General features: G+C 37.7%; 1 protein-coding gene across 8 annotated transcripts; it reads right to left on the reverse strand.

Annotated features, from left to right (window-relative positions):
- Positions 1 to 633: 633 nt before the first annotated feature.
- On the reverse strand, positions 634 to 243,253 carry TMC1 (transmembrane channel like 1). 8 transcript variants are annotated; one of them, XM_019736715.3, is made up of 23 exons: positions 243,189 to 243,253; positions 206,768 to 206,823; positions 206,093 to 206,135; positions 128,253 to 128,415; positions 95,159 to 95,206; positions 91,864 to 92,044; positions 85,844 to 85,972; positions 67,794 to 67,884; positions 66,032 to 66,113; positions 58,529 to 58,635; positions 55,706 to 55,804; positions 43,097 to 43,239; positions 35,607 to 35,748; positions 34,818 to 35,012; positions 33,771 to 33,950; positions 33,493 to 33,654; positions 28,709 to 28,837; positions 22,141 to 22,208; positions 16,450 to 16,689; positions 11,842 to 11,967; positions 8,301 to 8,379; positions 8,147 to 8,198; positions 634 to 2,229 (listed from the first exon to the last, which is right to left on the reverse strand). In XM_019736715.3, exons 4-23 carry the CDS (start codon positions 128,266 to 128,268, stop codon positions 2,207 to 2,209), a joined length of 2,292 nt encoding a protein of 763 aa, XP_019592274.1. In that variant the 5' UTR covers positions 128,269 to 128,415; positions 206,093 to 206,135; positions 206,768 to 206,823; positions 243,189 to 243,253; the 3' UTR covers positions 634 to 2,206. The 8 variants fall into 8 exon arrangements, with proteins under 8 accessions (XP_019592274.1, XP_088649384.1, XP_074186666.1 ...); XM_074330565.2 differs by having other exon boundaries at positions 2,014 to 2,229; positions 128,253 to 128,309; XM_074330564.2 differs by having other exon boundaries at positions 2,014 to 2,229; positions 128,253 to 128,433.
- Between the last annotated feature and the right edge of the window lie 45,105 nt (positions 243,254 to 288,358).

Here is a 288,358-nt window from a genome sequence, read left to right on the forward strand (position 1 = left end):
TGAAGCTCTTCAGATAAGTAAATTTAGTTTTTGTATATATTTGTCAAAATTTATTTTGTATTTATCTCAAAAAGAATAAAAGATGAAGTCCAGTTTGTTTGTTTATTTGCTCTCTAAAATGTTCCTATGACTTTGATCTTTAGATATGGAAATAATGATATAAAAATAAAACATATAAATAAACCAAAGACAATAAGAGCCCTTCTAGTGCAAGGCTATTTTCTGAATAGTTGTAAAACAGTTTTGGAAGTGGCATTCACTGTTTCAGATATGTGTCCATGTGGTAGTATGGGAATATTTTCAACAGCTCTCTGGAAACTGAAAGAGTTAAAATTTTGAAAACTGCTTAACTTAAATCAGGTGGGTATTTATGTGAAATTAAAATCCAACTTGTTTTTTTTAATGTATAGAAAAACTGAAACTTATCTTATCATGTCTGAATGCTTATACCATGAGCATTTGTTCAAAAAGTACATTGTCTTTAGGAGATGAAGACCTTGGGGGACTGTTTGCCATCTATTATCATCCTCCTTATAAAACAGGTCAAGAGCAAGGCAGTGTAATTCACATTGTAAATTTGGCAACATGTATAAACCAATTATCTAATCTTATTACTACACAGTGCAGAAATGATACAAGCAGAAATAAGCACTAGCTTTATTTACTCATGTTCATTATAATCTGAGACAATAAAGTCAGCATATCAACAGATAATTCCATTTCTTACATCACAATAATATGTTCATGCAGATAACAGAAGCTTTTGTTTCACAGTGCAACTGCTGTAAGTTAAATTGATTCAATTTAATTAACAAGCATTTATTCAGCGCCTACCTATGCTCAGCACGATACAAGGCATACAAAGGAATTAGAAGTTACGATCTCTGTTCATAGGAAGCTTATGATCTGGATAGGAAAGATAATCAATACATACAAGAAACAATAAAGAACCCTTACAAATCACAGGAAAATCAATAAAATAATAAAGTCTATCAAGGGAATGATATGATTGGGAATGAAGGCTAATCTGGAAAATTTGACCAGAGGCAGTAAGTCTTGAATTTGGTTATGAAGGAAGTAAATAGCACATGGATTGGTGTAGGAACAGGGTGATCATTCTATGGCCAGTTGAAGATCGAAAAGAAGAAGAAACTCAAAGACAGGGTAATAAAAATCAGCAAGTCATTTGCAGGGAATGGCAGGCAAATTGGCTTACCTCTGGAAAAGGACATTATGAGTTAGGAGATGTAACTGAAGTCACACATCAAGGCTGGCTAAGGGCATTAACTGTTACTATTCAAAGTCAATTTAAACTTTAAATAAATAATAATGCTTAAACACATCTATAAACTGAAGCCCCCCGCCCTCCCATAAAAGTGTGTGTTTTCCTAATCTTAATAAAAAGCAAAGAAAAAATATAGAATATGAGAATCTAAGCTCAAGATATATGACCATTGTAGGTCAAACGATCAGACTATGATGAAATAGCAATCACTTATAGTGTAATTTAAACAAACAAAAAACTCATAAATAATAGAGTTATCCAAGACCCATGCACCTCCTCAATGTCAGAGACCTTCAACCCTGTGCTGATCAGGCCCCTAATTCACTTAGGATATTTCTGCAGAAAAAAACATTTTATTTCATACTAAATCCAGCAGCAAATGAAAAGGTCTTGGGTGTATATTTGTGGAGGTCATGGATGGAGAGACAGGTAGGAAAAAAAAAGAGAGAGAGAAAACAGGGTGTTGGTTTCAAAAAATGAGTTAATGAAGGCTTACAATGAATAATTATGAAGCTATGTCTAAACTTGGAAAAAGAGTGCAAAGTAGTCCTGCTCCCAGGCCAAGGAAACGAAGGCAGAAGTGTATAAAATGAAAGTCCATAATGAGCCAAAGGTTTTAAAATGAGCCCATTAACTAAACGAGGAACCCATATTGCTGAATTAAACCCTCTTTTAAACTCAATTTGTTAAGAGAAAAATGTCAAGAAAATGGGTCAGGGGAGAGAATAAATCCTTAATTTGAAAATGGTGGAGATCCTTCTTGTCTAACTGGTGATGCCTTATCGACCAGTACGACCTTGATAATCCATCAGGGTTAGGACGGGAATAGCATAATGCTTGTTCTCTGGGCCTTCACATAAGTCATTGTTTTTAAACAGCAAGGCAAGGAGTACTTCTGAGGCCCCAGCACATCCATGAAAGTTACTGGCCACCAGCAGCTGCAGCTGTTCAAAACAAACAAAAACAAACAAACAAACACACAAATAACTAAGATAAAAAGCAAATAAAAATTTTGCTTTCAGTGTGCTTAATTGTTCTGAATGAGGTACCCTGAAATCTGTATCTTCCAAATGTGCCCCAGATTGAGTTTCTATATTCAAAATATACTTTATTTCTTATTTTACAAAATTCTTACAAATTCTAAAGATAGGAGAATGAAAGTTCTGTTCTTTTTGTAACATTTATTCATTACTGCATATGTAATTAATATAGAAATTAATTCCTTTCATATTACCAATGAAATAATTCCTCATTTAAAAAAAAAGAATTTCTCATTGTCCAGCAGATATTTGGTAGAGATTTACTGAGTGGCTGTTATGTTCTGTATTAACTCCTGGCTTAACAACTATGAATATAGTTTCTGCCTTCACAAAGGTTGTATGTATTTTTAAGGAAAAATTATGGGAAAATGTCAAATAAGTAGCATGCTATAGCATTATATCATTATTTAAAACAATAAAGATAGCAATAAGCCTTAACTAGAATTCAGATCAAGAAGTCAGAACTTTTCACTCACCACTCTAAACACTAATTGGATAATGTTAAATTATAGTCACAATTCAGAACAAATACAAAAGCACAGCAGATACACGTGACATACATGATTCCAACTTTTTGGTACTTACAAGAGACTCATTTTGGCTTTAAGGACACATATAGACTAAAAGTGAAGGTATGGAAAAACATATTATATGCAAACAAAAACCAAAGGCAGGGATAAAAAAAAAAAGCAAAAGGCAGGGATAGCTATACTTATATCAGACAAAATAGATTTTAAGCCAAAAACTATAACAGGAGACAAAAAAGACCATTATATATTGATAAAGGGGACAATTCACCAAGAGGATATAGCAATTGTAAATTTATATACCCAACATCAGAATATTTATATATTTATGTAAATATATAAAGCAAATATTAACATCTGAAGGGAGAAATAGACAGTAATAGAATAAGAGCAGGGGACTTCAATACCTTACTTTTAACAATAGATCCAGACAGAAAATCCATAGGGAAACATTGCAATTAAACTCCACATTAAACCAGATTGACTTAACAGACATATACAGAACATTTCATCCAACAGCATAATACACGTTCTTCTCAGACAGATAAAATCTTCTCCCAGATATATCATATGTTAGGCCACAACACAAATCTTAATAAATTTAAGAACATTTATATCATTTCAAACATCTTTTCCAACCATACTAGTATGAAACTAAAAATCAATTACAAGAAAACTGGAAAACTGGAAAATTCACAAACAACACGCTTCTTAACAACCAATGGGTAAAAGAAGAAATAAAAAGGAAAATCAAAAACTACCTTCAGACAAATGAAAATGGAAAGACAACATACTAAAACTTATGGAATATAGCAAGAGCAGTTCCAAGAGGGAATTTATAATGATAAACACTTACATTATGGAAGAAAAAAAAAGATACCATATAAACAACCTAACTTCATACTCAAAGAATTAGAAAAAAGAAGAACATACTAAGTCTAAAGTTAGCAGAAGGAAAGAAATGAAAAAGAGCAGGTTAGAAATAAAGACTAAAAATGCCTCTTGTTAAAAGATACAAAATAAATAAAATAAAACAACAGTAAAGAGAGTTGTGAAATGATAAACATATACATGGTAAAAATAAAGACTGAAAGGACAATAAAAAAGATTAATAAAACTAAAAACAGATCAATAAAGCTGTTTTTTTGAAAATATAAACAAAATTGACAACAACTTTAGGTGGACTAAAGAAAAAAGAGAGAGGACTCAAATAAAATTAAAATGAAGGGAAGACATTACAGCTGATAACAAAAATATTAATGATCATAGAAACCATTATGAACTATATGCCAACAAATAAGATAACCAGAAAAAAAGTGAATAAATTCCTAGACTCTTACAACCTAACAAGATTGAATCATCAAAAAATAGAAAACCTGAATAGACCAATTACTAATAAGAAGATTGAATCTGTAATCAAAAACCTTCCAACAAAGAAAAGTCCAGGAACAAATGGCTTCACTGGTGAGTCCTACCGAACATCTAAAGAAGAATAATACGGATCTATCTCAAACTCTTCTAAAAAATTAAAGAGGAGACAAGGCCAGCATTACCCTGATTCCAAAGCCAGACAAGGATACTACTGGAAAGAAAATTATAGGCTAATATTCCCTGAATCCTCAACAAAATATTAGCAAACTGAATTCAACAGTATGTTAAAAGGATCATACACCACGATCAAGTGGGATTTATTTCTGGGATGCAAGAATGGCTCAACAAATTAAGAAATGAATATTGTAAATCAATAAATGTAATATACCACATTAACAAAATGAAGCATACAAATCATATGATCACCTCAATATATTCAGAAAAAGCACTGGACAAAATTCAAATTCCTTTCATGATAAAAACTCTCAACAAATTAGGCATAGAAAGGACATACCTCAACAAAATAAATGCCACATAGGACAAGTCCATTGCTAACATATTCAACAGTAAAAAGTTGAAAGTTTTTCCTTTAAGATAAGGAATAAGACAAGGATCCCCACTTTCACCACTTTTATTTATTAATAGCATAATACCAGAAGTCTTAGCCAGATCAATTAGGATAGAAAAAGAAACAAAAGTCATCCAAATCAGAAAGGAAGAAGTAAAATTGTCTCTGTTTGCAGATGACATAATATTATATATAGAAAAGCCTAAAGACTCCACCAAAAAACTGTTGGAACTAATAAATGAATTCAGTAAAAATGTTCTCGCTTCGACAGCCCATATACTAAAACGAATTCAGTAAAACTGTAAGATATAAAATCAGTATACAAATATCATTTGCATTTTTATATACTAACAACAAACTATCAGAAAAAGAGAAATAGAGAAATTAAGAAAACAGTATCATTTGTACTAGCATCAAAAATAATAAAATACTCAGGGATTAAATTTAACCAAGGAATTGAAATATCTGTACACTGCAAACTATAAAACATTAATGACAGAAATTAAAGAAGACACAAATAAATGAAAAAATATTCTATGTTAATGGATTAGAAGAATTGATATTGTGGAAATGTTAATACTACCCAAATCAATCTACAAATTCAGTGCAGTCCCTATCAAAATTCTAATGGCATTTTTCACAAAAACAGAAAAATAAATCCTAAAGTTTATATGGAACCACACAAGACTCCAAATAGCCAAAACAATCTTGAGAAAAAAGAAAGCTTGAGGTATCACACTTCCTGATCTCAAACTATATCACAATACTATATTAATCAAAAAATATGGCATTGACATAAAAACAGACACAAAGATTAATAGAACAGAATAGAGTGTCCAGAAATAAACACACGCATATATGGTTAATGCATTTTTGAAAAGATGCCAAGAATATGCAATGGGGAATGGATAATCTCTTCAATAAATGGTGTTTGGAAAACTGGATAGCCACATACAAATGAATAAAACTGAACCCCTATCTTACACTATACACAAAAATCAACTCAAAATGATTAAAGACTTGAATGGAAGACTTTAAACCTTAAAAGTCCTAGAATAAAACATAGAGAAAAAGCTGCTTGACATTGATCTTGGCAATGATTTTCTGGATTTGAAACCAAAGCAAAGGTAGCAAAAACAAAAGTGAACAAGTAGGACTACACTAAAGTAAAAAGCTTCTGCACAGAAAAGGAAACCATTAATAAAATGCAAAGACAACTTAGAGAATGCGAGAAAATATTTGCTAGTGATATATGTGATAAGGGATTAAAACCAAAATATACAAGGAACTCATACAGCTCAATAGTCAAATAAATAAATAAATAAATAAATAAATAAATAAATAAATAAATAACCCAATTTAAAAATGGACAAAGAACCTGAATAGACATTTTTCCGAAGACATACAAATGGCCATAACTGTACATAGAAAGGAGCTCAAAGTCATTAATCATCAGGGAATGAAAATCAAAACCACAATGAGATATCACTTCACATCTGTTAGGATGTCTATACTGTGTTTCCCTGAAAATAAGACCATGTCTTATATTAATTTTTGCTCCAAAAGACGCATTAGGGCTTATGTTCAGGGGATGTCATTCTGAAAAATCATGCTAGGGCTTATTTTCTGGTTAGGTCTTATTTTCGGGGAAACACGGTATCAAAACAGCAAAAGATAAATGCTGGTAAGGATGCAGAAAAAAGGGAACCTTGTGCACTGTTGGTGGGAATGTAAACTGTCACAGCCCTTATGAAAACAGTATGGAGGTTCCTCAAGAAATTAAAAATAGAGTTATCATATGATCCAGTAATCTCACTTCTGAATATATAACCAAAGGAAATGAAATCATCTGTATTCCCACATTCATTGCAGTATTATTCACAATAGCCAAGGTTTAGAAACAATCTAAGTGTCCATCTATAGATGAGTGGATTAAAAAATGCAACACACAGACACACACACACACAATGGAATAATATTCAGCCTTAGAGATGAAACTGGAGGGCATTATGCTAAGTAAAACAAGCCAGATAAAGATAAACACTGCATGGTCTCACTTATATGTGGAACCTAAAACAAACAAAAAAATGAATTCACAGGAACGGAGTAAAATGGTGGTTATCAGGGGCTGGGGGAAATAGGGACAGGTTGCTGAAAGGGTACACAATTTCAGTTATAAGAGGAATAAGGTCTGAGGCTATAATGCTATAACATGGTAAATATTATATATATGATAATACTGTATTGTATAATTTCAATTTGCTAAGAAAGTAGAAATTAAAAGTTCTCACCAAACAAAAAGTAAATATGTGAGGTGATGACGTGTTAATTAACTCAGTGGTGAGAACCCTATCCTAATGTATATGCTTATAAATCATCACATTGTACATTTTAAATGTATTATAATTTTGTTTGTTAATTACACCTCAATAAAGTAAAAAAAAATTTCAATGCAATTAAGAAACAAGTAGCTTAATGATGAAAAAAATAACCTAAGACAAACAAAATCTAAGGATACAGCTGCATTATTCCGCTGCCATAAGGTTAGCCAACATGAAAGGAGGGCAGTGTTGAAAGAACCACCAAAAAACGCAACTCAGCCCTGATCGCTTCTAAATTTAGGGTAAAACGTGATCTGAAGCCATACATACTACTCTCCAGTTCATGTGTGTAGACCGACACAGTTTTTTTTTCGACTTAAACCAATTTTATTTGAGTTTTTATTACTTACAAAGAGGAAATAAACCCTATGCACATACATGGTTTTAAAGTTAGGAAGGAGGGGAAAATTGAAAAAGATTTTCACTGAACTTCTTAGGCATCACTTTTCCATGGGGAATGCAAAGCATATCAGTAATTTTGGCAAACAGAAATAAACCTCATTCTAATGTTTTAAAAATTAATGAGATTAAAAAGAAAAGTTAATGAATAGGAAAAGGCTTTGACCTTCAATGATGGTGAGCTCAGAGCATCCTCATGGGACATTCCCAGTGTATCCTCATATGTATAAAAATGGTCAAAATGGGCAAGAGTCTGCATTTGTATCTGCTATTTACATATGACTATGTGGATTTTTTTCATCGTCTGTCAGTTTGTAACATCACATTCCTATCACTATTTCTAAGTTTACATTCTTGAATTTGTCGTCTTTTCTTTCTCCCACTGGAAAACAACCAAACCCTCTGGATATGACGCCTGAGAAGAGCTAAAAGGTAGACAGTAGGAATGTGGAATCCTTTGCTTAGGATAATAATGCCACTATGCATCAAATGCCCCATTCAGGGAAAAAAAAAGAAAAAGAAAAAGGAAGAGCCTACTATTTGTAGGGGAAAAAAATTGCAAACGTATTTCCAACCTGCTCGTGCAGCTGCCATTTTCTTGTTTCGCAATTTGTTCTCCAAAGCTTGCTACACAATGAAAACAGGAGAGAAGAACATGAGATTTCCTGATGTTTTCTGCTATTTGTCATTTATAAAGGCACGATTTCTGTGAAATACATTGTATCTTACCTGTTTCATCTTCTTCTTTAGATCCAGGTTTGCTGCCTTCTGGCCCTTTGCAGTGGCGTTAAGGTAATAGATGGTCAAACTGAATTTAAAAAAACAATAAAATTTACGGTGTTTTTCAGTTCCTCAAGATTCCTCTTAAATTTACATTAACTAAATCATAGAATGCTGGCACGAGAGTAGACTTTAAGGTATTTTCTACTTGGAACCTCTTATTTTGTAGATAAAAGACTGAGTCAGGGATACAGACATAAAGAAGCATACTCAGTTACAGAGTGACTAAGGATGGACCTGGGAAACTGAGCCCCAAAGCTCTCTCTCCACAGCTCTGTCTATTGTACCTCATTGCCTAATTTTAGATTCTTCTTGAAAATGTGTTAACATCAGTTTAAATTATAATTAAAAGTAACATTTTAAATTGATGCCAGTGGCATCCAAGAGAATGGACTATCTACTGAAGCTTAGGGAATGTGTCGAATAAAACGGAAACTGACTTTCTGCCTTAAATTCCTTCCTTTACTAAGAATACAGTCCTCACAGTCTTAGTTAATTAACATGATTTGTTTTTCATCGGATGTATTGTTTGCATTTCTCCTTCCTTCAGAAAGAAAATGGTTTATAACATAATACTCTTGGCTTTTAAGTGACATTTACATTTCTAAAAAGAGCAAATTCCAGCCAAACATTTCTGCAAAAATCAGTATGTCCATCTTCACTTAAAGCAAAACAAATAAACAAAGAAAGAAAATGTGCAGTTAAAAAAAATAAAAAAGGTAACTGGCATTGCTCTTCGTTGCAAATAACTGGATACTGAATACATTTCCTCTACTCAGCAGCATGCCAGATTACGTCCTTTATGAGCCATCTGCTGCTAGCAACATAATTGTTGAGATGGTTTAGCTGAGTTTAAGCTCTTATATGAGTGGCAGGAGTTTGAATGAAATTACATGCATAAAAGCATCTGGTACAATATCTGGCATGGAGTAGGTGCTGAATAAGTGTGTGTGTGTGTGTGTGTGTGTGTGTATTAGGATTTTCTTACAAAAATACCTCGATTTGGGGGATGAACTCCAAGACCTCACAAGTCATTTACAGTTTTGGAATTCTCTATCACTTTTTTCTTCCTTGTGTTGTTCCCTAAATAAATATTCGTTATACGTCATTTTTTAGTCTCCAAAGGAATAAAACTAGTGCAGAGAACTATCCTAAATTCTACTCAGTTACCAAAAACCACCTACGCTGATTTTAATATAACCCATTGGGGAAATTCGAAACACTTGTAACATTCTGTAATTAAAGGTAATAAAAACCCAAGCCAATCGTCTGGGCCCCATAAAGTGAAAGATGAGACCTCAGGATTTGAAAAATCAAATCAGCTATAAACTGAAATTTGGGTTTTAAATCAGAACCCCAGAACAAAAATCAAGCTTGTAGGACATCTATTTGACCTTCTAGCCTGCCAGCTTTCCTCTAGATAGTCTGTATTAGCTGACAAACAATGGTCTCCAGGGCACATCTGACTCCCAGCCTGTTTTGTGAGGCCCAGGAACTGAAAATGGTTTTTACACTTTTAAATGGTTATATAATATTCTCACTTTTGCCTCTTGACCTACAAAGCTTAAAATATCTACTGTCTGGCCCTTTAAGAAAAGTGTGCCCACCCCGGTTGTACGGTTGTAGACCAACCCTGCCAAGTGGCTTCCAGCCTTTCTGAACATGCCCAGTCATTCTGAACTCAGTGTTTGATGCTGCAAATGAGGGGGATGGGGGTGGGAAGAGTGGAGGGGGGGGGACAGGACTAAGAGGTAGGAAATAAAAAGACATGGATTTGAATTAACTTACTAGCTATTTGATTTGGGGCAGATCACCCATGTGTTATCAATAATATGATCAGTGAGGCCAACTTCTTATTGTGGAAACTTAAGTAGTTAATATATGAATAATGCCTGGAACAAACGCAGTATAAGTTCCTCTTCCACACTCCCAAGGCAGCTTATTAAATCTTTAATTAGTGGCATTAGAACAGTGTTGTTCCTTTGCTTAAAAATAAATCTGCCTCTCAATCAGTTAAGACAATAGTAGTAAAATCTGACATTAAGTTTTATGTGTTTTATTTTTTGTTTTTTGTTTTCCCAAGCAAGACGTCATTTACACCACTAAAGGGCCTTGACGCTTAAAAGACACAGAATACTTAACCGGCTCTCAGAAGCCGCTATATCATGAAAACATGGAGAAGGAAAGTCACTTCAAGGGCCATCCAGTGAAAACATACTGCATCCAGCAGGTCATTTTCTAACACATCTGCACCAGTGATTTACTATCAGATTGTAAATGCCACCCCACGATCAAGGTTCTGTAATATATAATAGTAATCTGTTTTACTGTTTAATTATCCCTACAGGCTGTTAGCTCTTCCTCAAAGAATGTGTCACGTTGTAAAGGGATGAAGGTTGGATTTACTGTCAAAGTCCTACTAATGCCATTTTGCTCTATGCTCACCTAGGGAAAAATCACTTCACCCCTCTAAGTCACTTTCTTAATTTATAAAATTGAAGGGTATGACACATGCCTTCACTGATGTGGCTCAGGGCCATGAGCATCGCAAAGAGGATGATAACAAATTGGCCTAGACCCAGTTCATTTACGCCAAACCTCTGGGCGTTCTCTCCCTAACATTTCCTATAGTTTTCATTTTAATTAAATAAATCCAACCTTTGGTGTTAGCTTTGTTTCTAAAAGGTGGTCTCAGACTTGCCTTCCTTGACTGACAGAAGTGGCAGTTCCAGACCTTCTCTTTAGGAGGGTCTTGGGGTATAAAAGGGAGGGCTAGAGCACGTTGCATAGCAATTCCATAGCAAGCATAAACTGTTACTTAGAATGTAAGTTTATCTGTGGTGGCCGAGAATCAGAAGCCCATGAAAACAATATGGGCATAAAAGCCCCCTCCCAAGTTCCCCTTTGGATATCACCTCTCACTTTGAAGGGATAGACTAAATGACCTTTCTAAGATCCTTCTGTTCCTCTGATTCTATTACTACGGAGACACAGTTACTGATGACCTTCTAGGAAAAAAAAATGACAGGGTGACTTTTAAGACCTCTTAAGCCCTGAGCCCTAAAATATAGCCTTTAGGGCCCCCAAGAGGAATATTAACTTAAAAGTTCATCATTTCTGTGTATTCACAGCCATCTGCTTTATGGAACAAGAGGTGGAGGCCAGGATGTGGGGGCAGCTCAATGTGCTGATTAGATTTCGCATTTATGTTTCCCTTACTTTAGCTGTTGACTGGTAATTATTTTGGTTACTTGGGAACAAATCTTATAATCCTAGGCAGGCAAAGATGCAGATGGCTGTGAATTACACACAGTAAGGTCAGACCATGGCTCATTAATTTTAGCCTCTTGCCACCATGCAATAGGCACTGAATTTGGTTAGGTTACAGAGCAACCCTTAGAGAGAGTGAGAGAGCTGAAAAAGCTGAAACTTAAAAGCAGTCAGGAAGAACATTACAAAGGCTCTTTCTATGAGGAAGGAAAATACATACACCATAACCAAAGCCACAGCAAGCATCAGTGCAGGATTAGAAAGCTGTCTCAAGACCATTGCCATCCAGCTTGGGAAATCATGCTCCAGTGTTTCTCCAATGACTTCGAACATCCTATTTTTGCCACTGTAGGGCGGGGAGGGGAGGGAGGGAGAGGTGCAATGGGAAAGGAGAAAAGGTTATTTAAAACATATGAAAAACCATGGTTACAACAAGAAAACTAGAAATCTTTCTCAAACATTGTCTAAGTACGCTTCCAGGTTAGGACTCATGTTTCACTATAACTCCTGATGCTGTGACCTCATACTCGTGTTGTCAACACATGGGAAAGATATGAAAAATGTTATCCCAACCTAAACACATAACCAAACAAGGTAGGAAATTCAACATAGAATTAGAAGCAGAATTTTTAAAGCTGTATTTCTAAGATTCTGATTGAAATGTATTTTATAAACAGCTCATCAGTCTACCCCTTGGCCGGCTATCCTTGTCGGAGAATACTCTCTTTGGGGTGAATAAACAGTGCACTCAATTTTTTAATTAGCCTTGGAAATGAACATAAGGGATAGCTTAACGGAACCAAATCCACAAATAATCCAATATATCTCTCCTTGCAGTAACTTCTATCTCATTTTCCACTAGGCCTCTTTTATCAGAGCTATTAATAGGTAACTGCATTGAATGTGGAATCCTTTGTCTCTCAGTATTTCTTCTGGACAGGTCCTAAAAAGTACTAGCTCAGTTCCACTGCTAAGAAAATAAAATGGGAAGAAAAGGAAAATAAGCCTTAAAAGCAATGGTCCTAAATGGGTTTGTTCTCAACTCATTAAGATAAGAACCAGCCCCTATAAAGCAGAAAAATGGGAGATGTCTCTCTTAATTTAGTGTATAATATTCAAAATATAAAGTAATAACCATCATGCTGAGTTATTTTTTCTGTTTATGAACACTGATTTTACTATGGAAAAATGTAATTTTCAGAAAATATACTAGGTTGATCACTAAGTTTATGTATCATCAGAATATAATATTAATATACTTTGCTTTCGCTTTTGTTTTTTAATTTTTAAACATTCTCAGCTACTAAATGAACATGACCCATACACTCCAAATCAAATCTTTTTTCTCCTGAACTAACTAATAATATCTTTCAATAGACTGGGAGTGACTCCAAGTATCTTGTCAGGAGTCGCTGGACTACAGCAGTATAAATTTTGCTTCAAAAATTATAGCTCGACACACTAATTAGCAAGACCTATGGTACACAAGGGGGGAATGAAGTTTACAGACAATTGAAGATTATATCAACTATTCCACTAAATTTTCTTGTTCATCCATTCTAACTGACCATCCTACCCCCCAGCCGTATAGAATACAGCCAGAGTAAGAAGGTAAGCATGGAGGAGAGAAGAAAATCCACTCTCCCTTTCCCAGCCTGTTCAGCTACAGCCAATGAACACAATTAGAATGAGGGGACTGGAATTTTGCAAAATAATCCCTACCTACAAATTTCTTCTTTGTTTGCCATTGTATCCCAAATGCAAAGTTATTGGCATCTCTGGGGATTCTTGGGTGCCTTTTCCAGAGCAGGTCTCTTACCAAGAGTCTGGATCTCTTAATCACGCACAAACTACAGAAGCAACTAAAAATCCCTGGCAATCCCTTTCTCTGACAGTTTAGCCAACTTGTGTCATTTCACAGTATTCCCAGAAGTCACTATACCGTCAAGTGAAATGCTACAGTACTTAACCTATAGTTTTCCTGTGGACATAGCTCCATCCACCCTAGATTAGAAGAGTCTCTGAGCAGGCGTGTCTTTCCAGCCAGACTGAGAGCTCCACAGGTCCAGGGTCTATGCCCAAGCTAACCCTACATCTCATCTAGTGCTTAGTGCACAATAAGCAGTCATTATTCACTCAATTCAAATAATTGGCCAGCACTCTACTATGTTCTGGACTCAACGAGCTGAAAATATTCCCCACCTCTAGAAATCAGCTATATTGTTAAGAAATTGTATGGAGTACAATTGCAAATAGGTAATAGCAGTATCACAATATAATATAAACCTGAACATAGAGTATGATCTCAGTTATTTTTTTGTTTTGTTTTAATCTGCATAAAAAGAAAACCAGAATACAAAATGCCAAAATGTTGAGTTGCTATTTCAGGACTTTGGAGGTCATGGGTAGTGTTTATTTTCCTGTGAAAATGTTTCTACAGTTTCCAAGTTTTCTGTGACAAACACGTATCATCTTTGCAGTAAGATGAAAATACATTAAAAATGCAATTACCATAATGTTCGCAGGGAGGTGTGTGAAAACCTGGATAACTAGAAATTGTTCAGAATTATTAGTGAGGGGGTTGGGGCAGAAACATCAAGTGTCAGGAAATATGGTGGAACCATTAGAAGAATTTCCTTCATCTGGACACCAAAAAAAAAATATTTAAAAAAAATTGTTGAACTATTTAAAGTAAATCCATTTACTGGTCAATTAGAACAATTTTCTGGGAAATTCACCCTCCCTAGCCAGGTCTTATGAAACCAAAACAAGGTAGAGTATCTCATCAAATTGCTTTGCAGAATGGGTCTTCTAGGGTATTGTAGCCACCATATCTGAAAACATACCTGTATCTGGGAGCAACTGGCCATCACTGTGGTGTCTCCATTAACTTACCTCAAATGCATATTTGCCATTTTGCTGCCCACCGAGGAGCTAGGCAGGGTCAGACACTCTTAACTACCTAGGCAGGCTGGGCAAACCACCAAAATCTCACGGTCCCTAAAGATGGATGTCATGAGGCTCCTACTAATACATGCTTTCTCATCTCATTTCTAGGGCAGAACAACCCTTTTAAACTTTAAGTTCAAACAAAGAAAGTATATATTCTTCTGCTTCAAAATGAGGAAACTAACAGGAAAAATAGATTATCAAAATAGAATAGAGATAACCCCGTTCCCAATTCTCTACTGAAAATATTTAGATTTCCTTCATCTCAAAATAGTGGTATATATGTAGTAATTTTGCCTAAGTGTACCAATTAGGAAACACATAATCAAAATCAGATATTATGCCTTAGAAACAGACAATTTTTTTTCCCATTGGTAGTAACTCAGTGCGATATAAAGAAAGGTAGAGTTAGGGGTCAACAAGGCTAAAATTGTATAGTTATTGTACATGTCTAACTCAATGATATTTTTAATATGAATGCACCTGTGTAACCAGGTGCATTCCCTTGCAGACCACTAAGTTCCTTTGATACATTTTTCTGAAAAGGATCAACTTCCAATTAAAAGTTAAAAGCATACCTAAAACTTATCCTAGATATTTAGTTCTGTGGGTAACTTGCATTTAAAACAGAAGTCTTTGAACGGCTTATTGCTTGAACTTCGTACTCTGAGAATTATCAAAGATTTAGTGGGGCCAACCTCTTTCAAGAATGCAATTTCCTATTTAGTCTCCAGATGTCACTGTCTGCATTATTTATTTCAGCACGCTGGGTGGGGTGGAGCGGCAGATGAACAGGACTTGTCAACATCAGCTTCCTGAATTGAAAGAATTCCAGCAGTTTTTGCCCTATCAGCTGGCTTAACATTTTCTTTCTTTCCTTTCCAGCAAAGCAATCATAACTCAGATTATCATTAGAGTGAAAAATGCCTTTTTTTTTTAACTTAAGTCAATGGGCAACAAACCTTTTTGACTTTAATGTAATGACTTGGTTCTGACAACATGATGGGGAAATTACATGTGGACATTATAGCATCATGCTTCTCATTCACATGGCTTTTCACATGCACGTTTTCTTCACGAAAAAGGTGTAATAACTCAAGTTCATGCTGCTCAGTGGTTCAACATGCTGAGATATTGGGGAAGACTTGTGGTAGAGTCAAGTCTAAGGCCCTTTAGGGAACGAAATCTCAATCCTCCATATCCTAGGGACTTTGCTCTCTTGGTAAGTGTCAGAGAGAGAACTCTGCCATAGAGAACTGTAGAAAGTACATTCCCAATTTGGATCAAAGAGCCTTCTTGACTCTTTATTACTGACTTGAGAGATTTACCCTTGTTATTTAGGGAGAATGCATGTGAGCAACAGCTTTAATTTTTTACTGGCCTGTAGCATTTTGAATTATAAATTGTGTGACCCGCTTCATATTCATTATTATCTCATAATGATTCTCTGTCCTAGGTAGCATGTAGGATAATCTATATTTATTTATTTTTATTTTTTTATTTTTTCAATTTGGTGTCCATATAGCAATAACTTCAAATGTCTGGGTGTGAAGACCTAGCATTAGGAAAACTTTCACATCCAGACTAGCTCTTCGCTATCTCCTTATAGGGAAATAGCTCAGAATCATTGTCCATGTTTGACCCAGGTGGAGCCTAGAGCAGTTATTTTCCCTTTTATGATTCCCAAATGATGAAATGGATGGAACTTGCCTAAGACTCTCCATGTCACAGAATGAGCCTGAATACCCAAAGGATCTCATTCCTACATACCAAAATGTCATTGTTTGAAAAAACAAAAACAATTCATACAATGATTGACTATTCCTATCTCCATGCCTGAAACAAAACTACGCCCAAATAGAATTTCAAAGACAAGAACCTGAAGGGGCCACAATCGAAAGATGGCGGGAGGCATACAATCATGTACAGAACAGGCATGGTGGACAGGAAGAGGATGAGTAAGAGCATGCCCAGGTAGAAAGTATTCCCTTTGGACGATTTGAAGACTCTGGCCTCAGGAACATTGCAACACATTACGGCCCAGCCTTGGAAGTACATGGATACGTAGAGTCGAAGAATATTGATGCCTGGGAGGCTGGGAGCAAAGAAAGAGCCCATCCTAGAAAGGAAAACAGAGGAGCTCTGATCAGTTCAAGTCTTCGTGCCATAACAAGGTCACACAGCATCTGTTTATTTTACATCACGCTTATTTGCCAAAGGCCGAAAATGTATTGCCACTTAAAACCCTTTTTATAAATAAATTTGACTAATCTGTTTCCATTTTCTATGCATGTTTCACTGTCTCCCTCATTATTATAGGTATTGTATACATAACTCCTTCATAGAAATTATGCAGATCACTAACCATACCTGCTGTCATTAGCAAATTAAACTAGAATAAATAGTATACCTACTACCTTTGTTTTTCTTGTCTTCTACTTGTAAGATAAACTTCATTTCCCCTAAGATTCATATCATTGATTAATATATCCAAAAAATTAACTTTTTTTTAAAGAATTGACCTTTAAAACCACATGTTCTATTCAAATAAACTGCATATTTGGATTAAATACATTTTTGTTGTGGCTAATTAATTTTTTTTTAATGATAGAGAAAAAAATTAAAATAAGTTTTTCTTTTTTCAATGTTATTACATTTTCTATTTGTGGCTGCTACGGTGTTCAGAGCTCATAGGGATGATGTAGTTGTGTTTGATAATATACTATGTTTTGTTGACATCCTTTAACACTATGTGTTTTTGAGCTGAAAATTAAACACAACCATTTAATTTAGTTTATCTGTTTGTTTACTTTCTTACTTTTGCTTGTCCTGGAAATCCACTGCTACGTACGTCTGATTTTTTTTATTAAATTTATTGTGGTGACATTGTTTAGTAAAATTATATAGGTTTCAAGCGTACAATTCTGTAATACATCATCTATATATTGCATTGTATGTTCACCACCCAGAGTCAATTGTCCGTCGATCACCATATACTTACTCTCTTCTACCTCCCCCTGCCCTTACCCTCTGGTAACCACTAAACTGGTGTCTTTGTCTATGAGTTTTTGCTTCTTTGTTTGTCTTGTTCATTTGTTGCTTTCAGTTTTATATCCCACATATGAGGTGAAATCATATGGTTCTCGACTTTTTCTGTCTGACTTATTTTGTTTAGTATGATGATTTTTAAAAAGTATTTTAAAATGCCACTTTTAAACAGTAACCACTTAGGTGAGGTCACTTTTACTTGGACGGCTTCATTGGTTATCTCAACAAAATAAATTTTAATTTTCTATGATGAAAAAAATCCATTAGTACCATAAAACCATATTAATGGCAAATTATTAGTCGAAAACCAAAAAGAGGTTTTAGAAATTATTTATTTTAGAAGCTAAAGGAGAGTCCTATCTTTTAAACTGTCCAAACTATTAGGTGGGTGCAAAAGTAATTGTGGTTTAAAAGGTTAAAAATAATTGCAAAAACCACAATTACTTTTGCACCCACTTAATATAATAAAGTCCTCAGCATTTCTAGTTAGGATTTTAACCGATCCAATGTAAATTGTGTGTGTGTGGCGGGGGGCAGGTGAGTTAGATGAAGAAATTAGTTTCTGCTATAATTGAACTTGGGCAAACCAACATTAAACGATTTCATTGAAAAATGGAATCTTTTCACAATTTGAACCCAAATTCATATTGATAGAATTTCACACAACAGATCTGAATGATATTTTAATATACTGAGTTGACTAGAGACTTTGTAGGAAGTTAAACTACTAAAAAAATGGTATGGACTTTAGGTGATGATGATGTGTTCATGTGGATTCATTGATGTAATAAATGTAACTCTGTGGCGGGGGATGTAGATAGTGGGGGAGGCCGTCCATGTGGGGGGCAGGGAGGATACGCAAACTCTGTACTTTCCATTCAATTTTTCTGTGAACCTAAAACTTCTCTAAGATATAAACTTTATTAATTTTTGTTTTAAATGAGAGGATAGACTTTGAAACAACACAGTGTGTCTTGGTTACAAGATAGCAAGAGAGAACCTGGAACGCCCAAAACATGAGCAAGTGAGTGAGTGATAGTCCCAGCTGGGGGTCAGAATTACAAAGCACTAGATTTATATCCCTAAATGCCAATATTTGTAATGCAATATGCTTTTAGATGATAATGCTTCCCATGTGATTTGTTCAGGGATGCCCATGTGATTTGTTCTGGCCAATAAAATAGAAATAAAAATGAGGTATCTCACTGCTGGGTAGAAAATTTAAGAATGCTGTGTGTTTTTTGTTCTCTTCTCTCTCTCTTGCTCTGAGTAGCAATATTCCAGGTGGATCCTACCTGTCTATCTAGGACTCCACAGTGAGGGTACGTAATAAGAGCACAAACTTTCTACCAACCCACATGGGACTTTTAGAAATACATTTTTCCTTTTGTAAGCCACTAAGATTTTAGTGTTTCCAACAAAGGAAAAAACTCATTGACACAGACAACAGTTTAGTGGTTACCAGAGGCCAAGAGGGGAGGAAGGTGGTAGAAGATGGTAAAAGGGATCCAATATATGGTGATGAAAGGAGAAATGACTCTGGGTGGTGAGCACACAATGTGATAAATAGATGATGTATTATAGAAATGTACACTTGAAATCTACATAATTTTACTAACCATTGTCACCCCAATAAATTTAATTTAAAAAAAAGATTTTAGTGTTTCATTGCTGCACAATCTAGGCTATCCTAAAAGACAATTTTGTACATAATTCAAGACCAAGACTTGTCTAAAGTCACATATATTTGTACCTATATATATGTATGTGCATCATTTGTATACATGCATATGTATGTACATACATATTACATTTATGTGCCTCTATAAATTTCAAATTTTCAAAATGAATATCACACGGGCATCGTGAATAAATGACACAAGAGCCATAACCTAGAAAAGCAGGTCCTGGGAGCAGCATGATATCTGAACCTTAATGCTCATCCTAACTTTTTTCATGACTCACTAATCAGCTTGGCTCACTAAGTCTCTTACCCAGACTTGATCCCGTCATATGTCAGGGAAAGATCACTGTAATACCTGAGCCTGCTAAAACGCTTTTCTTCCAAGAAGATCAAAGCAAATGAAAGCTTCTTTTATTTAGCTCTTCTTATCACTTCAATGACAGGGTACATGTCAGGTAAATTATTCACATTTGATCAACTGAGAAAATGAGGTAGCAAAATGTGACATGACTGGTGGGATGGTATACAATGAGACAGTGTTGGAGCAATGTCCAAACCCATCTTCTCTCTCACTGTTTTCTCTCTATATCCTGTTATGATAGAGATAATTTGTGTTTTCATCATTTAAAAATATGATTTTATAAAACCCTATACTATCTCATAAAATAAATGTGTAATATAAAGGTTTCCTGATCATTTCGCCAATTCATAGCAAAATGGATTTTACCTATATATATCTGATTTTAATAATACCAGTGTAAATAACCTCCACTCCTTAAAAACTCCTAAAGCAGTAATTGAATGTCTCTAGTCACAAACCAATGGATTGTGATGCAAAATCCCCACACTCTTTTGATTGTTTCTGTAGAAAATGGCCAAACTCAGTTATCAGATCCTCATGCCTCATCAAATAATAGATTACTATGTGTGAGTACCCTCGTACAGGAGAGCCTGCTATACACTCCACACGCTTCCCCTACCATATCACATCACTCTCTCACCAACTTCTGGGAGTTAGGAAGAGAGGGTTGACCCAAAGGTGAATAATAGTTCTTTTACTTCTGGAACTCTGGTACATGTGTGACTATCTTTGTACACTCACAAAGCACAATCACTTTCTAAAGTCTTCTTCACACTACCCAGAGGTAAGACTTGACTAGTACCTGAAGGATGAATATATAGAAAGTGACAGTGCAATGATACTGCAGAGAGTTTGATAATGAATCAGCCCATGGGAGAACTGGAGAAGAGTTTTAGATTTTTGAGAATGTTAATATGAACAATAGTGACAGATAGAAATAGTTGTGAAATTATAAGTGAGGACAATCAGCACAGCCATTACAACAGCTTTTCTGATAATGAAAATGAATTTCTAGGCCGATCTGTTGTCTAAACTCTGGAAGAATAAGAAAGAGACATACAGCATATGGCTGCACAAATGGCACCCCCCAGGCCTGAGGGATTTATGGCACTCTGCAAGAGCCAGGGAGTTTTTAGAATTGTTATAACACAGTGATTTCTCATTACTCCAATAGCAATGTTAGTCATTTTCTGCCATGACAGCAGAATCCTCTCTAGGAAAGGAAAGATCCAGAACCCACAGAATCTGCTCCCCTGACTCTCTCTGTAAGTAGTCATAGGTTGGACCACCTTGACTTTCCTCCCTGCTTGGAGAATAAAGGATGCATTTCATTCCTTCATGACTCTCTGGACACATGAGCCATCACTTGCAAAAGTTAGCCAAGAATTATATTTTAAAACAGACCAGACAATGGAGAAGATAATCTTTTGATAGTCTTTTCTTCATATTGATTGCCCTAGTGAGGCACAAGAATTTCACAGGCCCCATGGCAGGATGATAGGGTTCTTGACTATGGTCTTTATAGTACTGATAATTTTAACATTTACAGAGAAGTCCAGTTTCACAAAGGCTTCCTAATGCAGACCAGCTATGGTTGAAAAGATTTGAGTAACACATGATGCCTGTGAAAAAACTGAACCTAGTTACTGGTACTTGTACATAAAACAATGGTGTGGCACAATATTATATTAGATGTGTATCATAAGATAAAGAAGCTCAATTATAACTGCTTGTGGTTTGGGGTGCTTTCAGTTAAGAGTGACAGATTTCCAAGCTACCTGGTCACCAGATAAATTGTATGCTGTGATTCAATTTTTTAAACTCAGAAACAGTTTCTACTGTATCAACTCATCTGAACCTACCAAGCTATATGGGGAGAATGCTTTCATTTAATAAAAGATATGGCAATCCTTGTACATCAAGAGAAATAATTCTGATGTGCAAATTGCCCTGTGAAACAAGTTCCAAACTAAAGATCATATTTTTAACTTGACCTGCCTAAAACATGCGTTTCATCTCTATATAAACTACGCGATTGGATGAGATGCAATTTTTTAAAGTAGCTATAAGTTGTATTTTAAACATATTCAATAGTTACTACATGAAATCAGTTTCTCAGAGAGACCTTACACTAATTTATTTCATACTTACATGTAGTGATCATTCATGTGTCACTATTAGATCCTCGTGTCACAGGATATAAAATATAAGAAGCCGTCAAATAATCTACCAACCAGAACATAGACTCCCATCCTTTGATGAATGAGTGCTCAACAAAACAGGCACATGCCTTTGAGGACCAAGATTTAAGATATGAAAAAGAAAATGTAAACTGTTCACAGCCACCCACTTTGCAAAGGCAAACGTTGACTTAGACACAGATTGTGGTCTCCTCTGACACCCGGTTATAGTGCTTTACGCAATAATGAATTTGGAGGCTCTTCTAAAAGTGGTAAATTATCCAACAGCTGGCCTACCAGATCATGCCTTGGTTGAAGATCAGAGCGAGGACGTTGCCACTGATGTCAAACTCCGTGTATGAAGGCTGGAGGAGACACAGACATTCCCTGGATTACTGCCTCACATAGTGAGCATTGAAAGGCTAGTGTTTCATGTTGCTGCATAGATATGCCTAAGCTCTCAAATACTGCCTTGCAGTGACTATAGCAGAATAGTCAATATAATACATAATGAGCAATAAATAAAATAATAAAGCTCCCTTTTTAACATAGTAAGTCTCATTTTAAAATGTTGTCATTCAATGCTGTGCAAGTGTGGTGAGACAGACTCCCATACAGTGCTGCTGGAAGTAGAAACTGGAGCAACCTTTTAGAAAAACAATTTGATGATACACATTAAAAGCTTTAAAAACCTCATTCTCTTTGACCCTGTTAAGTCTACTTCTAGGAATTTGTTTTAACAAAGTAATCTTAAATGTTGACCAATTTAAACAAGCTGTGAAAATGCATCTAAATATCTAACATTGTTTAAGTAAATACGGTGTATCTATATTATGACATATATTGCATCTAGTTACAATCACCGGTGGAAGAATATTTAAATACACAAGAGAAAATTACATTTTAATGTTGAACAAGAAATAGTATATAAAATCACACACTCATTATTTTTATCAACCCAATATGAAACTATGCATAAAGAAAAGACTTGAATGTAATCAGAAAAATTAAAAGTTATAATATGTGGATGATAGATTGTGGCTTTTATTTTCTTCCTTCAGTTTTGCCTATTGTAAAATATGTACCTTTTTAAATGTGAATTTCTTTTACAATAAAATAAATATAGAGACATACAATAAAGTTTAAGAAGTTATGCAACTCAATATCCAGTGTTTGTCTCCTAGATAATACCATGCTGCTTAGGGCGGCAGCACCAGGCTGTTTTTTGTGCAAAGTGGTCACCAATAGGAACGAGGTGGGTATCATTCCCAAAGCAGCCCATCCAAAGGCTTCCTGGTAACACATTAGGCATCCTAGAAGGGACACTTGCATTAATGGGATTAATACTAATTATCAAAGGCAATAAAACTGGCTTCTATTTAATTTGAATTAGAAAATAGGCAGGAGACGGACTAATTGCTAACAACACAAAAAGAGAACAGCAAAAAGAGGGGTGAGAGAACAAAGAGCCCAAAAAAGAAAGATCAAGGGAGTGGCAAGTCCCTGTTACTGCCCCAGATCCTCACATCTGCACGTGTGACTTCAGACTCATAATAACTTTCTCCCCAACACACACATGCACCACACACACACACACACACACACACACACACACACACACACAATCCAAGAACCCAAACATATATTTGTAAGAAGTTAGAACAGTTCTGTGATTTGGAACTCCAACAAAATTACCACAATATTTGAATGCTTTGCTCAAAAATTTCTAAAAACAGCTTTATCACTTTCCCAGAAGGCAGTAGGGCTCTCCCAGTCAACTGAAAAGCATCTGCAATGTGCCTAGTTAACAGATTCATGAAGTAAATAGCAAGAATGGCATAACAAGAAAGGTGAGAAAATAAGATAAAATGATAAAATGATACATAATAAAATAATACATAGCCCTGTTATAATAAGCAAGACAAATTAACTGGATAATTTCAACACACATTCATTTAAGATACTGTTAACAGATATACAATGTTTTACTAATTTGTGGATTATCTGCATAATGTTCACAAGATGCAAAAAAAGAGATTTGGTTGATATTTTCTGTCCTAAAATCAACAATGAAAAAAATGTGGCCTTTATGGAGCAAAAATGAATTGCTTCTAGTCATGAGAAACATTAATTCTGTGTCTTTCTCTTTCCAAGGGAGCACTTTGCTCTGAATCATCTCGTCTTCTCTCTTGGAGCCCTCTGAGATCACAAAACACATTTGATAAATGCTCAGTTGGGTGCCCTGCACCATCTATGGCCTTAGAGCAGCTCTTCCCTGTGTCAGTTCAAGTATCAAACACTCAACCTCGGCCTCTTCTGAAGAGTGTCATGATTATGACCACCAAACTATGAGAAATAGGGGCATCAGAAGGAGAAAAGAGAAGCAAGTGATTGAGGACCTATTTGAAGAAATTATGTCAGAAAGCTTCCCTAACCTAGCAAAGGAAATGAATATACAAGCCCTGGAAGCACAGAGAATCCCAAACCAGATGAATCCAAACAGGCCCACACCAAGACACATCATAATTAAAATGCCAAAGCTTAAAAACAAAGAAAGTATCTTAAAAGCAGCAAGAGAAAAGCAACTATTTACTTACAAGGGAACTCTCATATGATTGCCAGCTGAATTCTCAACAGAAACTTTGCAGGCCAGAAGGGACTAGCACAAAATATTCAAAGTGATGAAAAGCAAGGACCTACAACCAAGATTACTCTACCCAGCAAAGTTATCAGTTAGAATCAAAGTCAGATAAAGAGATTCCCAGACAAATAAAAAGCTAAAGGAGTTCATCATCACCATTATAAGGAATCTTAGAGGGACTTCTTTGAAAGCGAGAGAGAGAGAGAGACAGAGAGACAGAGAGACAGAGAGACAGAGAGAGAGAGAGAGAGAAAGGAAAAATATGAATAATACAATGGCAATAACTACATACTTGTATGTATCAACAATTACTTTAAATGTAAATGGATTAAATGCTCCAATCAAAAACAGAGTAGCTGAATGGATAAGAAAACAAAATCCTTACATATACTGCCTACAAAAGACTCACTTCAGATTGAAACACACCCACTGACTGAAAATAAAGGGATGGAAAAAGATATTTCATGATAATGAAAAAAAAAAACTGGGGTAGCAATACTTATACCAGACAAAATAGACTTTAAAACAAAGGCTATAAGAGACAAAGAAGGACCCAGTATTCCCACTTGTGGGTGTTTTTCCGAAGGAACCTCAAACGCTACTTCAAGGGGATGTGTGCATCCATATGTTCATTACAGTGGCCAAGATGTGGAGGCAGTCTGGGTGTTCATCTATGGATGAATGGATAAAAAGTAGGTGGTGCATATATACAATGGAATATTGCTCAGCCAGGGAAGAAAATGGATACTTGCCATCTGCAGTGGCATGGATGGATCTGGAGGGTATTATGCTACGTGGAGTGTCAGGCAGAGACAGTGAGATTTGGCTTATATATGGAATCTAAAGAACAAAACACACAAACGAAACAGAAACAAACTCACAGATACAGAGAACATTTTGATGGTTTCTAGATGGGAGGGGGTTTTGGGTCAAGGTGAAAAAGGTGAAGAGATTAAGAAGTACAGATTGGTAGTTACAAAATAGTCATGGGGATGTAAAGTAAAGCATAAGGAATATAGTCAAGAATATGGTAATCGCTATGTATGGTGTCAGGTGGGTACTAGACTAGTCAGGGATATCACTTCTTCAATTATATAAATGTCTAACCACTATATGATACACTTGAAATTAATATAAAATAATATTAAATGTCAACTGTAGCTGAAAAATTTTAAAAGGGAGGAAAAAGATGAAGGAGAATAAGCAGTTCAAATTTCCAGGTATAAAACAAATAAGTCATGGGATGTAATATGTGGCTTAGGAAATATAGTCAATAATATTGTGAGCATGGTACAGAGTCAGTTGCTGGACTTCTCATGGTGACACTTCTTTAGGTATATAAATGTTGAACAACTATGGTGTATCCCTGAAACAGATACAATATTGTATGTCAGCTAATACATATCCTTAAAAATAAAATGTTAGCTAGTTAAAAACAAACAAACAAACTACTTTGTAGAACAAAGAAAAAAATTATCTGTAAGCTGAATCTAGCTTGCAGGCCACCCAAGTTTGCAACTTCCCCTTAGGCTTTTCCATCTCTGCATCCCCTGTCACCCAGCACAGAGATGTGCTCATGATGTTTTGCACCTAGTAGGCACTCAGCCGTGTAAGCTGTCCATTTGATGGGCCAATGAATATCGGATCCATGTCAGAGATCCATCATCCAATGTTACTGTTTTAAAACTTGTTTTGATACTGAACTTCTGTCTGAAGAGCCTTCCAAAAGCAACATGGAAGAAAATTCTTTCTCTGTGATCTAAAACAGGAACTTGTCTTTTTTCCTGTACTTTGTACTAACTCAAGAGCACTGTCAGCACTTAATAAATAATAAATTAGTCATTTAATTACAGCTTTTATGCATCCAGGTCATGTTGAAGCAAAATTTTCTAGCACTTAAGAAGAAACCAGTAAGGGATAAAAGGCAAGCATATGCCAAGTGATAGTCTAACAACAACAACAACGAAAATGGCAATTTTTATGTCTGCTTCAGACAAGCTGAATCAGGCAAGGAAAATAGATATGAAACCAAGCCAGCTGAATACCTCATAGCAAGGGATGGGAAAGCAATACAACATCCTGGATCTATAGCATTACCTCACTGTCGTCCACCAAAGAGCATTACCTAACTGCTTTTGGCTTGTCTGAGAGGCACTTTCAGTAAGGGTGATAGAAATGACCTAATAAAAGGTACGATCCCAAAGTCAGATGGCCAGGCAGAGGATCTAGGCTGGAGTCTTGAAAACAGTTCCACATGTAGGACTTGTCCTGAGACTAGAGGGCATGAGACAGAAGGGAGATCAGCAATAAAGGATATTCCTTCACTAGTGAGGAGAGAAACACCATTGGCTCAACAGTACTAAGCCAGAGATGACTCCATGGGCACCTTCCTGGGAGCAAGCAGAATTCTGTCAATAGATGGTGTTGCCTTGGTGGTACTAGAATGCAGAGGTTCAGTATTGAACCAGCCAGTCAACACATAACATCTACCATGTGACAAGCAGAGTTCTAAGTATAGAGGTCAAGGCCTCTGTTTTCATTGAGTTTTCATTCTAACAGAGGGAGACAGATAAGCATATTTGAAAAAGAAAATGTCAAGTAGTTATATATGATACAAAGAAAATGAAACAGTGTTTTGAAACTGAGAGTGTCTGGTAGGCAGGCTGTCATAGATTGGATGGTCAGAGAAGAGCTCTAAGGAGGTGTGACACATTAGCTGAGTCCTTAATGACAAGAAGGAATCAGCCATGACAAATTTTAAGAATCTACACTCCTAGAAGGAGGAATAGCTAGCTCAAAAGCAAAGATCATCTTGTGTTTGGGCATAAGAAAGAATCCCAACATTTGTGGACTTCACAAAGAAAGAGCAATAGTGGTAGGAAAAGAGCTCAGAGGGAAAGAAAAGAAACAGATCATATAAGATATGGAAAGCCCTAGCCAGGCATTTAGAATTCCTTCTAAGTACTTACAAAGCCACTGGAGGATTTTAAGCAAATGAGTACTACCAACTTCCTAGGTCATATTTCCCAAAATGACTCTGTTGCCACCCTCGAACTTCAATGGGGGAACCTGGGGTTGAACTTAGCGGGTAAGCTCGTGATGGAGCTCAGAAAAACCTGTGCTGTTGTGAGAAATTTGCCAGTCAATTTGACAGAATTCAGCTCCACCAGTTGCCAGACCCCTATCAGCTCCCTGGGCCTTTCTCAAAAGTACCATGACCCCCTGCTTGTGTCTCTGCTGAGCTCTTATTAGCCTGTGAGCTTTATGAAGTAAGCACCATATTTACTGAATCCTTTTATCACCCAATGTACTGCACAGTGATGGGCATACTGTCCAGGAGTTTGTTTAGTAGAATTCAAAGGAATTAATGGAATGTGTGTCTTGCTTCTTGAAATGCCAGCAAGCTTCATGGGGAGGGAGTTGACTATAGGTCCAAGAGTTATTGAGTTCACCATTTTAATTGACAGGTTAAGATCCATTGCTTTAGCCATCCTGTAGTAATTTATGAGAATATTGTCAGCCATGATACTCAAGTCCGACACTCTCTGAATTAAAGCTGTGCTCATTTAGTCTTCATTGACTGTAGTCCCCCCTTCTCTGCAGTGTCGCTTTCCATGATTTCAGCTATCCACAGTCAATCGTGGTTCAAAAATACTACATGTAAAATTCCAGAAATGAACAATTTGCAAGCTTTAAATCTCCTACCATTCTATGTAGTGTGACGCAATTTCGCACTATCCTGCTCCATCCCGCCACAGATGTGAATCATCCCTTTGTCCAGCATACGTGCACTATACACTTCTTGCCCCTTAGTCACTTAGTAGTCATCTCGGTTACCAGGTGCACTGTCAGGGTATCAAGTGCTCATGTGCAAGTAACCCTCATTTTACTTAATAATGTCTCCAAAGCACAAGAGTAGTGATGCTGACAATTCAGATATGCCAAAGAGAAGCTGTAAAGTGCTTCCTTTAAGTGAAAAGGTATGCATGTTTAGGGGGAAAAAAACCCAAAAAACATAGTATAGATAGGGTTCGTTATTATTGCAGTTTCAGGCATCCACTGGGGGGTCTTGGAATGTATTCTCTGTGGTAAGGGGGGACCCTATTGATATCTAAAAAGGCAATCCCAGCCCCTAAATTCTGAGATGTCTTCTTCTTGCATAGTATGCAAACAATGAAACACAAAGTAATAATTTGATAAGAGAGAAATGAATATCATACTTACATATCCATATTCCAAATCCCAGCACCAGCAGTAATTGCAAAATCTTACAAAACATGCTCTGAGAAAGTCCCCAACGAGGATTGTGACATAGGTGGTCAAAACATCAGAAACAGTCAGCCGCACAAATTCCTGTTGAGATAATATCTGCATTAAAATTTACATTTCTCTCTTCAAATAGTCCTAATGTTGACATCAAATTTGCTATGTTTCTAAATGGTATTAATATGGAAATTGCAATTAAAGGCAAAAAACTAATTAGGTACCTCTAGCAAATGAAGAATGTTCACCCCTATTTTATTAATCTAAAAATAATTATTTTCTGTTCCAAAATTACTGTATCAAAAGTCGTCGTACTGAGAAATTTTTATAAGCATGACACAAGAACCCAAAATGGGAAAATATTGATCACACAGAAGTTTAAAAATTAATCTGACAAGGAGCAATATTTATAAAGGTAAAAGACAAATTTAGAAATAAGTACTTTCAGCATATATGATAGCAAATTAAGTTTTCCTAACATTAAAAACTTTTACAAATCGGTATGACAATAGATGGTTGATCCAATTAGGGGGAAAAAAATGAGGAAATATCACAAATAAGAAATCCACAGAAGGAAATATACAGTCAATTAAAACATTCAAAAATACTTAAACCTCACACACACAAAAATAAAAATTAAAACAATGAGTTGTCCCCTCGGAGTGATATTTAAAAATCCATGCCTCCCTCCCCATATTGGTGAGTATGATGTAATAGGCAATGTTATACAATAACGGGAAGTTAGACTGGCACAATGTATAGAGGGAAATTTGTGAAGATCCATCACATTTTAAAGTGTGTGGAATTTGACCAAGGAAATTCATTTCCAGAAATGGAATGTGGGTGCTTCTCTCAACTCGCTGACAAGGGCAAGCTTCCCTATAAGAAACTCTCAGATTCCATGCATCTCATTCTTGTAGTGCTTTGTTGCCATTGTAAATTTGTAATTTTTGCGTAATTATTTAATTAGTGGCTTTGTTCCCCCAACAGATTGTAATTTCACAGGGGAAGAGAACTGGCCCTCCTGTTACCCCCTCCACCTCTAGAATCTAGCACTTAGCACATAGTCAATAAATATGGAATGAATGACTGAGGGGTAGTAAGTTCATGCAGTTGTTTCTGGCCATAACTTTTCTCTTCCCTACTCTTATTTTCTGTTTCATTCCCCAGGCAATTTGAGTTCAGATTCTAATAATTAGCATCAATTAGAGGTAGGCTACATGAGGGCTATTTTTAGGTTTCCACTGACAGGTCAGGAAGACTTGCTCAGGTAAGAGAAAATTTCAGAGTGTCTTTGAAGTCCTCCCCATCTGCCTAAGCACCCTCATTCCAATGGCTGGAATTCTATTTTTTCCTAAGCAGTGTCCTAACGTACACATAAAATAGCAGAAGAGGATTAAATATTATATTAAAATGTAAAAATATCATTCATGTTTCATAGGAGGAACACACCACTTTGTAAGAAAGGGAATCCCCAAAACAGTGGCCTGGTCCATCTTGGGGACATCATCCAATCCCAGACCCAGCATGCTAGTCAGGAGGGGAGCATGGTCTCCACACAGGCTTCCTGTTGAGCTCTGAGCACCACACCTAATAACTTCAGACTCATGACATTTAGTTAAAATTTCCGGGCAGCTTTGATCAGTAAACCTAAGTGAATCATTCACAGGTAAAGGGAAAGCAATAGGCAAGAGCTTCGGGCTGCAGATATTCCATGGCAGGAGTTTGAAGAGTATGTGTTGATGCTAATCATATTTCTGGGGGGAAATTCAGTACAATGGACAAAGACATAAACTCTAATGAGATTCTGGAGGTTAAATTTGGGCTCCTGTCATTGACTTCTTTTGAGGTCTCAAGCAAATTATTTTACCTTTCTAAGTCATAGTCTCTTCATCTATAAAATGGGGATAATAATATAGTGCTTGGCACATTAGAGGCATTCAATACATTGTTATCTTCAGCGGTTGGCTGCTTTCTCTCCTCCCCTAAAATGCAGACCTAAGTATATAGCTTCAAATAGCTGTCTCCCAAGAATAGCTCTGCTGCCTACCTATCCAATGTCACTGGACATGAGACGAAATGACTACATCTTGAGATTCCCTGGAATGATAAAGAAACCACCAGATTATCTTATGTTCAAACTCAAAGAGAGCTTTGAGTCCCACAGTATCCTTGAGAAAAAACAAAGCAGAAGAAACCCATGAAGGAGATGAGGGACCATCTGGAATGTTCTCATAGAATGAGTCTTTGGGGATGCATCTGCAATATTACATGCAAAACAGCTGCCTTTACTAACTCTTCTACAGTCACTTTTTCTTTAAGTGGCTAAAATAAATGTTTTCAGGTACATGGATATAGATAGCGATCGCTTACAGGCCAGAACTTCCCCGCACTCGGGGTTTTTTATGTCCCCTGTGTTCTCTTTGTCCCCATGGATTCTACCTCCCTCATCAACATTCCATTCAGAACCACAACCCCTTCCCTCCGGTGGCTCCTGCAGACGTTCCCCAAGTGCTGAATGCTCCTTTAGAGAAAGGAGGGTAAAAGGGAAGGGGAAAGCCATCAAGTGGCAGTAAGGAAAGATGATGAAGGAAGGAAGAGCACTACAAACAGGATTTTTTTTTTAAAGGACAAAACTACCAGCATGGTCCATGGGCTTCCAAGAAGAAGAATTAAATAAGTGACTTTTCCTTTATTTTAACTGAGTATGTGTGGGAATATCACAGGTGCGTCTGCATAATCAGAAACATAAGTATTCTCCTAGATTGCACTCGTATTCACATCTAATTAATCATTGCCTCATCCCCAGAAATGAACAGCCCCAATCTTACTCTTTACAGTTAGTCCTATTAATTCTGTTTAATAGGTGTTTGCCTAGTAAAAGGTAGGTTTCCTAGCCGTCATGCCAGTCTGCATTGTAGGATGTACAGAAGAGAACACCTCAAACTCTTCGAATGTGTGAAAACTATACTTCTTGTTTTTTTCATTTCTCTCAACTTCTACTAAAGATTTAGGGAAGAGCTTAGATGTAATCAAACAGACTCAGTATAACCAGACTTTGCTTCAAGGAGCCTTGAAGCACAGAAACATATATACTCCTATGTATTCCTTTCCTATTGGTTCTGTAACAAATTACCACAAGCTTAGTGGCTTAAAACAACACAAATGTATTTTCTTACAATTCTGGAGGCCACAGTTTAAAACCAAGATGCAGGCATCAGGGAGAATTCTGTTTCCTTGTCTTTTCCAGCTTCCAGAGGCCTCCTGCATTCCTTGGTTCATGGCCCCCTTCCTCCATCTTTAAAGCACATCACTCCAAACTCTGGTTGCACTGTCACATCTAGTTTTTCTGACTTTGACTCTTTTAATTTTCCTTGTTGTTTCATGAGGCCCATCCACATAATCCACGATAATTTTCCTATTCCAAGACCCTTTATTGAATCACATCAACAAAGTCCGTTTTGCCCTATAGGGTAACATATTAACAGGTTCCCGGGATTAGGATGTGGACATCTTTGAGGGGCTATTATTCTGTCTATTACACTGTGGATCACAAGCACCTCTCTGCGAAGTGTAGGCAGCTTTGATTTCATTCCTTATAATTTATTATTTCATATATTACATGTTCCTATAAACATGTATAAAATGTGCATGTCTGAAAATTAAGTATTTAATAATAAGTAACTGAAAAGACAGGGGTTTATCAGGTCCCTGAAAGCTTAAAAAATAAAGTAAAATAAAATCTTTAATTATGCTTTTTGGACTCAGTCGTCAATGCTATGTTCTAGCATTATATACATTGTCCATATTTTTTTTTCCACAATTGAACCACAGTTGATTGGCTTAAGTCCAGTGAGCATCTGATAGAGAATGCGGGCATCTAATGATATCCATATTTGTTTAAATTATATGAGTTTTATAAGACTAATGTTAATTTTCAATTTTCCTTTTATCTTACAAAAAATAAATACACAGCAAAAATTATTTAAATAATTTCACAAAGACCACATTCCTGCCGAAACTGAACTGTCATCTGACAGAGAAGTATGACATATTTTTAAAATTCAATGATGAAGCCAAGTCCAAAATTAGTTTATAAAATGCACATTAAAAGTGTTAATTCTAATGAGATAAAATTAAAGTCTTTTTAAAATATAAATTGTATCTGTATAGAACTAAGGGATCCAAAGTAGATTTTTTACTTTTTTATTTTTTTATTTTTTTTGGTTTGGTTTCCCTTATTGGACAGAAAGCCATATAGAACATTATTTCTTTTCTCTGATAAATTACTAGTTTTGGATTGGGGCCATTTATGCAATCATCATGAAAACAACTAACCTAAGATTCTATTTCCTTTAATGCTTAGGAGACAGCTATTTGACAAAATTGACATTACTGAAATTACAATAGAGTTCCATTTAAATATTCTCTTGGGTCTGTATCTAAATCCAGGTACCTTATTACAACACAAATAGATAGTAAACACCTCACTCTATTTGAAAATCTTCCTTTATATGCAACTGTGAAAAGGGTGTAAGAGTAGAACTTACCTCAATGGATGGATGTGAGGACTGCATGAGATGATATATATAAAATTCACAGCCAGCACATGGTAAGATTCAATAAATCTCAGCTATTTTTTTATTAGTAAGCAATTAAAAAAAAGGGCCACACTTATGGAAGAAATATTGACTGTGCCCTTTTTTAATCCATTAATTGTCACGCACTTCTGTTTGTGATATTACCTGTCCCACCATTGTTTCCCAGCAGGGTCCTCGAGGTACATCTGCAGGGTGTACAAAAAAGGGTGCGGCAGTGCCATTTCCAGTGACTGATGAATTGTAGGCCTTGATCATGTTGGCTTCCCATATGGTAATATTGGCCTTTACTAGCTTCTCCTCTTCGATCTGGAAGAGGAGATGGAAACAAAAATGAAGACAAAACAGATTGCATGTCTGGCAAACTTGACACTGGGAATGTAATAACATGCTGACAGCAACAACAATCCAGGCACAAGATTTACCTTGTTGTAAATCTCATCCATCAAGGCAAGAATAAATACATACAAGTTGCCTAAAAGAAGAGCAAAAATGCGTCCCAGTAGCCATTTCAGAGCAATGAGGGGATGGTAGTCTTCCAATTCAGCAAATAAGTCAAACAGTGTCGGACAGAACATCCCCAGGAGGGACATGACCATGTTCATCTACAAGAAGACACAAGGGATGAACTAGGTTAATGGTGTTTAGGCATTGTTATTCCTAACTTTATAAGACTCCACAACTTATAAGATTCAAGTTAGATTCCTTTGATGTTTTATAATACTAACTAAAGAAGATTGTATCATGAATTTTTTAAATTCAATCTTAATAACACATCAAAGACAATATTCAACTCACATTCTCAAGGTGTGCGTGTATATGAACTTGTGTATGTACATTTCCAGTAGTAATAGTCTTTCTTGGTATAATGAAGATGTGATTGATATTACTCTCTATCCAAAGAACATGTATTTTTCTACGTGGTAACCGATTCTGATAATCGCAGCAATATTTCCAAAGGAAATGGAAAATGATCTGCTTCAGGAATGAGGCACAAACTGGAAATACTAATTTGACAACCATCAGCATATGGGCTAGTTGAATCAGTTAGAATGAATGAATTCCTTGAGATGGGCTCAAGACTAAATGCTGCATTTTGGAAAACTCAAACTTTCAGGAGGGGGAAAAAAGGAATGGGTTTTATCAAAGAAAACAGAGGACATACATAAAAAAAAAAACAAAAAACAAGCAGAATACATAGCATCATGTTATTGAAGCCACTGAAGCCATGGCAAAAAAACGTTTCAAAACAAAAAAGAACTTGACTTACAATGCCAAAGGCAAGAGGATGATAAGGGGAGAGGGAGAGGGAGAGACAGAGAAACAGGACCATTAAGAAATGTGGTCCTCACAGAGCAGAATGGAGGGGATAGGTAAAGAGTGGCCTTATTTAATATTCTACCATAGAAGCATAACCCACAAAAATCTCAAACATTAAGTTCTAAGCACATAAAAAGTATGCAGAGACGAACTTCATTTTTTTCCCACCACCCAAGGGTGTCAGGGTCTTGCTGTGCGAATTCTTGGGATCGCTTCACAGCCCAAAAGATGAGGTATCCACTCGCAGCAAGTGTTAGAAACACGAAGAAGTTAGCAAGAAACCTCAGGAATCTGATCAAGTGGACATTTTCTTCTATTTCGCCCGCTCTTTCTTCCAATATGGCTTCCTGTACCCAATCAAAACAGAGAAAAACAGAAATATCTGAGCTACAAAAGAATCAACTCAGGTATTAATTTGGCAAACATCGGAATCTGAGGAACGAAAATGTAAACTACATCTGGGATTCCACAAATCACTGAAAATTGCCAGCAAGTGAGAACAAATGAGAGAAAGAAGGAAGAATTCTTACAACCTCGAAGTGATCCAGTACTAGTATTCTAAATTCTCTTCCATTACAGTTTTTTAAGTCATAAAATAATACTTTAAAGTCATTTTAAATACTGAGCTAATTTATTCCTGTAAATATTGAGCATTGTTCTGTTATATAAAATATCCGATTCTGATTACCACCAGTAACTGTTGCCTGTTTCAAGCCAATGGCATTATTTGCATACCAAATTTAGAGAAGAAATAATGCTGCCATGGGTCATCAGATATTTTCCAGTCATAATCAGAACACTGCCCAGATCCTGGTAGGCAGAAATGATGAATTAATCTTTCTTTTAATTGTCAAGATACTTCACTAGATAAACTATATGTAACAGCTCCAATTTTACTCTTGGAAATACAAAGAAAAGGCTCTTGAAGTTGGCACCTTTACCTTGAAGTTCATTGTGATAGAATTGAATTTATTGTCTGCTGTTTCAGGATTGCCAATCAGGAAGTCCCAGCTGGTGAACACCTTCCAGCTGAAGTTGAAAGTGTTGTCATCACCACCATCATCACCAATATTTTGGGTCATTCTGTAAAAACAGAAGTTTAATCCAGCAACCAGAATACAAAAGAGAAAGGGAGAGAGTAGAGGGTGGCTAAATATAATTATAGGTAAATTGGAGAAGCAATATCTAAAAGACATATATTTTCAAACAAATTGCTCTTAATAACCAGAAAATAGAAGTTTATATTTAAATTTTGTTTTTAAACTGTGAATTTTCCAGGTCTTCAAGCTTAAAAGACTACTAAGCATTAATGATTTTAAGAATTAAATAGGTTATATGAAAATACATATTCTTTATTTGTTTCCCTAAACTGTTTTCTTAGCCTCATATACTTGGTTTTAAACCTTTTGTGGGATGAGCATCTCTTTAGAAATATGAAGAAAACCACTGGATTCCTCCCCAGGAAAAAAAAAAAAATATGGATAGGCTCAGACCCCTTGAAGCCTCGGAATGGACTAACCAAGGTCAGATCAGGAAACTCCTGCATATATTTCAATTCCCCCTGGAGTCTCCTCCTAAAGAGGGATTACACTGAACGCATGAAATTTCTCCATACTTTACAACTCTTAACCAAAACTCGGGATTTTATATATGCCAAGTGGTTACATATGTTCTAATTAGTGACTTAAAAAATATTTGCTTGGAGAGTTTAAAATGCATTTACTTACAGGTTTATTTTAGTGGTTAGAGCTCTGTATTCTACTTACTGCACTTCTTTTTTTTTTCTCTTATCACTATAAATAACAAGATAGAAATTTCATATGACACATATTATAAAATGGTTCCATAAGGTTTTGTTTTTTAAAAAATATTATAGTGATATGGAACCAAAAAAGAAAGGAGCACAATGACACAAAGCTGACATCGAAGGTTGGCAGGTACCCGCAAGGTCATCTAAATTCCCCCACTGTCCCCACCCATTACGGAGGTTTATATATTTTAAAGGGGCTAACATGTTTTGAACAATAACCAAATACAATTATTCCTTACATCACTCTATCACTTTACCCTTTGCAAATGGTCTTTATGTGTGTTATTATATTTGTCCTTCTCAAAAACTTAGCAAGAGGTCAAAGTCATTAACATTATTCTCTTTTACAGATGGGGAAGCTGAGGGTTAAAATTATAAAGTGATGTACAGTGCATTATCCAGCAGTAAACCACGGAGGTAGGTCAAAGGCTTAGGTTTCTACTTTACTCTGGTGCCCAAGCTAAGACACCATGAGATATGTTAAACCATATTAAGTGCCTTTTCTTAAGTCAAAAAGGGTGGAAATCAAACATTTTCCGTGGTTTAACCTTGGAAGAAAAATATTTATTTGATTAAGATGCCACCATCTATTTTGCACTGTCACTGAGCAATGGGCCGGACCTCGAGTGAAAATGGAAACTTGACAGATATGTTTGGAATAAAATGTTATCACTGGTAAAATTCTGTAGCTGTAGGTGGCCTCCCAGAGAAGAAAACTCAAGCTGGACAGGAAAACTGGGAACATCCAGCATGTGGGAATTGGCAAGAAAGGGAGTGAAAAATTGAAAGGAGTAAAGAAGGATATCGACGACAAACTGCTCACCACACATTTTTTGCTGAGAGATGGCCCTGGTAGCTATAAAATGTTCCACGTACAGCCCTATCCCTTGTCTATGGAAGAAAACAATGTACATCCTTATGATTTTTTTTTTCTTTTTCAAGGGAGCTATAGTTTTGGACTACCATATCTGTGAAGCAACCACGACATACCGTTTGCTTTGCTGGCAGGTTGCGGAAAGAAATTGTTTCTGCCTCTGCCTAGGGTTTTATACTGACTTTCTTGCCTTGGGTTGCAAGTTTACATCTCCATGTACGCATTAGGGTCATTTGGTCATTGTGTGGAAACATTTTTAATATATTAAATAAATGCTTTCATAAACCCTAAACCAACAGGGTCACTGTAATGTAGCATCTGCTAAAATGAAAGTCAGGAAGAGGAAAGGCATTGAAAGGAAGGTAGAAAGCAACATTCCAGATGCTTACAGGATAAGACAAGTGCACAAGGAAAAAAATATATATGGCAAGGCCTATCCTAAATACATGTCGTACATTCTTGAGAAAGAAGAAACTGCAGCACGTATTTGACTCTAAAGGATAACATAAAAATATAAAGGCATAGTTTATTGGCCATAACTACTGGTTATTCCTTAGTTTATAATCTATTTCCCCAACTAAGCACTATGAAAATGGGAACTTTTTTTGTTCACCATTAACCGCAAACACTGGATGACTCCCCAGATGCCCTATAGTAAGTGCTCATAAGTAGTTATTTAATGAATGCATGAATACATGAGTTGTGATTCTGGAAGTAAACTTAGCACGTGAAAGAGCCTCATCAAATAAATACAGCATAAAAAGCTGTCACATGGTACAATACATATCATATACTTGTTATGCTATTGATATTCAGTTCTGTACTTGGCATCAGGATAGGCAGGTTTTCAGGTTTCGACAATATCGTCTCACTTCATCGATGGTTGCCATTCATCCTGGATCACTACTGTCCTCAGTCCATTCTTGCAAGGAGAGTATTTTTCAATGTTGAATTTCCTAATCGACATGAATACAGCTGCGAGACATTGATATACCAAGTTTATGAAACCTTACTGAGCTGTTTATACAGTGATGCCAATGTAAGCACACACACGGTGGCAAGTTCACTAACTTAATTGTCAGACCTCATAAGTGCAGTTCATTAAGCAGTAATATGACATGGAACATGGGGATGTTAAGTTTCTCAGACCTCATCACTTTTCTGCTGGAAGCAGAAAATCCTGGCATTTCTCAAACAAGTTCAACCACAATTTGAGGAAGAGCAGACACTCATATCCTTTGTGGGATTTTTCAGGACTTCCTGCCCTATAGGCAAGCCCCACTTACCCTTTCATAGCCTGCTGTAGGGTCTGAAATCCATCATTAGCAACTTCAACATTATTAGCTCCAGTGAAAATGTCTTCAAGAAGTAACACATTAGACTGGAGTCTATGAGGAGTTATGACTGCTTTTCTCTGAGACTGAGATTCCTGCAGCAAAGTATGGTTTAATTGGGAGGAGGAAGGAGAGATAATTTTAAGGCTAAGATCCTATGGAGGGATGTCAAGAGACATGGAAGACTTTTAAGTAAAATATCAGGAAAATAATAGCTGTCTGAATAGCAGGTACAAAAGAAGTGAAAAGAAAGAGGACAGAGGCACTGAACATCTAAGTAGAAGGGAGAAAATTATTTTCACTTATTTAAAAATGTGATGTGAGGTCAGCCATGATTTTATCATTATCTTGTCTTGTAAGACAAAGACATAGTTTTGATAAGTTTCATTTTTTTCTTCACAAAACTTTTAACTACAGGAGTTATATCAAGTTCATATAACTCCAAAGGAACTTGGCAACAAGCAAGGGACGATTTTAATATAGAATTAAAAAGGCAACCCAGGTCAAGATAGAAGCAGGTCCTTAACCTTATCACCGTAGAGGTATCCTCATTGGAGACTAGAGGAAAAGTGCTAAAATTAAAGGATGGTGTTCAAAACTCAGTTCTAAAATTTGCTGGCTATTTGAGGTTAATCGAATCATCAAGCTCGATTGAACCTTAATTTCTTCATCTATACAATAGGAATAAATAATACCTGCTCAACGAAGTGTAAAAGATCGATGGCAGGAACAAATCAGCATGTGTAAGAAGAAGCACAATACAAAGTGGTGGTACAGCGTACTGGGTAGAAAATGCCTTTTGAACTAGAAAAATCTAGGTTCGAATAAGTCCTATAGTCAAATGGCTCTGGGAAGGTCATTTAGTATCACTAATATTATTTCATTATCTGTAAAATGATGAAACTAATACCTATTATATAATGTTTAGGGGTTAATAGATGACTATATTCCCATTTTTTCAAATTTAAAAATATTTATATGCATTTGTTGAAGCTGGTTTATGTTATATATAAGTTTATTTTATATAGTAGTTATATATAAGTTCATATATATATACACACACACATGTATATATATGTATATATATATATATGTGTGTATATATATATATATATATATATATATATATATATATATATATAGTAGGCTATGTGGACAAGATTTATAATACTATTTGAGGCTTATACATGGCACACTATTTAAATATTCAATGATATGCTTGTTAGCCTAGTCTGTATTATTACGACCAGATTCATAAACAGAAAAAGTATATCTAATCTCAAAGAACCCTACATAGGGAAAAGTCTTAGAAAAGCCTGTTGGGATAAAATAGACAGCAAGAGGTTTCTCATTAAGAGGTGCCTGCCCTGAATGATTCAGTTGTTCCAGTAGATTACTGCTCTGAAATATGCCTGAATTTTTAGCTCAGAGCATTGCTTTTAATAGGAACAATTAGATCTTGAAATTAAAATGCCTTTACCTTGAGATACAGAACTTCAAACTGAGGAGGACAGCATATGAAGGAGCTGATAGTCTCTATGTTATGTAACTTTATATTATACTGTATTAGTTTGACTTAGTATGTATGTAATTTTGAAGATTTCTAAGCTTCTGATGTGGTTAGTAATGTACACTGTCCAGGAAGGAAGGAAGGAAGGAAGGAAGGAAGGAAGGAAGGAAGGAAGGAAGGAAGGAAGGAAGGAAGGAAGGAAGGAAGGAAGGAAGGAAGGAAGGAAGGGAAGGAAGGGCCTAAAATTAGGGTGACCAAGCATCTTGGTTTGCAAGGGACTGAGTGGGTTTCCAGGACACAAGACTTTCAGTCCTAAAACCAGGAGAGTCCTGAGTCAACAAAGTTAGTCGCCTTATTTTAAAACCTCAAAGTACTTTCTTGGGTTTCTACCTCATCATTACCTTCCAATGTTCCCATTAGGTAATTAAAAATAGATATTTGCCACCATTTTGTGGATAAGAATGCTGAGACAAACAATATGGTCAAGATGACAAAGTCCGTCTAATTGATTTTAGAACTCCGGTTCCCTTCTACTTGATTTGAGTAATGTATCCCATAAAGCCACTCAAGTTTATTCCATGAATATATTCTATTGGGGTGGGAGGAGATGATAAGTGGCTCTGTACAATCATTTATATCTCATCAATTCTTTTTCCACCAAGCCTTATCCCCATGGCTAGGAGTTGAGTGGGAGTCATGAATTGTTTTGTAACTATCTTGCTATACAAATCAATGAGTTTAAACCACTGGCCAGTCAGGTATCAAACCACCAAAGGTCCATGCCAAAGGGAGGGTCCAAAGCCAGGTTGGTTTGGTTGGCGTAATATGAATGACTTTGAGGGGGAAAATGTGGACTTGGTTCCCTGCAGCTAGCCTAAATGGCATCTTTGAGCTAGTTAGAAAAAGTCGCCATTTCCTCTAGACCTACATTATCCAATATGATCACCACTAGCAACCTTTGGTTACTAAACACTTGAAATGTGATAGTGTAAAATACACACAAGATTTCAAAGCTTTAGTACTATATATATATATATATATATATATATATATATATATATATACATATATATATGTACATATATATATACACATATACATATATAGCTTGATAATAATTTTATTTTAATTATATGTTGAAATAATACTTTTGATGTATTGAATTAAATAAAACATATTCTTAAAATTAATTTTACCTATGTATTTGTTTAATATGGCTGCTAGAAAATTTTAAACGAGATGTGTGGTTCATCTTGTATTTCTTTATACAATGCTGCTCTATAAACTTTAAATTCATCTGCCAGAAAATTATTGTAATAAATACACAGATCCATTAATGTACAACAGCATAACCATATGTGACTGCCCTGCCACTGAGGCTATCAAGTAACCTCAACTCCTACCATGCTGGCTTTGTTTCATTTTTCAATAAGCCTATGAATTGTAATCCTAATTAAATTATTAACATTTGTCAATTACTTACCACCAGCCAAACATGGTCTAAGTGCTTTGTATGTATTAGCTCATTTAGTCCCCATGGCAATCCTAAGATCAAGGCATAATTACAACTCTATTAGAGATGGGAAACTAGAGAACAGAGCACTTGTGCAATTTGTCAAAGGCCTTTAAGTACATGGTAGAGCTGGGATTTGAATCCATGCAAACCGGCCTGAGAGCCCACCAGGATACACAGTCCCTGCAGAGTCACTGAAAGAAGCTGAGTGACCGGACATACAAAAACAAGCTTCTCCATAGGTGACTATGGAGACCGAGGGACCAACACAGAAATAATACTCATGAAGCCCCTATAACTGATACCCTTGACTTTAATCTTGCCAAATCATAATTGTTAAAGACTAGAAATAGCTTAGATTTGGGAATGTGGTAGTACTATATCAGATACACAGATACCTACTATTTAGAATCTCTGATTGGACAGATAGATAAATATTTTAGATGTGGGGTCTCCACTAAGGCTTTTTTCAACTCCTGAAAGGGCTTAAGAACTGAATATGACAGTGTTCTTTGGTGGCACCAGTAAGTTTGAAAAGAACAAGACACAAAGTGCGTCACCCACCCAGAGAGCTCCTGCTCAGGGTGATTTGGACCCTCAGGCAGTGGTCCTTCCCTGAAATGGCCAATTCACCCTATGCAGAGTCAGGTAAAAGGGTTGAGACATTAGGTGTTTCAACTCTTCTCCTAAGCTAGTTCAGAAAATTGGCTAAAGGATAGATTATTCATAGCTCCAAATGACTGTGTTAGGTTTCTGCAGTGTCTTTAAGGGGAAAATTAGAAATATATTTCAGTCAGGGGGAAAAATGAACTGCTGTTTCATCAGTTCCCCCATGAAATTCTTCCTCATGCTCTAATAAATCCTTTTCCAAGACAGGCCATGATTATGCGGTTGATCATGACAGTTTCGTTGGGGGCCATTTGTTTTTGCTGTCTTATGTAGCTGAAATTTTTTGGATGAGTGATTATTCTGGCTTTTTTAAAAAAATGAACAGAGAACAACAGATTCTGCCTGTTGAACTGATTCTGCAAGTCACAAACCTCTCTGCACCCAAAAAAGAGGGGTCAGCAGCTGTTTCCCTGTCTTGTTTGCAACATTGATTTATACTTTAAAGTATAAAAAGGCACATTTAAAAAAGAAGCTTCAACGTAGGATAGGCATGCAACTACTATCAGTGCAGCCCAGTGAGATGACCCAAAGGCCTGTGCTTGTATTCAACCCTTTGTTTGAAGGATGTCATGATATTATATTAGTGTCAGTATTAAAACATTTTATCTCATAGACTCGGCATCCTCTAAACATGAAACAGGAAAAAAAACAAAATGATATCCCTTCTCCCGTTTGATTCCAGAAATCATTGCTTGCTTCCCAAGAGACCAATGAAACTTACGCTTTAAGGACAACCAGAAAGCTGTATCCAATGCACGCGAGCCCCACTAGAAAATAGGAGAGTGGCAATCTGAAATTCAGCACTCCAATTGTTCGTTGATTGTTGTAGTAGCCATAGAAGAGGACAGAGTATTGCGCTAAACCCTAAAATCCAACAAGAAAGCCACTTAGCAGATGTTGTAAACATCAACTTAAAGAACGAAATATCGGCATTTAAGAGGAATAACAAAATGACATTAATTTTCAAACTTGGGAGTTGGCACTGACACCGGCCCCACTGTTTGTGCTTCACAGAGTGAATGTTTCAGCTGCCACATTCATTGGCAGCTTCTTGGTTTACTTGAAATTCAGGGACTTCTAAATAGACCACATTTTTAATCAAGTATAGGTTTGCTCAACTGTGGAGCCATTACCATGAAATGCCCACTGATTAAAACATCCAAACACACTTCACGGTGTCGTTAGATTTACAGTTTCCAGAGCTTAATACTGGGGGGAGGATCTGAAACAGGCTTCCTCAGCGTGTTATGGCAGGTGTCCACTCCCAGTCACCTGAGCCACAGTTGGATTGGTTCTCCTAAACCACAGAAGCCATGTCTTACCTCAGGCAAGAAACAGGTGAGATGACATTGGAACCAATTTGCACAACCTTCTATTCATGGAGACTACTACAGTATTCTCCCATCACAAGCATGTTTATTCATGTAATTACATGCTCCCTCCTAAAAGTTATCTACTGGGGTTGGAATCACCATTTCCCAACATTGGCTTATTCTGATGCTGCTTCCTTTATAGTATTCTTCATATTCATTGTGTTTTTCACTCTCAGCATTGAAGCATTGTTTCCGTATTACTGTATATCTACTTCCCCAGCTTCTCTCTGACTTCATCTTTCTGGCAATAACTTAAAATGACTATGCTGTGGGAAACAAGGAGACACTAACTTGTCGATGTGGGGCTTCCTCTCGAGATCAAGTGAGTCACCCCTGAATCTTAGAAAATCCAGCTGGCTGACTTGAACATCATGTATAATAAGCCAGGGACTTTGAAGACTCCTGTTGAAGAAGGGAGGAGAAGTGGGACAGGAAGGGTGGAAGAGGAGATTGGGAAGAGGAGGAAATGCCCTGGAAGCTAATTTCTAGAGGAAGAATGAAGAGAAGTAATTTAGAAAACTGTGTTAAACAAAGATTGTGCCTAACTCAAATTAGAGGCCGAGATCTGAGAAAATTATTGCTTTCAAAATTTGCAGCAATTTTTTTTTTAATACTCTGTAAAAATTAGCAGATCTAGAATACCTCGGAAGAGCTCATGGGTATAAGTAGGGTTGGGATAGGATGAGTGGGGTGTGGATAAAAACTAAAGTGCCTCCCTGCACCTCATCTGCCTGTGTCTGCATTTTTTTTTTTTTTTCAGCTCAAGAGAAAAATAAACCCAAAAGAAAATTTGGGGCTAAACAACGAGTGGGAACCTCAAAGAGGGGAAGCAAATGGGCTAATTTTGTGTCCAAGATAGGAAACCAAATAGACATGGATTGGCCAACTGCGCAAGACCCAGAAGAATAATCAGTGGCAGGCTTTCCCTATACTTGGTTCCAGGACATCTTTTACATTCATCAAGTTAAGGTTTCTGCTCCCTCTCACCTATTTTAAATCCAATCTCCTTCTACCCTGTCTAGAACAGTCAGACTGGCCCTGCTATCCCAGGGCAACAATAACAGAACCAGGTAGGTATAGGTACTAGACTACAGATATCCTGAACTGTTTATTTTTTTCCCCATAAGTATAACATATCATTTTCCAAACTCCTCTATTTGTCCTTGCATCTGACCCTTACCTCATTTCCTTGCTACCGCCCTGACACTGAGCGATAATGGTTGCAGGAATAATACCGATCAGTAAGTTTTGTTGAGCACTTAAGCATTTGCTGAACACCTTACTTCATCTCACAGAATCCTGAGAAGAATCCAATGAAGGTGATACTGTCAGGGGAAATACTTTTCCTCAACTCTTGATGTTCCCTTCCACGTGGAGAAGACCCATAAATGTAATACCTCCAGCCTTTCTCCATGGCCTCACGCTAGCCCCGGGGAGGAGAAAGTAATCTGAGAGCAGAGTGTGGATGAACAAATGGGGACGATGTGGACCACCTATCTTCCTCCACCTGAGAGAGCATACGTTGTGCTCTGCCCCTGCAGGGGGAAGCCTATCCTGGTTTAAGGTTGTTGGATACAAATACCTGGCTGGGAAGCCCACTTACCCATAAAAAGATACCACATTCTTTAATAACAGCTTTAACAATAATAAAGGTAACTTGTTGACCTCTACCTGTCTTACCCTTTGCCTTATTTTTGGTTAGATCACAACCTGGGTAGACAAGGGAAGGACTGTTATTTCTCATCCCCTCTCCCTGTCCAACTCAGATGAAAAAACTGTCTTAGAGATGTGAAGTATCTTGTCCAAATTCACATACCTTGTAAGTGACAGATCTTGAACTGGGTCTAATTCAAATCCAGTACCATTGTGCGATACTACTTCTCCTATGCTTTCTTTGCCTACCAGGCCTTGTGTCATGCTGGTGCCATACCCTCCCAGGAAAACAACGAAACAAGGAAACTCTATTAACCCAGCAGGGACTTTTAACCTATACCCCTGGACTGCTCCCTGGTGGTGCCAGGACCGCTTAGAAAGGACTTGGACACCCCGTTTGAAAACATTTCAGAGGGCCTCATCTCCACATGCATACACATTAAAACCTGACATCTTTTTGTAATTCATAATGACAGTATTAAGATTAAAAGACACCTCAAAATAACATTGAAAGGAGAAAGGAGAGATCTAACAAGCACCTGGTGAGTTTGTGAGGTTAGCACAATAGCTACTGGGGCAGCTAGCTCATTTGCTGTATGTACCATTCAATATATGTTCAATGGCTGGCACTTTATAACTATTAGATCACATCCAAAGTGGTAGGGTCCTGTTTTTTTTCGGGAATCCTGATTATTTTACCAAGTCTTCTTCAGTTTGCCTGTTACTACATATGCAGTCAAGTGTGTAAATGAAAAATGTACTATTGAGGAGCACAATTTCAAGGCTTTATCCAATCCATCTTGGGGGGCAGCTTTAAACATGAGTTGAAAGGCTTAAAAGAGGAACACCCCTCCCCTTCCACCCAGCCGGCCCACCACATTCCACACATCTTTCCCTTTTCTTTAAAACTCCAACAGCAGACATCTGGAAGTGACTAAAATAGCAATGACTCCAAACCCAGCCAAGGTTCTATTCGGTTTCCATGTCAGCACGCTCGGCTTTCCCTGCGGGAGCTCTCTCCCACCCCAAAATCTGTGACAGAGAAACAACAGTCAGAGCCAAGTTTCAAATGAGCATAGAAAAGTCCTGTCCAACTCTGGGTTCCATGCTTCTGCATCATCTATTAAGACTCTCATTTCTATTCAAATGCTGCAGCTGGTCTAGGCTATAGTCACCGACACCTTTCCACAACAAAGAGAATCTTCTGATGGTATGGTCTCTAGGAAACAACTCATGTATTTTTTATATAACTAACAATTACTGACAACTTACTATTTGCCAAATACTATATACTTAGATTGAGTAGGAGACTGGATGATAGACGCCCTGAAAAGAGGTCTGAAAACCAAATACTCTCTTCATAAGTATTTATCACCTAAAATAATATTAGAACGCCATTCCTTTGGTGTTTCTCATGACTATAAATAAATACTCACTCTGAAGAAAACACTCTCTCCCCAGGATGGTAAATGACTTTCATCATCCTTAACAACTCTCTCTAATTTGCAGTTATTATCAGACAATTATTTTGATTTAAAAAATCATGAAGTCAAAACTGATGGAAAAACAAAAAAATAGGACTTCTGAACCATGCCTGCTGAGGGTATGTGAAGCGGGAGTGGTACTACACAAGTTGGGGTGTATATTGACTTCTTTTCGAGTTGTTAACAGCCACTTACATCTTAGTGGTAAAAAAGCCAAGTTTCAAGTATAGATGAAAGGTAGGTGATATCACTTAATACAGGAGAAAAGCAAGAAGTGAAAGGCTAACAACATCCGAAACAAAGCTCAACTAGCTTCATAAGAACAGCAGCTAACCTGGCACCTATGGGATACATGTTGAGATCTAGCCCATGTCCAGACCCTCCTTCTCCCCAATCTGAATCACCAAGCTTCCACCTCATTCTCTGCTCACCATTGAGTTTACTTTCCTTTTGCTTCAACCCAGATCCAGAGTTAGTAAACAGATATTACATGGCTCTTAGCAAGGGAGTGTGTCAGTTACAAAGAGGAAGCTAGGCTGAGTCTTAGCAGATCTAGTTTTCAGCACAGGGGATAAACTTCTACCTGTCAAAAGACAGTGAATTCTGGCCCTCAAAAAGCTGTGAAGTAGACAGTTTCTTTTGCTGCCCATCTACATATTGGTGCCCTTGTCCCTCTTCCTCCTTCTCAGACAGGTGGCATTACTGCTGCCTCCTTCCCTTTGCTGCCTTGTAGATACCTTGCTCTCGCTATCAGGGAACCCGCTTCCTGTTTTCTTGTCCCTCCAAGAAATGGACATTTACATGAACTAAGTACTTGAGTATGCATTTAAAGAAAGACACATTTATGAGGCATCTACCATGTACCAGACATTGTGCTAATACTGTACAGACATTATCTCATTTAATTTTTATATGAGCCTGCCAAGTATTTTACACATGACAATGACATGTGCCATGATTTTACACATGACAATAAAAAGGCTCAGATTGGTTGTTAATATGTGCAGTTAATAGGCAGTATGTGGCAGGACTCAAAAACCCAGGTCTGTCTGAATCACATAACTTGAGTTCTTTTCATCATGCTACACTGCATTTTTAACTGCCAGCTTCCGCAAAAAGCACTTCCATTTGCCTTTTGTGCATGGTCCACAACTAACACTAATGGTGGGAATTCTAGATCCTATGCCTAATGCCCTATTCACAACTCACTCCACTTGGATATTCCACGGATCCTTAAACTTAGAACATTCCAACAATTTCCACCAAACTTGCTTCTTCCTCCTATCCCAGAGAATGGCACCACCAACTCACCCAGGCATCGCCACCAGAAACTTGGATATTTTCATTGTCTTCCCATTTCTACCCATAACTTACATGCAATCACTCACTAAGTTCTGTAGTTCCTGCCTCACTAACATATCTGATATTGATCCCTTCTCTGCACACCACTGCTAGTTAGAGGTCTCTCTGCTTCCATCTCACACCTAGTCCAACCAACCTCACCCCATAGTCACAAAGACTCTTCTAAAGGATAATTCTGACCATCCTACTTCAAAACCCTTGTGCTCTCCACTGCCTATCAAATAAAGTCTGACTCTTTTGCATAATGAATGAATCTGTCCTCCCTGATTAGACCCTCCTTTTTTTGGGGGGGGGGAGGTATAACACACTCATCTTTTACTACTCTACTCTCTCCCAAATACCAGCTTCACTGAATCACTAGTTGGTATTCAGTGCACAGCACCATTTTGTGCCTGTATGCCATTGTGCATACTGGTCTCTGCTTGGAATACTGTTCCCAGTTGCTCTACCCATTCTAGAGCCTAGTTTATTCCTATGTGTCCTTTAAATCTAGTTCGAGATGCCTCTGTAAATCCTTCACTGACCTCTAGACCAGAGCCAGTTGTTATGGGGAAATGGTTATTCCTGTCTCTCAGTATTTCCTTCAGGTGCACAGAGCTCCAATAGATGGAATATTCCCCAGAACCTCCTCTACCTCTTCACTCACTCCACCACAACAGAAGTATAGTGACTTCTCTGATTAGTAAATTTCAAATAAATTAACTGGGCTTGCCTAGCTCAAATATAACCTTCTTCCTCTAGGAAATAAGCTGTCCCCAGGGTAAGTTGGACTAATCTGGGATTCCATATTAGCAGGACCATTTGGCTAAGAGTCCCAGATTGGTGCTCTAATTTGGTCTCTATTAATAATGAATGTGGAATTTTGATGCCCATCTGCTTCTCCTTCTCCAACAAATCATTCAGAACTGAAATGGGAAATGGAGTTACTGTTTACTGGGTCCTCTCAGGACTGGTAAACTCCGACACCGAACCCTCCCTCTATTATGCCTCCATGTGCCCAGGGCACATATCTGTTAGCTTGAGACTGTCACATTGTATGGCACATCCGATTAGACCATAAGGTCCCTGTGGACAGGGAATAATAATAGTTATCGTTTTATTCCCAGCATCTGACATTCAATTGATGTTTGTGGAATGACTGAATGAAAAGAGAAGTTGCTTTCTGGTGGTCATTAGCAATCCTCAGTTAGTTTTAGTTCCTTTAAATTTTCAACTAAACCACTCTTTTCTGTTTTTCTGCTCCCTACTACCCATTTTAATAAAACAGAGTAAATCATTCAAGATAGTAACAATGACAATAACAATCTCATGTTGGGATTTAATGAATCAAAACACACAAAAAAAGTCTGAGAAACACTAAAGCTGGCAAAACTCCTTAATTTTTTCTAATGTCTAATTGCCTAAAACGCCTACAAAATGACACATCTCAGTGCTATAAAATGAGCTGCTGTGTATGATTTCTTCCCACATAGGAAAATTGGTCTTCTTTTGTTTCACAAAGTAGACATCAAAAGCATTCATTATGGGGGTTTGTTGTTCTTTGACTTCTGGACTTGCAAGGCTGCCCATTAGTTCTCTGAAGTCATGAAGAACAAAGTACTGTGAATTCATACATGAAAAGAAATGGGTGTTGTCATCTGGACACAGTTTATGCTGAGAATTACCTTAGTAGTATCTATTTAAGAAGTTTTTGAACAAATAAAACTAGTTTTTGAAAGTAGAGAAAATATTGAGACTACTTAGAAAAAAATGAACTAAATTCAGTAATTTTCAATCCCATATAAGCAGCACACATTTTATTTCAAATATTTAAGATTCAAATATTCAAGATTCAAATATTCAAGTATAGTTCATAAACAAATAATATCTATTGGAGATACACTATTCTAGAAAATAGAATGAAGTTTTTACTGAATTGCTTTCAAATGTTTGCAAATTTAAATAATCTATTTGTCATAGCAGATGTACTGGACTCATGGTTTAGTGCTATTTGTATTATATAATATAATTTAATAGGTTGCAAGGTTCTAATCTAATTCAATCACTCACAGCCTTTAATCATTAGGCTGATAGCCAGTATTTAGATATCAGCAAATCCCTACCAGGTAAACTGAGCTCTTCCAAACAATCTTAGTCTCTCACTTGATCATAATAATAAGACTCTTCCTTGGTCTCATCACATTCATCTTGTCTTTCTCCAATCTTTTGAGTTTCTCAAAATCCAAGTCTGATAATGCCACTACCCACCCACCACCCACTTAAACTACTTTCAATTGCTCTGAGAAAAAAATAACTATCATGGCCTAGATTCTAGAAGGTCGCACATGGTTTGATACCTTTCTGTCTCTCCAATGCCATCTGCCCCTGACGCCTCTTCACATTCTCAGATCTCATTTCACTAGCTGTCATTCAGTCCCCTGAGTAAGGCAACCTTCTCTCAACACAGGACCTTTGCACTTGCTGTTCTCATGACCCAGAATACCTCTCCCTTCTGTCAAATTGGGAGCTTGTACTGACTCTTCAGAGCCCAATTCAAATGTTACTTTCTCAGAAAAACTTTTCCTATGATCCAGGTCAGGTTCCCTGCTATACATTCTCTTTATACCATTTACCTTTCTTTCACAGCACTTGGCACAGTTGCAAATACATTTATTTTTGTGATTATTTAATTCTCTACTAGACTTTAAGTGCTTGAGACCTTTCTGGGTATGGCTTACCTTTGCTTAATGCCTAGCACACTGCCTGGTACTTAGACAATGCTCAATAAATGCTTACTGAATTGATGAATAGAAGACTAATTTATGTGATCATATTCAAAGAAGTGATGCTGTTTTCATGTTTGTAAGTATGGTACCAGGATCACAGGCATTCCAAATTTTGACAAAAAGAAAGCTCATCTTTGATTTGGCAAGGTACAGCTGGAGGAAGGTGCTAAAAACTGGAAGTTGTTGCCAAAGCAAAGAAAGCACTGGTAGGAATACAGACCCTAAGAAATCAGTTGTCTAAGTTTAAGAGGATAGAAGGATACCAAGAAAGCTAAAAGCAGACCCAGGAATCTTTCCTATCACAAGCTATAGATGTGTCACAAAGAAGTCCAGGAGTAACAGACTGAGGAGACTCTGAAGTAAGAGAAAGAACCTAGGATCTAGAACAGAATATAAAATGCCTCTCCTTTCAATCACACCTCATAAACCTTTGAATCTGCACTGGACCAGAGGGACCTGTGCTGGACATGAAGGAAATAAAGCACATATAGGAGTCAAGGATGGAAAGCCCATAGATATTGCCAGTCCCAATCCAGGTGCCTGAGCAGGCTCCCTCTTTGCTCAGTGAAGTCTTCAAAGGCGTCTTACTATGGATACAGATGAATACAGATGAGAAGATCTTCATCCCTTCCAATCTTACGATCTCTAGTTCAGGAAAGAGTCCTATCTCTGAGTGGACTCGGTAATCTACAAGCCCAAATTTGTCCCCAAAAGACTTAGCAGTCTGGCTTGGGGTGATACTTTTGCCCTCACCAAGAGATAGTTTATGATTTAGAGTTCAGTCTCTGCTGAGCTAGCCCTTGGCTAGGCTGCGACAATGGCTGTGGCAAAGAGGTCATGCTAATGTTGCTAGATAACAAGAACAGTAACAGCAACAGTTCTGATCTAAAATAGAGGAGCCAAGTCACAGTTTCAGAGCCAACAAACCCCTCTAGAAGTTATAAAGGTTGTGCTGCTCAGATCTCTTTCAAAAGACAGTTTCCAGCTGCCACCACTTTGGATAGATGACAAGAGATGATGATGTGTTCATCCTGAGACCACACACCCCTGGAGTCCTTCTGCCAGTTCCTCAGGTGAGGAATGCTAGAGCCAGGTTATTCTTGAGTGATATGGGTTTCTTCCAATGGACATCCTTGCTTGGAGACTCACCATGAGCCTGGCTAAGACATCTTTCAGAACTGTACTGCTGCCTGAGACTCTTCTTACGCAATCTTCCTTCCCTCTCTCCTTTCACGGGTGTCATACCTGCTTTGCCATTCGAAGACTCTCTCTTCCTACTCCTGCTCCTATCCCCCTTTCTCATTTATAGGCACTCCCCCATATTTCTCAGGAAACCTAAAATGAATCACCCTTTCAAAAGGACTCTGAAAATAAAAATGCATCTGAACTGCTGAAATATTCCTAGAATATTTGAATTATGAAAGAAAATATGAATTATTCCATATGTGAATCACAAGAATTTCTCTCCTAAGTGTGACTGATACAGTAAGGGATGGAGAAACTTAGGACAATTGAGCTATGTCTGAAAGGAGACACTCTCCCTTTGGAAGAGCATTACTTAAAAGAACTGTTGATGCTGGAAAGACTGGGAACCAAACTGCTATTCGTTAACATTCAGAATGTCTGTGACAGTCCTTGAGGACAGACCTCAAGGAGGAGATGTGGCAAAAGTGGGCAGGGCAGAGGAACAGGCCTGGAATGATATGTTATAGATTAAAACAAAGAACTTGACATTAACGGAAGTCACATTTTAGTTTGAATTTCAGTGCCTCCTCTATATGTGCTGTCTTTGGCAAACTAACTTCTCTGAGTCCCAATTTCCTCAACTAAACAATGACAATTGATCCTCATCATGATGGGTTGTTATACAGTGGAATGTATGGGCCTGCTGAACACATTAATAGCTGTTTATTTTCCCCTCTTGCCCATGAGAGCTGCCCCCACCTCCGACAACTAAAAAGATCAGAAGAACACAGGAGGCAAAGCTGACTTGCCATTTATCCACATGTAATGCACAAAATGCCCTCAAGCTGGGAAGCTAGATCCTTTCACAGCTCAAATCTTTACCCTTATGATCTCACCGTCTGATATCAGCTCAAGCTCCTTCCAAATTCCACCTCAGTTCCTCCCTCTCTCTCCTTTACAAGAATATCAAAACTACAGTTTCTTCCTTTTTATCATTCCTACATCATTCTTGTGTTTCTGAGTAGCTTGTCAACACATACGTCCTTTTTTATTGACTTAAACTCATTTTTCTAATTCTACTGAATTAACTGATACCATTTGTGCTAATTTGATTCATAAAATACATATTAGATAATTTCCCTATTTCTTATTCTTTTAATCAAATACATGTCCCCTTGATCAGTAAGGTCAATCACTAGGTGCTCAATAAAAGGATTAAAACTCTAGTGCTTTGTAAATGGTGACTTTGAGAAGACAAAAGACTGACCTAGCATATATCAAATGGTACTTATCTGCTATTAACTAATGTGAATTTAGATGAGTTGTGATATATGTCTATAAGTGACAGAATACTGAGCTTCCCATGCATTACTTCCAGGGGTGGGGGGCCCAGAGGAGAAGTTCCATCCTTCCAATATGAAGCTCAACAGAGAAGCAACTGCTCACAATGTCCCCTACCTTCACCCTATAGGTCTTCACCAAATTGGACCTGAGAGGGCTGTCAAGGGCAGTAATAAAATCCTGGGGAGCCTGTTATGGCCCCAAAACCCTCACTTCCTCATGTATTCACCTCCTAGACCCTCCCTTCCACTCCTGAATAGATCTCTTAAAGCCACCTTACTCTTCCTCTTTGGCAACTGACTAATATCTTTCAAATCTCAAGTGGACATTTTACCCAAAACTTTAAATTTCAGTTATTTGACAAATGCATATGTGCTTAAACTTCAGAAATCTGTCTAAAAGTCAAAAAGCCTTTTGTTATATTTTTAGTTCTTCCTTTCTCTGGTATGACTAAACGTCAGAAAATGTCAATGATATTACTAATTCTTATTCGTATTAACCAGACTGGAAGTTTATTATCTTGTTCATCAGAGGAAGAGAATGAGAAATCAAAATAGTTTCGGGGTGGCACAGTGATAAATTTTTTGAAATTTAAATTAGAGAGGGGGTGGGGAAAAGGTGGGGGGAGGAGAGAGATGAAATATGTGAAAGGTAATAGGAAGGAGAAATGAAAGGTAAGAAGTAAAAGCTAACTCAGAGTCCATCTCCTCTATGAAACCCAGACCTTCCCAAGCAAAATTAACAACCACTTCCTGGGAGCGCCCAGCATCTTTTTTTTTTCTTTTTTCTAACTTAGTACATAATATGTTGTATACGCTTGTATACAAAAGTACGTGTATCCTTTTTTTGCTGTCATGAGTACCTTGAGGTCAAGAATCATGTCACATTCATCTTTGTAAAACCAGTGTATATTTATATTCAATAAATAAATGCTGATTTGAAATGAAAATTCCAACTGATGGGTGATATAAGATTCCAAATGCCACAAAGTGGGAGCTGCCAGTATGCCTTATAGCTTCCCTTGTTTACTCAGAGACTGGAAGTTTACGTTTTTCTAGTACTGCTCACATAAATTAATTTCTATGGTTCTTATCTCAAGGCTCTACACATCCCCCCGCCCCCACCTCCCTATACTCAGGTTGGCAGTCAACAACATTCCTTAAGCCTCTATTGACTGAGCATTATAGCAAGGGATTCAAAGAAAATGTAGCTAATGTGTCCCTTCCCCTTTTTAGGAAGCTCACAATTTGGGGGGGGTAAGGGTAGAATTCAAAACAGCTGTGAAACAGGCATATTAACACCATGAACGTGAAGACTACTGTTTTTCTCTCCTCTCGTCATTCTCCAGTCCACATAAAATTGTATTCTCATTTGCTACTTTTCACAAATTCCTTGAATCATCAATTCTCCACTCTGTACCTTGCTACTTTCTCATCCTCTACACTTTCAAACATCTCCAATCTGGTCACAATTTTAAAAATGTGTGGAATTAAATAGATGTCACAGACTTGTACCACAGATGATTTTTCAATGGGCTGGAATGAGTCTCTGCTATTACAATCAACTCCACTCAGGGGAGCTCAAAGAAGAATACTAACTTAGTACTACAGTGGAATGATGCTTATTTGGGTACCACAATCAAGTCATCCTCGTTTTAGTATTATTTAGAAGTCAGAATTTAGTATTGCTTAGTATTTAATATTTAGTTTTATTTAGTATTGACTATTCAGTAATACTAAATAGCCTTGTTTAGGAAGTGAAAAGGTTAATATGCCATGTAAAAGCTCAGATTTCTTAAGACTCCCAACAAGATTTTCGCAAAAGCACATTTGCAAACTCTTCCCTTATTCTTTTCCAAAGTCAGAGATAAGAATATTGTTTGAAGTCTTTGAACCTGAGCTTACCCATCATTCAGTAATCTATATTCCCATTTAACCATATTATCATATTCTCAAATCCTATTCACTTTTTTCTTTCCCTTCTTCTCTCCCTCCCTCTCTCCCTTCCTCCCTTTTTTTTCTTTCTTTTCTTCTTTCTTTCATTGTTTTTAAACAGGGCAGAAACATCTCTCTTAAGACCTTCACCCAGCCCCAGAAGAGGATGCCACAGAGTTTCAGAATAAGGAAAAATGAATCCTCCTACAACACAGTTGTGTGGAGACACTTACATTGAAGTCGTACAACACGCCAAAGTTCGCGGCAGAGTCCTCTTCAGCTCTGGGAACTGTTTTTCTAGGTATAGTGCCATATGGCAAACCCCAGAGGTACTATATGGAGAAGCAAAGAAAGCAGTTAACAATTGGAAACAAAGTCTGAACCACACATGTGATCACAAATGGTTTTGTTTAAAAGCACTTCTGAAGCCTTTTCATGAGGACTCTGTGGATCTCCATGTGGGGTCCCATTTTCTGGGAATCAACTAAACTCAGAATTAAGAACAAAGGGAGTGCTAAGGACCCTGCATTCTGAGTTCAGTGGACCACCAGCAGTTGGGCCAACCACAGTGCCCAGAAGGCTACCCTCCACCACCTTCAAACTGGTCTCATCTAGGGAAGGTCTGGAAAGGAGAGAGGTAGCCTTTGGGGGACTATAATGTTCTAGTAAACCATACTACCCACATCTTCATATAGGGTGGGGGTGGAGGAAGAATACCTCATGTCAAGGAAAAGAGTCCTTAAGAGAATCAGTCAGACAATTTGAGGGTGGCAGTAAGAGGGAAGACTGCACCCTGATTATCCTATGTTTCATCACTAACTCAGGTTTACTGCCCTGATCTTCTGCTATGAGTTTAGAAGAAAAGTTATTAGCGGTGGAGCCAGCCAGTAAGGGAGGGAGAATAGTATAGTAGGAACCTTGGTGAGAACTGAAAAAAAGTACCCCTCTAGCCCCAGGGCCGGCACACAGCTTGCCAAGCAGATGTTGCTTCTTATGCAAGATGAAAACTTCCCGTCCCGTCCCCGGGGCTGAAGGATGAACGTGGATGGAAGCCTGACTGCAGAGCCTGATGGTCAAAGGCTAAAAATCAGGTCCGACTCCCTCTCCCCAGACAAGCTGTACTGCAGCCCCTCTGGCTTCCTGGGACTGAACAGAACAGGGGGTGACTCCACCCAAGCTACCTTACCCTAAAGTTGGGGGCCACAGAGGATAGAGGAGATTAGGCCTCAAGCTTGCCCAGGGACATTAGAACTTTGGGCAAAAGAGCCCACGTATCAGGGGAACACTGAGTGAGGCTGATGGGTTGAGGCAGCTAAAAAGTGAAGGCTTGTTACCAGGAGGTGACCAGGCCTGGCCTCTGGTGGTTCTGTAAAGTTAACACGCAGGGTGCCCGTCCTCTTGGTTCTTTTGTTGGAGTTGGTAATCATTGCCCAGAAAAAAGGATGCCCCTTGGCATCTAACACTACCTATAAAAAAGCACCTAAAGCCGTTATGCTTCCTAATTCTAGGAATACATCCAAATGAACACATATTAGCTTCCTCCACTACGTACTATGAGGCATTCTGCAATTTTCCAGTTGCAAAGAATTAACTACAACCTTTCATTTCCTCCACAAGGAGGCAGCATGGTGTGGAGGAAAGAGTAAATGCAGCTGATAAAACTCCATGTAGGAGTGCCATAGTGGCTAGGGTTGAAGTTTCAGGTTTCCTTAGAGGGATGAGCAAAAATAAGCTGGGGTTACTTTGAAACAGATAAAATATGTACGTTCTGCTGCAGGTGTTTGCTTTGAAGATGAACTTATAAAGGACTTCTGATCTATGTCCACCTTCTTCTATGAGCCAGAGAGCTGCAAAACCTCCAGAATTATCTCAGTGATTATAAAACTAGTGGATTAGGGTGCAAAATCTTTGTACAAAGGATAGAATCATGAATCCTAATCCCAGATCAACTTCAAGAAAACCAACAAAACTCACTCTGAGACGTTAGCTAAATCCAAAAAGCATTATGTGACTCAGTTTTCATATATTTTAAATGGGAGAAGAAACTCTTTTATAGTCTACCTCATACATGTGTTGTGAGGCTCATTAAGTAAAAGCAGTGGAAGTGCTTTGCACTATGAAAAGCCCCAACCTCTTTATGAATGTAAGGCACTATGAGTATTATTATGCTAATGGAGAGTCTTAAGACAGAAACTGGCCCCGATTCAAAACCAAGGGGATAAAGACACTCAGAACACCAAGTTTTGGCTGTTGTCAATACTGTATTGAACAAACTGGCTTTGAAATATTGGTACCTGAAAAAAGACGCTTTGTAAGTTAAATAAAGCCTAACCCCATTTTTGTACGGTAAGCATCCAAAGAGGTCAGGCTCATTTAACTTCATGTGGGTGAGGGCCCTACCTCAATCTCGTTTCTGGGCCTTAGCCTATCCTCCCCACATCAGCTCAGCATTTTGCCCCCTTCTTCAATCTGGACCCACTCTCTGTTTTCTTCTCCTTTCTGACCTTGGTCCTAAGGACCCCCTGCTCCCACTAGGTAGAGGTGTGTGTGTGTGTGTGTGTGTGTGTGTGTGTGTGTGTGTGTGTATGTGTGCGCGCATGCTATCTTACTTTATATGAGAAAAAAATCTCTAACTTTTTGTTTCTTTAGTGTAGAGAAGCTGAATGCTTTGGTTGTATTAAGCATTTCTTTCAAACCAAACTTGGCAAAATAAAGAAATACAACTCACAAGGTGTCAAAGCCTTGCTCTTGGGCAATTAATATTTGGGCACAGGGAATCTGACAGAAGCCATGAACCTTCCCATATAGAAATGTACATGCAAACATACACATGCCATTTTATATACAATTTCAGGAGCCTCATGCACCCTTTGGAGCAAGGATTAGGACTTTTGGCCTTCGGGCACCATTTTGAAGATGAACAAATACTGTGACTCTAAGAATGGATGTAGCCAGTTAGTCATTGTACTCTTAAAGGGAAAAGAGCTTCTCTAGGAGAATTGTCACTTGAGAAACTTGTTGCAGCATGTTTTGTAAACTGGAAGTTAGAGTCTTACCTCTGGCAACATGACGAGGCTAAATGTCAGGATGAAGAGAACCATATTTACTCCATACATCCATCTCATGAAGATGAAGTATGAGGCCACCGATGAACCAAATTGACCTAGTAAAAAGAAAATAAAAACGGTTGAAAGGACAAAGCAAAACAAAAGCTGTCTTGGTGACTTCCAAAATAAATAAGCTCATTGCAACACATTACTTCTTTTCACCTATACAGTCTCTAGCGCTCTTCTTTTTCAATCTAGGTAGAGACAGTGTAACTTAGTCATGATGGAAGTCATAGAGAATGATTATGACCTAAGCCTTTAGAGTCCATCCAAGGAAAAACTGCCTTTTGCTTAGCAGCTAGGATTGCCATCTGAAGAGCCCATTTTATTCCTTGAGCTAACACAGTTAAATGAGGAAATACATACATAAAGTGGTTACTACAGTTCCTGGCCAGTGGTTAGCTATCATTATAATTATATTAGCTGCACTTTTCCCCCCTTTTCCTCAGGCAAACCATACTCTTCTCAAAAAAGTTTACCATATCTCTTATGGAGAGTTAACCTAGAGGCCATCTTGTGCTGTTTCCCCACATTCCTGGCATTTTATAAGTATAGTGTAGAAACTGAAGTTCGTTCATTCACTCCACACACTTTTACTAAATATATTCTGTCAGGAATTATCTTAGACATGAAACACAATGTCACAGACAGAGTTACTGTCTTAATGCAACTTACATTTTAGTGCGGTGTGACAACAAAAAATATGTGGGAGTTTAAAAATTAAAAAAAGAAATACATATTTATAATATATCATGCATATGATATGTTCTATATATCATATATTACATATCATATATTCTACTATATATCACATATTATGTATGTACTATGTATATGATATATATATATTCGTGTGGAGCAAATTGCAGCCTCTGCTTACTAAGATGAGGCTGTGCTCACATGCGAGTCATATCTCTATTTCTGGAACTTAGTCTATTCTTTAGGTACCATCTTACTTATTCCCATAACACAGCAGCAGTTTTTATAGACACTTGAAATCAATGTCTAAGTGGACATTTTAAAAGAAACCAATTATATTGAAGTCTGATTATTTGGAGTCATTTCACTTTGTAGAAGGGTGCAGGGTTCTACAAGAGTTCTAAAAGTGTGTGTTTTTGATAAACATACTCCCCAGGTTCTGTAACCAGATGCACTGGCCCGTCTGCAGAAAGGCTAAAGCAGATCTGTCCCTCTTAGGACATCTGATCATTCACCTGGCTCCCAGTGATTTCGTACTGTTTCGTGGCTGTTATCTATGTTCTCTGGTAACGACTACCTGAGGACTGCCTCAGCCAGGTTCACTCTCTCATGTTTTATTGAAAGCAGTGGACTTCCAGCTTGTTGGTCATTACAGTTACTCATTAGCTGGAGGAGAACCTTGTCTCTACATATCTAGGGAAAGTTCTTCCCTGAAAATGCACTTGCGATCCTCTGGTATAGAGTCCCAAGCATAGGATACTGATCCTTCCTTCTTTCCTTCCTTCCTTCCTTCCTTCCTTCCCTCTTTCCTTCCTTCTTTCCTTCTTTCCTTCTTTCCTTCTTTCCTTCCTTCCTTCCTTCCTTCCTTCCTTCCTTCCTTCCTTCCTTCCTTCCCTTTCCTCTCTCCCTCTCTTTCCCCCCTCTCTTCCTTCCTTCTCTCCTTCCTTCCCTCCTTCTTTCCTCCCTCTCTCTCTTCCTTCCTTCCTCTTCTAATTAGCACCACAGCCTACTCTCTCCAAGCCCCCAATACACAACTCCAGGCAAATGAGTTTCTTAAGTTAAATATAGAGTGCAAATATACCTAAAGGTAAAAAAGAAGAGTTAATTAAATGTTTCAGGAAGTATCCCCTCCCCCATATATAATCCATATTCATTACGGATGAAATATACTTTAGACTCCAAAGTTTCCAAACTCTAGTTTTCACACTTGAAAGTAGCTTCACAACAATTTTATTTGGAAATAGAGAAATGACACCTATTTTCCTTACTGAATCCTAAGTGCAAAGAAAATGAATTGCAGGAAAATAGATTTCATGAAAACCAGAGTAACTGTAGGAAAGACCCAGACACAGGCCAAAACAAAAAACACGTAACACAGAAAACAATGTTCCTGTCTATGACACTTACCAATGGCAGACGGGCAAGAACGATAATAAAACAAACAAAGATCTTAAAGGAGAGAAAACAAATCAACTGGTTGACATTAAAGCTCCATCGGACCTTTCCCTGTCTCAACACAAAAATGAAAAAGAAATCTTCCCTCTTATGTCCATTTATCCTCGCAGTTCTCTCCTGCTAGAGGTTGTTGACTAAAACTGGCATTCACTAAAAACAGAAATCTTACTATAGTATGGCTAAAAGTGCATGATTTTAAAAAAGCCATTTCCGTGTGCTTAGTCTCTTAGAAAAAAATTTATTCTTGTAAACAACAAGAACGAGCAATAATAATAGTAATAATAATAATAGCTTACGCTGTCTTGATAGTCAGGTATGTGTACTAAGAAACTCATTTTACTGGAATCTGGCAAGGTTAACTATTATTAGTTCCACTGTGTGGATGGGGAATTAAAAACTTCAACACAGACTAAACCAAGACTTCATTAGTAATAATAATAGCTACGATTTAATGAATCTTTGTTTCAGACACCTATTTGATCTCTGCATGTTAATTCATTTAACCATCATCAAATCTCTGCAAGAAGGGTATTATTGTATTCCCGTCTTATAAAGACTTAGGCCCGTAGGTTGCACAGCTAGTAAACGATGGATCCAGGGTTACATAGGTAGTTACACAGGTAGCAAATGATGGAGCCAAGTGGTATTGATCTACAAGTGTTTGAATCCAAATCTAGATCTCTCCTAACCATAGTGCTATACTGCTCCTCAAGTAGAATCATACTTTAATTTATAAAAACTATGCTATATAGAATAAATATGCAATGAATGTATGTGTCTGAAAGGATGCAGATAATGTTCATTAATCAGCTACAGCTGGTCAAATTCACACATTTGGATGGTACGCATGAATGACTAGTTCTTGTTTTTTTCTTTAATCTAACTGATACCATATTGTTTCCATAGTGAATTACTGATATGCTAAAACAGAGTCTTTGGCATGTATTAATGCGAGGCCTTAAGCTTATACAACATTCTTGTTCCTGAATTTTCTTGTTTTTCTTTTAAATGATGGTTAAAGTTTCACCTCTCCCTCTGGTTATTATTAAGGCAAAATAATTTGTAGTCTGTCATCATGTGTTATTTCCTCTTGAACAAATGGGTAACAAGACAAGCAGATAAATATGAGCATTTCTAAATGGGAAAAGACCGATGAAATCACCTGCTGTATCAGTACAATAAATTCCATCTTGCTAGGCTAGGATACAAGGTAGTTTCTTTCAAACTGGGCTTGGAATAGAGAATTAAATGTGGCAGATTTGATTTGTATTTTCTGGAGCCCTTAAGCCAGCAGAAAATTATGAGGTTTAAACTCTGTGCTTAGAGGTGCCTATTGAAGACCTTTCCAGTCTGAAAAACAGGTCTATCAAACCTCAATTTTGATGTTGCCTTCTACTATTAGGAAGAAGTAGATTTCAATTCTGAGGAAGGCTTGTCATCTCCGGCTTGAAAGACATTCAATGATTTAATCTATGGTTTTAATAGTAAAGTTAGTATAACAATAGGTATAGACTATATTTCCCAGAAGTACAAATATGCAGCTGCTTCAGCAAAATATGCAATGCAATGTGGTTAATAAGATGTAACCCTGGGGTTTTAGGCATGGCCTCTTTACAAAGCGGGTATGACAGGAAAACTCCAAGGCATCTCCATGTAATACAGAACTTCACAGCATACCTTTGTGGTAGGAATTATCAAATCTATTTTTATGTGAAAAAAAAGTTGAGACTCATCAGGTGAGTACCTGACCCATCCTGGTAAAGGGGTCCAGGTCTTACTGGAATCACGATGGAAACAGCATGAGTTTTAGACTTTATTTGAGCTCCCCTCTTGATTCTGCCAATTATTGCACAGAGCTTTGTGAGACCTCAGTGAAGGCTGGCAATTTGGGACCTTTAAAAACATTTAAAACCACATTTAAAAAATACTTGTTCAGTATTTATTTAGAGATCGAGCAGAGAGTGAAGACAAGGTAGACTAGAAAGAGTATTCTGAGTGGAGTTCAAAAGCTCCTCTTTTAAACACGCCTCTTACCATACTCCATAAGCATGTTATTTCATTGCTTATGTTTTATGATCTGTCTTTCCCACCCTCCCAACCAACTCACTCCCCACATGCATAGTATCGTCTTTGGTTGTAACATCAATGAGAGCAGAGTTTTGACCTCTTTTTGTCAGCACTGCAACCCCACTGCCTAGAAACATGCCTAATAATAGTAGGCACTAAGTACGTGTTCAATTAACTAATCAATCTATTCTGAAGATTAGATGAGGTCCTTTATGTTAGATGATTCTGATTTTAAAAGGAATATAATATTTCTGAATCTTTTGTAAGATTAAATTGTAATTTCTTTAAGAGAAAAGCATTTGTATTCATTTTATAATATAAAACATAAATGTTATAAATGGGGTACTTGTTGAACCTACTTTTTTTCTGAAAAGAATTTCCAGAAAAAATAAATCATGCAGGCCTTTCTTAATATAAATTTGTTTTCCATTTAACAGTTTCAATAATTGATTACTCAAATGTATAAAAAAACACAAACACTTACATATATATCTAAAACTTATTGTAACTTATAAATTATAGAATGTTGGGTTGGAAACAGTCTTTTATAGTAACTAGTTGAACTCCAAATTTTATGGAAACTCCAAACATGGAAACAGAGGGCCAGAGATGTGAAAGGATTGCCCAAACTACAGAGTCAAGAAGGGGCAAAAAGACCTCAACTTTTAGAAAAACAATTCCATGTCCCATTTCCTCAATTCAGTTCAGCTTCAAAAACCATCACATACACATGCTTTCCGTATCTTTGGTAGGCTATTTTCTCTGAAATGGTTAATTAGTCTAACCCAATGACTCTGCTGATAAACTTCTAGAAACGTTTTGTACTTTTCAACTAACACGATGGTCTCCAAGTATATTGTCTGCTTATGATTATCATAAAAATCATAGTACTTTAAGAATCATATAGAATGTGAAATACATAATTAAATAAATAACGCACTTAAAAATAAGTATCTGACAATAAATAAATAAATAAATAAATAAATAGGAAATGGGAAATAATTCCCCAAATAGGAAATCTACAACTAATCTTGCCATTTACCAGGTACAAAAGAAAAAGTTTATATCTTCCTCAAAGTAACAATCAGCATGCCACATCAGGAAAAGCACAAGCTTTGGTCCCAGACAGATGTCACCTTATTATCTCAGCTCTTCTACTAACTACTTCTGGGATAGTTATTTAACCACGACTCTAAAACAGATAGGCTAATGTGCACACTACAGGCACATTAAAGATTAAATGAAATAATATTTGTAGAATGCTTGACTCATGGTGGCACTCAATAAATGATAGTTGTGGTGATTGTTGAGAGAATAGAAAATAAGGGTCAATTTTCCACAGTGAGGCTAAGCACCATTAAAGGTGAAGAAATTAGGACAACCTAATGAAGTAATAAAGTATGCTTGGAAGGGAAAATAATCTACATTTGCTTGAATTGTCCAGATTGACTGTTCCAAATTTTCTGGGAGGAGAGGGAAGAAGGAAAGATAACTGAAAATATTATTGAGTAGCTCTCAATTCGATGTTTTCACTGTGACACACATAATAGATGGTGGTCAGAGATGTAACTCCTTTTTGTGTGCAATTTCTGGCAATAAAAATAATTCCATCTGTTTCTATCCCAGTCAAGACAGGCTATTGCAACACAAGTGAGCATGGCATTATAATTAAGATAGGCTGAAACCTGCTCTAGTATACCTTAAACATAAGTAATTTGGAAATGTATTTTTTTAACTATCATTAATTATAAATTTCTTGGGATACATCTCATAAGTGATCAAGGTTCAATCCTATCATTTTCAGAAATTAGTAGACTGAGGAATTAAATGACTGGCTCAGAGTCAAGAGCTAATCCGTGGCAAAGCAAGAACCAAATCCAGAGTTCTTTCCAAACAAATTATATCAGGATCTTAATGATCCAAATGACCTTCTGTTCCTCAGTGCCTTTCATGGAACCATATTTCAGCTGAACAGTTACACACCTAAGGATTCCATGATGGCTGTTGTTTGTTTGTTTGTTTTTCATGTGTCTAAATTCCTTCTTCTGTTTCTTAGAATACAGATATTTGGAGGATTTGTCTTTATTTAATTTTACTCAACACCTATCTACTAAAGTCAAATGTGCTCTGAGTCTGGAGATCCAGGAGTGAACAAAACAAAATCTCTGCTTTCGTGTCTATTAGAAGGAATCAAAACAAAATAAAATAAATTAAAATTTCAATGAAAAAATACAGTATTTTAAGTAGTTATAAGTGTTAAGGAGGAAAACAAAGGAAGAAAGCGATGATGCAGAAACATGTGGGAGGAAGTGCAACTGATGAGCTTATGTATTTTAGTTCATTGCCATTTGATAATGAGAGACAGAGGACTGAGGGATAGTCACTCCTAAAACGTGCCCAATCATGTCAGTGAAATAGCCATCAACTGTGTTATTTCCCTATGGAGGCTCCATTTTAATTATGCAATGCCACATTTAACCAGCAGGAAAACTAAAACAACAGAAGGAAAATCAGACCCTAATCAAAACTCTTAGAAACCAGAATATGGCAAAATTGTGCTCAACATGGTTTTAAATGTTATCCCTTTTTAAAATATTCTTCATTATTTTTAAATGATATATTATTATATTTTTAAATTTTTATTTGCCTTATTTCTAAACCTAGAGCACTGCTCTAAATAAGTTTTTGTTTGAGTATATTCTCCTGCCTCCTCTGTACACAGTGAATCTTGTATCAAATAAGGGCACAATATGATATTCAGAAAGCAAGTTCCTGGATGATTATTGTTTATTCTACTTCAGAGGTTTGACAATGAGGCTTTAAGAGTTCTTCGTGCCTTTTAGATGCTTTTCATTTTGATGATTATATAACATGAGAGTATATATTTTCAACGTCATGTTCACTGCCAAAATAAAATCTCTGCCTTCCCAATGATACTATATGACTCAATGCCATTTTGTACAATACTGACTTCCTACTGTAGGAGAGAAAACAAGGTCATAATGAGAATATTTTGGTCTAAGGTAGGAAGGGAGGGTGGGATCTCCAGGGCTGTGACTGGTGTGCTAGCAAATCTTCACAGTGAGCAAAGAAGATGTAAACATTGGTTTTGTTTATTTTCTTGTTTTTAGTCTTCCCAATAGGACAGAAACTGAGACAGGCATCTGACAAGCTTATGTGACATTTATCTAGGACAACCTTCCCATCTAACGAGATCTGGTGAGCACTTACTTTCAATTGCCTTGATCTTATTTTCCCATGGGACACAAGCAGCTTTGAAGTTCTCAAAATCACGGAGAAATTTTACCCATTTCTGAAAAGGAAGCAAAACGCATCAGTAAAACCCAACCTCTTGTTTGTCAAGATGCTTACCCCCCACCCCCATCCCAAAATATCACAAGACAATGAGTTTGGAAAGATCTCTCTGGCTCCACATACTGCGTTTTTTTGAAAAGGGTAAACAGTAGGTTTTACTTGCCTCCCTGTTTCTCACATTAAGTTAAAATATTTTTATGGATCTCTTGTTTTAGAGAAAATATGCTGAAAAGATCTGTTTACTCTCCCAGACAATATGAAAGTAAGGACTGATTTAGCACCTAATAAGGTAAGCAGCAAATAGCATTGTTTAAATACTCATCTCATGAAGAAATAAATGAAATATGAATAAACCATAGTTCCTGTCTTGAAGGGCTTCTGGGTCTATTAGAATATACTATACATAAATAGGTCATTTCAATACAGGATGGTAGTGCTATGACCTTTGATTCTGGTAGAGGTAGCTAAATGGAAAGGCATGGTGCCATAGGAAAGGGAAGAAGAGCAAGAATCATAACTTAGTTTTTATAAAATAACTTTCTTCCATTTCACTCCACAATGTTGGGCCATCCGTGCGTAAGAGGAACACTAGGAAGCATGGGAATGGGGAAGATAACTTTGCATATGCGCACATTATGCTGGGATAATGTGTGAACTGGATAGGTACGTAGAGCCTAAACAATAGTATGAGGTGAGTCTAAAGTTCAAAAGATTTACCTAAACTAGAAAAAACACCAATGTCTATCTACAATGGAATGGGTAAATAACTTGTGATATCTTCATGCAATGGAATACAACACAACAATAAAAATGAACTATAACTCCCACAATATGGATGTAGCTCATGAACATAACATTGCATCAAAGAAGCCAGAAACAAAAGCATAAATACTATATGATTTGATTTACTTAAATTGTAAAAACAGACAAAACAAATCTGATGTATTATGTATCATAAATATATTATATATATATATATATTTAAGATATATGAACTTTATTCACAAAACTCCATCTTTATGGGAATACATTTAGCTTACAGATGCTATAACATTTGTAAAGAGAGAATAATAATATCATATACCCACTTTGCTGTGATAATTAAATATGATAACTTTATAGAAGGATTCAATTCAGTGCTTGGCATATAGTAAATACTAAATAAATGTTAGTTTCTTTCCTATCTTTTCCAAAAAAAAATCACTATTTACTTTGGTATATCATTTGGTTTTATTCTTATTTTTTATCCAATTTATACTTTATGTTCTTGGTAGAGAAGAGCTAGATATATGGTTCTGTTACTTGCAGACATTTTGAGAAAGAAATTTTGACCTTGAACTCCTTAACTACCAGGGAATGAAAAAGAAGGGGGCACAGTCTTTTACATTTCAAAGTGATAAAATCGCACAAGTAAGTCTTTTGCCATAAATCAGTATTTCTGAACTTATTTTTCATTTTAACTCCTCTAAGGAGCTTTTCTGGACTTTTTCTGAATCACTTCCACACCAAATTTTAACACCACAGATATACTGTGTATGTACATGTGATTTATATGTATATAAAGTGTAAGATTTTCTTCTCTCTCTCAGAACAGAACCAATTTCCTCCCCTTAGGGATCAATTTGGCCTCCATTGAGAATATATAGTATCCACCAAACTGAGTTATAAAAATTCTTACCTTGCCCATCATCATCTTAAATGCAAACCATTTTTTTCCTTTTCCTTTCCCAAGAGCTCCTTCATTTTCATTCACAAATTGTTTTGCTTCCCTAAAAAAAGAAAACGAAATAAGAGGTAGGTGGGGGTGGGTTGAGATTAATATAGAGGTAATGGATATTTAATTTTCATAATTTTGTAGTTTTATTTCTTCTAGAACCTTAACAAGTGAATCTAAGTTATATTTCATAACCTAGGGACTTGTAATGGATGTTTAAGGTTTTTTAAATTTTGGCCAGGAAGAATAAGATATTTTGGTTTTGCCTATTAATCAGCTGGAGTCATTGAAAAGCAAGGAACTGATGCTAAATGTCAAAATAGAGAACCCAAACTCTTCTCATTTCTACCACATATAAAATTGAATCTGAAGTTTACTTCAGATTCTGGCAGTTGGAATGTTTATTTTTAAATACTTTCCTTCTTTTTTAAGGATTGTTATTTTTTTTTTTTAAATAGGTCAGAGAGTTTAGGACAAACTGACACAGAACATACTTACTGACCTGGTATTTAATCTCATAAAAGCAGTTATGGCTTAAAATAGAAAAATCATATACACGTATAAAGCAAATGGAGTTAGGGAAAGAGGGAAAAGGAAAGGAATACTCTTTGGACTTGCAGTTTGAAAGGGCTTCAAATTTCAACTTTAACATACTTTCAAGTATCTACACATTTGGAGTAGTCACATGAGTGTCTGTGTGAATGTGTTAAAAAGCATCAATTTATCAAAATGGATAATGTGAACAGATTAAAAATACTATATTTGTAACCTTGTTTGGTCAATTTTGTTATTTTTGTTGTTTGATATATGAAAAGAATTTAGAGGTGGGCCAGGGTTGTCTTGACTTCTTAGCAGCCATAGAGAACCCAAGAGGTAACCCAAACTTGAACTGTGATTAAACAGGTGCAATGCTGTCATCAACTAGATGGCCCCTGTGGTTTTACAGACAAGAGCATTCAACATGTGACTATAAATAAACTTATTAAAAAACAAATTAAATCTTAAAAAAATGAAAAGTCGGTGAAGGACTTTTTTGTAAGGTGTTCCTTAGTGCTGAACTCATGATTTCACAACACCTAGTGATCAAAACACAACACACGTGTGCTGACTCAGCTAATAACTATACAGCAGTGCCCCATTACTCAGCTGTGTATGTGCAACCACCCATATTCTGCCATAAACACACAAACACAACAAGAAGATTCTCTTCAGTCATCACACACACACCCCAAGTCAGTTGCTGGATGTCATGGACAATGTCTTGTCCTTTCATATCTCCCATAGCATTGACCATTACTTTGACCATAGGAGCTGCTTAATAAACTTAAACCTTCTAGAAATAGAGCTAAATGGCATAACTCAGGGTAGATGCATACAAGAGAGTATCTAATAATTCTATTGTCCACATCAATTAATGCTTGAAGACAAAGTCATTCCTAGACTTTGGGATTGCATTCTTCCTCATTAGTCTTCTCAGAAACTTAATAGGGCAGGCTCCTGGGAATGGAGAAAGGTTACTAGATTGGCCTTGTTGTCCAACACCCTGACATTTGACATGCACTCTGGGCAGTGAAGATTAATTGAAAAATGGTTTCTAAAACATTTTACACATTCTCAAATGCTCAATAAAGCCACATCAAGAAGTATAAACAGAGCTTTCATGGCTGGGTGTTTTCGATTCATGAAATCAAGAAAACATTACTTTTAAGCATTAAACATGTATAAATGCACATAACTATGTTATAGAGTTGATAAGATAAGAGGGTGACACCTAGCAGACATTTATAAAATGTTGAACTGATCTAAACTGAAAGTCAGGTAACAAGTTCTAAACCAGCCTCTGAGATTTGTCTCTGTGACCTTGCCCACGTTTTTGACGCTCTCTATATAAACTTCCATGAGTGCCCTGCTCTCTCAAAGGTAAGCGCATTCGCCCAAGAGTCACACAGACCTGAATAAGTTCTGGCACAGGTCCCCTTAGTTATTATGTAGCCTTTAACAGGTTGGTATTTTCAAATAAACAAAAATTGGGCGATCACCTCCCTGCTTGTCAGGGTGGTGGCAAGAATAAGGTGAGATCACAGATGTGAAGGTGTTGAAGGGATTATTATATAGTCAATTCAACTGAAATGGTTGTTTTAAAACTGCAAATTTGTTTTAACATGACTGATAGAATATGAAACAATTTAAGAATAGCACAAATTTTTGTTTGCTTATGTATGATTTGATCCATAAGAAGCACTATGTGAATGCAGAAAACTGCATCCAGCTAAACCTAGCAGCGTAGGAAGACACAAAATGCACACATTTCATGTACCAGCTCCTTTGCTGTACCACCCATGTTGGAAAAGCCACATCCATTCACAGCTGGTGTTACAATGACACTCCTTCCACATCTCACAATAACTCACAAATTGTAACGCTATTCTGGTAAGGCACATCCACAAGCAAACTTCAGGTCTTTTTCAAAAAAACTGCTATATTTATTGTAGTATTTATGTATTTCTTAACCATTCAGCATGTGTAAAACGTTGCTGTCATTTTATACCTGTGGTTTTCATGGCCCAATTTTGCATATTGTGGTACTTTTTAGGAACCCATGCATCATGTTATAGCAGAACTGACTACACAATTATTTGGCATGAAGAATTTTGACATAAAACCAATTATACATAGAAATTATCCCATCATTCTCTGTTATAATAAACACATAACTAGAAAATCAAAAATTCTTAGTAGTAAAATTAAAATTTATTTTTCAAATTTATGGGCATATTCACTACTCTAAATACTTAGCAGATAATTTAAAAGGCACTCAGTTTGGTCTATCAGACTATGTCACTTACTAGATGAGTGGCCAATTAGAAAATAAGACTGCTCTAAGCATTTAGAAGTGTAAAGAAATAGCTATTCTACTCCATATTTCTGACGAGGTTTTAAATTTTGTGAGCTGATGATTATGGTGCAGGAACATTAAACTGTTAAGATTTAACAGAGAGAGAAAGTCAGGGTTATAACCAAATTAAAATCACCACAAAATTAATTATAAGTTCACTTAATAATATAGAAACCTATTAACATGGCATTCATAAGATTTTTGTCATTTACTATAAATATAATTTTCCTTTGAACAATCTAACATGATTTTATTGTTTGTCCCTTCAATTGCCAACTTTTCCCTGATGCTAGGCATAGTTTCATATTTCTCTCCCAATTACTACCCCACTCCTCCCTCAACATACGTATATAAAAGTCTGGACTTCATTCTACTCCACAGGTGTGAATTTCTTCTCTAATGCCCTAACCCCTCCTCCATTCTCCAAGAGATCTACCCCCAGATTTCATACAAAAGAGATCCCTGAACAGCCATTCTAGCTCCTTCTGCTCCCTAACTGCCCACCTGGCCAAAATAACTACTAGACTTAATTTATCAGAAATCTAGGGGGTGACTTTAAAACAAAGCCAGGGGCCATGAGATGGGTAGCAAATACGTGTTAAGCAGGAACAGATTCTTGATTCCCCTAACTGGATATTCTTGAGATGTGAAGAAGCCCTCTTGAATCTTGCAAGCCTAGAAGCAGGAACACTGTACTGGAAGTGGCCAGTGACTCAGCGAGAGAACATGCCTGAACACTACTTTTAGGGCTGACCTTTGCAATGCGCTGGCATGAAGTCAGGATGGAGGAAAAGTAGTATCACCCAATCCCATCCTCCCTGGTAACAGATGTCTTAACCAGAAGACATCTTTCATTGTACTATTAGAAACAAGATACAAAAAGAAACTATCCAATATGGAGATCAACACTGTCTGATATTTATCACACTGAACTGCCCAGGACAGATACCAGAATGCAAGAAAAGAAAGAACAGTCTTTAAAAACTAAAAAGCAAGAAGATTTCTTCATATTTTCCCTATAATTAATCCATTTTCCTACCCGTTTATATTTATCTGGATAATTTAAAGGGATTTTCCTACATGGCTAAATGAACTAGACTTTTGTGGATAAATTTTGGCCTCAAACCATCCAAATGTCTGACTAAAAAAATGTGTGTCATACCCTTGAATTGCATTCAACAAAAGCCGCCTGCCAAGATGGTAACCTGGTCTCCAGGTCTCAGAGCTCGAGCAAGCCCTGGTACAATATACACAGCTCTCTGAGCTGTAACCCCAAACCCAGGGATAAATAATTGAGTGAGGTCTATTTAATGACAATAATACCTAGCTTCATAATTCATTTATCAACCCCTTGTGCTGGTAATTAGAATAATAAGGTTTCATGGGCTTTCAAGAATGCTTTCACAGTTAAAGGAGCACACTTTAGCCTAACTTACAAAAGAGATAATTTACCCATAAAGCACGACACCACAGGAAAGTTAGGACATGCTATGCTGCCTTTGACACATTCTCATCCCAGGAAACATGCTCCCTGTTTGGATTCGGTTAAGCTGACTTTTCTTTCCTCCTGTTTTCAGTTGGATAGTATAATTAAGCAACCAATTTATTGCTCAAGTAAATGAAAAGCATTTCAAAACTTGACCTTAAGGCACTTGCAATCAAAACTTGTACTCATGAACACTTCCTAGTAAAGGAATAAGAAGAGTAAGAAATCTTTTCTTAATAAGCACATTTTTTTTAATTTGACCATTTAAAAATTGACTAAAAGTTAGAACTCTGACTTTACCTAAAGTATTACTGCGTAATTGAAAGTTGCAGAGGTTAAGAAGATAGTCTAAAGTGCAGAAATTAAAAATAAGGCCTATAGGGCCGGCCCGGTGGCTCAGGCGGTTAGAGCTCCGTGCTCCTAACTCCGAAGGCTGCCGGTTCGATTCCCACATGGGCCAGTGGGCTCTCAACCACAAGGTTGCTGGTTCAACTCCTCGATTCCCGCAAGGGATGGTGGGCAGCGCCCCCTGCAACTAAGATTGAACACGTCACCTTGAGCTGAGCTGCCTCCCGGATGGCTCAGTTGGTTGGAGCGTGGGCTCTCAACCACAAGGTTGCCGGTTAGACTCCCGCAAGGGATGGTGGGCTTCGCCCCCTGCAACTAGCAATGGCAAGTGGACCTGGAGCTGAGCTGCGCCCTCCACAACTAAGATTGAAAGGACAACAACTTCACTTGGAAAAAAAGTCCTGGAAGTACACACTGTTCCCCAATAAAGTCCTGCTCCCCTTCCCCCAATAAAATCTTAAAAAAAAAAAAAAATAATAAGGCCTGTAGCCCTCCTGGGTAATATAATTCCATAATTAGACAGGTAGAATTATTTAAAATCATCCTAATACTGGAAGTGATGGTTCAAAACATGAGTTTTATAAAGGGGATGCTGGTGACAGTAATTGTAATGGTAAAGATGCTCAGTTGCTTCATCTATAAAATAGATATAATAATAGCTATTCCGTTGGGTTTTAGTATGCTTTACAGAAAATAATGTAATACATATGAATGTATATGACATAATAATAATATATGTCACGTGTCCATGACAAACAGGAAAAGCACTATAAATAGTACTCTATATATTTTGAAACTTGATAAATCGTCCTTGGTAAATAAAAATATTTTAAACAATATGAAAATAAGCAACAAATAAACAAAAAACAAGCAAAAACATTTGCCTGTGCATTCACATAACCTCTTAGCCTATACATCTGGCTTATTTTGGTGTGCTTCCATTTAGATAGCACTACATAGATGGATAGACAGATGATAGATAGATAGATAGATAGATAGATAGATAGATAGATAGATAGATAGAAGTTACCAACACACCTGAAATTTTTTATCAGCAATAAACCTTAGAGTAATCTGTGCACAAAGAGTTCTTGAGGCAATTTTTTTACTAGTTCTGATGACACTCTTGGAGATGTGAGAAAGCCAGCTGTTGGTATTGGTAAGTAACTAAAGCAATGCCTAGATAAGTCAAATTTATATTAAATTCAAAGTTACTACCCATGGAAATTCTTCAGACCTAAGATGACTTCTTTGTTTCTTGGGGCTATGCTAATTTTCATGGCTGCCTTAAGTGTCAAAAAACAACTCAAAGACATGTTAGTTATACACTAGAGGTCAGTCAAGGGTCAAGGATCTCAGAGTAATTTTAAATAAATCACTGGAGAAATGACACAGCTGGGCTTTAGTGGTTTAATAAAAAAGGAAGCACACTAGGTCCTCTTTCTACTCACTGGTTGAGTCTTTTCCTTAATTGTGCTCTGTACCTGGTTAGTTTAAGATTTAATCTACGATTTAAAATATGTTCCTTTGTATCATAACAACAGGGGAGCAGGGAGTGAGGACCATACAGACTTCCCCAGGAGATAAAAGCTTGTGCTGAGTTTCAGATATTGGTCAAGGCATAAACTGGTTTTCCACCATAGAAGAACACCAAAAAATTCTAAGATTTTAACATTATCAGCAGAGATAATATACAACACAGCTTATTATCAGTGTAGAGCAATCTATAATAGTGACTTTATAAATGTCTCTCCGGATCTTCTTTAAGCTCTACACCAAGGGTTTTATTTTATTTTAGTTTGTCTTTGTTTTAATGACTCAATTGAGCATGTAATTCACTAATATCTGAAAGCAGGGGTGATGGTACGTGGACTGCCAAGTTCTAGGCCATATCCCTAAGACATCTAGGTATACCCCAGCCTACAATTATTGCTTTGGTTTTTGAGCAGAAATGAGATTTGGGGAGAATGCAACCTTAACGTCACAAATGAACCTTAAGATCAGGAGCCCAAGAGTAACAAGAAAAGCTATTAATAAACCTAAAACCTTACCTCAACTAGTACCTCAACTAACCTCATCATTAAAATTTTGCAAAATGGTGGTGTTTCCTCTCCCTGCCATTACTGTGGGAAAATTACTCCCAGAAGTAGGTGGAAATAGTACTGAAAATATAGGTTGCTGTACATCGCCGCAAGGACCATTCCAAAATTCTGATCAAGAAGCCAGTTCATTTTATTTCTATCATTCTTTCACTCTCCCTGGTAATTAGCAGTTTTTTTCTAAGTATTTATTCAGTATGTTTTAATGTTCTTAAGAATATGTTCAGTACTTCGAAAGGAAGAAAAGAAACATGCATATTTCTTTCCGAAGCTTAAACTCTATTGAGAAAAATCGTTACATAACAGTGCCACATCCTTGAAGTGAAAAAAGGGAGGACAGTGGGGGCTTGAGAACTTGTTGAAGATATTGTAGACAATCTAAGAATTAAACTGGACATTAAATGGCTGATAGAATTTGAGTAGGCAGAGAAAGGAATTCTAGGCAACGGTTTTCAGGAATTCCCCTAACAAAGAAGATATTTCCATCACGAATCACATATACAATCTTATATTCTTAGGTATACTAACATCCAGCTCTTCACAAGGCCACTTGCAGGGCTTGGAAGACAGATTGTGCTAATTCTGGTTGGTCCATGTGCATTGTAATCAAATATATCTAATCAACAACATCTGAATACTGTGAAACAGGAGGATTCACAGGGCATTGCCTGAGTGAGAGGAGTCATTCTGCTTTGAAAGTTTGGGTATAATGTTTCTACACAATACCTGTATGTTCATATTTATACTTTGGCAAGCATTTCTAAGTATTATGACATGTTTTTTTCAAATGTTGTATGGTGATACTTAGGAGTGCGAAGAAGCCTTAAGTTTTCTGTTGAAACGGGGTGTTCTGTCTTTTGATCCATGAGTGGAAAAGAAAAAAGGATGGCAGTTCAGTGAGCTGTGCAAATAATCAAGACTACCTGGTAAATTTGATCACTTGCCCCACGACAAGCTGAGATGTGGAAGATCTGTTCTAAGCACTTGGCAACGCAATTTAGGTGAGGTCACCCACATGCTCCTACACTGTGTTGACTTACAGTCTTAATATTTCAGTTTGCTTACATAGCTTCTCTTCTAAGCTTTCCTGATGCCTGTAACCAAACACTGGTCAAAAACCACTATAACAGTGTATGCATAAATATAAAAATTAAATAACCCAAGAAGTCATGTATCTCAGTCTAGATATATGAGTGTGTTATGTGTGTATGTGTATGTACAATAGTATATACATATACACACCTATTCATATAGTTGAGACGTATATATGTAAACTCACACATATTTAGTGCAAAAGCAAAACTAACATAACTATTTAAAAAGAAGTGTTTTACGTTATTTTAAAATGTTTAATTTTCAGGACTGCCGAAGGGAAACTTAGACACATTATATTTGATATAGAAAATTATTCTCCTTTCTCTTGTATAGTTCATTACGATATTCTAATATAATGTTCTCCAAACCTTAACTTTTAGTATATGCATTTTAATAAGGCTTCATCATTTTTATTCTAGGGCAAGAAGCTTATTTAAGTCCCCCAAAATAGTATTCCACTTGCCATTCCTTGGTCATATACATAAAAACATCCCTAAAATGCCTTGGTTATTCTCTTCTAATAAACATGATAAAGTAAAGGATTATCTTCACAGTTAATACCTTATCTGCGATCTGGATGCCACTTCCCCAAGACAACAAGGACATGTTTCTCAGATTAATCTTATTTTGTACTTATCAGGTACACATTTGCTTTTCTTTTACTGTTAATATATTCTGTCAAACATATTTGAAAGCATTCCTTCCTAGATAATTTATGAGTGATAATTAATGCATTTCTCCTTTTAATCTCCCTTCAAAGATAATATATTTATGGGCCATCTAATAACAAGTTGTGAAAATTAGCTGTCACCGATAGTTGAAATTCTAAAGAGTACCAGTTAGATAAATTGCTATTTATCAAAAATTGCTGGAAGGTAGAACCCTCTGGCAAGCTGAGAAAACTGCTTCAGTGTGTTACCATATATAATACATTGATTGATAAGACTAGGAAATAAGGTACAATGAAATGGGATTAACACAATAGTAACCACACTATCTATCTATGAGAAAACTTGAGAACTTTCCTATGTCTAACATTTTTATTATAGTTATTATTGTCTCACAGTATACTATAAATCAAACCCTGTTTATTTGAATTTCGGGGTTATTTGAATTCTGGATAAGTAGATGTTTGCGGAAAGTAGCAAATAAGATTGCCAAGAATTTTGGAAAGCATCCTTGAATATTAGCATTTTTTAAGACCCATTTTCCCAGTGACTAATATCCTTCCATCAGCTATCTGGGCAGAATCTCAGGCTGATTTAACTAGACTGTGTGCTTGAGATTTTGAGGTAGGTACAATGATCAAAAATGCATTCACAACTCTCCTAAAGAGATGGGAGCAGTGGGCCACCTGATAACCTGCCAAAACTAGGTGAAGAATAGAACATCTCCAAGTGATTATGGTAAAATGGTACAGTGTAGACAAGAAAGATTAAATGAATCATAACACAAATAAAGGAGGAAAATTCTTGGAAGACAAAGTATATTTATCCCAAATGTTTCAGGGATGACTTCCTTAACAATTAAAACATTTTCCAAAACATTCAAATCCCAAGAAAAAACAATAATTTTCTTATTTGGTTCTTTTCAGTCTCATTTAAGGGAGAATTTCAAAATATTATTTGAAAAGCATTATTAAAATTAACCATAAGAATTTTCTAAGCACTCACAATAATACTACAAATATTAACAAGCTAAATACTGAAACAGAAAGAACTGTCAAGGACATCATTCTTATTTAATATGGGAAGATTCTTTCTAATTCAATGAAAATAACGAGACGAGCAATTGTGGCAGGTGAACTCGACTGTGAATGGCAAGCCAAGAGATATCTGATCTCAATCAAGAACTGATTACTCTTGAATAAAATATTTTCCTCTTTAAGATGAATTTTAAAAAAGAGAAAAAAGAACAGGCTAGGAGGAGGAGAAGGGAGAAAGACTGAAATTCTCTATCATGCTAATATTTTGGGGATGAAATTCTAGAATATAAAATGAAAGACATTTAGCAGAGTGTTAAGATGAAAACAAGGATGAGAGGTTATTAATGCACTTTGGACTTTTATCTGGAGTCCTGAAATTATACAATAATGCTTGTCCTCACAGGCAGCTCTAATTCAAGCATTTCGTTGTTAAATAAAGGAAATATATTATAGCATAACAAGCAGATCTTTCTTTAGCCTCTGCTTTCAGTTATTCCGGATTAAGGCTCCTCTAACATAACTTTAGTTAATCAGAGGCATTACTAGATCTCCCAGTGAGGTGCTGGAGCCCACTCGGCCACTGATTATTAAATTTTCAGGAATTTTGTAAGCTGGTTTTTAAACTGCTGGTAGCTTGAAATTGGTCATCATGAGAGTATTTACACGATGTAAATTGGCAAATACTACAAATCAGAGCTTTTTACCAGCACACTCCTGCCTTTTACTCACATATTCATTCAGAGCCTTAAAAGTCCCCCATGTTAATGATTCTCTTGCCTTCAGAATGAGTGTCCAGCGACAAAATAAATCACCATTAACACTGTCACCCACACAGGAAACGGTAATTGAATGCTTATGAGGTACAGAGCACAATGCAAGACCCTGAGGGGAAAAAAGCTCTCAGACACCTTTCATGTCCTGAGAAGCTCAAAATCTATTCGAATAGAAGCAGATTTGCATACAATTTTTTAAATGCAACACAATACAGCATAACAAGAGAGCCAAATGAATAATAGAGTCTATTTGAGTCCAGTTTCCAGTTTCTATAGGAGTTGGCAAAGAAAGGAATTGGCAAATATTGTCTCAGAGGGGAGACAACATTTCATAAAGGAGATAGAATTCAGAACTGGAAGACACACAGGAAGAAGCATAGCAGAAAAGTAGAGGGAAGACTGAAATCAACTGAGAAACGGTACTCAGATGTCTAGAGAAGATTAAACTCATGTTACTGGAAATCATGGTTCAAATGAGAAGTAGTGCAGCACTCTAGAAAAAGGGTGAGGTTTTGGAGATGGAGAAATCTAGATTTGAATCTTCACCTTGACAGTTATTAGCTGTGTGAGGCTACTTTACCTCTGTGAATCTCACTTTTCTCCTCTGTAAAATGGGGATAACATTTCATTTTCAAGGTTACTATGAAAATTAAATAAGTTAATGTGTGCAACACATCCTAGCACGGAATTTGATACAAAGTAGACACACAAAATATTTGGAGATGGTTTTGTCTACCTCCAAATCCTCATGGTCATCATCATCAATAACTCATGATTTGGAAAGGGAACTTGGATTCAGAATATGAATTCAGATGGTGGAGCTCACTGATTTTTTTTTTTTTTTAAGCAAAACCTTTTAAACTTTGTTAATTACTAGGGGGACATCAAAGGCTTTGAACATAGAGGTGATATGTTTGAAGTGATGTTTTAAAAGAACAGCCTGGCTATAGTTCATGAACATTGTCTTTCAAGTTACATGGACTTGAGTTATGTCATATGAGTTTACTAAGCAATTGAGTGCTGCTAATGGAATAGACGGAACTCATACAAGTATTAAGTATAGATAATAAGAAAGTTCTTGGCTAACATTCAGGTGAAACTCACAGGCAGGGTCAACTTCATGGGCTTATGACTGTGCAGTCACACAGGGCCCCCTACTCAGATGGGTCCAGCGCTTACTTAATGCTTTGAGGTTGCCATCTTGAATTTCTTAACAATTGAAATTCTTAGCTATTTTTAAGAAGAGGTCTTAAATTTTCATTTTGCACTTGGTCCTAAAAACGATGTTGCTAGTCCTGTTCATAAAATATGTTAAGTATAGCTAATAAATAAACTTGTAGCATAATTTATAAGATGTACTCCAATACATAAGCAAGTTAGTAACCTGTAATACCTACCAAAAAAGATAATTGATAGCAAATGTAATAAACAAATGAGATTATACTTAGCGAGGGATGGAAAGACCAATTTATAATCCTGTCACTTTGGGACTGATAAACTGTCACTGCTCTATTGATCACTCATTGGTGTTATCCAATATAGTTCTGTTTCCTACACATGTGATCTACTCAAACAAAGTAGTTATAACTCGTGGCATCTCAACAGGCTAATTAACAAGGTACTGCTATGGTCAGGTGTACTTGCCTTGTGCCAGTCTGATAAGGCAAATGCCTAGCCTTGGCCCGAGTCATCTTCATTCTATGGGCCCCTTTGGAACCTCACTCCTCTTAACTATATCATCATCAGGGTATGAGAGACAAGGCATATGAACATTGTGAAACCCAGGATTTAAGAAGTGGCCTATAACACCACTCTACTGCCATTCTACCCCCAGCGTGCTAATTTATCCCACCTTTTTGTCCTCACTTCCGACTGTGCTTTAAATTGACTTAATAAAACCATGTGATTTGAACATGTTAACTGGATTTGTGAGTCTTTCAGTCCTATGACCTCTGGGAGAGCTTGCCTGGTAGTATTCTCTGAGACCACCATCACATGAAGGTAATTTTCTAAACAAGTTCAAATCATGGCTCTGTCACTTAATAGTTGTCCAAACATAAACAATTACTTATCCTCTCAGAACTTTGTTTTCCTTATATGAAAGCCAAAAAACAATACCTACCTTGAAGGATGGTTGTAAGTGATAAATGAAATTATGACAGTAATATAATAATAGATAACATGTATAAAATGATTAGTATGTGCCAGGCACCATTCTAAGTGCTTTAGGTCTATTAACTGATTTAATCCTCTCAGTAATTCTCTGAAATACTACTGCTTTTATCCCACTTTATAGGTGAGGAAACTCAAGGATGCAGAGGTTAAGAAACTTGCCCAAGGTCACAGCATAATGCTTGATACCTAGTAGGCACTTATTAAATAGATAAATTGAATGTCAATGTTATATTTTGCTTTACATAATTCAGCTGTACCGATTGCCTATAGATTCTCCATTCTTTGGATGAGAAGATCAGTAGACCCAAGACACCTGTAATGTACAAGAACCGAAGGCCTGTGCTTCCGAAGGCTGAGTTATTGGTTAAAAAGAATCCCAAATGACTAACTGTGTGTTAGTGAGTGTGTACACATGCTTAAAAGTCATCTTGTGTGGAATCCTCATTCCTTCATAATGACAGAGGAAGGAAAGGCCTTTGGGAACTAAAGTAGAACTCATGTTTATTGCCGATGAAAACCTTAAACTTCAAGGAAACTTCAAGAAAGGGTGAGGATGTGGGCCAAAGGGCTCAAACAGCTTCCACACAGCTCAAACAGAGGAAATCAAGTGTGGTCTAGTCTCACTTTCCTAGAAGTATATTAGTTCCCCCAACCAAAAAATAAAATAAAAAAACAAACAAAAAGAAGCATGGGAGGATGAAGGGAGGCTGAGTAAGGGAGAATGTTATCTTAATGACTAGCTGATAGTTGCAAGAACCCGTTTAAATGTCATTGAAATACTAAGAGTAACTTTCTTGGCTTTACTGAGTGTTTCATTAATAAATCACCAGCTCTAGTCAGCCAATGGACAACTCCCAGAAACACTGGGTCAGGGTGCTACAAAGCTCAGAAATTAAAACAGTCAGTATAATAGCTAAATAAACACTTTTATCAAAATAAATATTTTTAAAATGGCTTCTACCCAAGATCCAGTCCTATGCAAAAGTACACTTAGAGTGCTCCTGTACCCTAATTTGTAGATTCATAACATGTTAGAACTGCTCCCTCCCCAAAACAAGCTTCTCTACATATCCAGTTAAGTTGGGCTTTTTAAAAACTTTTTACGTTAATAGGCACAGAAGCATTTTTATTTCGCATGAATGCTTTCTATGGAAGTACATTGTGCAGAAGAGAGAAATTGTAGGTCTCCCCTGTTTAAAGCTGGTGTTGTGGCAGAGGCGCCCTCCCTCTCACCTCTGCCTCCCTTGAGCTGAAGGGATTTCACCAAAGCTCTTGAACTCTGAGGACAGCAGTTTGAAAACCATGGACTACAGTCCCATTCCGTCACTTTATAAATAAAGAAACTAAGACTCAGAAGAGGCCAACTTAGAGGGAGAGCTTAGATTGGAGTCCAAGATGCTTAATTTTCCATCTAAAACCTATGCTACTAAAACAGACAGTGGTTACTTTTTAAGTTTAGTCATGAGGACTTTTAATCTACAACATCCGATGTTCTGAGACAGTTAAAGGTTGTAGGTTTCAGCATGAGTACATGTAGAACTGTTATTTTCCACCCAGGTGTTTTATTTCACCTGTGGTAGCTGCTACCAGGCTAATGTGACCACCTATTACAGGTAGGAAAGAGCTACCATGTTTCCCCGAAAATAAGACCTAGCCAGACCATCAACTCTAATGCATCTTTTGGAGCAAAAAAGTAATGTAAGATCTGGTATTATATTTATTATATTATATTATATTATATTATATTATATTATATTATATTATATTATACTGGGTCTTATATTAATTTTTGCTCCAAAAGACGCATTAGAGCTGATGGTCCCGCTAGGTCTTATTTTCGGGGAAACACGGTAGTCATCCAATTTCTGAGTTAAACCCATGCACAACTTAAACACAGATTATACTTAAAATCCTCACTGTTGAGTATTTTTTAGTTAGGTAACTAAAAAAAATAGGAACGGACCTTCAAATAATTAGAAAATACACTACCATCTTCCTTTCCCTAGCACACCCCACCATACACACACGTTCTCACCCATTCAGTAGACCATTCACAAAGTAGAATATTCTGCTTGATGAAGTTTTCTGTTTCTCAGAGTTAAAGATAGTCTCAACCTTGACTATATATCAATGACTTTCAGAATAAAAAATAGAAATACACATTCCTGGTCTGGTCTAGAAACCCCTGCCCCTACACCCAAAGATTTTTAGTCAATAGGTTTAAGGCTACAGCAGTGTGTGAAACTGTATTAATACACACGACAACATACATTGAAAAACACTGTTCCACAATGATGGTGGAAAGGAAGTGGCTTCCCTTCATCCCTACAGAGCGAATTCTGCTGCTTTGAAAATGCAAAGTGCCAGTTCCTGAGCCATATTTGAGAGTCCATATGGATTTACGACCCATTCTTGGAGCTTCTTGCCTATGTATTAACTGCCTATGTTAAACTGTCTGTTGACCATAAGTCCTGAGGATGCTCATGTTCCTAGTGGCAGACAGTCTTTCAAAATGTGGGAACTATCCCTGAGTGTCCCACAACATCCTCAGAACCATAAGCCACCATTCCTGAGGCTTTACTCTAAAATGGATCTTGAAACCCTGACCGTCTCTAAAATCTGTTTCAGAGTTCAGAGCCATAAGGGAAGCCTTGGAACCCAGACACAGATCTAAGCACGGGATCAAAATATCTGCTCCAGTTATATTGAGCCTAGAGCTTTGAATTCCATTGATTTAGCCAGGAGTGATGACTGGGGGCCAGTTCTGGGAATAACCTTAGAAACACTCCCTCAGAGTTAGATGTCCCTAAAAGACATAAAGGGTGGGAGGAGAGCTGCCTGGTAATAAGGCCTGCTGTTGGTCTTCCTCCCATCCCGATCCCTATCTCTTCTCACTTTTGAACATGTCTTAATGTCTGGACTTCTGTCCAAGACTCCAGGTCCTGGAATCTGCCACAAGACCACTCTGGGGGCTCACTTTGGAAAACCTGAGAGTGAGCGGACTCTGGATTCTGCCAAATTGTCAACATACCTTCCTTCGTTGCAGCATCAAAATCTTGTTGTCCACACAGACTACAACCAATATATCACCATCTCCCAAGGGTTCTGGGGTTGCCTGTGGCTAGGTCTGCTCCCACCTAGCCCTGCCAAGTCCCACACTCCCTCCATCTCTCCTGTCACACTGCAGGGAACCAGGCAACATCAAGTCTAACCCGAGATGAAAAAATTATTACAACTTGCATGTCCCAGCTACATGCTATGTTCTGGCACCATGCTAAGGTTTTACACGAATTATCTCACTTGATGATTCCAATAACTCTGTAAATTAGTATAATTTCATAAAGAACCTGAAGTCAGAGTACTACGCAATTCATTTAAAATTGTACAGCTATTAAGTGGAAGACCTGAGATTCAAATGTTAGTCTGAACCATGCTTAGCCCACTGCCCTACATGGGAGATGCAGGTAAGGGAGAATGGGGGATGTATTTCTACACCTCCATGAACGTGGAAAGGGGGGAGATGCTCTTTGGCATTCTTACTCAATTTCACACCATGCTTTGAAAGTTTACAATATCACTTTCCAATTTTGCAGCTTTCTGTATACAGTTACCTATGGTTCCCAGGTTTTGGGATTTCATGGCCAGTAATATTTCTAAATATATTTTGGGAGCCAACGTTAAGGTTGCCAAATTTCCATTTTGCTAAGTAAGGATATTTTTAAACCTATCATTTAGTATCATTCTCACTTCATTAAATGAAAACTGTTTTAACAGACATACACATGTGAGCGCACACTTGCTCGTGCACATACACACACACACACACACACACATGCACGCACGCACTCTGTGGAACCAGGAATGCTGCTTGCTTTGCTTTCATTCATGGCGGGCATGTACATGCACATACACAAGTATTTCCCAGCCTACAACTGTCTGCTGTTGCACAAGTGTGTTGGGAGAACCATTGTTTGAAACTTGGAAAACCATACTTCACAAAACAAAACAACACCATTGTAAATGATGACTACATTCCCACCTCACAGGGTAGATCCACAAAGTCTTATTTTGGGTATGAGGCCCCAGGAGGTTAAGCAATTTCCTTAAATAACCCACAAGCTGTGGCAGAGCCAAGACTAGAAGTGAATTATCCTGGTAGCTACTTCAGCTCTCTTTTCATCACCAGGAACAATAAAATTATGTTATAATTTTTACATTATATATATATATATATATATATATATATATATATACACACACACACACACAAATATATACACATATATATGTATATGTATATATGTATATATCGCCAAAAAATGTATATAAGAAAGGAAAAAACTGTATTAAAATCACACTGATGGTAACCACTTTGAACACCTCTTGCAATTGCAGAAGTCAAACGTGACTTGTATTCATCTTTTATTATCGGTATATATTGAGTATTACAATTTTAATAGCTTTTCCTTTCTTAAAATGTATATATAGTTTTTTGGCACCATATATATAACACTATATTATAATTTTCATATTGTGTATACTATGTTATATATATTATATACTGTATATACTATATACTACGATATTTAACATTGCTAGTTAAATAGGCTTATGGAGTGATAGCTTTGGAAATTGACCACTATTTTAAAAAATGCTTCTGTGGAAAAATGCAACCTGTAGCACAATTGAGAGATGCAATCCTGACTGTTAGCATAGACACATTCCCTTTTTTCATACCCTGCCTCTCCCAAACACCATGGCAAGGAAATGCAATGTGATCCACAGAGGTGAATCTGCTTCCATCCCCAAGAAAAAGATAATCATTTGACTTTTCATATTGGGAGTTCATAAACCTGTGTGCCTCTGAATGTGTTTGCACCCTCATCAGCATTCAACATAAGAGTAAAATCAGGTCACTGACATGTTACCAGAGAATAGTTATAACCCTTAACTGGAATCACATGTACCGTTCTGCTGGCTTAACCTCCTTCCTGCGTTTTCATGAGAATTGTCACATGAAAATATTATTTGAGGCTGGTACTCTGCAGAGAAACAAGAGTGTTCAATCCACACAAACCTGTAAAATTCAAATATGTGATCTCTTTCAGAGAGATAGTAATGAATGTGTTAAACTAAGGAAACTCAGTTCAAGGAATAAATGATCAAAGGTGACCACAGGGGTTATTAGACTTCAAACAATAAATTTTCTTATACTTTCAAATTTGTAATCATTAGCCCACCCTCTCTAATATATTGAGATATATACATATATATTTATATGATATATTATATACGAATATGACCATGTGCATTATATATAATGAGTATTACATATATACCATATATAGTATTATCTATTAAATATAAGTAATGCATAGAGGATTTAGGAGCTCAGTATCAAGGAAAGTGTTTCTAATTCTGAAAAGTGACATCATACTTGAGAACTTCAATTTTCTTCTCCATTTTCCATGGTTTGCATTTGACAGTAGCAATCATTAGTCTTTGCTCATCTAACTCTGCCTTCAGTCTTTCCAATTCCGCTTCATCAATTTCTTCTTCTTCTTCCCTTTAAAAGAAAAAAAAAAAACACCTTAATAAAGTTATGATTTGCCTGACTTGCAAACATAAAGGACACTATCAAATACTCTGTCAATGTGTCTCAACTTGGCTGTACATAGTACATGCTGAGATCCATGACCATTGGAGCCTGTATCTATCTGAACACTGATGCAGGGTTTCTGAAATTATTATAACTTTAAACAACAGTGTTTACATTCTAATGTCCTGAAACCAAGCTGCTCTTATTCCATAGCCTCAAACTCTCAGAACTAGAAAATCTAGGGAAAGAATAATTACAGATCTATCAAGATGTTTTTTGTCTCTTCTTTGTTCCGTTGTATACTTTCCCTCACCGATTCAACATTTCATTTATTTTTTTTTTTTCAATAAGGACAGTAAATTAGAGGTGAAGATGTCTTTGAGGTGCCCTTGAAATTTTTAAGTTAGCCCTGTCTCAAGCAAAAAGAGAGAAAAATTGCAATAGACAAAAATAAAATCTATTTCTCAAAGGTAACTAAATCTTTTAATTAAAGTCAAAACTTCAATTGATAAAATTCAACTTCAATTATATTTGGTGGAAGTGAATCCTTAGAAGAGGCCTTCAAGGGAATTTAGTTTCTTACTGAAAAAACGAGTATATTTCTTCTGTGTTCCTAGTATTGCAAAAATACTATAGGGTCCAGAACTCGAAGAAAAAAAATCAAAACATAACATAAATTTAAATCGAAGAATGTAATACCATATTGTAGAAATTAATTTTTTGGGGAATAGATTGTTTCAGTTATTGAACTTTTTTTGCTGAACCTCAAACTCACCTTTCTATACTTAATATTGATTGCAGTGCTGGGTCTGGGATTCTAGAGCACATTTGCTTTGTCTACTGGCTCAATATTAGGCTACCACTAGGTCTTTCCTTTGGTTTTCTGTTTGCTTCTTGGGGTGACGCTTCCTCCTTAGTAATGCTTCTTCACCCCAGGAACATCAGGGCCTTTCCACAGCTGCAGGTGACTTTAGTTTGCCAATTTTTCCAGCACTAGCAGAACCAGCTTCATCACTTGAGCATCCTCCCTTCTGCAGTGGTTTCAGCTCTGTGGCTCCCTTCTCCATGCTTCTAAGTTTTACTTTGAACCTCTTTCCATTGTGTCTCTAGCCCTTGGGTGGTAGCTGCGTCCTAGAATTGCTATCACCATGATGCCTTAGTGTTCTCTTTTCACTTTTCCAGTTAACTAGTTACCAATTATTTATTATTTATTAACCAGTTCCTTTGTTGAATGCTGTTTGTTCAATTCACTGTTGAAATTTCCTTCTCCTAACTGGACCCCAGAAAGAAATTATAACCTGACTCAGAGTTAGTCAGAAACATATTTTGTTGTTCACGAAGTTTATGACTAAACATAGTAGGAACACTGCAAAAGCTGTTTTTAAAAATTCCAGCTGAGGAACAGGAGGATACATCCATAGTTATACAGACCATATAAAATGACTTTGGAAAAAAAAAATGACTTTGCAATCCCCTCTCGTTCCCACCAATCCATAGGTTTAATCATGTTATGATTACTGAAGCAAAGATTCATATTAACCCTCCAAAATAACACTTCCTGTGGACTGTTTGGTTTTTTAGTCTATTTAGGTATTTTTGCTTAGAATAGTAATGCTAACTCAAGAGAACTATAAAAGTACACTACTAAAATACAACTCTGATTGCCATTAAGTTGTTTCAGTTTTATAAAATCCTATGGTGCTGTATCATCGTGACATAAAATACTTGGTGGTATTTTGGGGTTTTTTTTTACTACATTTATAGTCACAGTTTGTTTTTCTAATAGGCCAATTAGAATAATATGTGAGTTGGTCTGTCTTAGGAGGGAAACATATATTTTAGTAAAAATTATTTTATTTAACATTGTTTCTAAGTAGACATAGACTAAATCTAAACTTTATAGGTTATTGTTTTACTGAACTGTTTACAGAAATGATCAAAAAGAAAAGAAAGTGTATGTCAAGAAACTATCAAGAATGGATTAAGGTAGGAAAAAAAAAGATTTAAGATTAACAATGTAATTGTTTGATATTTTAAGTCTTTAACTTGTCCCTCTTCCAAAATAATTCACAATATTTACATTTAGACACCTTAAAGCTTCACATTACTAAGTTTGCATTAAGAATCATATATAAAACAATACCTCATTTAATCCAGTATCATCAAAGAATGAAAGAATCATCTATTCAATATGTGGATTTACCATGTAATGAAAGCTTATTTCTTTACATGCCAAGTTTTAGAAACAACTTATTAGAAACCTTCCTCACACTAATTATATGCTTTCCTACTATCTTAAACCCAATATTTTATATGTTTAACCTATCCAATTTCTATGCTTCCTTCAAAAATCATAAGAAATGTTTTCAATGCCTTTACTGATTATTACTATGAGAATAGTTTTCTCTTCTCTAAGACTCCAAACCACTTTGTACTTCTTGTATGGCACATTTATACTGTCTTGTTTCATAATAATTTGTGTCTAAGTGTTCTCTTCCTTATTTATGTTATGAACTTCTAGAGAATGCAGAAAATTGCATATTCATATCCAGGTATTCCAAAGGCATTAGCAAATTATCTTCCACAGAACTGGACGTGGATAAATATTTATTGAATAATTGTTTACATAGAGATTTTTTCTGGATGATACCCAGTGCTCAAAGTACACTAAAATATAACAATGTCTTCCAAGATTAGTATGGTATGGAAAGACATTTATTCTTTCATTAAGTGACGCCAGACTGGTATATTTTTAAAGTCTTTGTTGTTAATTGTTGATTGGTCCAGGTGGATCATGCTGTGCCACAAGGAATAGTTGTTGGATAATTACCTTCAAATATGCGGGTAACTAAAATATGACTCTCCAGTATTACAGGAAAACTGCTTTTCTAGGAACCACTCAAAGAAAGTGCTAATCACATTAAAAGGTAATAGCACAAACATGCTTCACCTTCCAAAATTTAGGGCTAATCTGTGCAAGAATGGTTTTCTAGCTTAAGTTGGATTTATTTAAACAATAGTCGTTAGAAAAAATAAGGCATAATGTGCTGAATTTTTCACTGCTATGAACATATCACTTATTCTCTTAGAACTGGGTCAGGAAAAGCCTGTAATATTATTAGAAATACTCCAAAATGTCTAACAAGGCAGTGTTTTTTAACTGTCTCTAAAGATAATTTGCATTGCAGCCTCGGTTTTAGTGGGTTTTAAATATTTTGTCAGCACAAGGGAAATTCCTTAAGGTGTTTCACTTGAACATTTAAATCAAAAAAGACCATGAATTAATTAACCTAAATAAATGTGTTCTGATTTATTTGCTTACTAATCTTTCTCAAAATATTTGCTAATACATTTTCTTTTTTTTTTTAAAAAGATGCTTATCTTCAAAATAATAATTTCACAATAGGAAATGGACCCTAAAATAGAAATCAGAACTATTGATCCACACAAATAATTTATGATACTATTTAGAATAGTAGCACAAATTGTGGCAGCAATAATATAATCTGCAAAACCCATGGAGACAAAATCTAAGTTTCGCTCTGTGGTGTGAGGTGGTAGGGAGGCAGGGGTGCTTGTGGGTTTCTCAGAATCAGGATGAGAGTGTGACCAACTACGGACAGAGACTGTCAAAGGAACAAGATTTTCTCAGGCAACAGGGGCCAAGACCCAGCTGACTCATATGGTCCTCTTCCTAGAGGTTGAACAGTTGGCATGAGTACCTTAAACAGACCAAGAAAGCAGAGTAATTCCCACCAAACTCACCTTTTTAAAAGGACCTCTCTGAGGCATAAGTGGAGAGGAAAGGCAAATTCTGCAACACAACTTATATCCTGCATAGGTCTATTGGTGATATCTTCTCAATGAAGATGCATAAGCTTTGCCAACAAGAAATATTACTACTGTATTTTGCCGTGTATAATGCGTACTTTTTTGCCCAAGTTTTTGAGGGGAAATGGGATGTGCATTATACATGGGTAGTACCAATTCCGTACCTATGTATATGTTTTCAATTTTTTTATTTATGCTTATGAGTTAAAAGTATAACTCTACAAATCAATAATGACATCTGTATGCAAAATAATATCCTACAATACAATAATTGGTTTTGTTGAAGTTACAATGAACTTGCAAAGACAAAGAGTTCTTGGCCATCTATGATGCATAAATACAGTAAATTTGTTACTTGTACATAAAATTTCTTGTACCTTGCATCTGTTCTTGTGTTTTGTAATTATTTGTTATATAAAATTTCTTGTACCATAATACGTTTTTTAAAAATGCTAAAATTCCTTTATAATATAAAAAAACAAGCACTAAATGTAAACAAATACAAATTTTAATTAAAAAATTAAAATGAAAGATTTTTTTTTCCATGAAAGTTTGGGCCAAAAATGTGGGTGCACATTATACACAGGAACACATTATACATGGCAAAAAAGTAAATAATAATAGTAATAATAGTCACAATAAGACATGGAACTTAAAAGTGTGTTGCATTTATTTTTAAATGGAACAAAGTATAAAGATATTTGAAAAGAAGATACAAATAAAAAATACCAGAGTCAAAATTTAAAGCAGGTGGTGTCTTGATTATTAAAGAAAGAAGAGTGAGGAAGAGCTTAGGAAGGAGGAGAAGAAAAAGGAAGAGGAGAAGGAAGAAAAGGAGAAAGAAGAGCAGAGACGATTTAAAAACACAAATTAATAAAAATACAATAAAGAAGTAGGTGGGGTAACTTTTATTTTCAAAGGAATCACCATCTATGAATGCTAAACTCCTCTACCTGACAAAATTTGCATACTGTTGTATTTAATTACAATTATTTATGAAGAGGAAAATAACAACTAGATATTAAATACTGCAGTGTGTCATCTTGGGAGGACATCTTAGAAAGTTCCTCATCATTTAAAGTTCTAGAAGTGTTTTGGAGAGATCTCATCACCTTGTGGTGATTTCATGGCCCTGCTCCCTGGGATTGGCAGAGTAGGTTCGCTGCTCTCTTAAGTCCTTTCCAAGGGGTCTAACATTTTCTATTATGAGATTTGTTTTACTTTCATATTCTTCCAACCTTCCTGCTGTCTACAAATTTCTGGAAAGCAAAGAGCAGAAAATTATTTCTTGGATTTTTCCCTAAATAGCATTTAATGTATTATTCTACATAAAGTCAATACTCAGAAAAAGGCTGGCCTGGTGCACCTGAAAATGAAAGGTTTAATTAAAAAGGAAATGATAACCCTAATCCTCTGTAACAGGAGCCCATACACTTTTTTTTGTTTGTTTTTTTGTAAAGGGACTGACAGTGATATTTTAGGCTTTGAGTGCTACATACACCTCTGTCCCATATTCGTCTCTTTTTATTATTATTAATAACCCTTTGAAACTGTAAGAACCATACTTAGCTCTTGGGCTGGAAGTAGTCATTGTTTGCCAACCTCTGCTCTGAAAATAAACTAAAATAAAATAAAATACTAATTTGGCTCACTGTTTAGGAGTTTTCCACTTCAATAACAATACATATAATCAATGGGATAACTTTAAAATATGTAAATTAATTATAATATGTTAATAACTATGACAATTTAGATCTCTCATAAGGGAATTTCTCTCAGCCATTTTTAATATATGTTCATTTGTAAAATCTATTTTAATATTAAAATACCATTTTACTCCCCCCTTGTAAATATTCATTTAACAAGGGGGGAGTAAAGTGCTAGCATCAGATTAAGCCTGTCTTTCTAAAAGTAGTTCTAATTACCGATTTTAAAGACAAAGAGTGCCCAAAAAAGAATGGTATTCTTTCAGCATTGGGTGCTTTTGAATGAATGACAATTTCAGTTATAGATCAGAACTAACTTACGCTCCTCTCATCAACTTTTTCCTCCTCTCTTTTTCTCTGGCCTTCTTTGTTTCTTCATCCTCTGGTTCAGGTGGCGGATCATCCTCACTGATAACATCTCTGGTCCGTTTCCTCTTTGGTCTCATGCTTTCTCTTCTAGGTAGTTTATCTTCCTCCTCCTCCTCCTCCTCTTCCTCTTCACCTAAACACAGCAGTTAATGTTTCAGTGAGCAATATCAGAAAGTGCTCTTTCCTGCTATCAAATGTATTCTTAGTTTTTAATTACATTGTCACACATCTGACACCACAATGCAGTAATTCTCCACATTACGATAAGATGCACCATGTCATATATATTTCATAGCCTGCCATTTGAATATATTTATCTAGATTCTCATTTCTTTTGTGGTTCATCTACTCAAATATGTGAATGTAGATCCCCAAATTGTAATAGTCTTTAGAATTTCAGTCTTCATTTACTTGGGTAACTAGGTGACTTGGAGTTCAATAGCGCACCATGACCTCTAAGACCAAGTTTAGAGGTTACCAATACAACACATAAGGGTTGAGTGATTAACTACTATGTGTTTACTACTACTTCTATCTTAGAACAAAGGGTATGACAAGAAAAGGCTACAAACAAGAATAATTTTGAAGAAATTAACTTAACCCTTGAAATTCCTCTTAATTCAAATTATCTCATTCTTGATTCCAAATATTTCTTCCTTCTTTTCCTTTATTAAATGAAATTGATGAAATTGATAGTAAATACATTGGCTTGATCATTCTCTCTTTATAACTAGAAACAGATAACTTGTAAATATGAATTTAATGTAAAATGAAAAGCAATGATGTTTTATTTTGTTCATCAACTAATAACGCCTCATATGTCCCTAACTTCTTAGGAAGCTTCACAGTTTATAACACGCAATCACTTTCATTTTTGTGAAATTCTGATATTCTCAACTTCTTCTGATATTTAGAATCAATTACTATAAAACCCAAATATTACCCAGACTTATCTCTATTGTCTTATATAGAAGCTACTATATGGGGAAAAACTCTACTTTACTGGAAAACTATAAATTGTCTGAAGCATACCCTTCTGTGTTTTCTTATTCTGATTCTTGGGAGCTATTTTATAACTTTGTAAATTATAGATAACTGGATAGCAATGCAAAATCATTCTTGTCTGTAGACACACAAACTGTGCCCAGTGGAGAAATAATCCTCCCCACAAAGAAAACCCACAAAACAGTTATGTCTACATTTGCACATCATTTTAATATTCCTGATCTATAAATTGTCCTTTTGGATTCACCTTTGAACTGATTTTAATGCCTTACCAGATTCTTCATTCACTAGTGAAATATGTTCATTTTCATATACGTGTTGTTATGATTTCATCTGTTTTTTGAAAATTGTTTTTTAACATTACTTATCAAAAATTTTTTTATTGATATTTCAAATCATTACCTGTATTACTAAAGTTTTGCTAGCAGAGAAAAACAGGAGGATAACTTTTCTAACTAAGTTTTGAAAACTATATTCTGTCACCAAAACAAAGAATGAATTTCCATTTGTTAAATATTGTGGCCAATGTCATGTGTTATTTGAACTCCATTTTGGCATTCTGAAAATTTACCAGCCTTTATTAGTTACATTAGACACTAATTATCGAAAGGACAAAGGTTGATAGGGATTGAGAAGTGATTCACCGACAAACAACTAAAGAACTCAAGCAGCCTCTTAGTACTCTGCATTTTAGTATATTTTGTATTAAGAGTAAACTATTAAACTTGCAAAGTTTTACCATGGATAAAAAAGTGTACCGTTCTATTTATCTTCTACCACTTAGGAATAAAAAGGCAGTGTTTAGTGCTTTAACTAGTTACCAAATATTCAAATTCTAAAAAAAATTAATGTTTTGCAGTTACCTACTAAATGCAGATTTGTATACAATGTTACCTTTTAGAATGGGCTCGATTCCGTATTGAAGGATAGCAAAATATGCCAGCTCAAAATGTGACAGTTGGAGTTCAGAATATACCACCCCAAAATATGCCACTTGGTATATTGATTACTTTGAGCAGTAGACACTTGAAAAAAAGGAAACACAGGAAGAGACTTTCTTTGAACTCCCCTTATCTGCCTAAAGACAGATCTTCCAACAGGAATGACACTGTCATAAATCCCCTCCCCAGGACTTTCATCCCAAGGGAAGGTTGACTCTTATCATAGGAGAGAAGACTATAAGTAGACACCACATCCAGACAGACTCTGTCACAAACTATCATACCTCCCATCTGTTCTTCTCAGGGCCCAATCATCTTTCCCAAAAATCATTTATTCTCTTTTAAGAGGCCTACACGCATACACCCCTTTTCCCTATTAAGATAGTATTTAAGTCTAAATTCAAAGCCACCTCAGAGGGTTACTTATTTTTCATGGCTCTCTCTTATGTATACATGAAGTATACATGTTAATAAACTGTTTTTTCTCTTGTTAAACTAATATTATAGGGGTCTCAGCTAAGAACTCAGAGAGCTAGAGGGAAAAGTATTTTTCCTCCCCTATAATATTCAAATCATGGTATTTAGGATGTGTGAGATTCTGGTCTGTTTTCATACAGAATGCATCAAATTAATGAAAACAATTGGCACCGTGAACATTCACTAGTGGGCATACTGTGCTCTGGTTATTAAATTGATAGTGTTGATATATATCATCTAATTGAACTCTTCTTGAGATGCTTTTAGTTTTGGTAAATTCAAAGCTTTTGTTCACTTAATTTTTTCTCATGCTCCAGCCCACGACTGATCTGCATGCCTGGAAAGAAGTTTAGGGTTTCAATCCAGGCTCTTTGAGCTGAACCTACACAAAGTAAAAACAATAGAGCAATTTGGACAAAATAGCAATGAATTCACTACAAAAGAATTTGCTTATTCATTTTAATTAAACCACCTGATCAGTTCAGTCAAAATGGCCAATCTGTTCCACTGTAATAGATTCAACCTCACAGAAAAGCTTTAAGGACAAAGACTGAAACAGGGAAAATAGCAGAGAAATACAAAAACATGTTTTTCTAGACCACCATCTACTTGATCATGAGTAACTTATAAATTGGGTGGAATGTGTGTGTGCCAATCAAATGGAATCTACAGGGGACAATCTACTTGCTGAAACCACCAGAAGTCATCCACACGCCCCTGTGCTTACATGTGGTAGTATAACCCTATAAGATAAGAGAATGAATTCCCTGAATTCACTGCTCTTCCATAGGAAACATATCCCAAGTAGGTCCATCTCCACTTACTTGAACTTTCCTCAGTATCATCTTCTTTTTCCTCCACTTGAATTTGCACTGTTGAAGAAAGAAAAAACATAGCAATCCTTTAAATGGTGGTATAATTATCAGTAACTGGTTTTTACTGTTATAATTTTCATCATAAAGTTCTTTTATGAACTTAATAAAAACATTTTTCAGTAAACTTGTCCAAATGAGCATTATTTATTAAAGATACACAGCTACAGCATTTTATGCAGTGCTATGCAAAGACTTCTCTGCTTCATTGCCTTCAACGATTTGCAAAACATATCAATTATAAGCCTGTCAACTCAATTTAAAATAACTTCAAACAAAATAAATTCTGTATTGCAATAAGTAGACTTGGGGTTTGTTCGGTTATTTTAGTCTATGATAAAATGAACTGTTAGCAAAGCTATATCCACATGTACAAACAATTTGGTTATTACAACTAAATTAACTTATTAATATAGAGAATATTTCATTCTAACCAGCTATCCAACATCAAAGAGCCTTTCAGAAAAAAAACTCTAAAGGGCTGATATTTCCCATTTCAACCATTTCTATAGGTATTATATGGGTACAGCCTAAATTTTCTAATATATGATTTACCTTGACAAACGGAGACAAATGATATTATAGTTCTTTCCAAGACAAAGACCATTCCTTCTATCTCTCACCTCATACTCAGACAGGGTCCTGTTTTCAGTTTTGCTCCATTTTTATAAAGGCATGTAAAAGTTTTATAAAATTTTTAATGTAAAGTAATATGGCAAAATATATTAATTGGCAGAAATTTTTCTCTTGTCAGCTATTGTCCATTCACCATGGGTTTCGTCAGACAGAGACAAAGCACTGCAACTTGGCCTGGCACAAATTAGAGCAGACTATTTCTTTAAAACCATAGCCTAGTAACTTGCTTATAAAATATTAATTTTATCATATTTTCATTTAAGGTGGGTGGGCATTAGTCAAAAAAAGCAAAGACGATAAACAATGTTGCTATGAACACAGGAATGAACCTCTGGTTTTCTTTCTGCTCGCGCACTGTCAAAGGTTATTATTCAAAACTTGACAGGCATATTGAAAAGGCAACAGATGCCAAGAGTTTAAATTCCATTCACAAAGAAAATTATTGTAAAAGCACTTTTTGCCTTTAAAAAGCATCTGCATAAAAATTTTTAGAATATGCAAAAATGTTATCACTCAATGTCAGTCACAGAATGTGAAAATAAGTGTGCTTTTGTTCAGAGTGGACATATGCCTTCTGTCACTGGCTGTAACTGGATCTGCACAGGACAAAGATCTTTATGTCACCGCTGAGAGTTCACAGTAGTGAAGGCAGACACTTCTAAGAAGATATTCTGCATTCAACAATAGGTCATGGTCTTTTATTTGCAATTAATGCCACCACCAAGCTTCTTCAGTCAGAGAAGAATTCCCTAGGAAGGCATTTTAATGCTATAAGCTTAGCCTTGGAGCAGGGTCTGATCAGTGTGTACAACATAGAAACAGCTAAGAAGAAAAAGCAAAGGCTGCCATGCAGCGTATTCTGCAACATGCTTAGCCAAAGCAAAAATTCACACAAAATGTTATACTGATGTGGGATAATCAACCCACTACACATGATTAAATCAAATTAATTAAATGAAATAGGAAAAAAATACAAATGAACAAAAACATAAGAAAATCTTTAGGTGGGATCAGATATTAGATTGAAGCAGGAGAATGAAATGTCCCAAGCCAAGGAAATGAGCAACAAATCAATTTCCTCTGATAACCAGGGGAGAGAAAAAGCAGAGCTGGAGTCACAGATCATCTTCTCAGATACAGGAAGGACACTCATAAATAACCATTAAATAAAACCTGAAAATCCATAAGAGGAGAAATCCTGTAGCTGCATGTAAAGAATTAGAAAATATCTATGGTTCCTGAGTGATGTAACGGAAACCATTGCAGAAATAGCTCCTTCCTTCCTCTGAGCTGACTTTCCAACAGTGATGCTCATCTGTGCATGATCATTAGGTATCTTCTTTACTCAACAGCATTTCTTTGTCTGGCAGTTGAGTCAGGGGCCATCAACAGTCATTTTTATATTTATTGTGATCATTATCGGTTTGTTCTTAATTCAAACCATCAGCAAAGGCATCACCAGCATCAAGAACTAAACAGCAGCACTATGACCAGGAGATTTAAGACTCCATCAAGAGCCTCAGACCAAACTTGGTTTTCATGGAATATTATTTGGTCTGAAAAGCAACTGTCAGTGCTCGTCTGTACCTCCTGCAACTCAAAATGATGCTAAAGAACCCAGCTAAGAAACTCCTCCAAGACAAACGCTTGTGCAAAGGAGTAACTCAGAACACTGAAATGGGAGCTACAGACAGTTTTCCTTCTCAGACAATTTTTGGCATGGCCTATTGCCATCCCTTCTCTCAGCAAACCCTAGTAGTTTATTCCAAATCATATGACCTCCTCATGCTTCAGCTGCTTCCCTAAACTTATTGATTATGTACTTTAAAAAGAATCTCTCTCCTGAGGAGTGATGGGAGAACAGAGAAAAGAGAAGAGGGAGAGGTCCTGTGAAAATGTTGAAGGAGGCAAGCAAACTACATGGAAGTATGCTTATTTAAGAGAGGAACATACAATAGGAGCAGATGAACTCCTAGGCAACCCAGATCCTCATTTTATGCACATAGACCCAGTAATTCAAAACAGTAAAAGGAAACAACAGCAAAATACCACATTTCAGAGGCAGTGATATCATTCAGAAAAGTGGATGTTGTTCCAGGCTTTTTTTTTGAATCTATAGCACTGAAAATAGTTTCAGTTTTTCAGAATCAGAGTAGCCAAGAGGCTGGAAGAGTTAAATGGTACTGCCTGTTCCTCTGACCCCCTTTAAGCTCTTGAAAGGATGTTGGTAGCACCAGGTTATTATTTTGGAACTGAAAGTTCCTTTATTCTATTAGCATTTATTGTATAGTCACAAGAGAGTACAGAGTGAGATGCTCTGGGATGGGGATTTGTAGACTGCAGAAGACAGTAGCACTGCCTTTAAGGAGTCTTGCTATTTTATAACAGTGAGATCCGCGATTAGTTATGAGTATCTTAACCAGCTTACTTGGGTTATAGCAGCAATGTATTAGTTATGTTTATTAGGCTTTTTTGGGTGTTTCTTTTCGGGTTTCCTCTGTGTGTCCGTGGAAATGTCAACATCGGCCCCTTGCATAAAAATGGGGTATCTTTCACCTCAGATTAAACTGCCCTGAGAAGGATATTAATCTATGCTGTAATAAGGATATATCCAACTCTTAGCTAAAGAACCCAGGTCATCAGTATGGGGTGTGATGTGGGACGTGAGAGAAAGAGAAGAATGAAGGACAATCCCAAGGTTTTTAGCTTGGACAACGAGAAGAACAGAGTTTCAGGAAAAGGAGATGGAAAGGCTATAGGCAGCATGGGCATAGGTGGGAAGATCAGGTTGAAGATCAGGAGTTTAATTTGACATGTTGGATTTGAGATGCCTATTACACAGCCAAACATAAGTTGAGTAGGCAGTTGGATATTTGAGTCAGGAATTCAAAAGAAAAGTCTGGGCTACATATATAAATCTGGAAATTATTAATTATTGATGCCATTTAAAGCCGTAAGATCAGGTGAGATCACCAGGAAAATAAATGTAAACAAAATATAAGACACCAAAATTGAGAGGACTGGGAGAAGAAGAACTAACCAAAGAGACTGAAAGTGAACAATCAGTGAAGCAGGAGGAAAACAAGGGATTGTGGAAGGCAAGCCATGTGCATCACAAAGATATGTCTTAGGCTTGTAAGTCAAGTATAATGAGGACTGAAAATTGACCATTGGATTTTGCAATGTGGAGGTCAATGATGACTTTGGCAAGCACAGATTTAGTGAAGTGGTATAAACAAAAGCCTGAATTTGGGTGGCTTTAAGAGAGAATGGGCAGTCAGCTAGTTATGCTAGCTAGAATATTCTTACATGCGGATGGGAAAGACCCAATGAGAATGAGAAATTGATGATGCATGTTATGAAATGAGCCCTCTGTTAAGTTACTCAAACAATACAGATTATGAATTCTTTTATTTCATTAATGTTGCTCATAGTTTTGTAACAGGGTGAAGTGTTTCTCTCCCTGACTCAACCTTAATTCCAGCCTGCATTTCTATAGATTTGTTAATTGATGGAGGAGTTCTGCCTGAGATTTAAGTAACTTGGGGTCTGACCAACTGGGAACAAAGAGATTTGAAGATCCCACCCTCTTCCTTGGATCCCACCTCTTGTCCCGCCCACTCTTCCCTCTTGACAGAAACAGAATCCTGAATTCTGGGCTCTCCTAAAATGGATTTCAGAAAACTAGAAATGTCCCATCTTCTTGTTATGGCACCATTCCTTTCTTTTTTTTTTTTCAATTAAAGTTTACTGGGGTGACAATTGTTAGTAAAGTTACGTAGGTTTCAGGTGCACAATTATGTATTATATCATCTATATATCACACAGTGTGTTCACCATCCAGAGTCAGTTCTCCTTCCATCACCATATATTTGATCCCATTACCTTCATCTACCCATCCCCTTACCCTCTGGTAACCACTAAACCGTTGTCTGTGTCTGTGAGTTTTTGCTTCTTTGTTTGTCTTGTTCCTTTGTTGTTTTCAGTTTTATATCCCATATTTCAGTTAAACCACAACCATCCAATTGAAAAATGGGCACCATTTCAATAAATAAAATCTTTCCTTATTCCAGACTCAGATCTGTTGGATAATAAATATTTGATGTGGTGAGCACCTGGGCCTTGTGACTCCAATAGTTCTGTGACTGGGATATGCATCACTAATTGAGACTTTGTTAAGAGCCTGGACAACTCACCAGTATACCTCTTACTTATATATAGTGCCCACTATATAGCAATTCAAAAGTATGGGACTAATGGAAGGAGAGGCGAGGAATAAAGAGAGAGTGAAAAAGGAGTGGGAAGGAGTAAGGAGCGGAAGGCAAGTATAGCAAAGAAAGGGGGTAAAAGAGCAAAAATGGGGTGAGAATTATGGTAAATGATAGGAATAAATATAAAGCTAAAAGTTGCATTTTTGTTTTTGCCACATATTATAAATAAAATGTTTATATATTTATGTATGTAAATAAGTATTATAAACAAAATAAATTCTAAATTCACATACTAAACAGCATTCCATAATTTAGGGAAAAAGTCAAGTTAATTTAAAAAAAAAACTAGACCATCAGCAATTTCTCCTATCAATGCTTTTCTTTAACAGGATTTTAAAAGTTAAGGAGTTAGAAAATGTGAACAAAATAAAGGTAACTTTTTTCTTAAAATAGTGTATTCCAAAGTAAAATTTCCCTTCTTCTTTAAGAGGATTATGAGCCCCTTAACAAAAACATGAAATCTCTCCCCTCAAGTGAAGAGAGAGAGAGAGAGAGAGAGAGAGAGAGAGAGAGAGAGAGAGCGAGAGAGAGAGAAGAGAAGAGAAATTATAAAAAATAAGTTATGACTTTCAAAAAAAAATTTTTTTAAATGTAGCATCCTTATAAAAATACTGTGCGACTTTTATGTTCTGACAATTCTAGATTTGATGTCATCTAGTAGCTGCTCAAATTGGTAATTTTTGATTATAGCAATGATAATGATGATGGTGATGCAGATTATGATATGGAGAAAATTACACAGATATGGGTATATGTGGATTGATTCTTGATTTATAAGCTGTATAAGCTATACCCAAAGACAGCACTTAGATATTCTGCTTTTCTAAAAACCAAACATAAAGTAAACCAATCCAAATTGCAAAAGGCATGAGTAAAATTAGTCACAAAGAAGAATTTTCCAATAGTGAACCACTTGGATGCTAGCTAGGTAGAGCCACCAAACCATACTGAGGTATCATCGCCGTAGAGAACACCTCAGCATTCTGATTCCATTCATTTATGATAACACTATTATTGGTGGATGTGAAGTAGGGACCAGAAACCACTGTCTGTGAAACTGAATAAAAATGATGGGTTCTTCTTCCTCAAGAAAAATATCTATCCAAGACATCAAACCTGATTTAGTTCAACTCTGTAGCTCTCTTTATTTTTGCTATGTGGAAGCTAAAAAAAAAAAAGTTTTCCTTTCACCTTCTACATTCTTTTAGGTGGGCTGGTAATCAAATTAACAGATTAACAGGAGAAAATCAAATTTTAATATATGCGCATGGGGAATTCACATAAGCGTGAAAATTCTAAAGACAGTGAGGCAACATAGGTATTTATGACATTTTGGACAAAGGAGAAAAGGGGGTAACGTGGTCTCAGATTTCAGAAGTGGGAATGGGCGATTGACAGGTAGTTGAGGAAGAGCTGAATATACACGACAGGCAAATTCTCATTAAGCAACTGAGAAACAATGGAACACAGTGGGTATCTAGCTAACAGGCCCCTGCCTGAAGCCCTCCTATTTACCATATTTAATTCAAGTGAGGCTAACTGGAACATCCTACGATTGCCTTCCTGAAGCAGGTTTTTATGTCTGAATCTTTCTGAGTCTTTTGTTTCTTAATAAAGAGCTTAAAATCAACATCTGAAAAAGGCAGCATCAGGGTGGCAAAATTTTGGTCCCTGTTAGCTGCTTTTAGATAAGACAAGATGCTCATGACATTTGTTTATAACAACCCCAAGTCCTTGAAATAATGGAATTAAACATAATATTTTGGAGGCTATTGAGTAAAGAGAAGAATTATTTAGTTCTTATATCAATCAAACACCTTAATAAACCTACCAAGACATTTTAAAAATCCTCAAGAGTGGGAAACACAGAATGAGATCATTACCCTTAAATATCAACAAGGTATCTAGGGGAAAAGATTTAATTTGACAGACGTAGGCTGATAGTCTTTCTGCATGTGCCAGCATCTTCACCTTCCTAAAGACTATTGGAAAACAAAACCATGGGGCACATACATTCAAAAATACCCCAATAGAAACTTGTATAATAAATGCGAAAACGCTGGTCATGTTTTCAAATATAATATACTGGAGATAATAAACAGCTCTTTTAAATCACTGTGGTTATAAAATTACAAAAAGAATAATAAGTTTGGTAAGATTCACCCACCCAAAAGAGGGGAGCAGGTAAGAAATACTGATACAGGAGAGTTAGCATGTCCCTAGGTAGACAGGGAGGTCCCTGGTGGAATAAACAAAGATAGTCATATCCTAAAACTTCAGGTTTTGAAATCACTCCTTTGCTCCAGGACATAATGTAACAAGGCCTTGAGGTTAATCATAGAATTCATTTTGGCCTGACAAACGGAGCAGATCTGATAGATAAAGAGTGGGTTACTTTGCTAATTCCTTTAGGATGGGCAAGCAGAACCAACCTGGTAGACGAATTTCATTAGAAGGTGCCAGTTCCCTTCTTCAAACAAGTTCCCTTCTTCAAACAGCTCCCCTTCCCCAAGCAGGCCAGGGAAGGTATAAAAGTAAGAGCTTTTGCCTCAGTCATGGGGCACGCCCCATTCGGGACCCCCTCCCGCTTGGGAGGTGCAACCTCTTCTGCCTTTAATAAATGATCCTCTTTTTAAAACTCTTTGCCTCTCCTGGTCCGTGTTTCCATTCTTCGGCTTCACGAGACAGGATCCCAGCCCGCACTCAGAAACTGCCGGCAGATCCAACATCACCTATATCAATACAACTGCTATAGTAGTTGTCATTCTCCAATGTTTTTCCTTCTAGATTAATTTATTTTTTGAGGCTCTGGGGCCCTTAAGAAGTAGAGAATAAATAGCTGCTGATGCCTGCTGTATTAAACACACAATATAAAATATTGTAGCTGCCAAACGGAACAGAATGAATTCTGTGGAGAAACACATCACTATGAGGTCCTGGAGTGAGAATGGCTAACCTTGAAAAGAACAGAGAGAAATGAAAAAAAGGTCCACTCAAGATACAAATTCCCCCTTTCTATCCTTTTATAATGAAAATAAATGTTTTTTTACATACATAAGAAGGAGGGGAACGGGATGCACATCAATTTTTTTTGCACTTTTTCCTTCTGTTTTTATTATATATGAAATTAAAATTAGACACAGGCTGAGTGAAGTGGGTAGCTGGTATGTTTCCAAATTCCACCACCGCTGAGTTGAAGAGCAACTATGAAATGCTGAAGCATCGTTCTTCAAATAGCGAATTATATACCGGAGTATTTGTGAGACTGCAATTAGATATTTCATGACACCATTGGTCTACAGAAAGAATAAAAACAGCCTTTATTTTATGTGGTTTGGAGGACTGGCTTTTTTTTAACTATACATATTCAAGAAATAAATAGCTATTTACAAAGGTATTTAGAGCTCTCTGTGGTTACAGAAAAAGTAGTGGTGTGTCTTGCTTTTTCTTTGCATTTAGATTATTTTGGGGGAGGGGACATGATTATTTAACCCTGCTGTCATAATATATATTCAGAATGTGTGCTCTCACATTGCAATTACCACCATAAAGGGCAACCACTGTAAATAAGTGTGCTGAAATGAAAATACGCTTGCTTGTGTGAGTTTTTGTGGATAGAATCTTTTACAGTAATAGGATACCAAAATAACAACCAGATGAAAATAATGTGTTATAAAACCTTGGCGGCTATGCTTTTATATTCCGGGATTGCTCAGAACAAAACAGAATCTTTCTGTCCCCAAAGGCATTTCTGCAATATTCCAAGTCTTGAAGAATGGTTGTCAGGATTTATGGCTAAACAAACAAAATGTAACAAACAAAAACACACTAAAGAATTATGAAATGACTGAAAGCCGACAATTGTTTCTAGTGCATAAAGAAGGAGGAAGCAAGGCTGGCTGAACTCTGTACATTCTTTACCCTTCCTTCTCAGCACCGCTTTTGTTCACATAGAATATGCTAATTACTTATCATTAGCATATATTAGCGAATGTTAATGAGTGTCTTCTGAAAAACAAAAGGCAGTGGGGGGAAGAGTAGAATCAGGAAGAAGGCTAAGTGGTGAGAGAAGGGCTGCAATGGAAGACAGAGGCAGAGAAAAAGAATGAGAGTGGTTTAGGATTTGGATTTATAGTTTCCTGAAATTTGGAAGAACTGTTTCCCTGACAATATATATAGTAAGAACATCAAGAAGGATGAAATAATTTAGTTCATTTTTTTGAAGAAAGAAAAAGCTACTCATTAAAATAAATCATTCTTTTTCTGCTCTTTAGGTGTTTGGGGAAAATTACATTTTGTAGGATTTGCTACTGAACTAGGGATATTAGTTAACATCGTCATTAATGAACAGGAATTCTGTATTCTAGGTGTCCTCATTGGTTTGTAAGCATTGTGCCACCCATCTACCCATTCCAATCTTTTCCCCACAGATTCAAATCATCTTCAATAAGATAAACCTGTAATTTGTAAATTCACCCATATAGCACATTCTATGTGACCTATTTTAATAAAATTACAGACCATATACAAATTAGCACTTCAATCATCTCTATTTCAAATTAACATCAAATGATTTGTTAATAAAAGTAATGCTTATTAGTAAATTTTGTGGAATTAATGTGATCAAGGTATGTGAATTGGCTGTATACATTATGTCTGTACCCTATCCTTGTTTTCACAGGATCAGAGAATAATCATCTCTTTTTGGAATGGTAGGGATGCTCGGCCCATACGTCCCAAAGGGTCTTTTGTTTTGGCACTAAATGGGTGATTTTTTTTATCTGATAAAACACTATGAAGTGGACATTATTATTCCCATTGTCCAGATGACAAATCAGGGAACTAAAGAGGATGAGTGGGTGAATAGCCTCAGCTAGTACAGATGTTAATTTATAGAGCTGAGGTTTGGCTTGAAGTCATCCCAAATCCATCACCAAGCCCTAATTTGTTCTACATCCTTGAATTTGTCTGTTCCTTTCAGTCACCACAGTCAACATCACAGAAAAGCTACCATTCCCCTTTTCCAGGAATACTGAATTAGCCCCTATTGCCCCATCCAATCCATTCTCCATGCTTCAGCCCATTGCATACAATCATAAATGTAATTTTACATTTATTAGTTATATTGTGTTTGTTTGTTTGTTTGGCAATATATAAACTACAAATTTTCAAGGCTGTATCTTATTGCCTCTTTATAACAGCTAGTAGGCTAAATCTCATTTCCATCTTTTTAATGACAACATAAAAAAGTAAAATAAAAAACACAGTAAAACTTTTTAATATGTTCAAGGAAATGGTTTTCAAGAATCATCAAAATTGTCATTCATTGTAGAATATCAGAAGGATTTGAAGATTTTTTCCTAAAATATTAATATATAACATTTTGTACAAATAACAAATACTCTGGTTTAAGTAAATCCAAATGGGCAATAGGGCTTAGAAGAAGATAGATGGGATGATGATGATAGACAGAGAGAGAGAGAGAGAGAGAGAGAGAGAGAGAGAGAGAGAGAGAGAGAGAGAGAAATATTCTGGAGTCAGGAAATAGAGGTCTAGAAAGAAAGAAAATCTTGAGGGTGCAGGAGAAAGCAGATAATTACATAATGAGATCTTCAACACGGGGGGGGGAAAATGAGTCCATTTGTCCCAATTAAAAGATCATTTTAAATTTAAGATAAAAATGGGAGTCATGCATTGGCATAGGTATTCTTCTAAATAGCAGGGAAAAAATGACAACCTTTTGGGTTGACGGGAACCAAAATTTTGCCACCCTGCAGATGCCTTTTGGGATATTGAGTTTCAGCTGTTCATTAAAAAACAAGACCCAGAAAGAATCTTTGAGCCTCCCCCAGTCTCCTAGGAGGTTCAGAGAAACCTGCTTTTTAGGAAGTGAGACTGGGCTTAATCACCTTAAGAATTTTCACCCTAGTATTACTCAGGAAGACTCCAAGCCTGTTAGCTAAATACCCACTATGCCCCATTGTTTCTGAGTTGCCTAGGAAGAATTTCCCTACCACGTGTGTTTTCCGCTCTTCCTCAAGAACTTGTAACTTGCTCATTCTCATTTCTGAACTCTAACACCCCGTGCCCCCTCTTTTCTCCTTTGTCCAAAAATGTCTTACATACCCAGTGTTCCCTGTCTTTGGACTTGTCAAGCTTATGTGAATTCTCCATAAGCATGTATTAACACTGATTTTCTTCTGTTGATTTGCTTCTGTTAATTTGATTATTAGCCCAGCTGGAAGAATTTAAAAGGTGAGAGGGAAAAAAAAAAAAAAAAAAAAAAAAAAAAAAAATATATATATATATATATATATATATATATATATATATATATATATCCCACAGTGGGAGCTTGAAAATGAAAGAACATTGTTTGAAATATAGATTTTAGAGAAAAGAAAGGTAACAAACTAGGTAAATATAGAATTTTCTTTAGTGGTAGAGTTACAAAAAAACATATTAATATTTTTTTGTTCCAACACATAAATATGTACCTAGTATAGACTCTAAGAGAAAAAATTATTAACAAGAAAAATAATTTGTATGTGTGATTCATTCCTGGGATCATTTTGGTCATGGTTGTTAAACATTTTACATAAAGATTACAATCAGGGATTTCTAATTATCTCATTTTCTGTAGAATATCAAAGTCAAAACTGGCCCAAAGTACATATCTCACAAGGGTCAACAAATTCCTGGGTGAAACTGATACCTCTATGAAAAACAGAATATAGTCTATGAGAATAAAACTGAGAACATATACATAACATATATCACTTTTTAAAAAATTTAAAAATTACTAAGACCCTTCTTTGTGCACAATACTTTCCAACTAATCTCAATGCATTTTGTGCTCCTAACAATGTAGTCAGATAATTATTACTAGAACTATTTTACTGGTGAAAAATCTGGAGCTTAGAAAAATTAACTGACTTGATAAAGTCTCTACAGTAAGAAAGTGGCAGAACCAGAATTCAAACACAGGGACATGAGTATAAATTCCCAAACTCACAATCTTAAACAATATAATTTATTCTTCCTCTAAGATGGAGCATTGTCTTCAATGTAGAAATGCATTAAGTTAACTCAGGAGACACATCCAAGATTTATATGTGCTTGATGGGACTAACTATGGAGATCAATACATTCTAGTTCAACTACTTCACTCTATCAAAGAAACTCTGGATACACACAGCTCAAACGACTTGTCAAAGATCGTACAACCAACAAATGGCAAAACCAAGATTTACATCCTAATCTTCTATTTTCACGTCTGTTTTCACACCATGCTACCTTAATTGCATTCATTGCAAAAGTTTACCCAAAAGATGCAAAAGTCTCTACTATAAAATCAACAATGATGAATGTAAGCAATTCATTTTATAGTGAGTCTGAAATAGGACACATACCTAGATCCCAATCCAGGTTTCTGCCATTAACTTCTATCTCTACATGGGCAAAGGCTGATAAAAATGAAATGCATGGATGCTACAAATTTGCCACACTTTATTCATTAGACCAAGCTCCATTCTTCTCAGCACCTCTCACAGATTTCGTTCAGAGCTTTAATATAGCAGGTGCTCAATGGATGCTTGTTCAATGACTTAAGCCAGATAGTATGCCAAAAACAAAGAGACAGGGTAGGTCAAAACATCAGTCTGTCTCTAGGGCAAATTATACTGTGAAAAGAGGCAATCCCACCATTTGCCATCAGTATTGGTTGTGAGCAAAGTGGAGAACAAGGACGGATTATTAATAATTGATTGTTTATATCTGAGCCATATTCTAAAGATAACCCCACCCAATGTAATTCAGTAAATATTTATTGAACTTCTACTCTGTGTAAGGCTCAATGCCCAGTATTAGAGAGGATGGATGGATTAATACAAGAATATAATGGTTAATCTCATATGTCAGCTCATCTGGGACACAGGGTGCCCAGATATTTGGTTACACATTATTCTGGGTGTGTCTGTGACAATGTTGCTGAAGGAGATTAACATTTGAATTGTTAGACTAAGTACAGCAGGTTGCCCTCCCCAATGTGGATAGGCCTCATCCAATGCCTGACAGTCTTCAAGCAGAGACGTTGATCTGCTCCTCTCTTAGGACTTGGACTGGAACTACACCACTGGCTCTCCTGAGTTTCAGATCTTCAGACTGCAGCTTCTATAATCACACAAGCCAATTCCTTACAATAAATCTCTTGATAGATTAGATAGATAGATAGATAGATAGATAGATAGATAGATAGATGATAGATAGATAGATGATAGATAGATAGATAGATAGATAGATAGATAGATAGATAGATAACCTATTGGTCTGTTTCTCTAGAGAATCCTGACTAACAGAGTCTCTGCCTTCAAGATTACTTTGATAGAATCAGACGGATACTAGAAACGATAACACAACATGTAATTTGGCAAGTCCCACCAGAGAAATACCAGCAAAAGATCTGTCATGAGAGAAAGATCATGTTCATCAGAGCATCTTAGGAATTTGCTTTTTGTTACATTTCTTCAAATATTTCTGGAAACAGGCAGAAAATTAATCAATATAAATAAATATTTCATTACCTGATGTCATTTGGATTATTTGACTCCTTTAAGATCAAGGCCATGAAGAACAAAATTTATTTCCATGAAATATGAATAAAAAGAAGGACTTTTGTTCATCAGGGTCCCTAAGACTATTGCAATTATACCATAGAACTAGAAAAGACAGAACAGAGCTTTCAAGTTGTCTCAGTAGAAAGGAAGAGGCCCAGGCAGTACTTTTCAAACTTTAATGTACAGTAGAACCACCTGGAATGTTTGTGAAAACAGATTCCTGGGCCTCATCCACAAAGATTCTGATTCAATAGGTCTGGGGTGGCTCCAATATTTGGCTTTTCTGAAAAGCTTCCCGGTGATGCTAATGCTGCTAGTTTTCAAACCACACTTTGGGAGCCACTATTTTAAGGCATCCTAAGGGAGTGAGGAAAGTTAAGCACCTGCCACCTTCTTTTAGGAACCGTCACTCTCGTGACCTAGAAATTGTCTTTTTTGGACTATCATAATGCCAACATCACACTGTCTTAATTACTGTAGCTTTATAATGAACGTTGAGGGCAAGTATATGACGTCCAACTTTATTCTTCGTTTTCAAAGATGTTTAGCCTCTTCTAGGTCCTTTGTATTTCCATATATGCATACATTATAAGATCACCTTGTCAATTTAGGCAAAAATTTTAAAAAGGCTACTGGGTTAATAATGATTGGTATTGTGCTGAATCTATAGATCAACTTGGGGAGAATATCTAACAATACAGAATTCTCAGTCCACAGATGAGTATTTCCATTCATTTAGGCTCTCTTTAAATTCTTTCAGAATGTTTCATAGTTTTCAGTGTTCAGGTCTTTCACCCCTTTGATCAAATTTGTTTCTAAGTGCTGTGTAATTTTTTCTGATGTTGTAAATGATATTTTCAAAAATTCAGATTCTAATTCTTGTGTTTATACATTGGTCTGTGGTTTTGTTTCTTGAAATATCTTTGTCTGATTTTGGTATCAGAGTAATGCTGGCTCAGAGAAAGCTGGGAAATATTGTCTCCTCTTCAATTTTATAGAAAAGTTTGTACAGAATCAGAATTACTTCTTCCTTAAATGTTTGCTAGAATTCTCCAGGGAAGCACTCAGAGCTTGATATGTTCTTCGTGGGACAGTTTTTAACTATAAATTCAATTTTTAAAAAATATACGTAAGGCTCTTAAGGTTATCTATTTCTTCTTGAAAGCTTTAGTAAGTTGTCATCAAGTAATTTGTACAATTTATCTAAGTTGCCAAATTTTTGGCATGAGTTGTTCATAATACTGTCTTATTATCCTCTTAGTATCTGTAGAATTTGTAGTGATGCCACCTCTCTCATTTCTGTCTTCTATTATTAGATGAATGTTTAATTCGGAGAAATGTTTAATTACAATGGCCATTTTAATTGTAAATTCCTGTCAATCTGGCCAATTAGTGGTTTATCAATTTTATTGATCTCACAGAACAATTTTTGTTGTCATTTTCTCTATTGATTTTCTGTTTTTATTAATTTCAGCTCTGGCCTTATTACCTTTTCTTTCTCTTCTGATTTCTTATTTGGCCCATGGGTCATTTGGAAGTATGATATTTTGTTTGCAAATATTTGGGGATTTTTCCAGGTATCTTTTCTTTTTGATTTCTAATTTAATTCCATTGTAGTAAGAGAACTTACTTTGTATAATTTCAGTCCTTTTAAATTTATTGAAATGTATTTTATGTCCTAGAACATGGTGTCTCTTCGAAACGTTTTTGAAGAATGTATGTCTTCTGCTATTCTTAGGTGAAATTATATAAATGTTAATTAGCTCAGGATGGTTGATAGTGTTGTGGGGGTTTCCTATATGCATGCTGATTTTTTTGGGGGTGGGGAGTTTCTATCAATTATTGCAATAGTGTATTTCTCTATATTTCCTTGCAGGTCTATCAGTATTTACTTTATGTATTTTGAAATTCTGTTATTAGGTGTATAAACGTTTAAATTTGTTATTTTATTTTAATAAATTTACTCCTATGATGAAATGACTTTCTTTATTTCTGGTAATATTCTTTGCTCTAAAATCAAACTTATGCATATTATAATTAATATGGCTACCCCAGCCTTTCTATTTGTTGTTTAATATAGTATGTTTTTTTTCCATCTTTTTACCTTTAACCTCTCTGTATCTTTATACTGAAACTGGGTTTCTTACAGGTAACATGTAGTTGAATCTTGATCTTTTTATCCAATCTGACAATTTCTAATTTTTAATTGAGGTATTTAGACCATTTACATTTAATGTGCATATCTACATGGTTGGGTTTAACTCTGTCCTCTTACCAGTTAATTTTTATTTGTCCTCTCTCTTCTTTGCTTCAACTTTCCTCTTTTTCAGCCTTATTTTGGGTGAATTAACTTTTCTAATGATCCTATTTTATTGCCTTTTATTCTTTATTATCTGTAACTCTTTCTAGTACTATATTAAGTGGTTGGTTTAAGGTGAAGTGGTATTTAGTTAGTCATACCTTCAGCAGACATTACAACATTTCATATAGTATAAAACCTTACACCACTATATTTCCACTTCTTCCCTTATAAACTTTGTGTTCCTGTTGTTATACATGTTTTAAAGTTCACTAATCTTTTCTTATATAATGTCTAATCTGCTGTTAATCCCAAGCAGCCTATACTTCACATCAGACACCATAGTTTCTATTTGTAGAAGTTTAATTTTGTATTTTTAATTTCATTATATCCCTACTTAATTTTTAAATCGGCCTCTTGAATATGTGTAATGCAGTTATAACAACTATCTACTAATTATATGATCTATGTCATTTATGGGGCAATTATGTTTGATTTTTCTCCTAATGATGGGTATTTTCATATTCTTTGCATTCATGGTAACATTTGATTGCATAGTAGATACTACAAATTTTTTCTTATTGGGTTCTAGATACTTTTATATTCCTGTAAATACTCTTTAGCTCTTTTCTAGTATGCATTTAAGGTACCTCAAATAGTTTTATCCTTTAGAATCTTACTTTTAAGATTTGTTAGCTGGAACTAGAACAACACTTAGTCTAGGGCTACTTTTTTCCTACTGCTAAGGCAAAATCCTTCTGAGTACTCTACCTAATTCCAAGAATTATAAAGTTTTATACTCTTGCTGGTGGAAAGAGCAACTATCCTCAGACCTGTGTGAGCTCTAGGAATTGTTCCATCTAATCCTTTTGGAGGTTCTTTCCCTAGCCACATGCATGCATGGATTGTTGCTCAGTTGAAGGGTCAGCAGGAACACTCTACATATTTCCAGAACTCTCTCTCTCTCTCTCTGTGAGGCTTCCTTGTGAATTGTAGTTACTTTACTTTCCCCAGACCCTCAGCTCTATCTCTTCAACTCAAGAGCTCACTAGCTTCTGTTTACAACCCCCTCTCTACACTGTGGCCCAGAGACTCTCTCTAGACAGTCAGCTGGGACAATTGCGGGGTCACCTCATTTGTTTCCCATACTCAAAGGTCACTATCCTTGGATGTCTGAAGTATAATATCTTGAACATTGTTAATTCATATATTTTGTCCAGTTATTTATTTGTTTTAGATAGGAGAGCAAATTCAGTATCTGTGCCCCATCTTAACAGCTGAGAAATCTATTCATGCTAATGTTCTAGAGGTCTCTAAGTTGAGTTCTTTTTTTTCAGTCACATGGGAAAAAAACATGAGTCAAGAGCCATAGCTGCCTCTCATCCCTTTCTTTGTTTTTTAACGCCTGATCACGTCCAGGTGATTCCACGTGAAATTACCAATTTGTGGGAATGATTACAATAAATAACTATTAATCCACTAAATAAAATAATGTTTATAAACATTTTAATGACATGCAGAAATGTTTATGATATAATTTTGCAAAAAGATTATCAAAATTCTGTGTGCTATAGGGTATGTCTGAAATAAATGCCTTAAGCAAATAAAGGTGTAGACTGAAATGAAATATTTAAAAATGTTAGCAGCCATATCTAGATGATGAGATTGTGAGAAGTTATTTTCTTCTATTTTAAACTCTTTCTGTATTTTCCAAATTATTATAGTAAGTGTATATTATCTTTAAAAAGATAAAGTTGTATTCTGTATTTGTTTTTAAGAATAAGATTTAGTGAGACAAAAAGTGAGAAGAAATTTTGAGGAAAAGCTACAGAAAGTCAGAGTTTACTGCTTAGCTATGTCTCCTAGGATCTCATGCACAGTCTTCTTTGCTTACCCTTGTAGTTATAAAACATAACCCAGTGTCTCTGTAAAGAAGGCTTGAATTATAAAACATCATGGGAAAGAAAAAAAGAAAAAGAAACAGGAATAGAGCAGCCAGTATTTAGCAAAAAACATTTTATTCCCACAGTGTTAGGAACAAAGAAGCCAACTCATAAAATGTTAACAGTGCTTTCTTTAGTAGTGGCTAAAATGTTCCAGCTTGTAATGGAGCTCAGGAAAATGCTTCTGGAACATTCTGGAAGTTTAAATAAAAGTGATGGGAGTAGGTATGAGTCAATGAACTCTACTTTCTGTTGAAAAATTAAGATCCCTCAGTTGAGTATTTTATTCTTACGTCAAGCTCCTGCCATGACCTTCACTTTACAAAGAAGAGAATAGTAGTAAAAGGAGGTCCAGATAATTTCTCCATTAATTCATTCAATCAATAAGAATACACTTAGTGTCTATGGAGACCAATAAAGCACTAAGAAGGACTGCATAGCTTAGTTGAAGGAGCACTGTCTTGTTCTTAGAATCAAACCGACCTAAGTTCAAAATCTAGCTCTGCCACTTCAAAAAGTGTGACTTGACTACAGGCAACTGTTTATCCTCAATGGGAGCATCAGCTCCCATTTCAACAAATCATGAAAACACATAACCTCATAGGACTATTGTGATCATTAAATAAGTAAAATATATGTGGCAGTGTTCTGCATATAAAAGGCATTCAAATCTATATTAACCTAATGAAAGCTGGGGAGCCATAAAGCAAGATATTTTCTTTTCATTCCAGGATGTCCCAATCTAGATAGAAGACAAGCTATACCCTCATAAAACATTTGGTGTAAGAAGGAATGTAATTAATTACCCTGATATTTTAAAGCCGAGACTAGTAGCTGAGAGAAAGAAGATAGCCCAAGGAGCTGAAATAGTAAGAGCAAGCTGCCTGGAAGAGGCAGAGTTAAACTGAGTCTCCAGGTAGTAGGATCTTAGAAGTCGTCACTCCCGTCCTAACAACAAGAATGAAGCTGAACAAACTGAAAATCAACAACTCTTCTTAGATCTGTCAGAGAACTGAGGTCACAGGGCTAACAGCAGCCCCCCAAATTGGAGAGACTGGTAGGAAGATACAGGGAATCACAACTTACTGGGGCAGAAACCTCTGAGGGAACTGTTACTACATAGGAAAACCAAAACTATAATAGACGAACTGCTGAAGGTCCTTGTGGACAACTCTGAGACTTAAACTGAATCTCTAAAACAGAGTAGAATTGGTAGAGAAGAAGGATAACTCCATTGGGGAAAATGGGGCTTGGGATGGAATTTATTAATATAACAATAGGTGCTGTTACCTGACCATGTTACTCATGAACAATTTAAAAACTGCAAGGATTAAGAATGTCCAGTGTCCACAGACATAAAAACATTGATGGCTGTGTTACTACCTCAATTTTAAACAGACTAAGTGGATAAATCCATTTATCTTATAAACATATATAAATATTTGTCTTCAATACTTCCCAAGATCCAACTACACTGATACTGATGGAATTTGTAAAAGTATAAATCTACAAGACAAAGGAAAAGAACGAAGAGCAGCAAATGAGAGATGTCTACAACTCTGCGAAAATTAAAAAACAGAAAAGAGTTTTCTGATTTATCTAACTGAAGGAATGTAGTGCATGGACATTTTTATAGTGCTGGTCTTGGCAACTACGAGGAAGGAAGCCGACCTACACTGCGGAATCTAGGGGTCAGATCTTAGAGGTCCAAGGGAGAGGCAGGGGTGACATATGGGTTGGAAAACTGCCCTAACCTAAAAGTCAACACTGGAAGTTTCCTTTGTCATTCCCACCTCACTGAGGATGCAAAAGTAGCCAAACTGATAAGACAACCAAAAACTACCAGTTACCATTAGTTTTTCTATCCTGCTTTAATTTTTCTTTATAGCACTGTCACCACCTGGCATTACGTTGTCTAGTTATTTGTTAATTGATCTGTTTATTTGCCCCACAAGCAAGCAAGCTCCAGGAAGGCAGAGCCTTTGTTGATCTTCAACTCTTTATCCTTAGTTCCTGGTAAATAGTAAGCACTCAGTAAATATTTGTCCCATGAATAAGTGAATGGATGAATGAGTGAATGAATGAATGAATGAATGAACCAATCAATGAATAAACAACAGGGATATTACCAATCAATAACTTCCTTCCAGTCTCAGACTTACTGTATTTTCCCAAGGTTTTGGGCCTTTGGACTAATATAGAAATATTTTCCAAGAAGAAGGAAAATCATGAGCAAAGTCACAAGGAAGAAGAAGGCACAGGTCATCGAGGGAATAGTGACTTGCCAGATAGATTAGGACAGCTTCTTCAGGGCTCTTTTCTAATTTCCTGAAAGATTCTATATTTTCCTTAACGACATCTCTCATAACGCTCACTAGTACTTTTTTATGTAGTTGTTATAAATCTTTCCTCCTGAAATTTCTGATATTTTAATTTGCCATCTTCTCACTACAGCCTCCATGCAGCCCGGCAGTTCTGCCCCACACATAGGCCAAGCCTCCTCCATTCAGAGGAGACAAGTGCAAGGGGATGAAGAGGAACCATGGCAGGGAACTGCAAGTTCTGTTCCCCTCTTCTGAATGCCATTATGCTGGGCATTCGTCTTCAAAGAGAAAGCAAATGTCACTCACTCCTGAATGGCCTAATTTTCCCTCTTAGACACAGACCACAAAAACTTTATTGGGGAACAGCTAAAGAGATTTTTTTAAGGAGCAAACTATTAAAGGTTTGTTCATCTCCAACTCTATAAACTAAGGTAGCATCATGGTTCCAGATATAACATTTAGGTCTCCTGACCCACAACCCAAGTCACCAGTTGCCAGACTTGCGGATTCCAAAAAAGGAGCTTACAGTGGTTTATTTCAGTTTGCAGATGCTTCCACTGATGGGTTATTTGAATGCAGTGTTAAAGCACCCTGAATGTGATATTCTATGCTTGAAATATCTTTGCACCACTTTCTATAACAACCTATCTAAATAAGTCATAGAGTTTAAAAATAGACCTGTTTCCTTAACTTTTGCCTTTGATCCCATCCCATACCACCTACTGAGGAAAACAGTACCAGAGGCTAACCTCCTACACTAATACCCCTTGCAAGCAGGAGTTAAGAATCAGGAGTGGGGTTCTAAAGTAGAATTACCTCTTCCTATACCCTCCAAAAAGCAGGTCTCAGAAGGTGTCTTATAAAACCTAAGTTCATTCCACTCATTATCCATATATCTGTTCATACAGTCCACCATTCATTCATTCAATAAATATTTACTAAATCTTAACTATTCTTATGGGGCTATATTGCATTAAATGTTAGCCCCATCCTCATGGGATGTAAAGTACAGCATAGGGAATTCAGTCAATGGTATGGTAACAGCTATGTACCATGTCATATGGGTAGTAGGCTTGTTGGGATTATCACTTTGTGAGATGTGTAAATGTCTAATCATTAGTTATTTTGTATACCTGAAACTACTACTACTACTAATAATAATAAAGTAATAAAGCCATGCCCCTGTTTTCCCAGATCTTCAAGTGTAATCAGGGATATTATGATACGTCCTAAAATTTCTGGAAGAGTCCTAATTACAAATATTTTGCTAGCGTTATATAGTGTTGCAAATTTTTCTATTTTTCCTTATTAAAAAAGCAACAAGTTGTTGAACATATAGCTTTTTAAGTGAGTACATTTTCATATCATTAAAACAAAACAAAACCTTTGAGTGCTATGAAATGTCAAAACATAAAAGATGAGTTCTGACATATTCAAAGGCTTCCTAAAGAGACAGAATAGCTCCGAGGGCAGAATAAGTAGCTAAAATAGTACTATTAAAACACTTGAAAACAAAGAGGTCAAAAGGGAGGAAGTGTTCAGAAAAAGAGGCACAGAAAATGGGAAGACAAAGAAGTGATGTTAGTGCTTTTTAAACATTATCCAGATAAAGGGATTCAAATTCTGGAGAAGACAAGCCATTCCCATGTTTTCCTTTTGCCTGCAAACCTGGAATATTCCATCAGACTTGGCTGAAATATCTTTCAAGTCTATCAACCTATTTGGGCTCTGATTATGGGCTATCCAAACGCTTGCATTATAACCTGGTTCCCCATGGAGATTTTCTCTAGGGCAATAATGTGTTCATCAGCAGACACAAACCATCAGTGAGCACAGAGACTAGCCAAGTGACCACAACAAGCTTATCTCACTCGTGGACTTTTCCAAGTTTGAGACTTTGAAAACAAAATGTTACAAAATGAGATTTAGTTTCATAGACTAATATATATATATATATATATATATATATATATATATATATATTTATTTATTTATTTATAAATTCATTAATTGGAGGAAAAAAGAGTTGGCCAAGTGTCTCAATATTTGGCCTGGAAAAATTGGTCACTGTCCATATTAGGGACATAAATAACATCTCCACTCCAAAGCACTTGAAGAACAGTGGCATGCAAATGATGCACACTTAATGCCACAGAAAAAGTATGAAAAAGAAGAAAGTAAGTCTTACTGAGGAAAGCATCACAGAGGAAGTAGTAATCAACAGAGACTTGAAGATGGGCAGAGTGATGATAAGCAAAGATTGAGGCTAAGGTGATTCCTTCAATAAAATAAAATATAGAGACTGGAAAATGTGCTGGGCATGCAGGGAATGGAGAGGAGATCAAACAGATCCGATATGAATTCAAAGCAAGATTAAGTTCAAATGGCAGAAGACCATGACATACCAGTTTGGGGAGTCTAAATGTCACATGGCAGCAACGCAAAACCACCTAAGCTTTCTGTTGAAGGAAGAGATGGAATGATACTCTAGGAATTAAGCAAGATCTGAAAAGAAATATGAGCCACAGCTGAAAACTGAAAATCACACTTTTAACTACCCATAATTTATATTCTAGTGTAAACATAATGTATTGATATTTTCCACCCAGATACCTGGATGAAAGCAAGCTAAAATGAAAAGTGGAAGACAAAGAACTTTAGACTGCTGGATCCTAGATCACAATGGTATTATTACAATGTGAGGAAGCCACACAAATCTTGGGCTACTTCATAATTTTGACTGGACTTGCAGTTATCTCCTGCAGATCCAGGCGATGTTTTTCAGGAAGAACCTTGCCATGAAGATATTAAAAACTAGAATACATTTATATTCTAAGTATTCAGTGGAAGCTTAGTAATGTCAATATGTATCTATATGCAAAATTTTTGTGTGAAGTCAGAAAAACTCTGGAACTCTGAAACACTATTTGGATAGTTGGAGCAGAAAAAGAGAGGCAGCAAAACTGTTCTTGTTTGAGTCAAAAATATATTTTCAAAGGCAGATAGAATTGGGAGAGGAGATGTGATCCTATTGGTCACTGCCTCTCAAGAACCAGATGGTTAAGAACTGGAAAATTTACCTTGAATGTCATTCAGTGAGTTCAACGATAAAGAAGTATATTTGAAGTAGGGAATTCCATTTCACGAAATTACGGTGTGTAAAGGCTTGGGCTAGTTGTAAGCTTAACTTGTACACAATATTGGTCATGGGGTGAAAAATAAATAAATAAACCAGTTACTACTGCTGGGAAAGCTGTTTGATTTTTTATTACCCAGGAAGTGTCATGGCGTCGCATAAATGATGGACTCATTTTCAGTTCAGACTTTAAGCAGAAGGTAGCATTAACATCAAGGGAGTAGGAAGGCCTCTTCAGTCTACACAGGGAGATCATAGACAACCCTCCCCTCAAGGAGAAAGAACAGACTCGAGGAATAAGATGGATAAACCATTAGCCCTCAGGAGCAGAAAAGACTTGTAGCATCATGAAGTCAGTCTCAGAATTAGAAAGCAAAGATTGTGAACTCTTTGTCATAGGTTATTAAGACCCTGAAATCACAAATAGAGATCCCAGCTAAGATCAGACCAGGAGAGGAATGGAGCACACAGATGGGAGAGAGTCATACTGCCTCATAAGATATTCCTTAGTTGTTTTTCCTAAAGGTTCTAACTAGTTCCCTTAAGAGGAAAAACTGCATTATGTGCCCTACTAACTATAATCATAGCTCACTTCAATAAGTGATCCTTTGTTGAAAGGGTGAATAAATGCTACGTTTAGTCAGATTTCACTTACTCAGCCCTGGATAACATTTTAGATAGATCCTACAGCTTTCTGGTCATTTACAGTTATAAGAATCATATCACTTTGATAATTCATATTCATTTTCTTGTATTAAGGCATTAAAATAGCCAGTCCAACTGAAATTAACACTTCAATCTCATATCCTATTCAAGGCTTCTCCCCCTTTTCACTCACGCCAAGAACCTAGGCATGGAGACTGAAGTGGGGGAGGGAACGGAGGTATCTCTTTGACCATTTCTCCTGACTTATGCCTCCTTCTCCATTCACTATGTGGCTTCCAGTTCTCACATGGCCTGGAAGAGTAGAAGGAGTATTGGAAGGGGAAAAAGTTAAGCATCTTTGCTCACACTGGGTGGCCACCATGCCCTGTGGTGTGTCCATGGCTATTGCATAGGAAAATGTGTGAATTCTTCAGAACCATCCCTTTTGCCCTGAGGGAACCCTTACACTATGGTTTCTTAACTTGGTTAACGCATTCTCCTGAGGACCTTTTGCAAGACTCCCATAGGTACTATCCCAACAGTTCACCCCACAGGCAGCCTCGGTAGCTATACAATCTTCACCCTAGCAAACAACCTTCTTGGGTGAACTAGCATCAAAATCACTCACCTGTTACTTTCCATTGCATCTACTTGGTTGACCCAGGAGGAATGTATGGATACTTGCCTTGATAAATTATGAAAATGTAAGCTGGTTTCAATAATGCAACAGTATTTCGGTAATTTCAAATCAAGACATATTCTTATTTGTAGGTAGTACATTACATACTCTTAGCAGAAGATTGTCTAGGACAGAAAGTGAACATTGACTGCAAAGGAAGAAAGGGAGAAGAGAGCTAATATTTATGGAGTTCTTGTGCACATAAGTTGGACTTAAAGAGATGAAATGATTACTTATAGTGAATAGCCATCATTTTATTATCCCAGTTACTCTGCTTTTATGGGAACTTTTCTACCAACTTTCCAACATTTTCTGTGAACTGTGCCCTGATATAAACATACACACATTTATTCACCCACATGGCTGAGAAAACGGAAGCTTTTTAGGCCTGTTAGTCTCAGCCTTGCCTGTCATGTCTACTATAAAAGAGAGAAAATCATATACAGCCAGAAAGAAAAATGAAGATTTGCAGAGGTAAGAGACAAAGAATGTTTCTGGGTTTGCTATAGTGCTTCAGTTTCTGGTTCTAGCTGAGCCTGACACTCAATTCCATTCTTACCTGGATTCTATGAATGTCTCCCCCCTCCAACCCTCACCCTTACTATCTTTTAGCGTAGGCTAGTGAAACTGGAATATGTTGTCTTTAACCAAATTGCCCTTAACTCATACACCCACTCAAGATCAAAAGCCTGTAAGAAGTGAGGAAAGAATTCAAACCCAGGTTTGCGTGATTCCAACATTTGTTCCACTACGCACACTGCCAAGAGATAAAGATGTGGCATAGTGATAAGAGCAAGAATATGTTTGGGATGCATAAACACAGAAATATAGCAGTCAGAAAATTGATGTAATCATCCAAACATACTCAGAACTGTTCAGATTCATATCTGCTGAATGTTTTAGTTCTGCGTTTAAGAGATGGTCTGGATAAATTGAAGAATGTTCACTAGAGAGCCATAGAAAAAGATTTAAGAGTTGGAAAAGAGAAAAAGTGCATAGTGTATATTGCCTCTACAATTCAATTCACACTTCATATCCTGTACCCAATCATCTTTCTCATTATGGTCTTATACTGCTTTTTAATGTTTTCTATCTATGTGTCTCATCTCCCCAAATAGGTTATAAGCTTCTTAAAGTCAAGGAGTATCTGTTATATTTTTGTTGTATTCAATAATCAATAAATATTGAGCTAAATGCATTAAAATGAAAGGTACACAGCTTGTTCAAACACAAAGGGATAAGAGGATAATGTAATAATAGTCCTGGTAAATATGAATCTCTACATTGATGGGAACTGATCTTTCCCCATACCACAACCAGAAGAGGACAAAGAATTCTCACATGCTAATATATTTAAATTCATCTTAAAAATAAATGTCTAAATTGAAGCAATTGTTGAATGTGTCACAGGAAGAAAAACAACCTTAGAGATTCAGCTTCTTCATTGGGATATTTTGCATCATCTAGGACGAATTTGGTTGGAATCCTTTTAAAGTCGTCTCAATAAACAGTTATAGATTTCACAACCCTCCTTCAGGTCCCTCTAAGACCTATGAAAACATCAGATAAGAGTGGAATTTCATCTTTCTTTTCCCATTATAATATGCCATATGGATATACCCAATATTTATGATTATTGGCATATAGAACTCAGATATTAAAAATCTATATCATTGGCTGAAAAACAGTCCTGTGAGAATTACTCCAAAGCAGAAAAGTATGTTTGAAGATATTCTCATTTATCTGCCTATATCATCTAAAATTATAACTAAAGGGAATCCTGGAATAATTAAGCCCAAGTATACTATAAACTCAGTATTAGAATTTTGCTTCCAGTTACAATGAAGTAACTTGAAATGCATTAACTCTCTTACCATAAGCACCTAGAAAGCCAGATAAAATATATGAAACATCTCCTTTCAGATTTTGCTCAACAAACACCCGAAGACAGTGATCTCTGAAAGAAGGGAAGCAAATGAGATAAGCCTTGACATTGCCCGATCATTTTGCCTGAGAGTTTCTATTCTAGGTTGCAACACAGGGCGGGGGAACCCAAACAGAGGCTTGTGATCTTACTGAGTTGAGGAGACATAGTTCTGATTTTAGGGAGTTCAGAGCAGCCATAATTTATGGGATAAAATACCAGAAAGAAAGGAGCTACAGAGAGAGAAATGCTCTGGAGATCTGCAGACAAATCCTTCCAAACTTTGGCTGAGGACTGATGTGTGCATATATGTGTGGTTACTACAACAACCAAGGAAAGAATCACAAAAATAGTTTCTGGAGCTCATGAGAGTCAGAAATCATTCAGGTTTTCCATCAGTCAGAGAGGAGAGACCTCCTAATTCACAGAGCATTGGTTAGAGTCCTCAGAAGGTTATTGCTCAGACCAAATTAGCCCTGTGCTGAATTCACTCTTACAGAGCTTAAAAGCAACTCTCAAAAGCATCCAGCTAGTAATTCAAAGCAACTTAACTGCATCCCAGAAAATAATGCAACACTATAAAAAGGAAGACAGAAAAATCCAAGACCCAAAAATGTAAAATTCAACATTTCCAACAGTGAATTAAAAAATTACCAGGTAAGCAAAGAACTAAGGAAAATAATGCCTCCCAAAAAGGAGAGCCATTAAATGAATCAATAGAAAAAGATCCAGAAGTGATAGGTGATAGAATTAGCAGACAGTAACAGTAAACAGCTATTGTAAATATACTCCATATGTTTAAGAACATGGTAAGAAAATTTTTTTAAAAAACATTTAAAAAATACAAATCAAACCCTAGAGATGAAAAATACGGTATCAGAAATGAGAAATAAATACTGGATGGGATGAACAGTGAATTAGACATTGATGAAGAAAGGAGCACCAAACTTGAAGACACATATATTGTCCAAAACAAACCACAGAGGAAAATATGACTAAAAAAATGAAAATATATCTGTGACCTATGGGATGATATTAAACAGCCTAAAATATATGCAATTGGAGTTCCAGAGGTGGAGTCAGAAAAAAAATGAGGAAATAATGGCCAAAATTGTTTTTAATTTGATAGCAGCTATCAACCAAAGATCCAGAAAGCTCAGCAAATTCCACAGAAGAAAAGAGATGAATAAAACTATGTCAAGTGACAGCATAAACCAATTGCTAAAGTAAACAGTAACAATGAGAATATCTTATAAGCAGCCAGAGCAAAGTGACACAAAGAATGATCAAACTTCTCATCAGAAACTATGAAAAAGAGAAATGTTTAAAGCACTGAAAGGAGAAAAATATATATCAAATTAGAATTCTATTTCCATCAAAAAAATACCTTTCAAAAATTAAGGTAAAGATTCAGACATACAAAAGTTGAGTAAATTCATTGCCGGCAGATCCATACTATAAGAAATATTACCGGAAGTTATTCAGGCAGAAGGAAAGTGATACCAGATAGAATTTGGGATCTGAAATATGGAAAAAACACTCAAAATGGTAATATATTGGTAAATATAAAAGACTTTTTTTCTTAATTTCTTTTAGAGATAACTGAATGGTTAAAGCAAAAATAATGATGATGAATTGTGGAATTTATAATATATATGGAAAATATACAAAAGCAAAGTATAGGAGGCAGAAATTAAATTATACCATCACAAGTTTCTTAAAATATATGTAAATATACTATTATTTGAAAGTTGAGTGTGATAAATTAAAGATGTAATTGTAAACCCACTTAAATAGAATAACTACAAAAAAGATGCAGCTAGTATACCAATAGTAGAAATAGAGTGGAATGTAAAATACTTGATCAAAAGAAGGTAGGAAAAGAGAATAAAGGATCAAGAATAGAAGGGACAAAAGAAAGAAAATAACACAAAAACATGTTAAACATTATTAGTCATTAGGGAAATGCAAACTAAAACCACAAGGAGGTACTACCATACCCTGTCTCAAAAGGCTAAATTTAAAATGATTCTCTTGCAAAGTCAGCTTTTGGAGAGGATATGGATAACTAGAATTCTCATACACTGCTGGTGAAAATACAAAATTATATAATCACTTTGGAAAGTAATTTGGCAGATTCTTATGAAGTTAATCAAACACTTACCACTCAATTCAGCAATTCCAATCCATAAATTTACACAAAGACTTTTACTCAGAAATTCATAGCAGCTTCATTCCAATTTATTCTAAATTGGAAACAGCTAAAGTTCTTATCAACTGGTTGCTGAGTAAACGAACTGTGATATGCCCATACAATGGAATACTACTCAGCAATAAAAAGAAACAAACTACTGATATATCTGAAAATGTGGATGAATATCTAAAGCAGTATGATAAATGTAAGAAGCTGGATACAAAAGTGTACTTACTATATGCTTCCAATGACATGAAATTCTAGAAATGCAAACTAATACAGTGACAAAAAGATTAGGGATTGCTCAGGTCTAGGGGTAGAGTATATAAGAGGTAAGGGTGGAATATGTGGATTTATGCCAAAGGGACATAAGGAACGTTTTGGAGGCAATGAAAATGTTGATTGTGGTGGTTCTTACAACATTTATACATTTGTTAAAACTTGTCAAATTGTACATTTTAAATGTGTGCAGTTTATTGTGCATAAGTTATACCTCAATAGTGCTATTTTTGAAAGTGGAGTGAAAGAAATGGAAACAAAAGAGTGTCAATATTTTTTTTATCAGTCATAGGACTACCACCCCTTAATTATCACTGATGTGCACCCCAAACCCAACAAATGCTGTCCACATCAGAAAAATTCTGAAATCACAGGTCAAGTTAGAAACAAACGCATGAATGTTCCTAATTTTTAAGGCCACTCTAGCTTGTAAAGCAATGTTTTCATTCTTGTTTTGTTTAGAGAATTGCTCAGTACTGCCCTGATCATATTAATCGATATACTCTTTGAGGGAAGGACATTGTCACATCACATTCTTCTCAGAAGACATAAAAAAATTTTTTTTAATTAAAAAATCAAATGAGTTGTTTGTTGAATGAACTAATAAATGACCAAATCAATAAATGAATAAATGAGAGTCAGTCTCTATGAGAATTTATGATTCCAACACATCTATGTACATTATTTATTTCTTGTACCTAATGTCATCCATTCATCTTTAAAAGTAGTAAAACAGCATTCATTTGAGTACCACAAATTTAAAATTTTGAAGAATTTGTACAAGGAGCGCTCAGATTTATCTATATAGTATTGAAAAAAAATGCATATGGCCAAACAATAGTAGAGTAACATGGCGATGATTTCCACCTTTATTTTGTATGTCATTTCAGAGTTTACAATGGCTTTCTCCTCTTATCCCTCTGAACCATCTTTTCTGTCTTTTTTCCCCATGGGCTTATCCACCTCCTCCCACCATCAAATGCTGAAGTTGTCCGGGGTGTCACCATTGGCCATCTTCCCTTATCATTCTCTGTACTCTTTCTGGGAAACCATATGATTCTAGTAATTTCAACTCCCAGATTATGCCAACCAAAACTCATCACCAATACCCACCTCTCTCCTGAGCACCAGAAAATACCTTGCAGATAATCAACCCAAACCAAACGGTCCCCGCCACCGCCCCACTGTCTCTCTCTTTTATTTATTGGAATTTCCTTCTACTCAGTTGACCAAGCCAGAAATTTGGGAGTCATTCTTGATAACTTCCTCTCCCTCATCTTCCCACATTTAATCTCACCAAGTACTAGTATTTCTATATTCCAAATGTTTTTGTAGTCCTTCCTTTCTGTATCAGACACAAACCTCATGTACCTCATTAATTCTCTCAAACACCTCCTTCCTTCCTATGGCTTCAATAGCCTCCCAGCCCGAACGAATCACCTGTCCTTGAAGTGATAAGCACAGCTCAGAGTAGACCACCTGCAAGCCCAGGGTGTTAGGGTCTCTGCCACTTCCAGACTTGGATGGAACACGACACTATAGAGTGTGGGATCTGGCATCTTACAGAGATGCCCTATTGAAGGAGTTAGGTAACACAAGTCAGAAGTATGTTACTTCTCCATGGGGCAAAAACAGGAGAAAGGAGGGATCCAGGTAGACAAATTTATCTTCCTTCATCTCTTCACGGGCTAGCCCTAGACACAGTGTTTCCTTGTATCCTGTCTGGAAAAGTTCAATACACTGAGCAATACATCTGCCAATTGACCTGCTATTTCCCTTCATAGCTTGCTGAAAGCGGTACACATCACAATAAGATACCACTTGTTATCACTTCACATCTAGCCACCATGGTAACTCATCACTGCATGTTATACAGAGTTCGTATGTAATATGCATTCAATAATGGAAGCTATTGTTTGGATACTATGATATTTTGTAATCCAAACAGGCAATGCTTGCAAACTTTTTCTTTCTTATAAAACCCAAGCATTGGGCCGGCCCGGTGGCTCAGGCGGTTAGAGTTCCGTGCTCCTAACTCCGAAGGTTGCCGGTTCGAGTCCCACATGGGCCAGTGGGCTCTCAACCACAAGGTTGCCAGTTCAATTCCCCGAGTCCCGCAAGGGATGGTGGGCAGCGCCCCCTGCAACTAAGATTGAACACGGCACCTTGAGCTGAGCTGCCGCTGAGCTCCCGGATGGCTCAGTTGGTTGGAGCGCGTCCTCTCAACCACAAGGTTGCCGGTTCGACCCCCGCAAGGGATGGTGGGCTGTGCCCCCTGCAACTAGCAACGGCAACTGGACCTGGAGCTGAGCTTCACCCTCCACAACTAAGACTGAAAGAACAACAACTTGAAGCTGAACAGAACCTCCACAACTAAGATTGAAAGGACAACAACTTGACTTGGAGAAAAGTCCTGAAAGTGCACACTGTTCCCCAATAAAGTCCTGTTCCCCTTCCCCAATAAAATCTTAAAAAAAAAAACAAAAAAAAAACCCAAGCATTGTGTAAAAACTGACATTTGTTATGTATTGATTTATATCCATTTTATTAAATAGAAACCAAACATAGCTTTCATAGAAAAATTCTGGAAGAAGAGACCTGAACGTCAGAGGTGATCTTTTTGTGGTGGGGCTCTGGGTTTTTGTTGATGTCATCATTTAATATAGTTTTCTAAAATTTTTACATTTTTCTGCAATGACATATATCTCTATTCATAATCAAAACAAGATGATTAAACTTTTAAACATCTCTTGTTGTAAAAATAATAAAATAAATAAATGATAAGTATAGACAGCATTAATAAACAGCAAGAATAATCCATTCTGATCTTATTTGATGAGGTTGTTGGCATTTAAGATAGCCTGAGCAGCCTTATTGCAAGTTTTGGTAAGAATTGTTGGAAAGCTAAAAGGAGCCTGCCAACACCATCATTACCAAAATAGCCTGAGGAGCTTGAGGATTCCAGGTTGGGAAACCCTAAAGGTGCTGAAGTCTAACATCTTATAGAAGATTTGAACCCTGACCTTATTACTCATGAAAAACCAACCCCACCTATTAAAAGCTAATATACAACTCTTGGTTATGTCTAATAATTTCTATAGAAAAGTGTCTAGAGCCTCAAAAGAGGTGGTTGTTTCTGTTTTTGTCATCTGTTTAGTTCCCGACGTCAATAATGATATTACTAAGACGGTCTAGATGTGTGAAGTCGATAAAATGACTGAGCATATTAACTAGGATACTTCTCAGATGCCAAAGACACCGGCCCGAAGCTGGGCGACTTGAATCGGGTATCTCTAAGTGTGCTGTCTGTCTCCACTTCCCATTCTAAGATTAAAGAAGTCAGTTACAGGAAAGATGGCACCAGGCCATCTGGATTTGAAGTACTATGCTGAAAAGCAAAAATGTATTTCCAGGTTTTCCATATTTAAAAATTCTACCAGTTTGTCTTCTGGGGACTGAAATGAGGCTGACAGCAGATCGAAATGTAAGCTACATAAGTATCATAGGATCATAGCTGAACATGCCACCCATTATCTCCATAGCACTGAAATGCACCCCTATGACAAGTCACAGCAACAAAAAAGTGTATTTGATCACATTGTTCACCCCTTCACATACATATCCCAATAGGTTTTTAGGTCCCTTTTCTTTGCTTGCTCTGCCTTAATCCTCTTTACTCTCCTTTTCAACTTTACTTAATTCAGATTGTATTAAATTCACACATTGAAGCAGAATAAGTCTCCTTCACAATACTGCCCTCACACCAGTCTGACAGTAGGTCACTGCCATGGACTGTACCCTGAGTTTTAGTTGCCGCATGGGAATCTCAGTATAGTTTGCTTTCACCCATTTTCTTCCTAAATGAAAGAAAAGTAAGTTTGAGCATTACTAGTTGGTGAAACCATACGTCCATTCTAAAAAAGAAGTGAAGAAATACCGTACCCTTCCCAGTTTCTTAAGAAACAAAGAAGCTCTGACCACAGACAAATAGAGGGGAGAAAGCCCCAAAGAGGGAACAAAATTGTGAAAAAAAACTTTGCAAAATGCCCAATCTCTAAGAAAGGTAGAGTATTCTACAAGCAGGTCTTTATTTTGAAGTACCTTTCTTGGGTGGCATCCTGGGAGTGTCCTGTCAGAACGTCTCTGTCACTGGCTGACCTGGAGAAGGATGACAGGTTGAAGAGACAAATGTTTCAGGTTGGGTCCGGCACATCCACACACTTCTGCCTGGCGTTGAAAGTGCTCCCTGGTGCCATTTCACCGTCTGAAACATAAGAAGGTACTAATTTCCTCACCATTAAATTTTCATGAATGTTTAGTTTGCCATTTAGGGATGCAGAACTCAGGTCAAAAGGGCTGTATTTGGGGCTCATGTTTGAAATAAAACTAAACTGATCACGTAAGTCCTATTCAAAGCCAGACTGGCTTCATCCCACTCTGTATGTGTTTGCCTGCCTCGTTTTAAATGCCTTCCATTCTAGGGCTTTATCCTAATTACATACACTGAGGGCAGTGTAAGTGAGTGCACTCTTAGAAAGATGAGAAATACCGACCACGAAGCATACTTGGTAAATTAAATGAGTAAATAAAGAAGATACTCCTACACCTGGAGTTCGGGTTTAAGCAGTAAAGCTATAGAGCATTCAACTTAGCAATCAATCTCCAATATGGGGAAACCTGGAGATGCTGAATTCATTTTCTCAACTTTTCGAAAATAACACTTGCTATAAAAGGAAATTGCTATCCTCTGGGCAAATTTTTAAAACTTTATTTTTTTCTATCAAAACTTCTCATAGGAGAATAATAATCTTTTCTTATGATGATAAAAAATATTGCCATCATTAAAAGAAAGAAAGGGACAAAAAGTGGTGAAATTTAATGTTGCAAAATACGCAACATTTTTGAGCGTGAGGACACTGGTATTCTCTGGTTACTTTGGTGATAGCCACTGACCTTGGCAATAGGAAGCAGTGTTTTGAAATGGATCCTAGTGGCACATTTACACCAGAGCAGCTTTTGGCTTCACAAATGGGTTTGTGCACAGATCTGACCCTTGTAGAATATAAAGGCTAAAATCTAGATTTTAGCCTTATGACTTTAGAATTATGACAACCCAAATATGACTTAAACCAAAGCTCTAGAAGGCTGATGCTCACCAAGTTTTGTCTTATTTGGACTCTAGATCTTAACTGTAATAGTAAGATAGGATATAGCTGGTACAAGTACTTATATTTAAAGGTGCCCGGAGTGGTTCTTCAACTTGGATATTTGTAAAGAGATTAAGAAGTTTTGTTGCTAATCATTGGACCTATAATCTAAAGTGATAACTGTATATAATTTAATTCATAACTTAAATATAAATATACAAAATAACTCTTAATATTGTTCTGCTAAAAACCATAATAAACAGATGAACAAAGTAACAAAAGATGTTCTGCAAGACTTGTATCCAGAAAATTATAAAAGCAATACTATACAAAATATTAAAGATAGGAGCCATAAAAGAAAAAAAATAGATGAACTCAGCTATATTAAAATAAGAAATTTCTATGTATCAAAATAACTTTAAAAAATGGAAGACATTTCAATCACAGAGCACTTCATAAGAGCATAAAAATAAAGAACTTCTACTTATCAACAAGAAGATAACCACCCCAAAAGGAAAAAAAAAAGGCAAAAGATTTGAACAAACACTTCACATGTAAAGGTATAAAATGACATGTAACCCAAGAAAAAAAGTGAACAAAAACATGAACAGTATTTCACAGAAGAGAGAAACACAGAGCCAATAGACATATGAAGAGAGGCCCAATCTCATCCACAGGAACACATATCAAGGCCACTAGCAGTATGGATGTGTAGGTTCATAACCTTGGGAGCTTCCCAGGGTGAAATCTGAAACTGGCCCTCATACACAGAGGGCTAGGAGAGACAGAAAAAAGAGGCAGACCATTCCATATTGGTAGGTGGCAAATTTAATAAGCAATGGAACTTGCATACGAGGCTTGTCTTGGGCAGTAGCAAGACTAATAGGTCTCTGCACTGCCTGCCTGAATCTTAAACACTTATATAGAGGCCTAAACAGGTTGAGTCATGTATGGTCTAAACAACACATTATATCTCAAGTCTGTGTCCTCGGGGCAGCTTCTGGTGTGGGGAAGGCAAGCAGAATGTATATTCCAAGGACAGGAGAGAGGGTAAGGAGCCTCCAATTACCCAGACTGCCTGGGTCAAGCTCGAGGGTCAATCAGTGGTCATGTCCTCTTGATGACCTCCTCTGACACTTCACCCCTTGTGACTGGCTCTTACAATCTTACATGACTCCCTCACTTTCCACAATGTGCCCTGACCAAGGGGGTTCGTTACCAAGGAGGTGGTTCATTGGCTGCAATCTGGCTGCACTAGAGGCAGATACCATAGCAACAATGCAGGCACATGCAAAAGAAAACACAAATGAGATAATGATTTCCAAAGTAAGTAACCATTTTTTCAAGAATGCCATGATCTGAACCACTGATTTATTAAATTCCCTAGGCTGGGGGTAAAATCACTCAGGGCGTTCAGTTGTATCCTCATGTGCTTTAATGAAGATGATACATTGACAGACTCATCAGGTATAAACACACAACATTCTGCTTAGAACATGGCACAGGTGCCTCCTTGCGAGGCAGTAGTAATGTCCAAGGCCATTCTGTTTTGGAGGACAGCTTTTCTCATTACAGACATTTCAGTGTTCAGTAAGGACTGGCTTTGCTAGCCATCCTTTAAGGCTTGTTGGGGAAATGAAGTAAGGGCTTCTATGTGTACTCTCATGTCCTCCAGGCCAACGGAGGGGGAAAGACTGTGGCTGATGATCAGTCGCACCAGTGGAAAACAGAATGTGCCCATCTGGACTTGAGAGGGAGGTAGGCAACCTGTGTTACCATGTGCAATTGGCCCATTTTACTGACACGGAGGAGAACACAAACAGATCTCCAGCTACCATCCCATGACATATTACAGGACTGTGCAGGTAGCCTCGGGGAAGCAATTGAAAAGTCCACTGTTGCCCCTCTCATGTGAGGACAAATTGATCTTGTGACTCAGTAGCTTGGGTATACCGAAAAAAGCATTTGCTCAGTCCAGTACAGCATGGTATAGTCCTAAGACCAGAGCCAAAGTATCTAAGATGGTGGCAATGTTGGGCACAGCTGCATGGTTGTTTAATTCTCAATAGTCTACAGTCATCCACCATGCGCCATCTGGCGTTTTGACAGGCTGTATCAGTCTGTTGAAAGCACTATGAGCAGGGTGTACAATGCCCCCTCAGTGAAATACTTGGATAATTTATCCTATTTCTTTGTGTCCCCTGGCAATTTATATTGTTTGACAGTTACCACTATTTGCTAGGGTCCCCAATTGGCATTTCCCCTCAGCACTGGTTTGATCACTATTACCCAGAGGCAGAATTCACCCATAGAGGTTTGTAGAGTTTGACCTTGTAGTATGTCAATGCCCAAAATATTTATAATCATTAATATTCTTTTGACATTTTCTCTGTGGGTTCCATGAGGGCAGGGAAACCACATTTTTGATCTCTAGATTCCACATCATTTGTCAGCATGCCTGGATGAAAACTCAGCAAATAGTTCTTTGAATACGGACAGGATTGAATAATAAACAACTCAGTGTCATTCTCAGTAATTGTCATGACTTTGAGAGGCACATTGTTTAAGTGGAAAAAATATAAGCTTCAGAGTCATCCAAACCTAGGTTCAAACTTCCAGCTTTGTCACTAACCAGCTCAGTGTCCTTGGAATAACAACCCAATGTCTTTGAGACTCCATTAGAACAAATGGTGATCATAAAATATACTTTATAGGACTGTTTGAATTTAAATGATGTAGTGAATATATGTAAAGAATCTGGAATATAGTAGTGGCTCAATAAATAGCAGGCATTTTTCTAGTTATTGCTGTATATTTCCATTCCACGTATATTTCCATTCCATGTGTATTTCTATTTCATGTATGTTTACATTATAATAAATATTAACAAACTCAAGGATTTGATGCCTATGTATGTTTTTTTTTCCCCGAATCATCAAGGCCAAGAGACAAGATGAATTGTACTGTCCAAATTCTTGCTGCCTAGGCACCATAAGTAAATCTTAGAAAAGAAAAGAGTTCTAATCACAGTTAAGAAGCCCTGTATTTTCCAAAGGCAAGAGGAATATGGTTCTCTGTAAAATAACACGTGGTCTAATTATCTACTGCTTAGTGGTTTTTTTTTTTGTTTGTTTGTTTGCCCTATTAATACTACAGCTGAAGGTATTTGGGGACCTGAAATTACTATAAATAAAAATACTCCTATCCCTGATGGCAGAAGAAAAGAACTTTTGGAACATGCTCTACTTTTCATTTCTAAATATATATATTCACTTGGGCCACACTAAAGAAGCATGTGAAATCTTCCCAGTTGAAAATCTCAATTTAAACTGGCAGTTATGTTCAGCACTAGTGCGCACACGCACGCACCACACACCATGCACCACGCACGAATGCGGAAGCTCACACACCTGAAACCCTCTGAGGCGTGGCTTCTCTTGTTTATCACGCAGCCACGATTCCTACGTGCCTTCTATGCCTCTTCCTTGAGGCTAAAAGGCATTTGCATCCATCTGCCAACCAGATGAACCCAGACAAAAAGTCACAAGGACTATAGGAATGAGGATGACACACGTATTTGTGCAGAATAAATTTCCCACTCTCCTGCCCCCAAACCCCATTGTAAATTGTTTTTAGTCCCACATGCTGCAATTTCCCTTCTGATGACAGCTCTGACCACCTCCCCGAGGACTTTGTGTTCTCAGGCCTCATTCCATCAATTCTACATGATTAAATGGAGAATGGGAAGCCCCTAGTATAGTGTTAAGCACAAAAACATGCTCAACACATAAGTATTCTGTTTTCACCTTTCCCAAACCTCTGAGTACTCACAGATCGTTCTCCACACCCCACAGTTCCTTTCACAGAGAGTCCAAGTTACTGCCCCAGGCAGGGTTTCTCAGATACTGAGAAATGCCCAATAATTTTCCATTTTAGAGGTTTCTGGCATCCAAAAATATAAGGAAACGCCAAAAAGAGAAAGATTTTCAAAAATAATAATACATTTTAAACTTTTACATCTGACAAAAGAATGTTCCTAAGCACAATATACTCTGGTGATATTTACAAGGTAACTATAAGATTTGTTAAAAGATTCCTCAGCCAGTGTAACCCAGGAATGCAAAAGGAGTTTAAAATGCATGCCACACATCATCCTGCAAATCTGTTAGTTGTGTTTTGTCTGTGTGTAAAGCCTCATTTGGAAGTGGCATTTGAAATGTCAATTTCAAGTCCTTTGAAATGTAAACTCTTCATTTGAATGCCTTACTCCCATCCTCATCCTCCTGCTTGTCTCCACGCATCTATGAAAAAGAAACCACAAGCAAATAATGAAGGAGATGGGGTAAGAGTCCCCCTGAAAAGAAGTGGGAAAGAGAGGCTTAGAGGAGCCTTTAGAGGCCATTATAGCAAGATCTACTTACAGGTTGAATTGAGAAGAATTCATCTCCACAACCCCCTGGCAACCCATTCACTGATCACCAAGGAGGCCTTGACCCCCACTTGGGTAAACAGAGTCCCATACCAGCCTCCCAGGAGGGTGAAATGGAATGGGAGCCTCCACAATCAGACCAGTGAATTAGCAGGCTATGACTAGAATAATTTTCCCCAGACTTCTCTGGCAAAAGGAAGCTATCCCTCCTGCAGAGATGCCTCAGAAGTTTATAACTTTTAAACTCAGATTGTTTTTCTGAAATAATTACAAGGCACCAATGAACATAGAACACTGGGTACTATTTTAAATGGTGAACTATTTTAATTGCAAGAGAAAGAAACACTGAGAGATTTAAAATGATAATGATATACACACACAGAGTAATATATTTATAACTGGAAACTGTAGGTTAAACACTAAATATATACCAGGAAATGATCTATTTATGTTATTGTGAAATTATAGGGTTCAAGACATGATGTGATTGTTTTACGGGTTATTGAATTATAGAAAAAGAATGATATACAGACAAAAGGTATGGAGATAGTCAACACGATGCAGTAAAGCAGCATGGGCATTGGTACCTTCCTTCTATTCTTCTCTTCCCTCCTCATTCTGCAGTCTGGCTTCTGCCCCCATCACTGACTAGCCCACAGTTTCCCTGAAACTACTTTTGCCAACAATGTAAATTCATTGTTACTAAGTCCAAGGAACACTTTCCAGTCTTTGTCCTACTTGATCTTCCTCCATAGCTTTTCACTCTGGAAAACAATCCCACTCTCTGCATACTCTCATTCTTGACTTCCTTGACATTATTTCTCTTGGTTGTCATCTGATCACCTTGTCCACTCCTTCCCAGTCTCCTTGCAAATACTTCAAATACTTCTTTCTTCTTGATCCCTTCAGTGTTGTTATTATTATTATTATTTTATTGGGTAACAGTGTGTTTTTTCCAGGACCCATCAGCTCCAAGTCAAGTTATTGTCCTTCAATCTAGTTGTGGAGGGCGCAGCTCAGCTCCAAACCCAGTCGCCATTTTCAATCTATTTGCAGGGGACGCAGCCCACTATCCCTTGTGGGAATCGAACCGGCAACCTTGTTAAGAGTGCACGCTCTCTTAAGCCATCTGGCAGCCCCAGTGCTGTTATTAAAGGTACCATTGTAGGGTCTTTTTTTCTTTATCAATATATATTATTTCCCTGGTGACTTCATCCATTCAAATAAATGCAAGTGCTTTCTCCTTGCTAAGGAACTTCCTAATCTATACTTCCAAGCCAGATCTCTCTCCTGAGCTCCAGACCTACAGGGCCAACTACCTACCAGACACCTGTATCAGTCATCTATTATTGTACAACAAACCACCATAAATAGTGACTCAAACAATGACAATGACTTATTTTTCTTATAAATCTGAAGGTCAGCTGGGCTTAGCTAGGCAGTTCTCACTGCATACAGAGCTCTCATGCCATTATGATGAGACAATGGCTGGGGCTGAGATCATCTCTGAGTCTTCTTAATTCAAATGTCTGTCACCCAGGTTGGAAGACTTGAATAGCTGGAGACTTGAACTCTGGGCCATCTTTCTCTATACTTATATGTATGTATTTGATCACTCCATATGATGGCCTCCAGGTATCTAGACTTCTTACATGACAGCTGAAAGTTCTGAAAGAGAACTCATGTTCAGAACTGATCTGACATTCACAACTAGGCCATGTTATTCTCCTATTGGACATAAACAATCTCATGGGATACCAACCTCAGACAAGGTTACTCTGAGGCCATGATAAGATGAAATAAAATAAGGCCACTTCATAATTTTGTATAAGTACAGGCAAAAACAAGGTCACTATGGTACCCACAAATTATCTAACAATAGAATTATCCCAACTTTTTCAGATAGCATCAAATCTAGACTAAATCCCTGTTTCCTTAAACTTTTGTCTAAATCACCCAACCAAAGTCCAAATGCTATAATAGGTTCTTTCTAACACCTGCTTAGGAAACCACTCAAGGTTCCCCGTGATTTGCATTCTTCCCTGCTATAAGTAATAAATCCAACTTGTGTAACTATAAGTGTGTTCCTGGTGGGCTTTGATTGAAGGGCACTGACAGCTCCCAGAACAACTGTTTCCAGAGAAACTAGCATAGCCTTCTCTAAACTAGCCTTGTATGTCATATAGTATCACTTCTGCCACATTCTGTTTTTTAAGATCATCACAGATCCCCACCCAGATTCAAGGGGAGGAGATAAAGACTCCACCTTTTGATAGAAGGAATGTCAAAGAATTTTCAAACGTGTTTTAAAACCACCACAACATCTACATTCAGATGATCCACAGGTCTGATATCAAACTCATGACCTATTCTGCTTTGACATGCGTCTCACCAACTTCCACTCAGTCCCACCTGTCCCAGGATTGAACCACCCCCTCTGCAGGTCATCCTCACTCTGTCCATTAGCCACTACTTGGTGAGCTAATCCCTCACCAAGCTGGTCTTCTAGGGTAGATGCACTTGACCCACAGGTAGGTGCTGTGGTCAGAACACACTACAGGTGAGTGATGGATTTGGGCAGTAACACCACATGTGCCTGCTCCCTGTGGTCCACAGGCAGCTGCCACAACTGCTACCTACAAACCACCAATGGTGCAGAAAATAGCTCAGTCTCAGTTCACATTGGGTTGGTGTGAATTATTAGCTCTAGCCAGAAATAAACTACTATGGCATTACATCCCCACTTAGGGTGACCTCAAAGAAGAAAGACAAAAAGAAATTTTCCTAGTGAGCAAAACAACAAGTAACATACTTGGTTGTTCACTTTATATGGAAGAAAAGACCAGATCCTTGAATATACACTAGCTTTTAAGCAGTCATGAATGTCTTGACCATTTGCACAGGAACTTGGAAGGAAAAAAAAAGATATGAGGATCAGAGAAAAGGAAGTCTAGAAAAGAAGTTCGTGGATGAACCTATAGGAATGAACACAAAGCAGATCTCACACTGATGCCCACCAAAGAACATCCACAGCAGAGAAGACTCTCAGTGACCACGTGTATAGGATGACCCTCCTGTGACTCTTAGCTAGCCTCCCTTTTCTGGCATCCCAGTGCCCATGCAACAAGCCCATAAACAGTGTCCATAGTATTGAATAGAGGCTATGCAAGGTATAACAATATGGGTTCCCTCTCACAAAAGATGATCTGGCTACTTCCACTGCTGAATTCCCAAGCTGTCCACAGCAGAGTCTGATGCCAAGCCCTTGGTGTAGCACCATTCCTCAGGGAAACTAGCTAAGCCACCTGGTGGAATACTAATTAAATGAGAACCATCTATCTTGCAGAAGACAGCAATTGGCCCTACCAGAATCAATACGTGCTTTGGATATGTGTTTGCCTTCTCCTACAGTGCTTCCACCAGTACCACCATCCAAGGTGCCAAGTATTACAGAATACTCGATTTGTCAACATGGTGTCCCCTGCAATATTACCTAAAACCAAGTTATCATTTTACAGCACAGGAAGAGCAGTAATGTGCTCATTATCATGGGAGTCATCGGTCTTACCATTTAGCCTCTAGCCCAGAAGTTCCAACAATGATGAAACAGCCTGATAAAGGCTCAGTTAAGGCACCAGTTTGGAGACAAAACTGTGTGGGCTGGGCATTGTCCTTCAGGATGTGACACATGCAAGAGGCTAATCATGGATGCATGCTTTTCTCTCCAATAGCTAGAACGCATGGGTCCATGATGCATATCTAAGGGGTAAATACAGGACTGACCCCTATATAGGGTGACATTTCTACCAAGAAACACATTCATGTTCTCACTGAATTTAAAGCTACAATTATCAACTGGTTACTTTGGATTCCACAAGCCAGCAAGCAAAGAAAGGAATTAGTGTATTGGCAGAGATTGCAATCATGTCTCCTTAAGGAACTTAGGATTCCTGTGTAATCGGAGCAAGGAAGAACATGTCTAAAACCCAGTGGATGCACAGACACCTTTTGGTATTTCTGTGTTCAGTGATACTAGCAAAAAGGCAATTGCAGCCAGTGTGGGCCACCAAAGATAAGGCAGAAAAGACCATCTCACACCAGGATCTCGGTCCCTTTGCCAAGAAAACAATTGGTAATCAAAACAGTATTATTCCATTACATGAGTGATCCTCATTTATTTAACTAGCTCTTTATCGTTGTGCTTTCTGTGAGACCTTTATTTTGTTTTCCCTTGCGCCCTCAGTTCAGCCAACACCCAAAGAAAATCAGAGCAGAACTCAAATCTAATAAGATTGGAAATCAGACATGGAGTTAGGGCAGAATAAAGTTCTCTGTCCTGCTCGCTGGATTCAAAGTTAGGGTAGGAGGAGGAAAACTAATGACAACCCCCTTCACTGTCCTCAGTCTGGCTAAAGAGGACATCATCTCATCCCAGAATCAAAAGATGTGGCATGTCTCCTAGTCTCTCAGTTTTTAACTGCATTTTAGTTCATTTACCTAGTTTTCTTGCTCAATTCTTTTAAAAACAAATATGTTCTAAGTTGCACCTGTTTTAATACAGTAAATTTGAAGATCCAAGCCTAATGAGATCATTTCCCTATAGATGTTTCTTTCCTGTTCTTCATTCAGTGTCTCTCTTCTTTGCACCATAAATTGTGGCTGATTATACTGTTACCCCTGCAAATATGTTTGCTTTACGCTTCAAATCAGCTGAAAATGAGTTTAATATTCCTGGTGTAAACACTCACACATTCTCTCTTGTGCCAAAGCACTTCCTTGGCTGCATCAGGATTGTGGATTCCTGGTGTCAGTCTCTTTGGGAATTACATAAAGAATTTTGGAGAAGGATACCCCTCCAAAGCCAAATTTCTCTAACCTGGTGAACTGTCAGCTAACTACACCAATATATCGAAAATACCTTGTGAAGCGCCATATAATCGCTATAAATCTACCCGGGCCAGACTTAAGATTCTTAGAGCTCAATCTTTTAGTCACTTATTATCAGTCCATGACAGATTCACCTGTCCCAAACTGGGCCACTTTTCTCTAGGTGTAGGAGATAAGTACAAAGCTCTGTGCACACAGATGGGGAATCCAGGTTAACTTCCAAATAATGCAAATGTAATTTTAAAACTATAACCGCATTTTCTACTTTTGACTTTTTTTCTTTTCTTTGTTTGGTGGCCTTGGTCTAGTCATCTCACATTTTTTGGGTTCTCTTTGCTCATTTTGAAAATGAAAAAAGTTGAACTAGATCAGCAGTTTCCTAGCCAGCGTATTAAATTTCTGATTTATATTAAAAAGTATAAAACTAAGCATGCTAACTATAGAAATTTGGGAAATAAAGAGAAAATAAACTAAAATTGTTTGTAATCCTGCCACACAGATATGACTATTCACATTTCACTGTATATTCATCGAGTTTTCTTTTGATGCATATTTGTACATGCATTATTTTTAGCAAACTGAAATATTCTTTAAGCATATTTTATAACTTGTTTTACTTAGTAACATATCACAAATATTTTCCTAAATCATAAACTATTTTTCTACAAGGTTCAAATGGCATTCCCATATATGAGTACACGCTGTTATTTTTGAATGTTTAGCTTGTTTCTAATATTCCATTATTTTTTTTAAATGCTGCTATGTATATCTATGTTGGGATTACATTCTTATTACTGTTTGAATTACTACATCTCTGGATGATGGGAGCCCCTTTAGTGGCTCTAGTAAGCCATTGACACCATACATAGTTATCACAGTATTATTGACTATATTCCCTATGCTATACTTTACAGCCCCAGGACTATTTTGTAACTGCCAATATGTACTTCTTAATCCTTTCAATGTTTTCATGCTGTCCCCCAAGTCCCTCATATCAGGCAACCATCAGTTTGTTCTCTGTATCTATGAGTCTATTCTGTTTTGTTTGTTCATTTGTTTTTTAGATTCCACATGTAAATGAAAACATATGGTATCTTTCTCAGTGTGACTTATTTCACTTAGCATGATACCCTCTAGGTATATCCATGTTGTTGCAAATATAAGATTCCATTCTTTCTTATGGCTGAGTAATAGTCCATGCACATATGTACCATCCAATTGTCTATTGACCGGCACTTAGTTGCTTCCATATCTTGGCTATTGTAAATAATGCTGTAATGAACAGAGGGCTGAATATACCTTTTCAAATCAGTGTTTTGGATTTCTTCGGATAAATACCCCGAATTGGGATTACTGGGTTATACGGTAGTTTTATTTTTAACTTTTTGAGGAATCTCCATTCTGTTTCCCATAGTGGCTGCACCAATTTGCAATCCCATCAACATTGCATGAGGATTCCCTTTTCTTCACTTCCCTCATTAACACTTGTTTTTTGATTTATTGATGATGACCATTTTGACAGGTGTGAGGTGATACCTCACTGTGGTTTTAATTTGCATGTCTCTGATGACTATTGACGTTATCTTTTTATATGTCTACTGGTCATCTTCAATATTATTATTAACAGTGTAATTATTGAAAACTATGATTGTTGCAGTTCTTTTACATTTGTTTATATGTCACTAATGATGTGCAGTCAAATTAATATGTTTTAAAGTCACTTGAAGATTTCTCTTGTGTGGTTTTGCCACCAATTCAATGCACAGTTAGGTTAGTATGTTTATTTTTACTTTCTTTTCTTTTTATTTTTACTTTCTTTTTATTTTTTTCTAGCTATAGAAAATAATAATTTGATTTCAAAGTGAAATCTACTAAAAATCTATACCCAGAGAAGCCTTGCTTCTATCTCTTTCCTCTTCATCCTCTTCACCTCCATTTGTATATATATGGAGATTGATTGATTGATTGATTGATTGATTGATTGATGTTAAGGAACTGGCTCCCAATTGCAAAGACTAACAAGTCTGAAATTTGTAGAGCAAGCCACCAAGCTGGAAATTCACGTAAGAATTGATTTTGCAGTCTTGAGGCCAAATTCCTTCTTCTTTGGGAAACCTCAGTCTTTGCTCCTAAGACTTTCAACTGATGAGATGAGATCCACCCTGATTATGGAGGGTAATCTGTTTTACTCAAAGGCTAGTAACTTAAATGTTAATCACTTCTAAAATATACCTTCACAGCAACATCCAGGCTAGTGTTTGACCAAACAACTGGGCACCATACCCTACCCAAATTGGTACAGCATTAACCATCATGTGTACACATATATTTATATATTTACATATAAATATATATATATATATATACATATTTATATATATATGTATGTATGTATATATACACACACACGTTTGTTTATATACACACACACACACACTTCTGGGGATAAATGATAGCTTACAATTCATATTTTGTCTATCTTTCTGTTTAACTTAACAATCTATCCTAGAGATTACTCCTGGCAGTGTATAGAAATAGTCCTCATTTCATTTCTCAGGTGCATGATCTTCTATTATGTGGATAAAACATCATGAGTTCACACAGACCCTATTGGTGGACATTAGAGTATTTTCCTACTCTTGTTCTCTTACAAATCATTCTGTAGTGAATAGCATTGCATGCAATTATTTTCATGTACTATCATTTTGTAAACTGCATGTAAATGCCTTTGTGATGAACGAAATTATTTTGGAACGTTACTGAATTCACAATATTCTTACCATTCTGTATGGTCTCAGTTAACGTATTTGAAACATGAAGCTGCCTGCCATCATGTGAGGGTCTAAGAAAATCTCCAACACTGAAAAAGAGTCCTCATCCTGGACTACCAAGCATTTTTCATTTTCATTCCCATAAAAAAATGTATGAATAGTTCTTAAAGAAAAAAAATCCTCTCTCTCTCTCTAACTTTTTACTTAGTTTCATATATTATAATAATGTTACCTAAATATGTAATACAAAATGAGATATAAACTACTTATGATGTAGTTCTTATATAATAAGGTGACTAAACTGCTTTACAAACTCAAAGCAAACAGACCTACAATGCTAATAACGTTGAATTCAACAACACTAATTTGACTTGATAGATGATAATGGCTTTATAAAGAGGAGCCATTCCTTTCATTATAAATATTATACTGACTTGTGAGGAGGAGAGGACAGGTTCTTTGGAATCTGGTTCACCCATCCGCCTGTGCCCCTTTCATGCTTTGATTCTCTCATCACTGAAGTTTATTCATATGACTGTGAAAACTGCAGGACACAAGCCCCATTCCATCATTTGGCCTCAGTTACAAAATAGGTTGACCTCTGTCTGCTTATGTTCTTATTCAACAATTGCAAACATATAGTTTAGTACTGACACAACCCCCATTGAATGTCAGTCCTAGGCTCTGAGGTTCAGTCTGATGATCATAAACATTATAATATGTACATAAATCCCAATTACTATATATGAATATATATGAATATACACACATATATAATACACACATGTTTTCATTTTAACTTTCCCTACCGTTTCATGTCTAGTAAGAATAGAGCTGAGATTCAAACCCCGATCTTTCCATTACACTAAACCACTCAGACTAAAATGGGCCAGTGAATTTTTCATGACTTGGGGAAATGACGGCAGAAGTGGCTGTGACTCATTGGAAGAGCCATGGAATCTGAATCTAGATAATTGTAGCCCAGCTCTACTATTCATTAGCTTTGTAAATTAGAACATGTCCCTGAACTTCTCTGGATTTCAGATGAGGGAGCTATAAAGGGCTCTAGCCATGATCTAGATTCCAAAATTCTGTGAATTTTCTATGCTAGCAAAGCATCCCTTTTATAACAAAGGAATGACTCAAGCAATATTCTCCTTTTTCACTGTGGAGTTTCTGATTCCATTTTACTAATCTGGGAAGTGTCTATTCCAAATAATTTAATAGGATGACTATTTGATCGAAGGATACGGTTTTTAGAAATCTACACACTATCTTGGCCTCACCATAGTAGAGTAGAAAAGATATTTGAAAAATTACTCAGTACCATTTCTCATTTTACTGATGCAAGTTACATGATTTCTCCAAGATCACACAGTTTGTGTGTATTATAGACAATTTTATTACCTGGATTATTAAGATCTAACATACCAGAATGCCCTCAAAATTATCTTCTGATATTTGCCACCAAAAAAATACAGAAAAGGCAAGCAGCATAAGAGAGTGGTTATGTGTAGGCTTGGAAATTAAACTCCTGGGTGCAAATTCCAATAGCGCCATTTACAGCATGATTTTGCACCAATTATGTAACCTCCTCATGCATCTGTTTTTTTCATCTGTAAAATGAGGGTGACAATAATTGCCATGCTTCCAGTTTATCAGGAGAATTAAGATAGCAATCCATGTAAATAAACTGTATAGTATATTGGCATACAGAAAATAATATAAGCTAGGATTAAGACTAGATTGTATATTTAATACATTTGCTAAATTTAGTTCAATTGCACATCTTTCACTGATATTCAGGATCATAATTATTCTAAAATGATCTTTAAAGATTGTTAGTATATAAGTTAGAATTATGATAAAAGGGTCCACTAGAAAAAAATGAGCTCTAAATTAATTTTAAGAAGGATGGACCAGTAGAGAGCTATTTTCCACTGCAGAATAGTAAAGTGAAGTTATTCCCTTGAAAACCCTGTAAAACTGACTCCAAAATCACATATAAGTAACACACAACATACACTGTTCTCAAAATTTTGTCCCCCATTAAGCAGTTGATGATTTGAGTTTTGCCAGTGTAGGGACATTGCTTTAACATCACCATATTAACTGACAGCGATTAATTCCATTTAATTCACTGTGTATGAATTTCAAAAGGCCTTTATGACTGTTTATCTCATCTTCATGGACCTTTAAACTTAATAGCTTTGGTTGCAATAATGAAGTGATTTCATAAAGTTAAGTATCTCTTCAAGTCTACTGCCAGGCTGTCCAGTTGATCAAATTATGATGTCATCCAGACACAGACCTTCACGTGCCCTTCTCTTCAGCTTGTCCACTAATTAACAATATGTGTGTGCTTGAAGGGGTGGGGCAAGACATGGTCCCCTGACCTTAAACAAGAACATTCGTCAAAAGAAATGTCAGTTCAGTTCAGGGAATACAAATGTTTCAGTTATGCTCTGTTTCAAGAGTTTTAGGATGATAATATACAGGTTCATTTAAAACTTAAAGTACAATAACCCATGTTGGAGCTATCCATTTCTCTCCTTCCCTTTCTGAAATGTTAATTTAAGGTAGTCAGTCTTAAACATGGAGCCCCAGAAGATTACAATCAAAAGAACTAGCTCAGGGGCACATTCCTCAACATACTTTCCTAACTATTCATTTTTCTCAGCTGTCATTCTTCCTCCCTCTCACCATTAATAAAATGTCTGTCTCTCCCAACTCCTGGGACTGTAACAGAGTGAAATGCTTGGTCTCTCTGACTCCATCTTGTTCAAGCCTGCTTAGTCTTGTATATAGACGTGCTAATCATTAGAGGGATTCTGCTTGCGGCTTTAGTTTTACAAAAACAGCCCTTCCCATTTCCCCTTCGCTTGACATAAAAGAAGTCTGAGCTCTGTACTTTCTTAAGATGGATTTGGGGTACCACCAGGGCTCCCATCTTCTCGGTTGGCACCTTCTTGATCGATAAACCTTTACTCCAAACTCTGACATCTTGAATTTTGGCATTTGGAAGCATCAGGCACACAGACTATGGACCTGTAACACCTTCACTAATCCCATCTAACCCACCACCCACCTAGCCCACACCACTCACCCCCTCCACACACACAAAAAGTACCCCCTTTTAATATTCTAATGTTCTCAGGTTCAGCTATTCATCCCCCCTCCTTCAGCACCCACACCTATACCATAGTCATATTTATTCCATTGGCCCAAATGTAATTATTTCAATGGGTAGTCCTTTATCTTAATGAACAAGCCAAAGAAATCTAGGAAGACACAGCTTCAGGATACTAGACAGACATAATTTTTTCTAAGAGGCATGAGCACTTCCACTATCCATCCAAAAGATACTTACGGAACAAAACAAGTAAGTTAAGGTAGATTAATATGACTAATGATTTGAGGGATGAAAAAAATTGATGAGGAAACTATCACATTCCCTAATAAATGCATCATATCCCACTTTTCTAAGTATTATAAAATGATGTTAAAATTAGAGCTAGGGAAAAAAACCAGCCCGTCCTATGATGAGGCAGGATCATAGCTGGTGGATAACCTGACCATCTCCTTGACCTCTTTCAGACCAGGATTTCTCAACCTTGGCACTACTGATCTCTTAGGCAGAATACTTCTTTGTTATGGAGGGCTACTCTGTGCATCGTACCCTGAACTTTACCCACTAGATCCAGTAACACCCCTCCTCCAGTTGTGATAATCAAAAATGTTTCCAGACATTGCCAAACATTCCCTAGGAGGCAAAATTTTCCCAGATTGAGAACAACTCTCATAGATTAAACAGATGACCGCTTGTCCTAGATCAGGGTTCAGTAAACTACAACGCGTAGACCAAACAAACAAACAAAAACCCACTGCCTAGCTTTGTAAATAAAGTTTTACTGGAAAACAGCCACACTCATTCATTTGCTCGTCTATGGCTGCTTTGTCATTAAAACAGCAGAGTCAAGTAGTGGTGACAAAGGTTGTATGACCCATAAAACCAACAATATTTACTATCTGGCTGTTTAGGAAAAAAAGTGTGCCAACCTCTGTCCTAGTCTCCTGGTTTCGAACATTTATTTTTTTCAGTAATGACAAGTTTTTATAATGATATCTTATATAAAACTTGTGTCAGACAGGGTCCAGATGGAACATTCAACTTGGGTAATTTGAGAAAGTAAAGCATAAGCGGAATAATTTTTGCAGGCATTTTCAAAGGTGTGTCAGACTATAAAGATCAAAGGGCTAAGAAAGCTGAGCATTATTATGGAAGGGAGAGGACCAAAATGACCCTGTAGGAAGGGAGCCAGAGGAATGAATACCTCCTTCACAGTCCCCTTCCCTCCAATCTCACACTAGTGTTCCCCAATGGTCAAGCCCAAACAGAAGCAGGAGGGCAAGCTATTCCACTGACACAGTGGTCCTGACAGGTCAGCCTCCTGAGTCACAGAGCAGAGTGTGGAAAGGTGGAGAGTGGACCTGGGGGGCGAATGGGAAATCCCCAGCATAGAGACCTAATATCTAAAACTGATCAAAGCAAAGCTCCCATGATGTTTAATGGGAGAAGGTATTGAGAGCAGTACAGGTTGTTCTTATCTTTGACTCACTGATCCTAGTTGAAAAAGGGAAGATGAAAATCCTGTCCTAAATCCTCTTCTGGCCATCTGACTTCATTTGTCTCCCTTCTGACACAAAATCCCATAATCAGATAGACCAATGCTGTCTTTTCTAACAACTACAATCCTTAAACCCTTTCCTACCATTCAAACCTTCAACCTCAAGAATCAGACATGCCCCCCAACCTTCCCTGCCCTCTACTTCTCTGCTTATGTCCTCAAGCTTCTAAACATTGATAGAAAATTGTAAGTTCCCTGATTACTGAATCGACCCCAATGTCATAATAGCAGACAACAGGGGCCTAACTGCTTGCTCAGCTTCCCATGAGTTTCAACGCTTAACTAGAATTGTGTTAAATATCCTAATCACCAAGTCTGATAACCTTATCCTCTCTGCAACGAAAGATTTTGCCATCATTCCTTCACTCTTGATTTACTTCTTCCTCTGTCTTCCATAGCACCTTATATCCTAGGATTGTATATTTGAACAAAAGCATATTGGGCATCAACATTTCCTCCTTAATAATGAGATTATAATTTAGAAAGCTTTATCACCAAATGATGTTGGGCCCTGGCCCTTGTCATATCCTAAGAAGACAAGAGCTTTAAAACTAAACATGACATTGCCATGATCAGAGGAGATACTTTATACTTAGCTTTAGAATGTAAAAATTTTTCTGACCTAACATATTCATGAAAGATGGAGAGAGAGAGAGAGAGAGAGAGAGAGAGAGAGAGAGAGAGAGAGAGAGAGGATATAAATTTGCTGAACATTATATATAGATGGTTATGGGTAGAGCGAGAACAGGCAATAAGCCAGTAAAATAAACAATAAAAAACAATCCCTGGTGCGTGGTCAGGCGTGAAGTTGTAGCTTAGGCCTTCAGTGACTCTAGCAATGAGTTAATAAACCAGTAAAATATGTGTCCATTTTAGATTTCTAGAGGCCACAGCACTTGAAACAAAGTGATTTACGTGACCAAGTTCCCCTGAGGCAGGATCATACTCTTGTTCCCCAAGATGGCTTAAATATTTAGCAGAGGCATCTGTACTATTGAAAAAATAATCTCCACAAAGCTCTCAAGACCACATCCATCTACAGTACTATAAATGCCATTGAATAAAATGAAAACAAAATGATCTATAGTGGGTGGCAATTTATTCTTCCTCCCACCACCTCCCAAAACTAAGAGAGAGAAACTAAATAGTAGATCCTCTTTATCTTTGTCATGAGTCCGCAGATACAGCAATTTCTCTATAATCAGAAATGTTCATTGGGGATGAAGTAAATTTCTACCTAAAAATATGTTTTCACAAAGAATGACATTTATATTAGAATAAGGTAACATCAGCCCCAAAACACACTAATAAAATGTTCCCAGTGTTCCAAAGTTTCTGGATTAGTGACATGGTTGGGAGATAGGAATTCACTAACAGGAAAATCACAGCAATTCAATAGTGTATACAATTCTGAGTTCAACCCTAATCCATCACTTATTGGTTGAGTGACCTTGAGTGAGTTACCTTAATTTCTCAAGTCTCAGTTTCATATGTAATAATGTCATAGAGGAGGAGAAATAGTTTTCCTCTACCCTTCTGAGTACTAGCTGAGACCTTTGTAATAAAAGACAGATTAATAAGAGAAAAACAAACAGAAGTTTATTAACATGTATACCTCTTTTATACATGGGAGATACCAGGGAAAATGAGTAACTCTCAGGGAGGCTTGTAACTCCCACTTAAATACCATCTTCAGCTAAAGACAACAGAAAGATAAGTGGGAGGAGATCAGTTTTGGGGAGGTTGCCAGGAAAAGTGTAGTAAACAAGTGTAAGGTTGTTATGCAGATTTAAGTCTGGTGCCTTCTCCAGTGTTAAGGGTTTCTTGTGATTTAGACCCATCCTTCTTTTCCTAGTACAGAGAGAAAAACACCATTACAAATAGAGAGTTCCTTTACAAATGTACATTTTCCTTACTAAAGGGTACCTTCTACCGTGTTTGCAGAGCTTTTCATATCTGCAATTTTTCAAAATAATCAGCTCAAAATAATCCTTATGTCCAAGATACATATTTCAGGGTGACACATTCTGTTACCCTTCCATGTGATGCTAAAAATCCCTGCATTCTCGTGTTGCCATAAGGATTAAATAAATACAAGTAAGATATTCAGAACACAGTTGGAACACAGAAAGTGCTCACTAAAAGTTAGCACTTTACTACTTCAGAGCAATGGTTCTCCCTGTGTGGTCCTTGGACCACCAGCTGCAGCATCACCTGGGAAACTTGTCGGAAATACAAATTATCAGGCCTCATTCAGACCAACAGAATCAGAAACTCTGGGGCTAGGACCCAGTAATCTGTTTTAACACTCACAGAATATAGGGTGAGAAATAGAGTGAAGAAATAAAATGGAGTCACTATAGTCAAGCAGCTAAATGACTAAAATCAAGTAGATACAGGTATGAGGAAACAATTCTGCTCCGGTTCTAACTAGGCTTTGAATCCTTCCAGTCCTGCTTCAATGCCTGGGTATAGGTCAAACCCCCTCTGATTACTCCCTGAAGGACTAAGGAAAAAATGGTCATGTGTCCAGATGACCACTGGTCATCTAGAGGATTACCATCTCAAACCACACCAGAGGCTAAGAACGCAGGAGTGATTCTTCTCAAGAATGTACTGTTTACTATAAGAACTCTTAGCTTTTCTTTCTTCTTCAGAACACTCTGGGCATCGCCTAGTTGTGTTTACAGTTTGCAAACCCTAAGTCCCTTGAATAAATCTTTATCATTTATTTCTAGCCAAAGCCTCCAGTGTCTTTTTGTGTTTGTTCAACAAGGGTAAAACAGAAAATAAGTTCTAACTGGATTCATCATTAAGGACTTCTGGTTTTTTTGTGACTATTTAAATGCGTACGAATGCTTGTTTGTTTGTTTTTCGTAAATAACTAGAAAAAGAATTCCAATAATGACTTGAGAACAGCAGGATTTCTGTAGGATTACTCTTACCATGTATTTTTGACTTTGCTGGATAGAATACTTCATACCATACAACCATATTCCAAGAAATCTATTATTAAATTCTGTTAATGTATTTTATAAAGCCAAAGATATGATGGAAAAACGTATTTAAAAGAGAGACAGCCTACAGTATTGGTGATAATCATGAGATTGTACATTTGAACACAGCATATTAGTCTTAACCATTTCCACAAATAATATTGTACAACTGTAAGACTGGAGCATAGGCATATGCTGAATCATTGACAAAGGTAGATGCAGGCATGTAACACAGGATTTCAAAATCTGTGTATTTGGTTACTTAAGTATAGTCAACAAGGTACATACACAGTTAAAGGTAAAATTGCCATTTAGAACAAAGTAAGCCAAATTATATATTTTGGTCACTTCTTCCTCCACACTGCTGCCATAGATTTTTCTAAAGTACACATTTAATCAGGTCACCATATAGCTTAAAAGACTCCCTTAAATGGCTTTCAGCCTTGCACCTGAGAGCCTTTGTAATTTGGCGCCTGCTGACCTACTTCATGGACCCCAATTCCATAATTACACTTCCTCCATGGAGCCTTCCTGACAGCCCGTGCCCCACCACTGAAAACCTGGTGCCTCCTCACTTCAGCTTCCTGAGTGCTGTGTGCTGATCTCTCGTACTGAGTTTTACATCACATCTAATTGTTGTTTGAACATCTGTCTCTCAACTAGACTTTTACTTAACTTTCACTGACAGTAAGATGCATTTTCATTTTTGTGTCCCCAGCAGTTGGCATAAAGCTCAGCACGAAGGAGATACTTAGCAAATAAAGACTTTCCATGAGTCTAAAACATGAGATCTATGCATGAGTCAGGAAAACACAACGATCATCTGGAGCCTCTCGCTACCCATATAAAATCAGAGTCTTTCAATTTGAGAAAAAAAACTCCATGGCTTCCAAGGTTCTAGTGTCCTCCTCATTCTAGCAGACACACTCTCCAAGACAGAACATCCTATCTGTTGCCATCTTGTGATATCCTCTAAAACTCTGATTTCATTTACGATATTCTGACCCCCAAAGTTACAACGTCAGTTGATATTGGATGGAAACCCCAAATTTTTATCCCAGGCCCTAAGACATGAGCTTCAAGACTTAAGTCAAAGCTGCAAAATAAGCTGGGTGTAGCAGTTTAGAAGCAGCTGATCCCACATTTTTTGGCCTACTGAGTAATCCTCCTGGCTCCAGAATCATGGTAATTATTTGCTCATCCACAACCCTGCTGCCATTTCACTACTTCTCAGACTGGCATTTTAGAATATTTTCCCTTCTCAACTTGGCTCTGCTCTGTGTCCCTGGTATTTTATTCTTGCTAAATCATTCAACCTAAAGCATCTGGCCCAGGGTAACTGGGATACCCAGCCAGCTATCCTTCTCTGGAGCACTCAATGCTTAAGAGGTACAATATCTTGAATTAATCACAAATTGTTTGAGAATATCCTATTCGTTTGGTTGCTCATGAACATGTCCCTGTCTACTGCCATGTGCCTTAGGACAAAAGATACATTTCCAGTTTCTAAGTAAGTTGGAGCAATGGATGAGTCTGGATAGAATGACAATCACTCCCTCTATAAGTACCGAGCTCCTTATAGTCTGCCTTGAGAAATCTATTGATAGTTTCCTGATGATTCTGAGATGTCTGAGGCTCCTCCTTCCTCTGAAACTTCTGTGATGCTCTTTTGCAATGGCCAATGGAAGCTTTAGTTTTCTCATCTTTGTAGAACTTCCATAAAAATTAATTTAGGTAATATAAATAAAACAAGGTATTGTACAAACCACACATTGTAAATAATCAATAAATGGCAGTTATTGCAACTGGATATTGGAGGCTGTATTAGTTTCCAAGGGCTGCCATGACAAGTATCAAAAACTGGCTTAAAACAATAGAAATTTAATTTCTCAGTTCTGGAGGCCAGAAGTCCAAAATCAAGGTGTTGGCAGGATCATGCTTTCTCTGATGTTTCTAGAGAAGATTCCTTCCTTGTCTCTTCTAGCTTCTGATGGTTGCCAGCAATCATTGGTTTCTTGGTTTGTCGATGCATTATTCTAGTCATATGGCCGTTTTCTCCCTGTGTGTCTTCATATCACCTTCCCTCTGTGTGTATGTCTGTCTCTGTGTCCAAAGTCCCCTCTTTATAAAGATACCAGCCATATTGGGTTAGGGTTATATCTCTATAAAGATCATGTTTCCAAATAAGATCATATTCTGAGGTAGAGTTAAGACTTCAACATATCTTTTGGGGGAGGGGATGCAATTCAACCCATAACAGAGGTGAAAGATAGAAGAATATGTCACCACAAAATATGACTGTCAGAGTTCAGGACATGCCACCCCAAAATTTGTTACTTCGATATATTGATTATTTTGAGCTATAGGCACTTGAGAAACAACAAACACAAGGAGAGGCTTTCTCTGAACTCACCTGTCTAAAGTCAGATCCCCTAAAAGAAGTTCAATTGTCATGAATCCCCTCCCCAGGAATTTCATCAACCAGAGAAGATTGACTCTTATCCCAGGAGAGAAGATTAGAAGTTAACACTATACCCAGACAAACTTTGTCACAAATTATTGTACCTCCCATCTAAAGACCCAATCCTCTAAGGACACATTCACCTTGCCTAAAATCATTTCCTAAAATCTCCCCTAAGAGGTCTGCATCCTCCCTCCCTTTCCCTATCAAGATACTATTTAAGACTGAATTCTAAGCTACTTTGGGGAGTTACTCATTTTTTCCCTGTGTATTTTCCATGTATATGACATATACAGGTTAATAAATTTCTGATTATTTTTCTTTTGTTAATCTGTCTGTTATTGTAGGGGTCTCAGAACTCAGAAGTATAGAGGGGAAATTATTTTTCCTCCCCTACAGAGGCATAGTAACCCATTGGGGTAGAAATAGAGAATAGTATTTTGTTTTTCTAATAATTGGCACAATTTTGTTTTGTTGATCTCCTTTTTCTTGCTGGGGAGAAGGATTCCTAATTATGTTTCAGTCTAGTGTTAAAATTTTTTAGTCCCCTTTGGTTAGTAAAAGAGACAAGTTACCCCTTCAGGCTCTGGTTGTCCCAGAGTGTACCTGCTTGGGGGATGGGGGGCATGGGGAAGGCAGAGGCGTGCTGGTGAACCAGCTCTCCATAGGAGAGAAAATCAAAAGGCCTAAATTTGTAACATTTTCTGATTTCCCCTATGTGTTGAGTGCTATTTTTACTACTCCTGCCATGGCTGACTGAAGCTACCAATGAACGACTGGCCAAATTTCTGAAAATTTAAACTTAGTCTCATGAACACGTATGAACTATTTGTCATATATCACTGAAGGCATGGTCTGCTTTCTCTATAAAGAAAGTAGATCCTTATAGAGATATGGTCCAACATACCTTCTCCCTTTCTCCTAATTCTCCAACTTGTGCCTGTCCCCAAAATTTCAGGCAATGGATGAGGAGGGGAGCAACAGTGTCTTATTTGAGAAAATGGCAATTCTGATATCCGTTTCTGGTGATTGCTGGTGCTTCTCTAATACCAACATGGCAGGGTCAGTGGTCTCTTCTACATGGCAGATGTCCAAGTATTGGCTGTGCATTTGTTGGTTCACTGGAGGGTCTTGAGGGGGGGGGGGGGTGTCTCTGCATAGTCTATGGTTTGGAAAATACAACTTCAACTTGGCCCCTTTATACCCATTTCCCCAGCCCTTCCCTTGGCAAATTCAACCTACAGACTTTTTGAAATTGGGATCCACTGACCCCCTAGTCAGCCCGTCTTGGAGAAGGCTTTTGTCCCATCCATCTTCTTTGGCATCCACCTAATGGAGGGGAACCAGGTATCTTTGTAAATAGATGAGAAATGCAGGTGTACCCAGGTATTCTCTCTCCTAGTTAAGCCATGTCTCCCCTATCACTTTCTCTTAGCCCAATTAGTATCAAACTCTGCCGGTCCAATGGGAAGCAACTATAAGACAAGAAATCATTGTCAGCACCTAACCAAGTGGAGAGGAGGGAACAAATGATGATGATATCCCCAAATGTACAGGAAAAGGAAAGGAACAAGTCCAAAGTCCTTCTCTACCATGGAAAAAAGAGTAGGAAGAAATAGTTTCCACAATATGAATTCTGCTTTCTCCCAAAAGGCATCGTCTTCCTCCCTGCCAGTGCTCTTTCAGTATTGCTCACTGTTAAAAACTGTGAAACCAGTTTGGTCTAACAAGCAGTAGGAAGGCAAGGATTAGGAATCTCCTGGCCCCAAACCAGTCCCTGGGCCTTGGAGAATTTAGTAACTTTATTATCAAAGCTGTGTCCACTGTGTTTGCTACACTCTTCATCAAGTTCTGGGCGTGGAAAAAGATATAAGTAATAACAGATAACATTATAAAGCAGGGAACAATCAGTACCTTATAATGCCCCATTACATTATTGTTCTAGAATTGGAGAAAAAAAGAACACCTTGTTTTTTAATCAAAACTGACCATAATCAAACCTGCCTCCCACGCTGGAAGAACAGGGAGAGGATATAATTCACGTCACTGGGAAAATAAATCTCTATGCTGCCCTGTTTCAATTGCAGAGACTGGTGGGTGAGGAGGATGGAGATCCAGAGAAGATGCTTTAGCAGAGCAAGGACATTGGTTTAACAGAAGATGGTTTTGCAGAAATGTTCATTTGTCTTTGGATATATAGGCAGGTCCTCAAGGATTGAGGACAGGGTCTATTCCATGTCTGAGGAGGAAGCTATAGAAGTAAAGGAGGGAGCAAAAAAGATAACAAAAAAGCAATGCTGTGGTGGCTGAGGATTTTTTTTTTTCAGTGTTTCATTTAAGATGTTTGCTCTGCTAGGATATAAACCACCATCTGAGCTCTCCGATGTGCAGTAAAGACTGTTACATGAGGGTATTTTTTTTTTTTTTCATGCAATTCAAAGAAAAGGGGATGACTACAGTGTTCGGTTCAGCATGGGGTAAGGAGAAGGGAACCTGCACGGGAGATGAGAGGCTAGAAATATGGAACGACTTCTCCCACAAGCAAGAAGTAGGAGCCAGCCCTGAACTAACATGAATCCCTGGGAAGATGCAGAAATCTTGGGGAAGACAGAAAACATAGGGTCAGTGCTGACATCTGGGTTTTATTATTAATACCGCTGTTCTGTACTAAGAGAATCAAACAGGGTGGCCAGTTAGCTCAGTTGGTTAGAGTGTGGTGCTCCTAACACCAAGGTTACCGTGGATCCCCACATGGGCCACTGTGAGCAATGCACTCCTTTAAAAAAAAAAAAAATTAAAAAAAAAAAAAAGAGAGAGAGAGAGAGAGCCAAACAGAACACACACAACACAGCTCCTAATAACATCAAGGGCACAGAGGCGCCTATATCTGGGCCAGGGACTTATAAGCCTTATCATTACCAACTCTCTACCTGTCCCTAATAAGCACTAACTTTTATTCATACTCAGGGCCACACGATGGAAAGCTTGGTAGATGCGGCCCTTTCCTGGGGCTGACACATGAGGCTCACCCCATGCCAGTTGCTACAAATGGCTACTACCAGTCTTCAATCTTATTCTAATACAGGGTGAACAGCAGGTGCCCTCAAGGTGGCCCTTCCTCTTCCAGAAACTGAAATCTGTCACAGAGCACTGCGGCTCGGCTCCACAAAGCTGAGGAAATCTGAGCCAATCTGCACTACTGTGAGGCCTGTAGCCCCTGTGTCCCGCTGACCCGCTTGGCAAAAACACTTTTCCTGCCCCATGTGAACAACACTGTGTCATTCTTTCTATTCTGTGCAGAAAAAAACTCAGTGGCTGGAACTTTGGTCCATCACACATGTAAAATGTGCTTCTCAAAAGAGGCAGCATTGGAAAATCTTCTCTAATCAACTTTTCTTATTAGGAGTTCTACATCTCGTCATCTGAGCAGTCTCCCGCATGGCGATCCCGCGATAGTTGCCACAGCTCTGTAACATGAGCAGCAAAGCCCTGAGCAGACTGTATTTCAATTTGTGAAATTCAAATCCTCAAATATTTACAAGGCTGCTGGTGACTGATGTACCTTCCACACTATCATAAAATGAGATTTTCACTCTACATATGTATAAGCCACTGACAATCAAGTGTCTCATACACTTTTTTCCAGAGACTCCAGTGGTTTTTTCCTTTGCTATTTTCTCCTACTTTTTAAATTTTCATTTCTCTAGTTAGTTATGTATTTTCTTCAAGGTAGAATGAAAGCTCTTAACATTTAAATTCTGTGAAGGAGCCTTAATGACGTACAACTCTATTTTAAGCTGCCCAAAGCAACTATTTAAATACATCACATAACAGTTTCCAGAGGAGACAGTGTATACAATTTCTTACCAGGTGTACTTTGGTGTAGATTTACACTATGTGCCTTTGACTAACATTCTACTTAAAAAAGTCCCCGCTGCTTGCTTGTCAAAAGGTATGGTACTGGGTGCTTTCAATAAAGAAGTCTTTAATTATTGGGGTCACTCACTGTGTAAGCTTGAATAAAAAACAAGGTTTTTGTATATCAGTTTTCTCTTTCGCAAGATTAGGTTGCTGTACGATCTGCTATCTAGCTGGCTCCATCGTGAATCACCATGGCACACAAACAAGACTAATTTAGTGCACCACACCTCTAACACTAATCCTCAGTATAATTGGCACACTATGAGGACAAAATAATTGGAAAATGGGAGACAGAACGGAAAGGAATGGAATAAGGAAGAGGCGAGGCGAAGGAAGGAAAGGTAATAGGATTAATTAGACATTAGGGAACCTCCAGGTTCCCATTGTATTTTTCCATTCATATCTTTCCCTGGCTAGAAAAATGGCTTCAAAAATAGAAACCCCAAATTTAGGGGGTTGGGGGTTACTAATAGGCTGAGGATATATGAACAGTCTTTATACTCATTAGCAACTGGTTTGTTTTGCCTACCTCTTGCAAATAAAAGGTGCTCAATGGAGACTCTGATAAATGTTTGTAGAATAAGTGTTTCAAGCTAATGTAGTAACTATTTAGATAAAAGGTTGATAACGAAATGGATAGATCAGGTGGTGAATCAATAGCTATGTCATTAAAGTAGATCTGGTGTGCCTCCCAAACGTGATGCAATGTGAAGTACATAACATCATATTCTTGCAATACTCGAACTGGATCAAGCCTTTAGAGCCAACTTCCAGTTGAAAAAGAAAATGGAAGCTGGAGGAACAAGTTAAACACCACCTCAAGGAAACAGGCAAATCCAGAATGTGAGACATTATGCAGGTCAACTTACTAGTATTTTCAACAAGTCAATAACAAAAAGGAAGAGAAGAGAGAGAAAGAGAGAGAAAAAGAGAGAGAAAGAGAGAGAGAGAGAGAGTTTACTACTCAGGACCTTGATTGGATCCCAATTTTAACAAATAAATTATACAAAGACAATTGGGGATGTTGGAATGTGTACTATGTGTTAAATGACTCCAAGGGTTTATTTTAATCATGGATAATAGTGACGTTATGGTTATGTGAGAAAATCTCCACGTTTTTAGAGATGCATATAGGAATAGAATAATGTGATATTTGGGATTTGCTTAAAATACTTAACACATACACATAAAGGGAAGGGGAATAGATGAATCTCGTGTGAGAAAATTTTTATAATCACTGGGTCTGGGTGATGAGTATAAGGATGATATATGGATGGGGGTACATTTTGTTGTTCTCTATGCTTTATGTTTGATATTTTATAATATAATTCTTTTCAAAAGTAAAGACCTTGGGGGACATTCTGACCAGGAAGGAGCAAAGGGAGCTTTTAAGTGCTAGAAATGCTATCTGATCTGGGTGGTAATTACATAGATGTGCACATATGCAAAACCCATCAAACTATACACTTATGATCTGCGCTCTTTATTGCATTTAAATTATACTGCATTAAAATCAACAAACTAGTCTCCGTTTTTTGTAGGTAAAATTAAATAAACACCTGCATGCGTAATTAGATGGAACACATATCTGCTCCTCTGGTCCCTCTGCCACCTCCACTTAAGAGACACCTGAAAATTCCTGCATCCACTCTTTCACTGGCCTTCCACATGCCAAAAAACAATGACATTCAGTCACTGGACTGGAGAAACTATCACCCAGGTTCAGGGGTGATGGGGCTTTAAAAACAGACAATTATAAGCATTAGCTCTGAGTCATCAGCATCTCAGAGCCCTGGAAAGAAGTGGAGAAAGAACTGTCCTCAGGCAAAGGGATAGAAGGAGAGAAGCCTAGGGAAGGGCATCAGTAGGAGAACAGTGACTCCGCGGGGGTGGACCCCCGGTCTGTGGCTCAAAAAGAAGTGTGTGGACTGACAATCCCACCCTCACCAGAAGATCCTGGGGATAGCCTTGGGAGAACAACTGTTGATGCTGCTCCCAGCTGCAGGAAAAGAAAGGAAGAGAAGGATAGCTCCTGAGCAGCTAGCAAAGGTCCTTTTCCACGTAGATAGAAGGAAGAGTGGTAGACAGGTGGGGCAGTAACACCTCAGTGCAATTAGTGTCCTGTAATGACTGAATATGATCCGTTTCATTCATAGGAGAGCATATTACAGAGAAGGGAACGTAATGCCTGAAAGGAAGGGAAGAGAACTGAGGAGGCGGGCAGCCCTGATGATCTTGAAGAACCTTTGAGATTATTCTTTCCTTATTTTTCACACTTGAGCATATTTTCACAGCCGAATAACATCATGGTCCAGTCCTGCAGGATCTAAGAAATTCAACAACTATCCCCTTCAGTTCAAACTGGCAGTGTTTCTGCTGGGGTGGTTGATTAGGTACGTGGGTCTCACCATACTGATCTCCTAACAAGCAGTTGTTCTACCATATCCTTGCCTCTCTCTGCAATATGGATAAGCTGAGAATTTTCCAAATCTTTAAATTCTGGTTCCTTTATGCTTAACAATTCCCCCTACAATTTATTTCTCTCTTCTTGCATTTTACTATAAGCACGCAGGAAGAACCAACACTGTGCTTAGAAATCTCCTCAGTTAAATATGTTCTGCATTTCAGTCTGAGACTTCATCAGAATAGCCTTTACCATCCGCATTTCTACCAACATTCTGTTCATGATTATTTAGGTGTTTTCTAAGAAGATGCAAGTTTTCGCTATAGTTCTCCTCTTTTCTTTCTGAGTTCCTGCCAGAATTACCTTTAATAGCCCTTCATGGTAATCTTGACTTTTCTAGCATGCAACTCAAAACTCTTCCATTTTCTGCCCATTACCCAGTTCCAAAGCCACTCCCACATTTTATGATATTTATTACAGCAGCCCCCCACTTTACGGTACCAATTTCCCTATTATCCTGCTCGGGCTGCCAGAACAAAATACCATAGATGGGGTGGCTTGAAAACCAGATATTTACTTTGTCATAGTTCTAGAGGCCGGAAAGTCCAAGATCAAGGTACTGACAGATTCAGTGTCTGGTGAGAACCCTCTTCCAGGCTTGCAGAGACAGAGGAAGCTTTCTTGCTGTGTCCTCACAGGACAGAGAGAGGAAGCTCTGGTGGCTCCTCCTCTTCTTATAAGAACACTAATCCCATCATGGGGTTCTACTGTCATGACGTCATCTAATCCCTAGTTACCTCCCAAAGGCCCACCTCCTAATATCATCACATTGGGGGTTAGGGCTTCTACATATAATTTTTTTTTGGGGGGGAACATAAGCATTCAGTATATAACATTACCACAGCATAATCTAGTTTATCCTGATGGAAACAAAGCCTGCAACAAGAAAAGACAACGTTTGGGTTGTCCACAGTGTTGGGTGAAGCCAACACTAGACACCAAAGTAGAAAAACGAATAGATTTCTTGGCATCATTGAACCACTGGAACAACCCTCATCTGAAGGCCATTCTAATGGTAGACTTTCCAATTATATAAGAAATCAACTCCTTTATAATTTAAGCTTTTTGGAATCAAAACCAATTAACTGGTACACAGACGATTTACTGTATTATGTGACTTCCAACAATGGTCATATCTGAATGGAATAAGAGAGGGCCCCAGACCTTTGAGCAGACAATATGCAGGCTGGGCAGTGGTCTATGAACTAGCTGGGTACAAAAGCTCTATCCAATAGGGACATCACATCCAGGGAAATGATTGACCAAAATCAATCCATTTGGCCTCAAGTCCTTCAGTAAGTCTCCTGGCAGCAGCAAGTGTAGCTGAATTTGAAACAGAGGAGAGCTGCACATGGCGGGGGGACTGGAAGTGGACTAGAGAGCATAGCCTTCTCCTACCAACATTGTACCATGTCCCCAAACCATTTCAAAATTCCCCAGCATCTTCCCCAGGGAAAAACTATTAGTTAGAAAAATGTGATATAATATGAAATAGACATGATAGCACACGAAATCAATTACATAAATTGTGGGATATAGTCACAGTTTTAGTTCTCTATCACAGAATTAAAAAGTCACATTTCGTCTCCATTATGAGAGAAATTAGAAACAAAGAAAAAATGTGAGTACATTCTCATACCTGGGCTCTGTCAGATTGTGCAGCCCGGGCCATCACCATGCCCTGCAGCAGGAAGGCCCCTAATCGTGGAACAACTGTGGAGAGAAAGTAACAGGTCTGGGCCTGCCCTCCAGGTAGTTACAAAACAAGCGGCAATATCCTCACTCACCAGTCAGTTCCAAAATGCAAGTCAATCAGAGAAGCCCAGCTATACTGTTCCTGTTTTTCTGTGATGCTGGCTCTGGGTGGAGATCTCTAACTTCTGTATTTCCACATGTCCTTCCAATAAAGCCCTCTTAATTACAGTACCTCTCTCCTTTGAAAACTCAACACTATTTTCAATAAATATCCAATTTTTCCAAGTAGCTCTCTCAAAAAGAGAGTTTATCTTCCCTCTGACACATTTTATTTGTATTTTTTAACTGTAAAAAAAAGAAAAACAAAAAATGAGTATTTTTCTCCCAGAGCAACATTTGTTTAAACAGCCCTGAGGCTAGTCTGAAATCATAGTTGTTGCATCACTAGTTTCCACCAGATGGCGCTGTTGCTGGGTCACACACCCGGAGTCCTACAAAACTTAATCGCATTACTGAATAAACACCAACAACTGCTTCACAGAGATACCGGTAACTGCTCCTCCCCTCCCCCCGCCCCTTCTTGAGACGTTACCACTGTCAAAACAACTACCATCTCGGTAATTGAGCCCTGGACACTCAACTCTCTCAGAGGGTTTATTATTGAGCTAAACCGTCCCTTAGATGCAATGGCGTTCTGTTGGAATCTAGTAGGGAAGATGGCCATTTAGCAAATGATTACACAAATAAACATAATCACCAACTCTGATTTGTGCTACTGAAGAAAACAAAGGTACCTGGTGCTAACACTACACATGACCAAATCTGAGGGGCAGAATCCAAAAGTGCAAAAGGAGCTAAATATGGGGGGTGGGGGGGAAGCATTTTCCCAAAGAGGTGGAACAGCAAGCAAGAAGGCACTAAGGCTGGAAGGATCATGGCACTTTAGAAAGGCCAAAAAAAGGCGCAGCCGGAGCTTTGAAATCGAGGATAAGAGCAAAAGAAAAGAGAACCGAGTGATCCCATTGAGAGGTCTCAGGCTTCAATGACCAACTACACAAATGGCCCCCAAATTTATATCTCTCATCACCTTCACTTCCAAGTTGCATATATGGCCCTACTTGATCTTTCCACTTAGTTGTTTCAAAGGCACCTTATAATACAAGTGCAGCACTGAATTCGTGATCTTTTCCGGTCTGATCCGCTGCTACCTGAGTATTGATGACGCACAACTCATACATTCAGCTGCAAAATTTGGAAAATTGAAAAGAGTCCTTGAATCCTCCTTCAATTCATCCTTAGCAGCATAGACAATCTAGCACCAAATCCTGTTGATTTCATCTACCAAATCTGACAGCTTTTCTGTAGATCAGTGATTCTCCAAGTGTGGTCTACAAACTAGCAACATTAGCATCTCCAGGGAACTTGTCAGAAACGCAGATTCTCAGGCCCTGCTCCAGACCACTGAATCAAAAGAGACCAGAAATCTGCATGTTAACAAGCCCTCCAGGGGATTGGAAATCCACCACAGTTTGAGAACCACTGTCCTATACCCGAAGCCTCTCTGCTGTTGCAAAGAACCTATTTCATCATTTCTTACCTGAACTACCTGCAGTGACTTCACAATCGTTCTTCTCCGCATCCACTAAAGCCTCCTTCTAGGGTGTATCTCAACCCTGGCAGATATTACAGTCTACTGGGATCCACTCTAAACCAACTAAATCTGAATCTCTGGGGTTGGGGCCCAGGCTTTGGTATTGTTTAAAAGCTGCACTGAGAACTCAACATCGATCCATTCTAAACTGCAGCTAGACTGATTTTTAAAAAATGCTAATCTGCTCTTGTAATTCCCCTACGTAAACCCAGCCAGAAGCAAGCCCACATTCCTAATACCTATGAGGCAGGTAAATGATTGGTGCCTCTGCCCTTAAAGCCATACACCCTTGGGGCTTCTATCAACCACACTGGTCTTCAATCTTTGCAGACTCCTTGCTTCCTCTTCTTTTAGAGTTTTGTACGAGTTGCTTGTTCTCTTGGCCTAAATTGCTCTGTCTTACCCTTTTCACCTAGTAATCCTCACTCATTCTGTAGATCTCAGTTACATCTTCCTTTCCCCCAGGGAAGACTTTCCCAACCTTCTTTGTCATGGGGAAGGCTGGGCTGGGGAGGATCCAGATATCCCAGTTTGTCCAGGAAGTCCTGATTTATGGACTTAACGACTTATAGATTTCTTTATTTATAATTTTACATTTACTTGTGATTATTTAATTCTTCTCCATCTTCCTCACTGGATCGTAAACTGGAAGAGTTTGATACACAAGTCACGGTAACAAATATTTTTTGAACAACTTTTTTGAGGTGGGCACTAATTAGCATTCCAATTTATGTAGGGGAAAACTGAGTCTAGAGAGTTAAAGCATCTTGCCCAGATCACACAGCTAGTGAATAGTGTGGCTGTAATTTGAACCTAGGTCAGAGATTTTTTAACATCATAACCACCAAGCTGTTCTGGAGGAGAGATTTCTACTGCCTAATTGAGTGCCTGAGTTTCCACAGTAGGTAAGGATTAAGTTTTGCTTGGCTCTTATTAGAACTGAGCTCAGCTTGAAGACTACACAGCTACTTCCTTTCCATTGAAATTGCAATCTGCTCCAAGGAAATGAAGCTTATGGCTCTCAGGGTATAAAGGGCAAATGTGTGGGAGAAGCCAGAGATCAAACGGTCAAGTATACTTGTTACAGAATTTTTCATGAGCTGAATTCAAATGCTATCAATGGAGCAATTCTCTCTTGAATCTGAAAGAGTGAGAACAAAGGGTGGGGGGAAAGGCAGCTGCTGGTGCATAATCAGGAGCCAGATGGAATGGTCCAGCCTGGGGACGTGGAGTAGATGCAGCCAGGGGCTGCGACACAGGTCACAAGAGAAGCAGGTCACAAGAGAAGCCGATGTAGCAGAAGCTAAGAAGCTGCCTCTCCCTCAGGGAACCAACCCATCCCTGGTAGTTCTAATTCGCCAGGGGATCCCCTCCTCTGGTACCAGCTGTCCTTCCTCTTTCTACATAAGACTGAGTTAGAACTCCAGGAAATCATTTTGTCTCTTTGAGTCTCGGTTTCCTCATATGCAAAATGAGGAAGTTTAACTTAGATGACCTTGAAAGATGCTCTCAGCTCTAAAATTCTATGGTTCTGTGACCCACAGCCAATGCTGTTAGTAGGATTGACTCCAAAAAAGACAGGAACATTTGGATATTGCTAAAAATCCTCTTCTCAAAATCAGAAAAAGCATGGCCCATTGATGCTATTCCACAATCCTTACTGCATCTGATCCTGAAGAAACTGCTTCAGGTCAAGTCCAGCCTGCTTTGAAGTCTAAATTCAACCATGAATTTCATAGCAAAATGAATCCAAAGCAGAGTGAATATCACTAATCTACCAATTCCCCAAACTGAGGTAAACTAAAATATTATGACAGAAACAAACACTTAACAGAAAAAAATTGGTAGCAGTTTTTCTTAATAATTTCATTTGTTTGCATTAGAATGAATCATGTATAATTTTAGACAAATCAGAATAAATCCATGTTACAGTTCACATTCATGAAACAGTGTATTGAATCTATATTTTACAGTTGGATCAAAACATTTTTATAAGGTTTATGTCGGCACTAGAAGTAAGTAGTTATGAGGCAGGACTGGCTCGGGAAATGAGATGAATTCAGCTCTGATACGCCTTCGCTCATGCTGTTTATTTTTGTCTAGAAGGCTCATTCCCCAATTTCACCTAGAGAAATCTTGCCATTTCTCCCACCTTGTCACCAACCTGGGAAGCAGTTTTAAAACATGACCTCCAGATTCTTTGACCTTCCTCCTTTTGAAACATAGTCTACTTGTATGTTCCCTCCCCTTAAATTTGGGCTTTATAACTCCTCAATTAATACAACATGGTAGAGGTGATGCCATGCCAGTTTCCAGATTCAGGCTTTAAGAAACGGGCAGTATTTACTTTTTGCCTTGGAACCTAGCCGTCATGCTGTGAGGAAGCCCAACAGCCACAGGTATAGGCCATGTGCAGGTGGTCTAGCTGACGGTCACAGTGGAGGTCTCAGTCTATAGCCAGAATCAACTGCCAGACGTGTGGGTGATCAAGCTCTCTCAGATGACTCTGGTCCCCAGTTTTTGAGCTGTCCCAGCTGACGTCACGTGGTGTAGAAATGAGCTGTTCCCATCCCACCCTATCCAAATTTCATCTTCATGAGAAAATCAAATGATTGTTGCTGTCCTCAGCCTTTAAGTTTGGGATGGTTTGTTATGCAGCAAAAGGTAACAAGAACAGAAGACTTCCTTAAATCCTTCCTATTAGAATGATAGTCCTGAGGGCAGGTCACAATTATTTCCATTCTCTCCTCCTTTGGGGTACACGACAGAAATGCAGTTCCCACCTGCTTTGAATTTAGACATGGTCATATGATAGATTATGGCCAATGGAATATGACTGGAAAGGAATATATGCCGATTCTGGGCAGAAGCTTTAAAATCTACTGTGCAATCCACCAAGTTCCCTTCCCCTGTCACAGTGATGGTAGAAACCCACATGGAAATTAATCTTCAATCAGCTAGACTCCCTGATGGGACTAGGACAAGCAGGGCAGATTGCCAACCTGTGTTGGACATACAGCATGAAAGAAAAATAATTATTTGTTGGGTTAAGCCACTGAGATTTTAAAAAATAATTTGTTACCAGCATATGACCAGGTTTCTCAGTGGCAACACTACAGACACTTGGGGCTAGATAATTCTTTGTTGGACATACAGTCCTGTGCATTGTAGGATGTTCAACAGCACCCTGGCCTCCACCCACTAGATGTCAATAGCGCCACCACCCCTAGTTGAGTCAACCAAAAATGTCTCCAAACTTTGCCAAATGTCCCTTAGAAGTAGCCCCAGTTGAGAACCACTGACCTAGACGATTCCAACTGATAAAACCATCAGCAAGAGGAATGAGTTGTTTTCTCTTCCACTTTCAAAGCCCTTCACAGACTCTTTTCTATAGCACTCATATTATCCGCAATATTGAATTACAGTTAGTTCCTTCGACTCTGTCACCCTGAAGACTCTGAGGGCAGGGGGGAAAGTAGGACAGGTGCAATGATCTCCTTAAAGCTTGAGTTTTCTGTTAGTGACGTACCAACAGAAAGGTGCATCAGATGGCTAAAACCCACAGTCTCTCCTAGCAAGGTGACCCAGTTCAGGGCCACCACAAATAGTTATACAGTGTGCAGATTGCACAACGGTACCCAACCACAGGGATAAGTGGTAATGAGGTCCATTCCACTCTGCTTACTATGCTACCTCCACGCAGAAGGAGGGAGTTTTTCTTAGTCATCTGTCTAATGAAGTCTTTTTAAAAACTTGACTCCAAGGCCAGCTGCTGCTCTGACCCAGGTTGTGGGGGAATCTGGGATACATCTACATAGAACAGGACTTAGAAAATCTGATGTTCACATAGGGATTCCCTTTGTCCTGAATCTTGGAGAGAGATGGAAAGTGAGTTCAAGCCACTGGACAAGAGTGAGTATAAGTAACTCAAGTTAAGACTGTCTATTTGGAGAAGAAATACAGTGAAAAGTTAAGTCTTCTTCCTACTTCTGCTCCCTAATAGTCCCTCCTAGGGTCAGCTACTATTATTAGTTTCTTCTGTGTTCTTCAAGAGGAACTGTATATATTAGTGTGTGTCAAAATTAGTCCTTGGGTAAATTATATCCAAAAGTACATAGCCAGTAGGAATCTCTGCAACTGCTGTTTATGAGATTTCCCTCCAATACTGCTCAAGCAGCTCTTCTTGATGTTGTAAATTAACTACTAAAGTCACACAGGTCAGGGTGGCGACATGGTCAGTGGAAGTCCAACATCAATATGGGCAAGCCCCAGTGTGCATCTACCTATGCCCCAACCACTGCACACCCATCTCCCCAGCCCTATACAACACACATCATGATGCTTGGTGGTTAATTGTATAGAACTGTGTTTTTGTCAAATCACCACCACATTCTATCCTGACAGCAGATCAATCTGAGCCAATACCTTCTCTACTGACATCTTCCCCAAGAAGTTACCATATGCCATATTCACTTCATGCTTCTCTATTTCAGTCATTTCCAATCCAGAGAAACTCTTCATCTTGAGGACATCCATATGTTCTTAATCATCATGCCCTCTCTCTATCTCAGGAAAATACCGTTAAATCTCTATCATCACTTTTTGCTTCTCTTTTCTTCTTGCATTGTCTTCTCCTTCCCTCTTTTACTTCCTCTTTATTATGACTGTCAGTGGAGACACAGCCCCAATCATGATGGATAGACATTGGTGAAGTCCCAGTGATAATCCTCTATCAAGAAAAAGAACTAGAATTTTTAAATTGAAATGTGATAAAGACTAGTTTGGTGAAATTCCCAGAAGCCCCTTTGCAAAATAACCCTACTCACCTCTATATAAGCCTGTCTTCCTCAAGGAGCCATATTAATGATAATCTACTCCTTTATTAATAATGCTCTGCAGCAACACTGACAACAATGTTTTGTCATTTCTCCCTGCAATTTACTGACATTATGCTTTCTTCATGCATCTTCCTTGGCTTCAAATGACCTCCCCTCATTTTTTCGCCTTTGAAAAACCTCTGTATCTTTTCAGCCTTTGCAGAATGAATTGTTCCTTCTACTACACCCCTCCATCAAATAGCTTTTATTGCTGTTTAACACCCATTTCATTTGTCTTGCATTATTTGTATTTGTCTCTCCTCCTTAGCCTTCAAGGCTCTTGAGAGACTGAGCCTTGTTAAGATTTGTAAACCTCTCTTCCAGGAGCACATCTGTCAGGCATATGGTAAATGAACCATACAGTGAAATGGAATCAGCTTCTGTGGGTTGGACTAGGAACCTAACGACCACTCACAAAATTATCTCCCTGCAAAAACGTATTGGTTTTTCAAACAACTGACTTATTGGTTTATTTACATCCCACTTTATTCCATAATTTCAGGCAGCCTATAGACACTTTTACAATTATTTTATAGTGGCATATTTTGTAAACTTAAGTCAGGATTAAAGATCAATATCAAGAAGAAAGGAAGAACCCAGATATGTGAGCCACAAAATCTTACATAGACATAAAAGTTGGGCTACAAGTTTGGCTCTGAGCTTCCTGGCAGCCAAAGCACAAATGAAAATATGTTCAATTACATTCTTCTCGTTGTTCAGAAGGAGAAAACATACCATTGCTTGGGGGAAGCAAAATTTTCCTGGCACTCAGTTCTGAAACAAAAGCTCTTGTATAAGATTTCTCATAGGGGACATTGAGTAGGCCAACAATTCACTCTCACTTGGAATTTTGGTGCATAATTTGTTCTCGGGGCTGCATGAAGGGTCATGTGGCAAGAGGCAAAGCCAGAGAGGTTAATTAAAGTGGTGAAGCTATTTTATCTGCTCTTAAATAACACAGATTATGTTGTTGTCATTGGTTTTGTTTGTTTGTAGTAACAATGGAGACATTTATGTTTCTGCTTTGTAGAAGTTTTGAATGGGGAATGGTAGATCCCTAACTCAATATTTCTGAGGGTTAGCATGAGTTTAACAAATGGCATATTTAAAAAAGGGCGTTGAATAACTTACATTTAAGCATTAAACCAGAGAAATTACTAAAATAGAAATTTTAAAATCTAATATGAAAAACTCAAGATTTTCAAAATCAATAGTTACATTCAGTTGTGTTTTCCCCGTACACTGAAGTAGCAATTCCACAACATAAGGATTCTATGTGGTAAATTAGCACACAACTAGAGAAGGCAGAGAGGCCAATGAGAAGGGGCAGAAGAGGGATTTTAAAAGATTAGTGAACCTCTTTGGAAACTTCCAAGGGGGCTATTTGCATGTCTCACTGTCAGAAGTAAATCAGCCTTTGGATAGTAACTAAATCCCCAGTTAACACACAGGCTGCTTATCCAAGCCAAGATCAACTGTGCTTTAAATTTTATTTTAAATATTTAGGGGGACAAAAACTAAATCAGCTGTATAGCCAGAACATTAAATCATAGCAAAATTTTCTAAATGTGTTTTTATTACACTTTGCCAACTTTTACAAATCCTTGTATGCTTATTGTTAAGTATAAGATGCCATCATTCCCTCTAAAGTTATTCAACATGAAAATTAACAGCACTGTTGTACTAATTCTGTTTGTTGCCAGCCATCTCCCAAGTATTCTTTTGAACCCAAGAAGAAAAATAATTCAGACTTATTTACCGTGTTATGGAGCATGAGGATGTAAAATGTAGAGAGTTCACCCCCAAAATAGTTCACTAATAAAAATAACCAGACTTTTGAGTCACTCCCCATTACTGAGTTTTATCTATAGAGCGCTATACTATTACTCAGGAAAAGCAGTGGAGATGAGAAGGCAAAGAAACTATTAAGCAGAATATATCAAGAATATATTTGAAATTTGAGAATTTGAAATTCAGCTGCTTTGATACTTCTTCCAAGGTCACTGTATGGTGAAACTGTCATTCCTCTTTTAATAATAAAGTTGAACCAAGAGGACTCACAGCTAGGAGCTCTAATCCAGTGAGAATCCATTTAGAAATGAGAATGAAAGCTATAAATGTATCCTATGCATCTCAATATACCAACTGCCATTCCCATTAGCTTACAACCCCATGAGCAAGCACTGACCATTATAGACAGCCAGGGAAATAACCTAATATTTATTTATGGAACATTCTTGTAAAAGGTGGCACTGAAGAAACAATCTCGGAAGCTGAATGTAATGTAACTGAAGAACAATAAATAACTAAGGAACCCTAAACTAAGTTTTCCTTGTCAACCTCCTACTTCCCCTTATTCTACTTAACTATGATGCCTCAGCCATCCAAGGAAACTTTATGTATTTTGAACTCCAAAATGCTAGTCCTTCACCAACCATTATGCATTATTTAAAGATATTGGAATAAATTCATTTTTCAAATGTAGTCTAAATGACATAAAAAATTCTTTTGTAGTTAGGATCAAACTGTTGTACAAAGTACACACACTTTTGCTGGGCAACCTGGACTTTCTGCACATATAGAAAGAGGCAGAGTCAGCAAGAGGAGTTTGCCACCCTGAAACCTCTGACTAAGGGCAGAGTATCATGGGAGCATTTCTGGTTTGACTCGAGCATCATCTAACCCTGAATGATTATAGTTTGGAGGAGGTGCCAGTTATCAGCAGATCCATGTTCAAAAACCTCCCCAGCCTTGCTTCACTTTGAAGAAATACAGTTCAAGGCTAAATGAAACTTTCCAAGGCCGCTGGATGTTTGTATTTCTTAGTCTGGGAATCTCAGCTTGAAGTAGACTGTGTGTGTGTGTGTGTGTGTGTGTGTGTGTGTGTGTGTGTGTGGTATGTGCCCACATGTACATGTGCACCCCAAGGTTTAGAAAGGAGGGTTGGAAGTCAGTGTCTTCAATGCCTTAAATCGTCAAAGAAAGATATTACATATGAGGCAAAATAGGGCAAACCTGAAGCCAGGTGGGGTACTGTGCTTGTTCAGCCAGATACCGTGAATGCTGTAAAGGAAATGAGAAGGGTGTGTGCAATAAAACTGCTGGTTGAGAAAGATATGAGTGAGGCTGCACAGTGAGCTGATAGTGAGGTTACTGGGAAAGAAATAAAGCCATTCTTCCAAGCAAAGAAATAAGGAAAAAGAGGCAAGACAATACAGTGGGGAAATACATGGGACTCTAGGTTGGTGGTTCTTAAACTTTAGGGTATATCAGAATCACCAGGGGGGCTTGATAAAATACAGATTTCTGCATCCCCCCCCCCCCCCCCAGAGAAACTGACTTAGTAGGTCTGAGATGGCCTATTTGCATTTCTAACAAGATCGCAGGTTACACCTTTTCTGCTGGTCCAGGGACCACACTTTTTAAGTAGCAAGACTGTAGATAGCTCACAGATCTGAATCTGAAGATCTGCTCTGCCATTTCCCAACTGGGTGCTGTTGGAAGATTACCTAGACTCTCCAAATCTTGGTTTCCTCATCCTTACAATAAAGATAATGATATATACTTCATAAGAGTGTTATGAAAATTAAAGGAAATGACATATTTGAAGCATATGGGACATAGTAGAAACTTTACAAGTACTTTCATTTCCACCCCTCTGAGGGCAGAGTTAGGGAAACGGAATCATGACCCAGGAGGAGCTCCAGGAAAAAAGGTAGGGACTATGTGCCCAGAATCTAAAGCAGTGTTTCTCAATCCTGGGCAGGCATCAGAATCAACTGGGGTGCCACTGAGGAGTGGAGATTTCTGAGCGCCATCCTTGCGTCAAAAGGACTGGCATGGAGATTGGGTGATTCTGGGGACCCGCTAGAATTGAGCCCAGAGACACAGAGAAATGTAAGCCTGAGATTTCCAAGGCAGAGTCCTGGACAGCAGAGACCAGGCAGGTGACTCAGGGAACTGGAAAGACAAAGTTATAGATTCAAGGGCAATAATGGGATTAGGAGAAAGAAACCAGAGACAGCAGCTTGCAGAGAAGAAAGGAGCGTGTAAAAGGGTCAGTGTGAGTATGTGCTTAGGTTACCAAACTTTGACCTGTACTTGAAACAAGGCAGATGAACAGATTATAAACAATGTCTAAATATACACGTGATTACAACCCCTGACTCTGGAGAAAGGCTCAGTTCTGTAATCAAATGGATGTGTTGATTTTTAAAAGTAAAAACGGTAGGACAAAGAAGTGAAAAGGAATTGGGAAAATTCCAGAAGCCTTGGATCCTCAAACAGCAGTCCTCAATTCCAGTTTACTCTCCTCAGATCAATTCCAGTGGCACAAAGTGGAAAGTTATTAACCGGCCAGCATCAATAGTAACTAAGACAGGGAGCTTTCTATTCTGGGATGCCTCATTCATTCTATTCTTCCCCTAGGCCCTCAGGCACCACTAAAGTGTGTTTCTCAGAATGCCAGACTTAGAGAAAGGCTGCGGGTGGCAAACATGAAAAATGACATATTATAACACATCCTTGACTATGCCCAAGGCATATTAGCATATTTAAAACTTTAAGAACGCTCTCCTATTGGAAATCCTTATTTCACTAAAAGCTTTTGTAGCAGCCCTCCTGTCGCTAATTCCTGGGAACATGCCATTGGAAACACTGGCCCATGGCAAAGTCTGTAGTGGCCACACCCTCTGCATGCCCCATTGCCAAGATCAGGAACTGAAAGCTGCACTGTCTTAAATGCAGAGTTGTTCATGCCCCAAAACACTTCCTGTTTGGAATAAAACTTCTCTCCGCTCTCAGATTCGCCGCGTGCACAGGAGGGATAAGAGTGTGGCTTGTTTGTCAGTTGGCTTTCGTCACTGGAATGGTTAGTAAGCTGATAGTACTTTTGATAACATGGACATACCTGCGTGGGATTCTTCACCCTCTGTAGGGACACTGGGACACTGGGACACACACACACACACACACACACAGAGTAGGATGGAGAGAAATTATTAGTGTTAAAGAAAGAATGACACGATCAAAGTCCTTGAGAAGGAAAATAAAACTGTAAGAGGGGAAGATGAAAACACAGTATGCTGGCTGGGTGAAGGCCCATAACTCAGTTGGCTTATTTTCCAGCAAGCTACTAATCCCCTCCCTTGAAATCCTAGCTTGTAAATATATTTATAGCTGCTCAGACATAATATGCCAGATACTAAGAAATCCACTTAGTCATTGTTCCTGGTGAACCAGTTTTGCAAGAGTTAATCTAATCCTTTGCATAAAGCTGAAAAGAGTTTGCCAAAAGCTTTAGCAAGGAAGAGTTGTGCTCTGTGCCTAAAGGTTGGCTGATCTCAATCAGCCTGCTACAGAAACTAAGATGTTATTTATTTACTGGGTGAGCTGTTGTTGATCTGACTAGAAATGAAGGCACAGCACAGTGGCCCGCCGGGTACCCATGTTGAGTGACACTTCTCTTTTTTATACAATCACAGTGAGTGCCCTGAGAGTTTGATGCTTCTTGTTCCTTTGTTCCGACCACCCCCCCTGGACCTAAGCATAACTGTCTGAAAAGTAGGAGCTTCTAAATCAGTTGTGCCAGGTTGTCATATCAATTCCCAGAGTGACTGAAGCATTTTAAAGCCATTAATCTAAATGTGACTCTCCTAGGGGGTGAGCCACTGGAGGGCAGGAACAATGGTAGCTCCAGAATTTCTAAGAGAGGGGCAAGGGGCATAGGTGTTACTGGAAAAGGAACAGTTGGAGGCTTTACCCAGAGGACTTGAGTTGAAATGATGACTGCATAGTAAGCACATTAATTATCATTAGACTATACGCTATGGGTCAATAAAAAGCAATAGGTTTTTCTGAAGATCATTTCAATAAGATTGAGAAAAATCCTACTTGCTGATATCGCAGAGTAAGAATGCCAAGGTTGGTGAGTGAAGTGTGTTCTAGGAGGTAGGAGTTGGGAGTGTAGTGAGAGGCTGGGCAATGCCCATCAACAATCCCTTGGTACCCGGGAGGAAACAGAACTGATTCAGCTTAACACCCCAGCTCTTAGCTCATAATTGGCACAAGTAGGAATTGGGTACCTGTTTGTTGATGCAAAGGATCGCTGAGCATTTGAAGGAGAGGAGGAAGGGAAGATTACAGAAGACAGAGGCGGGAAGGGAAAGAACAGAACGATGAAGAGGTCAGACAGGAAAGAGAGAAAAAAGAGAAGAAAGAGAGGAGGAGAGGGAGAAGAAAAGAAAGAGGAAAGAACATGACACATTTTGTACACAAGTTGAGATTATACAAGACGTTTATGGGGTGTCTCAAAGTTCATATGTGTTTTTACCCTCTTGACCAACTTCTATAGCTGTGGGAGCTTACTATAATCACAGTTCTTGCTCTATGAAATTGGACTTCTTTTTGGCTCTGAGCTACTTTCTAGAAGTGATTTCACATAGCTTGCTCTGGTATCTTCAGGGGATTTTGACACTCGCCTCTTGCACTTGTGATGCCGTCTCTTTAGGCACAAAGGAAACTTGTCTTACTTCTTACAGGTTTCCCACCAAAAACATTTTCATGGACCTTCTCCTAACAAATTCTTTCTATACTTCAGAACATTTGTTTAGCTGATGGGAAGATACAGGAGACCAGTTTTAATCAGCCCAGCCCTCCTGCCTGATTCAGAGATACCAATCAGAAGCCAATGCTTTACAACTCTGTCATTTCCACTCTAGAGAAAATAAAAAAAAGCCCTGAATTGTGAAATAACAAGATGAGCAATACAGAAGGAATGAGAGGAGAGAGAGAGAAAGAGAGAAAGAGAGAAAGAGAGCGAGAGAGAGAGAGAGAGAGAGAGAGCGAGCGAGAGAGAGAGAAAGAGAGAGAGAGAGAGAGAGACATCAGAGCAAAGACCTAGGGCCACCCTGAAGAGCTGCTGTTAATCCTACACACTTCTGGTATAAGGCTGCTTTGTTTCTTCTGGGCAAGAATGGGCCAATAAAAGGCAAACCATCTGTGTATGTATGTCTCTCAGATGCCTACAAAATTGCCCGTAGTTGTTACCTTCTGGGAAGCTCAGACTTGTCATTACTCCCAATTTTTGTTCCAGAGATTTTCAAATCTAAGAATATGGTATTTACTATTTACTATTGTGGAATAATAATAGAAATGAAACTATAATGTAAACCCATCATACACGTGTATTATTGTTTACCTCCTTTTAAATAGAAAGATGGAGATGCAAGGGAGGTTAAGGTAGAGGCTGAGAGGGAAAGCCTGGACAAAAGACGTATAAGATCCTCATGACAAGTGGAAGATGGTTCCTCTCTTCACACCCAACTCTAGCTGAGGATCCAACAGTTAGCACTGATCTTGACTTTCTAGGAGTCTAAGCTTTATGTTGGAGACAGATAAGTGAACAGTTACAATGAGTAATTCCAACAATAGGGGGTGAACACAGTGTGATAGTTTTATGTGTGAACTTGGCGAAGGTATGTCCAGATAGCTGGTAAACCATTTCTGGGTATGTCTGTGAGGCTGTTTCTGAAAAAGATCAGCATTTCAATTGGCAGACTGTGTATAGAAGATGGCCTTCACCAATGCAGGTGGACCTCATTGAATCTGTTGAAGGCCTCAATAGAACAAAAAGGCAGAGGAAAGGTGAATTTGCTGTCTTTGCTGGAGCTGGGACATCCATCTTCTGCTCTTGTTGATTGGCTCCCCTGGTTCTCAGGCCTTTGGACTCCCACTGAATTATACCACCAGCTTTTCTTGTTCTCCAGCTTGCAGACAGCAGATCGTGGGCATTTTAAATCTCTCTCTCTCTCTCTCCCCTACCATATATATGTGTGTGTATACACACACACACACACACACACACTCTTTGTTCTGTTTCTCTGGAGAGCCCTAACACACAGGGAGATGTGGGAGCACATGTGGGCACTACAGAAGGGGTGAAGGCCAGAGAATATCCTCAGAGGAGTTGACTTCTAAAGGCTCACCTTTGGTACGCACCATACATCTAATAATCTCTATTGCAAAACAGGTATAGACAGCGACAAATAAATAACTGTTATCCACCCAAGTTACCCTGGCACCTTGCATCAGTCCCGATTTCCTACGGCTAGCACATGGCCTTTTACAGTTTCCCTGTGAATAGGTAAGGTTTCCAATCAAGTTTCCAACCTGATTCCACACTATTGGAGACAAAGAGTGATAGTAAATGCCTTTTGTAAAAGGAAATAGTCTTTACAATTGGGTTATCAGCTTAATCTGGGTTGACTGAGAGTCTGGCAAAGGAAAATTTTCAACGGAAGAGCAGCCTAAAAAAGTACAGCCTCTGCAATGGAAGAAGTCTCTGCAGCAATAATCAGATGTTTGTTTTGCACCCCTGATATCACTATAGCAATTCTTGAGCCAAGGGGTCAGTCAGGATGGCAACTCATGCTGGAGCACCCAGAGGCCTGGGCACCCCATTAAATGAAAGTCACTCAATATACTCCCTTATCTATGTGCAGTAACCATCTGTACTGGAAGAGACCCTGCTCCCAGCTCTTCCTGTTCTCTTTTACTAGTTACAATCCTGCGATCTCGAAAATTCTATTTCCGAGAAACACCCATGTGGAGGACAGAGCAATGTTATAACTTAATCAAAACGGGAAAAACACAGAAAAGGGGGAACGTTCTCAAAAGCAAACATGTGACATAAATACCACTAAAATGTTACAGAAATAGAAATCCTAATTAAAGAGAATGACATAAGTGAGATTTTCTTTTTCTTAGAATTATTTAGGGTCATTATAAACCATACCAAAAAGGACAAGACCAGCTACTTAGAAAATTATTACCTGCTTCCTTAATGGCTTAAAGTAGGGTCTGTTCTCTCCCAAGGTCCACACATGGGACCTAGCAATAGCCTCCTTTTTTCCCCTTCATTCTGGGTCATTGTGATGGGTTGAAATGCTGGCATAGCATGCCAATGTCAGTACGTACTATGAGGCCATTCGTGGGTGTTGGATCTTGTGGTTGCACATTCATTCTACCTCCTCTTATTCCAAAGCCTCTGTTTGTAGAAGGCTACACTGCCCTGCCTGTATCACCCTTCTCTATTCTGATTTAGTCTTCATTTTCTTCAATTTATACTCAAACACACATGACATTAAATTTCTGGGTATGGCAGGCACAGATAGAATGGATGTCCCTATAGGGAAGTATCTGAGAGACAGAACAATTGCATGGGCCATGACGAGACACACATAAACTGGGCAAAGTATATGAACAGAAAATTCATAAGAGACAAAATCCAAAAGGTGAATAAATGTGAAAAAAAATTTCAGTCAACAAGCGGGAGGCCCAGGAAAGCTGATGGTGTAGTTCCAGTGTGAGTCAGAAGGCCCGAGAACCAGGAGAGCCAATGGTATAAATTCTAGTCCAAGTCCTATTGCGAAGGCAAGAGAAGATACATGTCCCCACTGGAAGCTACTCAGGCAGGGAGAGAGAATTCTGCCTTACTCTTCCTTTTGGTTCTATTCAATGGCTTTCAATGGATTGGATGAGGTCCACCCACATTGGGGGAAGGGGGAGAAAATTACTCAGCCTGCCAATTCAAATGTTAATCTCATCCAGAAATAACTTCATGGACGCACTCTCAAAATGTTTAACCAGATATCTGAGCATCCTGTGGTCCAGTCAAGTTGACACATAAAATTAGCCATCACAGATACCATTTCATAATCAATAAGACTGATAAAAAAAATTAAACCTAAAACAGCAAGTGTTGGCAAGGAATGAAAGGAATCAGGAAAGTGTACAAATTGCTAGTGGGAATTTAAACTGGTATTACCCTCTTTGGAAAACCATTTGTCAATCTCTTGTAAAGCTGAGTGTGGGCACCTCCCATAGTTCCACTTCTGTAAAGTCTTTTATATTTATACAAGGAGAGATGTTCAAAGATACTTTATAGCACTGTTGATAATACGAGAAAAACTGGAATTGTGTATCACACAGTTGATTTAAAAAAGTATAATTTATCTGCATAAAGCAACATGATAAATCTCAACTATATGACATTGCATTTAAAGAAAGCAAATGGAAAATGGATATATACAATATAATACGATGAGTATAAACATTTAATATAAATAGAAAATATTTACATAGAAAATATTACTATATATTATTTCTGGATATATACATATGCAGAAAGTTATTTTTAAAAATTTATTAAGCTGACTTATACCAACTTCAGGATAGTGCAAACTACTTCTGGCACACAGAAAGGGAGAGAGGAGAAAAAGAGAGAAGGGAGAGAGAGAGAGAAGTGATAGCAATTGGCTGGTTTAGCTATAACTAAAATTTTATTTACAAAAAAGGAGATTTGGCAACATGTTGATTTCTCTTAAATCTAATGCTGTGTATACAGGTATTATATTTTTTTCTTTTTTTCAAATTAAAAATGGAATAATTGAATTAAAAAAGAATATTATAGTAAGATCCCATCAAATATAATGAGTGATCAAACAAAAGCATATACACACAAAAAAAAAACCTGGAAAAGTGTGGGCCAAATTGATAGTAATGGTTGTCTCTAGGAAAGATACTTCAGGGGATTTTACTCTCTGCTTTCTATATTTTTGTTTTGTTTGAACTTTTGCCATAATCTTGGATTACCTTTGTAATCAGAACAACCAGCCAAAATGTTAAAAGGGACAGGAGGAAAAGAAAGTTGTAAAGAAATGCATATTTAGGTCCTTACCACCCCTTGGTGTCATTTTTCAAAGAGTAGGCCAGAGGAAAAAGGAATGCCTTTATGTTCTTAGAAGCCAAAAACTAGCTAAGCCCCAATTTTGCAATTATGCAACACCAGCTGCCATTTCTGAACATTCACAAAGAGCTAAAAAAGGGCTCATTATGTTCCTCTGAAAACTGTTCCTCATCCTGTATTATTTCTGGATGAATGTTGCCACTAGACTAAGTCCAGTCAATCCTACCACCTTAATAACGTCTGTACACTCTACTCTCATCCCAATGCCACCACTTTAGTTCAACCCATTTCATTGATAGGTTGTTCTTCCTGCCTCAGGCCTTAACCCTCCCAATCCATCTAGCAAACAGTGCTCAGGGCAATCAACCTGAAGCACACTTGATCATATAAATCCCTTCTTCAACTAATCATCTACACTAAATGTATCCTTGCTTCTCATTACTGACAAGATAAAATTCCAACTCTTTATCATGGCTTCAAAAATCTAGAGACCTTTATGAGCTGGCTCCTGTCTCCCTGAGCAGGCTGACCTCTTTCCAGGCACACTTCAGCCCTATAATCTTTCTGTAGTTTCCTGGACTTCACTCTGTTTTCTTTATGTTGCTTCCCCTACCTGAAACGCCTGGCCCTGTCCACCAAGAGACCAGTATATCATGTACCAACATGTTTAGCGCAATATTTCCTTTATGAAGATTTTCCTGGTTCTTACCTCCATATACTCAATATCTCTCTCTCTCTCTCTCTCCCCCCCCCCTTTCCCTCTCTCCCTCCCTCCCTCCCTCATTATTTGGTGACAGAGTACACTTTTTTCAATGCATCCTACTCTTATTTTATGGATTTAATGCTTTTCCAATTTTATCCAAATGTACTAAGGACAAACTGTTGGTTTTAATTATTTGTTTTTTCAGTTTGTGTCTGTATTGCTCAAATTACTTTCATTTTGACAATGGTCAATTTGTTTGTCTTGGATTGTCTTGTCCAAATATGACTGACAATTCTATATGCTACTATTAAATTTACCTTTCATTTTCTAAAAAAAAAAAATTTTTAGACTCTCTTATCTGCTAATGTCTCCTTCCTTTGCTGTATAGGTTTATTTCATTTTTGTACATCCACAGTTTTACTTCAGAGAAGTATGGGGAAGCACAATGAGTAAATACAAATGTTCAGTCCACCATCTTGGCTCAGAAAGCTAGCCAACCATTTTAGAATCCACTGAGTTAACAGACATTTCATAATAATGAAAAATAATCAAATTTCTCGAGACCCAAAATATTTAAGAATATAAGTTAATCAACATTGTAGTTAATCAGTAATTATTTATAATAACTGTGACATTTACAGTGTAAGCTTCTTTGAAAAAGACCCTATGTCCTGTACAACTGTGAATTCACAATGCCTACCATAGTGCTTAACTCATAGCACAATTCAGTAAGTAGTTGTTGAATAAATGCAACATTAACAGAAGTTCTTAAAGGACTCTTCTTGCTTTGTTTTGTTCTGATCACATTCATGCTAGAATATGGTTCTCATTCAGTTTCCATTTTAACTGGAAAATGAAAAAATTAGACCAAAAGTACAAGAAACATGTTTAGAGTAGGGGTTCCTACTGCTGTAGTGTCAAGTACTACATTTTCTCTATAGGTAAAGCTTTGTGACAGAGTGTGGGGCAGAGGGGAGCATGCTGAAGAGGGAAGTTCAGCTTCAGGGTTTTAGAAGAGGTAGAGGAGGAAGAAGTAAAATTGAGAAAAGGACCTGACCACAAAATCCAAACCATTTTTTTTTTTGGGGGGGGGTCTGGGAGGTTCTGACAATTTCTCCTTTTCCTCCAGAAATTCCCAAAGAAATGATAATCAGTATGAACCCCATGCACACTTCTTCCCTTTCCACACTTCCATCTACTTATAGGTTTTTAATTTTCACAAATTCAATATTTGCAGGCAACAGATATGAAAATCTGGCTCAAGTGCAAATTTAATGTGTGGAATAAAACAGGATCTAGGACTGGAATGTCCCAGATCACAGCCAATTTTTCCAGCCCCAGGATAAAGTTTTGATTAATGAACAAATATCCAAGAGGCAGAATTGTTTGGACAAAATAAGACACCATTACTGTCTTAGCTCTCGTTAGCTGGAGAGCTACTTTGTAAATGGTGCTCAAGAGGCCATTTATTCCTTCCACAGAAAGGGAAGAAGGACTAGCTTTTGTTTAGTGTCAAATATCTGAAACTGTTCTGGGGAAAGAAGTTACAATGATGAACAAAGTAGCATCTATACTTGAGAAGTTTCCAGACTAGTGGGGAATCCAGACAAGTAATCAGGCAACAACAAGAAGGGGTGATAAATCCTGCTATGGGAACATAAAGAGAAACATGAGTTTTCAGTGAGGGGACAGCGAAATGTTTCCAAGGGAAGTGACATCTTCTCTGAAACCTAAAGGATTAATACATGTCCTTCAAGGAAAAGTTTACAGGGAGTCATCATGGGAAGAGGAAAGAGAATCTTGCAGCAGACAAAACAAACAGCCTTGAGGACAGAGAATAAAGGACTACAAAGTCCTATTAGGAACATATTAGGACTGGGACATCATCTGTGAGATGGAGGGTGGAGAGGCCTGAGGCAGGAAAAACAAGCGGGAAAAGAAGAAAGGGACATGCCCCAAATTGGAAAGCCCAAACTTGATCCTGAGGGTGGAGGGTAACAACACAGTTTGAGATCAGCGTGCTACAAGGTCTGACTTGCATTTCAGAAAGATCTTTCTGGCTATAATATGCAGAATGTATTAAAAGATGAAAATGTTTGAGCACCTGGTGCTGGGAGCTCAGGTAGGAGTCTATGACAGTAACCTTGGGAAAGAGAAGAGTTACCCCAGACTAAAATAGTAGGAGTAGATTGCAAAGAAGTGGATGGAGTCCATTTGAAAGATATGTCTGTGGCAAATCAACAGGGTAGAGAGAAGAGCCTAACGCTGCATGCTAAGTAAGCTTTCTGTGTGTCCAAAGAGTCCAAAATGTCCAGCTATTCACAGTGGGGTCTCCTTGTGTGCTCTTTCTGTTTCTAGCCTGTGTCTCCTGCCTTTACATCCTATCATTGCTGAATCTCCCCTTTCTACAAAGTGCCTGTTCTTTTCACATCTGTGGTCCACTCTCCATCTTCCCCTCTAATCCTGAGGATAGGTCTCTCCTCTCCCCTTCCCAACCACCCCAATTCTATACACGTCCCAAAGCCTATGGCATTCCTATGGAGTAGCTTCCTGAGGCCTTCCACAGGAAAGGCAGCGCTAGCCCTTGATGTCCCCGGGCCTGCAGAAGAACGGAGGGCAGATGAAGGAATGGAGGGGGGCTGTCCAAGCAACTGGTCTCTTCTGAGATCTCACCTCCAGTATAAGTCAGTCCCTTCTCTTGATTTACTTTACAGATGGTCCATCAGTCACTACTGAAATAATCACATGTGGGTATACACACACAAAAAATGCTTGAACACACACACACAATGCTCCAAAGGACAAATACTAATTCTTAACGATATAGAATGAACATATATATATATATATATATATATATATATATATATATATATATATATATATATATGTATATATATATATATACACACACACACATATATATATATGTATGTATGTATATAAAATGATAAATACAAAGCTAAACATTTTCCTAACTACCTCATAATTTGCATCTTCCTTATATAATAGATTCAGCATTTTATTTCCTCCTCAGCTTTTGAATTGTTCTTCAGTCTCAGCAGGAATAAGAAAGGGCCTGCTGCTGAGTTATCAGGCCACTTCACCGTCACTTTCTAGATACCCAAGCACCCGTTCACAGCTTTGAGATAACTTGAACTCAAGACTTCATTAAATTCTTAGTCAAAGTTGCCCATCATCCTGATTCTGCCTGGCGTAAAGAACAGTAGGTAGTTTTATGTTTCAGACATCTCTCTGTCCTGTTCTTCTAGCTGATAAACAGAAAATGTTTAGCAGCAGTGTGGTGCTATGGAAAGGACACTGATTAAAGTAAGCCCTAGCCTCAAAAGTGCTCACTAACTGCCTGATACCAAGTAAATCTGTTTTAGTTTCCTCATCAGTAAATGACGGGTGACAGGGGTTTGTGTGTTTGTTTTCCGAATCCATTTGTGTTGAGTGCAAATAAAGTTTATATGTGAAAGGAGCTGACGTATAGTAAATGCTCAAAAGTATATTGTACTTATTTTTGTTAGACATCATCTAATGCAGCCACGATTTTTTGCAAATGAAAATGCTGAAGCACAGAGAGAGGTAAGATATGCCCAGTCCCACAAAGTGGCAGAGTCACAAATAGATGTAAGCCTCCCGGTTCTTGTTCAATGTTCTTTCCATTACACTTTCTGGAGTGTGTGTTTAAAGAGATGAAGCCTTTCACTATAGAATCTGTGCCCCAAGGACATGTCCCCCTTCCCACCCCCCCACCCCGCCAAAATGTCGAGGCTAATGCCAGTTCTTTTCAATGTCCATGTGGTTTTGCCTTGGATGGAAAAGATTTTTTCCAGCACCACCTATTCTATTCTTCTGTTTTGAAAGGGTAAACTGTCATGCACATCAAACATTAAAAGCGGCGGGAACATTCTGAGGTTTGTAGTGTGTATATTTTTCTCACCAATTAAATCTTCACTCCTCAGCTATCAGAAAAAAGAAGGAAAACTGTTCTCCTCCTCCCCTAAAAGGAGAGAAGCTTTTAAAATAGTTGGCAGAATCCCCTATTCAAAGTGGAAAAATAAAATTTTCAAGCAACATCAGATGAGCAAGGCAAAAGAACACATGTGTTCAGGATAAAGTTCGTTTTCTCTCGGGCTAAAATACTGCTGTTTCATGACTTTAAGCTATTATCATTAGACCCAGATTGTAGTCAGCAATTTTATCAACACAATTTAATGCTTTCCCTAGCTTAACATAATTAGAAAAATATAGGGGAAATTTTAAGCTGATCTCATCAAATAACAAAGCACTGACATTGGTAAAAATACAGTTTTTCTAAGTGGCAGAGTAAAGGATTGGTATCCTGTTTCCCCGAAAATAAGACCTAGCCGGATAATCAGCTCTAATGCGTCTTTTAGAGCAAAAATTAATATAAGACCCGGTCTTATTTTACTGTAATATAAGAATGTGTCTTATATAATAATATAATATAATATAATATAATATAATATAATATAATATAATATAATATAATATAATATAATATAATACTGGGTCTTATATTAATTTTTGCTCCAAAAGATGCATTAGAGCTGATTGTCTGGCTAGGTCTTATTTTTGGGGAAACACGGGATGCAAGACTCAAGTTTCTTCTTTACCAACAGCTGACATGTGTGATTGGAGTTATCACCAGGACTTTGATACGATCACCTAGGAAATGACAACAAAGAAGGGCTGAGACCCTTGGATGTTCCACCAGCATCTTAAACTCAATACATTCAAATAAAAATTCAATATCTTGCCCTCCTCCCCCGAGTCAATTCTCCCTCCAATATTCCCAATCTTAGCAAAAGCACCATCAATCACTGAAGACATCAATTCATTCTTTTTCCCCATCTTCTATCTTCCTTCCATCCCAAATGATCTCTTAAGTCCTTTTTTTTAAAAAAAAAATCCCTGAAATGACTCTAGAATCCACAGCCACTGTGTTAATTCTGACTTTCACTGTCTCTTGAACTACTGGCACTCAGATTTGATGAACTGGTCCCTTGGAGTCTGCTCCTATCAACCTCTAATCCATATTTCTTATGGCAAGCCAAATTACTATTGTAATATATAAAGCTAATGATGGTTTAAAACATTTTATGTCTTCCCTGTTGCCTAAATAGGGTAAATTTTTCATTTGGTCTGGAAGACTTTTCTCAATCCAATCTCCACCCACTTTCCAATCCCACCTCATCACCCTGATCATGCAATCAGAGCTTCGACCATTCCCAAAGTACTCATGTTCTCCAAAAAAAAATCCTTGTTATACATCTATGCCCTTGTTTATGCTGTACTCTGTGTTTCTAAGTCCCACGCTTGAACCCCTATTGTCTACCTAGTAACTTTCTCGTTAATCTGAAAGACAGTGCAAATGCCACGTCTCAGAAAGGTTTTCACTGATAAACGCCAAAGACTTAGTTGCGTCTTTGTATTTTCATGCCATAGTTAATAAAGTGTTGTTATACCAATTATCCCATTACATTATGATTTTTTTTTGACTGAGAAACTCTGATAGCTTAGGTTGTATCCCCCTTGTATCCCCGTTCCTAATATAATGTCCGACACAATAAGTATTCAAATGTTTATGAATCAAACTATTTACCTATCCTTCCCCTAGCGATAATAAATATGAGCAATTTTCATGTATAATCTCACTTGAACTTCCAGCTATAAGAAAAAACAGAGTGCTTCTCAAGCAATATACCGTGACACAAAGGTGTGCTGCTAAATATATGAAATGTAAATTACATAAAATACGTAAATTACACAAGAGCATTATTTCCACAGATCTGTCAGGCGGCATGTTGAGCAGCTCATATGACTAAGCATAGGATGGAGTAAAGTTGGCACATACAAGAGCTTAAAAGGAATGCTATAATGCAAAGCCAGTGCATCTTTTTGCTTGTTTGTTTGTTTGTTTTCGAACCTGCAACATCTTTGCCTTGAAGTACGTAAGAGGACATAGTCAGGGCAGGAGGAGTCCAACTTAAACAGTCAGTGTTCAAGGGCCACCACGTGAATAACATAGTATCTATGGATGTTTTATAGCACTGGGAGATATCATTAGACAATAGATGTTGTAATTACTGCTGACTTGCTCAGGGCCTTTTAACATCTCCACTTCGTGGCCAAAACTTCCCGTATTTGAAACTGTGCCTAAAAGGTAGATAAGTAATTGAAGCAGAATTGTGAAATAATGGTTTCAAATTAGCAGCCCGGATTTAAATCACAGTTCCTAACTTGCTACTACTGCTGGCCTTTGGCAAGCCACTTAAACCTTGCTGATCCTCAGAGCTTTCTGCTCTAAGAGGGGACAGGACTTACTATTTCATAAGATCATGAGATGTAAGCTGAAAACAGTGCCTGGTTTGGAGCAGGCGCCTGTTCAATGTGACTGGCTGTGACTTGTTGACCTTGTTGTAATTATTACTGTGGCCCATAGTGAGACTACATGTTAACTTCACTTTATCAACTGTCCCTGCCAATGCTGTGATCTCCTAAAATTGAGTTTAACCTGCTTGGTTCTGGTTCCTCCTCTTCCATGAAAAGTCACTATATGGTTCAGAGAAAAAGAACAGAGACCTAAACACAGCTGAGTTAATTTTTCCTCTCTCTCCAGAAGTCCCAAAACATTGTCTTCCTATTGTCGTTGTCCTGTGTCTGACTGGAAATACTCATTTGCTGGGAAAATCAAATTGAAATATCTCTGGCTAATAAGTGTCCCTACAGAGGCCCAATGCAATCAGAAAAATAAAATAATACTTATCATGTTCATTTGGGTGGTAAAGTGAAGTATAGTTGAGGAGATCTCATGAAACTTGCAAAACACCAGCTGGGGAAGCAGAGATAAACACCCAAAAGAAGAAACTGGCAACAACTTTATCAAAGATACTTACTAATTCAGTATATTAGGGCGAAGGTCAGGTGCATGAGGCTGACTTGCGGTAGAGAAGAACACAGGAGAACATTAACTTTTATGTGACCAAAATTAAATAAAGATCAATGGCTGGAAAAATTTCTATATTTGGAATTCCATGATATAGTCATGCTTTGCTTCCACAATCAGACACCTGTGTAATTTGACTCTCAGAAAGTAAGCAGTAGTAACTTATCACTCATGACATGACTGTTTTCATCCAATCATCAGGGTTTGACAATTGCATATGGCAGGTATTAATACCTGCCTCTTGGGTATATTTTGATAATTAGTGTTTTCAACAATGTTTTGAGCTGTGGAAAGCAAGAAAGAAACATACGATGATGTGTCATGGTTACCAGATACAACTATTATTCATTTTCCTTCTAATCAAAGACACATCAGATCCAGCAGCTCCCTTGAACATACCTATTTAAGAATGAATTGATATTCCTCAGCCAAAAAACAAGCTTCCAGGCAATGAAGTTCTTCCTAAATTCAACCTGAAGTTAGTATGTTCCAAACTAACTAATGCCTCCTACACACATTGAGGTCTGGTTTTTGCACCCATCATCAATGATCTCCTTGTTGCTAAATCCATCTAGATACTTCTTAATCCTCACAGCATTTGACATGGTTGACCACTACCCTCTTTCTTTAGCCAATCTATTTTTTATGTGTTTTTATTTAGATGAAAAGATTATGGATGAATTATTATTTTTTCTTCATTTTGATTTTCCAAAATGTAACAATTCTTTTTTGGTGGCCACCATGTTTTCATATTTTTCTGGGTTTGCCATGTGCTTTGCAGGTTCTTCTTTGTTTGTCCATGCCACTATTTTTTTTTTTTTTTCTTATCTAGGCCCTGTTCTTTCCTTTCTGGACTCTCTCTTCTGCTGCTGAGAAGTATCACCCATTACTGTGGTTCCATATGAGAATCACAGAGTGTTGAAAGAGCTCAGAATAGGACCTGGTCATTACAGAGGGTGGTGTGGTATAGGTGGTATTTGAGTTGATTCCTTAAGAATATGGTAAAAGAAGGCTATATAAAATTTCTAGTACAAAATTGAAGTTAGGTTTGTATAAAATTATATCTCTTATTCTATTATCTATTCTAGCTTACTTTTTAAAGAGAAATGTTTTCCTTAAAAGGGAATTTGTTAGTTTTCATCTTAGTGTCTCAAATCTAAATGAAGTCCATTTTAAAGCAAAAAGAAATGCTTGGCTCATTCCTTACATAAAATGTGTTCATTTGAATTCAATAAGGCATCAGACTGAAAAGTTATGTGACTTCCTTAGTCCTTCAGTTTTCCAAACAAGAATTCTTGTGACTGCAGAGTAGACTATTCCATTTGGAGAGGAAAGTGCACTTTATCTGCATTTCTTGTATTCAAAACAATTGTTGAAAAGGGAAATTGCACTTCTCAAAATAAAAGGTTTAAGTTATAGACACAATTTTCAAGGTATTAATATTTTAACAGAATTCTTTTGCAACACACACACACACACACACACACACACACACACAGTAAACATTTTAAATGTAGTTGTAAATATTTTTCAATAAAAGAGAGACAGAAGAACCAGGAAAAGACAGTTTGGGAGAGGTATGGATTATGATGGATTCCCCAAAAAAGACAAGTGGTGCAGCATCTAGATGACTGCAATTTTGTCAAACGTTTTATACTTGCAAAGTGGTTTAAAATAACTACTCCTGACAAGCATGTAAGCCAGTTTACCATTATCATCTCAGTTTTTCAAAGGTGAAATAGAATAGAGATCAGCGAACCTATCTGCCCTCTTCCAATAGAAAAATGGCAAGTGGTCACAGATGAGAAATCACTGAGCCTGAAATTCTATTTTGCTGTGTGAGCCGGAGTCCAGGGCTCCTGTTGGATGAGTACTTCTTGGCATTTGCCAAATTTGAACAGACAGAGCAGTGCACAATTGTGACAGTTTATCCAGATAATTCAGGTCAGAAATTCCCTGTGACCCTGGAATTGCGAAAACAATGTAACGTGAATTATTTAACAAACTCATGACTTTATGTTTAGCTTTATTGAGGTGAGCCAGCAACATGCTACTGTTCCACAGGAAAGGGAAGAGATTTAACTCTCATTGGTTTGGGCTGAGGTAAAGTAATGCGAGTGAGCGGGAATTTTGCTGAGAGAGAGAGAGAGAGAGAGAGAGAGAGAGAGAGAGAGAGAGAGAGAGAGAGAGATTCACTAAATAAACAGATAAGTTAGAAATGTATCCTATGCCTTCAGTTGGGACAATTCTCCTCACTGAAGAAGCATTCTTATTTTACTCCTGGCTACCCTTATGGTGCTAGGGGAGCATATATACTCTCTCTGAAAATAACCTGAAATGGTACTTCATGTTTAATATTTAAATATTGTAATATCAAATTTTAACATTAAATTTAGTATTAAAAAATTCACTCCCAGCAACTCTTCTTCTAAGTCCTGATGCGGTTCACCCTGGTCCAGCTGCAAAGGGCCACAGAACAAGGGTCACCAGCCAGAGTTCTAGATACCACTCAATGACAGTGCAAATTAAAGCAAAACAAACCAGCTTGTTTTTTCTCTCCAGCCTCTCTCGAACCAAAACACAGAAGGACCTGAGCAAGCAGAGCCAACCCACAGGCAAATGACTCACTGGAAATCATGACTGTTTGCTAAGTAAGGTCTTCTGCAGCATCCCAGATCAAACGCCCAGGTGCCTCCTTCCTCAGCCGGCCCTGACTCACAGGGAAGAGGCCCGAAGGTGCGTGTATTGCCTCTGATGTCTGCTCAGGAGACTCATGACTTAGGTCCAGGGAGACATTTGTTTGATGGTGGTACTGTTTCCCTTTCAGTTCTTAAGTTTTTGTGTGTGTTTTTATTATTTTAATGATTATAAATTATTAAAGAAACAAAACCACAAAGTGCTCAGTATCAAATGAACAAAAATAAAAAGTGCTCAATATTAAACATCTGCAAAGGACAGAACTTTTTTTTTTTTTTTTTTAATGGCAGGAAAACACTCCCACATACCTTCCAGAAGCAACCTCTTAACACACTCTCATTCTTTTACACCAGGTTTTTTCGACCTCAACATTGTGGGCATGTTGGACTATTTAATTCATTGGTGTGTGTATGGTGGCAGGGGCTGTCCTGTGCATTGCAGGGTGATCATCCCTGGCCTCTACTCACTAGATGCCAACTGCATCCCACTGCCTACCTCCAATTGTGACAACCAAACTTGTTTCCAGACATTGTCAAATGTCACCTGGGGGCAAAACTGCCCCACTTGAGAACAACTGCTTTAGACAGTATATTTTGGGAAAGCAAAAGTGTCATTTTGAGATTGATACATGGGAAAGTGTTAGGAAATTCCTTAGGGAGACCCCAGTCCTAGCTTTCATTTCACAAGGGAGAAGACTCACAGAGAAGTGATTTGTGCAAAGTCACCTAGTGATTATCGGTCAGATCCACTTAGTTTCTGATCTACTGATCTTCTCTTCGTGTAATTCTTGCATTCCTACTGGATAGTCACATATATAGAACACAATCAAAAGTGTCTTTTTCTGTGACACTTGAATTTCAACCCAATTATTCCTACTGCAAGGTATGAGTCTTCTCTGCTCTTCACACTTATCCCTGGCCAATATGGCCGGTTGCATAGGTGATGACAGATTTTACTTTACTAAAAGGAAACCTGGTTTTTCTTAATTTACAGTCCTTCTGCCAAGGGGCACTCAAGAAATTCCCAGAAGTTCTTGTGTTTCAGAGCCTAGTGTCCCTCTTTTTTCTGCTTCTTGCTAGCTTTTTATCTTCATAGGACAAAAATCCAGTGACTTAGGGTACATTTTCTTCCCTCTTTGTTCAGATCCATGCCTATAAATATCACCCCTAAATTTCTCTCCTGGAAAGCCCCCCACTTCTATCCAAATTCAAACCCCCATCAGCTTCTATCTGGACAAAGGGAATTGTCTCCTTGCTTCTCCTTTTGCTCCTCTACCATCCATAATCCAAAGAGCTCTTGTCTTTTTAAAATGTAAATCAGACCACGCCATTCCTCTGCTTAAAATCTTCCCATGGCTTTCCACGACACTTCAAATACAAATTCCTCACCCGGGCCTACAAGGCCTTAGTCTTGCCAGCCCTCCGCCCCCTCTGCCACATAGCAAGCACACTGGCTATGTGCTTGTTCTCAGACATTCCAAACTCTGCCCACCTCAGGGTCTTTGCACTTGTCCTTTCCTCTGCCTGGAATGCTCTTCCTCCCTGCTTCTGTCACTGGCTCCTTCTTATCATTTAGGTTTCATCTCCAAAGTCAGCTCTTCAGGAAGCGTTCCATCTTACTAATATAGCCACCTCTGCCTGCACCTTAGTCACTCTGGATCATATTACCCAGTTTCATGGCCTTCATAGTATTTATTGTTATATCTTAATCTAAATAATTATACTTATTAGTGTACTTTTTATTACCTTTATTTCCCCTCTCCCCATCCAGAATGTCTTTTTCACTGTTGTATCCCTATTTCCCACAATACCCAGCAGACAGTACATAGGCGCGTGATAAATGTTTTTGAGTGAGTGAATAACAAATTTACGAAACACTTAGGCAAATAGAATTTAGGATCCTTGGCATATTTATCTAATAACCGTCACCCCTCCTATTCAAATCCACTCTCTACTTCCTGCTCCATCTTCATTGTGCTACATAATATAATAGTCAGACCCAAAGCATTGAAGTGTTCATCTGGTGATACTGATTTAATAATCTATGCCCTATCTGACTCTGAATGAGTCACTTAGATTTTATAAAATTTCCCAATTATATAAGATGTCACTAACAGTTCTGCTTTTTTTTTTTTTTTTAACCTTCGTCATGAATTCATTTACCTGAGTAACATCATCTAATAGTCAGGCCCCAAGCCAAAAAAGAGCTGAGGAAACAGAGTTACTAAGAAGATTCCATTTACTTGCATGGGCTTACTACCATCTCCCTCAACCAGATATTATGAGAATATATGAAATAATATCTGTGGAGCATTGAAATATTAGTAAGAGATATTCATACACATGAAAAATGAAGCTATTGATTTTCTGACATTCCAATGTGTCATTTATATGCTTCTATTAATAATTATGTTAAAGAAGGTCAAGTTTTGTGCATTTCTCCTAAGTCAAGGGAAATCTAGTTGCTTAAGGCTTTTTTTACCCAAGAGAGTCTAGCTCAGAATTCAAGAATGTTTAGGAATAAAGAAGCTGAGTAAATTTCAGGAATTTTCTGCATCCTTTACTCTCTGGAACCTTTAACTGTTGTCATAGACTATGGAATGTCAGAGAGCAAGAAAGCCCCTTATAAATCACTTGATCCAACCCTTGTTTTATGATGAGATTTTATGATGATCAAACCCCTTTATTTATGATGAGAAAGCAATACCCACAAAGTCATATACCAAAGTCCTTCAAGCTTATTAGTGGCCAATGCCAGCATAATGCCAGCTTCCCTTACTTTCACTCCAGAGATTGTTCTGTCATATTCCATTGCTTCTCATCTGCCATTATTCTATTACTCTCCTCTAACTTCCAAAGGTCAAGCTCAAATCAAGAAGGGAGAGTAAAATGCTAAGGTCAAGATCTCACCAAGAAAAAAATACATAGTCGTGTTCTAATATTTCCAGATTTTGGTCTTTTGATGAGGAATAACCACTCTCATTAAAAGTATGCAAATATGCATCTGAAAAGAATTCAGGTCAACGTGGTAAACATTTTAAAAACTTGGCTAACTTGGCTACCAGCCCTGGAATGCTCAGCAAGCTGAAGCAACACTGAATCCAGAAGTAAATAGCCTGAGGCAAAAATTTAAGAAAAAATATTAATTTAAAAAGTACTTTGGTTAGGAAAGAGCCATCCTTACTTATTCGGCCAAATGAACATAGCTAAGAAAAGCCAAACACCAAAAGACAACACCCAGTACAATGGTATCAGTCAGGTCCTTGAATGGCAAAAAAAAAAAAAAAAAAAAGAATAGAAACTAGTGCTTATAAAGTATGAAGACTCTGAAGAATCAAAAATGTGTGTGTGTGCCATGGATCATGAAGAAATATTAAGTTAAGTATTTTCTGCCATTTGTGAGAATGTGGAGCAATAGTAAATACATTTTTTAAAGACTTCCATTTGTAAAAGTTAAAAGGAATACACAGACATAAAATTCAGTTAGCTTAAAAACTGAGTATGTTCTCAGATAGCTATAGAAATACACCAGCTCTGAGACACACACACAAAAATGTGTTGAAAGAATAAATTGAGATGGCTCCATATAGAACTGGCAGCATGATTTCTAATCATTATGTGTCTAAGGCCACAGAATTTCCACTATCTTTAAGAGAGAATACAATGAAAGTAGCATAGCAATTTCTAAACATTGAATCAGCCACTTCTCCCCTATTAATACAGGAGAGATAAATTTAAAACTTAAAATAAGCCTCTAAAGTGTCAAGCTGGGGGGAAATGTATCAGAAGTCTAAGCAAGCTCTGATAAAATATGAGCACACTATCATGGTATAAATTCTACTTTCTATTCTATTTCATGCTTCATTTTATTCCTTTTTTTATCCTTCCAAAATCTAGCAATAGAAAAGATTAGTGAATACATAACTAAGTTATTTCATAAATAAATAGATTTCTTTTCGAATAGAGTCAAAATTGAGATGTTTAACTCTAGATTAAGGTTTCTTCATCCTGGGGTGATTAAAATGGCCCAAAAAAAAAAAAAATCAATATCACGGTAAATGAAATGTGAATCTGCTTTGCAACTTGGAACATTGTACTTATATTTTAAAATACAGAATTGGACCCTCACAATCATGTTCTACGCAATGTTGAGAATTACATGACTGTGTATATGTGTATGTACGTGTAAATATACACACATATGTATATTTACACATAAATTTAATAGTTAAGTTTTAAAATAAATTATCATATGTAAAAAGAAGATAAAGAGAATTGAGATTTGCTGACCTCAATCCCTTTTTTTTATATTATAAATAGAACGATATAAATCAGAATAGAAATGTGCTAAAAGCTAGTTATTATCATACCTTGGAACAAACAACATGTGTGATTAGTTGGTTGGTTTTACAAATAGCAAGTAATTCAATGCAAGTATCATTTATTTGCTTGTGAAGTAGTCTGTAGTTCCTTAATTAAAAAAACCTGATTAATGTAGATGACTTTTCCAGGTATCTTACGCTCCATGTTAACAAAGTTGTACCGTAACCAGGAATCCCGTCACAGTTCAAGGCACAAATAAGGATCAAGTTACATCTCCCAAATATAATGCTAGCAATATCTATGCAATAATAGGATGTTCAGAAGGTCCAGTTTGTCTCCTCCAGGCCCTAACCCTCTCTCTGTTAGTTTTCCAGAGGTACCTGGTACCTACAAGACTTTTGGGGGGAATTCCTCCCCAGTTTGTGATACGGGCCAAGGGAATAGCGCCCCCTCCACACTGAAAAACTTTTTGTTTCCTTTTCCTCAGTTTCTTAGCTCCTATCCCCCATTCTTAATTACTTTGTAAATCAATTTATTTGTACTTGTTGATTGTAATCATTGAAGCCTAATGTTCTTTCCAACCTGTTCCGGGCCAAGCTCCTGGACAATTAACACCATCTGAATGACCAGTTGAATGGCCATAGGCTCCATAGAGCTGACAGATTTTCCATTACGTAGCCACCCCACATCAACAGCTTTGAGCTCTGCTCATTAAGCCAACACTTTTAAATTTATTAATTAAAATCGATTTTTACTCATTCAGGGGCCTTGCGGATACACATGATACCCCAGCAAGACTACCTGTCCCAACCAAAGAAGCCAACATGGTCTTCCAGGCGGATCTCGAGACCCTTTCCTCTCATCTAAGATCAGATAGGGTGACAGGTCCATGAATCCCCAATCGGTAGGGACAGCTCTACCCCTCTGCCCAGCAGGAAGCAGATACAGAAAAATAGACTTCCTGTCCCTCAACTTCCCATAGAGATTTTATGGGGATCATGTCTCTTAAGTGGAAGAAAAGGCAGGCAGTTAGAGACAGGCATTGGGTCTCTGCATTCCTGCACATCCAACTCAACCCACAGAATGTGACTACCCAAAAGACCTCCCCTCTCCACCCCAAACTTCCCCTTTTCACTGTAATTATCTACCCCTATGAGGAAACAAATGGGTACAAAATACACAACTAGATTAAACCAGTCACTCACACCTATGTAGTAAGGGCCACAATGACCTTCATTTCACCTGGGCCTCATTATACCCCCATTATAATATCATACATATGCCCAGAAGTTCATTAATATCATTATAACAGACTGAATTCTGGGAAGGAACATGTGCAGTCTGAAAAAATGAGATAATAGCCTCTTGTCAATCATAGGTGTCAATCAAGTGGTCCCACGCCCAGAAAAGAACAGCCCATTCTAGAGTAAAAAGGGATAAAAACTTCAAGTCCTCGCCAGCCAGTGCCTTTTGAGCCTTTTTAGCCATTCTTTTGCTCAGGCCTGCTCCTTTACCCACCGAGTGTACTTTCTCTTCTAATAATTATGCCCTTGAGCCACTGCCTTCTGCTCGGGCCCACTCCTACCTCTTTGGAGTATATTTTTTCTTCTAATAAACTGCTCTTTCACCACTTTATTTCTGTGTCTCATTCAATTCTTTGCTTGAGACGCCAAGAACCTAGACACCACGCCAAGGAGGGCACACCCTCTGGCAACGGAGTGGCTAGGATTCTGGGTTTTCCTCCAGGAGGCCCAGGTTCAACCCCCCAGTGTGGGAACCTAGCATGGACACCACCGGGTTTGATCCTCAGTGTAGGAACCAAGCCCAGACACCACAGCATTCTACCCCCGGTGTGGGACCCAAGCCCGGACATCGCACCAAGAAGGGCCCACTCTCTGGTAACACGTGAACCTCTTTTAGTGCATAGATGGCAGTATGGGGAGGCAAGTGCAAATCTGTTCAAAGCACAGAATCTCTCCATCAGCTAATTTTCATGCCTGTTCTCTTAGCTTCTGGTGTTTCTGGTACTTCTGGCTTATAGATGCATAGCTCCAATTTCTTCCTCCATCATCACATGGCCTTCTTCCTATGTGCCTGTGTCATTTCTTCTCTTATAAGGACAGCAGTCATACTGGGTGGGGGCTCACCCTAATCTAATATGACCTCATTCTAATTTGATTACATCTGCAAAGATCCTATTTCCAAATAAGATCACATTCACAAGCAATGGGGCTAAGACTTCAATCTATCATTTGGGAGGACACAATACTCAATTAGCCATTTATGGTTGAAATGCCTCAAAACTGTTTCTAGAAGGTCATAGAGCTTGGTTCACTCCAGCCAAGCTCTGCCCAAATGTCTGGTCAAGAAAGCAGTGGCAGAGACTGAATACTCTACTCCATCTGCTTCCACGCATTCTGGCAATTCAATAGGGGAAGGTGATTTCCCAATAATTGCTGAATCGAGAGTTTACAGTGCCCTTACCAGATCCAAGTTCAAAGCATCTCCCCACACCCCCCATTAAATCTTTTGTTTCAGATAAACAGCTACATCTTAAGGCACAGAGCAGTCATAAGTGAGTTTGGGCAGATCAGTTCCAGGATCCACTGTATCCGTTTCTTATCGCTGTAAAAGTTACCACAAATTTAGTGGCTTAAAGTAACACAATTTTACTACCTTACAGTTCTAGAAGTCAGAAGTCCCAAATCAATCTCATTGGGCTAAAATGTCAGCAGGACTGCATTCCTTCATAGCCTTTAGGGGAGAATCTGTCTCATGACTTTTCCAACGTCTGGAGGCTATTTGCATTTCTTAGCTCATGGCCCCTTCCTCTGTTTTCAAAGCCAGCAGCAAGTAGCATCTTTAAATCTGCCTCTGATCTCTGTTCCCATCACCATATCCCCTTCTTCAACTTTCCTGCCTCCTTCTTTTCTTTGTAGGGACATTTGTAATTACATTAAGACCACCCAGATAATCAAGGATAATCTCCTCATCTCAAAATCCTTAATTTATTCATATCTGCCACGTTCCTTTTTACACATAACATATTCATAGATTCCAGGGATTAGGATGAGGACATTTTAGGGAGGCCATTGTTCTGTCTACCACTCCCACCATCCTTTTTACTCCCTTCCTCTACTTCCTAGGACTGGAGAAGCTACAATTTCAAATCCTCAAATTACAAAAATATCTTGTTTCACCCTTGTGTCAGGATATCAGGGCTAATTGCCCTGTATTTCTTCAGTAATTTCAAGTTGATATTATGCCTCCTTTTAAAATATAACATGGCAAGGCTCACTACATAAGAGAAAGTATAATTAAAGTCTTTAATGAAATATAATTTCTAATGATCACCTTTGATGGGATTATATGGAAGTATAAGGCCATATGCACTCAAGTGTATGAGGCTTTGCAATACACTTCTAGTGAGTAATAAAACCCAGAGAAGATGTTTGTGAATAAAGTTGCTTCTTTAAAACAACTGGGCTCTATTGCTTTTTATGAACTATTCTAAGATCTTCCTTCATTCATTTGTTCCACAAATATTTATTGTTTGTCCACTATGTGCCATGCACTATGGAAGGCACTAAATATAAAGGTGGACAGAAGGGATTGGTTTCTTCCCTTATGGAGAATACAAACCACAACCTAGTGGAGGAGACAGACACCTCACATGAACCAACAAATAAATAGACAACTGCAAAGTGTTATAAATGTTACATGGGAAATAAAGAAACCTTGGAGATCAAGATTAAATAGAGGTGGGCAGCTGGATAGCTTAGTTGGTTAGAGCGCGAGCTCTGAACAACAGGATTGCTGCTTCGATTCCCACGTGGGCCAGTGAGCTTAGCCCTCCACAACTAGATTGAAGGCAATGAGCTGCCACTGAGCTTCCAGAGGGGTGGCCGGATGGCTAAGTTGGTTAGAGAGCAAGCTCTCAACAACAAGGTTGCCGGTTCAATTCCCACATAGGATAGTGGGCTGTGCCTCCTGCAACTAAAGATTGAAAACGGTGACTGGACTTGGAGCTGAGCTGCACCCACCACAACTAGATTGAAGGACAACTACTTGGACCTGATAGGCTCTGGAGAAACATACTGTCCTCCAATATTCCCCAATAAAAAATAAAATAAAATAAAAAGATTAAATGGAGGGGGCACAAGTATTAAAACTAGGGATGATTGTTCTCAGGAGCGTGTGTATACCCAGGGCTGGGACAGTACACTGTCTTTAGAAAGCTTAGGGTCAGTAATAAAACTGACTAAAATCAGTCTACTTTGTATTATCATCATACACTGGCAATTCTAAACAATGTCAGTGATACAACACTTCTGAAAAATTGATCTAAGTTCTAAACAATTGCTGCAGTTAATGTTGAGTTTTAATAATGTAAACAATAAATTGGCACATTTTTATTACTTATCCTTTAAGACACACTGAATTCTACATGGGAGTTAATTTGAAGAACTCCCAGTTATACAATCAGACAGACTCAGTGCTATGAACTAAATGTTAGTGTCTCCCTCCCCCATCCTCCACCCCCTCCAAATTCACATGTTGATGACTAAATCCCCAATGTGATGGTATTTAGAGGTGGGGCCTTTCGGAGGTAATTAGGTCATGAGGGTAGAGCCCCCATAATGGGATCAATACCCTTATAAGAAAAGACATTAAATAGATAATCTACTCTCCACCATGTGATGATACAATAAGAAGACAGCCATCTGCAAGCTAGAAGTGGGCCTCACCAGACACCAGATCTGTTGGCACCTTGATCTTGGATTTCCCAGTCTTCAGACTATCAGAAATAAATATTTGTTGTTTAAGCCATCAAGTCTACAGTATTCTATAATATACAGCAGCGTGAACTGACTAAGACACTCAGCTACACACATTTGTTTCTACATAAGGTTCAGGGGGTACAAAATAATTTGAGTTAGCTTTGCTCTCTGTTCCTGTCTTCAAGTCGTCAGTTTCTTTTCACAGCTCTTAGTCCTCCCAATGTTTCACACCCTGAGGAAAAGTGAAATACTCAGTTATGTCCATATTGTAGGTGGCAAATTTGAAACAAAAGACTCATTCTTGGGTTTCTTTCTTATTTCTGGGATAACTGCTGCTGAACTCACATAAAAGTCACAACACAACTGGATAGTGAAGGAGTGGACATAAATCTCTATCGTGGTAAAAAAAAATATGACAGTGCTGCAACTGTAACCATTACCAACTGGCGTTTGGGTAAAAAAAGCAGAGTTTGATTCCAAATTTTCATCTATGCCTTGTGCAAATCATCCTCCAAACTTCTGAAGCGTTCACAATTTTGGAAGGTGTTCTTCATGTATGATGTTTTCTGAAAATTTTTAAAAAGTATATTCTTCCTTTTCATCAGTTTTGAAAAGAATTCATTGATGGAAAATACTGTAGCTTGAATGTATAAGAGTAAAAAGGCTTTCCCAGACACAATAGAGTGTTCATTTTGAAGTACACAGAATAAAGACAATTTTTGAAAAGTTAATCCCAACATTTGTACTATAGGATCCAAAAGAAAATGTGGATACACAAGATAAACAAGTCTGGTTTTTCTCTTTACTGAGGCTAACTTTCTTTCCTGTGTTAACTTTTTTCTGGAGTGAAGTTTTAGTTGAGGTTAATCAGGCAAAGAAATTTGCAAAGAGACAGAATAGGCTTTGGACAATGTATATTAAACTCTGGGCTTTAAATTTTTTCCTTGCAGATCAATGCACATAAATTATGGAGAAAGTCAATAAATATACAACAATGAATGTAAGAAAATGGACATTTATGTAGAAAAAAATCAAATTCTAAAGAAGACCAGTGGCAACAATAAAACAAGGATGCTTGAAAGTACCCATCATTTTTACCAAGAATAGGCACTTGTTCTAAAGCGGTGGATTCAATAACACCAATTTTTTGCTATCACTTAGTGATTTTCTCTGACTTTTTGGAGAAGAAGAAAAACTTTAGATTTAGCAAATATAACAAATTTATGATGAATTTTCTATTGAAGATATATTAGTGAAACTTTTTTTTATTGGGGAATATTGGGGAACAGTGTGTTTCTCCAGGGCCCATCAGCTCCAAGTCGTTGTCCTTCAGTCTAGTTGTGGAGGGCACAGCTCAGCTCCAAGTCCAGTCGCCATTTTCAATCTTTAGTTGCGGGGGGCGCAGCCCACCATCCAATGTGGGAATTAAACCGTCAACCTTGTTGTTGAGAGCTCGAGCTCTAACCAACTAAGCCATCAGGCTGCCCCATAGTGAAACTGATGGGGAAACTGACCTTAAAATGGCTCCCTGCCACGTGGATCTGAGCTAAAATGGTGGCCCCAGCCGAAAGAGAAGTCCCCAGCCTAAGCCCCAGCCCACTTCCTCATAACCCCCTGCAAGCCACAACTTGAGCCAATCACCAGATGACACCTTCCCCGTCCCCGACTCAAGGAAGTCCCCAACCCATAAAAACCTGCTCAAAACCTTGCCAGGGGCTCAGTCTTTTGGGAAGGATCCCACTGAGCCTGCCGGCGTAATAAAGCTGTGTTCTCCCTGATCTCCGCGTGCTGCTTGAGTTTCTCAGTCCTTGCCGTTTTTCTGCAACAAAACATTTTTGAGTGAAGAAACATTTGGAAGCCACTGGAGTCTATCTCAAAGAAGCAGTGATATGGCCAATTTTATAATTTCCGAAAATTACTCAGCAATAGGATTTATGATTCTGCCAATTGTATTCATTTGTTTAAGATTTTCTGAACTATATCTGTTGCTTTATGTAAAAGAGAACTTTCAAAATTAAACTTGATAAAATTATTGTTTGATTAATTAGTAATAAATCATAATTATGATTAATTATGAATAAAGACAGGTTGACAAATCTGGCTATCCTGTCTACTGAACCTGAATAGTAAAACAGGATCCATTTTAATAAACACATTCACAAAGTTGCCAAGTTAAGGCTTGAAAACAGAAACTGTAATATTATATATTATTGTGACAGACCAATATATAGGTATAATGGTTTGAGATTTTTTTTTTCCTATCTTAAAAGACACATTCATGTAATTACATAGTACTAACCCTGAAGAATAAAAAGGAGCAGGCCATTCAAAAGGCAGGGCTAAGATCAGTCCGTATAGTAGGAATAGTCAGAGAAAACACCCTGGATTACAAAAGAACAGGAATAAATATGGTTGGAAGAGAATATGTAAAATAGAGAATGTCTTGGGTTGTGCCTGGAGAAGTAAGCAGAGGCCAAATCTTATAGTACCCTATCAGCTATAGCAATCAATTTAAATCTTATTTTAAGCACAAAAAGAAATTATTAAAGTAATTTAAGCAGGAAAATAGTGTGATCAAATTTGTTTTTACAAGATGACTCTGGCTGCAATGCCGAGAATCAATGTCAGGGGAGCAAGAGTGAAAATGTGGAGAACAATACGAAGATTATTTCGATAATCTAAATGAAAAGTTGTTATGGCTTAGATTAAGTTTATGACAGGGAAGATGAAAAAAAGTGGATAGGCCTGAGACCCAGCAAGTAGACTTAGAATCTATATTTGAAGCAGAACTGATAGAATTTGCTCACGATGTGGATGGCAAGAATGAACAAAAGGAGAAATCAAGAAGTCCCACATTTTTGGTTTAAACAATCAGTAGATGGGGGTGTCATTGCTTGAGATGGAGGAAAAACAGGGTTAGTGAGGAAAATCCTTTCTCAGGGCTCAAAGGCAACCTCACACACACACACACACAAGTATAAGAATAAAGATACACTGTAAAGAGACATTCTCATTTTATTAGAAAAACCGCCATTATGGAGAAACCCAAGACAATATCTGGCCCATATTTCCATTTTACCCATTAGAGAGCTAAAGCCTAAAGGGGAAAGATGATCTGTTCTATGATTCACAGCCTGGATCAGAAGTTGTGTCCTCGGTCAGATTCTTTGGCTCTAGCACTCTAAATCCTTCATCCAGGTTTTGTTTGCTTGTTTGCGTACTTGTTTGTTTTATAATCCTTTTTCCTTTTGGGCTACGTCTGCTAACAGAGCCTGTGAACTCATTTCTTCCTAAAGGCACAGTGATAGATACCAAGATGGTTCTTCCTGCCTTCGGATTTCTTGGGCCAGCCACACCTCATTCCTGAGAATCACATGGAACACTGGCAATCAGGAAATTTTCAGCCATCAGTCTTTGTCTTCTAACGTTAATACCCTCAAAACCATGCCGGGAGGCTTCTAGGCTCTTTAAGGAAGTATAGGTACTCAGTTCTCTCAGACAAACAAACACTTATTCATTATCTAATATTCTATACTCTATGAATGATTCAAAGGGATGATCTTCCATCCTTCATACCTTGAAGTTTTAAATTTGGTTGGAGAGATATAGAGGTAAGAACTGGTTAAGGGGCAGTGCTGGTCAGTACAAAATTTAGCATCAAAATAGGTGACTAGCTCAATGAGGGGCATGACATTTTAGAAAAGGTGGTTATCCATGTGGGTGACAAAAATCAAAGATTATGGAGCTAGAGAAGGAAATCAAAAAATCGTTTGTCTTTGAAAATGAGAAAAAGGCAGATGCAAACTTCCACTGAGAGAAACCAAGCCAGCTTGGGACTTGGCCAAACCCAAAAAAGGGTCAGGAGTTTTAATGAAGGGCAGTAGCGTTGGTGATGGTTATGTAATGAAGGCAGGACAGCTAAGTTGAGAAGAATAACTAATCACTATGTTTGTACTAACTCAAGTAAGCTTCCTAACAACCCTTTGAGAAGGTATTACTTTAGCTCCATTTTACAGACAAGAAAACTGAGGCATGGAGTGGTTGTGTAACTTGCCTAGTCACACAGCCAGCAGCACATTGTGGTGTTGGGTTTCAAGCCCAGATAGTTTGCTTAGAGAGCTTGTGCTCTTAACCACTGTAGCATGTGGCCACTCATGGGCGTGTTAGTGGTTTGTAACATTCAAAGGGAAGGGCACCAAAATGACCATGATGCCGTCTGGAAATAATGATTAGGGACAAGAATAAATGACTACCAACAAGTCACTGCAGAGACAGGGTCAGATTGCAAAGAGAGAAGTAGGCTTACAGGCCAGCTTCCAAACAGTAAGGATGAGGATAAACATTGAGAACAAGTTCTGGTGAGACATTAGCTTCTGGCTTAGAGAGTAGATGAGATTAAAAGAAAAAAATAAGAGTTATAGGGCAAGCACAGCCAAAGATAAACCTCCCTGAGGCAGATTCCTGGCACAAGGCTGGTCTGGCTGTCCCTGATTTAACTACTCATGTGGCTACCTTTGTCCTTGCATCTTAAGGAAGAGTTATGTCAGCCTCTGAAAGGAAAAGAAATGCTATCAAATTTTATAATGGAGACTGAGCATGAAATGCTTAGGGCACACACCGAACCCCATCTTCCTATCTCCTTCATGAAATAAAGGACAAGTATTAAAATGTATGAAGAAACAAGGTCAACCAGCTATGCCAGATCGTTGAATTTAATTTTGGAGGTAATATGGAGCCACTGAAGGTTCTTGAGGTGAAAAGTAAGAACATTCATTGAGGCATATCAAGTACCCTCACTTGACTGTGGTTTACAGGTTGGATTAGAGGAGAAAAAGGCAATCAGTGGAAAAGTTTAAATGCAGCCAAGGTAAAAAGACATGTAATTGGCTATCAAGAGGCTTTGAGAAGGCAGTTAAAACAATGATAAAAATACGAGCTTCTAGGAGAAAATCAAACTTTCAGGGATGATTTCTCGCAACTCGGGAGAGTTTCTTCCTGCAGTGCTAACAGTTTAGAAGGGGACTTTCATAGTACATTCAACAACATACTGAAAAGATGACTTCCTTGGAACAGAGGTGAACCGTGTAATTTTAGGTAGACATAGCTTCCCTTGAAAACATTCTTTTATCCATGATAAATACAGCCCTAAGCAGTATCCCACATGATTCATGTGGCTGTAACACACCCAACTAGTTTTTCTTTCTAAGAGACCCATGAATCAACTGCTTTTGTCTAAGAATTGGGACAATTTGCAAGGATCAGCTTGACAGATAATAGATGTACACCTGAAGCAAGAGCAGTAATATTGAAAATAAACCATTTCTACTCTGGTATAACAAAAAAATAATAATAATCCTTTTCTTTCACCATATCTTTGGACTATAAATCTTTATAACAGGTTGTCAGCTACACTATTAGGCTTTGGTCTCTTTTATTTTTTAATCACTATTTTCAAAGATTTTTTTTTTTAAAGCACTTAGAATGAAAACCTAAAAGGAGCTTTAAAAAATTTTACAATCTTGTGACTTGAGTTATCAGTTTCTTCATCAGTAAAGAGAGGAAGTTGAATTAGACATTCTCACAGGAACTAAATATATATGATTCCGTTAATGTTTTCATAAATTTTTTGAAGATAATCTTCAAAATATCTGGGATTTTAAAAAATATATATGTGCCAAAGTAATATATAGACTCAAATATGAAACACACATTTGATAAATTACATAATCCACATCTATATTAGCTATTAATCAATTATAATTTCTTTATGGATACAATCTTTTCATTAATTGTTTACCAGTTCTTAGTTGTACGAGTAAATAATTTTTCCAAAATGTTCATAAATATAACAAATTGGATCAAATTAAGGAGGTTTCTTTGGTGGAACCCTTTTATAATGTCTGAAACCCTCTCTCCACATCCCCACCAACTTTCCTACGAACTGCTGTCCATCCATAGGATTAAAGGGGTGGGTCTGAATATCATATTTCTGTTTCATAGCCCTACCCCATGGCCAGGGTTTGTTGGGCCAGGAGAAGGCATCTGACTACAGAATCTGGAATTGGAAAAAAGAAAGAGACACAGCTATCTCTTTCCAGGTAGCTGGAGGTGGAACATGTAACCTTGGTACTTCCAGCAAATGTATTTTTCCATTTATGCATGAAAAAGTAGAAAAAGCTAATCCACAGAGAGGGGGAAAAGCCTGAAATCAGACACGTAGAGGAAGAGGTGTTCAAGTCTCTGGTCCAGTTTATTGCTGAGACTTAGCTATTTCTCTGTCTTAGATTTTGTGAGTATCCTATATCCTGATCATAAATTCTCATTGTTTGCATAAGCTACCTCAACTGTGTCTCTGCTCTGAGTCTGTCTCTCAGGAACAAGAACTCTCACAAGGATGTGTGCAAGGATGTGTGGCTGGCATCTCCCCAGACTCATCAGATTGCCCGGGTGCTCTCAGCCGAACTCTGGTGGTTGCTCAGAGACACTTTTGATAGAGTGTGTTCCAGAGAAAATAAGGAGGGGGAGCAGCCTTTGTTTAAAGCAGCAACTCACACCAGTGGATTGCCAGGCCATGTCCTCTTCTTCCTTCAATTTGTCTCCCAATCTCTGAAGCAAGGTTATCTCTTTAGGGAAAAGTAAATAATTCTGGCTGCCCAAGGTCCTTATAGAGCCAGGGATCTCTCTTGGGTTCCTCAAGATTGTCTCAAGTTATGCATTATGAGCTGTGGGAGTTCTCTTCATGAGTATACTCCAAAACAAAGTGCTTGGCTTTTGGTAGGCAAAGCAAGAGGTGCACTTGAGCTGGTCCTATTAGATGTCTCATAAGCATCTCCCCTCCAAGACTAGGGAAGAATCAGGCCTTACTACAGAATGTAGCTTCCTCTTACAAAGCATCCCCTTAACCCCCACCCACCCCACCCCACCCCACCCCACTCCTGCATATATGCAGATTAAGGGATAAACCAGTTTGTCACAATAACGGGATCCTTTTTGCCAAGTAAGCCCAAGCCCAGACTGGCTGACGGACTCCCACTGATGAATTCACAGCCATAGGGTCATCAAAAATAACTTGCCTTGCCTTTTCCTTCTTAGATATTCCTCATACACCCAGAAAATTATAGTCGCATCAGCTTGCTCTAATAAGACTACATTTGCATTTTGTCTTTCTGAAGATTAACTTGACTCTGTCCAAGAAAGTTAAAATATACTATAGTACTCTCTTTAAAGTCTTTTTATAGTTTATGGTCCAACATCAGCATGGCTCCTTAGAGTATTCTTCATCTCATATCATCAATTTTTTCAATCATGGCCATAGCCTCAAGATGACTTGGCTTTAAGTCCAGTAAAGCATTTTTAATTAAAACTTACTTCTGCTTCTGCTGGCAGCGTAGGTAATGTGAAACAATCCTCTCTCAAAAGATGACTAAGAAAGCTTGATGAAATTTTAAGAGACAAAAAATCTTGCAAGTATCAAAGGGCCAATACGATACGATAAATTAACTACCAGTCCCAAGTACAGAAGGCATAGAAATCCAAATAGGTAGGCTTGGTACTTAGACCCACTTTTGAAATTGGAAGTATTTGCCAGTTGAAGAGAGGCAGCGAAGAGGCTGAGTTGTATTTTTGGTATCTTTACAGAGCTAGGAAGACAAAAATCAGTATCTAGAGACAGGCAAGGTAAAAGTTTCATAAATTATCCCTCACTTTGGACTGGTAGCCCAAAGCGCTGTACCCTAGAAGTAACGGTAAGGCAGAAATAAACTATTCCTTTTATGAACTACAGATGTACTAGAGGACCTGGAAAATATCAAACCTGGAACTTGGATTATGTTTGGTTTGAATTACTATGTACCCAGGCACTTGGTTAAAGCAATTAAATATCCTCTTTGGTGCACAAAATATAATTCTAGTCTTCAAATTATTTGTGTACTTTGTGTTTGGAAAATTATTTGCCAAAAAAAAAAAAAAATGTCTAGCATACAATCAAAGTATCCAGGCATATGTGGAGACTAGATAATATGAATGTAAACCATGGACAACAAAAATAGACTCCAGAGACTCCAGATATTGGAATTATTAAATAAAGTATCAACAGCTGTATTTGCTAAGTTCAAGGAGATAAAAGTCAATTCTGCAGAAAACAGGAAACAAGTGGCAAGTTAGATATCCTAGAACTGAAAAACTGGATAACTGAAATCAAGAATTCAATAAATAAACTTAACAGTATAGTAGACAATGCTGAAAAAAGAATTAGGGAACTGAAAGATAGGTCACAATAAATTATCCAGAGTGAAACACAAAGACATAAAGATGAGAAATACAGGAAGAGGCATAAAAAATACACTGAGAAGACCTTACATGCATTTCATTGGAATCTCAGAAGAGAGAAAGACATTCTTTGAAGAGACAATCACTGAGATTATTCTGGAACTGATGGAATATAGCATTTATCATCAGACTATACTGCAGAAATACATACTGAAGGTGATTTGTAAAAATCAAGGAAGAAACATCAGTTGTGGGTAATCATACAAGTATATCTTGGCTGCATCCACTTATACATTGTCATTCCCACTTGATCTTTAGTTGTTGCTTGACACAGGATCAACTGTCCCTGCTGTATCCTTTATTTCCTACTGCAAGATCATTTAGCTCTGAAGCTCTCTTCCATGACTACATAGTACCCCGCCACATAAAATATTCTGCTGCTCTCCTACTGCCCTGAGCTTTGAAGAAACTCCCTAAGGTGGTCTCATAACCACCTGTCCAGATACACCTCAATGATATTTTCCTTATTCCCACCCCATTTCATCGTGGTTCTGTAGAAATTCTGAATTCTGCCAGACCCTATATTATGGGTCTCTGACCTTTAATCCCAAAACCTACAGTGGAGAGGGGTGAAGGGAGTATCTTTCATCCTCTACCCTCAGAACGTGCACAGAGCCCTTATTGGGAATCCAAGTCTTCACTCTCTCTCAATTCTCTCCTTTCTCCTAAAATTTTTTATCTAGTTGCAGGTGGAAAAAAAACTGGTTTAATCTGACAGTTTTATTCCCAATTTTCTCTCTTATGCCCAAACCAGTATATTTATTCCTCAAAGGACAAACATTTGATTTTCTGTTAAGTGTTCTGCTAGGTCATTTCTTCCCAGAAGCAATGAATGCCACTAAATAAAACATAATAAAGGCAAAAAAAAAAAAAAAAAAAAAAAAGAAAATCAACCTGGGAACCAACTTAAGTGAGTATCTCAAAATATTATTTTAGAACATATGAAGCCAAAAATTTTGACAAATGTATTTATATTAGATCTATAATTTATACTATAATTATATTAATTATATGTATGCTATATTATATGCTATGATAATGTATTATTAATTGCATTTATGTATACATATATTATACACAATGAACAGAGATTATTTTATGGGCACAGGTTTACACAGCAGAATTTATTATTCACAGAGTCATACGAATTTTGGTTTAACACATAAATATCTTCTAACTAACTTTTTGGTGTTCTGGGACCATATTTCATTATATCTTTAAATAAATGCATAATTATATAATTTTTGCCCTTGTCTAGTCTTCATGCTTCTCACCAGATTTTTACAAGTTCACAAAAATAGTAGGGAGTGATTTTGCAATTATGTATCTAATCCTGTAAAAAAATCTATCACGTAAATGTGACAAAGGTCATAGTGAAGCTCAGTTTGCAGGCTTACCTGCCTTAGGAACCCAGGAAATGTAGGAAGTAATGCGGACTCCCTGAAAGAAGAGAGGAGAAGGACGTTAGGGTTGAGAGCCAAGTCTTGGGTACTCAGATTCAGGAGCTTTTGGAGGACAGAAGGGTTTCCCTAAGTTCTGGGGGGGGAGGGGGAGAATGCCCTCAAGAAAATGGAATACATGGCCCCATTCTCAGGTCTCAGAGAACAGGTACAAGAAGTATCTAGAGGGGTGGGAACTACAAGGCCATATTTAAGGGGTTGGGGGAGGTCCCACAGTGCCATTGTCACTTAACGACAGAGCTAAGTCTACCTGGCAGAAGTATAAGCCCTTTCTTCTTGCCATAGAAACAGCTCAGTGATTGCAGCTTGATAGCAGTGACAACTGGAACAAGTTTTCTTACAACAAGCAAGGGACAGAACAAACAACAGTGGGGGCAGCAAGAAAACAGGACCTGTGCTGGCATACAGGGAGCAGGCAATAGCTGCAAAAGGCACAGCAGTAGTGCTGGCAACCATAACAAAGGGAATCCAGCAATACAAGGAGTGTGAGTCACTCAGGGCTTGGCGGAGGGAGGGCAGCGTGTGGAGGAGGGCAGAGGAAAGAGTCCTCTCTCCTGATGGTAAACATCCCCTGATGAGCACAGCCAAACAAGGAAACATCAGAATACCCACCTCTGGTTTCACAGCCAAATTCCTGGGCCCTATACAGAGCTGCTACATCAGAATACCTGGAAGTAGAAAGAGGAATTTGAATTTTAAACTAGCTCTTAGGGTTATTTATTTATTTTTTTAACATTACTGCCCATATATCTGGGCAACTGGGAATTTGTCCTGGGGCCTGACTTCAGAGAAACTTCTTCCAGCCAGGCTCCTCACAGGGCCAACGTGTCCTAGGGGTCAAGGGAACATGTCCAACAGGACTCCACACCCACCTAATTCACAAACACCCCCATCCAGGCCATGCTCCTGATATTCAAGACCCTGGATATTAAGACCAATTCCAGGTCCTGAATGGACCTCTTTCCCCAGTCTATTCTCCCAGGGGTGGGCCATGTGAGTGCAAAACCCTAGAACCAAGTATTTTCCAAGGGGCTTGGTGGGCATGGAACTTAGACTTGACTGCGAGGCTAATTACATGTGCTCTCCAAGCTTCTCACGATAGGGCAAGAGCAGGACTAGGAAAAGAAGAGGGGCCGCCCTCTTCTCTCTCTCTCTCCACATTTGTACCCTGGGCCCACAGATGTCAGGGACATCTGCTGGTCTACACTAGAGACTTACTCATTATTTTTTGAATCTTTTTTTTATTTATTTTAAGTCACAGGGGTTTTATTTAGTTTAGTTTTGTTTTTGTTTTGTCTTGTTTTACATTGTTTTTAAGAAACAGAGAGGGAAAGAAAGCTCTTAGGGTCCAAATGTCAATTATAAAATGAATGAATGCTAGAATTTAATCCTGCGGTGACTCTACAAACTCTTGAATTTTCCCGTGGCAGGTGAAGTCTTGGAGAACAAGGATTGAATAAGTAAGTGGCATCCTACAACTTTGAATTCACAGAGTTAATTTAGTTTCAGCAGTATCTGTGGTGCATTTATTCTGTGCTCCCCGTTGACCTAGTGTGAGGGTCAAAAAGATAGGATGAATTTCCTCAAAACAAGGCCACTGGATAATTCAAGTTGTACACATGGAATGCAAAAAGAACAGGTGTGCAAGGGAGTATGTTATTTTAAGAGCTAAAGTGGGTGCCCTAGATGTGCCGACTGCAATCAGAATTTAATGAATCTTCAAGATCCTTTCCTTCTATTCTCAAGGTTGCCATCTTCTAGAAGAGAACACACACCCTCCTACATGAGAGCCTTGTGCATTCAAGGTTCAGGAACAAGCAAGACTCATGAGGGATACTTGGTACATCAATGTTTATTTGGTTTTGGTTTTAAGGATCTTTTTTTATATGTAAATGCATACTTTTCTAACATTTTTATTTTTCTATTTGTATTTTTTTTATTTAAGTGTGTTTTTCCAGGACCCATCAGCTCCAAGTCAAGTAGTTCTTTCAACCTAGTTGTGGAGGGCAGGTCACAGTGGCCCACGTAGGGATCGAACCGGCAACCTTGTTGTTAAGAGCACCGCGCTCTAACTAACTGAGCTAACCGGCCACCCAAACAATTTTTTTTTTTTCTAATGTGCGCAAGAAAGAAACATGACAGCTCAAAGTGTTTTTCTTTCAGCAATGACCTACCCACTTCGTCACCTATGACACGCTTTGCATTTGTCAATCACAGCTGGCCTATGATAGGCTGAGTGTGGTCAGTGTTCATTTCTGCGTGGAGTATTGTGCAATGAAACTTGGGAAGAGATTTAATTATTCACACTGTTGTTAAAGTCAGACATTCGTTTTGCCCTAAATTTATCATAACACAAGCCTAAGACATCTGAGTCAGTACAGGCAACGACCTGGGATAGTATCTGTTCCACTTTTATGCCAATGAAGTTGTGCCACAGAGAATAAGGAGCAGCAGAGGCAGGAAGCAGCAACCGAGCAGTGACCTGGGAAATTCCAGCTGCCCTCCTGCCCTACTTATAAGGAATAGCGATGATTCATTGTTAGGAAGCACACAGATGTTGACTCGGCGAACAAAATCCTATGCAAAATTTAACCTCTCTGGACCTTTGCTTCCTTTTCTGGGAAAAATAAAACAGGGTATTATGTTTGGATACCTAGATAGCATTGTTCAATATTGGTATGAAAGAACAGGCATACATATAATTTTTTGAATGTGTTGTTTCTTATGTCCTTGAAGCCAGTCTTCTTCTGGAACGTATCTATCTACAGAAGGCAAACTGTATAAGAGAAACCTCCACATTCTGGGCTTCTGCTGTGCAGTTGTGTGGTGGTCTGCTTCTTCGAGAGACACAGGATGTTCAGGTAAAGTACATCTATTAGTAAATTCTGAGGTGTCCACACAAACACAGGAGTCCAGAGACGTGGGTTATAATTGTGGTTCTACACTACATAGCTCTGTGACCTTAGTTTCCTCACCTGTGAAATCATGAAGTTTGACTCTTAAGTCTCCTCCCTCCTTTACTGTTTTATGATTCTAGGATTTTGAAATAGTTGAAAATTTAAACCTATAATGCCGAACCTCTCTATCATCTACCTACCATAAGAATAAGCACTTATATGAGATACAAAATGTTTCTGTTACCAGTTTTCTTTCAGTGTGGGAAAGTATGGCTTGGGTAACATTGGGTCAAGGATGAGACTCAACTTGCAATGGAGTTGAAAACCATTCCTTACTTACCTCATGGGGTTGATCTCATCCAATTAGATCACATCCTTGAGAAGTTTATCATGTATTGTGCTCTATAGAAATGTGCTATAAACTGAATGTTTGTGTCCCTTCAAAATTTTATATTGAAACCTAATGTGATGCTATTTGGAGATGGGGTCTTTGGGAGGTGCTTAAGTCATGAGAGCAGGGCCCTCATGAATGGGATTAGTGCCCTTATAGAAGAGATTCCTGAGCCCCTTTGCCCCTTCTGACATGTGATACAGTGAAGCGACAGCTGTCTATGAACCAGAAAGTGGGATATCACCAGACATTGAATCTGTCGGCACCTTGATCTTGAACTACCCAGCCTGCAGAACTGTGAAAAATAAATTTCTGCTGTTTATAAACTGCTCAGTCTATGGTATTTTGTTCAAATCGACTAAGATGAAATGTTGTCACTATTACTAATAACAAATGTAAGCATATTTATCCAACAAATGTTGATCAAACATCTATACATCAGGCATTAAAAAGACACTGATTCTGTTTTCCCAAGGCTCACAGGAAGTCAAAAGAGCTCAGAAAAAATGATGACAATATCCTTAAAACTGCTTTTTTGACTTTTATGAAAAGTTTGAGTTTGAATAAAAAACAAATTGCTAAAGCTATTTTCTTCTCTATTCAAGTATCACATATCTTTTTAAATGTTCCTGCCCTAAACTTGAAAAAAACGTATCTGAGATTTGGCAAAAGCTCAACTGATTTCAGTGCTGAGTGAAGAAATAAGAGATGCTACACTCTGTTAACTCTTGGGACCAAGTATAGTGGCAAGTATTTAATGGGCTCCCCAGAAATGACAAGAGAAAAATAGATAATTATAACCTCACTGTAAAGGGTAATAGAAGACTGACCTTGGGCTATGAAAAATGTGTTCTTGTAGCCTTGGGGCTGCAAAGCCCAGTATGTCCACCCCCTTTGCACTTTACGCTTGGGTAACACAGCACTTACCAGCTTCTAGCTCCCTTAATGTAACACCCTAGTTCAGGCCTCTGTGCATTTTCTCATACTGTGCCCTCAGCCTGGAACAAGTGATTCCCCATTACTCCTTGTTCTTCCTCCCTTCTTCTTTCTCCTCCTCCTCTCTTCTCCCACAAGCTGCTGCTCAGTTTTGAAGATCCTACTCCAGTTATTTCTTGCCCAAAGTCTTCCTAATTTCCCCAGCCCCATCTTTGTGAGGTGTCCATTCACTGCACTGCTGTCAGCCCTATGGTGTAAGGCACTTACCATGGGGTGTGAGAAACTTCTGCATTTTGTTTGTTTCTTCCACTAGCACAGTGGTTCTCAACTGGAGGAGACTTTGTCCCTCAGGGGCATTTGCCAATATCTGGAAACATTTTTGATTGTCATGGTTGTGGACAAGGGTGCTACTGGCATCTACTGGGCAGAGCCCAGGAATGCTGCTAAACACCCTACAGTGCACAGGACAGCCCCCACACAAAGCATTACCTGGCCCTAAATACTAGCAGTGCCACGGTTGAGAAATTGCCCTCGACTATGAGTTCCTTTAAAGCAGGAATTTTTTCAGCCCTGTTCCAGGAGTTCCAAATACAGTGGTCAGTGAAATCCAAACAATTTTAAAATTTAACTAAATCTAAAAATTTAATTGAAAAAAAAATCTTACTACAGCTCTATGAAATAACTAATAACTAATTTGAACATGTACCAAAAAGTCGAAAGAAAATCAAGACTCAGGGGTGAAGGTAGGTTACACCCCTCAGTCTTCCCCTGACAGTTCCTCCTATCTAGCTCTCCCCAAACTTCTGCCCTTTTCTCCTTTTTACCATATATATATATATATATATATATATATATATATATATATATATATGTACTCTCTTTGCCTCTTACTATCATGTTTGAATTCCACTCTAAAGTAGGAATTTCAACATAGTGCAATAAATTGCCCCACAATGAAATACGTTAGGCATTTCATTCAATTTAATTTTTAAACATATCAATTACAGGGTGACATGCCATGCACTACAAGAGAAACAAAAACGAGTAAGAAACTGGGCCTATCCTAATGCGGGAAATTTCTATAGTAGTAAAATTGAGGAGATATTGTTTCATTTTCATTAATGTGATCAAGAAATGTTTCATAAAGGAGAAGTCCTTTGATTTAGGTTTTCACACGTTTCACAAAGTGTTTTAAATATGCCACACACATACACACACGTGTGTCACCATATTGTCTTTCCTCATCTGACATCTGACCAACACAGTTGTAAGTGCCACCCTTTAGGACAGTCATTCTTAAGCTTTGGTTTGGTCCCACCCTCAGAGTTCCTCCTTCAGTAGGTCTTGGGTGGGACCAGAGACTTCGCATTTCTAACTCAGGGGCTGCTGCTGCTCCTATACTGAGCTTCTGACCACACTTTGAGAACCGTTAGTTCAGAATAATCAGCCAGGTAACGCCTTGCCTGAAAAATGTACATCCTTCACTTGGATCAAACAACTAAATATCCAGGGTTCACAAAGAAAACAACTTATGGGTTTCTGCAAGCAGAAGAGGAGAAACATTCTAATCTATTCCTATAACGAAGGAACGGCTTCATTTTCAAAAGTAAGTTGTCAGACCCACTTCCATTATACCCAGTGCCCTTGGGAAACATAATTATTTAGTGGAAATATATCATAACTACCATATATTCTTGGAGATTTTTATAATTAGGAATTAAATATTGTATTGTTGATATGTTAAACATAGGACCCTAACATCTGAAATTACATTCCTCCTAGTCATGATACGTATTTGAAATACTTTCAGCTTCTACTTTAATTATAGCTTTTAGTTACTTGAATCCAACGCCTCTGTTTTATAAATTCCTGTGTTACTTTCCTTCCCCCCCACTTTTCAATCAATCTTCTCTTTTTCTATGTTCTTTGTCTATGTCATCTTATAATTCTGGTTTGGTCTCCTAGGCTATTTGTTCTCTTCTCCAATCTCTCATTGGCATGTCTTCAATCATTTTTCAGAGTTCTTACAGAAGGTGAACCATTTTTGTGCATCTTAATAGTTTTACCCTTTGATCTGAAAATAAATGCTAAAAACATTATAATGCTTATGAATATATTATGCATAATATTAAGTTCAAAATAGTTGATATTTCATGTTGTTTATTATAGATACACTAAGCTGAATTTTAAGCAGATTAAATAAAACACATAGAAATGCATGTATTTTTTGGTACACAGCCGCTTTGTACCTGCTGTTTGTTAATGTCAGCAATTAAAAGCTCATAGGCGTGGTTTCCAAGTGATCACTGGATATACATGTATATCCCATGTTGGTGGGGCCACTCATACCTACTGAATATTTGAGAAATGGGCTCAAATACACAAAATACTGCCTCCTACAGAAAGCACAGTAGCATCTTCTCCCACTTCCAAGAACAATAATTTCATTAAGCTTCCTTCACAAAAGAATACATGAAAGAAAAGGAAATTGAGACCTTATTGAAGAAATATTTTCTTGGGAACATGAGCTAATGGGTAACTCTAAGAAAGCTCTCACAGACATTTTGTTTTAACCATTACGAAGACAAAGACAGCACATGAAGTAAACTGTTGATGCTATTTGACATCTTAAATAAATGACTAAACACTATATAATTTTCTTTTTTCATCCCTTGCTCACTATGAACTTTTCAGAAGACCACTTTCTCTAAATTTCAATGAGAAAATTATAAACTATAATTTTAAACTTATAAAATATAAATTATAAGATTATTTGCTTTATTGCAAATACCTTGCAGGCTGAGGGAGCATAGTTTAAATGTGTCTGGTCCTTCCTGATTTTTATAACTTAGAGCTCTAATTCATGTTATCTCAGCTTACACCATGATTTCAGGGACACAGAAGTTTAAAAGTGGATGCTCAAATGTCTCTCTATAATGCTGGCCTATTTTGCACAACTGAGGAGCTTCCCTGTTTCCCTGAAAATAAGACCCAGCTGGACCATCAGCTGTAATGTATCTTTTGGAGCAAACATTAATATAAGACCCAGTGTTACGTTATATTACATTATATTATATTATATTATATTATATTATATTATATTATATTATATTATATTATACCCAGTCTTATATTATAGTAAAAAAAGACTGGGTCTTATGTTAATTTTTCCTCCAAAAGACGCATTAGAGCTGATTGTTCGGCTAGGTCTTATTTTCGGGGAAACACGGTATTTCACAAACCCTTTTTGTAATACACATGTTAAGTATGTCTTGGGCCTCTTTTCAGAAGTTATTCTGGCCAAAAGACCCTCTGAAACACATCCGAGTTCTCACCTTTCTAATGAAGAAAAGAATGTGGTGCTAAGGCAGGGGTTGCCGCCTCAGCTGTCCTTACCTCTTCCAAAGTTTTACTGGAAAAAATCTCCTCCTATATGCATGTCTATATAGCATTCCCTAACATCTATCAGGTGGTAACAAAGGGCTAAGTTTTGTAAGCATTAGTCCATTTAACACTTAATGTCTCCTTCTGCTATACGTATTAGTATTATCTTTAATTTAATGGATGAGAAAATGGAGGTTTCCAGAGGTTTAGTCCCTCATCCAAAGTCCCACAACTAGTGAGTGATAAGGGGAGGATTCAAACCCAAGTCTGACACCAGAGCCCAAGCTCTTAGCCACCAAGCTGAAATCCCATTCACCTTTTCTTAGTACATCCATTTCTTAACCCCCTGTTACTTCTGTTTTCTAAGTATTCTCAATTAAAGTGACTTGCAATTTCCTGATATGGAACTGGAATTCAGTATACTAGAATTTTTTTTTTAACTTTTTGGAATAACATTGGTTAATAACATTATATGTTTCAGGTATATCAGTATACTAGAATTTCGATAGTGCTGGGGGAAAAAAGAAGGAAGAGGATAAAAAAAAAAGTGAACTCTGCTCTCAGATAATAAAAGACTCTGGACTTACATATTAAGCAACTGAAACATATACGTACAGAACACTAAAACCACCTACAAGTGTGTTCTTCACGTGTCTCAGTGCCTTGCACAGAGTAGGTGCTGGATCAATGTTTGTTGAAATAATTCTGAAACCAAATGAGTTCTAGAAGCATGACGGGGATCTAACTATGAATATTAACAGTGTTGGATGTGAAAAGAGTTTATAAGGAAATATGGATACTTCTTTATTATAGTAAATAGCAACTCCCCATAGTACTTCCTCCTCATCAAAAAGTTCCAGCGGTATTGTAAATATTGTGGCTATTAAACAAAAGTATCCAGCTTAAGAAAGCAGCTATTATAGTGAGAGCTGCCATGATTTAACTAAGTGTTTATTGAATGTCCACAATAGGCAGGCACTGCACAGCAGATAATTTGAAGCCTTAACTTGTTCACAATACTGGCAAAAATTCCTACATAACTATTCAAACTCTGGTCAGTGTAAAAATGGTAATCAGTGGAACCACATTTTATAAACTTACTTCTAAGTCTGAAACTTTCTGAATTAGGGTAGAAATTTGTTATTCTAGGCTAATTTACTTCAAGTACCCACTTATTTTTGCTTTTTAGTGTTTTATAAAGCAAGCTATGTCTACTTCAAAAACACAGTCTTTAACATCGTTCCCTGAATTTGGAAAGTGGGCTATGGATTCCCACATGTCACAGTAAACTCACCCAGATCTAGACTCTTCCTTCTACAACAGAAAGCTCTGGAACCCTTCTCTTTTCGTACAGTCCTCACTGTATTTGAAAGACCAAGAGATCACATTTATCACCACACATACTAAGACACTTGATTCTACCAACAAGCCACATCGCCACTGTTTCAAAAATGATCTTAGAAATTAGAATCTATATGTAACTTCTCAACTTCGAAACATTACCTTGGCAAAAGTCATTATAACAATATAATCAAAGACTGGACTCATGAAATGAAATCTATTTTTCAACAGCCAACATTTATAATATTAAAGGGCTAAGATGACCACAAATTAGAAAAGGTGATCATGTGCCATGCAAATGAGCACATGAGAAATGGTTCCACAGAGACATGGGACCAAGATAAAAAAGGGAGTCACAAGGGTGCCCGGGAGGGCTATTTTTTATTGTTTAATTCATGAATCTGAATATGTCACTCTACTTAAACACCTCAGTCGTTTCCCACTGCCTACAGTATGAAATCTAACTCCCTTACTAAGGCTCTCAGTGACTTGATTAAAGCTCACTTCAACTTTATTCCTCAGCACTCTCCAAAATGCTCCCTACATTCTTGTTACACTAGCTTTCTTGTGGCTCTCTGAATAAGCCACAGGAAAAACTATAGAAACTTCGATCAAGTGAATAAAATGCTGTTTGATGCGTCCTTGCTTTTACATACTCGTATGCATAGAGTTTCCCCTAACTGATGCGGCCTTCCTTACCTGACTCACCTTCCAAACCCAGGCTAACAGAGCTTCCCTCTGAGAAGCTGTCCAAAAACACTTTCCCCAAAGCAGTTACTCACTCTTTCCTCTGTGTCGCATATCAATGCTATTACATTATTTATTGCAGTTATTTGTTCCCTTTTAACTTGGGAACTCCTTCATGGCAGAGTCTGTATCTTGATTATCTTTGTATCTCAGGACCTAGCACAGTTTCAGGCATATCTATTGAGAGGGCTAGTTTGAGCAGAATGATGAAGGCTGGAAGTTCCTCCAACTGAGGCCCCTGAGCACAGCAGTTGTACTTTGGAGACTAGTCACTGAGTATGAAAGCATGCACTAAAACATGTGGTTCTCCTGTGTGATATGGTAAATAAGAAACAGATATTTGGTCTGCCTCTCCTTTTCTAGCACAGAGCTTTTAAAACCCTTGGAATTTGTTACATGAGAAAGATCAAGGTGTCTTTTTTATGTTAAAGGTGACCTAAGGTCACCTAAGGATGGGGACTAGTTGCCAGGGGAACCAACCCATTATAGTCCTGTGCAGCATTTTGGTCAAGGACAGGCTGATGGGAGCTGAAAAGGTCCCATCCCCTAGTGATGCTATAGCAGTTGTAACATCATAGTGGAAATGCATCACACAAATACTTCCCACTGAGTTACTTCTGCCTACAGTACTCAGTACAGTAACATGCTGTACAGGCTAGCAGCTTCGCAGGGGAACAGAATTTGTCCCACAAAATAGGTTCCTTTGGCATAAGGATCATTTTAAGCTGATTAAATTTTAAGAAACTGCCAACAAGGCAGAAATTCTGAAAACCAAGTAGAAGTTACCTTCTGTAAAAGATATTTACATTTGTAATGGAAGTCACCATTTGTAAGGGTGTTTCCCTGGTTGTACCAGGAAGAAAGGGGTGACCTTATGTCTGGAAACTCTTTATCAGTGCAGAAGATGACTACTTAAATCTGCATAACGGCCTTACCCTTGTTTACTGGGCTTTTGCTGGTAAGTTCCCATAACTGACTCTCCTCTATTCTTAACATCTTTTTTTTTTTCTGCTGAAGATGGTATTAAAGGTAGTGGCTTCAGCCAGTTTTGCAAGTCACTCCGTTTTCCTGGGTCTCTCCCATGTATACAGGAGGTATGCATGTCATTAAACTTTTGTTTCTCTCCTGTTAATCATCCTTTTTTTACCATGATGTCTCAGCCAAGAGCGAAAATTGTTTTTCCTCCCCCACAGAGTAATAGGCTATACCACACAGCCTAGGTGTGTAGTAGGCTATACCATCGAGGTGTGTATAAGCACTCTATGATGTTCACTCGACAAAATCGCCTACTGACACATTTCTCAGAACTTACCCCATCGTTAAGCACTGCATGACTGTAACTGGAGGGTTGGAACTTTCAATCCTGTCCCCCAACTCCCCCTCCAATGAGGGGAGAGGGACTAGAGGTTGTATCAGATCGCTAATGGCCAATGATTTAATCAATCCTACCTATGCAATGAAGCCTCCATAAAAACACAAAAGGACAGGGTTTTGATAGCTTCCAGATTGGTGAACACATGGAGATTTGGGGAAAGTGGCACACTCAGGGGAGGTCATGGAAGCTCTGTACTCTCTCCCCATATCTTGCTCTCTGCATCTCTTCCATCCAGCTAACCCTGAGTAATATTCCTTTTATAATAAACCAGTAATCTAGTAAGTAAATATCTCTGAGTTCTGTGAGTCCCTCTAGCAAGTTAATTGAACCCGGCGAGGGGGTTGTGGGCATCTCTAATCTACAGCTAGTTAGTCAGAAGCATGGATGACAACCCAGACTTGTAATCAGCATTTGAATTACTGGTGGTGGTGGATGGGGACAGTCTTGTGGGACTAACTCCTTAACTTGTGTGATCTGATGTGATTTCCAGATAGATAGTGCCAAAATTGAGCTGAATTATAGGCCATCCAGCTGGTGTCAGAGAATCGCGTGGTGGAATGAGGAACCCCACACACACACATATTGGAATTGGGAGCAGAACCCTTTTTACCCTGGGACTCTACATGAGGCCTGGTCAAAGACCCAGACCAACCAGACCATCCCAACAGCAGTGCGGCATCTATCAGACTCTGCGGGACCAGTCTTCCTCCATGATATGAAGTAGCAGCAAGAAGCAATAACAGCAGGGTTAGATCTCACACCACCACAATATCACCATCACCATCTTTGAAACAGGAAACTATTTGGGGAAGAGGAGTCACAAGAAGAAATATTAGAATCTTTACTAATAAGTCTTATGGGGGTTACTCATAGGAAAGCTTAAGTGGTTCACACATAAGGTCGAGTACTCCAGGTGCCCATGGTTAAATAAAACAGCCACATTTGCATTATAATTCAGAATATAAATATCTGTTTCAATAACTTTCAATTAAATTTTTGTAATGTTTGACTTTGCTTTCCATATAAACAAAGTCCAGCCACCAACCAACCAATCAAGTAGAAAACTCAGGAGCTGGGACAGGACACAAAAACAAAACTAACTTTTTTTTTTTTTTTTTTTTTTAGCTTTACCTCTCTTAACAGGGCCAGAAAATAGTAGAGTGGGTGACTTTGGTTAAGACTGAAATGATTTACAAGTGTGAATCACCAAAAACCCAGCCTCGGCCCATGTAACAACACGCGTGCGCGCACACACACACACACACACACACACACTCTTCAAAAACATCAGAAATTAAATGTCTAGAGATTTTTTTTTAATATGTCATGTTTAAGAACTGACTCCACAGAAATGACATCTTAAATTCTAACTGGTGGCGAGGGCCTCTATTATATGACTCAGACTTTCTGTTCTTAGGAGAATGAAGGAGAGCAGGACAGCTTGGTTTATTTAGTTTTTCTCCAAACCCACTTATCAACTAAGGTTACTATGAAGGTTGAAGTTATGGGATGATTGAATTCTCTATTTTAAGCAGCGGAAGATATAGTGTGGTTGTCTATTTTATATTAAATTTCCTTTCCAGGGACCAGACATTAAAGCATTTCTTATTTTTTTTATAGGTTATTTTTCAAATCCACCTGGATTATTCAGTGTTTTTGCTTGCTTTGGGGATAATTTGGGGAAATCAATTGCAAGCATGTCATGAACTATGGGATAAAAAAATGTAGTCAATCCCTTTAAAATCCTTCAGTCTACTGCACTTTATTGTGTATTATAAATTTCACATATTCAATTTAGACTCTCTCCTCTAGTTCCTCAGTCCCATTTCACTCCCACACCCATCTGAAAGATAAAAATATGTGAATGCTATCTTTGTCTCCTCAGACTTTTAGAGAGTATTAGCAATAGCTTTGAAAATCTTCCAGTGTAATTAATCTAACCTGTGACATCATTTAACTGTCATGACTCATATTTGGGTAGTACTTCAGGACTTAACAATATTTTCTCCTTTGAGCCTTACACAACCCAAAGAGATAGAAGAGAAATTGTTATGACTCCTGTTACAGCATGGAGAAAATTGAGCCTCTCGGAGGCCAAATGATGTCTAAAACCAGCTAGCTGGGAAGTAGAAGGGCTGGCCTGCCTGCCTCCCAGGCCTGGGTGGTTTGTTTTGCCTCTTTCCCACTCGTATATGACTTTCCACCTACTATGTTTCCAGCATATTCAGCATTTATATTTTTCTCATGGAACATAAGCCAGATAGCAACAAGCAAAATAGAGGAGGGAATTTAGAGAATTCTCTAGATTGACTGCGCTGGATATAAGTACCCATTTAAATCTCTATGAAGATTGCACATAGCCTTTACATGAAATACCATATACTCGTATATCTTGCAGCCAAAACTCAAGTATCAATTAATGTTTGGAGTAGGAAAAATTTGTAGCTCAAGAAATTTTTCTTAGATTCTATGGTGAAGCTTGGTCGATTTTTAAAACTCTGACTTTTATTGATGGTATTAGTGCCCAAGATTAATTGAAAATATGCTTTTAATTCCACAAATATGTTTAGATTTTACATTTTTGCATTTCATGAGCTCCTTATAGTTGAGCCCAGGTCTTTTTTGCCTTTATATTATTGCAGATAAGCACAATGCCTTGACTATAATAAACAGTAAGTATTTGGTTTTGTTATTAAAGCATTTGACAGCTACCTAGAAACCACCACAGGATTTGATTTAAAGTAACTAGTCATTATGTCTCTCAGCCGAACTCTAAATAAAACTTCATTGTTGTTCCTCATATGTACACAGATACAGCTTATTCTTTAATAGATTCACTAATAAAGGTTATGCTCACAACCCTAATTCCAACCATAGCATTTATTGATTATACTGAGTCTCTAACTTAGCCATCATTATAAGGTGGTGATAAACCTCTGTGTGTGTCTATGTCTGCGTGTCACTGTGTATGAAGGAGTGAAGAAAACTAGCAATAGGCTTGGATTTTACAAGCATATGGGGATTGTGGTTCTATTCCCTAGCATGGCACCCCTTCCTTCATTTTCCTATAAAACAATTCTGAGCCAAACATGTTTGTTTTAACTTAAGATCAAAAAAAGAAATGTGTGTTATAGATTTTAATTTATATTAATACATTATGTGTAACATATACACGAAACGGTATTATTAGGTTGGTGCGAAAGTAATTGCAGTTTTTGCAAAGATTTTTAACCTTTTAAACCGCAATTACTTTTGCACCAACCCAATATATGTGACATTCAATATATATGTATATATACATATGAAATTTTAAGAAAGAGGTTTATTTGAAGGAATTAGCTCATGGGATTGTGGAGGCCTGACAAGTCTAAACTCTGACAGGGAAGTTCAACAGGCTGGAGACTCAGGAAAAGAGTTACAGTTTGAGTCCAAAGGTAGTCTGCTGGCGAACTAGACAGAGCTGATGTGGATACAATCCAAAAGTAGTCTGCTGGCAGAATTCCCTCTGGTTTGGGGAACATCAGCCTTTTGTTCTAGTCAGGCCTTCAAATGATTAGATGAAGCTCACCCACAATCTGCTTTACTCAAAGATTTAAATGTAGATCTCATCCAAAAACACTCACAGAAGAATCTAGAATAATTGTGACCAACTACCTGGGCACCTTGTGGTCTAGCCACGTTAACACCTAAAACTAACCATTACACATGGTCTTTCCTCTGCATGTACATCCCTAGTATCTCTGTGTGTCTAAATTTCTTCTTATAAGACCAGTCAGATTGGATTAGGACCCACCCTAACAGACTTATTTTAACTCCATCACCTCTTTAAATGCCTTATCTCCAAACACAGTCACATTATGAGACACTGGGGTTTAGGGCTTTAACATAGGAATTTGCAGGCAGGGGCTAGGGGGTATTATTCAGCCCATAACACTGTGATCACTGCTACACTTCACTACAATCCTACCACTACCACACTGACCTCCTCCTCCTCATCCTTTTCCTGTTTTTCACTAACACTTCCAGAAAGTCCCTTCCAGCTTCAACTTTCTGTGTTTTCTAAAAAATAAAGTACATACACATAGCACCATGAAACTCAGAGTTTTTAGCAAGACTGCGTACAAGTTCAGCCAGAGAGTCAGTTCATGGGACACAGTTTGGATAGCTATTGGAGAATATTTAAGGATACAGGAATCTTGGCCAAGGAGGAAATGCCCAACTCTAAGGAAGTTAGGCAATGAAGATGGAAAACACTGAGACAGCCCATCCCAGGAGAATTTGACTCTGTCAGTGGTTACCAACAGGAGAGTTATCCTGTTTAGGGAACCCAAACATTCTGGTACTAAAGACTCAACCGCAGTTGTTTGTTAAATGTCATGGAGTTTATCACTTGAACGGCTGGTCCAGTTTCCTCAGTAGTAACAACCTAATGAACATTTACCTTTCATTTATCTTCCAAGCACTAATTATATAATTGTATTTACCAATTTTATGGAAGTCCCTAGAAAACAATTGAGAAATATTGCCAATGAAGGAATAGGTGGTGAATCCAAGTGGAAAACACTCCAAATACACATATGCATTCGTACCTCACAAACATTTTAACAGACCAGGAAAAATAGAAGGGTTTTCTCTGTTTCATCTTCTATTCCTTGTGAATTGAATTGTACACACAGAAACAGTAAGATTCCTAAAGACGAACACTGAGTCATTCTTAGGTTTGTGTCTCCCACGGAGCCTCACTTAGTGTTTTTTACGTCATCTTCGTTCAGAAAATATTTGCTGAGTTTAGGAGAGGAAGACTCGAAATTCTGATGATACTAGGTCTACGGATATTCCAGCTCTCATTCAAAAATATGTGCCCTGTTCAGCTACTCTGCCAGCAATCAAACAAAACAAGGTTAATGTGGTTTTACCCTGAAGTTTGAGAGTGTATAATCCAGTAAATAGTTCAAGTGAGCCCAACAGTCATTTATTTGTGTGTAAGACGCTACAGAGCTTATCATCCATGAAGGCAGACTGTTGCGTACATGAATACACCTAATTCAAGGCAATTTGCTCTATTAATAGATACAAATAATGTCCTGGGCATGGGGAACATGATTCGGACAAGGCAGGAAACCCAAACTGGTGCCAGGTGGTGGAGCAGTTTGGAGGCTGAGCACCAGTCTAATCACCACTGATAAGTTTTACGACTGCAATTCTTGAAAGCTGAAGAAATATGGAGACACAAAGGCTAGACAGCCTTCTTACCCTAGCAGGCACAGAACAGAATCATTTGATAGTACTGACACCATTTTAATGATAAAAAGCTCAATCTCATCCTCTCCAGGACATTCAGTTTTAAACAGTTATATACCAATTTCTTTGTACTTTAATCAATATTATTAAAGCAAGCAAGATTTAAAACTTTGTAATGCCATATGCAATAACATAAAAGTTATTAAAGGGGGGATATTTGCATAACATCCCCATGGCTGCCATTTGATAATTATAAGACCGAGTCACCCCTCCCTGTGCCCTTCCATTTCTCGGACTGGCAGGGAAGAAAGAGGGAAAAGAATCAGTGAACAAGGTGAAGGTGACTCACAAAAAAGAGCTGTGAGAGAGAGAAAGGGGAGATAGAGAGTAAAAGCCATATAGACTAGGAAGAAAGGGGGGGATGGGGGAAGGGAGCAGTTAGTTGTGAACAAGAAAACGTGAATGAATTCGGAAAAGGGGAGAAAAGGGTATGATGGTTATAATTTGGATTCCTGTAATGTCCTTTGAGAGATACAAGTAAAGCTTCTTAAATGCCACACTATTCAAAGACTGAAACCTTGGGGTCCCCAGTTTATTAGAATTGCAATAGAACCGAAAAGGTTTTGGTTCAGGTGAAACTAATACATGTATACCAGACAGTTCCTAACTAGCATTAAGCTGTGATTTAACCCAGAAAACTATTTTCTTAACCTCGTGATACAATTTCAAGACAATGGATACAAAAAATGAAACATTTCAGGGATTTTAATTAGCACATGGGTTTTTGTTGCCACTGTTGTTGTCTACCTACCTATTGGTTTTCCAAGAAGCGAGGTACTTGAAGTATCTAGGTCATAAATTAAAACCTCTCCACACCAACTGATTCATAAATGCAAGCAGTTCATGAATGCTTTCTTTCTTTACAATCTGTGGAATACATCAGCCAGTCAATGTTGATCTTTTAAAGTGCTGTGTCTTTTATTTATAATATATATGTATATGCGTGTGTGTTCTGACGTACACTAACATATTTATCAAATTAATTTAAGCTGGTGATAACCACAATGCCACCAAAAAAAACCTAGGCTGGTTTTTGTTTATTGTTAATATCTGACATCAAAAATTCCTGTAGCCTCAAAGCTGTAGCCTTAATAATTGAAAAAACAAAACAAAACTATTTATTGCTTAGTGCTTCAGAAAATATATACTTCCCCCAGAGCAGGCTAAGAGATTAAACATAGGGTATAATACTTAAAATTATAGAACATTTGCATCCAGACCCGAGAGTGATAAAACAGGCAACTGAGTAAGTGGAAGAATCCCACAACCTGCCACAGATAAAGACACGTCCAGAGCTTGACATCTACAAGGTCAGTGCGGGAAAAGGAATCTAAATCAGAGGGAGAACGGTGCTTAAAGAAATATCTGTGTTGTAAACTGCTTATCATCATGGCTTGCAACATGCCATCACTTAATGGCCATTAACATGGCAACCAGCTAGCAATCGCTTGCTCAGAAACCGAGCACCTTTCAGATTTGCGTAAACAAGAATAACGTATGGATATGGGTATATGATAAATGTAAGACTGTGGTGGGAAACCCTTGGCAGTCTCACTTAAGGGAAGGATTTCATCCTTCAATTAAACAGACGCTAACCATAGTTCTAAATACCAATTCTGCTCTCTGAGAGGGAAATGTGAAATGAGGCACACTCTCTTCTAATGGAAGGGAGTAAGGCTGAGCTGCAGTCCTTACCTCAGGTCCTAATCTGCAGACTCCATTTCAGGTCCATGCCATGTCCCAAGGAAGGTAGAGGTGGGATGAGGAGAAAAAAATCGCTCCAGAATCAATCTAGAGCACAGGCTGAACCTGACAACCAGCAGGTATGTTGTTTAGCTAACACTATCTTCAAATGGAGAAAAATTTACATTGAAAATAAATCCAGATTTCCAGCATTTTTGAAAACAAAAGATTAGGAATTTCTGAGTTCCTATGATCACTTCAGCTGGAGTTGAGTAGTTCTTGCTACCTTTACATAGGGCAGGTGTGCTCTAGTTGACCACAATCCTCACCTCTCCCTGTTGTCTTTCACCTGATCCACTTTATTCATGTGTGTGACCTGCCTGACCCTATAGGCAAAAGGGTTTACAACTCTGGATTAATAGAGCTCCTAAAAGCTCCAGACAAAGCTGTCTGGAATTTCATGCATTCACAAAAGGTTCTGTAAGTTCCAGAGCTTTCCTGAGTTTCAGGTCTGCTTTAGGGTGGGTTGCAAGACATGGAACCTTCCCTTATTTGTATTTGGTTCTCTCATAGTCCACACAATGCCTATCACCTAAAAGGCACTCACTAAATGTGGACTGGTGCCAGCTACGGCAGAATGGACTGTAGTAATCCTCAGAGTTTTAGACATCTTTGCTCTACTCCAAACCCATGGATCCTGGGTTGGCCTTAAGTGGAAATGGTCCTGGACTGATAGGGAACTACAAGGACTCACATGGAAGTCAGAAATCCATCCACCTGCACGATAGGGGGTAGGTTGGTGTGCTGTGGACAAAGGACTTGACTGCAGGAAAACTTCCCTCTACCCACCTAGGTTCTGTGGCTGGACCTAAGAATTTACCTCCTGTAACACAGATTAACAGGAGAAAAACATGCAAATTGTGTTTAACATGTTTATGTGTACACAGAAAGTCATCAAAAGGAAAATAAAGACTCAAAGAAGCGATAGGCCCCAAAGTTTGTATACCTTTTAAAACAAAAAACAATAAATTGTGGGGCTGTGATAAGACAAAGGGGGTGGGCGAGGGACAGTGACTAAGAAATAGATGGGGGGAACTCATGGATGATAAAGGTTATTTTAGAGGGTTTGTTTGTGCAGATCCATTTCAGCGTTGACTCCCAGTGTTTGGTGATAAGAATGTTCTTCTCTTATTGGTACAAGAAGGGCACCTTTTTCGTAGGACGTTTCATGACCTGCTTTTAGGTAGACCGGGGCAGGTCAGAGCACCCTTCCTGAATCTGCTATTTCTCAAGCACCTTCAGTTCAAAATAATAAAATATGCCAAAATGGCGTATTTTGTGGTGGCATGTTCTGAACTCCTTCTCTAGGTATTACTAGTCCTGGATATATTGTTGCCATAAATAAATATGTATTTATTGCCTACTATGCACTAAGTACTAAGGATACAAACATGAATAAAAGATCCTTTAAGGAGTTCAGCCCAGGGAGGATTCAAATAAATAATTTCAGTCAAAGTCATGGGAACTTGTGCATATCACATAACCTTTCCAAACTGTTTTTCACCAACAAAAAGGGTTTGGCATGTCTGTTTCTTGGGGCTTATTTCTTGCTACAGTGAGAAACAGCTGAAACCATAAAACTGCACACTTTGCAAACTGTGAAACACGAGTTACAAGATGATAGAATTGGATTCTTCCTGCTTTTGTTTCTTAGACTAATATAATAGATCGCTGTCAAAAGAGTAAGCATGAGACACACCCCAGTCTGAATAGTTTTACAAAGAAATGGCCCTGAAGAACCTGTTGCATGCCAATTGGACTCTTCATGCAGATAGATGATACAAAAAGGAATCTGAGAGTCAAGAGGAGAGAGGTGCTGGCGTGCTCTACACCTCCCCTCTCCACCCGTCAATCTCCCCCATCTCCTTCTCATAACAAGTCCTTGTGAGGAAAGCATGGGTCAAAATACATTTCCTGCGGACAGGAGTAACAGAAGATTCTTGACTGAACCACACTAGAGGCCTGTAAGGCAGTGTGGATGGTCCTGGGGAAATCTAGAGTAGGAGGGGGCCTAACTAACTGCTTTGGTGGTGAATCCAAGAGGGAGTTGTGTGTTGGGATTGCATTACCCACTCTGAGTTTGCCTAAGCAACAGATGTGGGATGTTTCCTGTTGACCAGAGCTACGCAGAAGAGAGTGGTCTCGGTTATTCTTGTGTCCTGTAGACTTGGGCTACATCGAGGTACAAGGTGACCTTAATAGAAAGAGGCTGGATACACACCAAGGACTGAGCAAGGACCGAGCAAGGAATTCCTAGTGAATACCTGTGTTACAGACACTCCCACGGAGGTAAAATGAACTACAGAAAAGAGGAGCCCAGCAAGGGACAAGTCCATGAGATTGCTGCATAGGACAAAGAGTCCATTTTTGTTCCAAGCCCTGTTAGTCAGGATTTCTAAGAGAGGCCAACTTTAACCATCTGCCAAGTCAGAGAGCCAGAGCCACTTAGCCAAGTGACCATGGTCTTATCCTTTGATCACATTTAACCCTAAAAAGGAGGTGAGCAGGGAGTGTGAAGGAGAAAGAGGAGACAAACTTGCTCCGTCTCCTACTATAGGTGTCAGGCTGAAACAGCAGAGGCTTCGGGATTTCAGATTTCAAGCAGGAGAGCGTTAATATTAAATTGTATTAGGTTGGTGCAAAAGTAATTGCAGTTTTTGCAATTTTTTTTTTAAACCTTTTAAACCTCAATTACTTTTGCACCAACCTAATATTTGACATTTTGACTTTGTATGGCCCTGGATATTGTCAAGACTGAGTTAAAGATATGTATATGAATTAAAATGACCATAGGGCTGTTGTTTCACGTACTGAATAGAAAAGACAGGAAAGAAGCCCAGACCTTCACCTAAGGTCAGGTGAAGAATACCCCTCATGAATAAAACATAAAGGGAAAGTACAAAACATAAACAAAGATACACCTGATCAAAATCCACATATTGTGTACCACACATATGTACCATATAAACAACAATAATTCTGATACGTAGTAGTGTTATTTCCTCTTCTTAAAAAGCAGGTTTTAACAGTGAACCATTGCCAAAATTGCCACAATTGGCTTTTCCTACTTCTTCTTCAGACAAAATATGGGTATAACCTATTGATAAAATAATAATGGTTATAGGTTATGGCACAAATCTGAGGTTGAGGGTCAACTGAGGAGCCTTGACAACTTAATGAGGGGGTTGTGTACCTTCCTAGTAATGTTAATTCATTACTAGGAATTAATAATGAATTAATTCATTAATGTTAATTCATTACAACCTGTCCCCCCCCCCACCTTGAAATTTAGGGCTTTCTTCAAATTTTAGAAACATGAGCAGTCGCTGTATCATGCCTCATGCCTCAGTGCTCAAGTTTCTGTGATCTGTCAGTCAAGTGGAATCCTTAGAAGCGCCAACTGGCCCTACTTGGCAATGAAATTGAGTGTGGATGGAATAATATGCTATGCACCTGTGCCTCTATGCCACCCTAATAAAATTTCCAAAAAAGTGCCCCATCTTCCCCACTATCTTACTCAGGAATTTGAATTTCTTACAAAAGAAATGTAAAGGAATAGCTCTGTGATTCAAATAAGGATTACACTCAAGACTCTGCCATTTGGAGTAGTCCTAAAAATTTTCTAATCTGCCCATAAGTCATCCTCTGGTTAATATAGTGGTTTAAATTGAAATCTGTCAAAGAAATTAGGTTTACTCCTTTACTTTAGCCTTGAAATAATATAGCCTTACGCAGACTTGGGTATAAGTTGTATATAGAAAGCAGGCACTTTTTTTTTTTTAATTGAGGATGATAAGGGTGGAAAAGAGAGAAGAAATGTCTTCCTTTCCAAAGATATTCTTCTAATACTTAAAACCCTGATTCCTTCTCTCAGTTCCCTCCTTCCTAACCCTAGTCTCCAAATTTTATGTAGAACAGTTTCAATATTGACAAAGCACCTTAGTTAGTTTCTGTTGTTTTGCCTTGAAGCCATACTTACCTTTTAGACAGTTACTGCTGCCTCCTTCACCCCAGCCAATTATGACAGCTATGATTAAAAAATAATCACTTTATAGTGTCAAGAAGATCACTGCTAATTAAAGTCAACCAGAGTATTTGCTGAGTGTTTGGTGTCTGTCCTTCGTTGTGTATTTTCCTAAGACCTTCTTATCCCAAAGTTAATTTTACCAAAGGACAGCAGATTGTCTGAACCTCAGGGGGGATTATTCCTCAGTTTGCATTTTTGCTGTTATTCTTAGGGCATTACTCTTGATCATTTGTTGAAGAAAATATGTTGAAAGACAACAACATTTACAACAGTTGTAAATGTTGAGAAAGATGATAATTAACATTTACTAAATGGTCTTAATCAAATATGTATACAGAAATACATGCTATTGCATTTCACCATAGAGGCATACCAAAAGACTTAGGGAAAAAATGGAACTAGAAAGAGAAACGTGTACTCTATTCTTATGATATATGCTTAAAAATATATAAGACATGGGCCATGCTCTGAGAGACCATACAATCTAGTTGAATGAATCTGAATCTTTCCATACAATCTAGTTGAATGAATCTGAATCTTTTGAATTTCATGGACCAGTAACTTTTCTGGAGAAAAAAATAAAGGGAGGGATAGACAAGATACGATATAGATGTCAACTTTTTCTTCTGTCTAGCTAAACAAAGTTACTAGTATTTAGGAGTTCCAGTCAAGACGGCGGAGGAGGTAAGCACTTTGCTTACCTTCTCTCACAACCACATCAACATTACAAATACAAAACAACCATCAATGAGAATCACCAGTATCTCACTGTAGTTTTAATGCATTTTCCTAATGATTATTGAGATGACCACTTCTTTCAGATGTTTATTGGCCATTTAGATATGCTCTTTTATAAAATTCAAATCTTCAGCTTGTTTTTCTATTGGGTTGTATGTCTTTCTTACTGATATTGTAGGTATTTTTATATATTCTGCATATGAATCATTTGTAAAATATACATTTTACACAGCAACGCTTTTCACTCTCTTACTGTTGTCTTCATAGACAGAAGTTCTTACTTTTAACTTATGGCTAGTATTTGTTGTCTTCTATTTAAGAAATCTATACCTCCCTCAAGGTCATGAAGATATTCTTCTATGTTCTCTTCCTTCAGTATTATTGTTTTACTTTTAACATTACATAGACAATCCATGTGGAAGTAATTGTTTGTATATCGTGTAAAGTAAGAGATCAAGATTTATCTTTTTCTACATGGATATCCAATTCTCTCAGAACTATTTATTTAAAAGACTATCCTTTACTTACTGTAATACAATGTTACCTTTATCATAAATCAAGTGAACAGTCTATGAGGTTTTTGGTTTTGGACTCTGATCTATTTGTCTCTTTACATACAACTATTATATCTGACAGTGTGTAAGTCCTCCGACTTTGCTCTTTTTCTTCAAGACTGCCTTAGCTATTCCTTTTTTTGTTTTCTGTTTTGTTTTTTAATTATTTTTTTCAGTTACAGTTGATATTCAGTATTATATTAGTTTCAGGTGTACAGCCTAGTGGTTAGACAGTTATATAATTTATGCAGTGGTTAGACAGTTATATAATTTATATAATTTATATAATTTATGTGATCCGCCCAGTAAGTCTAGTACCCATCTGGCACTATACATAGTTGTTGCAAGATTACTGACTATATTCTCTATGCTGTACACTATATCTCCATGCCTCAGCTATTCTTCTATTTTCAGACAAATTTTAGAATTGACTCGTTAATTCTCACATATACAGACAAATACAACTGTATTGAATCTATCGGTCAATTTGGGGAGAATTTGAACATTTATAATATTGAGTCTTCTAATCCATGAACATGGTATATGTCCCTGTTTATAGTTTTAATTTCTTTAATACTGTGCAGCACACTTTAAAATTTTTGCGTCGTTATTTGAAAATCTGAAATTTTATGTAAAAATAAGGATATTCAGCTTCTCTTGAAAATAAGCCCAATACTCCTGTGTGGAAACAATAAGTAGGAGCTACCCACTCTAACTGGGGCATATGTTCTTTCATTTATCATAGTTACTACCACAAACACAATGCATGAATCACAACTGTAAGTTCAGTCATTTATTGTACAAATGGGCCACCATCTGTGGCCAAAGAAAAGGGAAAAATAGTGAGAATAATGTTCATTTACTCATTTTTAAAGTATTATGTAATGCTAACTATGTGTCAAGCACTATACTACATGTTGGGCTATACCAAGGAACAAAAAAAAACATAGTTAGTTTTATGTTTTGACCCTGAGGGCTTTAAAAATAATTTTAATCAGAATTACAGCAATAGTAAATATTTTTAATAATGTTCTTTGGGTGGCAATTTCATTTAGCCAATTTAAGGGAGTAGGGGTGATAGAAGAGCACACTGAAAGAGGACACAGAGAAAAACCTACGGACATGGAGAAAGAGGCTATAACTGTTCTGTCCATATTAATAGTTAAGTTCTCAAATATACCAGGACATCAGACTACTCTTAGTTCACAACATCCTCGGGTTCAAATGACAGACAAAAACTGCCCTGCTATAATGAACAATGTGGTCAAAGTCTTTGCTCCAAAGAAGCTTCCATTCTACTGGCAGCAAACTCCTTGAATTTCAACATTATTCTACTAATGGACAATCAGTGGAGTGTTACCACCTGTTACTCTAGGCTTCTTAGTATATTCACAGAAGCCAGTTGTTTCATTGGATCCCAGGGTTGAAATAAATCAACCATGACCCTCAGGTGGGTAATTGGGCTTCTGTGAATAGAGGGAGGAAATAAAAGAAAAGAAAATTCCCTCATCCAATGAACTTTTAGAATACAAAGGGCAGTCAAGGATGATGCGCATTTACTTCTTTACCAAGAACTTAAAGCACCTTTTCCACTCAGTTCAGTTTGATTTTCCCAGTCAGTAGTGTAATACCCAGATTGTGTGTGTGTGTCTGAGAGAGAGAGACAGAGACAGAGAGAGAGAGAGAGAGACAGAGACAGAGAGACAGAGAGAGACAGAGACAGAGAGAGAGAGATTGGGCAGGGGAAGAGGTAGTGAAAGGAATGTGCAATCCAGTTATTACTAATGGGCTGCTAATTTTTCCCTAAAAAAGACTTTTCAGCCTTCTGTTTCTCCCGTGTCTTATGTCATGTCTTGGCATCCAAACAGCCCTACCAGAGGTAAGCCCATGGATCCTCTCAGGCCTCCAGGGTACCATTCAGACCATTCAGTGCATTTCTGGTGTTCTATTCTCTAAGTGGACCATACAGGGAAGTTATTGAGTTCAATACACTATGGATACACAAAACAATTCCCTGAAGTATTAAAAGACTTCATCTGTATTCCTCCCAAAATATTTGGCTTAATGCAAGGGATTTACTGGGAAACTGGGGAGAATAGAGCCCAATATCTCATTCACTGGCACAAAATTCTAGTGACATAAACAAAAACAGACAATATCATCTTTAGTATACAAATGGAAAAACTGAAAACCCCAAGAAGGTTTTTGTCTACAGTCACACAATGAGCTGGTCTCAGAGCCAAAACTCTTTCCAGGTCTCCAAATATTCCATCTGGAGCTCTGCCTATGGTTTCCTCTAAATCAAACTCATGTAGGGGAGGGGTGGAGGGAAGCGTGTGAAGGGGCAGAGGTTAACACAAGAGTCCGGGTGGGCCCTTCCAGGTCCTAAATTCTATGTCTTTTTTTTTTTTTTTTTTTTTTTTAAATCCCCCATTTCTCTGAAATGCAAATGCTGGTCTGTTCCACTGCAAATCCTGCTTATGATGAAACAAAATTTTAAGTAGAATCTGTAAAACCATCCCTTCCCAGTTTCCTTCCTGGACGGTAGTTACAGTCACCTCTGACCACACCAAACCCAGCAGCCTTTCCATATTTTACCTCAGTTCCCATCAGCATGTTTGCAACTTCCCATAGTTTATTTTCATCTCTCTCTAGCAAACAAGGCCTCTTGTGAAATGAGAGAAGACAGGGTCAACACACACACCTGCTGGCTCAACAGAAAACACCACAGAAACGCAGGGAAGCCTGCGTGGGGGCTGCCAGCAGGCAGCATAGCTAATTTGCAAGCTGGCACCGCAGTTGGATTCCTCATGAGACAGAAGTCTCAAGATTAAATAACTCTGTGGTTGGCGAGGGGTCTGGAAATAAAAAGGATGGGGGGGGGAGGTTTGCCATGATTTTGCAATCAGACTGCAACCAACTCTCCACACCGAAGTTCAGGATAATAAACTTTAGAGCCAGAAATGAATGTAGACATTATCTGGTCCAACTCACATCTTACTGACGATAAAACTGAGGCAAACAGGGATGTGACCTGTCCCAGGCCACATGACTCATGAGTGGCACAGTCAGTGGGTGAGGGCATTTCAAGTATATGGAACAGAAAGAGAGAAGCTCAACTTCCCTCAGACAGTGAGGATTTGCTTTAAGGATGCACAGGGTGGGGACTGTCCACAGTAGCACAGCCAAACTTCACCGAGAGCTGAACACTACAGGTACATAAGAGGAACTCTAGTAAGTACAGCTGACCCTTGGGTTGGAATTGCGCGGCTCCACTTACACACAGATTTTTTTCAATAAAGAGGGTCAGCTCTTCCTATCCTCGGTTTCGCATCAGCAGATTCCACTTTTGCAGATTCAACCAACCGGGGCTTGAAAACAGTGTCTTCGTGATCCCAACTGTGGTTTCCCAGCCATGATGGATGATATTCTTTTCCATCCATGGTTGGTTGAATCCGCCCGTGAGAAGGGCCAACTGTAGTTAACTTTTTGGGGAGTCAAAAGTTACACGTGATTTTCAACTGTGCAGCACCAGTAATCCCTCATGTTGTTCAAGGATCAACTGTGTACACCCAGTCTGCCACCTTCACTCTGGCACACACTCCTCAGGCATGGGCATCACTGCCTGCTCTCGTGCTTTATTGTTATGGGCAATAACTACTCTCTGCCTTTGTTTTTACTGATCTTGTTCATGTGAACCAATGCATCTCTAGTCTTTTCTTAACTTCTGCTTCCTATAGAGGTGTTCTGACTTGTTTTCTGCGTGTCTCCTGCCTGCTGCCCCTCTCTGTACAGTTGACTATCCCTTGGATAGACTTATATTCAAGCTCCAGGAGGGAGGAAACGATGGAGTCACTTAGTAACTCTGCAGTAGCTCTACAGAGTTTTCCCACCAAGGTTATTGATGATGACCATAGGGAGATATCCTTCCATGGTTAATCAGGATAGGACAGAGAATGCTGAGTAGTCAGCTTTCTCCAGAATGGAGCTTTTGACATGGAAAACAATTAATGCATAATAGATTCCTCCCCAGATTAGTACTTTGGATTAAGTCCAATGTCCCCTCAGTTCTTGTGTAATATCCAGTAGTGACTAGGAAAATATTTCTGGAGCCAGGCTACCTGGGTTTTAATTCCATGACTGTTACTTTTAAGCAAGTTACGCAATCTCAGATTCCTTATTTTTAACATAGGGATTATTATATCACCTGTTTTATAGCGTTGTGGGAAGACTGCGGTGATTTACATAGAATGTTTAGAAGAGGATCTGACACATAAGTGCTCAATAATTTAGATATTATTATATTTTTTCCATAGCACCAGTGATGGTTTTAAAATATATCTGCAATTCTTTGACACTTTTCCCGCGAACCATGGAGTTTAATTCTTCTTTTTTGAATATGACTTGCTTCTAATAAATAGAATGCATCAAAAGTAACACTGCATGATTTGTCAGTCTAGGTCAGAGAAAGCAATATAGTCTCTGTCTTGTTGGGATTCTTGCCCTTGGAACTCAGCCATCTTGTTGTGAGGAATCCCATGGGGAGACCACATAGAGGTGTTCTAACCGACAGCTGAGCCTAGGGCACAGTCGAAAATCAGCATCAATACCAGATATGTTAGTGCATAAATCTCAGCTAATAATGCTGGCCCCTAGCTTTCAAGTCTTCCAACCACGGTCCCAGACATCATGGTGCAGAGTAAGTGATCATTCCAAGCTTTGTTTGAATTTATGACCAACAGAATCTCTGAGCATCATGAATGATTACATCATTTGGTTTGGAGGTAATACAGTAGCCATAGTAAGTGGAACATTCCCTTTATTTCTTTATCTCTATCAATGATAGCACTGTTTGTTAGACTTTCACAGGAATCAGGTGACATTAGATTATCTCTAAAGCTTGGCTTCTACACTGCAATTTTTCTTACCTAAAGGGTGGATTATAATGGTCCAGGAAAAACATGCATATCAGGTCCTATGCCCAGACATGCTGACCAGTAAATACAGGACTCAATCATGTGTAATTTGAAAATATTCCTTATTTAACTTCAACAAATCTCCGCAAGGGGAGACCACTGACATACCTAGTCCCCACCCTTGGGGGACGGTGGCAATAGCTCAAGACCTTCATCCATACTCATTAGGAGTTTACTAAGAATCTCTTGTGCCTGGATCTGCTGCCTGGGGCTCTGATGGAAAGACCACACTCCCATTCAGGGAACGAGTTAGAAGTACATTTGGTATTTCTACTATGTAAGCTTCTCTTAATAGAATCCAGGTCAGGCAGCAAACTATAGCTTTCAATAGTGAATTTCTAATATATAAGTACCAATCCATCAATTCTTCCCTTCAAAATCTGGAGAGCTAGATAGCAGAGGATGTCCCCTCTAGCCACTTCTATGCTACATTGTACTGGCGGCTCTTGCCAAGGCAATTAGGCAATAAAAAGAAATGAAAGACACCCAGATTGGAAAGGAAGAAGTGAGTGACACTATCTCTATTTGCAGATAACAAGATCTTACATACAAAATCTGGAGAGTTTAATAGTGTGTCCTTCTGGGCCCTGAAGGCCAAAAGGAGTTGCTCTCCACTCCCCGGATCAGTGAGTCTCAAACTTTAGTGTGCAAAAGAGAGTTTTTCAATTCTTTGGCCCAACTCCCAGAGATTCTGATATACTAGCCTAGAAAACTTTTGAGAAGCACCCCAGGAATGCCTGATCGGTGAATTTCAGATCAGACTTTGTGAAATACAAAACTAAATGTTTGAGAAGTCATTTATCACAATGATTAAGAGTGCGGTGTCTAGAACTCGATTGCCTGGGTTTAATTCTTGGCTCTTCTACTTGTTAGCTGTGTGAGCCTGTGCATGGCACTTAACCTCATGGTACCTCAGTTTCCCCAACTGTAGAAGGAGATTAATTTTAGCGCCTACCTCACAGGCTTGATGCAGACATTAAAACCATTACCATATACAGAGCAGATAGAATAGTAAGTGTACTTATTGTCAACTATTTGCAGTAGGGGAACTACTGGTTGCTAGACCTTGGAAGCTAGACCTTGCCTATAGCCAACCACAAGATTCAGTGGCCTCAGTAAGTATAGGAAAAGGCACTTGAAGTGTTGGTGCTCTGTCCATCCCTTTTTCTTTTCTCACCCCCCTCCCCCAGGAAAGCTGTTGCAGATTAATACATTTGCTAGAAATCAAATGAAGGCACGAGCCAGTTTATTCTTCTACAGTTTAAGTCCTCTCTGCCTAAAGGACATTTCTAATCTCCCCTTTGATCATCATCTTTGGCATATTACCAGGTTTCTTTTTCTTCATTATTTTGATCTATGCTGTTAGTGAATTTGAGTTTCTATAGTTGTTTTTTTTTTTTTTTTTACAATGTATTTCACTAAGAATTCATTTCCAAATGCAAGCCTGAGGACTAATGTTCCTAAAGCCGCATGACTCATATAATGTACTTCTCCCCTGCAACAAATACCCCATTTACTAGCATGATAGCAAATCTTTAACAGATTGCGTTGCATCTAGGGAGGTGGCTCCCAGTGGTCACATAAATAATTTATACTGATCAACACTTGCTCAAATTAATGGAAATCATAATGTAAAGAAAGCATTTTTCTATGTTCCAAGTCTACTTACCAGAGGAGTATTATTGGTATTCCTAGATACACAGGCAACCTGATAGCTGAAAGTTCAAAAATCACAGATATAGGACTTGTTTTCTAAAATGTCTTGATAGCCAGCTAAGAACAGCATTTTCTTACAGGGCAAAGTGTATTACATACTAGATACTGTTAATACTTCACTGACAAGGGGACAGAAATAGCTCTCTCTACTGCTACAAATTTTCTCTCAGCCAAAAACTGTGGTTTCCTAAAGTAGCAAAAACCTGGAAAAAAATGAAGCAGTTCAGAGAGAAGGAGTCAGAGTGGGCTGGTGATTCACACATCCTCAGGAAGAGGGTTGGACATGGCCTTTGAGACACCTTTCAACCCTGTTTTGTGTTTTTCTACCATTCTACTCCAACTTTAATTTATACTCAAATATAAGTTGCATCTCAAAAACAAGTAAGATGTTTTCACTCCTCCTCCTCATTCTTTAATTTTTGGGCTTTAAATTTTCCCCCAGAAAACTTATCAGACATAAATACAAATTAAGCTTAAGTCACCTTATTCATGCAGTTCTTTAAGGCCTATAACAGTTATAGAGTGAATATGAGGAGCATCAAAGAAAAACTCCAAACCAAATATGGCTCCAGAGTTGAAGTCTGTGCTTCACCTAGATAGTGTAAGACAACGCTATTTGCTCCTTTGGAGGGAGAAGAAAGGATATATTCTTGACCCTAAGTGACCTATTCTTGATCCCTTGTAAACATGAAAGCTGGCAGCTTGGCATTTATATACTAAACTCTGCCCCCTCATCCACATGCCATGTTTGGAGGAATCCAGAGGCACTTCCTGTTTTGGGTCATGACCCAAGGCCAGAAACTACAACGTAGGCAGAATTAGAGCAACAATATCTGCAAGTGGGATGGCACCTCCTAAAAGCCATCGTCCCCAGCCAAGAAATTTAGAACCCAAACCTAGGCAGAGCACAGTAGGGGAGCTGAGGGTTTTCATTAAAGAGACACAGCCCTGTATTATTTCACTCATATGTATAATATAAAACAAAAAACAAACAAACAAAACAAAAACAAACTCACAGATACAAATAACAGACTGGTAATTACCAGAGGGGAAGGGGAGGGAGGGGGAGGGCAAAATGGGTAAAGGGGATCAAACGTACGAAATGACAGATGGAAATTAGACTTTTGCTGGTGGAGACACCATAGATATTGAATTATAATGCTGTATACCCAAAACTTATATAATGTTATTAACCAATGTTACCTCAATTAAAAGAAAAAAAGACACAGCTTTGATTTGTACCATTTGCTGCTATTTGAGCGCACCTTCACAGCTGCTCATGTGAAGACCAGCCTGGCTTCTCTTCTCACATACATACATTCCCTTGGGGGTTCAAACACAAGATTACAGTTTTTGGAAGTGGTGATATCCCTTACAGATCAAAAGTCAAGTTTATAGGACTGTCAGGAAGGAATCTTGTGAGCTGAACTCTAAAATGAATCCATCTATAAGCTACGTAGCAATAGAGGCATAAGCAAGGAATACCTATTTCATCTCAAAAGAGATTTTGCCAGTTTGCAAAATTACCTAGTTAATTAATTCAAGCCTTGTAGTAATAGAACTAATTGAAAACCAAAATATCCATCATGGAATAGAAATAGATCTGCTGTTTTTATCAAGGTAATTACCAGGATAATTGCCAGACCTCCCCCTTGATTTTGTCCCATTCATGTAAGCCAAGTCTGATGGTTTACATGCATTATACATACATAGATCCTTGTATTAATAAACAGGTGTGTTCTGAGGACAAATTTATAGTGAGCAACTTCCTTCCCAGAGGTAAGGATAGGAAAGAAAATAAGGGTGTGTTCCTAATCCAGGCTATCAACTTTATGTAAATAAATGAAAACTTTATTTTAAAATCTATGTTCTTATTATACCTATATTCAGAAGGTTTCTATATGTTATAATAAAACTTTTTTACTGGCATATGGCAACAAAATAATAAATTGATGAATGAAAGAAGTGTTATAGAATTTCAAGCTACTTCAGAGGATGAATGAAATTTGAAAAATTCCCTCCTCCTACCTGTGAAAGGATTTGTGGACAGAAAAAGCAGAGAACCATGTGATTTCACTGATATGTGGTATATAAACCAAAAACAACAAAAGAACAAGACAAACAAATGAGAAACAGGATTTGTGAAGGTGTCTTTGCCTCTCCCAGTATGGCTCATCACCACCACGAGTCCCAAGGAGCTGGGCTATTGGAGCTCCTAAACAGGTGGCCTTCAGGTACATCTGGCTATTGAGCAGCCAGAGACTTCTTTACTCTGAGTCACCATTGACTTTACAGAAACTCAATGACTAATCCAATCTAGAAGTCCTACAGAATCTTCTTCAAAACAAGAGCCTCAGACTCAAATACCCAGATGGACAGGTAGGTGATATACAAGCATAGCAAAAAGGAAGACGGGGATTAGAAAGTAAGGGCCCCAGTTATTCATACGGTTTCTCCCTAATTCCACCTAATTTTTGCCATGAGAGATTGTAGGTTCAATATTGCCACATTTTCTCATTTTAAATAGATTCCAAAAGTCTGCTTTCATTGATATTTGCTGATTTATAAGTATTCGCAACAAATTCAATTTTTCAAAACTCCACACTGGGAAATCAAAACACATCTGTGATAATAAGCACCAGTTTGTGATTTATAGTGTCATCTGCACACACACACACACATAGGCACACACGTATGCAGACCCACCCACCCACAAAGAGTCCTTGGCTTCAAAAGTGATGGATTCCGGGAGTTAAATTAAACTTCAATCATCCTTGGAAACAGCTTGAAACTGTGATAGTCCTTTCATATATTTTCAATTTATTATTTTGTAGAGATTTGCTAGTAAACATATTTTATTACAATTTATAGAAACCCACTGAACATAGGTACAAGGACATAGATTTTTAAATGAAATTTTCACTCATTTAGTAAACTATGAACACCAATTTAAAAAACTTCTATTAAAAAAAGAAAGTTATATTTAATGACTAAACATTTTGTTAATATATAAGTAAAATATACTACCTATATATTTATATATAAATAAAATTATATACGTAAGATCAAAAACATGCATAAATTCAACAAAAAAATAAAGAATTAATGTTCTTTCATCCAAAATTTTGTTTATTTTCCACAATTACTAGATTGAATGAGTTTGAGTCAGAGAGCCCAAAATAACACTGAGAGAGGTCAGTGTCCTCACCTGTGTGAGGTAAACAGTCAGCAGCAGAAAATTGCTAGGTGTGTCTATGATGACAAATTTACAGATGTGTATTATTCCACAATGATTTTTTTAAAGGTATAAATGAGGAGGAGTGGATGAGTTGACCTTTGTGTTATGCATCATATTAAAACTTCCATTTTATATATCATTTTAAAACTGTCAAGCTAAAAGAAGGCTTCAGTAATCAATAAAGCCCTTACTGAATCAGAAGATAAAGAAGGGATTCTTAAGGCAAAATGACTTCCAAGGACAGACAAGTAAGTTCTGTTCTGATTTTTAATTAGAGACAAATATCTACAGAAAATTGTTCTTTGGGGAAAAAAGACAAATCTACTGTTCAAATACATATTCATTGTGGATTGAGAGTGTAAATTCCCCACAAGAGAAATCCCATAGAGTGTTTATTATAGACTTGAGCAGGCAGTATGGTATTTTCTTTTCTCCTCTGCTTACAAATAACAGACTTCATTTTCCTGTAGAGATTGTTGAAAGGGTTTTCAGTGTTCTGAGAATTGGGACTCATTATGGGATGCACATGAAAATACGTAGTTGCTTACTCAGAATAAGCTGAAGGCAAAAGGCTATTATTTCCAATCTAAATCGTTCTAATGGGATTGGGTCAGTCCGTTTCTATCCTAGATCTTTATAGTAAAAATGTTTTCCTTTTTTCTCTCACTAAAAATGTCTGTTGATTAAGAACAGCGGAATTGCATTTGCAAACTCCTGGTGAACCTGTGTAAGCACCATGATTACAAACTCAAGGCTAGACTTCAATGCTATATATCACAAAATAGCTGCTTAAAAACAGAGACTTTGGTGGGTGGCGGGGGGTGGGGGGGTGGGGGGGTGGGTTTGGGGGGGTGGGTTTGGGGGGGTGGGGGGGTTGGAAAAAACAAAAAACAGAGACTCTGGACTGAATTGGTAGGAGGAAGTTTTGTTTCCAAATTCACCATTGCTGTTGTTCTTCTATGGATACCCATAAACCAGTGTGCCTCTTCCAGTATGAGGCAATTTCTAGCTCTATTTGAAGAATTTAGATACCTAACTATCTATCTAAGTATCTCTACTCCATGAACATGGGCTTTAGAATCTGAAAAGATTTGAAATGAAGTCCTGATTCTGCCCGTTAGTAGCTGAATGCTCCTGGGTAAACCGTTTAACCATTTGGAACCTTTGTTTCTCTATCTGGAAAATGATATTAATATTAATATGTCCTTTTCAGGCTTGTTGTGAGATCCAAAGAGAAAATGCTTCTAAACATTAAGCACAACAGCAAACATTTTTAAATAAATATTTTAAGGCAAAGCAGTTTTGTTAGAATGTGGACAACAGAAACAACTTTCCCAGAGGTCAATAAATAACCTTCAGAGGAAATTCCTGAGTTCTTAAAGTTGGTTATTTCCATTCACTTGCATATAATTCTTGTTAGTGCTTGCTATGTTCAAGGAGACTATGTCTGAGTGGGGAGAGAAAAGAGAAAAGAAAAGGATGATGTCTGGATAGCTGAATCAGTTCTTTAAAGAATTTTAACTCTAGTAGTAAGTGAGGAGATTAAGACTTGCCAGCAAATGATTGTAAGACAGAACAGAAAGTCATCCAGGCTTTACTAGAGGTTGAGTTAAAGAGGAATGACAGTTGGGAGGAGGTTATTTTTGCCTCTGAATTGTTTTCTTTTATTCTCATGACTCTGAAACCTATGGCAAAGTCCACCCTCTAAAATCATCTTTCTCAATCAAATGATTCTAGAGAATTTTAGAATTCAACTGTATTTTGAAGAGTTTGTGGTTAGAACACCTCCATTTTACTTATCAAAACATTTGAACTCCCCCAAAGATGAAGTCAAGTAAACAAGTTAGTGTAGGATCAAAACAAGAAGTCATCTATTGTGTTTCTGCCTCACAAAATCTATAAGTTCTCTTTGACTCGACTGGAAATACCCTTTGAACATTGCATTTTTCTTCTACTAGAGTAAGAGAACATTCAAATTGCAAATGAAAAGTCTCTATGGCTTTAGTCCTTCTGCCCTTCTCCACTACGCTTTTTTCTCCAGAGATTTTAATTTCTGATTAGAAGACAGAAATTTCTTCTGATAATTTATTGTCTAGCAAGAAAACCCAGGTATCCCTGGGCTAATAATTTCCTTCCTTCCTTCTTTCCTATGACACTAAAGTTTGAGCCAGTACTCTAAGATTGACAAAAGATCCCTGGAATTCAAGAGTGGCCAAAGATCTGAAGGAGTCCTGGAAATGGTGAACACGTAAGCAGTACTCAGGATGGACAGAGACCAATTAGTAGCAGGACTTTCCTAATGTTAATGAAAGACTCTGAACTCAGAGCAAAACTGAATTCAGGAGGTGGGGAATCTCAAAAATCACTGAGATTGAATTTCTCACCAGTCCCTATCAGAGTCAAAATTAAATTACAAGAAAGGAAGGTAGGAAGGAAAAAGGAACAAAGGAAGGCAATATTTCTTACATATTTAAGATATAGGCTGACATTCATCAACATTACACTTAATTTGCACAGTGATGTCATGATGACATTATCTTTCTACCTCATAAAGAAGGTAGTTTTCATTCAATACCTACAGAGCAATCAGCATCAGCCAGAAGAAAGGTTTAATATCTGCCCTTACTAAGCATTTACCAGGAGCTTTATCTACATTATTTAATTTTTATTAATCATCACAGCAGCCCTATAATTTTGGTGTTATTATTCCTGTTTTAGAGATAAACACAACAAGGCTTGGGAAGTTTAAGAAACTTGCCTAAGACCACACAGGTAGTAAGTATGAGGACTGAGATTCGGATCCAAGTCTGTCAGGAGCCGCAGCCTATGCCGCCTCCCTGAACTGCCCTGAGACTGTGCATGAGTCCAGGCATAGCGAATAGAGCTCTTTTAGAAGTTGGGATATATTTAGAATTTATTTCAGTTCATAGTCCCATTGTTCTTCAGGCTTTTCTCTCATGCTTTTCTCTCAAGACTTTGACTCTCATGCTTCTTTGATTCACATTTGTCACTTCTGTTGTGCTAATTCACTACCTGACCCTGACCAGAATCCCATCTCAACTCAGGGCCTCCTGACAACACTCTCCTGTCACCTGACCCCAGGCCCATCCAGGATTTGCTTTTGTTGTTCTTGTCTGGGCCATGCTCCCATGACCCAGAGGAGATAGTAAGTGTCAAGGCAATCATTCAGAGAAGGTTGAAATGACCACAGGCTGTAGTAATCAGGGAAGGTTCCTGGTTGAGGAGTGTTGGATGGGAAAAGATGGTAAGTGGAAAAGAGGGGGAAGATCACTGTATCTAGGAAGGAAGAGGGTAAAAACACATGAAAATAAGAATGTGGGCATTAAGTAGACTACACTGGGAAAAGCAGAGAATTAATCTTGGTAATAGAGATTACTTTGGGTACATGGGTTAGGATTAACTGTGGATGCTCTGAGTATTTTAAGATATAAACTTACCTGTCAATGTTGTACAGTATGTTTAGGAATAGAAAAGAATGGGAGCAGAAAAAACAATGAGTGTCACTGAGAAATAGGTAAGATCTAAAATGATTCCACAGATATACAAGGAAGCCATGATAGCTAGGAGAACGACTGGGACCACTGGAATAAATAAGGAATTCAAGAGGCAGACACTGTTTACAGACACGTAATATGAGCTTTCACTTACCCCTGATGAAGCTGGGACAATTTGGTTATGTTCTAGTGGGAATATCATCAAGAAGTTCCACCTGCAGAATAGAATTTGTGGAAATTGGTCTGGGTGAGATTATCCACACAAAAGTGAGATTTAATTCCCTGATAACAGATGAACTATCTCAAGGAATAGCACAGGCAAAATCAGAAGTGATCAACACAATCTTGGAGGCATTTACATTTATTGATGACATAGTATTCCAGGGACCAGAGTAGATAAAACCAATTCTTCCATTTTTTAGAACAGACAAGCATACCTGGTTAAAAATGTTTTTTTAAAATTTTTTTAAATTTTTGATTGTGGTAAAATGCACGTAATGTAAACTTTACCATCTTAACCTTTTTAAGTGTACAGTTAAGTGGTATTAACGACATTCACACTTTTGTGCAACCATCACCAACATTCATCTCCAGAACTCTTCATCTTGCAAAATTGAAAATTTGTAACTATTAAACAATAACTCCCATTTTTCCCCAACCCCTCTAGTACCTGGGAATCATCATTCATTTTTCTGTGTCTATAAGTTTTACTATTCTAGGAAATTCATGTAAGTGGCATCATATAGTTCATCGTATTTGTCTGTGACTGGCTTATTTTACTTAATATAATACCCTTAAGGTTCACACATGATGTAGCATGTGTCAAAATTTCCTTTCTTTTCAAGGCTGAATAATATTCCATTTTCTGTATATACCACATTTGTTTATCCATTCATCTGTCAATGGACACTTGGTTGTTTCCACCTTTTGGCTATCATGAATAATGTTGCTATAAACACAGGAGTACAAATATCTCAAGACCCTGCTTTCAATTCTTTTGGGTTTATCCTCATAAGTGGAATTACTGGATCTTATGGTAATTCAATTTTTAATTTTTTCAGGAATCTCCATATTGTTTTCCAAAGAAGTTTCACTATTTGATAGTCCCACCAATAATGCAAAGGGTTCCAATTTTTTCACATCCTTGCCAACATTATTTACTGTTTTTTTCTATAGTACCTAGTCTAAAGGGTGTGAGGTGATATATCATTGTGATTTTGATTTGCAGTTCCTTGATGATTAGCTATGCTGAGCATCTTTTCATGTTCTTATCGGCCATATGTATATTTTCTTTGGAGAAATTTCTATTCAAGACCTTTGCTCATTTTTAAAATCAGGTTGTTTTGTTGTTGTTGAGCTTTAAGCATTCTTTATACATTTTGGACATTAACTCATTATCAGATATATGATTTTTAAATATATTCTCCCATTTATGGGCTGCCTTTTCACTCTTGATTGTGTCCTTTGATGCACAGTTTTTAATTTTGATGTAATACAATTTATCTTCTTGTTGTTGTTGCATGTTCTTTTGGTGTCATAGCCAAGAAATCATTGCCAAATACAATGTCATGAAGCTGCACCTGGTTAATTTTTTTTAACTTTATCAGGTGTAATTTATATACCATAAAAATGGCCCATCCTAAATGTGCAGTTCAATGATCTTCATTAAATTTTTACAGTTGTGCAACCATCACCACTATCCAGTTTTGGAACATTTTCATCTCCCCAAAAAGGTCCTTTGTGCCAGTTTATAGTTAATCCCCAATCCCAGCCCCAGGCAACCACTGATCTACTTTCTGTTTCTATAGATTTGCCTGTAACTGACTAAATTTGAAAGGTTTTCACATAATCTTTTTAAAAACTAGCATTTCATAAAATTCTGGGGTGAGGAAAGTATCTCACATAATTTCTCATCACACTTTATATCCTTTTTATAAATTTAGTTTCACTGTTCTACCATTTTGCCCCATTTTACTTTTATTTTAATCTTAGTCAAAAGCAAAATTAAAAATCAATCTTATTGGTAAGTGGCACATGTAAAATATGTTATTAGAATTTTATTTAGTCCCTAGAATGTATCTCTTATCACTGAATCTCATTTCCTTCTAAAATAAGGCATGACATTTCCACTAAGGCACCCAGGTGGGTTATACGCCTGTCCTAATCAACAGCCACCTGTCATGATCCAAACAGGTTTCTAGGTTGTTTATATTCTGTCTTCCTTCTTTCCTAACCCAAGACTGAACCTCTTACTCTTCTGTACCAATCACATGTACTCTGCACACATTAGCACCTGTATGGGTGGAATTCAGAGGCTGCGGTTGAGACTTAAACGTGCTATAAGTGAATTCCTTGAGGCCTTGGTATGTGGAGGCCCACACCCATGTTATTATTCACACTGAGCTCCTTCCAAAACAAGTTTTTTAATAAAAACAATATTAAGGAAGAAAGAACAGGAGGTTTTAAAAGGTAGGAAGATGTTTTGGCTTGTTTCAGTGAGCAAATAGTGTCTCTGAGACTCAAGTCAAATTCAGTAAAGCTGGGTTAAAAAAAAAAAAGAGGACATGATGGAATACTGTAGAGTCAGATTTGAAGCCCTTTCCTGAGGTGTTGAAGTCAAATTCAGAGCTATGGGTGTTGTAAAAGGTCAACGTCAGATTAGGAGCTTTGTGTTAGGCTAGCCCATGTGACACACGAGTGCTTTAGTGAGTTGCAAATGCCTTTAATAGAGGTAAACCACTTAAGTTTAGAGTTAGGGGAACAGGATTAGGAGTTGAATCACACCATGTCAAAGTAAGGTAAAAATGTGGGAGGGTATTGTTATAGAGCAGGTACCCCACACCCATATCATCTTTGTATGTTCAACTCAAAGAATGCTAAGTAGGAAATAAACACGTTTGTCTACAGGCCAAGGAGTCTCCGGGAAAAGTAAATATTCAAATCCCAAACTAATGAGTTTCACCACTATTCAACCATCCTAACTGAGATCAATGGGCAGGGAAGGCCCAAGTACGTTCTCCCAAAGGATGAAAACGAAGAACTCACCCTAAGAAAGGGGAAAATGGGTCAGTGGTCTGGTCTCAATATCATTGCCTAAGTCATCCTCAGGAGAGTCCTGGACACAGTATATAAATGAGATAAACAATCTCGCCTGGTCTAGATACTCCTGTACTATGGATACACTTTTATGAGCAGCTATGCCTATTAATATAATGGCAAGCAGTCTCATTGAGTTACCAGGCATAAAATGATATGGAGCAATCATAGCCAAGTATAAGACTGTAGGGAGACTTCTCCACCTCCCTTCCCTGCATGCTGGTCCTGAGAAGTTAGTGCCAAACCATCACAGTGAGGATATCAGGGCACCATAAAAGGCTGCTTGTTTTCAACAGAGCCCTGTGAGATTGGCTTCTTCAGTTCTCTCTCTGTGAGACCCTTGGCAGCAAGCTTGGCAGTGTTTCCTCTCTGGACTATTTTCCAGGACATTTTTTTTTGCAATAGCTAAAAAATAAATTATAAAGTGTAATGACATAGATTTTTTTTTTTGTTTAGATCTTAGTTAAAGAGAAAACATGTTTTGTGATGCAAGAGAGAAATTAACAAAAGTGTGCATTCTTTGGTGGAGCAGAGTGACCTACATGGGATCATTTAACTTGTACTGTTATTTTTATTCTATATTAAAATATCTCCTATCCATGGAGTGGGAAATTTGTCAAGAAGAAATAAAAGATATTCCACCTCCCATCCCCAAGAAAAGACAGCAGATAGGGTTTTGTGCTTCTGAGACCCAAGTCCTTTTAAGTCCTTCTTAATGGGACTTTAAACTTCATTATGGGAAGAAAGAGGAAAAAATACCATTTATATTTTAGAAAGATGAAGAAAGAAAGAAGCCCACATCCTGAGGGGATTCTAGAATTTTAAAAAGGGATAGTGATTGTCATTTCTGAGACAGGGTGATGCCCAGACATACTTTGGTTGGGTAAAGGACCTTGTGGAAACATAGCTGTGCAGTCTCCTGAACAGGTGGGCATTTATTAGCAGCAGTCTTGGGCCCTGAGCAAAGGGTTCTGGACAATCAGAAAGCGAGTTGTCCTATCCTCTGGTGCCACCCTTCTTCAAAGGCCCATGCTGCTCAGCAGAAAACTGTGTAAGTTGATGCCCTGCTAATGCCTGGAGCAACAGGGCCAGAGGTAAAGTGGAAAATTGGTGGTCCCAGCAGAGCCTAGACAATGAAGGTACCAGTGGACGGAAATTCACCATGTCACTTGAGACTGGAATTCTGACAGATGTTTTGTTGCTTAAGCCCCTAGCGATCATGGATGATCCAGGAGAAGGGGTTGGGAAGTGCTTAATCTGTTCAGGCTGCTATAACAAAAATACCATAAACTGGATGGCTGATAAACAACAGAAATTCCTTCTCACAGCTCTGGAGGCTGGAAAGTCCAAGATCAAAGCACTGGGAGATTCGGTATCTGGTGAGGACACTCTTTCTGATTCACAGTCATCTTCTCGCTGTGTCCTCATATGGTAGAAGGGATTGAGAAATCTCTCTGGGATCTCTTTAATAAGGGCACTAATCCCACTCATGAGGGCCTCATTCTCATGACCTAATCACTTCCCAAAGGCCGCCACCTCCTAATACCATCACAGTGGGGTTAGAACTCAACTTAAGACTTTTGGAAGGAGAGAAACATTTAGTCCATAACAAGCAATGAAAGATCAAAAATATCCAAGGTTTAGAGTACAGTGGCTTAGAGCACAAGCTCTGAAAGCAGGTTTAGGCTTAAATTCTAGTTTCTCCAACAAATTCTCATGTTTCTATCCAACCTGCTCCCTCCAAATAAAGGAGAATGGGTCATTACACCACTGTTTAGGAACTACTGTTTTTAATGAGATTGTGGCATCTCCCTCAGATGTATAAGGGTAAAAAAATATATTAAGAACTACCAAGATGATTTATATAAAGGGCTTAGTACATCATGGCACATTTTGAGAATAAATAAATGGCTGGTTTATAGACTTAAAATATAAATGGAAAATGTGTGATTTTGGTGGCTGTTCTTTCCTGCCTAGGATTTACTGGCTAGCATAATGAGTATTGTACACATGTTACAAGTTTATAGAAAAATATTTTACTACAATATCAATTAATGATTTCTCATTTCTGAAACTACATTTCAAAACTTTAATTTTCCTCTATTTTATTCTGAATTCCCCCAAGCTATTAATTTTCAATAGGGCCCCGCCATGATCAGCCATTTGCTTAGAGAAGAAATAAACTTTTTTAGCCATGAGACTAGAGCTCAGTCCACATCAAAGGTAGTTACTGTGAATTCCTCCTTAAAATATTCAAACTGAGCATATATGGAATTCAAATTGATTTCATTAAAAAAAAAAAAAAATGAAATCCTTACAGGATCACAGGCTGTAAACATGAGAAGTATACCCCTGCTATTTTATGTCTCCTCCACAAATTGTTTCCATCCATGTCGAGAACGCCAGTCTGTTTTCATGAATTTCAATTATAACTGGCACCACAGAGCTTCTGGGAATAAGAATTGGGCTGGGAAGTAATGGAGGGCATTTTGACATCTGTGGAACCCCATAAAAGCTGTGACATTTGCATTTGCGACTGGCTTCCAAAATGCAGGAAGAAACAAATGAGAGACCAGACTTTCTGGCCAGTCTAGCAGCAAACACCAAGTCCTGCGGCTTTCTCTATGGACATATACAAAAGGCAGCACTTGTGCAGTAAGGCGAAAATCAACAGAAGAAAAAGGAACTCCTGGAGTCAACACACTAACTTGCTCAATAGAAGAAATACTGCAACTTAATAAAGAAGAATTAAAGACAGCTTTGGACAATGACAGTGGTATGGATGGAGATGACTGTTGCCAAATGGGAAAAATTTTGAATGAATTTTGAACATGACACTGAAACATGGTATTATAGATGTTTTTGTCAGAAAAGACATAAAAGAAGTATCTTGTTTAGCACAATTTGTGGTATGCAAGTGGGTTCTCTGTATCTCAACAAATAAATTTAAGTAATTGGGGCAGAATTTTTTCCTAAGGAAAGTGTTTATTGTTTTGACATAAAGTAAACAAAGTCAATATCATCAAAAGCCTCTTGACCCCAGGAAAACTGTCATCTCCAAACATAACCAAAGTCTGCAAAGTGTAACCATTATTTATATGAGAATCAATAAGATTCAACGAAATCTATGATAATATAGTAAATTGTTCAGAAACAAAGGCAAACGGCAACAGGGATGTCAATGAACTGCCTATAAAAGATAGGCATGGTCTGTTTTTTTTCCCACAGTTCCCTTATCCATGTTTTTTTTTCCCCCCCACAGTTCCAGGTACCCACAGTCAATAGCGGTACAAAAATATAAAATTTCCCAACCATTGACATCATCTTCTCCTGCCATCCAACCATCAACATACTCATGGCTCAATAAACCAGGATCACCCAGAGCAAATGATTTTCCTTCTGATGTATCATCAGAACAACAGTAGTAACCTAACACCATGTCAAAATGCCTCACTTCATCTCATCACATAGGTATTTTATCATCTCACATCATCACAAAGGTAAGTACAGTATAGTAAGATATTTTGAGAGACAGAGTGACACCACATTCACATAACTCTTATTACAGTATATTGTTATAACTGTTCCATTTTATTACTAGTTGTCAACCTCTTACTGTGCCTAATTTACAAATTAAACTTTCTCACAGTTATGTATGTATAGGCAAAAACACAGTATATATAAGGTTCACTACTATTTGTGATTTCAGGCACCCCTGTGGCAGTCTTGGAACATATCCCCCTCAGATAAAGGGGAGCTACTGTACAACAAAAAGCAAATTTAATCAGTAATATCCTTAGTATTTAAATAGCCAGAACTAGTGACAGACAATACCACTGTGGACAAACGTAAAATGTAAAAACAAGTATGTGACAATATGGAATAAATATTTATATGAAGGTGCAAGTAGAGGAGTTATCACAATTCATGTCACAGTACAAAGTCTTCAGCAGGTTGAAGGAAGTTCAGTCAAAGGAAATGTCACGCAGAGATAAAATTTAAAATACTCCCACAGGAAGGCTGAGCCCATATATCATTGTCTAAATCAGTGGTTTCTAAACTTTTTAATCCCTTGCATCTATGAATAAAACAAAATTTAAGCATATATCTTCAATGTGTGTATACATATATGTATACATTAAATTTATACATATACAAAGATTATATGCTATTGTACTAACATATATATAACACATGATAAAACATACAAAATATAAAATGTGAAAGGATGAGGTAAAGATGACATAAATAATGGTTTATTTTACTTTTATTTATTAATTTACAAAATCTTTCTGTCCTCACTTTAAAAATCATTAATATTATTAAAATTTGTATAAACGATATGATTTCATATAATTGATTATTTTTTTTAAATCTTGGCTTAACATTTGTGATTCAGTCCAACTTTATATTCATTATTTCTGTACTTGATTTCAATGATGGTCATAGCATGAAAAGTTAATTCCTGGGCAGCTGGATGGCTCAGTTGGTTAGAGTACAAACTCTGAACAACAAGGCTGCTGGTTCGATTCCCACATGGGTTAGTGAGCTGCGCCCTCCACAACTAGATTGAAGAAAACGAGCTGCCGCTGAGTTTCAGGATGGGCGGCCGGATGGCTCAGTTGGTTAGAGAGTGAGCTCTCAACAACAAGGTTGTGGTTCAATTCCCACATGGGATGGAGGGCTGTGCCCCCTGCAACTAAAGATTAAAAACAGTGACTGGACTTGGAGCTGAGCTGTGCCCTCCACAACTAGATTGAAGGACAATGACTTGGAGCTGATGGGCCCTGGAGAAACACACTATGCCCCAATATTCCCCAATAAATCTTTTTAAAAAAATGTTAATTCCTAGTGATAAGGATGTGAAAAGCCAAAGGACTGCGTTATCTTTCCTACTAAATCATAGTACTCACTTTTTAATCCAATCCACCAATTATGCAAAAGTTTTATTTCACTTTGAGACAGTATTCAACTAGGTCTATAATGATAGGGGAAGTAAATCCATATTTCATATAGTCTCTTGATCATTTGAAAATTCATCAGAATTTCCAATTCCTCTTTCATTTCTTTGGCTGCTGAAGAACTGGTTCTATAGGATTAAGAGAAATGTCAACGCTGCCATTTTTTTCCACTATTAAGCAGTACATGAATTATTATCTTCAATCTCAGATGTTTTTGCAGGAATTCTTTTATCCATTAGTCCATCTGTGAAGGAGACAATGAAATCCCTAATCCACTTGACCGGGTACATGCAAACTTCAGTGTGTCAATACACTGAAATCAAGCAAAAACAGACTCCGTAGCCAGTTCTTTGGGTTTGGGTAACTTCTACTCTTTCCTTAAGAACCTCAAATACCTGTCTCATAATGTATGTGCAGAAACAAGTGCCAATCTGTATATTACATATCAGTAAATCTTCATTTCCTTTCTCTACATTTCAATGCAAAGTCATAAGTTGTAATCTTTTTCCAATGAGTGGTCTTGTTCACACCCTGCTGAGCATATCCCTCCACTTTGAAATGAATGTCTTTCCATGAAGACTTATGTCTTCTCTCCCTACAGAGTGTGCTTTATGACCCATAGAGTAATTCTGGGGATGGGGTTACAAATTAACAATTGCTTAACACTTTTAGTGACTTCAGATTGCTGAGTTTATTTCTCTTTTTTTTTTTTTTGTGGAGAGTTTAACAACCACCAAAAAAATCACCATTAATTTCCCTTAGATTTATTACAATTCTATTATCTTATCACTTTCAAGTTCCACATAAAAACTTGAATAATTTAGAATCAAAATGAATAATCTGTAGAAAATCTAAACCAGACAGCAGAAGCTTTCTCTGGAAAGGACCAGATACTAAATACTTTTGGCTTTATTGACAATACCTATAGTTGTTGCTGCAATTACTCAACTCTGCCACCGCAGCATGAAAGCAGCCATAGACAATATGTAAAAGAATGTACATAGCTGTGATGCAATAAAACTTTACCTACAAAAATAGGTAGCAGGAAGGCTTTGGCTTGTGGACCATAGGTTGCCAACTTCAAATCTAGACAATTGCTTCACTTTCCCTATCTTATTTGACTATAGTGATATGAGTCTGTACAACTTTACATGTCTAACTTTTGAATTATGATCTTTTCTTTTACTTAAATAAGTAAGAAAATTAGGGAAAGCTAGTCATTTTCTTGATGCATATTCAGACACTTGTCTTCACTTTTTCAGATATCCATTTTATTTTTTGTTCCCAGATGCGCGGACCAAATGAGTCGGTCTCTTATTCCTTTACAAAAAATAGAATTAATTCGACAGAGTCGGAAGGCACAATCTGGCTTGTAAAAGAACAAACGTCTCCTTGAACAATATCTACTGGCTGGAAACTTCAAGACGGATCTTGTTTGTGTGATAATATATATGTTAAATGCTACAGAGGCAGGAAAAGCAAAGCATAGCTTGCCAGGAAGAAAGTTAACTTCCATTGTAATAAATAAAAAGCTGCCTAGTAATGACTACAGAGCACTGCTAGCAACTTAGGTCTCACTTCTCAGTGTACTCTAAGATCGGTTCTACATTAATACCTACCCAGTTTCTTAAACTTGAGCGTCTAGAGGTTTCACCTTGGAAGTTGGTCTTGAGGAATGAGATCCAGGAATCTGTCACCAAGAGCTTCTGGTGATTCTGACGAGGCCAGTCACAAGAAAACATACATGGTGAAAAGCACAGAGTAAATATGCTAAGTTCAAAATCCCCTTGATAAGGCCTGGTGTGCAGATTAGTGAAAATATATCCGAAGCTCCCAAATCAGAACTTGGCAAATAATACATGCTCAATAGGGCTAAATAATTTTATAATTATTATTAGAATGTAATTATCATTGTGGTATAATTATTATTTTATGCATAAAGAGAGCTGGAAGCATTAAACTGCAGTTAGGTGAAAAGGCAGGAAAGGGAATTTATAAATCTTCAATACCAAAAATGGATGCAATTTGAGAGGATCAGAAACTGCAAGAGTTAAAAAGAAAGGTCATAAGTGCTGAATCATTAGGTAATCATTAAACCAAGCTAGAGACAAGTAATAAAGGAAAGAGGGAAAAAAGGCCTTAATGGCTATTTGCCCATATGTCACAAAATTGAAGCAAAGACATATTATCTGGATCATCTGGGTCTTAGCCACAGTTCTCTCTCTTTGCCTGAATAAACCTGAATTTAAGGCAATAAAATCAAGAAAGTAGCGGGATTTGGGGAAAGGGGAGATTTGCAAACTACAGCTAAAGCCAAGAGAGCCAGTCCAGTCTAAAATGAACATTGCTCTCCTCAATAAATCTCTAGACATTGATACTTTTGCCATTTGCTTTGCCCTTGGCAAAGAATACCTTGGGCTATTTTCAGGCCAGTCCTGGTTCTCCCATTCATTTGTTCATTCATTCATTGAACTAATATTGAGTGAGCTCAGACCATGTTCCAAGCGCGGTTCTAAGTACTTGGAATACAAAAGTAAGTAAAACTGTAGATAAAGAACCCTGCCCTAGTAGAGCTTACATTCTAGCAAAGAGAAGCAGAGAAGAACAACATAAACATGATAATTAAGATCTATAATATAAAAGGGAAAGTAAGCAGGGAATGGAGAGTGTGGTCAAGGTCAGCTTCACTGGGAAAGTGAGACTTGAGCAAAGACCTGTAGGAAGTGAGGGAGCAGGGCCAGCAGCTATGGGGGATAAACCATTCCCAGTGGAGGGAACAACAAAGATCCTAAGACAGGAGAGTGCTAGACTTTTTTCAAAAAGAATACCAAGGAGACCAGTGTAGCTGGAGAAAAGTGAATGAGAGGAATAATCCGTGATGAGAGCAGAGAAGACATTGAGGGCCCAGATCATTGTAGAGCCTGGCAGGCCATTTTCTGTAAGAACTTTAGCTTTTACTTGTAGTGAAATGAGCAGCCTTTCTATGATTTTGCACACAGGAGTGGCAGGATCTCACTTAGGCTTTAAAAGGCTCACTCTTGCTGCTGTGTTTAGAGTGAGCAATAGGAGAGAAAGCATAGCTCAGAGCTTCAGTAATCAGGGTGCACAGCTTATTACCTCCAGCAACACTGCGTTCCAGAGAGGGAATACTTCACTTGGAAGCATCTACTGCAAATTCTGATCTCTGCTGGAGTTGGCTCAGTGACCCCTAACTGAAGGTTCTGACTTGCTACTCAGTTTTGACCTCTGGCCACCATGTTATCTAATTATGTGGTCCCAGCTATTCTATTGTTCCTCGAGTTTGCCTTAGCTCCCCCAAAAAGCTGCATGATGTTCAATCTTTTTTCATTCAACAACTTCCAGAGTTCATCATTACATTAAAAATCAATCGGTAAATAGAAGCATTTGAGACCTACTTTAAGGGATAACAAATATTACGTTTTCAGTTTCTGCTATCTGCCCATTGCAGGGCTTTCTGCATACAAACAGAGTAAACCCTCTTAACCCAGTCAGAGAGCTAGTATATTATTGTGATGTCTCAGTAGTTGAAACTCGCCTTGAAAACATTAACGAAATAGCAAGAACAGAAGGCAGGATTCAAACCCAGAAAATGATACTATTACCTTATAATATGGAATTAGCATTGAAATAAGTATTTATACCTCAAATGCTTGAAAAAAAAAAAGTGTTCTCCAGTAGCTTTTTCACACTCTGTATTAGCATAATATATCCTGCTATAATTAAGAGAACAAAGGAAACTCGGAAACTTTAGCCTGGCCTGACCTCAAAATGACAAATTAGAGTAAATACCCTCTAATTGGACACAGTCAGGACTGGCAGTTACTGGTAAATCAAAACAAGAGTTAAAGTGAGGAAAGATAAGAAATTACACATGCATACTTAATTTACCTTTGATTCAATCATTTCTTTGGCTATTCATTCATTAATCTTTTGTTATAAAACATTTTCTTACAGTTTGATTGGAGTTCTGTTACTTTCTGCATAAAGCATCATCTTTTGATCTCCAGTTTCAGTTTCTTTAAAGTAGAATTAAAAGATAGGTTTTGCTGTGAAGAACCATGAAAATCGACTTCTCCATATATTTATGAGTATTTTCTAATATTTTACAATATCTTATTATATTACACAACTCCCTCTCACCCCCAACACTCTTCAAATTTTGTTCAGTTTCTGTGGAAATAATTTCTCTTTCTTTTCACACTCATGTCTCTTTGGTTTTCATACTACTTAAAAATTTATGTAATTTCAATGACAAATACAATTGACATAAACAGATTTGGGAACAAATTTAGCTGATTCTTAGTAAACAGAAAACTCAGTTGATGGGGGCAGAAACGTATGGATTATACCAGAATAGTCTTCTGGCTGCCAGTACTCTTCTGGGATAGGCATCGTCCAACAGGTTATACTGAGGGAATGGACAGCATGGTTACTTTAGTGGGTCAGTTAATTAACTGAGCATCTATGGTATAGATTGTTGATGCCAAGTAATGAAATCTTAATGGGAATTGTAGAACATAGAAACTAGAAGGAAATAACTAGCATAATCCGATTATTTAACAAACGAGAAAATCCAGACCTTGAGAAAGAGTATCTTCATTAGTAGGAAAAGTAACAGATTTGACGTTTCTGTTCAGTGTCTCTTTTCACACTAGAGGGTTTCATTTTGTCACTACTTGATAAAGTTACTGAAATGACCAAACTTCTTTTCTCTAATTCTTCTGTTTTTCAAACAAAGTACAAAGGAAGAATTCTCTCACCGGTGACTAACATTTTTATTACATAAAAAAATTAGAGATGTTTTGCCTTGAGTTTTCCAATTTAAAATAGATGATTTTTTTTTTTTTTTTTTAGATTTCAATGTCAATTACATAAATAAGTGTTTGTCTCTTCCAAATCATGGAAACTCAGGATCAAATTTTTTTATGTATTTATGTAACCCACTGAATTCACAAGGACTCACATTTGGTCATTTGTCAGAGACTAGAAAATAGCTTGAGAGAAAAAAATAAAAGGGACCAAAATGCTAGAAAGACCGAATAAATAAACAAGAAGCCAACCCTGCAGCTGACTTTTCCAGGTATTTTGCCAAGATGCCTAAAGTCATTGGTAAATATTCAGTTGTTGTATAATACTATCAAAAATATCTACCACAGAAATTGGCATATTTACTTTGCACAAAGTACCAGGCATGTGTGATGTATGCTCATGTGTATTTGTAAAAATGGGTGAAAATATAATGTAATAAGTTGTAAAAAGGAACTGGAGAATTAGAACCAGATTCCATATCCTCCTATTTATTTTTTCTTCTTTATTTTCTTTCTGTTAGAAAAACATCTAACATAAAAGTTGATTTGGCATGAATAAATGTGTATCCTTATTAAGCACACCTTTGACTCGAGCCCCAACCTTCCCTGAAAGAGAAATGGTGGGTGCTTAACGTTACCCATCAGGGAGCACTGCTGCTCCCTTCCTATTGGAAATCCTTACCCTGCATGGGAAAGATTAGACTGGCACTGTCTTCAGAGTCACGTTGGTAATTGTTCAAAGTGAACTTTTAAATATTTACTCCAATGCTTCCATGACACTGCAATCTACTTGTTTTTTTCAAACCTCTGCGATTCTTTTCTGTTTCTTCACAGATATTTTTCCTTCATTTTCCTCATTAAATATTGGGATTCCTCAGGGTTCCAGATTTGGCCCATAGTCCTTCCCAGTCACCTGCTATCCTACGTGATTTCATTCTTTATTAATCTTGACCGTCACGTGTTAGGGACTCCCAGATGGATCCAGCACAGTCCGCTCACCAACAAATTCCCATTGGACATCTCTATCCAATGGCTCTTGGACATTTCAAATATATCTTACCAAAAACTAAACTTCTGATCTCCTTTCCTTCCAAAACTGCTCTGCCTCACGTGTTTTTTCTCTCACCTAGAACAGCCAATTACCCAATCCAGAAACTTCCAAGAAAATCCTCAGCAATAATTCTTCAACTGTATTTTTATCATGGAATTTGTATTTTTACTATGTGTGTAATTTGAGTCTTAAGATGATCCTAGTCTTGTCTAAATTAATAAACTATTGTACTTCACAATAGTGCAACCAAAAGTACACTAACAAATTAACCCACTAATAGCTTTTCCTAAGCACTACATAACCACCACTATCACCACGACAATCCCTGCCTCTATCATACTTTGTTTTTCCTCCTAACTAAGGATCTTTGCAGACTTACGATCATAATTATGCTTTGAAAATTCTTTGGGTAATTGTGTAAATATACAACTACATAAAAACTGCCATCACTTCAGATTGCATGTGCTTTATTTAAGAATACAGAAAACAAACAACTGAGTACCTAGGTACACATTCTTACTTCCTTTCATGTGTATGTTTACATTTTTATGTCATATAGTGTGTGTGTGTGTGGGGGGGAGGCAGAGAGCAAAAATACTTCCCTGTGTAAAAATTCAAAAAATAAAAAGGTATAGAGGAGATAGGGTAGGGAAAGGACGTGAAAAAATGCTCATACATTTTCAACCTACACTAATTAAATCTAATCACAGATGACAACTAACTATTGTGTTGGAGGTTTATAAAGTCAGCTTAAAGGCTTCATTCCTGATTAAATGAAGTACAAGCAGTACTAAAGGCCCTAATGATAAAGGAAGCCCCATTAGGCCGTTAAAATATAAGAAGGATCCTCTTTCACAAATCAATGTATTTCTATTTAGCCAGAGCCTGCCACTCTGAAAATGTGTCAGTAATCATTCTTCTCTCTTTCTTGATCTTTTGCTACTTTATCCAGGGCCTGCAGTCAACTGTGGAGGTAGAACAAAGAAGTCTTTCATGTGAAAGAAAAAAAAAAGGAAAGAAAGCTCCTTGGGTGCAGTTCTCTCTCTCTCTCTCTCTCTCTCTCTCTCTCTCTCTTTCTGTCACTGTGAACATACTAAAAGAAACAAAAAGGAAGGATCAACACCCTTTCCAGTGGTCAAAAGGTATTTTAGAAATAAAGGAAGAAATCCTTGAGAATGGCTTTGTATCTGTCTGTTTTCCAATTGACTGTCACTGATTGTATGGGTTAAACCTTTTCAATGTCAGGATACAAGTCCAGAGCAGGCAACTAAAGCAAAGGCTTGGGTTTTCTCCTGTAAAGCAATGAATGACATTTGGTTCACATGACCGTGAGCTCTTGACATTATAGAGAATCCTGCAAGCAAAAATGCTGCTACCATTGAGCACTCTGAATTCTTAGACCAACAAATGTAGATGAGCCTCCTAAACTTGATCTTACTTATGATGTACAAAATAATTCATAAGATGAGCAGTGAGATCTTGGAACTTACATTTAACTTCAAAGTCAGGAGAGGAGTCAAGTGGAATACAGGGAGCTTTAAAAGATCAGAGCCTACATTAGGTCAAATTCTCAGCCATTCCCTGTGCTTCACTCAAGAGCAAAAGCAAAGGCTGACTATTTAGAAGGAGAACTGGTTTGCACAAAAGATCTACTCAGTGTGTTGCTTCTAATCCATAAACTATTCAAGGGGCAAGGGACTCAGAAGTCCTTGTCCTGTCTTTTTTATAAAGTACATTGGACTCATTAAATCTTTTAGTCCAATAGGTCTCGCTTTAACACAGTGTTTAAAATGTGAAAATCACTTTTTTTATAGTTGTATAATACTTTACAAACTAAAGGGGTCTGGCAGGATTTATTCATCGTCAACTCATTTTACCCTCACTTCAACATGAGTAGGTATTATCCGCATTATTAATCAGCCAGGATGAGTGAGGATTACAAAACTCAGTTTTGTAAATGGGAAGTCGGAGCATTGGGGAAGCTAAGAAGATTAGGCAAGAGTCTTATATCTTGGAAGTAGTAGACCCAGTTCTTTGTCCAGCATTGTGTTACCACATAAACAAATTATATGTAAACCATGTGGGAAGCTACATTTTATAAGAAGCAAGTAGTTAGTTTTAATCCAATTTAACTCATCATGCACCAAAGCAGAAGCATTTGTCTAAGAATGTTGAGCCACATAATCAATATTCAGCCAAACATGTTTGAAATGGAGGACTAATGCTGCATGAATGAATACTCACTGATAAAGTTAATTATTAACATCTTCATCTATTTTAACTGGAAACCATACTGGGAAAGCAAGGACTCCCACTGAACCCCACACTTCAAGTGAAAACAGCTAATACCGGTTTTAATATTGCTGATTTACACGCCATAATAAATTTGTTTGGCTGCTCTTCCCTACAGGCTTATTTAGATGTGAAACAAAGGGACTAGTTATAAAGATCTTCTTTGTTCTGAATTTAGTTGAGAAAGCAGAAAGTCACTAGAAAGACAGTTACATTTGGGGCATGGTGTATAATATCTTTGGTATACTGTTAGTGTTCAATCAACTTTAAAGCACAATGCAATGGAGATTTTCTAGATTCTGTATGTTTTAATGTAACTAATATTTACTGAGCAGTTAGAATCCAGAGTGCATTATATCAAGGAAATAAAAAGTTATAAACTGGATTTGGGAAAAGATGAGCAGTGAATTGAACACACGACTCTAACTGCTCCCACCAAAAACCCACGTAAAACCGCAGAAAAGGGATGCAAGGATGGATGGATGGATGGATGGATGGATGGATGGATGGATGGATAGATAAAAATTTTAAATGTATATGTCCAAGGATAAATGAAAATAATGCAACAACACAAAATTTAGGAAGGCAAGAAAACAGACATACTGAGTGTTACCCAAAGGGCCTTGTAAACCCAAGAAGGCCAAATCTACCCAGCAATGAGGAAAGCTGAAAACTGACCTAATCTTCACTTCAAAATCATTAAGGCTCAGAAATTCACAGCATCAGGTGGCTCCAGAAATGGGGATTAAAGGGAGGTGGGGAGCCAAAATAAGGAAGATTGGTTGAAAGCTTTAATAAAAAAACAACTGCATCTCTCTCCCTACGTTCTTATGGCTGTTCCATGTCACTGTGTTACTTCCTCTCCCCCACAAAGTCAGAACATCAGAAAGGTCCAAACAATGTGTTGCATTATTTTCATTCTCTGTTCTGGGGAAAGCCATACATAGTTGAATGTGCGAGTACCAGTCTAAATATGCATGGATTAAATGAATAACTAACTACTTGGCTACCAGACTGCTGGCAGATAGGCTTTATACTTCAGCTGAAGATTGGCAGATACTTCTGTAAGGAATCGTCCCAAGTGGAAACACTTAACATCAGTATCAGGGATTACTCCAGCAACAACCCAGCCAAATTACCCTGCAGGGAAACTCAGCATTAACCAGAACCTACCCATGCCCTCATAGATTCCAGAGATTCCAATCAGGAAATCAGATGGCCCCACTCTGAATCATAAGCAGTCAAGCAAAGATGACCAGAGATCAGAAAAAAAGGTTCTAATATGGAACACAGAGGTGAGACTAAATAAAATGAGACACTTGGAGAAAACAGGCTAAACAGATAAAAGAAAACTTCAAAGAAGTCTCATTAATATCCCTAGAGAGGATTTTTATATATACAATTGCTAACAGTTAACTAGTATCTATGAAAAAAGAATAAGATGGTATAAAAAATTCAGGGAGAAAAAAATACCTTTTGGAAAATAAAATTCGATAGCAGGAAAAAAGTCAATAGAAGTTTTGAAAGGTAATGTTAAAAGAAATCATCAAGAAAATCATCGAGGGATCCCAGAATGAATGCAGAATGTAACAAAACAATGTAACTATATGATAAATGTATGAAACAACCGCACCAAAGGAGAATGAGGGGAAAAGATGCTGATCTTAGTAACACTGGAAATGAATGGAGTCTGTAAGACTAAAGGCAAAGAACCTATACATAAGCATTAAACTCTAGTTGATAAAGTTGTTTCCCATCAGGGTACCAGTGAAAAACCTTGATACTGCGATACATATATACTAGAATTGTACAATCAAGTAAGTGGATGGGGGACAGCAGGAGCCAGGTTTCTCTGTTGGAGAGTTTACAGATAAGCAAGGGGAGGCAGCTAGGAGGAATGAGCCATGTGGCAATGAATTAGAGTTGGAAACAGTAGTGTGCAGTTATGTTTAGCTTAATATAAATACAGATGCTATAACAGAAATATTTGTAGATATATGTATATATAAAAGTTGGTATTACACACGTAAGTTTTTGCTCTGTCAGCTGACAGAGCCTAGAAGCAACAGTACTCCAGTAGCAACCAGCACACAGATTTGGTTTCTAATACCATTCTCCATGTGTCCTTGGAAAAATTTCTAATTCTAGAGTTGGGGTAGGAAATACACAAGATAAGCCTGGAGGGTTTTATATGGCCAGAAAGTAAGGAAATGCTAATTAATTCATTCATTCATTTGCAATGTTGGTGGTACGTCAAAAGGACAGAGGAGCCAATTGAAACCTCCCAAGGTCTAAGCTGGAACAACTGAGCAACAAAATAAATAAATTATTATTTCATTCTAACACAAAATATAAATATCCACGACTCCATATTGCAATAAATAAATAAATAAAGAAGAAGAGAAAGATATACCATGCAGGAGAATTCTAAATAATTTATGTAGATGCTCTGTCCTTAAGGGGGTGAAGAATAGCTCCCCACCTGAGTGCAGGCTATGCATAGTGATATCTTTGCAAAGAAGACAATATGGAAAAGGGATAAAATAATAACTTTACGGTGCAGAAACCTGAGAAACACCACCTCAGTCAGACGATCAAGGTTAACATCAACAGTGATGTCATGTTGATAGTATATACCTTTCATATGATGTAATGAAAATGGTACTTTACTTCAGCGGTCCTCCTCCCAAAACCCATAACCTCAGTCTAATCATGAGAAAAACATCAGACAAGTCCCAGTTGAGGGATAATCTATCAAATACCTGATCAGTAATCTTCAAAGCTGTCAAGGTCATCAAAAACAAGAAAAGACTGAGAAAATATCACAGCCAAGAGGAGCCTAAGGAGACATGACTATTAAATGTAATGTATTATCTAGATGAGATCCTAAAGCAGAAAAAATGACATTAGGGAATAACTAAGGAAATCTGAAAAAACTATGGACCCAAGTTAATAAGAATGTATCAATATTGGTTCATTAACTGTAACACATGTACTATAGTAGGGGAAACATGTGTGCAGCACATAGGAACTCTTTATACAATCTTTGAAATTTTTCTGTAAATCTAAAATTATTTTAAAATTAAAAGTCTATTAAAATATTTTTAAATTGGAAGATTAAGGTAATGAAATATTTGGAAAATTATAAAAAATGCAAAGATAGAAAATATGATAGGAAAATAGTAGTCAGAGCCAAAGAAGATCTAGACATAATGTCCAGTGTTAAAAGGTGTTCCAGAAAGAGGAAAGAGAAACTAGAGGAAAAACGAATATCAAACTAAAAATAAAAGATAATTTTCTAGTACCGATGAGACTTCAGACTGAAAAGACCTGTGGGAATTTAACACAATGTACGGAAAGAAATAAAATTAAGATTCACTCACATAATTTTAAAATATCAGAACATTAAGGTTAAAAGATTCTAAAAGCTTTCATGAAGAGATAGGTAAATAAAATAGGTCACTTATAATGGAAAGACAATTAGATTGCTATCAGCTTCACTGAGTACCAGAAGACAAATCCTCAAGTAAAATTTTTTAACCCTAGAAGTTTTAACCAAACCAAACTACTAATCAGTAAAAGGGCAGCATAGTTTTAGACATGCAAGGACTTAAAAACTCTACCTCATGTGTATCCTTTCTTAGATATTAACTGTTGGAGTTTTTTTCTGTAAAATAAGTTAATCAACCAAAAAGGAGGAAGACAGTGAATTTTGGATGAGGTAGATTCAACTCAGAGGAGTTATGAATGCAAGTCCCAACACAACAACTTTGCAGCCATTTTAGAGAGCTACTAGTCAATGCCGGAACAGGAGGAGTCGGGGAGGAGGTATTCAAGAAAAAAGAGAAATCCCTGAGATACTGAATTAAATATATTGTAAAAGCAGACAACGAAAGAAAAATAAAGGCAATGAGAAACCCTAGGAAGAACAAAAATCTAAACAAGAAAGTAAATATGTTTGACTAGGCTATGAATAATATTAACATAATCATAATAATGCAAACCCTATTTACTGTCATTTATCCTTTAGAATCTATCAACAAAGCACAGAAAACTTAATAACAGTTCCAGAAGAGAAAGCAAATGTTATCAACCTTAACCATATGAAAGTAAAAGAATAGAGATAGAAGTTAGAAAGTGAAAGGGGTGAGAAAGCCGAAGAGAAGAAAAGGTATGATTATGTTCCCATCTTATAGTATAGGGAATCAAGAGAAGCTACATATAACGGTTAGAAAAAAGTAAAATATTTGTTTATTATTTGAAATTATAAAGTTAACCAATAGAGGTATTAAAAGAAACACAATCATTTGGGAAGCAAAGATAGGATGGTAGTGTAAGTACACTAAATCTTTCTGTTAAATAGGAACACAAATAATCTTTAAAACTCATAAATAAGAAAACAACAGTATAAACATAGTTTTTGACAAATTAAGATGGCACTAGAATAATTAAAATCCAAAACTGTTAATAATAATTACATATGATTTTCTCTGGAAAATGAGATTGGGGGTGGAGAGAGATGAGGTAGCTGCTCTTTTGTATTACTTGAAATTTATAGCTAGCAAGTACATGAATTACTTTATAAAAATAAAATAAAAGCTATTTTTTAATGATTGAGATGTCATCCCTGCCCTGAGAAGTCTTACAATCTAGTACAGAAAACTGATTACTAAAATACAAGGGAAGGAGGGGAGAAAGAAGGCAAAGGAGGAGGGAGGGAGAGAGAAAAGGAGGGAAGGAGGTGACAAAATATTTATTATCTAACCTCATGCTGTGCATTGCACTGAATTATGTACACACACCATCTCATCTCAATCCCATTTTACTCTAAACAATGGAGGCTTCAAAATGTAGGCAATTTATTCAAGATCACAAAGCTCCTATATGCCAGAGCCAGGAATCAAAACCATGTCTTCCACGTCTAAATTCATGTACTTTCCCTTATGAGACGCAGTCACCTAAGTGAAAATGGTATTTGGGTATCAGGGAGATTTCAAAGACAGAAGCAGCCTTCCTGCTAAAGGAAGTAATAGTCAGGGCAGGTGAGTTATACAGATCCAGGACACAGCAGGACTAAGCGGGCTCCAGCCCCTTGGTGAGGCCTTCTCCAGAGAAGCGACTGCTGAGAGCTTGTTTTTGATGTCCGTGTCCTATCTAACACGTTTAAGACTTTTAACAGCTGGAGACATGAATGATTCATCTGAACCCATCCCAGGAGTCCTGGAACCTTTCCCTTAGCTGCAGTAAGACACAAGATTAACCAGGAAGAGAGATGGCCTCCTGCAAATCCCCGCCACAGCCAACCCTCCCATCTCCCTGTTCCACTTCCCTGTCACTGGCCTATGAGATTTAGGGCCAAGTTAATTTGGTCATACTATTCCTCCAGCCTCTCCAGCAGAAATGTGTTTAGGCATTTTTGGTCACTGACTTTTTCCTTTCCTTAGAGTAATTTTGCTAAATTCTCACCACCTTCTTAAACTCTCAATTCCCCTTCTTTTCCTCCTCTTCTTCCCCTCTCCTTCCCCCTCTTCATCTCTCTCTCTCTCTCTCTCTCTCTCTCTCTCTCTCTCTCTCGATAACTATGCCTACCATTTCTCCAGGAAACAGAAACCATCAGTATTAAAACTTATACATCCAATCAACCTCTAAACTAATTCTTCCTTTCTTTCTGTTGGAAGAAGTGGAGCCCTTCTCCCAGACAAAGATAACTCCTCTACTTTCATTTTTCTCCAGTTTGTTCTTGCTTCTCCCGGAATCTGTGCCATCTCTTATCATCTCTTCTCTGTGCTTTCTATTCTTCTTTCTCCATGAGCAGCTTTTCTTACCCAAAAACATAGTTAAGCTTCTCCGACTGAGGAACATTTTTTTATTTCTTTTTAATTCCACTCTTTCTTTCACAGATGTTTGTGGAGCACCTATTATTTGCCAAACCCTGTACTGGATGGTGAGAACACTTTGGGAAATGAAGCAGGCCTACCCACCGTGGAGCTTACAGTCTAGTGGAGAAACCCGTGGTAAATAAACAATAATATAAAATCACAAATTTCCACAAATGCCATAAAGGAAGCAAACAGGGCATAGTGATAAAGAATAAAATGGGGGTCCCCTAAGTTTGGGTAGCTGTGAAAGGGCTCTTAGAATTCCCTCACTCCCATTACTGCAATCATCTTTCACCTACATTCTGTTAACTCTTAAGTTCTCTGCTCACAAATTCCACCATTTGGGTTTTGTTACACATTGCTACTACAGTTGAGTTTCTAAAGCAGATCAAATCTTGTCATTCCCCTACTTAAGCCTTCAGTGGTATCCCAATATCTACAAGCCCAAATACTTGAGGCCGACATTTTTAAATGCCTACGTGATTGAGACTATGAGATTGCTATATAAACCGAGACCAGTGCTGTGAGGAACGCTTTGTGCTGACTTCAATCTCCAGAAACCTCTCGGGCTTGTTATTCTTGCCAGTCATTCTCTGTTTCAATTTGCTTTGTTTAAACATCTATCCAAGGGAAAAGCTAGAGCAGCAGCATTCTTCTCAACGACCACTAAGAAGTCCTAAAAGGCAGGTGGGGCTATGGAATTTGTAAAGTGGAGAAGGAAGTGACGAAGACGCTGGAGAAAGAAGGGGCCAGGAAGATTAGAGAAAGCAGGTCTGCACGATGAGCAGCAGGAAGGAGATGATGTGGGCTCCTAGACAGACATTTAATAAAACTTCCTCTCTTTTGGCCTCTTTCCTCCAGCTGATGCAGATCAAATTTAGCATTCTTCCTTTAAATGCTATTAGGAAAACTAGTCAATTAAAACAAAGTAAACATAAATTTGGTGAATTCCTCATTTGGTGAAATGGATGACTGTTGATTGGCCATTGAGTGAATTTGCTTCAAGAGTCTTGGGGAATTTGACACTGCTTATTTGACCAGTTCTACATGGGTGAGGTGGAGGAGGGGTGATTTCTGTGGGTCAAGGTTAATGCCATGGGCAGAGGAGCTTCTGCCCTGCTTCCTTTTTAGTATTGGAGAGGATATTGCATCATTGGTTGTGTACAGCAGAGGGTGGGCCTAAATTTAGCTCTCCCAAGCAGGCTCTGAAAGGGAACGTTGAACTTAGTTGAGGGTCTGATTAGCAGCTTGTCGGAAGCAATCTTGATAAAGCAGATAAGATTACCTGCCAGTGGTGGACTAGACCTGGCTCATCGGCTCAGAGAGCTGACTCTTAAATTGTCAGAAATATTGCAAACCATTTGCGAAACACTGCAATTGTTAAAAATTAAATTACTTAAACTTAAATTATATTAAAAATAAAGATAATTACTCAAAATTATCACTCCATAGTTATTTTACTGCATTTTACTATTATCTGTGCTCTTGAGATTATTTACCTCTACTGTATCTGTATGGCACATCTCTTCCCAACACTGCATTCTGTGATGTCATATTGGCTTGAAATGCCGAGGCGGGGCTACTTACACCACAAAAGTTTACAAATACTACACATCAGGGCTCCTGCCACCCAGTGCTAACTGCTAATTATTTTGCGGCACAACGGCCTATGGTTTTGTTTTGTTTTGTTTTACATTTTATTTATTTATTTATTTATTTTTAATTAAAGTTCATTGGGGTGACAATTGTTAGTAAAGTTATATAGATTTCAGGTGTACAATTCTGTAATACGTCATCTATACATCACACTGTGTGTTCACCACCCAGAGTCAGTTCTTTTCCCATCACCATATATTTGATCTCCTTTACTCTCATCTACCACCCCCCTCTCCCTTTACCCTCTGGTAACTGCCTATGGTTCATGCAGTAGGGTGGACTGTCTGCACAAGAAACCTAGGGGAGTCACCCTGGACCTTTGCAGTGCCAACCAGGCAGGGCAGAATCAGCAAGGAGGGAACGGTCCGTCAGTCACACCAGCTGCAAGCTTCAGCGTTACACCCCAGCAGAACACCTGGGGATGGCACCCGTCCCTCTCACTGGTCACCAGTTCAGGTTGCAGCCCAGACCAGCCATGACACAACAGAGACCAGCAAGGATCCAAAGGACACCAAGGTACCCCTGTCTCCCTCCACTACCATGAGATCACTTAAGTCTCACATTCAAATTCCGTGTTGGAAAGAAACAGAGGGAAGAAGCAAAAATCTGAAAAACTGAGCACTTTATCCAACAGCAATAAAGAATTTACCTAAAGAAAGAGTTGTCTTTATATAATTGAATGAAATTCATCTGGTGGGACAGAAACTGCCTTATCCCCCAGGCTCAGCCACCTGGATCAAGAGTGGTTGAGGGAAGGTGCTCTTTGGTGAGGGAGGACAGACCAATTTTAGAGGGAAAGCTCTATGCTTTGTTGTTGTTGTTGTACATTTAAGGACGGTGTGTATAAACGTACACCCCTGCTGCAATGGGGTGTAATATCAATGGTGATATTAAGCTTTAATTTAGTGGTAAGTATCTTCCATACACAGAGGGAGAAATGAAGACTCAGAAAGTTTATGTAACTTACACAAAGTCACAGAGCTAGGAAATGGAAGGAGACAGGCCTTGAAAGGAATGACTATAGGTATTGATCCCCTTTATTCTACTGCCTGTCATCAACCCTCCTCAGGCCTTCCTCTGGTCCTTTTAGCTGTGTAGATACTACAGCATGACTGAGACACGACTGAGACACACCGAGAGAGGGCTGCAGGGAAGCATCTGGAACAGACAACGTGGAAGCCAAGGCAAGTCAAGAAAGCTATTACTTGAGAAGCTGACCATAAATACTTTAGGATCTAGGACAAGAAATGAAATGTTACTGGAAAGGAAATTGAGTTCAGAAGCTAAGTGCACAACTGATGAAGAAGGTAAATGGGCAACAGAATCAGCAGCTAAGAGAGTGGAGCAATGACTGAGGTGTGGAGCAGAGGTTGCACCGCAAGCAACCGAGTCCAGGAACACTGACCAAGGGTTTCTTTTATGCAATGCCCAGCTCATCTCGCCAGAGTAGCAGTGGCATCATAAAGGAGACAAACCAGGCATGAAACCAGCTTTTCTCCAAAGTGCGATTATTACTCATGCATTCCCTCCCACTGCCCTGCCTGCCCCAGGACTGCTCTCTCCAGCCTACTCCTGTTTTGAAAAATAAGCACTTTTATTAGTTTATCAAAATAATGTATGCACATAATTTCAGAAATTCATATACTACAGAAGGGCTTATAAAAAAAAGCAGCAGTCACCTGCCCCTCCCATCCCCTTTCCAATTCCAATTTTCCCTACTTTGTACTTCTGTAAATTTCCAAATGCCCCATCCCCTCCCATAGCTCTCACCAAACAGCACAAGCTGGAACCTGTCCCAGTATTTCTCTCCTGGTTTTATTATCTCAGAAAGAATGGGAGGAGCCGAGCTTAAAGGTCCCAAGATAAACAGCCTTGGTGAATACAAATAGACTGAGATCCAGAGCTTGCAGAGGAGGGAATGGAGGGTATCTATCCAGCCCCCTTTTGTTTCACTGATTTCCATGGGCAGATGGATGGTTTCTCCCTTTTGTCTGGTGTGTATTGTATACTTTGCCAGCTCAAGGGAATGAGTCAGCATCTCCCTCCTCCTTTATTTCCCATCCACTTCTACTTTAGCTCCCTACAACATTGTTGACTTCCTTTAAGGCTAAGAAGAACTTCAAACACAACTTGAATTCAAAAGCACATTTTTCCATCTCAGTGGCAGAAGTCTGTTGTGAGGTCTAGTGCCGCAATGACTTAAGAATGCCTTTGTCTGCTGTCCTAAAGGACATCCGTGGATTCATTCATTCAAGGAACATCTGCTGATCACCCACTGTCTCAGGCACATGCTCAGCACACTGGACACAGTTTAATGCACAGTTTCATGTACAGTCGATGCCCTCATCTTGCTAATGGCCTAGAGGGAAAGTCAGATGAAAAGGCCACTGCAAGGCAGTGTGGTGAGAGCTCTCATAAAAAACAAGGTTCACGGGAGCCCTAGGAAGGGGAGCCCTAGGAAGGGCACTGCTCCACGGCCTGAGAGGTCAGAGACAGCCTTCCAGAGCAGGGACACTGAGGTGAGTCTAAAAGCCCAAATCTGAGTTAGAGGGTCTCTGGTGAGCACCCAGAAGCATTGAGCATGGTTGGAGCAGTCTTCTTGCGATCAGGGCTCCAAAATTGCTGATGGATACTCACAATATCTGGACAATATCTGTCAATTTTCTGGATGAACATCTTAAATACTGATTTTTTTTTAGACAACGGGACCTGCATCCCATCAGATTTTGGTTGTTATAAACCAGTTTCCCAGTTTGAGAACTGTCTTTCCACCCAGATCTCAGCAGAGCTAAATAAGCAACCCTGTTCCAACAGTCAGCCCTCTCCTCGTTCTTTGCGTCGGCGTGGACTTCTGGTTCAGTTTTGCTGCTTCCAGAGACCCAGTTCCAATATTCATTGCTCAGACACTTCCTTCCTCTCAGGAGGGCCTGAGCACTCCAAAGCCCTTAAAAAGGAAGTCAAGTGCTTCTCAAAGTTACATTCCCACTGTTTCAAGGAATCATACGAAGGACAAAGGAAGCAGGGCTGTGGGATAGGTGGAAGTCCCCCAGAACTCCAACCAGTCTCCCCCTGAAATTCCACTTTGGTTTTTCATCCCTTTATTGAAATACTTCAGTAGCTATTAAGCTGAGATTTATCCCAGAAAAATAGCATTTGAAGTAAATAAATTCCTTTTTTTAAATTTTATTTTGATGAAACAGACAACCTAATAACACTGAATAACAGAAAAGTGGAAACCAATGATGAGAGGAAACAATCCAGATCTGAAAGGCTGCGAGACTGAAACATCACAAGTTTGCCTGAGATTAGACCCGCCTTTAAAGAGAGAAAAGGGATGGAAAGGAGGCAGGGGACATAGGAGATAATAAAGGCAACGGGAGAAGGAAGAGGGACTGAACTAAAGGAAAGGGCTGGGGTCCAGACAAGTGGGTGGAGAAATAAAATGCAAAAACTAAGACCATATAAACAGACAATTTTATGGGAAACAGAAGTTAAAATATGTACTGAAAAGGGGTAAAGGAGACAAGAAGACAAGATGGCAAAGAATGGGCCATACCACGCTAGGTCTATGGAGAATCATTTTGGCTTTGGCTGATCGTAAAACAGTTCAATCAAAACCAACCGTATATGCCGTTCCTCTATTGTCTTCCATACACAACTTCTTCCAGCTAACCTACAGCCTCAGATGGCTGCTGCAGCAGAGAACACACTATACCTGCAATAGGAGTCACCTTTTCTAACTTATTACATGGAAGGGAGTTAAGTTCTGCCTATTTTCAATGATAAAACTAAATTTCCTCTAGCCTGCTTTTACAAATTCTCTCTGAAGTTATTCCTCCACCCCTCCCAGACTCATTTTCTCGGGGGAAATAGTCAATTGAACAAGGAGTCCAGTTATTGTCCATGTGTAGGAGAAGGGGACTACAGCAACTCTGAGAAGAGAAATTATTTCAGAATTAATTCATGGCATAAAAAATTCTACACACACACACACACACACACACACACACACACACACACTCTCATTCACATTTACACATCCACCAACCACCTCTGGGAGCTTCAGTCTTGAAAACAATATTTCATTAACAATACGCTGAAAAGCCAAATACAATTTTAGCTTAGATGAGAACACATACTTCCAAATTTTCTATTGGGTACACACTGGTGGCTTTTTTCTGTGTATTTCATCACTATCGTGCCCAGCAGGGAATTGCAGCTTAGTAGTCTAGAGATCAACCCACTGGTGAAGGAAAGGTCTGTTCAAATTGTTCACCCAGCATTAAGTCTATCTTTCCAATTCCAAAAAAAAGTCAGAAGGGGAATTTTCTACCCATGTGTATCTCCTGACAAAAATAGAGAAGTAAATATTACCATGCCCTAGGAGCTTAGAATAAAACTGATGAGAACACACTCAGGAATTTTTTGAAGCATCATTGGGGACTACTTACAGACTTTAATTGTAAGTAGTAAATTTGGAAAACCATGTTACCCTGAAACTATTATTTATTTTTCTCCATGAGCTTTACAAAGTATTGATTTGAAAATATGGATTTATTTGCCCACTGAGTCTTTCGGAAAATATATTCTGGTTCTCTTTATGATCCCAGCCTGTCTTCCTGGCTTTATATGGGAGTTAATGTCTTTTGGCATTATACCCATTTCTTCATCTAAGGCATATGTAAGGTTCAACTACATCTCTCCAGAGTTTTGCAAACACTCATACTGAGGCTTTCTGGAGAAGAAAAACTTTAACTCCAGGTGGGGAAGGCTGGTTAGCAAGGGTTGCGGGTCACTTTAACCAAGAAATAAGGGGTTTTCCTTGGAGCCAGCAGGGAACACGTTTAAGCAAGAGCTTGTGAAGATACATGTCGAGGGAGAATTTTTTTTTTTTTTTTTTTTTTTTTTACAAATACAATGCCTAACAAATTCTGAAACTGACTAGGAATACCTACTATAGGGGATGTTTCAAAAAATTGTCCAAGCTATGTCATAATTTCTTTTGATTATTTAAATAGTAAGGGGATTGTAATGATTAAAGTCCTAAACACTAGGAAAAAAAATCTTATAAACCATCTTTATTACAAAACTTTATTGCAAAGATGTATAAGAATGTGGGCTCCAACGAGAAATCTCTCATTAGCCACACAGCTACCCTAGGTGTTAGCTCTTCCAATTCTGGGTATGCAGCAGGCTTCCAGGAGCTTCGGGGGAGAAATTTAACTAGCAAGACTGCAATCCAGCTTGAATGGCCGATCTTCTTTTGTTTAACTAACGTTTAACTTCCCAAAAAGGAATTTGGGTGAATTTTCTATCCCTCTATATGAAGTAACCTTGTTAGGTAGAGAACAGGCAAAAGATGTCTCAGTGTAACAAATTACCTTCCTCCGTATACAGACTCCTTAGTTAAACCGACTGTGGCTAAGACAGCAGGGTTTGTTTCATTAAGAAACAGCACTATATCAATTGTATGGAATTCTGCAGGAAAGAACTGGTTGGGGTAATTTTTCTTAAAGGTTACTTTTCCATACAATTGAAAAAGAAGAAAATGAAAGAAAGAAAGGGAAAAATATATGAAGCTAATGTGGTGAAATGCTAATACCCCTACAGAACATAAAAAGTGCTCTAATAAATAAGAAAAAATTAACATTGCAATCAGAAAAATGAAGAAAGGACATTTGTCTTTTTTTTTCCTTTTTTTGGTGGGGGGAGCTACCCAGCATCTGAATGCTCCTCGAAAGCAGACAAGTAATGGTAGATAGCGAGTCACACTTTTCACTGCAGAAACCAAAGGGGTCAAGGAATCCTGCTCTTACCCACTGATCACAATGTTCAGGCACGTGACCTCGGCTCAGTCAAACACGTGCTCCCACCTGGAACTCTAAATCCTGAGAATGATGCAAAGGCAAAGGGGCAATTGAGGATCTATTCACAGAGGTATTGAGAGTCCCGAGATAGTGGCAGTGTGTTGTAGAGAAGATGCCGATGACAACGTATTAACTATCCTGTCCTATGACATTAGATTTAGGGCATTCTCCACTACCCAACCCTCCTTTACCAAGCCTGGGGTAGATATTAATGGGATCCTTATTTTATCAAGGCAAGGGCAGTTAAGTTAGTTGATCAATGCTTATAGTAAAAGGAGCAAAACTTGAACACAAATTAGGCAGGCTGGCTCAGAGCCCAGGGTCATAAACACCGTACTACACAACGTTCTTTACATAGAAGATATTAACAGAGTGGGAAGCACATATTCAAAGTTCTCTGTTCTTATTTCTGTAACATTAAATACTCTTTAAATGTTGTGATTTTCCATAGCATCTTCCAAACCCAAAAGTCTAAAACTTTATCAATAAATTTGTATACATGATAGGTTTTCTTGAGAGGTTAGGTATAAATCAAATGTCAATAAATTGAATCATATATCATCATACTGGACATGTATATTTTCAGACATAATTCACTTTGTTTTCACATAATATTTTGTTGACAATGACTCTAAATTCTTAAATTTACTTGTTGACAGATAACTGACAGATAAATAAGTGACATATAATTATGGATAATTCCTCCATAGCATTTCTCTCTCTCTCTCTCTCTCTCTCTCTCTCTCTCTCTCTCTCTCCTCCCCCCCCCCCACTTCCCTCTCCCTCTCCTTCTTTGTCTCTCTCAGAGAAGGCTTAAATACATGAAAAGAAATTGCTGCTCAAAATACCACAAAAAGATTTTTTTTAATTAGGGTAAATGGCCTTTATGAGACATTCTCTGGTATCAGAATCTCATATGCAGCATTGCCATAGGGTATGATCTATCAGCATTTACAACTGCATTATTTAAAGGAAAATTTAGACCAAGTAAAGTCCCACAACAAGGCCATGCTGGGGAGTGAAAACAAAAACAGTTCACGAGTACTTTCTAAACACATTTATGGAAAAATGTGACTGGGACTGGGAGGCAAAAACCACCCCACCCCCCAAATCCCTGGGAATCCACAAGCTTGACAACATTTTTCCAACTGTAATTAATTTTATACACTATTTAGAATGATTCTCCCCTTAAAAGAGGAATGAGAGCCAAAAGATTAGAAAAACTTTCCCATTGTTTTTCTTTGCAAAATTTAGAAAAAGAATTTCATAGGCAAACTGTTCACATTTGAGGGGTCCTTCACTCAGCCTTTCATCACACAATGGCTGAGACCTTGGAAAAGCATGCAGGGCGATAACACTTGTTTTGGGGAAGTTGGAAGAAGACAAGGATGCTTGTTTTGGTCATAGTAGCATAATAAATAATATTGAGACTCCTCTCTAACATAATATTTCAGGCCAGAAGATCACACACACAGGAATCAACAGGAAATCTTCTCTACTGCTAATCTGTATGCCCTATTTTCATTATCCTGATGGGAAGATTTTAAGGGAGAGAAATCTTGCTTTGTTTTCTTTATATACCCAGAAAGTGTCCACTCAGGGAGTAAACGGAAAACTACTAACATCTTCAGGTCAAATTACTAAGATAGCTACATATACGCATATGAATAGAATATAAATCATATAGCATTAGCATTATATAACATAGAAAATATATTATGTAAAATACAAGGCAAAATGCAGTAAGTTTATAAGGGTTTTCTCAGAATAATAAGGAAGAAGTTATCATGGTGGAAATAGTATTAGCCTGTGCAAGTGTTTGAATCTCTGAGTCTGCAATTCACCAGTTGGGGCATCTTTGGCAAATCCCTTAACCTATGAGCCAGAATCGTATTATTATAGGCACTGTATAGGGATATCAAAAAGTTTAAAATCTAAAGCGCTGTCCTCTAAGTGGCTTCTGATCTGAGGGCAGAAAAGACATATAGACATGAAGTGAAGATGAACTGCAAGATACATCTAAACTAAAGTATGATACTTGATATAGGAGTACAATAACTATATTCACAGGAATATTTTGAGAAATAAATGCAATAATACATGCAAGAGTGCTTAATAATCTATAAAACAAGTTTTGAAGATTCCATCTATAACCTATTTCCATCAACCTAGGTCTTCTGTTTTTGTTGCATTATTTGACTAAACATTTGCTGTGTCATTCCAATAACAGGTAGGGTTAGAAGAGTCTATTTAATATGTATGAATCCCCAGGTGACTTGGGCAAGTATTCCTGTGCCCCCCGGAAGGATTAAGGGACTCTCTTCTCTGCTGCCTTCTACCTTGAACTATTACCCAAACGGGCAAAAATGTAATGTCATTCCTGGAAGACCTATACCACCAAAATCTACGGAATGGATACGTCTTCCTTATTATCAAAGAAAACACAAGCTAGAAACCTATGTTTGTATTTGACTGAAATACTTTTTCCTTGATTAGTTTCACCTTACTGTCCCTTCCAGCCCCCATTTTTTTTCTCCATCTCTACCATAAAGAGCTTATAGACAAAATGTTCTGAGCTCAAGCTTGGAAAGCTTGTGGAATATTAACAAGGGAAATTTATCAGATAACATAATAGATGCAATGAAACTCAGTTCTTCTGAAAGAACTAAGCATAACCACAGCATGGGTTTTCTTTCTTCAGGTTATTTGGGATTGTTTTAAATTTTACTCACATTCCCAAGCAAGTATAAGGATGTGTTGGATACACAGTATGAATCTATCAAATTCCAAAGGACCTAGTAACAGTTGGGCAGAAGAGTGGGTATGTTTGAGGCTAATGGGTATCTTAGCTCATAGCTTTCAAGGTTATAAACAGGGTTTCACTTTGTTTGATCTTATAATGGAAGAGCAGGGGAAAGCCTAATTGTGGAGGATAAATTCTGTGCCTTAAATAACCATATAACAACAAACTGTATCAGTTCATGACAGGCAGAAACCAGATTAATTTTGGAACACAGCATGGTAGAAAAGAATCCGTTAATTCTCAAGACTCTTACACCCCCAAAGACTGCTGACACCACTTTTCCTGTGCTGCAACCTTCTCCTCTGTTGGGTAGCAGTAAATAAATGCCAGTTATTTAAGCACTGCAGATGAAGTGTGTGGCTGAGAACTGGGAGTCAGCATTGGGAGCAAGGAATCCACAGTTCAAAGGTTCTGACTCCTAGTGTGCATTTAAACCCCAATTCTGTATTCAGGTAGCTGACCAGAATAATGAGAATCATTTCAGCTCCAATTTTGGGGGTTCCACTCATAAATATAATAAATAAGTTGAATGACAAAAGCATCTTTACCTTAGAGATGTCATCATGGAGACTAACATCTCCATGAAATAAAAATCCAAACCAAACTAAATAGTTGGCCACAAAGGTCATTAAGGCCTTGATTAAAATATCATAACTAAAACAGAATATAAATGTAAATAAAAGGGGCCGGCCCGGTGGCTCAGGCGGTTAGAGCTCCATGCTTCTAACTCCAAAGACTGCCAGTTTGATTCCCACATGGGCCAATAGGCTCTCAACCACAAGGTTGCCGGTTCAACTCCTTGAGTCCCGCAAGGGATGGTGGGCTCCGCCCCTGCAACTAAGATTGAACAGGCACCTTGAGCTGAGCTTCTGCTGAGCTCCCAGATGGCTCAGTTGGTTGGAGCACGTCCTCTCAACCACAAGGTTGCTGGTTCGACTCCCACAAGGGATGGTGGGCTGTGCCCCCTGCAGCTAGCAACGGCAACTGGACCTGGAGCTGAGCTGCACCCTACACAACTAAGACTGAAAGGACAACAACTTGACTTGGAAAAAAGTCCTGGATGTACACACTGTCCCCCAATAAAGTCCTGTTCCCCTTCCCCAATAAAATCTTAAAAAAAAAAAAAAGTAAATAGAAGAGAATATAAACATATAGCAGATTTTAAATGAATGAGTGCATGACAACCATTGAGAACAAAGATTCAAGTCAGGGTATACATTAAGTATATCTTACTTTTATGATTAATTAACCCTGTAAAACCAACAACTACACAATCTTAGGAGCAAAAAACATAAAGTATTTATTTTTCACTCATGCACCAGCTGGGATTCAACTGATGTAAGCTGAGCTCTAAGCTTTGGGTTGTGTCTAGGACTGTTCCATGTTTAGGTTCAGTTCCTCTCATCCTTATTGGGCCAGTATCTAAGACATGCACAAGCACATGTCAAGTCTTTGCTTATGTCACATCTACTAACACCTCATTGATCAAAGCAAGTCACACGACCAAGCTTAAAGCCAAAAAGTAGAAAAGAGGAGTTTGACTTTCCTAAGACCCTGACAAGGGTGTGAACATATAATTCCCCTGGCAAAGGGAATGAAGAATTGCAATCAACAATTCAATCTATAACACCATGGATGTCACAAGGAGAAATGGGCCATTTATGTCCATACTAGGCCTATATATCAGAAACTACTACACCAAAATATGAAAGAAGTATTTATGGTCCTCAAAGCTGGAAAGAATCTTAGTTTAACTCCCTCACTTTACAGATGAGGAAACTGAGGTCTCAAAAGAGGAAGAGTCTTCCTCACAGTCCCTGGACAGGTAGGTGGCCAACGCAGGTCGCAGGTCTGGCCAGTTCACCTTTCAATACACAACAGAGGGACACACCAGAGGAAGGGGAGGAGCCTTCTCCCCAAGCAAAAGGGAGTCAGTTTCAATGACAAGACACTCCTAAAGATGGAGTATGCTTTATAAAACTTAATGCTCTGGGCCTCCTGGAAATGTCTATCAAGAATGGAATGTTATAATAAACAAACTGCCAAACTCATAACTTCCATAACCAACTATTATGCCTAATTTAACAAAAATAATGTCAATCTGTACATACTCTGTAATCTTTACCCTTCCTCATATGAAACCAGAAATATCATAAGTTGTGCCAAAGTTATTCTACTTTGTTATTCCACCACCAGCCAATCTATCCTTAAAAGTCTTTCATACTTCACTCTTCACATCCCCTCTTTCATGGTCCTCTGTTACGACCACCAAAATTATCTCATGTTTTTTTCCTTTACATCTTAGCCCTCCATCGTCACAAAAGTATTTTTTCACACGTGTTCCTCTCTTGTTGTTTTTAAGTTGTGAAGAGATAAATGATTTGTCTTAGTTTAACACCAGGGCCAAGCCAGGGCCATGTACAAAGCCGGTGTGCTGATGAAGGTAGTTGAATAATAAACTAGGAAGACTGTACAGAGATATGATGACTGTTCCAATCAAATAAACCCTAAAATGGAGCTAATCTTTCATATGTATAATCTTGTCCTTCTGGATTATAGACACAAATAATAAACTGCTTGCATAAATGAATGCAAAGGAATGTCACATTTAGAGAATAAAATCCTACATTTCTGCTGTAAGTAGGAACAGAAGGTTGAGGTGTAGTAGGAGACTGTTCCAAAATCCCTCAGCTCTTCAACTATTTAAAGGTTTGTCCATCAGAAGAAAGAAAAGTCTTATTTGGTGGAGCTCTAGAAAACAGAACTAGGGCAAGTAGATGAAGTTAGGGAGAGAAATTATTTATGCTCAAAATATGGAATAACTGGGTGATAATTAGAGCTATCTAAAAATGGACTAGGCTGCCTCATGTGGCACTAAGTTCCAGGTCACCAGTAGCGTCTGAGGAGAAGCAAAGTGACAACTGGTCAGAGATAACACCCAAGGGATTCTTCTTGGAAGCGGGGATGAGAGGGGCTGGTGCTGTGAGGTGCTTTTGATTCCATCTCTCTCACACCTCCCAGCTTCCATGAGGCCTCCTGGCAGGCAGTAGTGGTGAGGTGGTTAAGAAGAGGGGTTAGGGCAAGAAAACTTGGGTTTGAATCCCATCTATACTACTTATGAGCAGAGTGACCTTAGCAAATCCTTAATCTTTTCGAGTCTCCACTTCCTCACCTGTAAAGTGGAATTTTCTACTAGTTGTTATGAGGAATAGATGAGGTATTACATGTGAAGTGCTTCAAACAGTGCTTGGCAAAGACTAAGTGCTCAACAAATATAAGCTGATATGATGATTATTATGACTAAAGTAGGAGAACATTAGAGGCTCTAGGTCCATGTTGGAAAGAATGTCATGATGTTTTACTATCAACTCTGGCCACAGCAGGGCGAACACAGTGGTGAGGATGGTGTAGACAGGCAAAGGGCAAAGCGTCCACTCTGGCAGCCCCATTAGCATACAGGGTTACATGGTCAATGCCATGAACAACCGTGGGATTTGGACACCTTTGCCTTTTACACAGCATTCGCTGACACATTGCCAACTATGGAATGTACTGGGACTCTCCTCCCTCATTATGGACTCTACTATCCAATAAGAACCAAACCTCCTTGGACATATCTCCAGCTGTCCACTCTCATCCTTCATCTGTAAGCCAGACATGGAGGAAATGGCATGTTCACTGGGGCAGGTCGGGTAGAGAAACTTCCAAGGGAGACTTGCAGATGACAAGGAATAAAGGAAATTATGACCATTAGCTTCTTTTTTGAGCCACTTCTTGGTGTGTGAGCACACTTGTCAGCACCCACAATCTCATAAGCCAATTCCTTAAAATAAGTAGATGATAGATGGACAGATAATTTTGTTAGCTGTTTCTCTGGAGAATGGTCCATATTGAAATTATTGAGGGAGCCTGAAATTAACATTATTAAAAATGAGTGAGATAAAGTCAGGGATATAGGATATGTGCCAGTAAGAACCTCTCTCCCTCTCCCCCTCCCCCTCCCCCTCCCTCTCCCTTTTTGTCTCCCTTTCCCTCTCCCTCTCTCAACCAGAGTTGTAATTATCTTGTTTAAGAGCAACAATAATTGAATTGCTCACTTCCTAGTATAATCTTTGGTTTCACTCAGGAACCTGGTAAAAATGAGTGTCTTGGCGATAGAAGAAAAATAAAGTAATGAAGATAAAATCTCAGACCTAAAATACACAGAAGAATTTGAAGGCCAGTGGGCAGGCAGTGCCCTGGAGGGAAGCATGGGGAGGCCAGGGGAGTCACAAGTGAAGTACTGGTATTGGGCCTGGTGTTAGGAGGTTCTAATCAATTTGGCATTAGAGACTATTGTATTGATGTGTTTTCAAATAACATTTTGCATTGCATAAGACTGATCTTCTCTAAACTAGAGATGACAAAAGCGAAAAGAAAATAGGCCACCATGATTATTTTCATGTTGTTAACAAAATAGGCACACTGCCTTGACCTTCCTTTGCCAAGTTACCTGTTATTTTAGTATACTGCCCTAGCATTCAATAGGCTGGCAACCCAAATGCTTTCTTGCTGCTGAGTGAACAATACACACCTCCACACCCGAGAAATGAATGTTTGTGTCTCCCAAAATTCAGATGTTGAAATCCTAACCTCCAGTGTAATGGGATTGAGAAACGGGACATTTGGGAGGTGATGAGGTCATGAGAGCAGAGCTGCCATTAATAGGATCAGTGTCCTTATAGAAGAGGGCACTCGCTCCTTCCATCATGAAAGGACACAGTGAGAAGATGGCTGTCTACAAACTGGGGAGCAGGGCCTCACCATACACTGTAGCTGCCTGCGCCGTGATCTTGGACTTCCCAGCCTCTGAAACATTTTTGTTGTTTGAAAGCCACCCAGTCTATGGCATTCGATTAGAGCAGCCCAAACTGCCCAAGACAGACCTAAACTAGGACTTGGCAAACCTTTTTTGTAAAATACCAGATAGTAAATATTTTAGGTTTTGCAGGCCACTGCTCACCTCTACATTGTAGCACAAAAATAACCATAAATCATATGTGAAACAATGAGTATGGCCATACTCCTATACAATTTTATTTAGAAACAGTGAAATTTAAATTTTATATAATTTTTACCTATCACAAAACATTATTCTTCTTTTGATTTTTTTTCAGCCATTTGAAAATATTTTTTAAAATTGTTCTTAGCTCATGGGTTGTACTAAAACAAGCACCAGGCTAGATTTGGCCCACGGGACACAGTTTGCCAAACCCTTCCATAAACAACAGATCTTGAGAATGATAAAACTGGTGAGTTATGCTTAGTGGAAGCCAGTCACCTTATCTGTAAGTACAGAAAAATCAATTCTGTGGTAATGCATATAGATTATTTTAATTATAGAAACAACTGGCTCCACCAGTTCAGATATTGCCAATATTTAAGTCACAAATTGAAAGGGGCTTCATTCATTCATTCATTCATTCATTCATTCATTCATTCATTCAACAAATATTTATTGAGTGTCAGCCACTATATGAGGTACTAGGATAAAAGAGCAAACATTCTACAAATTCATCCAAAAAATCCTTTCAGAATTACTTTAGAGCATTGCTTTAATATGGTTGGGATTTGGAATTGTTTTAAGTTCAACTTTTTTAATTTACAGAAATGCTTGTCTTTTGTTTTTATTCATCCAACCCATGCCCTGAAAAACTACAGTTAATGATTAACAAGAAGAGATGATGTCAGCCGAAGTCAAAGGTATTACTGACTTGAGTAAAACAAAGAGCTTTTAACATGCATGCAATGAAACTTCATATTCAAAGGAGATGAGAAGCCAGTACATGCTTTTCCATGTGCATCAGGATGGTTTAATTAGAAATAACTTTAATAGGTTCAGCTGGAGATAGGGTACTTTATAATTCCTTCCCATCTCTAATAGCATGAAATTAATTTTTAGATACAGTGATTGAGTGTAAGTTTCTACCCTTCAGGAAAATAACGGTCACAATGCACTAATCTTTGGTAAATCTGAAATTGGGGCATTGCAGCGACCATCTGATTGTCAAAATGCACTTACTGACTGCCTCTTAATTACCTGACTAAGAAAATGAATCTGTTCTTCTTTCTATCCGAATGTGTTTGAATATGTTTGTAAGCTTAGGCAATGGTTTGACATTCACCACAGCCCTGTTCATAATAGTGAGAAATTAGAAATGGCTTACATGTCCACCGGGAAAGGAATAAATAAACATATTAGGTACAACCACGCAATGGAATACAGCCATTACAAAAGAGCAACCGTCATCGAAGAAATATCTCTACACTATATTAAAGAGTATTTTTTAAAAAGCAGTTTGCAAAGCAGCATTTATATTTTGATCTCATTCATGCAAGAGCCCATACTTTAAGATACTAACCAAGATTTCAAAAAGGACTATATTAGGTTGGTGCAAACATAATTGCAGTTTAAAAGGCTAAAAATAATTGCAAAAATCGCAATTACGTTTGCACCAACCTAACATTTGGATGACCATGATATGGGGTGATATTTACTGTCTTCTGTTCATTTCTCTATTGTTTGAATTTTTTTTTTTTTACAATGGACACGTATTGGCATTTGCTTAATCTTTAAAAAATAAACCATTTATTGTAATCTATATTAAAAATCAGCAAGATTGTTATGATTAATACATCATATGATTTATGATCAATAAATGATCATTTCAGTAACAAAAACAGTAACAAGTACAAGGAACTTCTCAGGGATGGCAAGCTTTTACTCCACAGTGTGGATCTATTACAGCTATTGAAATTGACCCTTAACATGAACTTTTTGAGAACACCAATCCATTCCCACTGGCCTGCTTTCGGCTATCCACTCTTTCACTTGAAAACTTTGAAGAATATTCTGATCCTTGTTTTCCTCTGTATGCCCATCGCTTTCTAGAAGCTCAGCATCCTAGTACTGGGACGTTTAAAGATAAAGTCCACGTCACTTATACTACAAGGTACTGAGACAGGGAGGTGACATGACCTGCCCAGCGCCCCAAGTCTAAAGCTTGTCAACACATTCTCTCTTGCTTTCTCATCAATCACAAAAAGTTGTATACATTAAATATGTACAGCTATTTTGTATGTCAATCATACCTCAATAAAATGGTTAAATAAAAAGAGGGGGGAAAAAAGGAAGTTATCTTGACCTGACCATAAAACTTCCGTGATCTCCTGGAACTCCCACATGAACTCAAACTGAGCTCACGTTGGAATTTATTATTAGCATCCTGGCTTGTATGTATTCACAGAGCTCTGGGGTGTGCAAGGCTATCAGGACAGGCTGTGAGAAGACTTGGGCACACATCTGTGGGGATACATCTGGCAAAAGTGAAGCTGTGTGTTGTCATGAGGGCTCTTAGAGGCAGGAAGATTTGGGAGAAAAAAGCATTTGGGTATTATCCGCATGCCCAGGCCTAGAAAATACTGAAAATACTTATACTCTGCATCCAAAGAGGGTTTCAGATGTGGCATTTGCAGCCTTCTATCTACTAAAGAGGTGACATTTGAAACTGAAAAAGTAGATACAATTTTGTAGTATATGGAGAGGAAAGAACTTAAAGGGCTTGTGTGAAAGAAAAAAAATTCAGTAAAAAGTACTAAAAAATACTAATAGCTATAATTTATTGAGAACCCACTACACACGTTACATAAACTACAGAGGGTGTCAAAAAAATGTATACACATTTTAAGAAAGGAAAAACTGTATTAAAATTGTAATACTCAATATATACCAATAACAAAAGATGAATACAAGTCATGTGTATAGATTTTTTTGGCACCCCTGGTATTATCAAAACTTTTATGACAACCCATAAACCTTGGCTCTTCAATTGATGCTATACTGCCTCCCTGACAAGACAGGTCAGGCAGTAAGAGGAGGGCACGGCCACCACATCATAGAAGGCAATCGAGAAGAAAATGCTAAAGGGAATGTTATTTCCGTCAAGTGGCGCTCTGAAGTTTAGAAGGACGAACACTGTGAAAAACCATTGGATATGGTGTTGAGGACATTTTCAGTGTCCTTTTCATTTTATTCTCTCTCCTGTCATGTCACTGTGAAATCTGACCCTACTTGGCTAACCAAATTAATGACTAGGACTGAACTGAGCCTATAGTAAGGGTACTATTTTCTGGAAGTAAATGAATCATCTGGATGAGGTAAAGGACATTTTCCAGGAAGACAAGTGGCTATTTAGCAAATGCCTTCTGCTTATCAGGGCAGTTGTAATCATTTACTGACAGGTATTATTTCATTCTTTCAGTGAGGCCAATCTATAAAGTCTATAAACACGCTTTGTAAACTGTTCCCTGTTTCTTCCCCCTCTCCCACCCCTGCTTTCTTGCCTAAAGCTATTACAGGTTGTCTGCAGAAAGGTGCAGTTAACATAATCAACCACTGCAAATGGGGCGCGACTCCGGTGTGTTTCCTTGCAGTCAGACTAGCTTTGAATTGCTTTTTGTCATACGGAAGTTCCTATCCTTATGTAGTTGTAAACCTGTTATCATTATTTATCTCTACGTGTGTTAGTCATTCCCATTCCCATTTCCTCCTTTTCTCTTGTCTATGAAATATCTGGGTTTCTGAGGACACTCATTCTATTAGACCATTCTTAATAGTTGTAACATCTTCCATGTCCACGTACAGGTTAATGATTGCACATTTTCCCAAAGTGCATTCCACTGATGTTATGTCCCAGGTTAGCACTGTCCAATACAAATAGAATGTAATATATATAATTTAACATTTTCTAGTTGCCATATTAAAAAAAATTAAAAAGAAACAGGTAAAATAAACTTCCATAGTATATTTTATTAAACCAAATATATCTAAAATACTATCATTTCAACATTGAATCAATATTTAAAAATGAATAAGGGGATATTTTACATTTATTTATACTAAGTTTTAAAAATCCAGATGTATTTTATACTTACAGCACATCTCAATTCAGAGTAGTCACATTTTGTGTGCTCAGTAGCTACATGAGGCTAGATGCTGCCATATTGGATAGCGCAGGTTAATGAAAGTATCAAATGAGATCAGATTTTTAGCTGAGCCCTCTTTTAAGATCCTCTCCCTCCTCACTCCTCACCGCCAACATCACTCCAATTTAGAAATGTAGTTCTTTCTCAGGCTAATCTTTCCAACTAAGTTCGAACCATGTCTTAGACATTTGTGCATCTCTTTACCACCTGTCACTCTCCCTTATCTCCCCTTTATTTCATAAATGTGAAAAAATGGTGCCCAGAGAGGCTGGCAATTGAACCACAGTCATACAGTGGTTAGGATCTAAACTCCATATTGATGACCAAACCAGAGCTCTTCTAACATCCTTAAGCATTCAACCGTTTCCCTTCCCCACTATTTCTGCCTTAGGGCTCAGTTACTCTTTCTTTTCAACTCTCCAAGAACAAAAAGTTGATCCTACTTACCCTTCTTCTCAGGCAGTAAATTTAAAGACCAAAACTAAACTGATCTTCCAAGCACAACAGATGGATTTAGGGATTGCTCAGTGGTAGCTCAGATCTGGAACTTCTCTTTTCAGTTCCTTAAACCCAAAGCTAATAAATCCTCTACCTAGGAAGGGAGAAGAGGTTATTTACTAGGTAACTTTATGACTAAGCATTCTGCTACACTCAGAAGTCTGGAAGGTTAGGTTCCAAAATGTTATCATAGTAATCACTTCAGGTGCCACTAGCAATTTGTCATTGTTGTTCATTTGTGGTCTGAGATTCTTCCACGATGAATATATTTGTGTAAACAAATAACATATTAATAAAACATGAATGTGTCTAGTACCTTTTACAGAGAAATTGGTTTAATTTTCCCAGATCTACAAAAACAAGCTTGTTTTCTTTTCTTGTGTGTGTGTGTGTGTGTGTGTGTGTGTGTGTGTGTGTTTTACCATTTTAGGTAATCACCTAAATATTTTCCAGAGGTAGAAATGGAGACACAATGCAATCTGAGGCCCTACTGTATAAAAATCACTCATCTGAATAGAATGACTTAACAGTAATTCAGGCTGAGCACCCAGTGTTCCACTTAGATTTCTATCAGTACAGAACATGACCACACTGGATCACTTCAGCAATGCTAAGGGTAACTGGTTTGTTGACCTCGCCTCTCAATAACAACAACAACAACAAATAATAATAATAATAATAAATAACAGAAAGACAGAGAGAGAGAAGTAAAACAAGACAGGCTACAGTCAGCTCTTAATAGTATATGGCCAAAGAAATTAAGGAGGAGCATATTTTATGCACTTTTAAAAATATATTATTTTGTCTTAGGTAACTTTAAAGCCTTTTCATTGATCATTTTCAACAGATATCAATCTGTCCTGAATTATTTCTACTTTAGATTTCAGCATACAAGGTGAAAATGGGGAAAGGCAAAAACCTTACATTTTTCTAAGACTTTCATGTTCACATTCCATGCTACAAGAAAACAAAGATTGAATTTCTATAAGCAGATGGTATTTATAATTTATAGTATTTTCACACAAATGCATTATTTTGGTACAAATTTGGAACAAATGCACAGCTATTTAAAAATAGCCATGTCACTGTTTCAGTTAAATCAAATTCCATAACATTTTAGGTCCACTAGTAGAGTTTACAGTATCAAGGAATAAGGGAGTAAATGTTTTTGTAATTCACGTTGAAAAGACCAGGTTCAGTTTTGTGTGTTTAGATGTGCAAGTTTTTACTTAAGTTGGAACACACTTGTTGTTTGAAAGATGAAAAAAGATACCAAAAATACACTTTATCTGCAATGCAATCAATGCTTTGGTTTCTCAGTAAACCAGTATTTATGTTAGGTAGATTTTGTTCTTTCTGCCTATGGGGGGTAGGATACTGATGGGTTGGCAAATAAATACAAAAACTAAGTATTCTTGAAAAGAAACCTGGAAGATCACCCAGTTCACTTCAGTGGAAACAGTAAGCCTTTGATTTCAGTGCAGAATTCTTGCTACCATATTCTCCAGTTTGTTAGGTGGTGGAACCTCTAGAAGCCCATGTTTTTGTGGAAACCTATTAAAATGATGATATATTTATGTCTGCCCTGGAAACCAGAACTTTTACTAGCAGAAAATGTGATGCTGTTATATATACACCATATTCAACCTCAACTGTATCCAGAAGGGGGAAGGTTGTTAAACTAAACACAGTAAGTTATTTCACAGATTTTCTATTAACATTCATATTCTACGTACTCATTTGGTCTCCTGTGACCATCAGCAAATAAACGGTATACGATGCCAAAAGTTGCAGAAAATTTTAGAGAGAGGGTGAACTTAAATGTAGAAATTTCAAGTTCATCTGTTTTTAAATTAAGATGAGACCACACAAATATTGAATCATTATGTTATACACCGGAAACTAATATAATGTTATATGTCAACTATATATCTCAGTTAAAAAAAGATGAGATCAACATCATTCCATGTCAGCTGTGGTGTATCTGTGCCCCCTGGAAGCCTAGTTTGGGTTTGTTTGTTTGTTTGTTGTTTGTTTGTTTATTTGTTTTTTGAGGCTAAGTTGGTTCTTATTTGGTATAGCGGAGATAAAACATTTGAATGACTAGTTTTGTTTTGTTTTCAACCCACTGTGCTAAAATCATGTGGTTACTGTGTGTACCTTATGTTCTTTAAAAGATGGTTTTAAATGAAATTGGTTTGAGACTATACGACTTCTTTTAATCATTTTGGGGCAATTACCACAATCAAAACTAATTTTGTGAAGTACTCAATTAAAAAGCAATTGAATGTGGGAAATGACTATTAAAAAGACTGTTTAAGCGTAGACATGTTGACTCTTCATGATTTCAAAAGTTAAGTATTGTGCATGTACAAGAACTATAATTCTGAGTGGGGGGAGAAATCTGCATATTTCATTTTATATGTAAAATAAAGAAAAAGAGCAGCCTGAAATAAAAGTTAACACAGTTTGCTCCAGGTGGTAAGGAAAAAACTTTCATTTTTTTATTTTATACTCATATATTTAACCATTTTTCAATAAATATGTACAACTTTTTTCACTTTTAACCCAACAAACTTTAAGAATATTTTTGCCTCAATTCTCTTGGTCAAGCACATGAGCCACATAATTTACACACCAACAACTTAAAAAAAAAAATTAAGTCCCACATAAAACATTGTTTACAAACAGAAAATTGTACCAAATCAGTAGAGTGAATCTTTGAAAAGCTGTTGTTTGGTATTTGACTCTTGTATTACTTTCCCTATATAATCAAACCTTTGTTTTTCACATGGTAAGTGCTAAATAAACATTTATGACATTAAACAGGTTTCCCCCTGTTGTTACTTTTTGCCTACAAAAATAGCAATTTTAGATGTTCAACTTAACTGTAGCTGCTCAGTGAATCAATGACAATGGTGAAAAAACCAATTGAACCCGAAGGCCCAGGATAGTGATGACTATGAATCCTACAAGCAGCACCTAAACTATCAAGTGTCTCAACTGAAGTAAATACAATTTGGGAACAAGCCTGGGAGCCTCTGAAAAGTTCAGAGTGTAAATTCCCCACTAACCTTCCTAGTTTTCAAATGTATAAAGAATAGATTTTCAAAGTCTCCATCAGACAAAGATTCTGAACCTAAGCCAAGTAACTGATTGCAAGAAAAAGAGTGTTGATTATATGTATTTTCTTTCCTTTTCTACGGAGGGATAAACAAGAGGACCTAGGCTAAATTTGTAATATTACAAATTTTTATTTAGAATGTGACCCAAATAAGTTCTTAAAGAACAGACACATGTTCAAGGCAAGTTATAAATTCCCTTTCTCATAGCCCTTCAAAAGTAAGACAGAAGAGAGTTTCTGTGAC

This window comes from Rhinolophus sinicus, chromosome 16 (genome assembly GCF_057876585.1).
Source record: "Rhinolophus sinicus isolate RSI-liver-muscle chromosome 16, RSI-T2T, whole genome shotgun sequence".
NCBI lineage: Eukaryota > Metazoa > Chordata > Mammalia > Chiroptera > Rhinolophidae > Rhinolophus > Rhinolophus sinicus.

Bases quoted from the DNA above. Each gene is read 5' to 3' on its own strand.
- TMC1 (XM_019736715.3), bottom strand. The intron at 55,805-58,528 runs GTAAGACTCTAA...TTCTCCATATAG, and splicing joins GCCTCGTCATGTTGCCAGAG to TACCTCTGGGGTTTGCCATA. The intron at 11,968-16,449 runs GTTCTTGTCTTT...CCCGCCCTACAG, and splicing joins TTCGATTGTGGCCCCTTCAG to TGGCAAAAATAGGATGTTCG.